Source organism: Fringilla coelebs, assembly GCF_963513975.1.
Source record: "Fringilla coelebs genome assembly, chromosome: 23".
In the NCBI taxonomy this organism is placed as follows: Eukaryota; Metazoa; Chordata; class Aves; order Passeriformes; family Fringillidae; genus Fringilla; species Fringilla coelebs.
Window position 1 is genome coordinate 4,086,676 of NC_140049.1, and position 284,929 is coordinate 4,371,604.

General features: G+C 46.1%; 11 protein-coding genes across 16 annotated transcripts; 2 read left to right on the top strand and 9 right to left on the bottom strand.

Moving 5' to 3' along the window:
• Positions 1-16,746: 16,746 nt before the first annotated feature.
• On the bottom strand, positions 16,747-58,382 carry TRIM33 (tripartite motif containing 33; the record flags this gene model as incomplete). Of its 2 annotated transcripts, XM_084220795.1 has the most annotated exons (20): positions 16,747-19,431; positions 19,514-19,564; positions 21,221-21,373; positions 22,238-22,312; positions 23,232-23,355; positions 23,867-24,213; positions 24,914-25,073; positions 25,376-25,439; positions 26,435-26,567; positions 28,993-29,193; positions 29,967-30,131; positions 30,381-30,628; positions 31,942-32,059; positions 34,176-34,322; positions 35,183-35,297; positions 37,417-37,533; positions 40,809-40,941; positions 43,295-43,442; positions 45,120-45,238; positions 57,956-58,382. In XM_084220795.1, 20 exons carry the CDS (start codon positions 58,380-58,382, stop codon positions 19,219-19,221), a joined length of 3,258 nt encoding a protein of 1,085 aa, XP_084076921.1. In that variant the 3' UTR covers positions 16,747-19,218. The 2 variants fall into 2 exon arrangements, with proteins under 2 accessions (XP_084076921.1, XP_084076922.1); XM_084220796.1 differs by lacking the exon at positions 19,514-19,564.
• A 1,670-nt stretch (positions 58,383-60,052) lies between these two features.
• Positions 60,053-63,321, bottom strand: BCAS2 (BCAS2 pre-mRNA processing factor). Its single transcript, XM_084220740.1, has 7 exons — positions 63,185-63,321; positions 63,008-63,100; positions 62,675-62,745; positions 62,330-62,491; positions 61,632-61,682; positions 61,011-61,091; positions 60,053-60,492 (listed from the first exon to the last, which is right to left on the bottom strand). The coding sequence occupies exons 1-7, from the start codon at positions 63,275-63,277 to the stop codon at positions 60,363-60,365; spliced, it is 681 nt and encodes a 226-aa protein (XP_084076866.1). The 5' UTR covers positions 63,278-63,321; the 3' UTR covers positions 60,053-60,362.
• Positions 63,322-63,608: 287 nt separating this feature from the next.
• DENND2C (DENN domain containing 2C) lies at positions 63,609-91,869 on the bottom strand (the record flags this gene model as incomplete). The annotated part of the gene is given in 20 exon segments (XM_084220667.1): positions 63,609-64,364; positions 64,949-65,035; positions 66,115-66,354; positions 68,892-68,997; positions 69,932-69,973; positions 70,306-70,483; positions 70,839-70,987; positions 71,612-71,752; positions 72,943-73,020; positions 73,361-73,430; positions 73,944-74,053; positions 76,025-76,206; positions 77,848-77,892; positions 78,530-78,626; positions 81,249-81,410; positions 81,767-81,879; positions 82,411-82,559; positions 83,999-84,800; positions 84,803-84,926; positions 91,801-91,869. Coding segments are annotated over 20 exon segments (2,976 nt in total). The 3' UTR covers positions 63,609-64,332.
• Positions 91,870-92,274: 405 nt separating this feature from the next.
• AMPD1 (adenosine monophosphate deaminase 1) lies at positions 92,275-102,439 on the bottom strand (the record flags this gene model as incomplete). Its single annotated transcript, XM_084220588.1, has 15 exons — positions 102,332-102,439; positions 99,341-99,515; positions 98,727-98,892; positions 97,158-97,320; positions 96,779-96,998; positions 96,297-96,426; positions 95,818-96,012; positions 95,474-95,605; positions 95,229-95,392; positions 94,982-95,108; positions 94,395-94,558; positions 93,931-94,051; positions 93,358-93,531; positions 92,842-92,952; positions 92,275-92,430 (listed from the first exon to the last, which is right to left on the bottom strand). The coding sequence occupies exons 1-15, from the start codon at positions 102,351-102,353 to the stop codon at positions 92,275-92,277; spliced, it is 2,220 nt and encodes a 739-aa protein (XP_084076714.1). The 5' UTR covers positions 102,354-102,439.
• A 6,365-nt stretch (positions 102,440-108,804) lies between these two features.
• On the bottom strand, positions 108,805-114,243 carry NRAS (NRAS proto-oncogene, GTPase). The gene is made up of 5 exons (XM_084220590.1): positions 114,066-114,243; positions 113,217-113,395; positions 112,082-112,241; positions 110,896-111,019; positions 108,805-109,813 (listed from the first exon to the last, which is right to left on the bottom strand). Exons 1-4 carry the CDS (start codon positions 114,174-114,176, stop codon positions 110,900-110,902), a joined length of 570 nt encoding a protein of 189 aa, XP_084076716.1. The 5' UTR covers positions 114,177-114,243; the 3' UTR covers positions 108,805-109,813; positions 110,896-110,899.
• A 975-nt stretch (positions 114,244-115,218) lies between these two features.
• Positions 115,219-138,549, bottom strand: CSDE1 (cold shock domain containing E1; the record flags this gene model as incomplete). 2 transcript variants are annotated; one of them, XM_084220479.1, is made up of 20 exons in its annotated part: positions 115,220-116,663; positions 118,371-118,503; positions 119,586-119,749; positions 120,708-120,886; positions 121,077-121,196; positions 121,845-121,957; positions 122,356-122,531; positions 123,283-123,390; positions 123,938-124,096; positions 124,182-124,322; positions 125,955-126,167; positions 126,874-126,999; positions 127,166-127,294; positions 127,635-127,716; positions 127,866-127,963; positions 128,486-128,578; positions 128,880-128,989; positions 130,572-130,770; positions 134,681-135,117; positions 138,458-138,549. In XM_084220479.1, 18 exons carry the CDS (start codon positions 130,768-130,770, stop codon positions 116,616-116,618), a joined length of 2,391 nt encoding a protein of 796 aa, XP_084076605.1. In that variant the 3' UTR covers positions 115,220-116,615. The 2 variants fall into 2 exon arrangements, with proteins under 2 accessions (XP_084076606.1, XP_084076605.1); XM_084220480.1 differs by lacking the exons at positions 134,681-135,117; positions 138,458-138,549 and having other exon boundaries at positions 115,219-116,663.
• A 1,517-nt stretch (positions 138,550-140,066) lies between these two features.
• SIKE1 (suppressor of IKBKE 1) lies at positions 140,067-144,513 on the bottom strand. The gene is made up of 5 exons (XM_084220572.1): positions 144,196-144,513; positions 143,972-144,077; positions 143,539-143,681; positions 141,571-141,684; positions 140,067-141,156 (listed from the first exon to the last, which is right to left on the bottom strand). Exons 1-5 carry the CDS (start codon positions 144,352-144,354, stop codon positions 141,070-141,072), a joined length of 609 nt encoding a protein of 202 aa, XP_084076698.1. The 5' UTR covers positions 144,355-144,513; the 3' UTR covers positions 140,067-141,069.
• Positions 144,514-157,252: 12,739 nt separating this feature from the next.
• On the top strand, positions 157,253-165,072 carry LOC311162406 (bile acid receptor-like; the record flags this gene model as incomplete). The annotated part of the gene is made up of 10 exons (XM_084220736.1): positions 157,253-157,343; positions 158,527-158,883; positions 160,258-160,398; positions 161,375-161,514; positions 161,605-161,709; positions 161,799-161,898; positions 162,992-163,120; positions 163,385-163,504; positions 164,575-164,688; positions 164,843-165,072. The coding sequence occupies 10 exons, from the start codon at positions 157,253-157,255 to the stop codon at positions 165,070-165,072; spliced, it is 1,527 nt and encodes a 508-aa protein (XP_084076862.1).
• A 7,796-nt stretch (positions 165,073-172,868) lies between these two features.
• On the top strand, positions 172,869-173,959 carry TSHB (thyroid stimulating hormone subunit beta; the record flags this gene model as incomplete). Its single annotated transcript, XM_084220515.1, has 2 exons — positions 172,869-173,030; positions 173,717-173,959. The coding sequence occupies 2 exons, from the start codon at positions 172,869-172,871 to the stop codon at positions 173,957-173,959; spliced, it is 405 nt and encodes a 134-aa protein (XP_084076641.1).
• Positions 173,960-179,653: 5,694 nt separating this feature from the next.
• Positions 179,654-200,927, bottom strand: TSPAN2 (tetraspanin 2). Of its 3 annotated transcripts, none has more exons than XM_084220538.1 (8): positions 200,787-200,927; positions 198,226-198,328; positions 186,012-186,109; positions 185,514-185,588; positions 184,901-184,993; positions 183,626-183,700; positions 182,821-182,904; positions 179,654-181,291 (listed from the first exon to the last, which is right to left on the bottom strand). In XM_084220538.1, exons 1-8 carry the CDS (start codon positions 200,853-200,855, stop codon positions 181,226-181,228), a joined length of 663 nt encoding a protein of 220 aa, XP_084076664.1. In that variant the 5' UTR covers positions 200,856-200,927; the 3' UTR covers positions 179,654-181,225. The 3 variants fall into 3 exon arrangements, with proteins under 3 accessions (XP_084076664.1, XP_084076663.1, XP_084076665.1); XM_084220537.1 differs by having other exon boundaries at positions 184,901-185,002; XM_084220539.1 differs by lacking the exon at positions 179,654-181,291 and adding an exon at positions 182,643-182,702 and having other exon boundaries at positions 184,901-185,002.
• Positions 200,928-230,142: 29,215 nt separating this feature from the next.
• Positions 230,143-257,400, bottom strand: NGF (nerve growth factor). 2 transcript variants are annotated; one of them, XM_084220576.1, is made up of 3 exons: positions 257,262-257,400; positions 234,546-234,673; positions 230,143-230,950 (listed from the first exon to the last, which is right to left on the bottom strand). In XM_084220576.1, exon 3 carries the CDS (start codon positions 230,937-230,939, stop codon positions 230,223-230,225), a length of 717 nt encoding a protein of 238 aa, XP_084076702.1. In that variant the 5' UTR covers positions 230,940-230,950; positions 234,546-234,673; positions 257,262-257,400; the 3' UTR covers positions 230,143-230,222. The 2 variants fall into 2 exon arrangements, with proteins under 2 accessions (XP_084076702.1, XP_084076703.1); XM_084220577.1 differs by lacking the exon at positions 234,546-234,673 and having other exon boundaries at positions 257,262-257,335.
• Positions 257,401-284,929: the final 27,529 nt, after the last annotated feature.

Consider the following 284,929-nt stretch of genomic DNA (forward strand, 5'->3'; position numbering starts at 1 on the left):
TTTCGTGCCCTCCACACGAGACGCATTAAAGCTGCAGCCCAGATAATTCCTTTTAACCCTTTCGTTGCTGCCCTCTCTCCAGGTGCGGAGTTTGGTGTCCCAACCCTGGATTTTGCAAATAAAAAGGAGTGGTGGAACCTCCTGGCTGAGGACAGCACATCACCAGAGAGGAGGTACCAAAGTGCTCCCACAAACTACTCACAACTGCCAGAAGCAGCAGCAGAAAAGCTGCAGGTTTTATTGATTTGTTTGTGCTGTCCTAACTCACCAGGCTGCAGGTGGCAATAGAGATTGAGAACGCCATTCTAGCTCATAATTAGATTTTTTTCCTTTTACTTTCTGCAGTATTTTTTTATTCCTGTTGCAATTTAGCAGGCAGGTCATGCCACATGACAGAGCATATATTTGACAGGCAATTGTGGAGCAGGCAATTAAAATTATGTACAGCAGGACGACTTCTTGCAGCTTGTACAAACCTAATGAGCATTGTGGAGAGCCAGGGCTAAGGCTGCACAGGTCCCTCAGCCCCACAGCACAGCAGGGCATGCTCAGATGGTGTTTGTGTTTTTGTTAATGACCCGCTGGAGCACTGGGAGCTGTCACAGCAGAGTGTCCCAGGGGTGGCACCAGCACCCAGGACAGCACAGGCTGCCCTGAATGCAGAACCTGCTCCACATCGCATTCCCAGGCTGGACAATTCCTCCAGCTCTTGGGCTGGTGTGACACAAAGGATCTGGGTGGCACTTGAAGAGCACAAAGGCATTGCCCAGCACCCCTGGAAAGCTGCATCAGGGCTCTTTTGGCCCTGGTCCCTCCTTGGCCAGACCAAGGCTTTTTGGACGCGTCACCAGCACATCCCTGCTGTCCCCACGTGGCACCTGTCTGGCAGAGCCAAGCTCTGCTTCTCCCAAAAACTTCTGTTGCCAGGACAACGTGAGTGAAACCTTTTATTAACCCCATAACTGGTCACAAAGAGACTTTTAATTAGACACCAGCCTGGCCAGTGCTCCGTGAGCTGCTGCTGTGGACAGGCTGAGGCAGAAGTGCACCCTGAGAACTCCTCCTGAAGGTGTTTGTCACCTGGCACCTGCAGCCAGCACCAGCAGCCCCAAAGGGCTGTGTTTACTGGGGAGAGGTTCAGATACTGGGAGCTAAACCAGAAACTTCCCAGAGATGAAGCTCAGAGTTTGCTTTACATTCAGATGACAAACTCCCTAAAGCCACTCACCCATTTCTCCTTTTAAGCAACTAGAGGCTCAAATCATGCCTCAAACCTGAGATTTGGGTCCATACAACATCTGCTTGGTTGGGGAGGGAACAGCTCCTCTTCTCTGCTCCTCCTTTCACTGCCTGCCCTGGGGCATTTTTGTCCCAGAGTTCCAAAACCAAAGGATTTGTACCCAAGGAGATGCAATGAGTCCCAGGCATCACGTCATGTCTCCAGCACAGCAACAGTTTCTGCCTGAGCCACAAAAACTGGCACCAAGAGAGGAGTTCCTGGAATATATCAGTCAAGTCTTGCATTTGAAATTTGAATTTATCTTGAAGGGATTTCAACAGACAAAAAAACACCGCAGCTAAACTCTTTGAAAAAGGTTAATGCCCAATTGAGAGCTTGTAACACAGAAATCAATAATAAAATTCAATTATTTGGGGGGAAAAAGGGTAATTTTATTACAAGGGTAATAGCAAGAACTTTTACTTTTAAATTTAAAGTCACCTTGGGTCAAATATTCACCTTGATTTACATATCAGAGGATTCCAGGCTCACTGGATACCAATAACAGAAGATTCTGCATCCATACTCTCAACAAATATTCCTTCAGAACAAAAACCAGAGTTTTTTTACACCTTTGAATTTATGTCGTACACACTCTTTATTGTCCAGCACAGAAGGCTGGGAAAGAGCCTGGTGGCAGCTGAAAATCCAAATGCTGCTTTTCCCAAGCAGGAGCTCTGATTCCAAATTCTCCTCTCCCACACCCCCACACACACCCAGCAGTTGGGGCACAGATTTTCCCTCTCATGTCCTGATGAGAAACTCCCACTTTGCCCCATGGAGCAGCCCTGGAGAAGTCAGATCCCATCCCCAGACCCTGCAGCTCCCTCCACCCTTCAGGGCAGCTCCTGGGCTGGCCAGAAATTCCTTTTTGCAGCTGCCTCAGACTGAGCTGGCACTTGGAGACCAAACTGCTTCCCAAGCTGTGTTTCCACCTCCCAGCGTGAGAAGGAGAGACAATTCCCCAAATCCCAGGAGCTGGCAGAGCTGATTCTCTGCAGGGGCTCGATGGTGCTGTCTCATCTACATCCCCACTGGCATTTTGGGTTTCCTGTGTCTGCAGAGATTTCCCTGCAGCTGCCTGCCCTTGGCATATAGGGAAGTGTGGATGCCTCTCCCTCACAGGGCAGCATTTATCTCCCCCCTGCTCCTGTCCAGTGGCCTGGTGTCACACTTGGAGAGGCAGAGCCAACAGTTCAACGCAGCAGCAGCTGCCCCAGAAGGGCTGGGAATGGAGTAAACTTTGGGAGAAAGTGGCTCAACAGACTTGACAATGAGTTACAACAACAGCAACAAGAGCTGCAACACAGCAGTTCTTGAATTACCTCTGAAACAACCCCTGAGGACAGGAGCACAAAATGAATGAAAACTGCAAGGAAAGAAAGAAAACTGCAGCTTGTGGCAGCTCGAGGCTGCTCAGTGAGCAAGGCAGGGAGTGGGAAAATTCCTAAAATCTGAGAGGCATGAAAGAGCATCATTTTCCCTGCAATAAAGCAGAAGCCAAGCACCAGAGACAGCATCACACAAACATTTGAGGAACTGGGAGGTTTCATAGCACACTGCAATTGGATTAATGAGGGTGGTGTGCTCCAGACATATCCACTGGAGGGGATTTATTTCAGAGCTGGAGCAACCTGGGCTAGGGGGAGGTGTCCCTGCCCACGGCAGGGGCTGGAAGGGGATGAGCTCTGAGATCCCTTCCAACCCAAACCATTCCATGACTCCATGAATGTGCCACTAAGTTGGAATCCCAGATATATTTGTCCAGCTGAGACAGAACATGCTGTTCATTTAATCCGCATTAGGATCTATTTGAAGCTGATATTTTTATTTCTTAATAATAACCAAGTCTGGAGAGGGAGCAGCAGCATTTATTTGTGCCAGCTCTATCTAATAGCATGGCATTGTTTACTTTCCCATTTAATATAATAATTGGAAACAGCTCACAAAGGATCCAGAGCTTCTTGCCAGGAAAAATGACGTGGATCTGGATCCTTTGGCAACGGCGCCGAGTCATCTGTGGATAAACACAACATTTGGGCATTGCTGTGCCCCTCCATACACTTTTCCAGGATGGTGGAGGTATGTGAACAGAGAGAAACCCAAAATCTTCACCTCATTCCTGCCTGCACAGAGGAGGAGAGCACCTTATCCTATGGACACAGTGAGGGAGATTTAGTTGAAGTCCAATACAATTAGTTTAAAAAACAATTACTTTGTGATAAGTATCAAATCTGCTGCACAGAGCAACAGCAGAAATACAAAGGAAATATAAAGGTTCCCTCCTTATGTGTTCTGAGTCTCTCCTGGCTGTTCATTCCCTGTGGAAATTTGGGGGTTGGGAGGAGTTATTTGATTATAGACACTCCACTCCTTGAGTATCCAGGAAGGAAGGGAGAAAGGGAGGGGAAGAGGGAGGGAGGGAGGGAGGGAGGGAGGGAGGGAGGGAGGGAAGGAAGGAAGGAAGGAAGGAAGGAAGGAAGGAAGGAAGGAAGGAAGGAAGGAAGGAAGGAAGGAAGGAAGGAAGGAAGGAAGGAAGGAAGGAAGGAAGGAAGGAAGGAAGGAAGGAAGGAAGGAAGGAAGGAAGGAAGGAAGGAAGGAAGGAAGGAAGGAAGGAAGGAAGGAAGGAAGGAAGGAAGGAAGGAAGGAAGGAAGGAAGGAAGGAAGGAAGGAAGGAAGGAAGGAAGGAAGGAAGGAAGGAAGGAAGGAAGGAAGGAAGGAAGGAAGGAAGGAAGGAAGGAAGGAAGGAAGGAAGGAAGGAAGGAAGGAAGGAAGGAAGGAAGGAAGGAAGGAAGGAAGGAAGGAAGGAAGGAAGGAAGGAAGGAAGGAAGGAAGGAAGGAAGGAAGGAAGGAAGGAAGGAAGGAAGGAAGGAAGGAAGGAAGGAAGGAAGGAAGGAAGGAAGGAAGGAAGGAAGGAAGGAAGGAAGGAAGGAAGGAAGGAAGGAAGGAAGGAAGGAAGGAAGGAAGGAAGGAAGGAAGGAAGGAAGGAAGGAAGGAAGGAAGGAAGGAAGGAAGGAAGGAAGGAAGGAAGGAAGGAAGGAAGGAAGGAAGGAAGGAAGGAAGGAAGGAAGGATCATGCTGAATTTGTAGTCTAAAATGAAAATCCCTGGACTGCAGCATGAGCACTCTCTGAGATGAGGAGTTTAAAGATAAATAACACATTTCCCTCCTGGGCACAGCCTGGGAGGAAACTGCTCAGCCCAAAGGCCACAGTGGCAGGGGGTGGCAGTCCCTGCTGCCAGCTCCTGTCCTGCAGTGCCAGCGAGGCATTCTGTGCAGGGCTGGCTTCATTGGATTCAGGGCAAGGAAATGTGGCTCTGTGTCCTGAAAAGCTCTGATTCCAAGAAGCATCTTGGAATATGCTGTGTTGCACACAAAGCTGGAGCCAGGGCCAGGGGGATTTGGAGCTGTGCACATCCAGGCAGGAAGAGTTCCAGAGGCAGGACTACCACCAAAAGCTCTTTCCTGGTGGTGAAACTTCTGAAATACATTTTATTGACCTGGAATCTGTGCATATCCTCAAGGTTAAGAGTCAGAGCCTGACTTGGCAGGGCTGGAAGCTCTAAAAAGCCATTTCTGTTGCAGCAGCATCAGATGGCTGATGGTATCAGCTGAGCTGGGCTCAGGAGGCAGAGGATGAGCTGTGCTCAAGGCCATTGTCCAGAGAGGTCAGGGAGCTCTGACCTTCCACAGCTGCCTTTAACAGCCTCAATAAAATGAATGAAGTGAGAGCCTGGCCTGGCTGAGGTACCAGGCACCCAAGGGAAGGGCTGGAGCTGTGCCAGAGCAGATTTAGGCTGGATTTTGGGAAAGGTTCTTCCCCCAGAGGGTGCTGGGCACAGGGAATGGGCACAGCCCTGAGGCTGCCAGATCTCCAAGAGAGTTGGGCAGCATTCTCAGGGATGCCCAGGATGGGATTTTGGGGTGTCTGTGCAGGGCCAGGAACTGGGCTGGATGGTCCTGGTGCATCCTTCCAGCTCAGGGTGCTCCATGGTTCCATGACTTGGCAGCCTAGTGCCACCCTGTCACCAGCTGCTGTCAGCCTGGCAAGCTGGGCCGATTTAGGACATAAATTTCAGGAAGATTATGGCAGCAAATCCCTGGAATGAGCATTAGGCTGGGATTAGACCCATTTCAGTTCCTCTCCCTGACTCAGTTTATCCTACCTCCCCAGGTCAGAGTGGCTGCTGTTGGTCCAGGGCTGTCAGAAGGCTCAAGCTCGCCTTTGCCTAAATGTTAATGATCAATATTAACACATCCTTTCTCTGAGAGCAGATGAAAAACTGCTGCTCATTTCAGCCTCGTGTGCCATGGACACCTCTATCAGTATCACTGCATAATTTATTTTTAAAAGACTGCACCTTCTTTGAAGGCCAATAAAGTGCTGGTGTCAGAACCCAGAAGAGAGATTAAAATTTGTCCTTGGTTATAAAGTGCTAAAGATTCCTGGGAAGCCTTTGCTCTCACATCCTGCTCAGCCACTGCAGCTCAGGGGAGCAGGAGGAGTCCTTTGACATTTAATCCCTGCAGGCTCCAGGTGGCATCCAGGGTTTCCAGAGCAGACAAGGCTTTGGCCATTGATCCCCAGCTCCAGCAGCCATGAAATGAGGGATCTTTAGGTTTGAAACATCCCCAGTCCACACAGCATATGGCTTTATCTCAGCACCATTTCTAGCAGGAAAGAAGAGGGCATTGGATAAAAGGCCCTGGATAAATTCCATGTGTCTGCACAGTCAGAGATTGAACACATCCATCTGCAGCCACCTTCCAGTAACACCTGGCAGGGAGGGCAGGAGGTCCCAAACCCCACATTCCTTGGAATTAACCCAGGCTTTAAACCATGGATGTTTTCATGGAAACCAAAAGGCAAAGCAGGATATCCTTAATCTCAACCCTCTGGAAGAACCACTCTAAGTTGCTGTCTGTAATGAGAAATAAGGAGTTATAAGCTGGTGTTTTTTTTCCCCAGTGTGCTAACAAAGTATTTGCTGTATTCTGGTTATTTTTATCTCTCCCAGTGGAAATACAAGTAATAAAAATAGCAGTATTTTATAACAGGGAAAACAAAACCTATGGTGCACAATTGTGCCTCGGAGAGAAAACGCTGTAATGTTTTTATTTCAGGAGAATATTAACATGTGAAAAGAAACCTGAGAGCTCCTTGATTAACCTGCTCCAGCAGCCTCCAGAGAGGAGCATAAATGTGCAGGAGCTGCTTTTCCTGGGCTGCTGCTTCCCACCAACACTTTCAAGGAGCCAAGTCTCTGACCAAGTCTCCTTACCCTTGTCTCTCCTGCTCTCCCAGGCACCTTCCAGCCCTTGGGAGTGTGGTGTGGGTCACAGCTATTCCCAGCTCATCCCACCCAACCATCCCAAACCTCTTCCACAGACCTACAGCCAGAAATCCCACTGTTTTTTCCTGGTTAGAGGCACGAGGATGTGTGTGGAGGAGCTGTTTACACATCCAGCTCACCCTCAGAGCCTCCTCTGCAGGGCGCTCCCCTGGGAGCCCAGAGCAGCATTTGCAATACTCCTATTAACAAAAAGAAAAAAGAGAAAGCCCTTGTCAATCACTTCACTACTTAATAATCTCCTTCCACAGGTGACAACAGACAGAATCCTAAATGACAGATGTGCTGGCAATCATGTCCCCAAGGACCCTCGTGGAGAAATAACCGGGTTCAGCTGAGCCATGCAGCACGTGGGCCTTTCCCAGCTTTGCTTCCTGCTGCATCTGCTTTCCCAGAGCTCCATACCCCCCAGAAAAGGGACACCGGTCTGGAATAAGGCTGTCCTTGCCAGCTGCCCATGGGCAGAGCAGGAGAGCCCACAGCAGCGGGATGGTTTGGGAGGGAAGGGCCCTTAAAGCTCACCCAGCGCCCCCCTGCCATGGCAGGGACACCTTCCTGTACCCCAGGCTGCTCCAAGCCCTGTCCAGCCTGGCCTTGGGCATCCCAGAAGAAGCTTTACAGGCTGCCTTCCCAAACACAAAGGTTCCAGCCCAGGAGGACTCACCCTGGAGTAAGGCAAGGTGGGCACGGGGATGGTGCAGGGGGACTCTCTGTGGGGTGTTGGCTGCTCCTGCCAACATCAGATCCCAGGGCCAAAAGGGTTCACTGGGAATTTTTTGTTTTTGTTGTTAAGTGTCTTTTCTTACTGATAACATTACTTTCCAAGGCTCTAAATGACAAGAGACAAGGGCACCCTGCTGTTAGCTTTGGCAAAGTGTTGTTTGCTGAGTTCATCTGCTGTCTGACAGTCAGACATCCTCCCAGCCCTGCCTCGGAGCCCAGCAGCAGGGCAGGGCTGCAACAGGATGGACTGTAAGGTCCCTTCAACCCCAACCACTCTGTGATTCTGTCACTCTGAGAACTCAGGAGCAAACAGGAAAGAACATTGTTGAGTCAAAAGGAACAAGTAATTCATCAGGGAACTGAAGATAGAGGTCTCGATTCGGATGAAGCTCTGCCATCTTACAAATATGGACCCAATAAATCACATTTCAGCCCTGATTCTGCAGCCAGAAATCCTTCCTGTGAAGCCACTTGCTGTGCCCATCACTCAGGAAAGGCAAAAAAGAGAGAGATCCTTGGAACCACAGGGCAGGACAGAGTCTCCAGACCCACCAGCATAACTGAATTACTTTCCACAGAATTTAGTTTTCAACAGCCAGCAGCAAATAAGGTGGCCTGGCGCACTGATGTTCTGCTCAGCCACTAGAAGGACCCTGGCTCTGTATCTGCAGGAGAATTAGGTTGATTATAATTGGGCAGGAGATTAAACTGGTTTGACATGTCCACAGTCACCCCCTGAACCAGCAGCACCAGATCTCCTGCTGGGAAAGGGAACTGGGAAGTGGAGGAGTTAGCAAGGAGCAAACTGAGGTTTTTCTGGACACCTAACTGGAAAAGAAGACTCCCAGACAGGACAGCAGAGGATTGAATTCTGACTACACACTCTGATTGATCAGATTTTCCAGAGGGCATTGAGAGCATGGCACAAGGCTGAAAAAGCCAAGAACAAGCTGCAGCTTCATCAGCAGACCCAGACCACACACAGGAGCCCACAGCCCCATCAGCTCTGCCAGTGAGTACGGAAGGAAGAGCCAAAATGTCTCAGCTCCCAGCCATTCCCTGGACCACACTGGGGGATCTCTGGGGTCACCAGCTCAGCAGGGCCCTGTGAGGGGGCAGATGGAGCAGGGCCGAGCCCTTCACTCCAAGCAAATCTCCTTTTCCAAAACTCCTTCCCAGCCATTCCTTGGGCCGCACTGGGGGATCTCTGGGGTCGCTCCACAAGTGCCCTCAGCAGGGCCCTGTGAGGGGGGCAGATGGAGCAGGGCCAAACCCTCCACTTGAAGTGAATCTCTTTTCAAAACTCCTTCCCAGCCACTCCATGGGCCACACTGGGGGATCTCTGGTGTCACCAGCTGAGCAGGGCCTGTGAGGGCTGCCAGATCGAGCAGGGCCGAGCTCTTCACTCTGAGAATCTCTCTTTCCAAAGTCCTTCCCACACTGGGGGATCTCTGGGGGTCACCCCACAGGTGCCCTCAGCAGGGCCCTGTGAGGGGGGGGCAGATGGAGCAGGGCCGAGCCCTCCACTCCAAGCAAATCACCTTTTCCAGAACTCCTTCCCAGCCATTCCCTGGGCCGCACTGGGGATCTCTGGGATCACCCCACAGGTGCCCTCCGCAGGGCCCTCCCCACCTGCAGAACCCAAAGCCGAGAGTTTCTGCCCCAGAACAGCTCCTGCTCCCCCGAGCCCGGCGTGCAGAGCACTGTGCTCACAGCACCATCTGCTGCCGCCATCCCGGCAGCGATTTTAAGGAATGAGCAGTTAATTTGGGGATTCTTGCCAGGATAGTGCATGAATTACACACCGTGGTCCTTGCCTTCACAGAGCTCTCTGTGCTTCCCACCCCATCCCTGAAGTAGCAGCACCTTCCCTGAGCTCCTGATCGGACCAAACCCCAGGCTGGCTCCAAATCTGGCTCCAAATCTCTGATTTAGAAGCAGAATTCACCCTGAGCCTGGGCCCTGCTGGTTGCAACATCTCCTTCCTCTGGAAACATTTAGTGCAAATAGAGAGGATGAAGAACTTAAATTTGGGATTGCCTGGAGACACAAACTCAGAGAGGAAACAAGACTCAGTTTGGAATTTTGCACCTCATTCTGCAGTCAGCAGCAAACCCCTGTCAGATCCAGGGCACAGACCGTGTTGCTGTGCCTGAAGGCAGCTGCAGAACTGCACCAAACACAGCCCCAAAAGAAAATTCCAAATGAGTGGGGGTTCCAGGCACTTTCAGAGCTCTCACTTTCCTGACAGGAAGGTGATCTGAAACAGATACACACTGCAATGCAGATCCCACTGTCCACAGCACAGCCCAAAGGTGTATCCCAGCCCCATAATCCCACAGTGGTGTAAATCTTCAAAATATGTAATTTCCAAACACTTCAGAGCAATTCTTCCACCACAAAGTCTTTTGGTTTTGTCTCTGATATATGAGATAAAAAATTAAAGATACTCTGAGCCAGGTAGGTGCTGGACAGGTTTACTTGGGGTGGTTCATGCTGCCCAGGCCCAGAGGTTGTGTCTGAGGGAGGGCAGGGGCTGAGCTGCACAAACAGCAGCAAGTTCTGCCCCTGGGCAGTACTGGGGGTGCAAAAAGGACCAGTCAGCAGATCACAGAGTCCCAAAATAGTTTGGTTTTTAAGGAACCTTAAAGCTTATCCCATTCCACCCACTGCCATGGGCAGGAACACCTTCCACTATCCCTTCCACTGTCCCAAGCCCTCTCCAGCCTGGCCTTGGACACTCCCAGGGATGGAAGATGAACATCAGTGCCAGGATGAAGCAGCAGATACAGCCCAGCACGCTCTACCTGCTCCTTGGTGAGGGGTCCTCCAGCACCCCCAGCCACTGTGACCCAGCTTTGTGCCATCTGAGGTTCTGTGCCAAACGTGCTCATCTGATGTGTCAATGAGAGGAGCAGGAATTTATATCCCAGGTTTTTAAACCTTGCTAATTTAGCAGACATTATCCTGGTTCCTAAGCATTAACCCAGGTGGAGATCAGCCAGCACTTTGCTGCAGCCCATGGGAAGCAGTGGAAGGTAATTTGGCCAAGAGCTGTTTGCTCAGCCTTAAGTGCTTTGTTCTGCTCCATCTGCTCCACCAACACTGAGCAAAGGACACGGGAACAGCCAGGAGAGCAGTTCAGCCCCTCTCAGTCTGTTCAGGCACTGGAGTGACCCAGAGCTCACATGGGGAGGGAGATTCATCAGGGGAAGGAAGGCTGGTGCTCTGGAGGAGATCCAGACTCATCATCTCAACCCTCAGACAGCAGCAGCTCCAAAATCATCTGTGTCTACAGAGATATCCACACCCTGGCAGTGTCCAAGGCCAGGTTGGACAGGGCTTGAAGCAAGATGGGACAGTGGAAGGTGTCCCTGCCATGGCAGGGGTGGAACTGGACGAGTTTAAAGCCTTTTCCAACCCAAACCATTCTGGGATTCTGTAACAGATGTGCATTCTACAATAGCAGCAAGGGGTTGAACAGTTTAGCAGCCGTTTCTAATCCTGGGTAGGATTTTGGGATGGGATTTTTCACCCTGGGTTGAAATGAAAATTGGCAACTGTGCGATGGGGTGAACAGCTCGGTGTCACTGGAGCAAGCCAGGAGAATTAATTAAAGCCAGGAGAATTAAACCCAGGGCATTAAGAGAAAGAAAATCCAAGCAAGCCTGAGCGGAGTCAAACAGAGGAGCTGCAAATGCCAGATGCCAGCCAGCCACAAAGGCCAACTGCAGCCACCCAAAGAGCTGGAGCAGATGGGTTGGCAGGGCTGCAGCAGATGGGCTGGTGGAGCTGGGAGTGCTCTGGACACAGCCAGGCAGCACCTGGCAAAGAGAAACAAACCCCCTCCCGGGACTTTGATGCCTCAGGTTTAGCTTTTATATTTTTCAGATTCTGTGCTGCTTTAGTGTGTGGGTCTGGGCTTCAAATTAGGGGATGGTGAGCTCTGTCCACAGAGCAGGGAAACAAAACAATTCCTGCTCTAGCTGGGGACCAAGGACAAATGATCCAAATCTCAGGTCCAAGAGCACAAACAACATGGGCTGAAGAGAGAAAAACAAGGATGGGACTGCATGGGCTGGAGATATTACTGGACAATTAACTCCAATATGCAAATGGAGCAGAACCTATAAAATTGAGAGCCCCCATGATGGGTCGTGCATTTTGTGACCATTTTGGTTCATCCTGGGTGCAGCCCTGGCTGGGCTCTGGCACTTCCCAAGGTGGATCCATTGAGGAGATGCTTTTAATAAATCCCTACTTTATTCTTTAGCTCTGTCTGGTCCCTGTTCTAACTCAGCCTTCATAAGGCATCATCCTTCTCACTGCTGCTCTGGCAGCCCCAGGGAGGCTGAGCAGGGCACTCCCACCCCTCGTGCCCACACAGAGCCAGCACCAGTTGTGCTGCCAGGGTTTGGGCTGAAAGTGCAATGGTTCAGCTGCAAACCACCTGTGTCGAGTTTTGCCTGGATCCTGGGTCTGCAAAGAGACAGGAGCAGTTGTTGTTTGGTGTAAAGTTGTTTATTGCATGAACACATCAGCCTCGAAGGTGAGGAATTCAGATTATTAAAGTTTGGGTTAAAAACCCTAAGTTTTCTGCCCTGGAGTCCTGATGTTCTGAGCAGCGGCAGCAGAAGCTACTACCATCATTTTTTTTTTAAATTTTTGCACCCCAATACAGGGGGATTTTATTCATAAATCATCCATTCAGCTAAAAACATGATTCTAAAACATTTTTGCCTACACCCATCTGAGCTTAATTCCAATGTGAGAAAGCAGTGTCAGTTCTTACCCAAAATCTACACAAATAGTTCTCTCTGTTCATGCAAATAGTTCTATCTGTTCTATCTGGAAATGCAAGCAACATTCTGCTATGTTGCTGTTATGTCTGGAGCTAAGTTAATTTTGTGAAAGGCAACATTACTGAACTTTAGGCCTGTTACTGGCTACCACAGTCTCTTAAGGCATTTAAGATATATTTCTACTTACTTAAAACTAAAACTTACACTCCTACTTCATGTCTGTGTGGCTTGATATGTTTCAGTTTCTCTGAAGGTTCCAGTTCATTCCTTTCTCTCTCTGAGGGACTCAGAAGGTTTTTGTTTGATGCATTCCAGCAGGGCTGTTCCCCTGGGCAGGGAGCAGAGGATGCAGGTGTGCTTTGTTTCAGCAAGAACAGAAGCTCCAGTGAAGCTCACTGAACCTTTTCCTGGAACACAGCTCTCATCAAGGAGCCTCTGTGACACTCAGCCACCTCAGGCACTTCAAGAAAAAACACAGAGTGAGAGAAAAATTGGAGTTGGTTATGAGCCTGAAGGGAACTACTGGTACATAACAGACCTGCCTGGATCAGAGCCTTCAGCTGGGTTTTGGAAGTTCACACACACCCCCGGGCTGGGAGGCATTCCAGGGTACCAGAGCTCTCCCTCACTGCTGAGAAAAATTATTCCAAGGGAATTTCACCTGAGCTGTGTGAAAAATGACCAGATAATATTGGCTTTCACACTTCTGTATTAGATTTTGCATGTTGTTAGTGACTATAAATATTTAGAAATAGTACCAATTATAACTCTTTTTAGATTACATGATATATGATATGATTGATATGATATATGATATGATGGATATGATATGACTGAAATAATATATAATATAATATAATATAATATAATATAATATAATATAATATAATATAATATAATATAATATAATATAATATAATATAATATAATATAATATAATATAATATAATATAATATAATATAATATAATATAATATATATAATATAATCAGGTTAAGTATGTACTGTGTTGCTCATAGAAATAGTAGTGTAATGAATATAATATCTATGTATTGCTTATGGAAATAATAGTGTGATGAGTGTATTGTATTATAGACCTTAGCAAAATATTTTAAGATTTAAAAACAAAGGCATTTGTGAAACTAAAACCAGTGTAAGGCCATCCACTGTCCAAGTGATAACTGTGACACAAAGCAAAGCACTGGAGGACAATTAGAGAATACCATGGTAAAATTAAGGAGGACACAGTAAATCCTTATCAGAGGCTGTGAAACAGCAGGATGGAGACACAGGAAGAAACAAAATATATTGAAGAAGTCAAACAAAGGAGTTCCCAAAACATCAGAAAATTCATAAGAATGTGTGAATAATGCATGAAACACATGAATCTGCATGTGATGTTATAAAGATAACACTGTCTGTATGTACCTGGGTGTTCTTTGGCTGTTGGAAATGGATTTGTAGAATAATTTTTGAAACTTGTTTCTAGCTGCATTTCTCTCTCAGTAAAGTCTGTCTCATTCCATGGCATTTCTAAGCCAGCATTTCTTATCTCAGTGTTTGCATACAGATGCACACTGTGTGAGCCTTCTGTCAGGTTTGGAGAATTTTCTATAAATCCATTTCCCACATTTTCCCCTCTCTCTTGAATGGAAAAAAAATTTCTTTGATGGTTTAGAAGACTAAAAATAGAATAAAAGTTTTTAAAACACCTCTCAGTTGTCCCATCTGTGGGTCAGAAAAAGGCATAACCCGACACTGGATTTCTCTCTCTTCTTTTATCCATTATTAAACTTGACAAAAATTCTTTCTCCTGTTTTCCACAGGTGCAAACTCACTCCCCTTCCTCCTGGCAGGTCTGTGCTCAGCTGCAGGAGCTGCAATCATTCCTGGCTCCTGTCAGAGCAGTCTCTGCTCCAGCTGCTGAGCTGAGCTGAGCTGAGCCCAGCCCAAGACCTGCAAAGCTCAGTTCTACCTCTGGTTCTGAGCGGGAAGTCAGGACGCTGCTCCAGCAGCAACATCCTCACAAAAATTGGGATTTTACAGTGGTGGAAGCAGCTCCAGCCACATCCAGCATCTCCAGGTGAGGAAACACAGCAGAATTCCAGGTGTGAAGTTTTTCACTGCATGCAAAAGGTCCAGAGACCTCCCAACGCTTGTGTCCCATGCCCAGGTACAGATAAATGTGAAAAATCATTTTTTGTAGCCTCAGCTGGGTTCACCTGGGCTCCTGCAGCCCAAATTTCACCCAATTTCACACTGCAGGTATTGTCAGGAAAGTCTTGTGCCAGGTGTGGATCTGTATCTGATGACGTGCAAGAAAGAAACTCAAATTGAAAGAATGATTTTTCTAATTTAATAGAAATAACCAACCAAAATGGGTTCCAAACAATGCTTTAAACTGAGCTAATACAACTTCTACAGCACATTCCAGAGCACTTAACAAGAAATATTTACAGGCAGCTAAAGTATTAAATAACCAGGGAAAGAAAAAATTGATTTTAATTACACACCATCAAAAAAACACAGGAACAGAACAATTTGAAACAATAACTTTAAAAAAAAAAAGATAAATAGGATGATTCAGATAATACAATATCACAGAAACAGCACTTGGGTTTTTTTGAAGAATCATATTAAAAGATGAGGCAAGTTTATTATGTGCAAAATGAGCCAGCTCCAGTACTGGAAGCAGGAAATAATTGAAGAATCAAAGAATGCCATGATTTAACCCTTCCAGGAGGATGTTTACATGTAAAACAAGCTTTGCACTGCACAAATCTGTATAGGATTATTTACATGTGTCCTGGTGTTCTGAGCCTAAAGATCCCCCAGTGCAGGTGAGCACAGGTGTGCCAGGGGAGCTCACTCCAGACTGAATCCTGCCAAAGTCCAGCTTACAAAATATTCCAGTACCTCTCTTTGTAGAAATCCCATAAATTCTAAAGCCAGCAGCCTCCAGCTGTGATTTCACCCAACAGAAAAGGCCCAAACTGCATTTCATACATCTCACAGTCCACTGATAAGAAAGATTCCCAAATTAACTGCAATTTTGGAAAGCTGTTTCAATCCTGATGCATCAGAAAGCACGGAAAAAAGGATCCCCATAAGCCAAGTGGAAGTAGATGGAAGAGTTACTGCACACACACTTTGAGAAGACAAAATAAATCACCATACCCAAAGATACAATCCATATGTGCCATCTGTGTAAACTGTGGCATTTACATTTTTATTTTAAAAAAGTACCTCCATTATTTGCTCAAACAGCTACTTCTTAAAAAAATATGGACCTTTCCCCAACTTTTTAAAATAAAATGCCACACTCTATATTGTCAGGAACTGCTGCAGACTTTGTTTTTCAAAGCTAAGCTTCGTAGTTTGCATACAAACTTCCCTATAAAATCGTTATCCTAAGGAAAGGATTCCTGTCATGCTGACAGGCAAATGACAAAGCAGTTTTATTGCTTTTTTCTGAGGAAGAGAGTGAGAAAAACAAGGAAAAGCCAACTGGGAAAAGCCAATTCCCAGTACACCACACAAACAGATTTAAAATACTGTTGCAATAACCTAAACTTTTTCAGGTCAGCCAAAACCAGGTGATAAACCAGAAATTTGGACTCATTTTAGGGACTTTTCCAGTCACTTGAAATGTCTGATCCAGCATAAAGAGTGTCACAGTGAAGTGTCACAGTGACATTCCCCACTGAGGAACAACCTCTCCACTCAACTGAGCATTTGTGTTTGCAGAAGTTGGGGAAATCCCCTTTTTTTGAATAATAGCTCTGTCTTGTTGTGCTCTAGGCCTCTTAATTCCAGGGCACAGCTGAAATGACAGCCCTGAGCCCATTTAGCTGTTGAATTTCCTCTCATCACCAGGAATCCATGGCAGGGCAGCTGCTCACACTGGGCACTCTCATTTCAAATTGCCTTTTCCTTCTTTGGATTAACTTAAAACTTCAGGGACAACAAAAATTCTCAGCCAAAATGAAGACATAAATTTTTGGGAGTATTTTCAAGGAGAGCAGAGTTGCACCAAGTGTCAGATTCCTCCTGCCACCCCAATTTTACAGATTTCCTGATGTAATCTGTGCTCTGATTCCCCAGGTAAAGCCACTGACACATTGCACACCCAGCAGCTGGCATGGAGAAGATGCCCAGAGAATTAATGTGCCTCATTAATACAAACCCAGTAATGACTTACACCAAAATTGTTTCCACTGAGCAAACCCTTCCCAGTTCTGTGATGAACACCCAGCCTACAGAATCAGGGAAGGGATTAGCAGAGTTTATCTCTACCATTTCAAATAATTTCAAATAGAACTTTGCTGCTTTCAAAACAACGACTGAATTGCTGCTTTGGGAGTTCAAAAATAAGGGGAAGAAGAGAATGTTTTGTTTCCTTGTATTAAAGAAACACTTGAGATTTCTTGCACACATTCAAAATTCCACATAATCCTACTGAGCACTGGGGATGGATGGGAGGAGCAGTTCTGCAGGGTCACAGGTCCAGCTCAGCTGCACTCCTGGTGTGCAGAAGATGCTGAGCATGAGCTGGCCAAGTTCTCCACCTGCAGGGAAGTGCTGGAGAGGCCACCTCAGAGGAAAGGCTGTCCTAAAACACTGGGAACTGCTCTGGGGTCTGGGTGGGGAGCAGAGGGCTCTGGTCCTGCAGCAGTCAGGGGGCACGAGCTTCTCTGGAGGGTTTGGGGTGAGTCCTTCCCACTGTGCTCCACCTGGGATCCCCCTGAGCTCTGCTGGGATCCCCTGAGCTCCACCTGGGATTCCCCTGTCCTATGCCAGGATCCCCTGAGCTCCATTTGGGATCCCCCATGCCCATCCCATGCTCTGGCTCATCCCCAGGGTCTCTGCAGGATCCAATCCCCAGCTGCTGCCCAGGGAAGAGCTCAAAAGGTGAGACCTGAAGGTACCAAAGTGCCACAAAAACAGGAGGCCCGAGTGAAGAGAGTTCACAGAATCTTATTTTCATGATAATTTTAATAATATTCCTTTTGCAAAATGAAGCTGAGAAACTAGAAATGCATAAATAGGCAATACACAGAGCCATGAAATGATCCCTTGTCACTACCAGTGTCCTATTCACACATCAGCTTTTCCACAGGCAAAGTTGTTGCTCTTTGTCAATTTAATATGTTGAAGTGGAATTCCTTTTCCTTTCACATACAAACTGGTAAAAAATAAACTTAAAACAGCACTGTTCATGTCTAAGAAATTTTAAAAAACAACCAGTTTGAGTTTGAAGTGTAACATTTGAGTGAAGAAGTGAACTGGAAGTTAAAAACATCTTCAGTCCCCTCATTTATTGCAAGAGGGAGAATCCCAAGGTACACAGACCTGGTTCTTAGAAAAGAAACCAAATCTGCAGTGATTTGCATAAAAACTGCTGAGAGCATTTCTCAATTTGATATTGTGCTAATATATTTCTCTTTACCATGATGGTAAAGCATGGACAATGTCACAGGAATTGCTGTGCTGAGCACACCAAACCCCCAAGGATCTCCCACAGAACTGCTGGATCCACACAAAGGACGGCAAACTCTGAGTCTGCCCTCTCGAGCTCATTGGTTCCATGAATTCTTCAACTTCCTTTAACAAGATCAACATGAAGGCCAGAAATTGTGTTTATTTCTAGGACTGACTTGTGTCAGTAAAGAAAACAACTTCTGGAGCTGTAACTCCTTGTGATTCCATGATTTCTAACCAGGAATGCTGGGATGGAGGCAGTGCAAGGGAAGGCACTGCAGAGGTGCCCCAGGGGTCACTGAGGGAATTGGGAAATTGTTCTGTTCTCACTCTTTGACCAAAAACCACTCAAGGCCAAACCCTGTGCAAGTGCTTTGTTCAATGGATAGACAGGCAACCCAAACTCAGACTGATTCCAATCTTCCTGCACATTTCCCTCACAAGCTGCTTCTGAAGAAAGTTCTGAGAAGTACTCTAAGAAAAATAAGACAGAACCTCAAAATGAATGCAATGTTAGAAATAGCATATATTACAAATCTTTTCTTGATAGGAACAATCAATAAGAATACATATTAGCTTAAAAACAGTTCAGCAAATGTTGCTGACCTGCAAGAAATCTCAATTCACTATTTACAAATAAGACAAAGTGAATACAGGAAATTTTACACATTTGGTAGTTAATAGGTTATTGTTTGCCGAGTGGTCTATTAGAAACTGATATTTAGGAAGACTGGAAAAACACCCCAACCAGTTATTACCTCTTCAGTCTATATTTTAAGTACAGAAAAGTAGAGAATGAACACTGGAGAGAACATTCTGCCTCGTCAGGGGGTCAGGGACAGATGACAACGCTGAGACTTCTGCCATGGATGCCATTAAAATGTTCTGGGTACAGGAGTTTAATAAATACACCTTGTCCTACTGAAAGGGATTGGAGCCACCAGCTTAGCCTTTCATCTGCCTCCCATTCCTGCACTCGCCCATTCAGAACAGTTTAATGATTTTTCTTTCTTCTTCCTTTTGCTATACATGAAATGGAGTAAAGAAAGCAAAATGTCAACAGTTGGATGGACACAGAAGATCAGTTATTCACAGTCCTGCTTCAATGAGATGATCAAAGCAACGACCAACACACACTTGAGTGGACACAGAGGGGATTTCAGGAGCTCTGCTCACAGTTTACACTGCAGTGTAATGCAAGACACAGTCACTGAGTGGGTCCAGTCCTGCAGGTCGTGTCACTACAGTCTTATCTGTACATGGAACATCTCCCATCAAATCTGCTTCTCTTCAACATTCCTCCACCTCTGTCTGTGAGACCAGCATGAGTGTGTCCCCTCCATCAGGAAAAGAAAGAACATAGCAAGTAATCAAGGAAAAAAAAAATACAAACCACCAAAAATTTACAATACAGGTTTTTTCCCCTTTTGATGCGAATGTTTTTCTGTACAAGTGTTTTTTGTTATCTAATACTGTTTAAAAAGCTATCAGCTTCTGCAAGATGGCCACTGTAGGCATGATAATATTCCAGGAACACTTAAATAACAGTTTTTACAATAAATTTTAGGTCCATATCATTAGATTACTTTATATGCACTGGTCTCTCATCTGATTTTAGGCGTTTTCTACGTGGTTGTATAAAATCTTCATCGGAGTCCTCAGTTATTTCACCATCATCCTCTTCCTGCTCAAATTCAGGCAAAGGCTGGAAGGTCCTGTCTGAGTAGATCTCTGTAAGTTTATCTTCAAAGTACAATGCAACTGCCTTCCCTGCCTGTGCTACTTCTGAATCAGCCTGTGGATGAAAGAAGACAGGAATATTCACCTGTTGGAAATGCACATCCCTTCACCAAGTGTGCATGGTCTGAAACGCTTACCTTCAAATTAATCTCTTGTGTTTCTGCATAAACTTGAACAACTTTCATCATCTAAAAAGGATACCAGAGTCAAAAAAAATGAAATTATAATCCTTTCTAAAGTTACGAGATCGCACAGGATTGGATGACTAAAGTCAGCCATAACAACAACACAGTTTGTTATGGTTTGTTAGCTTTAGTTCCCAAACTTAGGCAGCAGGTTTAAAACAGTCTTAGGTGGTAAATAAACCTTCAACAGAACACACAACTTTTGTACAAGTGGCTCCCAGCCATTTTCTACTCCTGACTGCTTTCCTCACAATGAACTGGAATTGCCTGGACATGATTGTGGGAAATTCTCCTTTGGAGGGAGGAGCTCCAGGAGATTTCCTGGGGATTACCCCACTTGGATTTCTGCTTTGGAAAAGCATTTGGCTTAGAGGCACTCGACATGATGCTGCTGTGAGAGGTCAGAGTGACTCAACTTTTGCCATGAGCCAGGCAAGCTGAAACATATTTTTTTTTCTTTTTAAAAAAGTAAGAAAAAAAATCACCACATCTCTCAGTCCTTCCTCCCTTGTTGTACTCTGGTCTCTAAGAGCTGCAGCATGTTTTCCTCCAGAGTAGATGCTTCATTAATTCCCCTGATTGAGAAGTTCACATAATTAAATTACCTCATGAACCTCCCCTAATGCAGGGACATAAAAGAGTCAGGGCTGTCAAAATCCCAAATGCTTGTGAGCAGTTCCAGCATCACATCACTGACCCTGATTTTTCCTAGGGAGGTTTTAATTGCAGCTTTGTGCAGCTCCTTCAGTTTCCTTCTGCACAGGGCCAGAAATGCAGCCCAAACACTGCAAGTCCAGGTTACATTTTGCAGAGAAATAAGAAATATTGGCTGCTTTCTGCATTTTAAAGCCATTCTCAGTGATGCCTTTTGTCATTCTTGCTTTAAAGCATCTCAAAGATTAGGAACCCCCTTAGCTCCTACTCAGATTCAGCACAATATCACCTTTTTCTTTTTTATATTCAGATTCTTTTTTCCATTGCTCCACTAGCAGTAACATTCAGGTCATTCATCTCCCCAAGTCACATTTCAGGTATAAGGGATATTTCATTATCAGATGGGATCATTGCAAAATTAGTAAAAAATATGATCCCACACCCAAGTTATTCACTGAAAATTATTTTTGTGAGAGCCCAACTACCAAGGAGTTCAAGCAGGAAGGGTAATAAGAGCCATAATGGCTACAAAGCTTTGTTCAATTCATTTGTGTCAGGTACTAAAACCAGAATAACTTCAAAAAGGCAGATTCTCCTCAGTAGAGGAAGTTTCTCAATGGATTCTACCATGTTTCACGAGTGTAAAACAATTACCAGAGCAGCTTGAGACACTTTTAAGGCCTCTTTGGTTGTCTTTATGGCACTTCCTAAGCACTTCTACAATCAATCTGATGCACAGTAACCAGGTCACCCTGCTCCTCATTCACAGAGCCCACTGAATGCATGTTAATAGTTCCCTCTGCTCTCCCAATTTCACTAAAAATGAGAAGTTATTCTGCAATTGCCTTGAGTTTGGTTTGCTTTTTAAGTGTCTGATTCAGCATCTGCTCCAAAAGCAGAAGTTACAGCTGAAAGCAGAGCTTTTCATGGGAGAAGCTGCACAAGCAGGTTGAAATAAATCTTCATTTAAAGGACAGATGGTGCTCAGATTGGAAGTTAACATACTTCATTAAACCTTTCACAGTTCTTGAAGATCAGCCGGACGTCGGCCACGAAGTCCTCGGGGGTCTGGTAGTGTTGGGAATGTTTCTTCTGCAGTTTCTTCTTCACCGTGGATAAATCCATGGGTTTCTTTATGATTTTATAGTAGTTTGGTATCTGTAAAAAACCAGCAGTGATTTAGCACTGAATGGCTACAGAGCTCACAGCTGAATTTCCACTGAAGGTATCAATCACTTGTCTCATCTCATTTCAGGCACGTTCAGCAAAGCAGAACAATTTCCTTTCCTCAAACTGAACTTTAAAAAGTTCTTTATAAGAGTATGGAGTGACAGGACAAGGGGGATTGGCTTTAAATTGAAGGGGGGTAGATTTAGATTTGATATTGAGGAGAAATCCTTCCCTGTGAGGGAGGGCAGGCCCTGGCACAGGGTGCCCAGAGCAGCTGTGGCTGCCCCTGGATCCCTGGAAGTGCCCAAGTCCAGGCTGGACAGGGCTTGGAGCAACCTGGGACAGTGGAAGGTGTCCCTGCCATGGCAGGGGTGGGACTGGAAGAGCTTTAAGGTCCTTTCCAACCCAAACCACTCTGGGATTCTTTCTAACCTTCAGTGTCTCTCACAGAACAGCAAAGCTTTTCATTAGTTACTTCTTTTACAGTTGAAAACACAAGAGTGAAAGCAGTTTATTCCCTCCTCTCATTCACAAGTTTGTCCAAAAAGCACCAAAAAGCCCTCCTAAAGCATTTTGAGTTTCATGGGTAGCCTGAGACATCTTGTTCCAATTCAATAACTGCTAAGTGGAAGTATTTTTAAATATCTGGTTTTGAGAGTGGGAGTGAAGCATCTGCCTGGAGCAGCTCCAGAATCAGCTGCTCTCCCTCTCAGCCCCATGAAATGCTGGATGACTGCCAGAACTTCTAGACTCATGCTGGTGAAAACAGTCAGTACCTTCCCCAATTCAGCTCCAGACTCTCAGGGCTGTCACACCACACAGAAATCCCCAGGTGTTTTTCAAGACACTCACCGAGGCTGGGACTGGCTCCTGGAACTCAATGCTCAGCTCGTGGCAGTACAGGTAAAGCAGGAGGCGTTCACATTTCTTAGGAAGAAACAAACAGGGTCAGATTAATATTCCTAATTTATCTCTAGCCCAGAAATTCATACATCCACTCTTTAATTTAACAGCATAGTACTAGAAAATTTAAATGCAACCCCTTCAACTTAATTACAAAAGGTAAAGTTCTTAGGAGGGCAGAGTTGAGACCCATTTACTGTTCACAAATTTCCTCTTTGTTTTCTCCCTCCTACCAAAAGCCTAGGGCTGAAGTCAATCATGGAGAGACATGCTAATATACTGCAAATTAAAAAATAAAATACCAACTACAACCACTTTTAGTGCTTTTGTCCAATCACAACCACATGTAAGAAGAAAGGACTGAGCTGCAGACTTTTCCCCATAAGACAAAACTGAACAATCTGAAAGCAGAGCCAGAATGTTTCTATAAATTCCCTGTTGAAATATTTTTCCTTGCTTTGCTTGTAATTCCTTTAGAGGAATTTGATTTGATAATACTCCTAACACTACACAGAGGCTGATTGATAAAGCTAAAAATAATTCTGATTGTCAAGATCATTAAAATTCCCCAGGAATGCACCTGAATACTCCCAGCACCTCTCACAGAATGCACTTCAACACACCAAGCTCCCAGAAATATTTTATGAAGGTGACACCAATGCTAAATGTAAAGGACTTTTAATTAAGTGCACGTTAAATGATGCATTTAAGTACAGACTTTGTGCTAATGCTGAATTTTAGCTCCTCAGTGATTACAGTCCCATGGTCACCAACACCTGGAGATGTGGCCACAGCAGGAAAAATCTCATTTGGGTTGTTTTACAAAGCCATAACTACATTTAATTTGTTTCAGCCAAAGCAAAAGCATCTCCAGTCAGTGGGGGGCAGCTGATGTGAGGAAGCATTTTCCTGGGAATCAGATTCCTGCAGGTTTGACACCCACCCTTTGGTCCACAGGACTCAGGCCTTGTGCTGTCTTGCCCTTCTTGCTGTGCTGGGAATTGTCACAATCATATTCCACTTCAGGTTTGCTCAGGTCTCTGCAGAATGTACATATCCACTCTCCACTAAAGAGAAAAACACAATTATTCCAGACATCCAGGGATAAATTCTCATCACTGATGACTATAAATAGTTTTTACTCACTCTTAAAGATTCACATTCTACTGCAGTAAAGACTTGGATACCCAAAGCTAAGGATTGACCCTTAATGCTGGCAATAATTCTGCCAGTCAAGGCCATTTTTCCTGCCCTCATATGATGCTTTATTATTTTATATAAAGTATTAACTTTAAGGCAAGGTGAGAAGGGTGTGCTGTAAAATGAACTCTACACAACAGAATCGCATTGTGACACTTTACACACACAGATAAACACAACAGGATTCTGTTACCAGATAAACACTGATCAGCTATACATAACTAACTCAGGCAAGGCCTTGGAAATATCATATTCTTGTAGTATAAGAATATTATATTTTTGTAGTGTAAGAAACCAGAACAAGCTGATTTTGGAGGAAAAACCACTTCGGGTTCCGTGCCCAACCTCAGCCCACCCCGCTGCTGCTGCTGTGGGTACCTGGGGAAGCTGAGGAGCGTGGGGACGTGGCAGGTGAGGTGGAACACCTTGGGGCACTTCTCACAGCACAGCAGGTCCCCCCCATTCTGGCACACAGCACACCAGTCCTCGTTGGGGTCGTCATCCTTGTTGTTGCCCTCTCCCGCCACCCGGGCCGAGCGGTGCATGAGGCTGCGCACGGGCGATTTCCCGTTCACCAGGCTGTGCCCAGACTGCTTGCAGCTCTCACTCAGATCTGCTGGCTCTGTCTTCACGTGGTTTTCCAGACTTCCCAAAGCTTCCAGTTCGCTCTCCAGGTGGAGGTTAGTGGATAGTGGTGGTGTCAAGCTGCTCTCGGGGCTGCTGAGCTGGAATGAAAGCAGCACGTGGAAAATCAGAGTTGATTTTACAGCAGGATCTTTCTTCAAAATCCTCCCACCATTCAAAAGGTACCATGTTCATATCACAAAAACCATGGGAAATCATGAGGAAGAGCTGAGTTGCACACAGTATTGATAAACTGCTTTTTCACATGTCCTTCCTTTGTAGAACACTCACATTTCTTCTGATATATAACATGAGAAATGCTACAACAAGCCAAACACACTAAGTAATTAAAAGCTGTTAATGACAAGTTGATTAGGAAAAATCCCCAACTCCACCACCCTGTTCCCTGTACACAATCCTGTTCAATCAAGCATAGATGGGAAACACTGAAAAATATTAATTTGCTAATTATTTGATTTATACTTTGGTCTGATTTATACTTCTGACTGACTGGAAGTTTCCTGAATGCAATTACCTATGTGGGAATGTCCACTATCAATGGGTGACTCACAGCTTTTAATAATTAGGGATTAAAAGCAGCAAATACACTCTATTACACTTCATTTCAATTATTAAAGACAAAATTTATATTACAGGCCACTCTGTGCCTGGCAGAGCATTACCAAGGAGAAAATACCTCTTAGAATAAAGCTTCAGAGTAAAAATGCTTTTTTTTTTCTTTTTTCTTTCTAAATTCTTAAACATGCTGCCAAGAAAACACTGAGCATAAACTAACTTTACCATGCAAGCACTCCTTCTGCCATCCTCTGTTTTTTCCTGCTTTACTGTTCCTGAGAAGCTGCAGATCTCTTCCTCTGTGCCTGGCTCTTGCTTTACTTTCACTTGGTCAGCCTTGAAGCCAATGCCAGTTTTGTCAGCAGTCCTGCCTGAGGAGCCACAGCTGCAGAGACATCAGCACATCATGAGATAAATAAGAGGATAAATCAACAGGGCAAAGAAATTCAGGTAACTCTTTCCCAAAAGAAAGGCAAAGGGTGTTAGCACATTTATAACAGCTCCAGTTTACAAGACACAGGAGAATCATAGTGCAGGCAAAAAAATTCAAAATGTAAACCTTCATGTAAGCATTCTTCCATTCCTCAGTCACAGTCATGACAAAGCACCATTTGCCCATTGCCAATTCTTTTTTGGGATTATTCATGTCTGATTTCTTAAGCCTGACATTGATAATGTGACACTCACCTTCCTCTGCTGCCTGTGCTGGAGGTGCTGGGGGGCCTCACAGGAGTGTGGGAGTTGGATAAACCTGCAAAGAAGCAACACAGAAGGTGATTTGGCACAGATTTCACTGACTAGTGCTGAGTAACCCCAGAAATGCTGCAGGAATATCCCAATTTACCAAGTCACCTAAGCCAGCTGTTCTCTCAGTCTTGTGATCAAATCCAGCACATCATATTAAATTAAAAAGTGACAACACACAACTCTTAAGAGTCCCAATAATTATTCACCTAATCCAAACAGTGCTAAAGCCTTCAGATCATTACATCCTCAAATTTTATGCACTGAGAGCCACCAATAAAGTGAAAAAAGCAGCCTCTGCATGGTTTGGAGAAACACAGGAAGCCCCACTGCTGCACCCATTCACTGACAGGATCTTACAAGTCTTGTAGAGAAAAACAAGAGAAACATCAAGTCCCAGAGACCTTAAAGCCCATCCAGTGCCAGCCCTGCCATGGCAGGGACACCTCCCACTGTCCCAGGTGGCTCCAAGTCCTGCCCAGCCTGGCCTTGGGCACTGCCAGGGATCCAGGGGCTGCTCTGGGCACACTGTGCCTGCCCACCCTCACAGGGAAGGATTTCTTCCTATTGACTGAAATAATCTTCTTACTTATAAAAATGGACATTTCCAATGTTTAACTACCTCAGTATTAGGTACTGGTGACTTAATTTGTTCATGGGCATAAGAAAAGCTCTACCATTAATTAATTATACTCAGAATGACCCTGACAGTGTCTCTATATGGATATATATAAAAATATATACATATAACTATACACACATATATAAAAATATACATATATATATCTGGAATACTGCATCCATGTGCTGGCAGTTTGTTACTGTAAAGACATCTCTAAAGGAGGGTAAAATTTAAATTTCCAGAAGTATCTATTTCTGAACAAAACAAATTTTAAAACATTGCTTCCCTTCTGGCAGGAAATGCTAAGCAATTATTTTCAACTTAAATACCAGAAATACCCATCACATTCTGGAATTTCTAGAAAAACCCATCAGATTTACCTGATGACCCTGGAGACAGAGCTGAAGGTCCTGGGGAGGGATTCATGGTGCTGGTAGGCTGTGGGGGGAGGTGGCTGCCTGTGATGTATCTACTGAGCAGATTATCTAAACTACTGGAACCAGCATCTTCCAGCTGAGGAGGAAAAACAAAAACCTGAATCAGAGAGGTCTCATTCACACCTTTACTCTGTGATCACTATCTTTACTGGAATTGTTCCCTCTCCCTTCAAGGATTCAGGATATCAGCAAATATTTTTATCAGTTTCATGCAGGAATCAGGCTTTCAAACAAGTAATGTTTTTCAAAAGCTCCTAAATTGGAGTTTTTTTCCAGTCTGATCCTGGGCTGCACTTACAGGGTCACTGCAAATCTTCTGGTTCCCAGCAGCTCAGTGTGTCAGTCACACACATGGGGCTGTGTTAGTCAGGAAATACCAGGTCTCTGCAGAAGTTATTCCATAATTAAGATATTAAGGGAGGCCATAATCTTGTCTTTCCTTAACATGATGGGAAATCTCCCATTCACTTTCCAAACAGATTTTAGCACTTGTTAAACCCCAGAAAACAGGGGCCCTGTTGCTGTAACTGCCTAAACATGTTAAATGCAATAATGTGTTTGAAAGACACTGCTTTCCAAGTGGGTTTTAATGACTGTGCCAGCAGCTTGAAGGACTAACACCTCCTATCCACTAAACCCAACTAAAATCCATGACAGCTATTACATGAAAAGGTATAAAAAGAAGAGTACCTCAGAAGAATTCTGCATTTTCAGTGCACCTGGAAGTTGCATGGTAATGCTTTGTTCTAAAGCCTCAGCACTGCAGGCTGCCCACTCTGAGATGGGATTCCTCCTTCCTCACCATTCTCACATTAAAAATGACCTGCAGCCTCCTGAGAACACTGACTACCAGCCCTGAACAGTTAGGAGTTGCAAAGTTGCAGCTGGCATTCCAGCAGATCATCTGGGATGAAATTCATTTTGTTTCCTGTATGGTGACCAAATCTCCTGGGTTTTACAGGGGCATTTCAATGCAAAGGTCCAGTTCTCAGGATGAAAACACATTATTTTTGCTTTCCCTGCCTCCACGTGTACATTACATTGTGCTTTTCACTTCTCCAAATGAGCTTCAGAATCTACCTCAGCCTGTGTCCCCTCTCTGTGGGACATGGGACGTGTCCCCTCTGTGCCTCCTTCTAGGAACAGCCAAGAGAAACTCCAGGCAGCTTTAACCCTGAATAAATCACCATTCAGGGCACTCAAAATACATCACCATTAATTATTCTATCTTCCCACAAGATGGTCTTGTAGAAGAAAGGAAGTGAACACAGTACTGGGCATTAATTGAAGTCTTAATTTTACTACAGGACACATTAAATATTGATTAATCTAAAGGTTGCCAGGTGGAGCAGGTACTTCTAAGGTTTGTGCTATAGACATAAAATATTTCTTGGCACTGGCTTCTACTTCCTCATAGGTGGAAACCTTCTGGGGCAAGGTCAGGAAGAGTAACCCAAACATTCCACAGGGTGAGACCCCAGGGCTGACCAGGGCTGGGTTCTAATCCTTAACAAGCCTAAAGGGAGACATTTGATCCATGACATTGGGGTTTCAACCATCAGCTTACCTAGAGTTCTGTGGAGAGTTTGATTCATCCTCTCCACACAACTCTGTGGATGCCATGGAGTAAAATTCCCATTTTACTCCCAGGGCTTGAAGAACTTTTTGCAGTATTTTAGAGGTGAAATGAGTTTGAATTCTACAACTTTAAATGCAAATGACACCATTCCATGGTCAAGTCCTGGTACCCAACTATAGAACCAGAGAAAGGGGAGCAGCACTGACCTGGATGGGGGGATGTCTGGCAGGGAGGGCAGGTTCTCCGGGTTGGTGATGGAGAACTTTTTGCAATATTTTAGAGGTGAAATGAGTTTGAATTCTACAACTTTAAATGCAAATTACACCATTCCATGGCCAAATCCTGGCACCTAACTACAAAAGCAGAGCAGCTGAGTGAAGCAGGGCTACGGGACACATTAAATATTGATTAATCTAAAGGTTACCATGTAGAGCAGGACAGCCCTAAGAGAAAGGCTGAAGATTTTTAATTCTACAACTTTAAATGCTAATTACACCATTCCATGGCCAAATCCTGGTACCCAACTCTAGAACCAGAGAGAGGGGAGCAGCACTGACCTGGATGGGAGGGATGTCCTGCAGGGAGGGCAGGTTCTCTGGGTTGGTGATGGAGAACTTTTTGCAATATTTTAGAGGTGAAATGAGTTTGAGTTCTACAACTTTAAATGCCAATTACACCATTCCATGACAAAATCCTGGTACCCAACTACAAAACCAGTGTGAGAGGGAAGCAGCACTGACCTGGATGGGAGGGATGTCCTGCAAGGGAGGGCAGATTCTCTGGGTTGGTGATGGAGAACTTTTTGCAATATTTTAGAGATGAAATGAGTTTGAATTCCACAACTTTAAATGCAAATGACACCATTCCATGACAAAATCCTGGCAGCCAGCTCTAGAACCAGAGAAGGAGGAGCAGCACTGACCTGGATGGGGGGGATGTCTGGCAGGGAGGGCAGGTTCTCCGGGTTGGTGACGGACGGGATGAGCTCGATGGCCGACACGGACGGGCTGGTGGGGCCGCGGTTGGCGCTGGCCATGGTGGCCGTGGTGGGGCTGGTGGGGTTGATGGTGGTGTTGTGCACCGAGACCACCGGGAAGGGCCCGGCGTGGCCGGGGTTGGAGTGCTGGGGAGACACAGACACCGCGCTGGGCACGGGGCCACCGCGGCTCCCGCTGCCCTGACACAGACCTGCAGCCGAGCACAGCGAGCACAGCAGCTGCCAGCACTGAGGGCAGAGCAACTGCTCCTCTTCCTCACTCAGAAAGGAAAAAATACTTGATGTGCCTTGATTTTAAACAGACAGCACTTCTTCCACCAAGTTATTTCGTATAAACTGGTGTTTGCTTAAAGCAATTACTTCCTCCAAGGATAGCTTTAGAGTTTACATCTAATTTTTTCTTTAACTGTTTCAAGTAATATAAAGTCACTCTTGGTATTTCAGTCACATTAACATGTATTGTCAAGGATTTTTATTCTTAATGGCATGCAGAGCTCTGCATCAATGCTTCAGGTGTGAATTTAAAACCACTTCAGCAGCTGATTTAATCAAAACCCCTCAACTACATCACTTTGAACTTCACTACTCACTATTCTCTAATAAACCTCTGAATGTTCTTTTCAGCTGAATGCCACTGAAAAGTGCAAAAGGAAATGTTTTACTTCCCAGAACTAAACTGCAACACAAACATTTCATTTCATTTCCACCCCTAAGGTTTGAATTTCCTTACGTTCAGCAAAACTGTCACAGCACAGTAATGCAACATGGAAAAGAAGCAGATAAATGTGTGGAACTGTGAGCTACAGGGGGACAGATAAACACATTTACAGCTGGAGGTACCATCTACTGGAATGAAAGGCTGGCACAATGGCACAATGAAGCATGTACACAGGATATACTTGTCTTTGAAGGTGAGGTTGCATCATGGAGTATTGAGGTCCATTGTGGCGTGGGATTCCTGGAATACGAGCAGCATTCTGAGCCATTCTCATCTGATGTGCTTGGAAAGCCCCACAGTTCATGTTACCCCTCTGCATGGTCTGCATGCTGATCAACCTGGGAGGCTGCAAGGGTTTGGGTTTTTTAAAATTTGTGCTTTTAACATGGAGAAAAGAAGCCCATCTCTTTCCACAGCAGTAGTAACATAACATCAAGCAAAGCCAAGAGCTGTCACATTCAAGTATCTCAAATCTCAAGAGATTTTAGTTTATAAATCGCTTTGTAAGTTTAAATCTGACAGGGCAATTTTAAATCTCAGTGTTATGGTGAAATGAAGTGAAAGAAGGTGAAATAAGAAGACATAAAGGACTCACCTGCTGCTGCAGGACTTGGGGGCTGCTCTGCCTGGGCACAGAGGCAGAGGATGGCTGGGCCATCCTCATCTGCTGCAGCTGCTGGTGTTTCTGGGCATACACCTGCTGCTGCATGTGCTGCAGTCGAAGCTGGGCCAGATTGATCTGTCCTGGAGCTTTGTTGACGTGGTTTGTTCCTGGAGGAGTTTGCCCAACCACCACATTGGGAGTGTAACTAGGGGTTGGTTTGTTTTCAATGACCAGGTTACCTATAAAAACCCAAAGAGGCAATCAACAGTTAGATCTCATCATCCTCCAAAGGCTGATATATGTGGAATATTCAGATGTTTCTAATGCAGTTTTCTCAGAGCAATTTAAGCTTGAAAACTTAAAATTTAAGCTCTTTGTGTCTTCAATACCATACATTATAAAAGCAAAAAGAGAATTCAGACTACAAGAACTAAGTGCAAAATTAAAAATATGATCTGTGAGGGAAGAGTTAAAGAACTGGAACTGCACAGACACAAAAGCCACAACAGACAGAAATGACTTCTCTGCTTTCACAAGAAATGGACAAGATGAGAAATAAAACAGAAAAAAACCATGTTGAGCATAAAGTTTCTACGTCTAAAGAAGCAAAGCCTGGGAAGAGATATTTGAGTGTCCCACCACTGAGTGACTTCAAACAGGTTCTACAAACACAACACCAAACCCTGCTACAAGCAAGTCCTGTCTGGCTCCAATGTCATGGACCATGCTGCCTCTCCAGATAACTCCTGTCCTATTTTTATATGGAAAGGCAAAATGTTGATTTTTTAAATCAATTTGTGAATTTGTGAATCTGTACTCAATAGAATCTGCACCTCCCTTTTTATTAAGGTTGGCAGTTTCCTTTCTCCCCTAGAGAATAAATACTCTTGACTGAAGACAGGAACACCCCAACCTGGATGGTGGACTCAGAACAAAAAGTGAGTACACATAAAAACTGGTATTTTGATCAGATTTTCCATGAAATTTTTATCTAACAGAGAAGTTCACAAGCAGGTGTTAACAGATATCCCTGTATCACTGTGCTCTGCCTTCTTCCCTCATTCCAAACTGTACTTTGCAAACTCCAAGTGATTATATTTAATATACTGGAACAGGCAAAGGTCCAGTGTTTAATCCAGAGCAGCTGTGGCTGCCCCTGGATCCCTGGCAGTGCCCAAGGCCAGGCTGGACAGGGCTGGGAGCAGCCTGGGACAGTGGAAGGTGTCCCTGCCATGGCAGGGGGTGCAATGAGATGACTTTTAAGGTCCTTTTCAACCCAAACCACTCTGTGATTCTGTGATTAGGGCCATTCCTAGAACCAGTCCCAGTACAATATCCATTGTATCCTGGAAAAAATATCCATTTAGAGAAAGCTTTGTTAACAGAAAGAGCAGAGCAGATAAGGAGGATAATCAGGGCTGGATGAGTTTATGGTCAAGAGAGTTTTTGTCTCCTGTATTAACAGACACTGCACTCACTGCTGTTGGAGGAACACCCCCAATTGAAGAGAGTTTTCCCAGCACCCCAGATGACACAAGCAGGCTTTTCTCACCCAAGTTGACCACGTTCTTAGCCCAGAAGGTGGGGTCACAGTGGAAGCGGATGGCGCCGTTGGCAGCAGGGACGGGGTCGCAGCGCGCCTTCAGGATGTGCCTCAGCTGGAACGTGATCTGAGGGAAAACACAAACACCCTGCTGCTGCCAGAGAAACAAAGCACCAGAAACAAGCCTCTGTTTAGGCCAGGAAACACCAACAAGGACTGGCAGCAGCAAGTTTGGTTCATAGCCTGGGAAATTCTCCATTTGTCAGGAAAATCCCACATTGTCCAACTTCTTTACTCTGAGGACTGCAGAGCAGAACTCTTCCACCACAACAGGACTGCAATGAGCCCAGTGAAACACTGAGGTGCCTTCACAGAGCTGACCCCATTCCTTCTGCACTAACACTCCCTAAACCCTGATGGCAAAGAGTGACCTGTTGCACAATGGCTGGGCTCTGCTGGCAGATCTGAAGCTGAAGATTGGGTGCCATGATGGAGCCACATGGCAGAACTGGGTGTATCCTTTGGATTACCAACATTTGTGTCTTAAATCTCACTCTGGATATATTTGATTCCCCTGCCCCTCTGTGTTTGTGGCTCAGGACACGTTCCCAGGCTGGGAAAGTTGGTGGCAGAGTGATGGTCTATAGCAGCAGTGGTGAGCACAGCCCTGGGCTTGCAGGTGCAGAACTGGGTGTATTCATGTCAATAAAAGTGAATTACCCTTTGGTTACCAACACTTGACTCTGTGTCTTACCTCACTCTGGCTTTATTGGAACTTTTGCCCTCTCTGGACACAGGGATTGGGCCAGAACTGCCCAGCCAGGTCAGTGCAGTCACAGGAGGAGTGCCTGAGGGCACTTTGCTCTGCTGGAGAAGAGGAGCCTGAGGAATTCCTGGCCTGGAATTCCTACCAGACAATGTTTTGTGACATTTCTTGAGCTCTCAGTTTAATTATTACCTACCTGTCTCTACAAGTGTGTAACATTTCTATGCTCCACAATGTTGTGTTTTGGGAGCCTCACTGGGGGCTGCAGCTTCTCCCTCAAAGGGACAGCTCTGATCTCTGTGAGCAGGGCAGGACCTGAGGGAAGGGCTGGAGCTGTGCCAGGGGAGTTTAGGTTGGATCTTAGGGAAAGGCTCCTACCCCAGAGGGTGCTGGGCACTGCCCCAAAGCTGCCAGAGCTCCAGGAGTGTCTGGACAACACTCCAGGGATGCCCCAGTGGGATTTTTGGGGTGTCTGTGCAGGGCAGGATGATCCCTGTGGGAATCACATATCCTCTGACAGAACTCTCTCCCAGGATTTTCCTGGGAAGCTGTGAGAAAGCTCAGAGAAAAGAATGAGAAACAATTCTTATCTCCACTTGCTGCACCTGTTGTTGTGCACGTGTGCAATGTGTTATGGAGATTTGTTTACCAAATTTCTTAACTGGACACTGGATGGTGTTTGGGTTGATTGACCAATTAAGCCCAAGCTGTACTGGACTGTCCGGCAGGGGATGAGCTTCTTAAGAAGGAGAGTATAATATAGTACAATAAAGTGATTGATCAGCCTTCTGCAATCATGGAGGCAATGCTAATTATTCTCTGATTGTGGCAACCCAGGGCACACAGGGAATATTGCTCTGTCTGCTCTGGGGTGTCCTCACCCCAAGGGAGGACTTTGACCCTCACTAATGAAGAAAGTTTCCCAGACTTCAGGATAGACTGGAATCCACAAAAGTTTGCAATAGATTATAGAGAGCAGTGCAGGGGGATCACTGGGTGAAAAATTGAGGGTTTGGGGTTTTTAGTGTGTTGTGGATGGCAGCAAGATGGAGGGCACAGGGTGTTGTGCTGGGTTTCTTCTTCATGCTGCTTCTTCCTTCTTCTCCATGGGTTTGGGTGGCATTTTGTAATTGGGTGGAAAAGTCTGCACTGCAGCTCCTTGGGATCAATTACTGGGTTAAAAGGGAAAATAATCCAGGTGTCAGTTCTTAATTGGATAGTTTAGTTTTAAAAGCCCTTGCACCAAGAGATTGTTGGCCATTTTGTGCCTTCTAATGAAAAGCTGAAGAACTCTCAGTACTGAGGCTGCTTTTTACTGATAAAAAATAATCAACACCTGAGTCTGAAAATGAATTATCATTATCAATCCAGACCCAGGGAACCCAGAACTGGTACCCCCACACCTGATCAGGTTCTTGCTGCTCCCATGAGTCCCTTGCAGCTCAGGCCATCCCCTGGCAGCCCCAGGAGCCCTCACCAGGCGTTTGCTGTAGAGCAGGGCAGTGCTGCTGCCGCTGGCAATGGCCCAATTGGTGAAGTTCATCACGTGCTTCACTTGTCGTGACAGACCAGTGATGTCATTCTGCTGCTGGATCAACTTCATCTGCCTCTCCTTTGTCACATTCTGCAAAGAAACAGAGGTTTTATTACAACAAAGTCACTGTAAATTCTAAATTGTAAATCATTTATTACAACGGGGATTTTAGATGTAGGAGGAAAATGCAGACTGCTGGCAGGTTTTGGAACAAAAGGGAAATGTCCCAAGGAAATTTTAATAAATGTTAGGTAAATAAGAAAAGGCAAAGTTCATGTAATTTTGCATTATTTCTTTTACTAATGATCAAGCTACTCTATTCTTCCAGGAACATTTGATCTCCTTGCCAAATAAATGTTCCTTAACCAGGAGAAATCTATTGTGAATCATCTGATCTTAAATTTGTCATGGCAGGCTGGCCACATGCACTGAGCCAACTTCTTACAAGGGATTTCCTCTATTCAGACAAAACAGGTAATAACAAGTTAAATTTTCATGGATTTTAATAAAAGTCAGAATGCAATTATTCAGAACATGCCATCTGGAAAGGATGCTTGAACTCATGGTCTCTAAAGCTGTATAATACAATTTTAAATACCAGCATTACACCTTCATGTACAAATACAAGAGACTGCTCTGAGTGTTTCTACATGAACATTAAAAAGCTATTTGAGGGAATTATTCAATCATTCACACTTTAGCATGATGTTAAAATACAGAAATATGGCAAACAGAACATGAAAAGGAGATTTTCAGCCACTCCTGCACAATTTTGAATATGAGGGACAGACAAAACTGAAGGAGCTCTGATGAGAGGAGAAATAAGAGATTTAGAGGCAGTTTCAGTGCTGCACCACCTGCAGTCACACCAAACAAACCATTTTCAAATATTTCCCCTCAACAGGGGACTGGAAACTCAACACCATCACTGCTTTTTATTTCAAGTGTACCTCAAGGTGCTGGAGGAGAGATTTTCCCTTTTTATTGATTTCATTGATGAGGGTGAATATAGCCACCTTGATTTCCTGTTCTACTCTTTTGTTGGTTTCATTTACTTCTTTTATCCTAAAAAACAACAAAAAAAAAAGAGCAATGGATTGTCAGTCACTTTACACTTCACTGCCAAATGCAAATTTACAACTTGTTTTACTTCAAATAATATGGAAGTCCTTGTAGTTTACACACTTTATACAGAGAAAGAACCAACCACAACCACATTTGTCTGTATGGACATTTATAAATTTATATCCAAATTGTGTCACTATGAAAAATTTATATCTGATGCTTTAAACTTTTAAGATCATTTATATTAACCAGAAATCAACCCTGAATTTCTAATTCATTCCTCCCCAAGTTATTACAGACCTGTAATTAATATACAATAAAGAGATTAACATTTCACATAATGATGTGCCTGATATTAGTTTAGATTATTCTCTTGTGCTTTAACATTACTGGCTGTCAGATTTTTATACCTCTTCATCACTGCCATTTTTCCTCACTTTTAGTGCATTTTCAGCTTCTTCAGATTCAAGCAAATTATCTTGAGTTCTGGCCACAGAATTTGAAATGCAGAATTTCTTGAAATTCTGGATTGATTTGATCCTACACTGCTTTAATCTTACAAGATCCCATTGCAGCAGAATTCTTTGCCATGAGCCAACATGAAGACTTAAATTGTCTTTTCTGAAGAGTTTTTTTTGCTGCCAGATCAAGGATCTGACTCACTTTTGCTGCCAGATCAAGGACCAACACTCACTGCTGCTGAACACTGCTGGAGTCAGAGCCCTTTAAGGCACCTGGGACACACGTGGCTTTTATGTCAGCACAACCTGGTCTCCAACTCCAAAAAACACCCAACCAACCCTTCATTAAGTCCATGGCATCCACCCTTGGCTTTGGCACCCAACAATTATTCCAGCAGAGCTGTTCCCTCAACACTTTTATGCTCCACCACCACAGATGATGGTGATTTTGTACCAACACTGACAACAAAATTGTAATACCTTCATTTTTCCCATTCCCTGAAGTTTTTAGGATGATGGATTTTGTGTCCTACACACCAGCAAAGCAGTGCAATGAATTATCTCACCTGCACCAACCACTTGGCTCAGCAGAAAACTGAGATCTTGACACAACTCAATCCCAGCTGCAGAAATTCACTGAATTCACTAAAGCCAGAAACTCTTGGGCAAAAAATATCACCCATTCCTGGCCTGGAATTCCTATCAGAGAATGTTTTGTGACATTTCTTGAGCTCCAGGTTTAATTACTGCCTATGTGAGTGCCTCTTCCAGTGTGTAACATCTCCATGCTTCACAGGGGTGTTGTGTTTTGGGACCTTTCAAAGACTTCCATGGAAAATCAGCATCTAAAAATACCAATTTTCATTGTTTCCCTCTTCACACATTTGCCTCTGTCATGCTCTATGTTTTTCCTCCCTTACACTGATTTTTATTTTTAAATATAGATGGCACCACAAGGAGTTAAAAATTTACATCACAACTTCTCTTTCTATCTTGGTGCACATCCTCCTCCTGCCCTCGTACTTTCCACCCCCAGCTGATGTGTCATTTTGCAAATGACCTGAAAGCTGCAGAAGGCTCAGCAAACCACAGAGAATCAGGGTGGAATTCCCTGAGCTGCAGCAGCAGCCCAGGGGGAGCAGAGCCAGCAGGGACCACGTGTTTAATGTGACGTTGAATTTCAGCTAACCCTGGAAATCTTAAGTGAAGCTACCTAAAAAAACCCCAATCAAAACCCCACAACCAACCACAATTTCCTATTCAAATTCACACTAAGTTTTTGTTACACAGTTATCAGAGGCCTTCACATGAAATATAAAAATATATTTCAACTGTTCTGTCACCTGGAGCTAACTTAAAAGAAATTATAGGATGGGTTTTCTTACCTTTTTTATTCATTTTTTTCTCCCCATCCCCAAAATGTAATGAATGTGTCACACCTTTGGTTCTAATCAAAGCTGTCACAAAAAATATAATCTATAACTTTTATTTCTTGTAAGAACTTCCAAGAGATGCAGAATCTTGTAGGGGCAAATAAACATTATGAAAAGTAATTAAGATACAGAATTAACTCCAGTGTGTTATTCTAGCCCCACCATTCATCTTGCTGTGCCTCATTAAAAATGCAATGTAACAGCTGATCCTTTTGGGGAACTCACCTATTTTGAACTTGGGCAGCTGCAAAATTTACATAATTCTTCTTCTCAAGAAGTTTGGCCAAGAGGTTCTCAATTGCACCTTTCTGGTTCTGAAAAGCTTCTTCCAGGAACTGGTACCTTTTCAACAGGCAAGAGAAGACACTGATTACCAAGAGGTGCAACTCAGGGCTCCCAGCTCAGGGGCAAAACCATCAAATTGTGAAAGAATATGACTGAGAAAAAAGAAAACACTGAGAAAAATCAGATTCTGCACACTCTGAGCAGTGCTGATAAAGTGCTGATAAAGTCCTTTGGTACTGGCCAGGAGACTGAACCTCTGTGGGAAATTCTCAATTCCAACCACACAGGGATGCAGTGCCTCCCTTCCCAGGATCCTCAGAGTTTGATGAAGAAAATGCACCAATAGCTTAAACACAATTAAAGGATACTAAAAACAATCCCCAAAAAGATCCCAAATTCCCCAGTTTTTCAGCTGAGATGATATTGCTCATGTTTGACTGTATTAATTTAATATGAAGAAAATTTCCCTATTAAAAAAACTTCAAGTTTTTTCCACCTCTGCTGCTTCCAAGTGAAGAATATTCCCTTCCAAGCTCTTAACTAAACAGCTGCTATCAAAGGTACTTTCCATTGCTTCATCTGAAAAGAGGGTGAGTTCCAACACTGAGGGAAAATAACAGGATTAGGTGCCTTTTCCTAAAATATTGGAATTAAGAATGCCACAGAAGCAAAATGCCTCTGCTGAAAATGGCCAAGGGCAATTCAAATTAAAGCAGCTCCATGAATTTCTGATCAACTGCTCAAAATCCAGGATTCCTAACTTGCTAAGTCTTGTTTTTGGCAAGAAATAAACTTCATGCCTCTGAAATGTAATTTGTTAACAATAGGGAAAAACTTAATGTCCCAGAACACCTTGGCAATGTTTTCCCAATATTCAAATTGGCAGAAAATTGCTGCAATTAATGAAGCATTCTATAAGGTGCATTAGAAACAATTTACACCATCTTCCAAAGAAAATGAAGAAGAAATTAGTGTTGTTTTCTGTCACAATGTAGAACATTACAACCCAAAGGAAAAAATTGTCTGGATTGTCAGCAAACTCCCAGCAAGAGAGTTTTTATTTGATTGCCTCACAACCATGATAACAGGGACTCAGACAAAGAACATCACTCACAACAAAAACAACTCTACTCCTGTTAATTCAGTTGGTACCAGCAACAGACAAATCTGAACTCCAAGAGCTGAGATTCTTCATTCTCACTGTTGGAATTTTGCTTTTTCTAAGAACAGTCTGAAGTTCTTGCAGACAGACAGCAGCACGAGATTTTAGATACTAAAATACCAAAAAAAAAGGAGCATTCCTCAAGCCCAAAGACAGCAAAATTTGAAATGTTTGGGAGCTGCTGATTTTCTGAAATGATTTTCATTAAGTTCAAAATTCTATTTCCACTTGGAGGAGAAGTGAAAAATCCACATGCAGCTAAAATTTTGCTGTAGCTCTTGCTACAGCCAAAATCCTTTGCTTTTTTCCAGTATTGCACTTCCAGCTTCCCAAGTGTGTGGACTGGAAATGACCCAAATTAGAGGAATCTCAGAGCATCAGGCTGCCCAAAGATTTGTCAGCTTCTACAGAATCCCCAGCAATCCCTGCCCTGCCAGGGGTGGAACTGGATGATCTTTAAGGTCCCTTCCACCACAAATCATTCTGGAATTCTAAAACTGAGACTCTGAACAGTGGCCCATGGAGGCCAAATGCTGATTCACCCTCCTTTGGGGTAAACTATTAGGATTTCAGCTAAGAAGAAAACAGGGGATTCAAATCAATTCTTTTTCCACTTGGCATGACTCTCCACAAAATCTCAGCTGTACTTCAGGCAGACAAAGCAGTGCCTTAATCATCTGTAATTCACACCTGCACACAGAACCATATGGAAAGAATATTCTGCAAAAAAAAAAAAGCACATTAATAACAACAAATTCTCCTTCTGGAAGAGCACAGGTAAGTAGGACAAAATCCATCTGTTAATCCATCAGCAACATGCACAGAACAGATGCAAAGAAACCAAGTAGACCAAGTTAGTGAATATATCCCAGGAGAGAACCCTTTGTGAGTCATCCAGGATATTTATGCCATGAAAGAAAAGAGCAGGAATATTTGAGGGTGTTAATATTTTAATAATAATCATTTCAAAAGTAAAACTTTGCCACGGGCTGCTGTAGCAATCTGAGAATAATCACTATGCTGAGAAAAACAGAATAGTTTTTCTCAAAAAAAAAAAAAAGAAAAACAGAACTAAATTCAGTATTAGACCTTTAGAGAGAAGAGTTAAGGAAAAGCAGTGGTGCAGTGGTTGATAAATATGTATAATCCCCAGATTCTCTGTTATAACGCTGCAAAATATTTGTTCAGACATTCAAACAACTACAAGACAGAGCTGCTAAAGAGCAGGAAGTTGGAATGTGTCTTAAATTCCAAATCCTTTTCTAGCAGAGGCAAACCCAGCATTTCCTTTTACCTGGAATGAGGCAACTTTAAACCAACTAAACCCAAACCATTTTTCCCCTCTGCACCAGAAGAATATACTCATGTAAGAGGCAAAATTTAGAGTCTCCTTTACAAAATTCCCCTGTTGCACAACCAAAAATGCCCTGTCAGAAAATGGATTACCTCAGCCATGACTCACTCACTCACTTTTGCTTCTTTTACAGCACCAGGTGTTCAGGGCTGCAGGAATTTCCAATCAAGTCCTGACCACAGAGATAGCCCTGGGAACTGCCAGGCAAATGAACACCTGAATCACACCAAACCTCCTCAGCCCTTCTTGGTTTCAATCTCATCCTAGGGGACTTGACAAAGCTCAACCAACTGACCAAGCTTCCATCACTCCACACAGTTCTCTGTCACCATCATATTTTTTGAAAAATCTCTTTGCTCAGGATTTTCTCCTGGGAAGCTGAGAAGCCTCAGAGAAAAATGAAAACAATAATGATCTGATTTGGTTCTGCTGTGTTTTGCTGCTTTGGAGATTGTGTCATTAGTTTCATGTGAATTGTTTTGACTTCATGACCAATCACTTCAAGCTGTGTCAGACTCTGGAAGGAGTCACAAGTTTTTCATTATTATCTTTTAGCTTGCTGTATTTAGTATAGTTTAGTATAGCATTCTTTAATATATTATAGATCATAAAATAATAAGAACACAGAGTCAGATTCATCATTCCTCCCTTCCTTGGAGGACCCAAAAAATACCACAGTTCTCTGCAAGGGATGGCTTCAGTCCAAGCAGGAGTAAAAGCAGCAGAATTTCCAACACAAGCAGCTCCCATCAATGCCACTTCATCCTCTGAGACAGCCCAGCACAGGAGTTAAGAGAGATTTGGGAATTTTTGTACCTGTGTTCTTTGTGCTCCAGTAACTGACAGTCTCTGCATGTCAGCCTGTCACAGGTTTCACAGAAAAGTTTTAACTGCTCTTGTTTGTGGACAGGGCAGAACACAGGACGTTGACCAGATGCTCCCACGGCCTCTGTTTTTAAAAATAAACCATTTGTGCATTTTAAAATCAAATTGAGACAATCTGAAGAGCAAAACAACCTAACTGCCTTCCAGTAACAACCAAGAACTCGCAAAGGCACCTCCAGGTGTTTTCTCAGGCTGAAGTCAAGGTGAGAACATCAGGTCAGGGGATGCACTTGGTGATCTCAGAGCTCCTTCCCAACCTCCCTGACTCTGTGATTAACAGTGCCAGTGCTTAAGAGCTGTTTTCACTTCATTCATTCATTTTCCTTTATTCATTTATTCATCTTTTCTCAGGCCCTGTGAGACTGCACACAAACACCAGCACGGTGTACATGTGTTTATAAAGATTTAATTCCATATAATTTCACCTCTGAAACACTGAAGGATGGCTCAAACCTTATAAATCTTTTTTTAAAACCCTTTTTACCCCATGGATTTTCCAGTTTAGCCTTTCAAACACCTCATTTAGTCCAACACAACTGAAGTGGGGACTGCAAAGCAAATATTGCCTGTCTTAAAAGTTATTTAAACCCCCAAATAACAAATAATGGCCAAAAAATAGCTCTGAGTTTACTAAAAAATTTCTGCAGAGTGTTCTGAAGATATTTTGAGCTTAGCAAAGAGGAAAGCAGCCTTTGCAAGGTACAGCAGGTAGGGTTTAAATGAATTTCTCTCACTCTCCAATGTTTCTGAAGCTGGTTATATCATGCAAGTTATTGTAAAGAAAGAGCTGATGAACCTACAGCTGCCACTCACTGAGAGAAATTTAAAGTCTCCAGGGCACCTCTTTGTGTCTGAGAAGAAAAAAAGGCAATGAGCAGCCCTTCCCCACAATCACAATGAAATTTCTAATAGAAACTTTATTTTATAAACTTTATTTTATAAACTTTATTTTATAAACTTTATTTTATAAACTTTATACAATATTTTTATATTTTAAATTATAATGTAAAGTATTTATATATTTTATATATTTTTAAAAATCAGTTAAAATATAAAAAATATTTAGTTAGTTTAAGTAAATAGTCAGTTAACTAACTAGTTAGTTTAATAACAGTTTATTTTATAAACTTTCTGGTTTTGGAAGTCACTTTTCAGCCCCTTCCCAGCAGGTATCAAAGGGAAAGCTGAGCTGGAATGTCACACTGAGACTCACAATTTGGCATTCTTTGTAAAAACATCAGTAATTCTTTCTTGGGCCCTATAATTTGATTGAATTTAAGAGTTTCTCATCTATGAGGCTTAATACATAGAATCTTAACTGGATAATATTTCTCATTAAAAATATTCATTAAGACATAAAGAGAAGCCTCTCCAAAATGAGGTTTATTTGCCAGAGCAAATGAAATAAAATCCCTGTTAAAAGAACTTAGCTCAACAGCAAACTTCTAAAATATTATTAAACAATTTTTAGAAAGAAAAGTAGTGTTTGTTCCTTTGAAAGGATACAACAAGATAATTATGGAGATCTTAATTAATTTTAAATGAATTTAAATGAAGAGAGCAAAGTGTTGGCATCTCTCTTCCTCAATGATTGTGGAGAACCTACAAGTCTTCAAATCAGAACTTTTAACCCATCTACAAACAGAATTTTCTAATCTAAAATCCAGATACCTTGGACCTGTTTGGAGAACATTTTCCACATGACCTCAACAAGCTGTAAATGATAAAATCCAGATATCCTGGACCTGTTCTGAGATGATTTTCCACATTACCTCAATAGGCTGCAAATGATATATGATCAAAAAACAATTCAAGAATTTATTTCTAATAAGGCTGCACACCTGAACAAACCCTACACACACTTCACATATTAAATTTTGCTCACTGAGAGATTAAATCTAAAATAGATTCAAATTCTATATTTGCTCAGCAATATCAATACAAAGTAGCAGCATATATTGAAGGTAACTATATAAAATATATGGTTATATATAAATATAAATAACTATATATAAACTTATATATACATTTCTACAGGGAGAATTAGTTCTCATAACAAAATACAACAAAATGGGTAATTTCATTTCCTTGGTTAATGGATAAGATTATTAATATGCCACTGGCTCTCCAGATTGCAGCCCCTCAATTTAGTTACTTGTTGTACTAAACAAAGATTATTAAGAATGGATCTAAATCCATTCCAAATGCATTGGAATAGACTGCACAAAGTATCACTCTTATAAATTTATTTCTTCCATTATTTTTACAGCTACTCATTTTGCACAGGTAACTTTTTACTGCACTTTTCCCAAACACACAGAGCTGGTTGTTACCTCCATCACCCTGCCCCTCTTTTTGAACATTTAAAGAGAAAAAGCTCTTGGAGCAGGCAGGACAAAGTGACACCCAACACTCACCTGAGGACACATCCTCTTTTTTCCTGATCATGTGGTCCTTGGTGAACTTTACTCGCTGGTGAGCCTCGATGCAGGTCTTGCACAGCCACTCCCCACACTCCACACAGAAACCCACAGCACTGGCATTGTCCTCACAGCTGGTGCACACCTGGGGGGGACAGAAACCACAACTGTCCTGGGCAGCCCCAGAGAGCAGAAAGGGTTGGGGGGAAAAGGCACCAGAATTGTTCTGGGGAGAGCTGAGAAACCCAGAGAGCAGAGGAGGGATGGGGAAAAGGCACCAGAATTGTTCTGGGAGAGCTGACAAACCCAGAGAGAAGAGGGGAAAAGGCACCAGAATTGTTCTGGGGAGAGCTGACAGACACAGAGAGCAGAGGAGGGATGGGGAAAAGGCACCAGAATTGTTCTGGGGAGAGCTGACAGACACAGAAAGCAGAGGAGGGATGGGGAAAAGGCACCAGGATTGTTCTATGGAGCACTGACAAACCCAGAGAGCAGAGGAGGGATGGGGAAAAGGAACCAGAATTGTTCTGGAGAGACCTGACAGACCCAGAGAGCAGAAAGGGTTGGGGGGAAAAGGCACCAGAATTGTTCTGGGGAGAGCTGACAGACACAGGGAGCAGAGGAGGGGTGGGGAAAAGGCACCAGAATTGTTCTGGGGAGAGCTGACAGACACAGAGAGCAGAGGAGGGGTGGGGAAAAGGCACCAGAATTGTTCTGGGAGAGCTGACAAACCCAGAGAGCAGAGGGGAAAAGGCACCAGAATTGTTCTGGGAGAGCTGACAGACACAGAAAGCAGAGGAGGGTTGGGGAAAAGGCACCAGAATTGTTCTGGGGAGAGCTGACAGACACAGGGAGCAGAAAGGGTTGGGGAAAAGGCACCAGGATTGTTCTATGGAGCACTGACAAACCCAGAGAGTAGAGGAGGGTTGGGGAAAAGGCACCAGAATTGTTCTGGAGAGACCTGACAGACCCAGAGAACAGAGGAGGGATGGGGAAAAGGCACCAGAATTGTTCTATGGAGCACTGACAGCCCCAGGGAGCAGAAAGGGTTGGGGAAAAGGCACCAGCATTGTCCTAAGGAGAACTGACAGGACCAGAAATCAGAGGAGGGATGGGGAAAAGGCAGCAGAATTGTCCTGGGGAGCACTGGCAGGAGCAGGAATCAGAGGAGGGGTGAGGAAAGGCCACCAGCATCATCCTGGTGAGCACTGATGTCCCAGAAATCACAGCAGGGTTGGGGAAAAGGCACCAGAATCATCCTGGGGAACACTGAAAGGACCAGAGAGCAGAAAGGGTTGGGGAAATGCAGAGGAGGGGTGTGGAAAAGGCACCAGCATTGCCCAAAGGAGAACTGTCAGCCCCAGAAATCAGAGCAGGGTTGGGGAAAATGCACCAGAATCATCCTGGGGAGCTCTGACAGCACCAGAGAGCAGAAAGAATTAGGAAAAAGGCAGAGGAAGGATGGGGAAAAGGCACCAGAATTGCTCTAGGGAGCACTGACAGCCCCAGAGAGCAGAGGAGGGGTGGGGAAAAGCCACCAGCATTGTCCTGGGGAGCACTGACAGCCCTAGAGAGCAGAAAGAGATGGGGAAAAGGCAGAGGAGGGTGGGGAAAAGGCAGAGGAGGGTGGGGAAAAAACACCATAATTGTCCTGGGGAGCACTGACAGCCCCAGAGATCAGAGCAGGGTTGGGGAAAAAGCACCAGAATCACTCAGGGGAGCACTGACAGCCCCAGAGAGCAGAGCAAGGGTGGGGGAAAGGCACCCAAGGAGAAGTGGCAGCCCCAGAGAGCAGAGGCTGGGCAGGCAGGACAGTCCCTACCTGCTCTGACTTCTCGTCCGAGCTGCTGGGGCTCTCCGAGGTGTCCTTCACAAAGTAATTGTCCACCAGGTCGATCTGCCGGCACTCCTGGCGGCAGATGGGGCACCTGATCACCCCCACTGCAACACACAGCACAACACAGGCTCTCAGGGCAGAAAAACACAGCAAAACACAGCAAAACACAGCCCAACACAGGCTCTCAGTGCAGCCAAACACAGCATCCCACTGCAGCCCCACATTTCTCTTCACAGAGAAAAGCAAGGCACGATTCTTCCCAAGAATATTTCTGGGTTTCACATTCTCTGAATATCAGAGAGGAAAAACAATTCTTATCGTTTGCTGTGCCTGTGTTTGTGCAAAAGCAGAATGCAATATGGAGATTGTTTACCCAAAGTGATGGGGTTTTGTTTTCTTGGCCTGTCAGGGCCAGGTGTGTGTCTGTCACTGACAGTCACAAGACTCTGTGCAGGGTTGAGTGCTTGGCAGATTCAGTTTTAGATGTATAGAATAATATAATAAAGTAATTAATTAGCCTTCTGATATCCATAGAGTCAGATGCATCATTTTCTCTCCCCTTCATCAGGACACTCACAGCATTGCAATATCCCACAGGGCAGCAAAACTCTCACAGCAACCTGCCCAGAGCACCAAACACAAAGCACACTCCTCCTCTCACCTGGGTAAAGGATTCCAGGTTGACATTGTCATTAAAAACCAGCCAGTGCAGGTGTGGAACAGGTTTCATCCCAAAATACATTCCCTCAACTAATCCCAAAAAACCTCTACAGAAAAGGATGCCCCACATTGTTGGGGATTTCCCTAATTTTCCGAATTTCTACATCAAACCCAGTTTTTCCTACATATTTCTTCCCAAAAAAAAATCCTACCTATTCAGCAAAGTAATTTGTTGCCCCTAAACAAATATTTAATTTTTTTCCCTGTTGATTTTAGATAACAAAACCCAAGACACTTGGGGTTTTTTTAGATTAATTTTTAGAACAATCTAAGGTCCAGCCTGTCTCAAGACAAGCACTAACGGGCTGTGCCCAGATTGCTGGGGTGACTTTAGGGATGTTCCTGAACAACAAAGTGTGTCTCAGAGTTCTCCCAGGTAGCCCAGGAAGATTTTTAATATAATCTATTTCCATGAGGTCAGGGAGGCAGATGAAGCAATAAAACACCAGCATCCTGCTTTGTTATCCTTTGTAATCACTAAATTAGTTTTAAATCCTCAGCAGAGCTGCAAAGCAGTTCCTACATGAACCAAACTGACATTTAAAGATGTCTGTGAAGAGCCCCCATAAAGGTTTGAAAAGTTATTTATAACTCAGGTAGTGGCTCACACTTCACAGAAGTGTCAATGGATCTTAAATTTCTATACAATTTATTGAGAATTTAATCTTCAAGAAGCTTTCCAAGCCATTGGGTATTTTTACACACTAAAACAACTTTGAGAAGTGTAATTAAATGATGCTCAGCTCCTTTGTGGATATTCAATTAGGACAGTAGGACTCATTTCAGGGAGATTAATTACATTAGTAGTGGAGTAGCATTAATTTTTTCAAGTGCTAAAATTAATGATGGCTTCAGAACACAGGAGATTCACTGCAGAGCAGCAATAATCCAACTAAAAATTCCCTGTCTCACCAAACCACACACATCTCAAAAGCAGGATATGAAAAATAACCAGTACTGCAGCAGCCACACATCCAAGAGCTTTCACACACTGTGAAACCTTCCCCATGTGCAGAACTTTGAGGTTTTCTGATAACTGAGAGACAAAATTCTGTAGGGAACACCAGCTGAAAGCCACCCAGCAGCTGATGTGTATACACTTACAGAACAAAAATTTCAGATATTTACCATTAAAACTACTCCATCCAAACCAAACCAAACCAAACCTAAACCTGATTTTTAGTGGGTCAAACAAACAAAATATTTCAGGAAAACAACAAAACAGAAGAAGCTCAAGATCTGTAATCCCTAGACATCAGAAAAGTCAAATTCTACAGATGAAACCCCTTCCTGTAAAGCAACTTTTGGGGTGGTTTTAAAGTAGCCAAACCAATAAAAGCTTGAATAAAAGCTTTTGATCCAAGTGAGAGCCCACAGGTTGGATTCTGCCCAGGGGTAATCCAACACCCAATTTTTGCACCTCCACCTTCAAATAAAACCTGCACACAAAGTGCCCCCAGTGTTCTGCACAAACCTCAAGAGATCAAAACTCAAATTCAAGGCTTTGCCATTCCCATTTAGCACATTACACTCCTTTTTCACATCTCAATACCCTTTATTTCCAACAGCAGCTTTCCAGTAATATATGAGCCACTAAACATCTCATATCCTGGTCTTTTAATCTAATAAAAACCAAATTACTGCAGCACCATTTGTACTAGAAACCAAATGTACTGAAAAGATACAGATGTGGCTAATTTTGTAAGGCAGGAGGGAAAAGTAGAGAAAATCACACTGAAATATCATTTACATAGAAAAAAAGATTTTTAGCTGTCAAATCTTGAGATTATTTGTGGGCTAACAAAGTTTATTGCTAAAAGTTTAGTGAGAACATATTTTAGGACAAACTAAGATTTAAATGTTTATATAACCTCTGTGAAAAACAAGTTTTCACTGTCAGTTTCAATTTTTAAAAAATTTTATATGAAAAAATAAAAGTAAATACAGAAGTATCATCCTATTTATACTCCAGCAGAACTTACTATGTTGTTTTTCTGCATCAAACAAATCAAACCCATTAGTCTTGGTACAAACATTCCCACTGTAACTCTGCATTCCAAAAACATTAGCACACAGTAAAAACTACTGTTTAAAGATCAATTTTATTTTTCAAATCCCAGTTGAATCAGGATGAGACACATCCATACAAATTCTGAAGGTCAGACTGGTTTATGATCTCCCTCAAGCCTGATTATTACCCTCCACATTTCCAATATCCTCAGAGATGGCTTCATATGATTTTTTGGAGCTGTAAATTGTTGCTGCAGAGGTCAAGAGCAGCACTGAAGCAAAGAACTGAGAAAGGGGAAGTTTCTTTCAGGAAGTTCTGACCACACCACGTGAAACCCTGCACAGGGGCTGAAACCCTTTGTGCAGCAGTTCCTTTGTGCCTTACAGAACACTGTCACCAAAACCCTGCCCTCAGCATTAGCTACAGCAACACAGTTCTGCTTCAGGTCCTCAAAAAAGAACAATTCTGCACCCTACAAACTTCACCAGCTCTGGATACCAGTGCTTGCATAAAGAAACTCAGGGAGAATCATCTTTTGGACCTAAAAGACCCCAGGAAATTCTGACCTATTTTACAGGAGCTGCAGATAACAGGAATGGGCTTCCAAGCTTCTTTAGTTGGACTTTAGAGGACCAATATTGCTCATTTTTCCACTTGTTTCTATCACAAGACCTGTAACAACCATGAGCTCCAACTAAAAAATAACATTAATAATCATTAATAACACTAACAACCAAAAATACTCATTATCCCTCTCCCACAACTCCCTGCACCACATTTCCCCTTCCCTTATGTCCTATTCCAAAGTAATGATGCAGTTCAGATCAGATTCTGCTTTTGGTCCCACACTTTTGCAGAACAGCAAAAATATTTCCAAATCACACATATTCCCTGTCCCCCATCTGCTGCCACACACAGCACCCAGCCCAAATGGAGTTTGGTTTTTCTTTTCACCCTCCCTAAAGGGAGAAGCAGGAATAGTTTCTTATCCAGGTTTTTGGGGTTTTTTTTTTCAATCTGGAAATTTGGATTGCCAGTCTGCAATGGGGCAGGCAGGAAAAGCCTGCCTGGCACTGCCAAGCCTGCTCAAAGGGAGATGGGTTTCATCTCCTCACCTGAGCCATTCCTCCCTGCCAGGACCTGTGACTCAGGGAGGAAAGAGGAGACTCCCAGGGAGCCTTTCAGGAGCTGAGGAGCAGCACAAAGCACAAACCAGGAATGTGCTCAGGGATGGATGTGTAGGAGCTACAAGAACCTGCCCCTGGCAGCAGCTCTCCCAGCACGTGGCTGGGAGCTGGAGCAGAGCCCACACTGCTGGAAATGGGAATTTTGGCACATCCCAGGAATGCTCCCTGTCCCAGGAAGGGAGCCCAGGTCCTGCAAGGCAGGAGCAATGAAACCAAAGACACAACAAGAACCTTCCTGGAGGCTCCAGGACCTGCCCTTCCCACCAAAGGAGCCCAGAAGAGCCCAGGAGAAGGTTCTGCCCCAGCAGGGAGATGCCAGCACACAAATTTCACTGTCAGTTACACAACAGCAGGCACATCTCCTGATGCTGCAAATTAGATCTCCTGATTTGTCCAAGACTTTAAGAACACTAACGAGAGCAGCATCTCTGTAATCCTTTTAACTGCTTATGGTGGAGATAAAGCACACTGAGCCAGACCACAGACATCAAAGCATGTCACAAAGCACCAAACTCAAGTAAACTCAGGGGGAAAGTTGATTTTGTTTCCCTAAACACAGAAAGGCTGCAAAAAACCCCCAGCAAATCACGATGGAACACTGCAAAAACCTTCAGATTTCAAATGAAAACTGCTTTTAATCTACCACTCCCAACTCACACCTGAAGCAGCAACACAAGTATTTTTCTTTATTGTAACTCAGAACTCTCTGAATACCTTTTATATATTTAAACTTAACTCTTCCCAAGGGTAACTATGTTCCTCTGAATGCATCTCAAACCAGGTAATTTTTTCAACAGTTTCATCTTGAATTAGTTTCAATGAGACAAGTATTAAAAACCTGCTTAGAACTGCTTTCTGCAGGCTGACATGTCAATACCAACAATCCTAAAATGCAGCCAAATTTCAAGGATGCTTGAGAGCTACAGTGGAGGAAGGGGAAAGGTTGATTTTTCTGTATTTCCAGTCTTGTAGGATCAAAACAGAGACACTCATGTCAACTCTTTGCCTACTGTCCCCACTCCAGTTTGATATTCAGGAATCAGTGTCTGTTCAACTCACACCCATTGATTTAGCACCAGAAAAAAACCTGGAATTTTCTGGATCTTCTCTGCTCCCTACCCACCCTTCTGGGCATTTCCTTCTGGAATCCTCTCAGATGTTTGAGAGCAGCTCTACAACAGCAAGGCTTCCTGAGCCAGTAAAAATTAACCTGATCCCAAACAAACCCACCTACAGCCATCCTCTTGATCTGGTTTTTTAGTTTTTGTTTACAAACATTACAGAAGCCTCCAGCCCTGAGAGAGAAGGGAGAGGTGGGGTGAAAGGAAAGGGGAACACACACAAGGAGCCAAGGAAATTCATCTACTGCCTAAACCCACCACAGCAGCCAAAGCAAAATAAGGAACTTTTATAAGAAGCACCACACTGAGGGCTCCACATTCATTTGTTGGCTTCAAGTCCAAGCTGACTTCAATCAATTTAAAATAAACACATCACAGCCCAACCCAGCCCCACTGAAATCTCACAGAGAACAAAAAGCAATAATGGAATAATTAAGAGAGTTATTGATCTGAAAGATGATCTGGATGAACAAGGGAGGGCACAAGATGTATGAGACCCAAAAATCCCTTTGCACCTCAGCAGAACCCAATGGATCCTCTCCATCACTGGGACATCATAGAGTCTTTCCAGCAGTTCAAATTAATAAATTCAAAGTTTATTCAAGCACTTGTGTTCCTAAACACCTCTACTTACATACTAGAATTCCTATTTTCAGAAGATACAACTCCTTTAACATCAGCTCTGATGTGCAGCACAAAAATCTTTATCAATTTTTTAGATGCTTCATAACATTTGGAGTTCTGAAACTATAAAAAAAAAAGAGGATAAATAAGTAAGTTTGACCTCAATACCCTAAAATAAAATGTTTGAAGTGTGTTATGGACAACAAGTTGAACAGGAGCCAAGAGCAGATCCTTCAAAAGACAGCAATGAGTCCCAGGCTGCACTAGCAGGACAAGGACAGCCTTCCCTCCTTGTGGGAATCAGAAAAGCAGAAACTTCCACAGACACTGAAGGATTTGATCTGCAGCCTTGGGAGAAGCTTGGATTGATGTAAAAACACAACACAGAGATATTTAGCAGAAAAATCATAAACTTGTGTTTCTATAGTTGTAAGTAAGAATATGCCTTAAGAAAGTGAGAAAATGTATTAATGAGAGGGTGAAGGGTTTATGACGTAGGGGTGGGGTTGTACAGATTAAACTGAGAGTTTAGAAGTTATAACAGAAGCATCAGTGTGCAAGTGAGACAGAAGCCATTGGACAAAAGCATCCACAGTGCAGCAGAAGTGGGTAAAGGTGAGATTTTGCTTTTCTAACCTAAACCCTGAAACAACTGTCCATTGGGTTAGAAAGTTCTATATTGCCTTGCAACAAAAAAATCTTGTGATTACTCTTGAGCCATGGCTGCCTGCCTGCTCCTCTAAAACCCCACAGCATCTGAGACTGATGTTTATCTCAGCAATAAATCGTTCTTAGCTTACTCCCATCCCTTCATTTTTAATGGTGACAATGATACCTCCTCCTGCTCAGCACTCCAGGAGACCACACTGGGCCAGTACAGGGCTCCCAGTACAGGCCAGACTCCCAAACTGGGGCAAACCCAGCAGTGGTGAGCCAAGGGCTCAGGGCTGGAGCACACAGGGGTGAGGAGAGACCTGAGCACTGCCTGTGGGGCAGGGGCAGAGCCCAGGGTGCACAGCAAGGGACAGACAGTATCACTGCCACAGCTAAAAATGATGGGATGGGACCATGGTCCAGCTAAAATGATTTATTGCTGAGATAAACATCAGTCTCAGAGGCTCTGAGATTTTAGAGGAGCAGGCAGGCAGCCATAGCTCAAGAGTAGTCACAAGTTTCTTTGTTACAAAGCAATATAGAACTTTCTGACCCAATGGACAGTTGTTTCAGGGTTTATTTTGCTTTTCTGACCTATCACCTTGACCCACCTCTGCTGCTCTGTGGATGCTTTTGTCCAATGGCTTCTGTCTAACTTGCACACTGATGCTTCTGTTATAACTTCTAAACTCTCAGTTTAACCCCACCCCTACATCATAAACCCTTCACCCTCTCATTAATACATTTTCTCACTTTCTTGAGGTATATTCTTACTTACAACTACAGAAACACAAGTTTATGATTTTTCTGCTAAATGTCTCTGTGTTGTGTTTTTTCATCAATCCAAGCTTCTCCCAAGGCTGCAGATCCAATCCTTCAGTGTCTGCGGAAGTTTCTGCTTTTCTGATTCCCCCAGGACAGTGCCAGCAGGAACAAAGGGATTTCTGCTGCCCAGGGTCCAAGAAGGATGGTGCAGCACTGCTCATCCCAGCACACCTGGACAGGCTGCAGGAACCTCCTGTCACTGCTCTCACCAGACTGGCCCTGGTGGGGCTGGGCACACCTGGCCCTGCCACCCCACCTGATGCCCACTCCAACCACCTTTGTGCCAAAGAAGGGCTTCAAATTCTGCTGAGATACATGGGAGACAGCAATGAACACAAGCCTGAAGCCATCACATCATCCCCTGACCATCAACCCCCCAAACCCAGTTTCTGTTGAGCAAGCAGCATCATTTGAGAAGTGGTTCCACACACAGCCTTGGGCTGGGGGCAGGACCACCCTGCTTCCCCCCACAGAAGCACAGAGTCACTGGAAGATAATTAAAAGCCTCTCAGATGTTTACACTGTTACAACTGATGCCTCAGGTGTAGCTTTTATATTTTTCAGATTCTGTGCTGCTTTAGTGTGTGGGTCTGGGCTTCAAATTAGGGGATGGTGAGCTCTGTCCACAGAGCAGGGAGACAAAGCAATTCCTGCTCTAGCTGGGGACCAAGGACAAATGATCCAAATCTCAGGCCCAAGAGCACAAACAACATGGAATGAAGAGAGAAAAACAAGGATGGGACTGCATGGGCTGGAGATGTAATTAGACAATTAACTCCAATATGCAGATGGAGCAGAACTTATAAAAGTGAGAGTCCCCATGACCAGTTGTCCATTTTGTGACCATTTTTGGTTCAAATTTGGTTTCTCCCTGGCTGGGCTCTGGTGCTGCCCAAGGTGGATCCATTGAGGCCTTTTAATAAATCCCTACTTTATTCTTTAGCTCTGTCCAGTCTCTGCTCTAGCTCAGCCTTCTCAAGGCATCACAGTGACAACAAAACTCCCCAGTTCAGGAAATATTTGCAAGCACTTGTGCAATCCAGCAACTCCAGCTTCCCTTCTGGGCTCAGGCTTGGCAGGGAGCAGCCCCTGAGGAATGAATCCCTGCCAGGTCCCACTGATTTGGTGACAACTCCAATAGTAGCTACCCCATAATATTGTGCATAATATTTATTTCTCTTAGCACTGCAAGGGTCCAAGCATGTTTCTGCACAGCCATACATCAAAACCCTGCTCTAATTTCAGTGATTAGACCTTGAAACAAACCCTCACAGGTCAAGGGAGTGATACAATCAGATTGAAATCTGTCAGAATAAAAATACATTTTAAAAAATTACCTGCTTTCAAGGTCTACTCCTAGCTCAGCTTTTTGTTTTTTGAACAATCCTTGACTATATTGCAATTATCACACACTGAACTGACAATACATTATATTTAATAATAAAAAAAATTACAGCTCCCACAGATATTAATTCTTATAAAAATAACACATGCCTTAATGTTGTCTGATGGGAATATTTTACTATGCACTATTAATTTAGACTGAAATTTCAGTTTCACAGGAAGATTTTTAGCAAGTCCAGAATATGAACTGAACATTTTCCAGGACTCATGCTGGGCTCCACCATATATTCATGAGCCTCACTTATGAACACAGGAGAAAAAGTAAAGAATCAAAAGAGTTCAGGGGATGTCTACTCACATCCAGTTTAATAAAACTTAAGATGCTGCATTTACACAGCTTAAAGAGCCTTATTTGATGCAGGAATTTTCATTCCTCTAGACTGAAAATACAGAAACAACCACCAAACTCAGAGTAAGGGACATGTCACATCAGACTTTTTATGTCCTCCTTTCACAGCGAATTTAAAAAGCAAAAAACTTCTTGTGTGATTAATACAAGACAGCAAGAGTGGGTACAGGAGCTGAATTGAGCATATCAAACCCATTTCTGGTACCACACATCACAGCTCTGGGTAGTAAATGTGTTGTTCCTCAGTTTACACACACAACCAACTGACTGTGGAGGTTTTTCAGCTCATTTGGTTTTTCAGCCTAATTGGAATTGTGACATTCCCACGGAGCTGGGAGAGCCCCACGCTCTCTACTGAGATAATCTTCTTTAGAGAGATTGGAAATATCTCATCCAGGCAGTGAAACCACAAAACAACCTCACCTCCAGGAGCAGGGGCAGCAGTGGGTGCAGGAAAAGTTGTTTTACAGTATCTGTTACAGTCTGAAATCTCTAACTTAGAAATCAGGGTTTTTTAAAGAAGACTGTGATACAAATGCAGGCATTTCCTTGTAACCTGCTCAACCTGAAAGGAGGAGTCCAGTTGGACAGCTGAAACACCACTACAACATCATCCATCCACCAAATAAAATGCACATTCCCATAACCAGTTTAGAAATTAAACTGAATATTATATGATACTTTTCATGTTAAACAAATGCATATGTTTTAAATACATGAAACAAGACTCTTCTATTTTTTCCCTACATAAATGTAATCAGCAGCAAAAGAAACCTTTTTCACCAGCAAAATAGGTATGACCCACCAAGAACTTGTTTTTAATACAGCAAACCACAACTTCAGATAATTCTTTAAAGTTTTAGTCAGGGATTCTCTAAGTTTTAGGAATTGAGATGATTCTTCTGCCTTCTTTAGCAGTGGCTCTGAAGGGAGTGGGAGCCTGGCAGGAGCAGAGATGCTGAACCAGACTCAGCCCTCCAGGACAGAGGAGGTGCTGTCACTGAGAAAATTGCTCTGGGGCACCAAGCTCACATTCCATTTCCACAGTTTTTACCCAATAAATACACATATCTACTGTTTTAAGTCCTGACAGCTCTCACTGAGCAAACTCTCAAACTAATCAAGAAAGCAACCATGAAAATATTACTTGTACTTTTCTGGTTTATGTGAAGAGATGCAGAAAGATAGCAGGGACACAATCCAGCAGTGAGAGCCTGCTCAAAGTGTAACCTGCCTCAGGTACAGCTACAGGTGCCACTTCTCTTTAATTCTTCCTTCATGAAAAAGCACCTGCTCGTCATGAAGGAGACTTGAGAATCAGCAGAAGTGGAAGTAACACTTCACAATTTGTGACTGCCAGAAGAGGGAAGGAACCTGTGTGACTAAGCACTGTGGTGCCTCTCAGGAGGCTCAGAATGTCCATTTTCTGTCTGATTTACTGGTAACCATCTCCTGTGCCACTCCACTGATTCCACTCTCAAGGCACAGAGAGCTGCCCACAAAAATGCCTCTGCTGGTCCATGGTCCATCCTCAGCTGGGGATGAGCCAATCCTACCATATTTCAGGGTGTACTTTTAATCCCAACTGGAAAAGTACCAAATATAAAAAGAAACAAATTTCTCCTTATAAGTCCTCAAGGAGATTCCCTCTAGAAATTGAAAATATTTGACTCCAGCCAAATTTTGGCCCAAGAGAGCATTTCCTACTTTCCTAAGGAAACAGAGATTAAACCTAAATACCCAGGGAACAGGAGATATCAGGATATAGCTGCCAATTCCTGTGCTCGTGCAGGCTGAGGTGGCACCACAGCTGGATCCACAGCTGGATCCACAGCCCTACAGGACACTCCCACAATCCCACCACAGCACCTCTATTGGAAGGCACCTCTGCAGATCAGCCAGTCATCACCTGGAGCAGGTGACTCAGGAATGTGTCCAGGTGGGTTTGGAACGTGTCCAGAGAAGGAGACTCCACCCCTTCCCTGGGCAGCTGCTCCAGGGCTCTGCCACCCTCCACAGCAAGAATTTCTTTCTCATTCAGGTGGAACTCCTTGTGTTATAATTTATGGCCATTGCTCCTTGGCCTGCCCAGGGCACCACTGAAAAGAGCCTGACAGCATCCTCTGACCCAGCCTGAAAAAATTCCAACAGATTGATGGGATCCCCTCTCAGTCTTCCTTTCTCCAGACTAACCAGGCTCAGCCCTGCAGTCTCTCCTCACATGAAAGATGCTCCTGCACCTTGCTCACATCACCTAAAACTTTTTATTGCAACAGCTCAAACATTAACTCTTTCTCCACCAAGGCACACCAACAAGCATTCTTAAAATGTGTACAACAAGAAGTGATATTCCAGTTTGTACCCAGTGGTTCCCACACACCTGTGGGGAAGACACCTCCCACAGACACAGCAGGACTCAGATAATCCTGCTAACAAAATAAACCCTGCTTCCCAAGTTTTGTGTATGCCACTGGCATATCACTGCCCTGGGAGGGTGGGCAGGCCCTGGCACAGGGTGCCCAGAGCAGCTGTGGCTGCCCCTGGATCCTTGGAAGTGTCCAAGGCCAGGCTGGATGGGGTTTGGAGCAACCTGGGATAGTGGAAAGTGTCCCTACCCAGGGCATGGGTGAGACTGGATGGGCTTTGAAGTCCCCTCCAAACCAAATCACTCTGTCACTCTATGATATAACACAAAATGAAGAATCTCGAATTTACAAACACGGACCACAAAACGATCTGAGTGCTTTACCGAGTGCATTGGCAAACTGTATTTAATACATCATCTTTTTAACACCACTGAACTTCCTAAGATCACATCCTAGATGGACTTCTGAACAGTCTGGATGAAAAAATCTCTACCAAGCCAGGTTAATTCCTTCACTGAGGAACACAGGAAGGGCTTGAGTGCAAAGATGTCACCAAACAAGGTCTCCCTGACCATAGAGCCCATTTAGGACCTGCAAAACCACTTACCAGGGCCCTACTTTGCTCTGTACACACAGCCCGTGAGTCACCCCATCTAAAGCTCTCAAACCTTTTCAATTCCATCCCTCAACATATATTAGAGCAGAAAAATCAAACCCAAGCTGCGGTTCTGCTAAGAGCAGGTGGAAGGAGCAGTGTACTCCTGTTCCCTGGTCCAAGTTCTGTAGAAGCAGACCTGACAAACAGCCCTGCAAGGTTTTATCTCAGTGCACCTGTGTTCCCACCTGGGCAGGTAATACCGCACCAGGAGTGAATCTCAATTTAACCAGACACGTTTTACCCCAGCAGCTGCCCGCCCCCGCTGTGTCACCGCCGAGAGCCAACACCAAACACACAGGAGGAGAGAATGACAGAATATTTGGGGTTGGAAAGGGCCTTTAAAGGTCATTAGACCGACCCCCCCTGTCACCAGCAGCGACATCTCAGATTCGAGCAGGTTGCTCGGAGCCTGGTCCAGCCTGACACTGAATGTTTCCACCACCTCCCTGAGCAATTTGTTCCGATGTTTTAACACCCTCATGGTAAACATTTCTTTCTTACACTTAATCTAAACCGATCCTGCTCCAGCTTAAAACCATTACCCGCAGTCCTATCGCAACAGGTGCCGCTAAAAACTCTGTCCTTATTTTTATTCCAGACTCCCTTTAGGCACCAAAAGGGCTTTAAGGTCCCCCTGGAGCTTCTCTTCTCCAGAACATCCCGATCCCCGCAGAGCCGAGCCGCTCCACCCCTCCCACCAACTCCAACAGGTCCGCGTCCCTCCTCCCCGGGACGGAAAGCCCCGGCCGCGATCCGCGCTCCCGATCCCAAGGGCTCCCGAGCCCCGCCGGCCCTGCCCTCCCGCACGGGCCGATCGCAGCCCCCCGCGCTCCCGGACGGGCCGGGCCAGCCCCGCGCTGCGGCGGGATGTCCCGGAGGAGCCCCGCGCTCGCCGCGCTCACCTTGCTGCACGTCGCCGTTGGCGCCGCCGGGCACGGGCACGGTGAGCTGGCGCTCGGGCTCGGGCAGGCAGCGGCGGCAGAAGGAGTGCAGGCAGGGCAGCAGCTTGGGCTCGGCCTCCCGCCGGCTCTGCAGGCTCTGCGCGCACACCGCGCACGTGTCCAGCAGCGAGAACGGCCCCGGCGCCGCGGGCGTCAGCGGCGGCACCGGGCTGGGGCCGGGCCCCGCCGCCGCACCGGGCCCCGCCGCCGCCTCGGCCTCGGCCTCGCCGCCGCCGCGCTCCGCCGCCGCCGCCCCGGGGCTCTCGCGCTCCTCGGGCGGCGCGGCGGCGGACGGCGAGCCGGCGGGAGGCTCCAGACAGCCGCCGCCGCCCGGCGCGGCCTCGGCGGCCGCGTCCCCGCCGCCGCCGCCTCCTTTGTTTTCCGCCATGTTTCCTCCTTTGAACCCGACCCCGCTCCGCGCACGCTCCGCGTCACCGCGTCACCGGGCGGGACCGGGCGGGACCGGCGCCGCGCACGCGCGCGCGCTCCCGCGGCAACGGCGCGGCCGGGAGGACGGGTCGTGACGTCACGGAAAGGCGGGGCTCTGGGTCCAGTGATGAGATCTTATTGGGCGGTGGTGGCGGCAGGGGCGTGGCCACGCCCCCTCGGGAACGCCCCCGGGAACGGTCAACGGGAATAGGGAATAACGCACCGGGAATAAGGAACAGGGCATCGGCAATGGGGAATAACGCACCGGGAATAGGGAACAGGGCATCGGCAATGGGGAATAACACATCGGGAATAGGGAACAGGGCATCGGCAGCGGGGAATAACGCATCGGGAATAGCACACCGAGCTGGGAATAACGCACTGGGCTGGGGAATACCGCACCGGGAGGGGGAATAACGCACCGGGAACCGCGCACTGGGCTGGGGAATGCCCCATGGGGAGGGGGAATACCGCACCGAGGTGGGGAATAACCCTTCTGGACGGGAAATGACACACACAGGCTGGGAAATAACCCACGTGGGAGGGGAATAACCCACCGTGACGGGGAATAACGCGTGAAGACGGGGAATACCCATCGGGATGAGGAATAACGGATTAAGACGGGGAATATCCATGGGCGTGGAGAATACCCATTGGGATGGGGAACAACCCACCGGTACGGTGAATAATGCTCCAGGAAGGGGAATAACCCACTGGGACCGGGAATAATGCACTGGGGTGGGAGAATGGGGCACCGGGATAGGGAAAAACCCATTGGGACAAAGCACTGGGATGGGGAACATCCATGGGGAAGGAGAATAGGGCACTGGGATGGGGATCATGGACCAGGATGGAGAACAGGCCACCAGGAACAGGAAAGAGCAGACCTGGATTGGGAATATCCCACTGGGATGGTGAACAGGGCAGCAGGATGGGGAATGGCACAGCAGCATAGGGAAAAGGGCACTGGGACACAGAGCAGTGCAGTGGGATGGGAGTCAGAGATGGGGACAGGCCAGTGGGAACAGGAAGATCAGGAATTATGCCCTGGCATGAGGAACAGGGCAGGAGGTGGCATGTGGCAGCAGCTCTCTGGCCACAGAGAGCAACACACAACTTTCCCAGGCCTTTCTGGGGAAGGCTGTGAGGAGACCAGAGAAAAGAGAAATGAGAAACAATTCTTATCTTAGTGCACCTGTATCATGAACATGTGACATTTGTTTACCAAAGGGTGGTTTCTTAATTAGCCAATGGTGATGGTGTTTGGACTGGAGGACCAATTAGGTCAACCTGTATCATAAATAGATCATATTTGTATATTATATTTGTATATTATCTGTATATAACAGCAATGGGTTTCTTAATAATGACATAATATAATAAAGAGATTGATCAGCCTTCTTTCAATCATGGAGTCAATGCTAATTGTTACCCAGCTGGGGCCTGCTGCAGTGACAGTGGCACTGGAGTCTCCTCTGTGGGCACTGCACAGCCCCAGTGCTGCAGAGACTTCCCCACCCCAAATTCCAGATTCCCCCCACTTCCCCTGCAGGGGATTCTCAGGGTCCATCTGGCCCAGCCATCTCCTCCCACAGCTCTGGGCTTTGGGCATGAAGCAGAAACCAGAGAAATAGCAAAACAGGATTTATTAAAGGTGTAGGGGAAAACACAACAACACGAGCTCCTGCTTTAAGAGCTCCTGCTTTAAGTGTACAAAAAGTGAAACAATTCACAGTACATTTAATGGTGGCTGTGATACATTTAAACAGGATGTTTAGAGCCCACCCTACTTCCTCTCCTCGAGTTTAAAACAAGGAAAAGAAAGGATGGAAATATCCTTTTACCACCTCACACAATTGCAACTAGAGGTGTCTACAGACACAGAATCTCCAAAGTGTAGCTTTTGACACATGCAGCACTAAGATAAGTCAGGATTAATTCACTGAAAGTCTTGCTGGATATTCTCCTTGTTTGCTTCCCCATGCTGCTGCTTGATTTGTGAAATTTCATTTTCCAGCTGCACAATGGTTCGTTCAATCTCATAATTTTTACTGACAAGAGAGACCCACCTGGAAGGGAAAAGAAATAAAAAGAGCCTTTAGGTGTTATGTAACAGTCCTCTGGAAAAAAATCAAAGAAAACCATTGCTCCAAAGCAAGCAGAAACACTAAAGAAAGCAGTATTCTTCCTAACACATGATAATCCTTAGTTGACATCAATGGTCATTGGAACAACCAAAGTGACAATGAGTAATTTTTAAGCCTGTTAAACCTGAAAACACAAAAAAATTAATCACTTGACTCATCCAGCAACTGCCAATATTGAGATATAGAAGAGTTTAAGACAATTTAGGAAATTTGAAGCAGCTAATAAATATCCCCTCCTCCCACCTGTTGATACACTCAACCTCAGTAATTATAATATGGAACCAAACTACAAATACTTTAAAACACTTCCTGCAAAAAACAACAGTATCCTACAGCAGCACCAAAGGATCGCTGAATTTCAAGTGGAAGAAGAATTTCAAGTGAATTTCAAGCAATGGAGAAAGCTGTGGAAGGGTTAACAGAGAAATGTCAATACTCACGTGGATTCCATCTCTCTCAGCTTAGCCCCAGCTGTGAGCTGCATATTCTTCCTCTGCCAGTTCAGGTCTTGAATGTTTTTCCTGGGGAGAAAAAGATGTCTTTTTATTTCCTCATTTCTTTGGCATCTGCAGTACCTGTTGCTAATTTCCAAGTACACTCAATCCCTAGAAGTACTGCCAGAAAATATCTGCGTAGCCAGGACTGTAATGACAACATCCAGATGGACAAATCTCAGTACAGGGCTCACAGAGAACCCTGAGATAAATAAAATAAAAATAAAAGGCAAAACCAAACATCAGGGAAGATGTCCTTACAGAGACAACTGCACATAATTAAATTATCAGGAGTGAAATGAAAGCATCACTACATTTCAGAGAGGATTCTACAAATCCAGAGCAGAGGTTCAAACAAACCAAACACAGAATTTTGAGTAGAACAGACATGATTAATGTAGCTGCCTAGGGAGGGCAGGGTCACATTTCTTAATTATTGTTTTTACTGGGTCTTTTTCCCTGTGACATGGCAGCAGCCAGCCCATACATCTTCCCCTGTATAGCATGGAGGGGAGAGAAAGGTTCACCTCCAATTTCAGTACAAAAATATAAATAAGAATGACCCACCTCAATTTCTGAAGCTCCTTCTGGGCTTGTTCTATCATATGAACCAGGTGCCTGATGACAGAAAGCAAGCAAAGCATTAAAAATACACAAATGGTAAACCAGCCCCATTTTATCTGACATTTAACTTCTCAAGTTAAGGATTCAACAAGTCCCTGCAGCACCTTGGCCCAGCCAGCGGATCCTTTACCTGCTTCCCTTCTCTCTGAGCTCAGGAACCCCTTGCCTTCTCTCAGTTTGGCATTCCTCTGGCCTACCCTTTTATCTAAGGCTAAGCCAACCCTTCTCAAAAGTGGACATTAACATTCTCTGTCTGAAACAGTCCCAGTGCTTTCTGCAGCCACACTCTACAAGCTGTTCTTGGCTTTTGCAGCAGCTTTATTACCGCTCCAGGCTAAGCCCAGGATGTATAGTAGCTCATCTTCATTTCCACTACTGAGTTATTCCTTCACAGGCTATCACTAGCCTTAAATAACACCAACTATCATCAACAATAACCCACAACATTCAAGACAGGGATGTATTAAAACACAAGCTGTTTCTTGGCTACAGAGACACCTTTGAGATCAGCCTCTTCTTTCTCTTACAGGGATTCATGTATTCCAGCCTATGTTCTAGAGACCCCCACTGGATTTACACCCAGTAAATACAAAGAAATTCAACACAGAACTTGGTGCTCAGCAGAGCAGCTGAGGCCTTACTCGTTGTACACCTTCCAGGCATTGCAGCCGTGCTGGGACATGAGCTCCAGGTTCTCGATGCGCACAGCCTGGTGCTCCAGCTGTGCCATGGAATTGTTCACGCACTCCTGCCACGCCGTGATGTCGTTCTTCTGCCCGGAGGAGGGGGCGGGCAGCTCGTACCTGCAAAGGGCACGGCTCACCGCGGGGCACAGCTCACCCTGAGGCATGGCTCACCCGGGGCGGCGGGCACGGCTCACCCCGGGGCACGGCTCAGCCCGGGGGCAGCGGGCACGGCTCAGCCCGGGGGCAGCGGGCACGGCTCACCCCGGGGACAGGCGGCACTGCCCTGCCGGCCCCACTCACCTCTTCATGCTGAGCAGCTCCAGGGGCTGCCGGGCCGCCAGGCGCTCGAACTCGTTCCGCATGATCTCGGTCTGTGGGGAAGGCAGCGGTGAGGGACAGGGGTGACACAAGCGGGGTATGGTGGGGAGGACGGGGACAGGACACAAACGGATAACGGGGGAGAGCCACAGGAGGGGTACGGCGGTGGGCACGGGGGAAGGACGGGGACAGGCAGGATCCGTCCCAGCCAGGTTACGGAGTGGGGACAAGCAGGCTATGGGGGCACGGCAGCCCGGTCGGGGTACGGGGAGGCACTGGGCCGGGCTGTGGAGCCGCCAGGCCGCCTCAGCTCACCTCGAAGGCGCTGTAGTCGTGCGCGGGCAGGTAGCTCAGGTAGTTCTTGGTCGGCCGGTACCGCCGCGTCTCCTCCTCCACCAGCGCCGCGGCCTAACGCACACGGGGCGTCAGGCAGGCGGACAGCCCGCCCGCCGCCCCGGCCCCTCCCCGCCGCCGCCCCGGCCCCGCACGCACCGCCTCCCGCACGCCCGGCGCCTCGTAGCCCTGGTCGAAGTAGGGCAGCGCGTCCACCACAACATCCCCGGCCACCAGCCCCGGGCCCGACATCTTGGCCGCGGCCGCGCGCACTGCGCGTGCGCACTACGTCACGCTTCCCCCCTCCCACCCCGTGGGACCGCACACGGCTCGGCCCAAGCCCCGCCCCCAGCGATCAAACCACGCCCCTTTCCGGCCCGCCCCTCAGCTCAGGCCACGCCCCTCCCGGTTTGACTCCAGCCCCGGTTCCGCCGCTCCCGGAGCGCTTCCAGACCTGCCCCGCCCCTACCGGAGCGATTCCGACCCTGGCCCTGCCCCTCCCTGCCCGGTCCCGCCCCTCCCCGCCAGGCCACGCCCCCTTAAGGAACAGAGACACGTGAAGGGTTGGACCGATGAGCTGTTATTGATCCATGGAACTGGTTATCGGTCTGTGGAACTGGTTATCGATCCATGAGCTATTATCAGTCTGTGGAACTTGTTATTGATCCATGAGCTGTCATCAATCCATGGGGTGTTATCGATCCATGGAAGTCGTAATCAATCCATAGGCTGTTATCAGTCCATGGAACTTATTATTGATCCATGGGCTGTTATCGATCCATGGGCTGTTATTGATCCATGGAACTCGTTATCAATCCATAGGCTGTTATCAGTCCATGGAACTTGTTATTGATCCATAGCTGTTATCGATCCATGGAACTCATTATCAATCCATGGAACTCACTATTGATCCCTGGGCTGTTTTGGATCCATGGAACTCGTTATCAATCCATGGAACTCGTTATCAACCCATAAGCTGTTATCAGTCCATGGAACTTGTTATTGATCCATGAGCTGTTATCGATCCATGGGCTGTTATTGATCCATGGAACTCGTTATCAATCCATAGGCTGTTATCAATCCATGGAATTTGTTATTGATCCATGAGCTGTTATCGATCCATGGAACTCATTATCAATCCATGGAACTCATTATCGATCCCTGGGCTGTTTTGGATCCCCGGGCTGGTTGTTCCTGCAGCACACCCCGAGGCCCCAGCCCAGCCCAGCCCTCCCGGGGCCCGGCTCAGTCCGGCCCGGGCGGGGTCCGTGGTTCCCCCTCCGCCGCTGTCCCGCAGCAGCAGCACGTCACTTCTTCTGGAGGAATTTCATTTTACTGCCTGCAGAAAAAAAACAGCATTAGGAGCTTTAGGTGAGAGTGGGGAGGCCCTGGCACAGGGTGCCCAGAGCAGCTAGGGCTGCCCCTGGATCCCTGGAAGTATCCCAGGCCAGGCTGGACAGGGTTTGGAGCAGCCTGGGGCAGTGGGAGGTGTCCCTGCCATGGCAGAACTGGTCCCTTCCCACCCAAATTATTGTGGGATTCTGTGAGCTGGAGACACTCCAGGACTCATCAGGCTGAGGAGCTCAAGGTGGAAAGCCACACATGGCCACCTCTGCCACCTCTGTTCCCTGGACATGTCCTCAGCCACTTAAGGAACAAGCACTCAGAGCAGCAGCTCCCACAGATTTTATCTAAAGATACAAAAGCTTCATAAGAAAAGAAAAACCTTACACAGTGTTCAGTGTCCCCTGAAGGAGTAAATATAAACAAGGGAACACTTTACAAAGGAAATGTAAACAAAGGAAAACACTTTGCAGAAGGCAAAGCAGCCTTTCTCTCTTTCATAATAAATTAATTATTCAATAGCTACAATTAATTTTAAATAATTTAACAATGAACAAAAGCAAGGGGGGGGTCCTTTACCAAGACTGCGAAGGATTTTGTTCATTCCAGTTCGTTCTGTCTCTGGAATACGTTCCAAATACTCCAAGGCACGGACCTCAAAAAGGCCTAAAGAGAAAAAAAAATTCAAAATTACTCACTAAATGAGTTACTCCATCTTTTAGCATGTGGCATCATGATTAACAAGGCCACAAAAGGAAATCCTGTAGGTAGTGTGTGTAAGCTGTAGGATGAAGGAGAAAGGAGAGATATAAAGAAATTCTTCATAAACTGAATTATTTTGAGTAATTACAAGGGCACAGGGCATGTGACATTCTCACTAACCAATCTAGTCCAAGATACAAATCCTCCAGCATTTGCATACAGCCCATTACCACACTGTGTTACATTTTAAACCCTAAAAACTCCTCTTTGGCCCCTTCTGCCAAGCTAGCAGGGTCTGCTCTGCCCCTTGGAGCTGCCTGCAAGCAGAGGGTGTTGTTCCATCCAAAGGGGATTACCTTCAGCTGGCCACACCATTGTTTTCCAGTTGTTCAGTAACTGAGGCATCTCAAAGCTTGTTTTCATTTCAACCTCACTTTTAGTTTCCATATTCTCAAAATCTTTTGCCAGACAATCATATTTATAAGGCTTTCCTGTTTCATCTTCCCAACATTAGGAAAGTCCTGGGGGAGAGCTGTCTCTCTCTGTTCAGAGGATATGTGATTACCACATCTAGCCTCTGCTCTAGGCCAGGCTTTGTAGCAGGCCCAGGTCCTGCAATGCCTCCGTGGCGTTCAGCAGCCTAAGATAGGAAACGCCAAGTTGTCACAGACATGTTTTATGAAAAATCTTTTCCTTAGGATTTTTTCTCTTGAGAAGCTGAGAGGCCTCAGGAACAAAATGTAAACAATGATTATCTGCTGCTGTGGAATGCAACTGGGATTGGTCTTGCGTGGTTGTTTCTAATTAATGGCCAATCACAGTCCAGCTGTGCAAACTGTCTCAGTCAGTCTGAGCCTTTGTTATTCATTCTTTTTCTATTCTTAGCTAAGCCTGCTGATGAAATCCTTTCTTCTATTCTTTATAGTTCTAATACAATATATATCATAAAATAATACATCAAGCCTTCTGAAACATGGAGCCAACTTTCTCATCTCTTCCCTCGCCCCGGGCCCCCTGTGATCACCGTCCCAACGAGGCATCACCTTTGGCCAGGCTCTTGCTGAGCTCGCGGTCCTGGATGAAGCCGGCGAACATCTGGGTCTCCATGAAGCAGTGCAGGAAGTGGCGCACGGTGCGCGAGCCGTGGCTCTTGCGGAAGGGCTCGCGCTGGAACACGCGCTGGCCCTGCTCCGTCACGCTCATGTGCAGCGAGTAGTGCCCCACGATCTCCACAAAGAACTGCACAAAAGCCTCCGAGACCAGGGAGTTCAGGCTCGTGGCACCTGCGGGGAGGACGTTTGGCACTTGGGTCATTGCTCTCAGTTTGGTCGCAGATTGCAAGGCAAGGTGTCAAGATGGATTCTATTTGCCATCTATATGTCTTTTGTCAAGTGGGCAGTTTTCCTTATCTCTTCCACAATCACTCCTCCCTCTGGGCAGACACCTTCTGATAACAGGCCATTGAATGTCACTGCATGGCTGATAAAAGCCACAGCATCCCACTGGGAGATGTGAGCCCAGAGGGAGGAGCCAAGCATTCCTACCCGGATAGAATCTGGAGATTCTGGAACACCAGCACAGCTTCTCCACTGCATTCCCAGAGGAACAGCAGCTGCCTCTGCCCCTGGATCTTCAGAGGCAGACTGCACCTTTCTCCAGGATCCCTGCTCCAGCAGAACCACCCCTGGCCCTGCAGGAGGGCTGCAGCCACAATTCCAATGGCCCTGCTGCCAGCACCCTGACCCACAGGGTGTCAGGCTGTGCTCTGGCTCTGGCAGTGCTGGTTTGGTTCACTGCATTGTTTATTTTATCCTTTTATTTTCTTCCCTATTAAAGAACTGTTACTCCTGCTCCCTTATTTTTTTGCCTGAGAGCTCCTTAATTTAAAATTTATAGCAATTCTGGGGAGGCCAGGGGGGGCAGGAGATAACATTTTGCTATTTCAGGGGAGGCTCCTGCCTTCCTTAGCAGGTACCTCTGTCTTTCCAAACCAAGACACACTCTATCAGTTTCTCTGAATCTGGACTGAAGGCACTTGAGATGACAGTTCATGTTCAGACTCAGGTGTTCATTGTTTCTTATCAATGTTACAGTCTCACAGCCTGAGTTCTGCCATCTCATTAGCAAGGCACAAAATGGCTATCTCTTCTTCCAAGGTCTTTTAAGGCTGAATTATCCAATTAAGAAATGATACCTAAATTCTTTTCCCTTTTAACCCAATAACTGATCCCACAGAACCCGCAGGGTGGACTTTTCTGTCCAGTTACAAAATACCACCCAAACCCATGGAGAAGAAGATGAAGAAGGTGAAGAACAACCTGTCTCTGCCCCCAAACCTCCATCCTGCTTCATATTTGTTTCTATATTCTAAAACCCCAAACTCTTAAGTTTTCTGCCCTGAGACATTACACACTTCTGACCAACTCCACACCCACAATCCCAGTGCTATTTATCAATTTTGGAAGCCTTCTCCACAGCCTCAGGTCAAATGCAGTGTTCTCTGGTGAGTCTGTGCCTTTCAGCACAGAGAGTTTAAAATTCTCAGCATCCAGGGTTCCAACACTAGATAAGCTTTCCCATGAATTGGTCTGAGGGAGCTGGAGAGAAAGAATTAAAACAATCCACAGGTTGTGTTTTGTAATGAGTTGTTTTCCTCATAAGATATTTACCAAAAGGGTGGTTTCTTAATTAGGCAATAGTGATGTATTTTAATTAAAGGACCAATCAGGTCCACCTGTAGCAAACTGGAGTAGAAAAAGAAATGGGTTTTTAATAAAGTGGTTATTAGCCTTCTGACCTAGAGTCTGTGGCCCTTATTACCTTCCTGACTCAATGGTGACACTCTCCAAAAGCTGAAAGGCCAAGAAACACTTATAGCGTATATTAATTAGGAAATAGTTAACTTCTGATTGTGCTGGTGTGAATTATAACATCTGTACTGTCTCACCCTTCTCATGAGACTGAAAATAGAATAAAAGTGTTTAAAACACCTCTCAGTTGCCCCATCTCTGGGTCAGCAAAGAGCACAATCTGACCCTCTCCTAAAGGAGGAGTGGCTTTTTAGAGGACTCAGTCACTTTTTGTACTGGCTGTCCCAGACTAGGAGATTCCAGGTGATTGATATCAAAGAAGTCTCAGCTCAAATATTCAATTTCCCAATGTCAACTTTCTGCTGCAACTGGGACAGGTTTGGTTCTAAAGCTTTTCCAGAATTTAAAACATCCATAATTTCATTTTCCCTGTCAAACATCTGGTGTGTAATGAGTTGTCAGCTTTCAACAGGCTAAGTTTAATTCTCTTCAAGAATCAGGCAAACTGCAGAAGACAAACTCTCTGAAAAACTTTGTTTTTAGGGATTTATATAATTTGCTGGTGCCATTCTCTCAAGCCACTCAGAGCTTTTTAAGTTTCTCACACTTCCTTATCTGATGAATCATGTATAAAGCAGTTCAACTTTGAAAATGATCAGCAAGATTACCCTCTAAAATACAGAAATTTGCTACGTTCTCTGAGAAAAATATTGTCTCTGCCACTTACAAAAACAGAATAAAATTCAAAGCACAACTGGATACAATAAAATTTAAAGCACAAAGGAACTGATGCTGTTGGTCCAAAGGAAACTACAGTTCTGCACACATTAATTGTGAAAAGAGGAACTGTCAGCACACCCAACTTCTCACACATTCACAAGATGTTCTTAAGCAAGATCACAGGGAAACAGCTAAAATGTCACTTCTTAGTGTTTATTTCAATTTGCTCATTTTTATCAACTCTGTGGTAGAGATCTGCTAATGGGAAAACATTTTTCCACAGAAAGTACCTTGTGTGTCACTCTGCTCGTGTGACAGGATTTCACTCCGTTCTTCCAGGATTTGTACAAGTGCAGCCTGCAGTTTGTGGGGCAGGATCTCATCCTCATCTGATACCTACACACAGAAACAGCCAAGGAAGGACTTCTGTGTTATTCCCATCAGCAGGAGAACCAGGGGGTAGATTAGAAATATTCATATCATGCCTAAAGCAGTTAGAGAGGAGTTATTCTGTGATATATCTTAAGGGAGACAGTATATTTATCTTGCAGCCACAGAAATTAAACACATTTGCTCAGCATGCCCCAAGATTTGATTAGAGTCACACACACAACTGGCCACCACACAGACTCAGGCTTAATTCACCAGTAAATCACACAAAACCAATAAAAGTCTGTTGAGAAAACACAACAGGTCTCAATAATATGGTTTTAAAAATCCCCCATTCCTTTAATACCTTTCTCCAGTTGCAGGCTGCAATGCAAAACAGAACAGTGAGGCAAGGAAAAGGAGAAGCAAATATCCTGAGCTAGTAATGAAATCCCTGGCATTTTTATAGCTACTTGTCTGGGGCTGCAGAAGCACTTTTGGAGAAGTTCAGCAGAGAAGCCCAAGTGAGCTGTGATAATTTGTTCCCTAGACTCCCTCCATCACTCCTGGGGAAAACAAGAACCCAAAGCAACAAACACTCCCCAGCTGGAGGAGAAAGGAGAAAGTGCTGTACAGAACAGGGAGAGACAGACAAAAAGCAGCAGGGAATCTTAGGGACCCCTTCACATAAGAAACCAAGCAAGAGTTTTTAAGCTCAGCTCAGATAAGCAGCATCTTTGGCTTTGCAGAGCTCTCCACCTCATGCAACCTCAACCTCGCAATAAGGATTTGTAAGGCTGTTCCCTTCTCTGCCAGTTCAAAAGGATTGCAAGGTATTTCTTCAGCCACTGGAGTCTCCCTATGAACACCAGCTTCTCCTGATTTCTTTTTGTTATTTTTTTTCATCAATGCCTTTTCCTGGCATAAACCCACAAGTTACTGGTACTGTTATTTCACTCACCTCTTGCAAGAACTTGTCAGCACAAAGATCAACAATCAGAACCTGGGGAGACAGAAAACACACTGACTCATAACCAGGTATGTTTCTGCATAGGAAAAAAAACAGGTTTTTAATTTGTTTTTTAGATGTGGGATGTTTTTCAAATAGGGCTGTCACACACAAAACACAAGTTCTGCATAGGTGCAGCCTGTCTCTGAGAACAGTGAACATTATTTTTATTTTTTGACAATGCTGGAACATCCTGACATGTATCTGGCAAATTCACCAAGCGGCTCAGAGAACTTTGAGAGTTTATACTCAGACAGAATTCAGAGATTATTCCAGAGAGGTCAGCCTCATCCCACTGACACTCTCTGTGTCTCACATATCCTCACCTCTTCTATGGGCAGGTCCCAGAGCTGTGGCAGGGAGCAGGAGAGGATGCCAATGAGGAATGGGGTCGGAGAGCACACGATGTCAATCATGGAAGCTGGCAGGACAGGGATGTAGGTGTGCTGCCAGGTGAAGGGGTAAAGTGTTGCCACTGCAGCGTGCCCACATTTAGACAGAGTGCTGGAGAGTGGGAGAAGCACAGGAAGGGTGGTCAGTGTCTCCTTCAGGGCAGGTGTCATTGGTGTACAGCCTGTGCAGCAGCAGAGGCCCCATGCACCCACTTCTGAACTCACTTATGGGGAGCTAAAACCACCATCAAGCCAGGCTAAAGAGGCAAAAAGGAAACATTCCCTTATCTCCTTTTGTGTAAACAGCATAATCCAAATTCTAGCATGCACATGCTGTGTGGGGAGTGCAGAAGGTTTTCAAATGGAACTAACTGCAAAACTAGACAAGCTTGGACATGGGACAGGTCCAAACAAAAACATCCAGTGACAGCCTCCCTCAGCAAGAGCTACTCAGACTCATCTCTTACCTCAAGTTGTCAGCCACAAAGATGACCCTCCTTTCCAGCAGGAGAGAGGCAAAGACCCGGATGGTGTGGGACACGCTCAGACACTGCAAGAGGCACTCAAAGTCCACGTGCTCCAGCCTGGAGTCCAAGGGGCGGCACAGCTCCATCACCTGGGAGCACACAGACACAGAGAGAGCTGGGGAGCAGCCCAGAGCAGGGAGCTCAGCCTGAGGCAGAGCTCAGCAGCTCCTCCTGAGGGGCAGGACCAGGGACAGGAGCCAGGGAAGGGCTGGAGCTGTGCCAGGGGAGTTAGGTTGGGTATCAGGGAAAGGTTCTTCCCCAGAGGGTGCTGGCACTGCCCAAGCTCCCCAGGTAGTGGGCACAGCCCTGAGGCTGCCAGAGCTCCAGGAGAGTTTGGACAGCACTCTCAGGAATGCACAGGGTGGGATTTTGGGGTGCCAGGAGTTGGACTCAATGATCCTTGTGGGACTCTTCCAGCTCAGGATTTTCTCTGAATCCATGATTTTACATAGAATCCCATGACCCAGACAGCTGGGGCAGCACAGAAGAGTGCTGCACAGAAGAGTGTCCCAGAAGCTCTTCATGAAGAAGCAGGGAATCACTTCCATGGCAGATGATTCCACAGCAAACACATCTCTGGGACAGCCTCCCTTCCAACTCCAGGATGTTTTCTTCACGCTAATTATTTCCAGGCACCACTGTGCAGTTTGCAAAGAGCCTCTGTGCCCCAGAGACCCCAGAGAGAGCAGGCAGCTCGGCCTGACCTGTGTTACCTCATCTCCTGCTCCTGGCAGGAAGCTCCTGACGGTGATGGTGCGGCCCGGGGCGGGGAACGGCGCCTCCATCACGCTGCGCATGAAGGGGTGCACCAGGGCTGGGGACATCTCCCTCCTCTTCTCCACCTCATCCAGGATCTGCAGGGAAGCACACAGAGCCTCGGGTCACTGCTGCTGCTTGTGGCATTCACATTCTCTGAAAAAAATCCCTTTGCCCAGGATTCTTCTCCTGGGAAGCTGAGAAGCCTCAGAGAAAAGGAAAACAATTATTATCTCATTTGCTTCTCCTGTGTTTTGCTTGTGTGGAATGTGTTTGGAGATTGTTTACCCACAGGTGATTGTGTCATTGGATTCTGCTTTGAGTTGTTTTCACTCTTTGGCCACGCAGGGCCAAGCTGTGTCAAGACTCTGAAAAGAGTCACGAGTTTTCTTTATTATCTTTTAGCCTTCTGTAAGTATCCTTTCTGTATTCTTTAGTATAGTATAGTATTCTTTAACATAATATAGCATTAGAAAGTAATATAATGTTCTCAGCCTTCTGAGAACATGGAGTCAGATTCATCATTCCTGCCTTTATCAGGGCATTCCCAGCAAATACAATAGCTGCTGAGCAGAGGGGAAAATCCATCAGAGCATTCCCATGGAGCAGGCTCCAGCACAGCCCCACTGCCCTCTCCCACCTCGCTTGGGACCTCTGTGAAATTCATCTCTAATGTTTGAACAGTCAAACAGGAACAGCTTCCTGTGAGCACAACTCTCCAGTCTCCTGCTACTGGAAGGAAACATCTTGTACGTAGTAATCAAATTCTCATTATTTAGAGAAGTTAGGAGGAGCAACACTCATCCCCCTTGCCAAGAAACCTCCCTGAAATGCTGTTCTAGAAACTCTGTGCTCCAACAAATCAGAACCATCTTTCATCAAAGCTTGTCCCTCTACTCTGCTGCAATAATTGTCCTTTATCTGCAGCAGCTTTCCCCAGTCCTCACCTCCTTATCTCCCCTTCTCATGGTGCTGCAAAAAGCCAGGGGAGATCCAACCCCATCCCAAACTGATTTTCCATTTCCAAGTCCCAGAAGAAGAGGATGAAGGGGCACCCTCTGTAACACCAGGTATTAGAAGGCCCTTCCTGGCAGTAATTGCTGAAGGATTTGTGCCTTGGCTGACAAGGCTCAGCACCAGGATTTTATTTCCCTGCTCAAAGCAAAGACAGAGAGGAAGCCCCACTCTGCTGGGATGAGCTGCAATCACTAAGCCTGACAGAGGCATGCAGTCACTCTGTGGAGGCTGCAGGCTGTCAGAGCTCAAGGAACAGGCTGTGCCAGCTCACCTTGGAGAAGAGGTTGAAGCAGCCCAGGCGGCTCACGATGCAGTACACCTCGGGCAGGCGCTTCCCTTTCCCTTCTGGCTGAAAGGCAACAGCGACAGCTCTGCTGAGAACAGAGGGGCAAGGAACAAGCCAGCACCCACACTGCAGCTGATCTGCAGAACTCCTTCTGCTGCAGCCCCCCCTACACTTATCACTGTGAAGGTTCTCAAGGAACACCCAGTTCCAGGAGCTGGTTCATGCCCAGAGCCCGTTTTGCTATTTCTGGGCACCATCGTGACCCTTCCCTCTGCATCCCAAGGGCTGGCACCACCACAGCAGCACAGGATGGGCAACCCACGTGGGAAAGCAGCCCTGAGTCATGTCCTGACAGTGCTCAGACAGTGCTCCCTGCACCCACAGCCCTCCCAGAGATGCTCACCAGGAGCTTCCTGCAGTACCCGAACCAGCGGCTGCCGTCCTCCCCCGTCAGCACGAAGGAAAAGGTTTCACTGGGGAACAAGGCAGAGACAGGGTTAAATTCACCACACAGCTCAGGGGACAGACTGACAAAGCACACAGACTCCTTCTGGGCATGCTGACAAGGGCCAAGGCATGAATACAAGGACTTTGGGATCTGTTCAGGATAAAAACTTGTACCCCATGAGCTTTTCCATCTCTCCTCCTTCCCAGCTGCTCTCACTGAGCTTTTCCAGCTCTCCTCCTTCCCAGCTCCTCTCACTGAGCTTTTCCAGCTCTCCTCCTTCCCAGATGCTTCCCCATGCAGCCAAGGAGCAGCAGAAGCACTTCCAGCCCAGCAGCTGGCCTTGGACAAATTCTTCCTCCTTACAGGAAAGGCAGCTGCAGCTCTCTAGCCCAGCTCCACACCTCATCCTCCCTCCTACCACAGGGATTTCCTGGATCCTTTCCCCTTTTCCCCTGCCCTGGCTGCAGCTCCTCTTGCACAGTCCAAAGCTTTCAGCATTGCCTGTCTCAGTCACAAATATTCCAAACCAAGTCTTTACCTTTTAAGGTCTGATGAAGGGAACCAGTCTTTGGGATCTGGAAAGCAGAATTTGGGAATGACCTTCAGCCTCTCTTCAGTATCCTTTGATGGTCTGAAGGGATGTTCAGGCTGGAGGGGTAACAGATGCATTTACACTCACTGAAGTTGGTGCACAGCTGCAGCATTTAAAATACAGAAAGCATCTTCCTGCCACTTCCAAAGGGTGATCCATCCCACAGCTAATGCACAGGTACAGGAGAACATGTTCTGACTATTAGCAGATTCCCAGTTCCCTCCTGCATTTTTCCAGCTGATTGGACCTTTGTAAAATGGCCCAGCTTGGTAAGGATGGAGTAAGGATCCACAAGCATGGCTGAGTTTATTGGAAAATGAATTTAGAAATGAGCTCCCAAATGATGGCTGGGTCAGCCTGCCTTGGTTCTGCCCCTGGGAGATTTAAAAACACTCAAATAGGAATAGGAATGTGTTCAGCTTTTGATGTGCAGATCACTCATAACTGAAGTGCAAAAACTGTCCCTGAATCACACATTTCAGCCACACCACATGTGGGCTCAAATTAAATCCCTCAAAGACTGCAGGACACTCTCCATGATGAAAACTGACCAGAAAGGGCAAAAGAAAGGAGTTCAGATAAGAGGCTCCATAAGAAATGTAAGAAAATTTTACAAATTTAAGTAGGAAATGCCCCTGAGAAGTGCCAAGTTTATTGCATGAACTTGATTTTAGGCACTCAGCACATCCAGGCTATTCCAGTGTCCCAACTGTGACAGCACAAAGTGTTAGGAAAGCAGAACAGCATTTTCACAGAGTAACAGTTGTACAAAAGCTTAGATGTCCTTGGGCACACAGCCCAAAGCAGAGGGTGACAGCAGATTACTTGGAAGCAAAGCTAATATTAGAAGGGAGACACCCAATCTGACCCACTGTCCCATCTAAGTCACTCACCAAAACACTTTCCCTTGAGCAGCAGATAAATAAATCTGAGAAAATAATTTTTTGTGTCAGTGCCTTTATAAAAGCCAGTAGAGAGCAGGAGGGGAACCCTGCAGTGCCCTTCCCAAAAGGCAATGGACAGACTGACAGGGTGCACCAGGGAAAACCCAAATCTGCAGCACTCCCTTCTTCTTCCCAACACCCCAAAGTTTGCACTTTCAGCAGATATAATTTGGGTGGATTCAGTTTTGCCCACTAAATTACCACTGTGCACTCTTTGTGGCTGTAGTTCCTAATTCATCCTGTGAACCCAAGGCATTTACACACTTAAGACACTGGAGTTATTTGCACACAAATCCTTTAGACAGCAGGAACTGGGACACAGGGGGACCTGCTGGGGTCCTACACAACCTCCCTGAGTGGATCTGACATCTCCTCTGTGTGGATGACATGCAGAATCCTCAATCCTCCCTGGCTTTCTGAAGGCACAGCCAGAATTGCTGGCTCTGTTCTGTTTTCAGTGGAAGGCAGCAGGTATGAGCCCAGACACTGACAACTGAATATTCATCTCAATCTGGTACCACAGAAACACCAAGGCTCCATCTCAGCTTCCCAGCTGAGCTATAATTCAGTCACACACGGGTGTTGTCACCCATTTGGGCTGAACAGTTTATTTTAAAGGGCTTGGTTTAACTTCAACTTCCACTGCTCTCCTGGTTTTAGGGGCTTTTACAAACACTTTGCCATTTTATTATCATTCTTTTTCAAAACAGTACAAATAAGCATAAAAGCCCTGGGATTCCAGTTTCTGTGCCCCATCAGTGCTTCACTCCTTGTCTGTAAAGGACAGACTGCCAGGATGAGGTTCCTGCCAGCTTTGGGACAGAGCTCTGCACTCCCTCTCCTTCAGCTGGTATCAAATCCCCCATGGCTTCATGAAATTTGAATTAAGTAGGAAAAAAGCAGTTCAAAAAAAGACAATAACCTCATTATCAAGACACATATTCAACAAGCTCCTGACACCACACATCAGGTGTGTAACAGAGCAAGGTGCCTCCCATCCCTAACCCAGATCCTGACCAGTGCAGCTCAGGAGGGCAAACAGAGCTGAGCAGTTCCCTGGGCAGGTTCCCACACAGCTCCTACCTTGCTGGGGAACTGCTGGATGATGTGTGGTGTGTAGGTGACCTCAGATGCCTTCTTGTGCAGGGACACCACCACGAAGAGCTCGAAGAGCTGCTGCTCCTGGAGCTCGATGAGATCCCTCTCCAGGGTCTGGTAGTGCGGGTTCCTCCTGGAGGCCGAGCGTCTCAGGCACCTGTGGCGACCTGGGCAGAGCAAAAAACCCCAAAGCAGCCTGGGCTGGCACTGCCACACACCCACAGGGCACAGAAGAGGACTCAGCATTGCCATCAGAGGGGGGAAAGGGTTGGGTGGATTTGCCCAACATCCAAATGCTCCTCATGGGATATAAAACCTGTGTCAGCTCCTCGTGCACAGAGCTGATTTCACAGATTTCCCCCAGGGAATAAGTGACAGGAGGAGAGTAAATAACCCCAGATTCCATTGAAGGAGGTTCAGTTTGCATATTAGGGACAATTTCTTCACTGGAATAGCTGTTATCATTGGAGCAAACTGCCCAGGGCAGGGGTGGAATCACCATCCCTGGAGGTGTTTAAAAAATGTGTGGATGTGGCACTTGAGGATGTGGTTTAGTGGTGAGCATGCTGATGCTGCTGGGTTGATGACTGGACTTGATGACCTTAGAGGTCTTTCCCAACCTTAACAATTCCAGGATTCTGTGATTCAGACAGGGAGCATTGGCCTGCAAATCCAGAATCCTGCAAATCTGCAGCTCTGCAAATCCCCCCTGACAGATACTGAAATTTCTCCTGCTGCCCTGATGTTGTGGGGTACCAGGCAGTGAAGGCCAGCTGCTCCATCCAGGTCTCAGGGTGCCACTCCACACACCAGGGGCACTGAGGAGAGGCAAAGGCAGCTCCCTGGCCAAGGCACCCCCAGGCTGGGCTGTCCTGACAGCACAGGCTCACAAGCACAGGCACAGCCCTCTGACATCAGGAATTCCTGTGGCCCAGGCACTGTGACACATTCTAGACACTCTCAAACAACTCTTCCATCAGGCAGTGACTCAATCTTTCTGAAGAAATCTCAATATTTCTGCTGAGGTTCTTCACTCTCATTAACATAAAGAAATGGAATTTCACTTTTCATTCCAAACTTAAAGCCTTTTGAATGTTTCCCTCCAAGTAAATGAAACACCTAAAATAAAATCATAGAATAGAATCACAGAATTCTTAGAATCCTTGAATGGTTTGGATTGAAGAGACCTCAAAGCTCATCCTGTTGCACCCCTTGCCATGGCAGGGACACCTTCCACTGTCCCAGGCTGCTCCAAGCCCCATCCAGCCTGGCCTTGGGCACTGCCAGGGATCCAGGGGCAGCCACAGCTGCTCTGGGCACCCTGTTCCAGATCCTTCTGTTTAATCTGTCTTGACATGGAAGCTAAAAGCACCTAAAACCAAGTCTGGACTTTGGGTCTATGATCCAGCTCAGGACATTGGAACCAGACAAATACTCAGGTGAATTCTGCCCAGAGGAAAGGACATTTCACAGCATTACATAAAACAAAACCAAGGGAAGGAATTAGGAGGGAAATAACCTCAAGCAGCAGCAGCAAAGGTGATCAGGAACAACATCCTACCAGCCCAAAAATGATTTTGCTTTTGCTGACTGACAGATTAATGGCATTAAACCTCAAGGGCTCAGGGGAAAGGGCAGAAACAGAGGTTGGTTTGTCACAGCAGCAGCAGCTCCCAGACTTGGCCATGTGGCCTCTGAGAGGCTCCCTGGCCCTGTCTCAGCAGATCTCCACACGTCAGCTCGTCCCAGCAGGGCCTCAGCCAAGGGTGCAGTGCTGTGGGACAGGACCAGCCCTGTGATTCACTCACTTTTGGGCTGATTTTCCGTATCGCTTTCGTTCCCGCTGGTTTCACCTGAAACACACAGAGTTTTCACTTATTAGCCATGCAGAAGGAAGATGGGCAACACCCAAAGTTGGGAAAGAGAGACAACTTGAAACTCATCAGATCAACATCCCTCAGGGCTGCCCACCAATCCTGCCCAAAGCATCGGCCAAGGGCAGCTGGAAAATGTGTTACAACAGCAAATTGCAAAAAGCAGAGCTGATATCAAGCCAGTGGTGCCAATGAGTGACCTGCAGGTCATCTGAACAGGAGCAGAGAACACAAACCAGCTGGTTGGTTGAAGCTGCTGTAAAACTCAACAGGGCTGCTGAACAGAATAACTATAAATAAAGAACAGAACAAGGCACACAGGTAACAAGTGCAGGAGCCACTGGTAGCTCTCATGCCAAGTGGTTTTCTGAGGAATTTCTGCTTTAATCTGCTTTTTTGAAAAAGCACTTTTAAGCCAGGCTCAGAATCCTCCCTTTGTGGCAGTGTTAAATTTGGGTTAGGCAGGTGTTCCTTGAGCTGAAAGCTCAATTCCAGCCACAAGTGTGGGGACTGCACTGCTGAGTCAGCATGAGGTGGTGGTGCCAGGCCAGGGGCAGAGGAATTGTGCCACTCAAGGTGTTCAGAGCACAGACAGTGGTGCTGGAGATCCCAGTACCTTTCACTGGAGCTGCTTCTCTCCCAGAAGGACTGAGCAGCTTCACCTTCTTCTTTCCACGCTTGGAATCAAAGATCTCCTGTATTTTCAGTACCAGCTGAAAGCAGAAGCAGAAGCAGAGGTTAATGTGGGGGTCCAGAGAAAGCTCCAAGAGCCAACAGGAGGGCAGCCCAACAGCCACCACCCAAATCCTGCAGGAACCCTGGCTCAGAGATTCCTTCTAGCCCAGCTCACTGGATAAAGATTTCTGCTGCAAGAGAGAGATCCCTGTCAGCACAGCTCCAAGCTGGCACCAGACTGCACAAGCACTCTGCAAACTGTCACACTTGCCTTCCCAAATAGAAGTGACAAACTGTCTGGCATCAGATCTCCGTTTTCTATGCAAAGGCCCTTGCAAGAACATCTCAAACCCTGCAGCACAGAGGACTCAGAACATGCTCCCCAGCACCCCAACTCCTTCCAAGCCCAGAAAAAGCACAGCTCTCCCACTGTAGCTTGGGGGGTTGGGTTTTGGGTTTGCTGCTGTAGTTGATGTCAGCTCAAGTCCCCTAAAGCACAAGGGAGGCTGCTCCAAGCTCAGGCCCTGCCCCAGGTGTTGGCTGGAATGAGGATGATGTACTCAGAGTACCCTGCTTAGGGGCAGGTGTCCATGGCCATGGCAGGGGGTGGAACAAGGAGCAATTTAAGGGCCTTTCCACCCAAACCATTCTGTGATTTTGCACAAGTGAAGACAGACAGTGGGACAGAATAGGTCTGTGCTGCAGGACCAGACACCTGGTTCAGTGGAAGAAAAAAGCTGGGTAAAAGCCCAGCCCAGTGCAGACTAAGCACAGACATGAAAGAAGGGTCAGCACTTTGACACTCTGCTTTGGTGCTGGTTATCTTCCTTGCACTGGTCACAACAGCCTTACAGCCAAACTCCTGACACTTTCTGTGTCCCTGCCACAGCCTGCTCTGTGCTTTCCCCTCACCTGCCAGTGCCCCAGGGGATCCTCACTCCCCACATCAAAGGCGGCTTCATGGCAAGAGGGATTTACCCTAAATGCAGGGAGCAGGTCAAGTTCATTCCTGCCTCAAGAATTCATTAAACTGAACACAGGAGGGTGGGGCCCAGCCATTTGTCATCACAAATACAGCATAAAAAGAAATATATTAAAGAGAACCTGTTTGTTCAGCTCAAGTGTTTAATCCCCAGATCAGCAATCCAGGCTTAGGCTCTCCTTTTCCAATGGATTTCTCCCCATTTTCCTTCTCAGCCAGCCCTCCCAGGGAACAAACAGCCCACTGCAGAGAGCAGTGCTCCTCCTGCCAAACCTGCCTTCTTTCCCTTTTTTACCCAGCCTTACCTAAGAGATCTTCATTTCTGTCCTGATTTTTGTGCAGCTGAGTCACCACCCTGGGTGTGTTTAAGGCAGCCATGCGTTTCTTAGGCAAAAGGTTTTGTCTTTTTAGACCCCAGTCCTTTCCTCAACCTCTCAAGCAATCTTGGCTCAATTCCTCATGAGCAAAGAGAGTAAAGTGCTCTTCCTGCATGTAAATTGTTACCAGATTTTTGGAATAGGTTTGCTTTTGGAGAACATTTTATTTTCCCTCTCCAAATGAGAGATACTCTCCATCACAGCATTTTTAATAATCTTGCCATCTCCTTCCTGATTTTCCAGACCTAGAATTTGTTTAAAAACACAGACAGAAGTTACTTGATACTCCAAAGCACTTTAAAGGTTTGAAAAGTCCTTTGCAGCTGTCCAACTCTACCTCAGACTCTTGTGCAATCTGAGCAAATACACGTGATTTTCAGATGAAATAAAGATCTGCTGAAGTGAAATGATTTTACCACAGCAAAAATAAGTCCTTCTCACTGCCACAACTGGAATTTGAGTCCCATGCACCAAGTGCCACCACAGTGGCAGCTGCAGCTGCCCTTCCACAGCACATGGTACCTTTTGTCACGGAGGGATGTGAGCTGGTAACCAACAGAAGGATCTAGAAGCCTTCCCAAGGCACCAAACTGAACAGTCCTCTGTGTGAATGTGGATTAAAAGCCTTCCTCACCCCTCTGGCCTCAGCAGCATGATTGTCTTTGCAGCCAGGCAGGAGGGAGAGGCCAGAAGGGACAGCTGGATGAAGGCTCTGTGAAATGTTCTTATCCCTGAGAGTTCCTCTGCACCCTTAAAGTATGAAACAGCTGTTCCTGGTGCCAGTCCAGAACTCCAGGCCAACATTCCAAGTAACCAAGGGCCCCACAACTCTCCCACAGCTCAGGGCCTGCAGTGGAACACCAGGATCAGCCTGGGAAGTCACTGGGAGCAGGGACACGTGCACACAGCGTTACAGAGCTGCCCCTGGGGCTCTCCAAGAACACAGAGCCAGCACCAACACTCCATGGAAACACTGGGAACAAGGCTTAGGTGACAAAGCACGAGGAAGGGCTTGTGCTCACACACAGCCCTGACCTCCAGGCCAACACTGAGCACTTTGTCTGCCCACAAAAACACCACTGTGATTCCTGACCAACAAAAACATCACTGTCCCAGCTAGAGCTGGCACTCAGACCCCCAAACACCAGCCCTGCCACTTGGAGAGGGAATGGCTGGAGCAGCAGGGCCAAGCAGCCATCACCTGCCTGGCCCACAGCTCTGGGGCCACACACAAAGCACTTGCAAAGCAGCAAGAGCTTGAAATGCCAGGCAAGAAGCGAAGCCTCACACTTGAATCTCACCCAGGGCAGGTTCTTTCTCCTGCTGGCAGCCTCCACTGCTCGGAACAGCTTCCACTCAGACAGAGTGACAGGCAGGGAGGTCTCCTTCCCCACCTTCCCTTGGAAATTTGTCTGGGAGGGCTTCAGCTCCAGGGACTTACGGAAGGGAAGTTTTGGGGGAGGCTGGAAAACAGAAGCAGAAGAGATAGCTCAGCATGAGATCCAGCTTTGGTCCAAGGTCACAGGCAGAGGAGTCAATTACAGCTGGTAAATCTGCTCTACCAAGTCTCCATCCCACCTCCCCACTCAAGCCTCTCACCAAATCTCTCTTGCTCCTACTCTTTTGTTCCTTAGAAGCTTAATCAGCTGCCATGGCTGTTCATGATACACATTATATATTATTTACATTAATAACAAGCAATAAAACAATCAGGCAAACCAATGACTTGCAGTGTGGAATGTGAGGCTGAGCACAAATGAGGGCCCTTGTGGTGGGAATGATTCTGCAAACTCCTGACCCTTTAACCCCCCCACCCTACCTTGGGAGTCCTGCTGATGCTCCGGGGAGGGGGCAGCTTCCAGACAGATGGGACCTTCCACAGGGGCAAGGGCAGTGCTCTGATATCTTCATAGGGATGTTCTTTTGTAGGACCTGGAAAAAGCATTCCATGGGGATTTATGAAAGGAGATAAAGCCCTGTAATTTCAGCCAGGGATATAAGTGGGGAGAGCAAGCCAATAACAGGGTCTGAGAGACCTGTTTAAAGTTGGATGAGGTTCCCACCACATCCTTCTAACCCATTGCCATCAACTTGGCAAACTGTACATGGACTCAGCAGAACAAAACACTTCTTCCCCTGCAGAGCAAGCAGCTCTATTGCAAAGCAGCTCATTTTGGCAGTGTTCACACTGATCTCTGTGCAACACTCAAGCAAAGCATTCCAAGGGCTAATAAAGCAATCAATTTAGCACAGGCCAACTCCAGTGACCTCCCATGACATCTGAAATCAGGCTGTTCACGTGCAGATGTCACCAACACCAACAAAGAACCCCAGATGGGCAAGACCTTAAAAATCCCAGAGCCAGAAAGGGCCTCGATGCATCCTCACCTTCACTCCTCCCTCCCCAGCACAACTGCCACCCTTCCCCACGGTGAGGACACCCCCAGAAGCCCAGGCACATACAGATAATGTCCTCGTAGATGTTGTCTTCAGACTGAGAGCAGAGCAGCCTGGATCCTGCAGTGCCATTTGTCTCCTCCCGGGGTCTGTGGGAGCCGCCGCCCGCCGGCCGCTTGCGGAAGCCCTGGATGTCCTCAAACTCAAAAGATTTCCTAGAGGAAAACCAGGGTGACTTCTTCTAAAGGCACCTGCTGGAGTTGCTGTCTGCAGTCCACAAACAGTGTGGCCCTCCCTGGGACCATCCAGCACACGGATGCTCCACTCTGGGCTCACATTTCCAAGGGTTGAGGTCTAACCCCAGGCAGCAGCTCAGCCCCTCACTCCCAGCCAGTGGGATTGGGAATGGAATCAGAGGGTAAAGAGAGAAAACACGTGCATGGGTCGAGATAAAGACAGTCTGGAAGGTAAAGCAAAAGCTGCACAAGCAAGGAAAGCAAAACAAGGGATTAATTCCCTATTTCCCTTGGTGTTTGGCCATGTCCAGAGGCTCTGTCACGTGTAAGGGTGACTTGGGAACACAAACTCCCAGTTTCCCCCCTTTCTGCTTCTTCCCAGTTATTACTGCTGAGCAGAACATCATAGGGTCTGGAACATTCTTGGGATCAGCTGTCCCTGCTGTGTTCCCTCCCAGCTCACACACTGCTGTGCTACCAATATTTTCACCACAACCCCAAAACACAGCAGCACACAAGATGCCAAGAAGAAAATTATCCCAGTCAAAGGCAGCACACCAAGTGAGTCCTGCTCACTTACTCTGGGAGATTTATTTAGTAAGAAAGGGAGCTGGAGGCTCCATGGCCAAGCACACTCCAAGCAGGGCATGGCCAGCCCCATCCTGTCAGAGCCAAGAACCCAAACCATGTTTTACAGACTTGCAGCAGCTCAGAACCAGGGCACTGCTTCCTGCTGGCCTCTCCTACTGGTGCTCAAGGTGTTCATGCATTTGTGGGTTGGCATTTCCATCCACTTGGCCTTTTTTTTGAAATTAGGGCACTGAGGTCACAGAAGAGCTGGCAGGGATTTAGCCCATCATCATCACAAAATCTGGGTTGTTGCTGCACACTCTGCCACAGTGGAAGGTTCCAGAACCTCAAGCCACATCTCTGCTGGTACTGTGCACACCATTCTAGCACAGGCAGCTCATCTCTGAGCAGGTATGGGAAAGAGGGAAAACCAGCCAAACCTACTGCAAGGGAAGTACCCACAGCCTCCAGCCTCAAGCAACAAGAGAATCTTTCACTCCCAGAAAAGCCAAACACTCAGCAGCCACAGTGCCCCAAGAGAAAGCTACTCTGCCATCCCCAAATTGCAGCTGAGGGCAAGCAGCAGGCAGGGAGCAGGCAGGTCCCTCCCTGGGGCCAGCATACTGTCACTCCACTCTGTTCTAAGCTGTGGGCTGACTTCTGTTTGGAACCTGGAGCCTTCTTTGCAGCAAAAACAGGAAACTCTCACCCAGGAACATCCTTTCCCCATGAAAAGAGGCATCACCACTAGCAGCACTCCACAAGGACATCATGCCAAGCAAGCTGCTTAAACCCATCTAGAAAGCGATTTAAGGAAATGCATCAGACATGAGAGATGGATTATGTACCTCTGGGCTCTCCCTCTGATCCTCCTGCTGGCTATTTTCTTCTCAGGGTTGTTGGAGGATGACACCAAGTCCCTTCCACACTGCTTTTGCAGGGGACCTTCCTTGGTGGCACCGGCAGCTCTACGACCACCAGCACCCTTCTCTGCCAGGTAGCGGAAAGTCCTGCGGGGTTTGGGTGGCGGACCAGGAGCTGCCTCCTCCTCTTGCCCCTCAACCTCAGAGTAAATGTTCCTCAAGCTCCTCTCTGCCCTGCAGAGAGCATCCACTCCTTTGATTTGCAGTTCTCTTTCCGTGGAGCCAGAGCTGCCTCGTTTCCTCTGGAGGTCCAAGGCAACAGGAGAGGTTCTGCCAGGCAGGGGGGGATCCGCTCTCCTCCACAGAGCTTGTGAGGTATAAAAGTTCCCTGGGGGCAGTGCCACCCCCGGGGTCAGGCAGCCTGTTTGCCCCTCTCCTTTCTCCTTGGCTGGGGAAGCTGGGCCACCACAGCCCCCGGTCTGCCAGCAGCTCCGTGCATCTTCCCTGAAATCCAACCCCAGGCACTTGGGATCTTTGGAGCCGGCCCTTCTGCCGTTCTCTGTGCATTCTGCCTTCACTTTGGGTAGTGCATTGCAGCTGGCATCATACTTTACTCCAAAGTCCTTGGGCTGGGGCCTGTCCTTGCTGGGGCAGCTCCGTGTCCTGCCCTCCCACTGCGAGATCTTCTGCTTGATGTTGCGGCAGTGGCTGCGGGACAGGGTCTGGCTCGGCAGGGCCCCGCGGGAGAAGCTGCTGTCCCCAGCCCCCACGGGGTGCATGGCAGGGCCAGAGGGCTCACACACAGCCCATGCCCAGCCCTGGCCACGTCCTGCTGTGTCCTGCACACATCAAAGCTGGCACCACGCTCCCAAGTGCCCGGCGGTGTCACTGAGTGCGGGCTGGCAGCTCCGATCTGCAGGCAAAAACAAGAGCCATCAGCTGCACTCTGTGGTAATCATAAAATTTGGGAAAAAACTGTGAAAATCTGGAGGAAAACAGTGAAACAACGGTGAAAATTGGGGGGAAATGGAGAAATTCAGTGAGGAAATGGTCTAAATATGGAGAAAATTTGGTTAGAAATGAAGAAAATGGACCCCAAACTCAGCTCCTCCACCTTCACTGTGTAGATGTCACTCCCTAGGGAGAAAAATCACAAATATGGGGAAAAATGGGGGGGAAATGGTGAAAATCGGACTAAAAATTGTGAAAAAATGAGGAAAATTGGATTTGAAATGACCCAAAATTGATCCCAGACCCAGCCTGAACCCAGCTCCTCCACCTTCACTGTGTAGGCGTCACTTCCTGGGGAGAAAAATCACAAAAATGGAAAAATGATGAAAACATCCTCTGAACAGAGACAGACAGAGCTGCCCCAGGATTTTCCTGGGAAGCTGTGAGAAAGCTCAGAGAAAGAATTAAACCAATTATTATCTCAATCTCTGCGCCTGGCAGGCAATCTCTGTTTGTCAAAGATGTTTACAAGAAGGAGTTGTCCCTCCTTGACCAATAGGTGAGAGAAGATTCCTAAAGGCCAATCAGGTCTTGGGTCCACCATTGTTTCTGTAAGACCTGTGGATTTCTCATAATAAAGTGCTTTTCCTGCCTTCTGATGATGGAGTCTCTGTATCACCTTTGTCACCCCAGCCATGCTCCCCTCCCCAAAGTCCCAGCTGCTCCTGGCAAGTGCTGCAGAACATTTCTCCCCAAATCACATCCACCACGTGCTCAGGACAGGCTTCCAGAGCTCTCTCCCCACAGGGGCAGTTTGTGCACACATGGAAAGGGAGCTGAGGCTTCACTGGCTTCAAAAACAAAACACAGCAGGCACAGAACACCCTGAGGGATCCCAGGCATGCAAACTCAAGGAAATTATTTAATGGCAGAGGAACACAGCAGTGTGGATGTCAGCCAGCCCTCCTGCAGGAGTGCAGCTCCTCCTGATGCTCAGGCAGTAGAGATAAATCCCTGTGGCACCTGAGCTCTCCGCTCAGCAGAGACACAGCAGGACATGAGGCACCAGGACAGGAAAAAGGAACCACATCTGCCTCTCCAGAGAGGAGCTGCTGCTTCACACAGGATGAGAAGAGCTGTGGTGGCTGGGGAAGAGTGCATCCTCCTCCCAGAAGTGCTCTCTTGCTCCACAACACAAGTGAAAACCTGCCTTGTGCTCTGTTTGCCAACACCTGACCTAAATTTGCCGTCCAAGAGACAGGAGGGCAGTGGTGCCCAGCCTGTGGCTTGCAGCCAGGGGAGTTTCAAAAGGCAGAAGAAACAGGTGAGTTTTCATCTTCAAGTGAAAAATCACACCATGTTTAGATCAGTAGAGAAGGAATGCTAAAGAAACACTCTGGCTTCTCCTAGCCTGCACAAACAGGAGCTGTGCTCTTTGAGACTTCCCACATGTGCAATGCAGGGGATACAGCACACATCCTCCAGAAAATCCAGCCAGGAATGCAGGGGAGAACTGGGGGGGCTGTACAGAGCCAGCACCTGCAGGTCCAGCATAGCCTCAGTACAGACATCTCATGTGTGGAATCCTCAGCCTTGGAGCCCTTTGCCTCTATCTGTAGCTCACAAGGCATCCCCAATATTCCCAGATCCGCCAGCACAGGTGAAAACTCATCCTGGACAGAAGACAGCAGCTCATGGGCTCTAACAAGCCCCATTCCTCCCTTTCTCTGGGCAATTATCCCATTTCAGAAGTTCCAGCCCTCCAGCTGTATTTAACAACCTCCCTTTGCAGTAGGAGACAAGTGCTCAGCTCAGGCCAGGGGCCATTCTGGCTCTGGTAACGCTCCCCTGGCACCAAGAAGTCTCCCTGCAAAAGGCAGGGAAACAGCAGAATTCCACACATGCACAAAAGCAGAGGATCCCTGCAGAAAGCAGCCAGACCTGCTCCAGGTGGGACCAGGGGCCAGAGTCACACCAAGCCTGTGCTCAGGCTCCAGCTGCCACTGCCACCCTGGGCACGTGTCCTCCCCAGCCACTGCCACCACACCCGGCCAGCACTGAGTCACCACAGCCTGGCAGAGCGGGCAGAGCCAGGGATGGGCAGCAAACCACGCTGGGAGACACAGGAGCTTAAACCTGCCTGGCAAAGAGTCCTGTCCCACTCTCCAGGCTGGGTGTGGAGAGCCCCCACCAGAGCAGACCCACACCCTGCCCACTGCTGGGACCACACCTCAAATTCCAGGGCTCGGGGTGATCCCTGGAGCTGCTGATCTGCTTGGCAGAGGCATCTGCAGCACAATTAACAGCAAAGAACTGGCTTGGCAGATCTCCTTGATAGCACTAGTGAGAAAGCTCACTGGTCAAGGACATCCCAGGGAGCTCAGGGATGGTTTGGGCACACATGGCACCAAGCCTCTGCTGCACTCTCCCCCTCTGCAAAGCAGCACAGTTGCTGTGGGAAGCAGCTCCCTGTCTCCACAGCGTTCCTGCAGGCTGGAATGGCTCAGCCCATTGTCCCAGACAGCTGCTGGTAACTCTCCCACTCAGCAGTGAAAGGGATAAACTTGGACAATCTGGGTAAGCCCCAAGCTGGGGATATTTGCTCCATCCTCAGCCCTCTGTCCCTCATCAGCATTCCAGCCAGTGCTTCTGTAGCCACTGGAGACCCTCTTCCCACAGCAGCGAGGGGCCCCTGCCCTCTCCTATAAATAGGCATTGTTGCCAAAACATCCTGAGCCAGAGCTGAGCCATCCTTCCTCAATGTGTGTCTGCACAGCCCTGATTAGCAGACAGGAAAGCAGCTTTCCCTCTGCTGTGCCACTCAAATGCTGCAGCTCCAGGACACTCTCAGGACACAGCTGGCAAAGGACAGGCTCTGCCTGGGGACAGCCAGGGGGGACAGGGCTCAAACAGCCTCCCCAGCAGCACAGCTTCACACCAGGATCCTCCAGGGCCTGTCAAACCTTCAAACCCAGCGCTGCTGGATGCAGGGGTGGCACAGGGAGCAGAACCCAAAGGATCTCATGGTGTGGAGCAGGGGTTTATCCCAGCACTGACCCAGTCCAGCACCTGCACCCAGCCCATGCCCACAACTGCTTTGATTCCAACAGCACTGGCTGCCTTCTCCTAAATGCTCTGGCTGTGAGCTCCTCTGGGAGCAGCCTGGCAGAGAATCATGGAACACACTTGGAAGGGAATCACAAGGATCATCCTGTCCAACTCCTCCTGGCCCTGCACAGGACACTCCTGCAGCTCTGGCAGCCTCAGACTGTGCCCATTGCCTGGGGAGCGTGGGCAGTGCCCCACCACCCTCTGGGGGAAGAGCCTTTCCCTGACACCCTCCACCATCCCTGAGGACAAATGACTGCTCAGAGGAGGCTGAGTAGCCCTGCACAGCTTTCCAGGTGGGTCCACCCTTGCTGTGCCCAAGCTGGGCAGCTCTGTTGGCTGCCAGCCCACCCACATCCTTCCGGCCACGGCTCACGTTGGGAGGGCTGCAACAAAAACTGCCTGTGCTGCAGCTTCCTCAGACAGACAGACAGACAGATCCATTTCTGCTTCCTCATCTCAAGCCAAGGCCTGATGCTCCTGCCCTCTCCCACTGCCCAGGTCCCTGCTCCCATGGTGAGGCACAACCAGGAGCTGAGAAAGGTGGAAGAGAAGCTCAGCCTGGGCCAGCACATGGAATTCCAGAATCCCAGAATGGGTTGGGTTGGACTGGAAGGAACCTCAAAGCTCATCTCCTTCCACCCCTGCCATGGCAGGGACACCTTTCCACTGTCCCAGGTTGCTCCAAGCTCTGTCCAACCCGGCCTTGGACATGCAGGAATGGGATCCACAGACAGATGAGCACAAGCCTAAAGCTCTCCCTGCTCAGTGCTGCTCCCTTGGACTGTCTCTTCCAAAATATCCATCCAAGGAAGAGAGGAATGCAGCTTTTCACCTGCCCAGGCTTGCTATCAAGAACCAGGCATTTGATCTCAGCTCATCACGTGAGCCCAGGCAAGGGTAGAGACTGATCTTTGGTGAAGAAAGAGCACACTGGGGTGGTGTGATCCAAGTTAAGTAACTCTTAAATGTAGTTCAGGACAGGCTAAAACACAGTTCAAGGACACAGAGCTGGCACAGACCACCAGGGTCAGGCAGCCAGCACTTGTATCAAGCACTGTACAAATCATTCCTGACACAGAATAACCAGACTTGTGACTGCTTCTATCCTGACCTCCCCTTCCAAACTCCTTCAGTGACCTCAGTGTGCTTCCCAGTATTTCCAGAGAAGCCAAATTTATCATCCTTACTGCATCAGGATTTAGAGGAGATCAGTGTAGTTAAGAATACTGAATTATTTCACCGGAAGCAGCAGTTTGGGGGAAAATTACATAATTTCGAGACAAAACACCACCCATTTCTGCCAAAAGACTGCCTCTCTGATCCACACTGTTTGGAAGTTCCCAAAGCAGAAGAATAAGGCACGTTCCCAGCACATGACAGGTAGCCCTGACTCTTTTTTCCAGTCCTGAAATCCAGAGAGCACACTACACATTTTCCATTCAAAGCCTCAAGACAATTCCATTTCCTGAAACCACATTCCCAAGGAGAGAAAGCTGCCAGTTCTGCTGTTCCAAAATAAATCCCTGCCTAGTGCTGAGGTCAGCCCCCCCTTCCTGTGCTGTTGGAACCCCCAGCACCCAAGCACCCTGCAGCAGAGGCACTGACACAGCTCCTTACCTTGTCCTGGGAACACAAACACTGCCTGGACCAGCCCGTGCAGCTCTGAGGCAATCTCAGTCCTTTTGTGAAAGTCCTAAACCACCCCAAGCCCTTGTCACCAAGCCTCCTCTGTGTTAGCAGCCAAATAAAAAGCAGTTTCTGGTCTTGTGGAACCTAGGGAAGCTGGCAGCTCATTCCTGGAGGGAAAGGACCCCTTCCAGAGCTCTCAGCTGCTCCCATCCTGTTCCTCTCCTGACGCTCCTCGGAACAGCTCTGCCATGCTGATGCCTCAATGACATGGGCAGTACCAAACAAGCAGATTTTATATCAAAATAAGTAACTCTCCAGGAATGCAGAGTGCTTAGTCATTTCCATCTCGATACAAAGCTACTCTAACCACGAGGTATTAACTCCTTCCATGCCGCTGCATCTCCTGCTGAGGAGCACTCATTAGATCCATGGCCACAGCCCCTGGACATAGAAAATGTGCTGCTAATCCCAATTAAACAGCAAAAGGAGGTTAAGCCTGACCCTCACAGGTCCTGTAGAATTTTCTACTGACTGTCCTTTTCTAAAGTGAAGAAATTCAACTTCCTGAAAGCAAGTTTTTCCTCAAGATATAAAAATACCCCAAACCAGAGCACTTCCAGCATGTAAGCCCTGAAGGCTGCTACACCAGAGTGCCCATGGACAAAACCCCAATGTACTATTTTAAAAGTTGTGGGTTTTTGACCTGACTCACAGGATCTGAATGCCCAGGGTAGCAATACTGACAACAGCAGTTGACTCAGCCCCTACACCCCGGGCTGGCTGCCAGCCCCAGGAATGCTGCAGCTGCACACCAGAAATGAGGCACAAGCTGGGCATGGAGTTAAAAATCAATCACAACTTATCCTGGAGCACTTCCTCGGTGCTACCATCAGAGGTGAGGTTCCAAAGGAAAGTCACAAAACCTGTGTGGCTTTACATGGGCCACCCCAGACAGGCTGTGTGGGACCACAACCAACCACTCGTTCCTTTGGGAATGTCTCAGCAGCACCGAGGCAGCTGCCCCAGGAGGTTCAAAGGGTGCAAACTAAGGCAGCACCAGAAAACCTCTAGACACCATTCAGATAATGTGTTCCAGAGCTGCCCACTGAGTCATATCCATATTAGACTCTTGTAACTGAGAAGACTGAGATAAAAACTTTGTCAAGTAGCAATGGACAGCACTAGGACGCAAGGTCACATCCAGGTCAGATCCTCCAGCAACCAGTGCTCAAATACACATTCCCAGGGGCTGATTTTCCTGCAACTTCTTTTCTACTTTCCTTCCATCACTGGCTGATGCCAGTCCCAGCTGCAAGGGGGAATTGCTCCAGCAGTGCCTGGGCTCTGTCGCAGCCAGGTACCCTCGCAGCCAGGCCGTGTCACTGGAACAGAGGGCTGTGTGTATGCAGCGAGCAGGGGTGCCCAGGGAGCTCTGTACCCATCCAGCCCCAGGCACCTCAGTGCAACAAAGCACAAACATCCAGCGAGCCCTAACCCGGCACAGCCCAGCAGCGCGCACAGCTCTGTACAGAGCCACAGAATGGGGCGGTGGGAGAGACCCTCTGCAGCTGTGACCTGCTCTGCTCACACAGGGACACCGACAGACGATGGCTTCTGGCCATCCCTGCGGGCAGACACTCTGCAGCAGCAGCAGCAGCCCCGGGCAGCCCGCGCTCCATCGCCCTCCCGGAGAAGCGTTCCCCGACGGCCAGCGGGGCCCGCCCGCCTGTGCCCACCACCGGACACCCCCGGCTGGGTTCCTCCACCACCGGACAGCCCCGGCTGGGTTCCTCCGGCAGCCTCCCCGCAGGCATCTGCACGAGTGGGGGAGAGGAACCCACCCCAACCCCGGCTCCCCTGGCGAGCTGCGTCTCCTCCGGGCAGCGGGAGCAGCACCTGCTTCCTCCGGCCTGTCAGACACGGGCGAGATGCTGCACCGGCCGCTGCCCGCCCGTCCGCAGCCGGGACACGGGGACCCCTCGGGGCCCGCAGCCCCGAACCGGGCCGCGACTGCGGGAAGCTCCAAACCCCGGGCCACCCGCTCGCCCTCCCGGCGTAGCTGCCGCCCGGTCCCGCCGCCCCCCGCCCCGTCTCACCGCGGCCTCGGCCCGCTCCCGGCCCCGCTCCCGCAGGACGCTCCCGGCGCGCACGGAACCACCTTCCATTGGCTGCTGGAGCCATCACTCAAGCAGTGATCCCGCCTTCTCCCCGCCCCGGAGCGCCCGGAGCCGTTTGCTGTTTGCGGCCGTCACTCAGAAGGAGGCCCCGCCCCCACCGCGCCCCGTCCCGTCTCTCCTCGGCCTCAGCCCGCTCCCGCAGGACACTCCCGGCGCTCACGGAGCCGCTGCCCATTGGCTGTTGTGGCTGTCACTCAGATCGAGATCCCACCCTCACCCCACCCTAAGGCGCACAGAGCCATCGCCCATTGGCTGGCGTGGCTGTCACTCAGACGACAGTCCCGCCCCCTTTCCCTCAGTCGCTCGGAGCCGCTTCACAGTCGGGGTTTTACTGCGCTGCCCCGGCACCCCTCACGGTCCGGCACGGCCCCGGCCCCGCGGTCCGGCCCCCGCCTATTCGTTCTTCAGCCCCTCGGCGATGAGGTTGAGCTCGTAGCACCAGGTCTCGTAGCGATAGGCCACGCGGATCTGGGCCACGTTCGTCTTCCGAATGTCATTGCCATCGGGCCCGTCTTCCTGGTATTTTTCACCCAGGAACTTCACTTTCTCCTGCCAGAGGCAAAGATAGCGGTACCGACCTCAGAAGCCCCGCTGGCATCGCCCGAGGGAAGCCCTGAGCCCACGAGCGGAGCTGGTGCCATTCTCAGGCCGTGGGCAGGACCACCCCAGAAGGACACACACCTCATGGGACAGGAGACACTGCAGGACCCCCCTGCGTGGGACAGGACACCACGATGTGGCAGAGGACACACCTCATGGGACAGGACATACTGCAGGACACACCCCTCATGGGGCAGGACACACCTCATGGGACATGAGACACTGTGGAACACGCAGCTTGTGGGACACGACACGCTGCAGGACACACCCCTCGGGACAGGACACCCCTCAGGGGACAGGACACCCGTCATGGGGCAGGACACACTGCAGGACACCCCCCTCAGGGGACAGGACACCCACCTCGTGGGACAGGCCGCACTGCAGGACGCTGTTCCTGGCGATCTCACACATGTCACAGGTGCTGAGCTTGAACACCTGGGCAGCGATGGCGTACTCCTCCATGAGGGGCTCCTGCAGCACAGGGTTAGGGGTCAGCAGCCTCTGGCAGCACAGCCTGAGCTCTGCAGGGGCTGTCCCAGAGCTCACTGAATCAGTGGGGCTGGAAAAGTTCTCCAGGATCGAGTACAACCTTCAACCAACACCCCCATGCCCACTAAACCATATCACAAAGAGCCATGGGTTCTCAATTTTTGAAAACTCCCAGGCACCACTGCCCTGGGCAGCCCATTCAGATGCTTGACCCCTGTTTCAATGAAGAATTTTTTCCTAATATCCTACCTGGACATCTGCTGGTGGAGGGGGAGATGGCCCAGCATGTGCTGGACCTTCTGCAAGTGCCACTGGCTTCCAAAAAAACTGAAGCCCACACAGTGACAGCCCCACAGTCCCAGCCCCAGTGCTCAGCTCACACTGTACCTTGGTGTAGTGGAACTGCATGGGGTCATCTGTAGAAAGGGACACCATGAGCCCTTTCTGGTGGAAGTCAAGCAAGGGATTCTTGGCATACTCCAGGAAGAGGCTGTTGTTGCTGAGTGGGGACATGGCAATGGGAATTCTGGCAAGGAAGTACAGGTACTGCAGCACTGGGCTCTGCAGAGAGGAGCAGAGGTACCACGTTAGGGATAAAGTTGCTGCACCTTCCACCTCTCCAGGGTCACTCCTCAGATCAGGAGTGACCCTGGAGAGAGCCAGCAATCAGCGCTTCAGGCTAAGGAGCACAAGAGGCCAAGGAGCTGTCTGCCATCAAACTCAGCTGGCTCCAATGATAGCAAACATATTCTGTGATGTGTCTGTGAGGCCAAACCCCCAAAATAAAATCTAATACGCTGCTCAGCCACATCCCCAAACATGCCTGGAGAAGCCCAGAGAACCATTTAACATCTGCCTGAAGCCAGTCTGTGTCAGTGTAAAGCAGAGGCACAGGTAACTGCCAGCTACCTGAGGCAGCTGGGAGCACTTCTCCCGCTCTGGGCAGCCTGCTCCACGTACCTTCTTGAGGTTGAGCCCGTGGGAGATGTTATCAGCTGTCATGAAGGCTGCCAGCAGGTGTGTGAGGGCCCCGGCCTCACCGCAGTGCGGGCGGAACAGGAATGTGTTCATGCCACGCTGCCTGGGCACAGGGAAGGAGCACTCAGAGCAGGCAAACAGCAGGGTTGGGTGGCTGAACCCAACTTCAGGCCCAGCTCTGCCCCTACCATGAGTCCCCAGGAATCCAGCTTGACCTAGGAGCACATTACTCCTTCTCTTTTCTCCTCTGTGGGTGCAACAGATGCATCTCTGCAATCCCTGAACTTTCTCCCCAGTCCATCACCCCTCCTACTGAGGGGTGTCTGGATTGCTCTGGGACGTGATGCTCCAAATACAGAGCAAGGAGAGCCCCAGTTCTTCCACACCAACAATCAAAGAACTGAGGCAAGGCATGAGGCAGCCCCTTGGCAGGTCCCAGACCTCACCTGCGCAGGTTGTTCAGCACCAGGATGTTGGCATACATGTAGTAGATGTAGTAGGTGTAGGATGGGTTCTTCTGGGAAGTCCACTCCTCTGGCTTTGGGCTTTTAGTGCTGAACATGTGTCCACTGTGCTTGGATTCATCATCCACGCTGTCAAAGCCCGTGATCTGCTTGGCAAAAGAAGCAAAAAAGGTGCAGCTCACACTCCCCACCTCTTCACTCCCAGGTGGGCTCACTCTGCCCCACCACACCTCACCAGAGTTTGGCTTTTCCCCTGTGCTCCCCAATGGCAGGGTCGGGCAAGGCTGCAGACCTCACTCCTCACACCCCCCAAGCACTGTCCAGGAGCAGGAATAAAGCTCAAACCTCCCCAGGAGACGGGTGCACAGCAATTCCCAGCCCCACAGCCACTGGCTCAAGCAATCCGACCCCTCCTGCCCTTCTGGTCACACCCCCCTTCCCTGGAATGAGGCAGAGCCCCCTGGCCCACGGATGCCATTTTCCATGTCAGGGGCAGTGCCCCATTTCTTGTGCACAAACAGGAATGTGAGCTCTCCCCACGCCTGACAACATCACCAGGTGACACTCACGTGGCGTAGAAAGACACTCAGCTCTTTGTGGGCTTGGGGATTGATAGTTGCCTCAAACACAGGAACAAAGATGTATTCCAGCATTTTCCCAAAGTGGGGGAGGAAATTCTTAGACCTGAACACATCACTGTGGACAGAGACAGGGATTAATTGCCACCAGAGGGACAACAGGGCCCACTGTCCCCACAACCCTTTGAGGGATGAGGGATCCATAAGGCACAGGGCTCCTCAGCCCCACAGCACGTACTAAATCCTGGGCACTTGGATCATCCACTTCATGTTGGGGGAATAGACCCGGTGGGTGTTGAACCAGCTGGCCAGCCTGGTCCACTCCTCCGGTGACCGCCCGTAGATCGAGAGCCGGGGCTCCGTGTGCTGGTACCTGGCGTCCTCCAGGTCAGAGCCAACCTCCTGCAAACCAGAGCACACCATGGCAAGGGAAGCCAGAGCAGCAGCACAGCCTCACTCTGTTCTCCTGCCCTCTCTCCATACCTTGATGATGGTAGCAAAATACTCGCCATTGATGGCGTTCTCTGTCTTCAGGTAGAGGTCCCTCAGCTCGCTGGCCCCCACGGGGTTGTACTTGTCATTGAACTTGTCAAAGCGCTGGAATGTCTGCCGGCCCTGCAGCAGGGAGCTGAGGCTCAAACACTGCCCTCACAGCTTGGCAGGGAGCAGGGACTGAGCCAAACCACCCAAAACAGCATCACCAGGAGCTGCTGCACCCTGACACAAATATTAATGCACGCAACAAGTGTGGGTGCACAGGGAAGGCAAAAGCCATGGGGGGAAGAGTGGCCCAAGAGTGATCTTATATTAAATGTCCTACCACTTACAGCATGGACATCCAGGGAATCCACTGTCAGGTCGTAGGGGTGCAGTTTGAGCTGCTCGAAAAGCTGTTTCAGGGTGAGCTGTTTGCCCTTGGCATTATAGACCACGCGGTCGGCATCCACACAGTAGGATTTCTTGATGAAACGCAGAAGGTGCTTCTGGTTCATGCAGGCTGCAGCATGGATGTGCGTGTCCACCTGGGAAAACAGAGGGACAGCTTCAGGCTGGGATGCTCAGGTACCATCCCAGGGGTGTGAACAAACCCCTCAGGTGGGTACGTTGTGTGTGAGCAGGGCTCAGCCCAGCAGGTGAGCATGGCCAGAGGGCACAGCTTTGCCAAGAGCATCGAAGGCAGCACATCCCATTCACAGGAGCAATACTGCTGCTACACACATGGACTCTAACATCCAGCTCCCAGGGAGGGGCAGGCACAATGCCCCTCCTCTCCAGGGTCCCTGGAGCTCTAAGCCTTGCCTTTTACCTTCCTGCAGTTGTAGAAGTCACGGTGGGGGTTGTTCTTCAGCTCCTTCATCTCCTCCATCTCATTGAGCATTTCATGCACTTGGAACTTGGACGAGAGGAACTTGAGGCGCCGGTGAGCATAGGTCTTCCTGGTGAGAGCAAAGGGCAGAACATCACTGGGCTCCTCACCCCTCGGCACGGGGACACAGATTCCACCTGGGCTGGAGGAGCTCATGCTGGCCAACCCTGCTCCCCTGAGGTGTCTCCCCTGGCTCTATCACAGAGCTCTGAAGGAAGGCTGGCCAGCTGGGAGACAACCTATCTCCAGCCCCTGAGTGCTGCTTTGCTTAAGACCCAAGCCAAGAGGGCTGACAAGTGCTGAGGACACTTGTGCAGCCAGGTCTGTCACCAGTGGGTTCCCCCCTCTTGCCAGGAAGGGGAGGGGGTTGTCCTGACCTCCCTCTGCCCACCGAGGCAGGACCTGGTGGGTTGTGCACTTACACAGGCCCCTGTGCAATCAGGACCAAGAGGAAGTTCATGTCATCAATGAAGTGCTCGAGTTTGGGGTAGGGCAGGTCCTTTGGCTCGTTTCTCTCAGCCGCTGCCTTGTCTGCATACACATAAACTATCCCATCCTTCATCTGCACGTGGTATCCCAGGTCCTCAGGGAGGTTCCCGCTGTCGAGGGGGTCCTGTCCCTCCTTCACTGGTGGGGTGAACACTGCAGAAAAAGGAGAATTTCCTCAGGCTGCCAGCCTAAACCTCCCACCCCACACAGCAGGCAGGGACACCCCACCACTGTGACACCAAGGAGAGGGCCTGGGCAAGTGTCTGAGCCCTGCCCCCTGCTGAAGGCACTCCTTGGGGTGCCTGGATGTACCTGGACCAACGTCACTGGGTTTCCAGGGCTCGCCCTCGATGGCACGCAGGTACTGCGAGGGCGTCTTGGGGAACCTCTGCAGCGACTGCCGCATGTTCTTCTCCCGGATGCACAGCGCCCGGTACAGGCCCCTGCACACCACCTCAAAGTCTTCCACTGTCACCTGCAGGGGAGGTGATGCTGAAGGCAACCACATGGCTGGAACACGGGTGTGTCCAAGAAACACACACAGGTGGAAGGAGATTTTGGTCACGGCAAGATAAATGTCAAAAAATTGTTTGGGCTGGAAGGGATCCTAAATCTCATCTTGCTCTAGCCCCTGCTGTGGGCAGGGACACCTTCCACTATCCCAGGGTGCTCCCAGCCCCATCCAACATGGCCTTGGGCACTTCCAGGATTGGAGCAGCCACAGCTTCTCTGGGCACCTGTGCCAGTGCCTGCCCATCCTCACAGGGAAAATTCCTTCCCAATATCCCATCTACCCCTGCCCTCAGGCAGTGGGAAGCCATTCCCCCTTGCCCTGTCAATACAAAAAGTCTCTCACCAACTTTCTTGTCATATCATATAATCATATTATATCATATAATCATATTATATCATATAATCTTACATCTCATCTATCTCATCATATCATGTATCAAATCATATCATATCAATGTCCCACTGCTCTGCCTGATCAGGGCAAGGAAGGGATGATAGGCAGAGACACAACAAAGGGAAGCTCCTGGATGCAGAACCAGGGAATTCTGATGTCACCCCCTCTTACATTCCTCACTGCAATCAGTAATGGACCCTGAAATGGAAGCCAGACCTGGGCAAAACATTAGAGCTATTTTTGGAGCCCAGGCTGAAACTGAAGTAGGAACAACAAGATGCACTAACCCTGTGTGTCAATGATTTTTGATTTACTGCACTAACAAGTGTTTTGGGCAGTCAGAAGAGACTGGAGTGGAGTACGTCAGGAAACCAGCACTCCCAGCTAGGACAGTCATGGCAGGGGGAATGTGCTCCCTGCCATTCCAGTACAGGGAGGGATTTCCAGATCCCCTGTGCTGAGCAGCTCCAGGCTGAGCAACCTTCCAGCGGGTTCTTAGAAGCAGCACAAATGTAATGGGAGGCTGAGGAGGAGAGGGAGGCAGGATTAGCACGGGATGTGATAACAGTCCTGGTCAAATGGCTCTAGATGACCCTGCCTGTACCAGGGGTTTGGTGACTTCCCTCAGCTGTTCTGGGATCCCTGGATGTCCACAGACCTCAGAGTGAGCTGTGTGCAAGCAGAGAGGATGTGACAGAGTGAGCACAGCCCACCCTGCCAGGCCCTCTCTGGAGAATCCCATGGGAATATTCAGCACCCCACAGCTCCTGCTAAGGAATTCAGCTCTGGATCCCCAGGGATGCAGCAGGGCACCCCCAGATGCTTGTGAGGCGCAGTGGGAGACCCCCTCCCTACTGCAGCAGGTACAGACTCCTGTAATTGACCCTGAAACTGAGCACTGGGCACTGCTGAGGGACAGGCAGGGAGCAGAGGGGTGGCCAGTGTGCAAAGGGAGCAGCCATGGCAGTACCTACCCCGGAGGCGTAATCCCCCGTGATCTGCACCCGCTGGAAGTCGGGCACACTCTGGTACTCGGGGCTGGTGGAGCTGGCCTGCTGGGTGACAGCCGGGCTGGGGACAGCCCCCGGGGCCACGGGCGGCGCCACCACTGTCGTCTTCATGCGGATCAGCTTCTTCCTCCTGCAAGGAAAGGCTCAGGCAAACAGCCCCATGTCCATGGGCACACACAGCTGCAGGGCCAGGGGAGCTTCCCCCAGCTGTGTTCTGGCTGTGCACATCATGATGCAGCTCACTGGTGATTTCTGAGCACCTCAAACAGGCGCTGCCTGAAGCACAGGCCACAGCACACAAAGTTTGGAAGTTGCAGCTCTCCAGAGTCCCCAAGTCTCCCTCCCCAGCAGCTCTGTGGCCATGGCTCTGCTGGCACCCAGGGAATGGGCCAGAGGCATCTTTCTGTCCAACAGTGGAAGCAGTGGGAGAGGAAATCCTGGAGTACCTGACAGATGCCCTGGGATTATCAAGGATTTATTCCACAGGTGTGGTGAGCTGTCCCCGAGGGCCTGATTTACATCCCCCCTGATTGCTGCGGCCAGGAGGTGCAGGCTGTGCTCCTCTCCTGGGAACTCACCGCATTTCCACTGTGGAGCTGGCCTCCTGGAGCATCATGTGCACTGTCTTTTCCTTCAGGGAGATGGGGCAGCTCTCTTCCACATCAAAATGAGAGATTTCCCCCCTGACCTCCTCATCCCTCACCTCGGAGGCAAAGACCTTCTCGGCGAAGGAGCGCAGGGACTCGTCCATCTCTGCAAAGAGGAGTTCAGTGTCCCACAGGGAGGGGATTCCCAGCCACTGGAACAGGCAGTGCCCCTTGCAGGCAGCTGCCATTTCCTCGTGGCCTCCACACTCTAGAGAAGACTCTGAGCCACCTCCCAAATTTGCAGGAAGGCTGGGCCACGCCTGGTGGGCTGGAGGCACACCTTGATACCCCCAGCACAGCAGGAAAACTAAATACAGTCCAAGAATGCTGCCAAAAGGCCCAGAGAGAAGCAGGTCCTTGAGAAGGGCAGTTATGGGAACATGCGCTGGGAGGAAGAGGGAAAAATTGGCAGCGCCCTTCGAGCTCCAGGGAGCCCAAAATCCACTTGCTGCAGCGGTCAGGGGGAGACAGAGGCATGGATGGGGGCAGAGCTGGCAGCCCAAGCACTCAGCTCCACCATCCCAGGGCATTCCCAGCTGGGCACTCCCAGCCCACCATGTGCATTGTGCTGCAAAGGTGCCAGGGCCACCATTGCCACAGGGCTGGCTGGAGCTTTATGGAGGAGGAGAAGGAAGGTTAAAAGGCCTTCTTCTGCCAACAGAACACCATAAAACAAGAACTCAAGAGTTCTGCTGGCAGCAACTCCCAGAAGCAGATGTTTGCAGGGCAGCACAGGGGCTCTGACAGCGGGTTTTGGCAGCTGGACACAAAGCAAGGTGAAGACCAGTGCCCAAGGATGGACCTCCCCATCGAGTGTCACACAGGACATGGTCACAGGTGAGGACCAAAGTAGAACAGCAGAGGGTTCCCAACAGCACTCGGGGTGCCAGAATGATATTTAACAAATTGCATCTTTTGGTGCTGTATCAAAGGAACAAAAGGTGGGACCATTCTGTGTAACACCGATGGGCAGAGCTGGCACTGCCAGGACATAGCATTCCCCAGCTGCTGAAGGATCACCATGATCATGATCTGCATGATCTACATGATCTACATGATCTACATGATCACTGCTGCATGGTTCCAGTGATCATGTCTAGGCAGTAACACAGCAGAGCATAGAGAAACCCAGCAATACTCACGTTTGTGTTCTGCTGCTTGAGATAAAACAGAGACAAAATAAAAGCTGTTGTGATCAGCCCCTCAAAATCTGAGCCTTTTTGCCTTGTCACCTTATCAGTCTTTAAAAAGGGATTAGCAAAGTACAAGTTTAGCCAAATCCTTCCACTTATAAAAGAATCATAGAATCCTAGAATGGTTTGGGTTGGAAGAGATCTTAAAGCTCACCTGATGTGCAGGGACACCTTCCACTGTCCCAGGTTGCTCCAAGCCCTGTCCAACCTGGCCTTGGACACTTCCAGGGATCCAGGGGCAGCCACAGCTGCTCTGGGCACCTGTGCCAGGGCCTGCCACCCTCACAGGGAGGAATTCCTTCCCAATATCCCATCTAAACCCACCCTCCTTTGGCTTAAAACCATTCTCCCTTGTCCTGTCATTCTCTGCCCTTGTGACAAGTCCCTCCAGCCTTCCTGTAGCCCCTTCAGGCCCTGGAAGGAAAAGGCAGAGCAGAAGTTGTCCCTCTGAGGAGCACAGAGGGACGTTGTGCATTGCCTGTCCCACGGCAGAGCCTCGGTGATGCCTCAGTGTGGAACCAAACCCCCCTGCAGGTCCCTCCCTCCCATCCAGCCCAGCGTGGCTCTGGCACAGCTTCTGCCTGGCACAGTCCCTGCTCTCCCTGCAGTGCCCAAGGTGGAGCATCCTCTAGAACCCAGATCCTCTCACTGCACACCTGGCAGGCAGCAGTCCTGTGCTGAGGCTGAGCCGGCCTGGAAGGGCTCTCCCCGCACCTGCAGGGATGCAGCAGGGACACAGGGAGGGCAGCACAGCCTTCTGCTGAGCAGGCAAGCAGCATTCCAGACTCAGAGCACCAGGCTTTGCTATTTTTTGCCCTTGACTGCCCTCCTCTGTGGCCCTCAGCGTGGGTGCTCATTTCAGAGATGCCGAGTTCCATCCCCCTGTGCTCACAGCTCCCCTTATTCCCCAGCAGGATCAGACAGCTGGGACACTGCAGTCCCACAGAGCCTCCCTGCTGCTCAGACAGGGTGGCAGCAGCATTCTGAGCTCAGCCCCTGCCCTTTCCCTCTGACCCAGCAGTTCAGGCTGCAGCTCTGCCATCACAGCTGCTGACTTTCCAAAGCCCAGCCTGCAGAACACACGCTCCAGAGTCCTGACTCCATATATTCATCTGCCTACAAAGCATCCCAGAAATGTTTCATTTGACCTTTCATCTCTTTAGTGGATGGAAATTACACTCAGGAAGGTTCACAACCTCCCCCTGATGGTGCAGGGCCAGGTTTTAACAGCAGCTTCATGTGCTGGGCCAGCGTCCCTGACACCACAGCCCTGCAATTCCAAACATGCTCCTATCAGGGCTCTGTGGGGCTGTTATCACCCAGGGCTCTGCAGTCACCTGCCACATGTCCCTCTGCCCTGCCCTGCAGAGCCTGGCTGGCCCTGCCCCTGCTGCCATCCCCTTGGGGCTGCAGCTCCCCACAGCTGAGCTTCACAGGGTGACCAGAGATTCCTGAAATCCCTCTGAGCCCTTCCACAGGGATTTAGGGATGCCATTATAGGACACATTACACCCAGGAGAGACAACATTTTCCTTCAGTACAAGCAGAGGAAGGTTTCAACAATAACACAATTTCTTTACTGCACTATCCAATAACATCTCCAAGCAGGAAGAAAAATGCCCAAAGTCCCCAGGGAGGTCCCCTGGACACCACACATCCAAATCTCAGAGGCTGTGGGCCTGGAACCTGCCCTGTGGCCCCTTGGCTCACACTTGGCTTTCAGACCTACCTGGAATTCTCACCCGAGACATCTCAGCAGCGTTTGCAGAGCCTCAATAACACCCCAGAGTCCCCGAGCACAAGGGGCCAAGTGACAGCCTGGCAGCTCAACACTAATTTTACTGCTTTCCCTTCCCTGTAATCAGACTCTCCCACTCTAAAAGGAGAGTGGAGATCAACTGTGGGACTATTTAAAGTGCAGCTACAAGCACTTGCACTGAAACAGGTGAAAGCAGGGCTCAAATTTAATTAAATTTTATTTCATTTAATTAATCAAATTTCATGAATCTTTTTCTTTAAGTCAGGTTTGCATTTTTCATTTTGTGAAGTGTCACCTGGTGTCTGGGCAGATTTCTGATTTCCAGGGCAGCTGTACCTTTCTAATGTGGTCTGTGGAATTCAGTCTTTTAAGAGAGACTAAAGAGAGACTGAGAGACTAAAAACTGATCCCTTCTATGCTGAACCAAAGGTTTAAAGGAAATTCCCAATCAGAACAGGGGCTGTGGATAGGTACAAACCATGTGCTCTCCCCTGAGCTGTTCAGAGGTTTTTCCTGAGGGAGAGATGTGTTTAAAATCCTGGATTTTACCCACAGGGCTGCCCAGATGTCCTCACTTCTTCACAGCTGAACCCAGCAAATAAAAGGAAGGTGCAAGGAGCCACAGTTTGTTCCTGAGCTGGTCAGGAACTGCCTTTTCCAAGCTTTGTGTCATAATGTTGATCTGATAATCAGTTCTGGATGTGGTGAGCCACAACTGAGGTGTATCTGACAGAGAGCAGCTCTCAGCCAAGCCCAAGGTGGGTCAGGGAGCTCCTGCCTTAGCCTGGTCTGGCACAGCAGCTCTCAGCCTGGGAGGCACCTCCTGGCTTCATCTGAAGTGTTTGTTTCCAGCATATTGGCTTTGAGGGCTGTGCCCTCCTTCAGGGTGTCCTCAAACCTTCTTCAGATCTCACCTGCAGCTGGAAATCCCCTCCTGTGTGAAGAGAAAGGCCAGAATTTGTTGTGTCCTCCCTGTTGCCAGGATAACTCTGAGCTCCTGATGCAGATTCCTGGTGGGAAGTGGTGAAACTGAACAGGTCAGGAGGATAAAAGAGTTTTGAGGTGAAGAAGAATCTTTCCCTGTTTGTGCTTCTATTCTTGATGGCATTGAAAAGCTGCCCTGGAATAGGACAAAGCATTTGGGCTCTGGTTTAAAGGGTGGCTTTGGTCAGAGCTTTGAAGGGAACAGAAAAACCACCTGGAACAGAACCATTATTTGGAATTTTATGTGCATCCAAGGGATTCCTGTGCCAAGTTTTGCAGGAGCAGCTCTGGAAAGCTCTTGTCCAAGAAGAAAGCTGGAATAGGTGAGACAGTCACCTGCACAAGTAAAATAAAATACAGAGCTGGATGTAACAAGCCATGGATTTTGTCCTTGGGAGCACAGGAATCCAGTGAGGTGAGACCTGGAGCAGCTTCTCCAGCTGAGATCATTTCCACAACATCCAGAAACTCTCTGGAAGAGATGTTCCCATTATTTGATGGGCACAGCTTCAAACCAAGCTGGGTGACAACTGAGAAATTCTCCAGAATTTAGGGAATTTTACCTCTCCTCTTCCCTATTATTCCCTGAAAATATAAATTTCCCTCCCTCCAATGCAGAGGGGCAGCCCCAGGATAAAGCTGGGATGATGGTACAGCTTTGGTCTCTCTCTCATGCTGATATTTTCAGGTTCTGAATTCTTCTTGCTCTCACCCATCCCCAAGTTTGAGAGTCTCCACACCACATTACTGTTTGTTTCATTCAAGGCCCATCAAATCTGTCTCCTCTTGTTTGCTCTCCCACAAGGACTAAATCAGCCCTTAACCCTCCTTGGGATCTTGGGATTCACATCTGAAACCAAAAATGACCTTTAGGATACAGAGGTCATCTTCCTCAAGAGAATCTTGGTCTTCTGATCCCTCAGCTTTTTTAATCACAGGGTGAGCTTGGGTGGGCTCTTGGTGGAAATCTGAGTAAAGCCTGGGCATGCTGTGCTAAAGTTAGACCCAGGGCTTGTCCAAGCTTAAGGACTGGCACAAACAGCCTCTCTTCCTACTCTTTTTCAGATGGAAAGTGAGGGATTCACACCCAGAGTGCCTCTGAACTCCCCCTCTTTTACCTCTGAGCTGCCCTGGTTCCACCCAGGTCCAGCCAAGGGAGAATGGTTGGACCAGAAATTTGGGGTACTGAGCAGGATCCTCCTCCAGCTTGCCTGGCCTTGCACCCACAGAGGCCACGGGACAAGCTCTGCTAGAAAATGGTTTAAATTCCTGAGGAGGAGGAGTGTGAACAGGAGGAGATGAGGTGGATCCCACCAGGGCATCCTGGCCCTGCTGGGGCTTTGATCAGGGGAAACCCTCAGCAGATTCTGCTCTCCCCACCTGTGCTAATCACACATCCTCTGAACAGAGAGACAGAGCTGCCCCAGCATCTTCCTGGGATGCTGTGAGAAAGCTCAGAGAAAGAATTAAACCAATCATTATCTCAATCTCTGCAGCTGGCAGGCAATCTCTGTTTGTCAAAGATGTTTACAAGAAGGAGTTGTCCCTTCTTGACCAATAAGTGTGAGAAGATTCCTAAAGGCCAATCAGATCTTGGGTCCACCATTGTTTCTGTAAGAACTGTGGATTTCTCATAATAAAGTGCTTTTCCTGCCTTCTGATGATGGAGTCTCTGTGTCACCTTTGGCTGTCCCCAATTCCTCTTTGGTGACTGTTGTATTTGTGGGGAAGGAATGATGGCTCTGACTCCATGCTCTCAGAAGGCTGATTTATTATTTCATGATACTGTATTCTATTAAAGAATGCTAAACTAAACTATACTAAAGAATACAGCAAGGATACAGACAGAAGGCTAAAAGATAATAATGAAAACTTGTGACTCTCTCCAGAGCCCTGACACAGCTTGGCCCTGACTGGCCAAAGAGTGAAAATAATTCACATGAAACCAATGAAACAATCACCTGTGGGTGAACAATCTCCAAACACATTCCAAAGCAGCCAAACACAGGAGAAGCAAATCAGATAATTGTTGTTTTCCTTTTCTCTGAGGCTTCTCAGCTTCCCAGGAGCAAAATCCTGGGCAAAGGGATTTTCCAGGAAATGTGAATGCCACAGGTGACACCACCTTGCTCTCAGTCATGCCCTGCACAGACCCCAGGCTGCTGCAATCTCCCTCTGCTCTGCTCCAGGGCACAACCAAACCCAGCTCCTCTGTAGGGCCAGGGAACAAACCCAGTGCAGGGAAACCTCTCCAGAAGCCAAGAAACCCTGGGGTTTTCAGCACCCAGCCCAGCTCAGGGGGGAATGCTCTGGGCACAGGCTGCACCTGCAGTGGCAGGAACTGTCCAGGCTCCTGGGGGGTCTGGGTTTAAATTCCTGGCATAAAACCCAGGTTGGACTCTGGGTTTCAGATGCCTGACACGAGGTCTGAGGAGAAATACCCTTGAAGAACATTTACTGACTGTGTGCTCTGACAAAATTTGCCTTCTTACAGGAGGGAAGGCAACAGGGAAGTATTTTAGAAGACTGAATCAAGCAATTGAAAAGGCTAACAGAGCATGATTTGGGCACAGCAGTAATTTAATAGCTGGTTTTGCCATTGGAGTATTTTACATTTTTTAATGTAAATCAGCATGAGGGACCCCACTGCAAACAGAGATTCAGCAGCAGCAAGATTAAAACTGGGCTGGACCAAGGCAGACTCAAGGTCCCTCTCACTGCTCATTGATGCTTTAGGACATCACAATATCTGTGAGAGCTGCCCCTGCCCCAGAATGGAGCAAATCCCACCCACAGACAAAGCAGAGGGCACTGGGATAAACCTCCTGTAGCTCCTGGATCCTGTACCCAGAACCCAAAGAAAACAACCAAAGAATTCAAAGTTTATTCTTTAAAAAAGTTATTTAAGAAGCAAAATAATTTACTTCAATCCAAACCAAAAGAGATGCATTATTGAAAGCAAATAATTAAACAAAGTAACAACAAATTAGCCCTTGGGTTAAAAGTCCAGATCCCAACATTTCCTGACCATCCTGAGGGTTACCACAGGCACACACTCAAGGTTTGGGGTTTTTGAGGAGCACAGACAGGTCAGAATGTGATCCCCCACAGGCTTGAGGCTGCTTGAAATCCAATTCTAAGCCTGAGCTGTACTAAAAATGAAGCACTTAAAGATCCTGGTTAAAATCCAAAGCCCCAGCAAGGACAGGGACAGAATCTGAGCAGTTGTTTGAGCAAGAGCACGGAGTGAGGACACAGAGAAACAACCCCAGGATTCCACTGGCTCCACTGAGCTGAGCTCAGCCACAGCAACAGAAACATTTGTTCCAGTCATTGGCACTTGGAAGTTCTGAACAAGAGCTTTACCTTTTTTTAGTATTTCAATATTTTCAATATTTTACCTCAAAAGTTCTTCATGTCTGTTCTGCCCAGTCAGGGCAGTGAAATCAGCTTGGCCCTAGTGCAGAGTTGTGCTGCTCTAAATAACAATATTTGGACCAAATCTACTAAAGCACATTTGTCTTGTGCAAAACCTTCTGTGCTTATCTTCTAAATAATTTTCCCCAAAGTTCACAGGGTTTTGTCCTTCCAGTTCTTGGCTCCCACCAAACCCAGAGTTCTCTGTGAGGCAGCTGGAAACAAATTACAACCATTCAGTTCACTCCTGACTAGTATGACAGCCTGATTTTGTATTTTTTGCTGGATTTGGAACTACATTTATGGACTTGGAAGTATCACCTGTGCAGGTCAGCTCTGCAGCACCCTAAAAACTGAAAAAACCCTAAAAACCATTTGAAAGGTTCCAAAGGTGACAGAAATACAGACCTGTATTCCCTTTTTCCCTTTTCAGGTTTTATAGAGCCCAAGAGAAAGGGAACAGCAAAGAGCAGCAGATGCATTTTCCAGTCAGTTCCCACACATTGCTGAGAATTCCCAGCTCTGGAGCTACAGCTGGGACATTTTGATGCCAAGCAGAGAATGCTGAGCAGTGTGGAGCACTGCTGTGATGAACCTCCATCCAAATAATTCTCCAGGTTGACCACACACCCTTCAAACATCAAATTCCAGAGGCTTCCCATGGCCACAGGCAGCTGAGCTCTGGCCAGGAAACAAATTCCTGCATGTCCCAAGAAACCAAACCCCATCCATGGACCTGGATGACAGAATGTCACCATTCAGTGTCCTCACAAACTCCACACTGCCCCTTCCTGCTGGTTGTGTATCCCAAAAGCTTTTCCTCATCTCCCAGGGGTGTTTTTATTAACTGGCTGCCCTTGTGCCCCACAGCCCTTCAGCAGCAGACCCACAGGGAAAGCTTTCACAGAAAAGCCAAAGCTTTCTCAGCCCTGGCTGTGCAGGTTTAACCTGCACTCATGGAATGGTCTGGGCTGGAAGGGGCCTTAAAGCTCATCCCACCTTCCACTGCCCCAGGCTGCTCCATCCTGGCCTTGGACACTTCCAGGGATGGGGCAGCCACAGCTTCTCTGGGCAACATCAAACAAACTGAACTCGAGCCAATGGTCCCCACAATTCTGCCCACCATGGTGTGGATGTTGCTGGAAAATAATATTTTATGTTAAATTTTTTGTGGATTGAATTCCTATCAGTCACGTCAGTCAAAGTTAAAATAAATTGAAAAAAATATTTATAAAGATTATCACAGATAAAGCAAATGTGATGCAGATTGATCCTCTTCATTCCAAGAAGAGAATTAAGACTGTAAGTAGTGAAGGAAGCAACAGTAAAAGGAAAAAATTCTTCTCTCTCTGTTTACTGATTTCCACTGTCCATTTGAAATGGAGCACTCCAAATTAAGATGTGTGACTGACACCAACAACCTGAACCTGAGCCTCCTGCCACTGCCCTGCTCTGCTGGCCTGGCACTGACCAAATGCTCCCTCTGTTGGCTGAGGGCTCCTTCCTCCTCCTCCTCCTCCTCCTCCTCCTCCTCCTCCTCAGAGCTGAAGCAGAACCCAGCCCAGCAGCACAAGGACAGGGCAGGACACAGCAGTGAGCACACCAGGGCACCAGGGGAGGGGGTTCTGGTCTGGGAAGAACTGGCTGAGCTCACAGTTCCCTCAGCTGCAGGGAATGGCTCACAATAATTCCCTGGCTCAGAGCAAGCCCTGAATTCCACCAGTCTGTCCCACACCTCCTGCAGAGCCTCACTGAACTCATTTCCTTCCTCATTTTGCAAGGATGCTGCAATCAGAAGCTGGCTCAGGTGCCTGTGGCAGCTCTCAGCCTCCTCCCCTCCATCACAGAAACCCAGGGTGGTTTGGGGTGGGAAGGACCCTAAAGCTCATCCCATCCCCCCCTGCCATGGCAGGGACACCTTCACTGCCCCAGCCTGGCCTTGGCCACTTCCAGAGATGGAGCAGCCACTTCTGCACCCCTGACAGAGTCAACCCCAACCCCCCCCACTCCTTCCCTTCCAATTTTACAGTCTAGAGACATTTTGAAGAGACTCTTTACAGTCTGTGGTAAGAAAATAATTCAGAATAAAACAATTTGCAAGTTACAGAGAGAGCTGAATAGCAGCTGTCCAAAGCAACCTCCAGTTACCAGATTAATTAGTGAGAAGCTGCCCAGAAATGTTGGCAGTTCATGTTAAAAATGAACAGTTGACAGGTTTGGTCCAACTTAGAAGAGATCTGAATGCTGCAGGAAAACAATACAGAATATAAACTGTTCCACCCACAAAGAAAGAAAACACAGATGCAGTGTGTCCCCTCCCTTGTCCAAGAGTCTCTCAAGTGCCTGCTGGACCTTCCAAATTCCTGCTGGAGGATCCTGTCAGGCCCAGATCACCCACAGCACACTTGCCTGCTTGACACAATGAGCTCCCAAGAAATTCCAGTCCTTGGGGTTCTCCTCAGCCCAAGGGACAACTTCAAATCTTCTTAGCAAACAGGCACTTAGTTAGGAAAGGTTTTTCCTTTTTATTACAGAAATGGAGGATCAGGTAGGTGGCACTCCTGGCACTGGAGATGTTGCACTTTTGCTGTACAGGTGCACAGAGAGCAGACACCCAGCTGAGAGGGGACAGGGGCACTCCTGGTGGCACAACCCCGTGTGACACCAACTGTGCCACTCCTCTGACAGCACTGCACGGAATCCAACAGACAGGGGACACACAGCACTTCTAGCTTTTACTCTAGAGGTAAAGTGTCATCTTTTTCACAGCATTTAGTCTCTATAGTTCACTTTTGTGACTGGTTTTCTCCAGGTGACACAGTGAGAGAAGAATCCCAGCACACACCGAGGTGCTGCTGCCCCGTGAGCTGAGCAGGGAGGTAGATGCCATGGATGTTCTCTTCAGATGGAGCACGGAGAAGGACCTTGTGCTAATCAACTCTGGTGCCCAGAGTCTGTCCCTGGCACCCAAACACTGCAGGGATCAGCAGGAGAGGCAGCACAGATCAAGGCTCGTCCAGCAGCTGCACCTGAACCACGTTTTCTTGGCATCTGGAAGAGAAAGGCACCTCCAATTAGCACTAATTAGCTGTGGGGTGGATGAGCAGTGCAGCAGTGCCAGTGCTGAGCTGGTCTGGCTGTTTTCATACCACGAGCCACATCTTTCAGGGAATGAAATTCCCTCAGTTGGGAACTCAGATTTCATTATTTGCAGCATTTTATTTGGTTAATCCTGGAATCAGCATGTTCCAGAGGAACACAGCTCACGGGGGGGCTGTGCAGGAGTCAAACACTCAGCTGGGCACACCCCTATTTCTTCTGTTTCTTCAGAAATTACACCTGCTACAAACAGTCCAAATGGTCTCCCAAAAGAAGGAGGCAGAAAGGAATGACACAGAAAATCACACCATTGGAATTGGTGGAAATCATGGAATGTTTTGGGTTGGAAACAACCTTAAAGATCATCTTGTTCCATCCAGCCATCAGCCAAAAGGGTGACGTGAATGAAAATTCCTTTTTTTAAGCTCTGCCACCAACTTAGAGGGGAATTTTTCTTTTTTGAGCATTAAAATATTGCAGGATCCAATTGCAGGATCCAATTCTCTGAGAATCAATATGTGTCACAGACATGTTTTATAAAAATCCCTTTGCCAGGATTTTTTCTCCTGAGAAGCTGAGAGGCCTCAGAAATGAAATGGAAACAATAATTATCTCTGCTGTGGAATGCAACAGGAGCATCTTTGATTGGCCTCATGTGGTTGTTTTTAATTCATGGCCAATCACAGTCCAGCTGTCTCAGACTCTCTGGTCAGTTACAAGATTTTATTGTCATTCCATTTCTTTTCTATTCCTTTCAAGCCTTCTGATGAAATTCTTTCTTCTATTCTTTTAGTATATAATTTTCTTTGAATATAATATATATCATAAAATAATAAATCAGCCTTCTGAGACATGGAGTCAGATCCTCATCCCTTCCCTCGTCCTGGGTCCCCGTGAACACCCCAACATTCAGTGACCCCAGGTGAGGAACATTCCCACAAATATCTTCTATAAAAGGGGAAAACTCTTTTATACAGCATTTCTCAGCCTCCTTGGCAGCTGCTGGAGGGCAGAGGAGGCAGTGCCCAGCTCACCTCCTCACATGACAAGGCAGGACAGTCCCATGCAGCCCTGGTTCCCATCCTCGCTGCTGTTGAGCTTCTTCATCCGGTACTGCCGGATCTCCCTCACCAGGGTGTAAAAAGCATCTTCCACACCCTGAATGCAAACACAAGGTCAGGCATTTTCTCCCCTCAAGCTTTTTGAAATCACTGATCTGTCCATCCCAGAACCCCTTAATGGATTTGAAAGACACAATTCTGCAGGAAGAGCAGCACCCAGCTGATCCCGCGGTTCCTGAGAGGAGGAATCCCACATGGATGTCCCAGCCTGACTCCTCCTGGAGGAACAGCCACTAAAATAAACATGGAAAACTGTATCTCAGGGAGGTTCCATGCAGGAAACAGCTACTCCTTACCTAATTTTAGAATTCTTAGAATTCAGCTCTTCAGGATTTTCTGGCTGCTGCTCAATAATTGCACCTTCCCTGCTCTGCTCCCCTGCTCCAGGGCTGGCTGGACAGGCCCACGTGGCCAAGGAGGCTTTGGAGAAGCCCATTAGTCCAGTCTGGGGAATTCTGTCTGCAATCATAATCTGCTAATTGGCTTTCATTAACGAGCCAAGAGAACTCTGGGGTGAGTGAGCTCAGCCTCTGACACTCCCCAGGGAGAGCAGCTGAAACTCTGCTGCTCCTCCTGCCAGCACTGAAACTGGCTGGAATCAAAACTTATTGGGAGGCCTTTTTATGGTTTTGGAGGTTTATTAAGAGGGGTTTTTGGTGGTTGCATTTGAATGTTTTGATAGTAAAGGTAAATTTTAACATTTTTTTGGGCATGTGTTATTTTTTCTTGTTATGTAATTTTCCACAAAACCACTGTAGGTCTCTTTATCTCTACATTTATTGGTATCAGTTATGTTTATTATTTTGAGTATTTTTTTTTCCTAGTTAGCTTTTAAATTTTATTTAGTAACTTCAGGGGAGTTGAAATTTTTTTATTCTCTGTTATTTATCAACATGACCCACTTGAAAAAGGAAGTCAGGCCGAGTCTGAAGTGATTCCTGTACTGGCCCAGCCCAGAACTCTTTCAAGCTAAGAATGAGCGGGGAAATAAAAGCAAAAAACAGTAAAGGGATTGAACAAATACTTCTCCTGTAAATAAGGCAAAAGCACATGGGAAAATGTCCTTGCTGCATTTCCCAGGCCCTGGGGGAGCCCTCACCTGTCTCGTTTTTGCAGAGGTCTCTATGAAGGGGATTCCGTAGCTTTTTGCCAATTCTTGGGCCTGTTTTGTGTCCACCGTTCTCGTGGGCAGATCACACTTGTTCCCCACCAGCACCATGGGCACGTCATCTGAGTCCTTCACTCTCTTGATCTGTTCTCTTTAGGAAGACAAATTATAAAAAGAAAAAAATTAGGAAGTATTTTCTAAAATAGAAAAACTGGTTTAGTTCAGTATTCAAACAACCTTGTGCCACAAAAACAAATTAAAGGTGAGCAGGGCCTCAGGGGTCAGCAGCATGGCCAAGCACTTTGTACACTTCATTTTCTGTCCATGGATAACTCACCCTAGATTTCTCACCCATTTTCTTAGAGATGATATTCTGTAGCTGCAAATTGCATCTGATTCACAGAATCCCAGAACAGCTGGGTTGGAAGGGCCCTCTGGAGATCACCCAGCCCAACCCCTCTGCCAAGGCAGGATCACCTGGAACAGGTGATCAAATCCTGGAGGGTTTGGAAAGTGTCCAGACAGGGAGACTCCACAACTCCCTGGCAGCTGCTCCAGGGCTCTGCCACCCTCACAGAAAGAAGTTTTTCCTCACGTTGAGGTGGAACTTCTTGTGGTTTAGTTTATGGCCACTGCTCCTTGTCCTGTCCCTGGGCATCATGGAAAAGAGTCTGACACTGTTCTCTTGGCACCCCTTGGAGATATTTATATGGATTGATCAAAAAGAAATAAAACTGAATAAAAATCATCCCAGTCTTAACTGACTAAAGGTGGTGGTGTTGAGGCCTGGCACAGGGTGCCCAGAGCAGCTGTGGCTGCCCCTGGATCCCTGGCAGTGCCCAAGGCCAGGCTGGACAGGGCTGGGAGGAACCTGGGACAGTGGAGGGTGTCCCTGCCATGGCAGGGGTAGGACTGGATGAGATTTAAAGTCTCTTCCAACCCACCCCTGACTGTGATTCCATGCACTGGCACAGAACAGCGACAAAACTCCCTGAAAGAAGTGGGAGATTCAACATTTGTCCGTTCCTGAGCCTTCACTGAGGCACTGCAGTGCTTCACTCAGCCATCATCCCTGCCCCGTCCCCCTGTCCCTGCACTCCCTGTCCCCGGGGCAGCCCAGCTGTACCTGTAGAGGTTGATGTCAGCGAAGGATTTGCTGTTGTTGATGGCAAAGACGCAGAGGAAGCCCTCCCCTGTCCTCATGTACTGGTCCCTCATGGCGCTGTACTCCTCCTGCCCCGCCGTGTCCAGGATGTCCAGCAGGCACGTCTCGCCATCGATCACCACCTGCTTGCGGTACGAGTCCTGCAACACACGGGCACCGTCAGCCCCGCACTGCTCCTGCCGCCCCAGCGGCACGGGGGAAACGTAAAAATAATCACAAAAACGCAGGAGGAGCTTTGGCAGCTGTTCTGCAGAAGCTGTGGCTGCCCCTGGATCCCTGGAGTGTCCAAGGCCAGGCTGGACAGGGCTCTGAGCTGCCTGGGACAGTGGAAGGTGTCAGGGTTGAAACTGGATGAGCTTTAAGGTCCCCTCCAACCCAAACCAGTCTGGACTTTGTGATTCTCATCCTACCACTATCTAAAACTACAGTATTTTTAAAATTACCCACACGATCACATTTTAAACCATGCCCAAACCACCCCATTTTAAATGAGACTCTAAGCCCTCTCATCCTTTGTTACAAAACACAGAACTCGTGTTGCCTTAAAGAAATTCCTCCACAAGAGACAAAAATAAAAGACAATCACAAACAGCCTCCCTGCGAGCAGAGCCTCCGCCCTGCCCAGCCCCGTGCCGGCCTTTTTGGTTGCCCGTGGCTGCTTTAGGAAGCCCGAGGGGAACGGGCAGGAGCCGCTCGCAGAGCCCCGGGCCGGGCCGGGCTGCCGGGAGCTGGCGGCGGATCCGCTCCCGCCTCCCCCGCGCTCCCGTCCCGCGGCCCCGAGCCCGCACCGGCTCCCGCGGCCCCGCGCACCTCGATGGTGGGGTCGTACTCGTCCACGAAGTGGTTCTGGATGAGCTGGATGGTCAGCGCGCTCTTGCCCACGCCGCCGGCGCCCACCACCACCAGCTTGTACTCGGTCATGGCCCCGCGGCCTCGCCGGGCCCGGCCCGGCCCCGCCGCCGCCGCCGCCCCGCGATCGCCCCGCGCCGCTTCCGCCTCCCGCCCGCGCGTCACCGCCCGCGCCGCTTCCGCACACGCGACACGGGCGCGACACGGCGGGACAGGCGGGACACGGGCGGGATACGGCGGGACACGGCGGGACACGGGGGGGACACGGCGGGACACGGGCGGGACACGGGCGGGACACGGGCGGGACACTGGCGGGACACGAGACACAGTCGGGATACGGGGGGGACACGGCAGCACCGGCACCGCGGCTCCGAACCGGCAGCGGCACCGAGCCCGAAGCCCGGGGCTTTAAACGGGGAACGGCACCGGCCCCGCATGGCGGAGCTTTCCAGGGGGAACAGCACCGGGCCCCCGGCCTCGAACGGGGAACGGCACCGGGCCCGTATCCCGGGGCTTTAAACGGGGAACGGCACCGAACGCACAGCCTGTGGTTCTTAGCCTGGGAATGACACCGAGCTCTGGGGATTTGCAAAGGGATTAAAGTGACGCTTTGTGCTGTTTGAGAAGTTGTCGATGAACGGCTGGAGCCGGGCGGGTCTGGGTAAGGGACGGCAGTGGGAGCATCCTGCACTGGGAGCATCCTGCACTGGGAGCATCCTGCACTGGGAGCATCCTGCACTGGGACCGGGTTTAGGTGACCACGATGGCACGGAGGGCTCTGGCTCAGACCCTGGGAAGGGAATTGGGGCAGGGGGATCACAGCACCGACCCCGCCAAGGAACAGAACTGAGCTGGGCACGGATGAGCAGAGATGAGATGAGGCACAGAGCTCATAAACGGGGTTGGACACTAATTAGCAGTGATGTAATCTGTAACCAATTAATGTTGCTGTTGTTATAAGGCATAACCAGTGTAGGGTTGGTGATGGGGCCTTTCGGAGGAACTCCCTGCTTTGTGCAAACTGGAATAAAACACAGAAATCCCTCAGGGTGGTGTGAGAATTGGAGGCACCAGGACGGTGCCTGGGATGGGGACAGCACAGGTCTAACACAGCCCCCGTTGAGGAAAGAAGAGGCTGAACACAGCAAGGCTTTTTTCAAAATCAGTAAAACTTTATTCTATTTCCATTCTTTGCCATTAACAGAAAAAAAATTGGAGAAAGCAATGTTTTGTTTTACAAAGATAATGCATCTCCCAGAGAAGAAAACCCTAAATTGAGAATAGAGGTAACATGAAAAAAAAAAAATAAAAGAAAAAAACCAACCAAACAAAAAAAAATTAACCAAAATAAAAATTAAAAAAAAAAAAACAAAAAACAAAACAAACCCAAACCAAACCACAGTACTGCCCTCTATTCCAAAAAGTAACTCCTGATCTTTTTGGTTAAAGTAATACTTAGACCAATCATTCAGTTTTCTTGCTTGATAAAGTGTGACTGGGGAAATGGAGGGAGGGGGGCAGGGGAGGGAAAAAAAACCAAACCAAAACAAAAGAAAAGAAACAAAAAAAAAACCAAAAAAAAAAAAAAAAAAGCACACAGACATCAACTAGTCACCTTGATGAAAGTCTCAATACAGCTATGGAAAGCCTAAGTATTTATTCTCTTACAGTACACTGGGTGCCGGCTGCAAAAAGAACAAAAAAAATGTATCCACTTCAGGCACAACTTCTTTCTTTTTAAATTTAAATCAGTAAAAGAAACTGGGTTTAGAAGCTGCAGTGTTCTAAGCAGCAGCAGATTTGTGCATTGTTTTAAATATATTTAAATTACCACACTGATGGCACACCTCAGCCTTATGAAATTCTGCACTGTCTGTTCCAGAACACTACAAAATCCACCGACCCTGGGAGAGACTTGCACTGAGCTCTAAGGACTGGCTAAAGGAGTCAAGTTAAATGAACTAGGAAAACACTGTAACATTTGGCCATCAACTCAAGGTATCTGAATGTTTGTGGAGATCTGATAGAAACAGAACTTTTTCCACCCTCACATGTTCCTCAGAATTTGAGCAGAGTGAGCTGAAGTGAGTCTTCCCTTCCACTTCGGAAGGAAGATAATGCAACTGAGCACTAAGGCATAATAAACCTTGGCCAAAAACAAGGAGAAAAGCATAATAACTGTAGTGCAGAATTCCACAAGGTCTGCCCGAGCAGAGCTGTCTATGTTTACTCACAGAGGCAATGGAGATTGCAGTTACCAGTTGCGTTAAATGCACCATTCAAAACAAGCTTCTAAAATGTGATACTATAAGGCGCCACCTTAAAGTTCTCCAGAATGCAACTGTGCAGAAATTTAAAATGGTTTCGTAAATTTAATTTTAAACATAACATGAGAAGGTGTTAAAACTGGTGGAATAGCTTCTGAGAATTTGGAGGAAGGGGTGAACAGGGAGATATTCAGTACCCTTCGGCAGCCCCACCGCACGGCCCAACGTCGCCGTGGGGTTGGGATCAGTCTATAACACCAGCCTGGCGGATCTTTCTCTCTGCACCAAATCCCTGCAAGGAAAACAAAACACACTTTAGTTCCAGCATCACACAGTCATGAAGTTATTTAGGCTGGAAAATGATATAAGGGTCTCCTCGAGCCAGGTCTCATGAGCTCTTGGAGATCTATTTCACACCCAAGATAGCTCAGCTACCTTAGAAGGCATAAAATCAGCAGGATGGCTTCTGTGGCAGTGCTGGAAACAAAAAAGTTTTAATAAAAGGCAAAATAACAAAACTCTTTACAAAGAAAAACCGAGACAGGTGCAAGAAGTTCTTGGTCCTGGTAAAACACCTCACAAAAGCAACTAGTTTCTTTGTTCTGTTTCTTCTAGTAAACTGCTTAGGCAAAACTTTTTGGCTCCTGTCCAGTTGGCTATCCTTAAGTTTGAGGTGAAGTCCCCCAGGTCCTATGAGGTGTCTTTTTTGCTAATTGAAGAAAGAACCTTCTGGGCTTTTTTCCTTTTTAAGGAGACAAAGGATATGTTCTATCCTACAGGAATGTGCTTCCATCAACAGGAAGCACATTGCTATAGCAAAGGGGCTTTAAAAATCACCAAGTCCAGCCATGAATCTGGAACTGCCACTGGGCTTTGAGGCAGAGCCTGGTCTGTTCCACCTAAGCAGCTCCCTTCTAATTAGTCATGTTTGTTTGCAGAAACAGAGACAGCAACAAAACAGGTTCTCTGGGGTGCTCTTTGTAGTCCAAACACAACAGAGATTCCAAACACTTTCCTCCTGCTTATCAAGAAGTGCCAGAATGTTGTGTGCAAGCCATGTAAAGGTAAATGAACTTCATTTGCTAACTCTGGGGTTTATAAATGAAGAGCAAACTACGACAGCCAGGACAAACCATGACAGAAAGGCTCCAACACAGGCAGCAGTGGGTTGCTTCTCTCTCGTGTGCTCTTCTGAAAGCACAGGGCACAGCACTGACACACAGGGCACAGCTCACAGAACTGACACACAGGGCACAGCCCTGACACACAGGGCACAGCACCGACACACAGGGCACAGCTCACAGAACTGGCACAGGGCACAGCACTGACACACACAGAGCACAGCTCACAGAACTGACACAGGGCACAGCAATGACACACACAGGGCACAGCTCACAGAACTGACACAGGGCACAGCAATGACACACACAGGGCACAGCTCACAGAACTGACACAGGGCACAGCAATGACACACACAGGGCACAGCTCACAGAACTGACACAGGGCACAGCAATGACACACACAGGGCACAGCTCACAGAACTGACACAGGGCACAGCACCGACACACAGGGCACAGCACCGACACACACAGGGCACAACTCACAGAACCGGCACAGGGCACAGCACCGACACAGAGGGCACAGCACTGACACACAGGGCACAGCTCACAGAACTGGCACAGGGCACAGAACTGGCACACACAGGGCACAGCTCACAGAACTGGCACAGGGCACAGCAATGACACACAGGGCACAGAACTGGCACAGGGCACAGCACTGACACACAGGGCACAGCACTGACACACAGGGCACAGCTCACAGAACTGGCACAGGGCACAGCACCGACACACACATGGCACAGCACCGACACAATCCACCCTCACACAGCCCAGCTCTCTACAGAAGAGCAGCAGGCAGAGCTCAGGCCCCCGACAGAGGCAGCAGCAGCGCGTGTTTCCCCGGGCAGCAGGCCCTGCAAGGCTCTGCCCTGTGTCTGTACCTTTGAGTTGTCGGGGCCCCGGGGCTGGCGGAGCACCGTGAGCCGCGGGGCGTTGGCATCGTCCAGGTTGATGCTCTTTAGGCGGTTCACGAGTCTATCGGGACGCGGAGCAGCCACGGCCTTGGCGCCTTCGCTGCAAAAGAGCGCGCACAGGGCAGGGTCACCCCGGGCTGGGCAAGGCACCCCAGCTTCCCCAGGCCTTGAGCACAGCCATTTATTGGACAGGATTGATGCTGTGTGACAGCAGACTCAGCTGATGGCCTGGCCCTGCCCCAAACCCTGCTGTCCACGCTGGACTCTGCACTAGCAGGAGCGCAGTGATCTCTAGAGGGTGCTCTTTAGGGAGCAGAGGTCTTGCATGTACTCTCATGCACACCTGACCAGTGCTTACTACATTTCTATTGCCCAGAGAAGCTGTGGCTGCCCCATCCCTGGAAATCTCCAAGGCCAGGCTGGGTGGGGCTTGGAGTGACCTGGGATAGGGGCAGGTGTCCCTGCCCATGGCAGGGGTGGAATGAGATGGTTTTTTAGGTTCCCTTCCAACTCAACCCAACCCATTCTGTGATTAAACTGATATAGTAATAATAAAGGCTTGCAAGTTGCCAGCATATCATGGCAGATCATTAACATCTCTGAAGATGATGGGAACACATAATTTTGAGACAAAACCATTAGCTTTCTGTTACTACTGAAGTGCTACTCAAGCTTAAACAAAATACAAATCATGCCATCTTCATCAAGTGTGTATATAGTAAAAAAAAAACCCCAAACCCATCACTTGAAAAAATGCCATGCCAAAAAGAAGCTTCTCTAAAAAAATTAGTTTTCTATTTAAAAATTAAAGCTGCTCTTCAAGAAAGAGATGGCAGCACTGTGGAGTGTGCTGGCTAGAGGCCAGCATCCACACAGGAAAGTTTCCTTATCATTAACTTGCACTTGCAAGCCTGTATCCAAATTCCTGCTACAGGGGGAGTTTAAGAATAGGTTAAAAAGGGAACAAGCCATCTGTAATTAGGAAGAGCTGGGAGTGCTGCTGCTGCCTGCACTGGATCCCCTGGAAGAGCTGAGAGCTCTCAGGTGTGGCTCTCCCTGGAGGCAGCTGAAACCCAGAGCTCCTGCTGCAGGAACATCCAGCTCAGGCAGAGCCAGGCTGCAGGGCTCTGCTGGGATGCAGACACTGTGCCAGGGTCACTCCCTTCCATCCCAAAGCCTCACCAGACACGCCACACGTTACAGGCACTGCATTTTCCTGTGCGCTGGTTCAGGATTACGGAGAACTCCACTTCATCCCCAGCCTGGAGCTCCACACCATCCTGGACTTCTTTGACATGGAAGAAGAGCTTTTTGCTGTCACCAACTTCATAGTTAATGAAACCAAACTGAAAAGCAACACATCACAAGGTTATTGATTTGTTCTGCATCCAGACAAATGCAGTAACTTACTCATCGCTGTAGTTTAAGTACTTTTAAATAAAACTTCAAAACTGTGCTGCCTAATAGAAGTGGAAATGCAATTTCTGCAGTGATCAGAACATTCTGTCTGGAAACAACACTTCTGGAAATCCAGGCACTCTTCCTGGCACTGTAAAGTCACATTTAAATCCTGAAGTCTATAGAACAAGTTCTGAAAACTGCCCCCAAGGGCTGGCAGCTGTATTTAACAGAGAAGAGCAGTGCCTCAAGCACAGAGACTCCACCCTGAAGTTACACAGCAGCAATCACTCAATTTTTGGCCTGTCTCTAGGATAAGAAGCCATTTACTTCTGTTTTTCATTCTACTCATGTATAAGCCAGGAATACTCATCCAGCCTCTCCATAAATGACTGGAGATTAGTGCTGCACGGTATCTGTAAAGACAGACAGCATTTGCAGCATTTAACTTTTTAATCATTCCAAGATGCAACGAGGGCAAAAATCAGCCTTTGCATTTCAGATGAGCTGTAATAACTGACTGCTTAATGCTGGGAAGAAGCTTCTTCCAGAAGCAAAGTACGTGCATGTTTTGTTTGTTTTCCTGAACACTTTTTAAACATTCTGTGCAGCAGAAACCAGTTAGAGCAATTTCTAGGACACCTCAAAGCCAAATGTTCAGAATTATCTGCTGCCCAGCAGTTCTGATGTTTCAGCACCAAACCAGGCTCTGAGCCCACCTTTACTCACGTCACACCAGGGTCTGGCATAACCTGGGTTACCACACCAGCTCCCTAGAGCTGGAGTCCTGAGCAATCAGTTTGGGCACAGCTGCCTGAATTCCACTGCTGAAGTGGTTCTGAGCTGCTCTGTGCCAGCTGGAGCAGTGATTTCCCATCCCCATGCCCCGGTGCCAGAGTCACTCACCTGGTCCTTGACGCACTCCACGGTGGCCCTGCGGAAGGGGGTGATGTTCACAGCCATCGTCTGCCCGTTCTGGCCCAGCACACACAGCTGGAACTTTACTGTCTCCCCCTTCTGCAGACAGTCACCTTTGTTTGCCATGCCAACAATTCCAAAGGGATAGACCTCTCCTTTCATCTCACCTAGGGAGGGAAGCAGGAGACAGAACTAAGAGGCCTTTGCCACCTGATGTCAGATTTCCAATATTACAAATCAGCTTAGCTGAGTAGATACAGTTTGTAGTGTGAATAAAATCCTCAACAGCTCTTTTTACAGTGCATTCAACGTGTGCCCTTGTGAAAAGAACACTTAATTAAAAGGAACCAATCTTACCATCCTCCATGACTTCAATCATGCCCTGGTACTCTGTCTGTGTGGGATCTACACTCCTCAAGGGACGAATTACTTTACCAGAGTAAACAGTTGGATCAGCTTCTTCAGTGATACCATTCACTGAAAAGAGACAGAGAATAGAGGAATAGGATGTTTTAATCATAATTTATTTTAAAACTGATTTAAATAAGTGATTCAGATTCACCAGGAGTCAACATTTTGCACTACATGACAAATGAATCAAAATCATACTGATATACCATACATGGAAGTAGAAAAATTTTTCTCAAGAAACTTAAGGTCAGGAAGCTTGAAAAGCAAATCAAAGCGTTTCCTTCCTTTCTCTTCCACATTCCCTATTCATGTTAATCATCCAATAATCTTAAAGTATGCATTGCCCCACTCCCCACTCCACAATACCCTCCCCCATCTGCCCTGCTCCTGCAATCTGTTCCCCTGTAAGGTACAGCACAATTAGTGCAGCTACAGAAATGGCCAATTCTGCCATTCAGCCTCTCCTTATAACCCTCAAGTGAGGAGGATTGAGGACACAAAAGTTCCACAGAATTTCTACTGTGCACAGAACTGTTGGTGTGTGCTTGTCTGTTCTCGGCAAACACAGGCAGCAGCTTTCAGGTAACCAAAGCCGACCCCACACTGAGCATCTTCGTGCTCTCAGCTCCAACTGTAAATGGATCATTAACAAACTTTACACCCCCAGCGTGTGCCAAGAGCCCTGCAGACAGGAAACACCAGGTACAGCCTTACCTGCATGTGTTTTGTTTACTTTCTCTGCACTAACTTTGTTTCCTTTGCCTTTTGACAAGCTGTATTCCACAGTGTCTCCAAGTTCCAGGCTATCGATATCACCACAATATTCACTACAGGAACAGAATGATAAACAGTTTTCCTTTATTTACAGCACAATAGTGATCTCACCCAACATCCACATCAGTTATCAGAAATTAATTAAATCCCTCATCAGTTCACAAGGAACCTCCATTCAGGAAAATGAAACATTTCAAATACATAACACAACTGCATTTCTTGGCCTGGGAATTAGAGGCACAGAACACCAGGACTGCTGACTAACAGAAAAGCTTGAACCAGTCCAGCAGAGATGAGAAATAAAACTGTAGATACCTAAGTTTATATATAAATAGATATATTCTGTGTGTGTGTAAAGTGCAAATGGGTTCAACACTCAATCCAACAAAACTCCACACCATCCCATTCCCCCCAAACAGACACATAACCAAATAATAAAACTGTCCTTCACCTGTAGTGGAAGAAGATCTCCTTATCATGATTGGCTGTTTCAATAAACCCAAAGTTATCTTTCAGGGCTGCCACGTATCCCAAGAGCCTCTTGGAGCTGTAGTTGCGTCCCAGCATCCTGACAGAAACAGCCGTCTGCAGCCCGGTTCTCTTCACCTCACACACACAGAACTCAACCTGGTGGAGACATGGCCATCAATACCAGACAGAAAGAGGCAAAAAAACCCAAACACATTCAATACCAGACAGAAAAAGGCAAAGAAAACCATGACAACAACAACAAAAAAAAACCCAAATTAATTTTAAAGCTGTGCAGCTCTGCAGCAGCACCTGTCTCTGCAGGAAAGTCATTTCCCAGTCACTGCCATTTCCTATATCCCAGGAAGCAGCACCACACTTGGAATACCTGCAAGGCAGGCCAGCCCCCAGCACTCAGCTTTTCACTCCTTTCTGGCCATGGGGATCACCTCCTGTCCCTGCACTGCTCACCAGTGGCCCACAGTGGGATGTGCCTCGCTTCACTCCTTGTTTCAGTTTTTAGAGACAATAACCAGTAACTAGAATGGCTCCTGAGGGTTTTGTTGCTCTTCCTGATCTCCAAGCTTTTTCCCTTTCCATTGTCCCTCAGGCTAATATGTTCATGAGGGAATATTCTTAATTTCCTCTTGACAAGCAGTGTCCACTCAGTGATAAAAATTCTTTGTTTAAAAAGCATCATTTACAGAGTAAGACACTATTTCCCCATCTAAATATCACCAGGTTGGAGGGTATTTTTTACTTACAGAAGATTAATTCATTTAAACACAACATCCCTGGTGATATCACACAGATGTCTTGTCCTGCATTTGCTCCAAGTAAAGGCAAAGAGAAGCTCACACCCCACAATGCCCAGAACAGAATTTCCCAATAGTACCCTTAATTCTCTTACCTTATCTCCTATCTGGGGATTAGTAGATCCCTCCACATCCTTGGCCTGGTAAGGAATGGTCAGTTTTACTCCACAGTCATCATACACAATTATTCCATCTTCAGCTTCCTGAAAACAAGAGGTCAGAATTCAGCAAAGTCTCTTTAGGAACAGTTTCCTACACACAGTTCAAGCACTGATATTGGAGTCTCAGTGGTTTTACAATAACTGCTCAAAACCACAACTGAACTCTGGGTAAGGAGCTTTAAATGATACCAGACAGTATTTTAAAGGGCAATGAAGTATTGCCACCAGTTCCAGGAAGCTTTTATTGGAACTTTTAAGTATTCTGGCATTGTTTAGAACAGCAGAACAGAACAGTAAGAGATGATTCCCATGAAACATTAATAATTTTATCTAGAATCTTGTGTACTGAGAGGCAGAAAGAAACTCCCCATCAATTTCCTGGAAATTATCCTCAACAACAATATGATTGTGATGATTATTAACAACACTTTTATTATCTTGTTCAGAGCAGGTAATTTTCACTGACAGCTCTCATCAGCTGTAATTCACATCTATACAGAATGAACAGTGCTTCAAACCCAGCTGAACTAGAGATTTTAAAGCAGCAGCCTCAGTCTGCAATGGCAAGAATGAAGAAGAGCAGCATTACCTTCTCTTTGCCTTTATTTGGACTAGTGGCTTTGGCTGGAGTGGCTTCTTTGTCTATAGTGCCCACAAAGCGATGCTCTGACTGGGTGTGGAAGGAAACCGTGCCCTTGGGGAGCTTTTTAATCCTTATGGCATGGTTCCTTTGGGCAGACAGCATATCCTGGAAAAGAAATCCATCAGGTTATAAACAGACTGCATAATTGCCTTAAATGGTGAGATTTTATGGGAGTTAAAATCCCACTTACAGGAACGACGGTGAACTCTACTTCGTCTGAAATATGGAGCTGATTTCCATCCATGATCTCACTGAAGTGGAAGAACATCCGAGCATCCCTGTCCACACACTTGATGAAGCCAAAGCCATCCCTCATTGCTGCAATCACACCCTGCAACAGCCAAACCAACAACTGCAGTTTAATCCCTGGTATGTGACACCTGTCCAGCTGCTCCATGTGTCAGGAGGGGGCAGAAAGGCCTGAATCCTGGGAAAACACTTGGTTTAAGCAATGTCCTTCCTTACAAACCCTGGTGTTCACAGCCCTGAAAGGCAGACAAGTTCTTCCCACCTCATTCCTGAAGTCAACTCAAGATGAAGAGTGAAGTGGAGAATATTAATTCAAGGACTGAAGTTAAAGAACCTGTCAGTACAGGGAACACAGTGGGGGAGCTCTGCAAACACTGTATTATCTACAGGAGAATATTACACATACAAACACAAGCTAAAAGTACAACCCTCTACAAAAACAGGAAATAAAATCAGCATTCAGAGGAAAGTTTAAGAGAAAAACCATCAGATTTCCAGTCACAAAAGAAGGAATTCTAACAAAGCTGTTAAACAAGACTCCCATACCCGTGGGTGTGTTTTGGGAACACACTCCCATGTGACACAGGAGTTCAGTGGCCTTCCTGATAACCACTAGGAATGGAATGCTGAGTGATAAACAGACTATACTGACAGAACCCAAACCCTAGTACCAGATGCTGCCAGAATTAAGGTAGAATTCATAAATATATCGCCTTCACCCAGTTAACAGAGTTTTGCAAGGCTCAGGACAAGCTCAGAGGATCCGAATGACAGTGCAAAGGTACTTCCCACCTTTAGGAACATTCCTCTCTTAAGCAGCTTTCACAAACTCCAGCAAACCAACCAACCTTCCTAGAAGCTGCCAGCACCTATCACCCCCTGACAGGTCAGCTCAGGCAGGCAGGTGTATATAGCCAGAGCAGAAATACAAGAAGTCTATAGGATAAAAAAACCAAAATCTCAAAGGATGAAATCAAAACTCAGGGTTTTCTTAAAGCTAAGGGACAATAATTCACAATACACTGAAGTGACAACACTAACTGAACTCCAAACTGCAAAGGAAAGCAAAATTACAGTCTACCTGGAACAGAACCAACATTCCAAGTTACAGGAATGAAAGATATTCTGTAATGCTCATTAGCACATCCATCTTAGTCCCTGTAATCCACAAAGAGTTTCTTGTACTGAGAGAACTCTGCTCTTTACCATCCTTCTGCTTGACCCTCAGACAGAGATTGGCCAAAAGACTTGAAATTAAAAAGCTGCTCAGAGTCCCTCCTGCAATTATTTACACTTTTCACTACCAGGACTACCAGGGCAGTCCCAGGGTTTCCAGTTTTTCAAAGGAAGATGAGTAGTTTCCTCTTTAGACTCAAGTATGTGAATTTTAAACTGTCAGTTCAAGACTACATCACTTCTGTCTACTACAACCAGTCAGCAATCCCATCCAAGAGGGCCAGTTAAGATCTAATTTCCTAATATAATTCCACTTAAATGTTAAAAAGTAGTTAAGACTTTATTCTTTTAAGGCAAAGATGCTGAGCATTATTCTGAATTTTCTGCTTTGCTGCACTGCTGGTCCTAGAGCTGGATTCCAGAGCAGGCAATGGAAGACACGAATGACTTTTGTATCAATTATAAAAGACAGCCCCCAACTCATGTTTTACTTTCATTTCCTCTCAAGAATTAGAAATGTTCAGAGATGGATACTTGCCATTTCTCTGGTTTCATTAGTAAACTGGAAAGTGTTGGGGAGAACCTCAATGTTGGTGGCTCGCTCCAGTTTGTCACGCCTGTCCGTGGAAATGTTGAACCGAACGTGGTCGCTCTCCAGCAAGGTCACCTTGGATTTTGTGTCCTTGTCCCCAAAGGGAAGCTCCTTAGGAATCACAAAGTCCACTTTGATGCGGCCAGGTAACGGATCGCTCTGGGGACAGAAACCCAAGGGAAAGCTGAGTTCACCTGCAGGGCTCAGCACAGAACAGCACAGGGGATCCTGCCAAGTCCTGCTGGACTCAGGCTCTGCTCATTTCCACCACTCCTCATCTGGAACTTGCCCAGTGCAAGGTGGCTTTTGGAGCTGTTGGTTGGCTTGAAGGTTTTTTAAGCCTCAGCCATGTCCTGCTGAAGTAATCTTCTCTATTTCAAGAATGAAGTTTATAACCATAACACCTCTAAAATGCAGACTCCTTAAATCTTCAAAACAACCCCAACCTTCCCACACTAACAGACTCACCTAAAACCTTAGTGGAAGTGCTCATGAACACTGCTCCAAGTCAAACATTACAGCCCAAAAGCCTCATTAACTGTTAATGCTCACAAGAATCCATAGATCTGGCTTATCCCAGCAAATATTTTTCCCTTTTTCCCCTAGTCTTTTGCTTCCAGGATATGTCTAACCCCACAAAAACTTACAGCAAGTATTTGAAACATTAAACATACACTCCATGATGTACCACTACCCTAAATCTTCCTCTTTGGATTTGAAATTAAGAAAAAGAGTAAATCTTAATTCTGACATGATACTTATGCAGCAAAGAGGTACTGAGAAATGGGAACAACTGCTTCCAGTTATTGACTGGAATTCAATACAAACCAGCATTACACAGATTTATTTAACTACTGAAATTCACCTGGTTTTTGCTGGGTACTTTTGGAATTACTTTGGTTACAGTTCCTTCAAAATGCTCAATGCTGATATCTTCAAAAATGACAGTTCCTTGAGGCAGCAGTCTAACATCTGTTGCAACTTCTTTACCCTAAGAGCACAAAATCAGTCAAACACCCACAGGAAAGAGAGAAAGTAACAGACATTTCCCAAAGAACCTCAGTGAACCTCCTCCCCCCTTTTTCACAGCTGGGAAAGCAGAGCTGGGCAGTTATTCCCTAGGACCTTTGCTTCCGTTTTACTGGATTTCGTCTTACATTTCTGTCTTTGATTGTAAACTCCACATCATCACCAGGCTGTAAGGTTTCTAGGTCACCTTTAAATTCACTATAATGAAAGAATATCTCCTTCACGACATCACCTCTCTCAATAAATCCAAAGGCTTCCTGTTAAAAGAAAAAAAAAGTGTTTAATTGTTCATTATTGGAACATACCAATAAATCATTTGACACGTTCTGGTAAACACAAAACAATCTCTGATTCCTAGCACAGCACTTACAGGTGTACACAGCTGACTGCCACAAGAAATATATACACAGAAATAAATGGAACTTTCTTTGTAAAGAGGAGTATCAGTATCAAAGATGAGCTGCTTAAACCATTTCACATAATTTACACCCACAGCCCAAGCTGTTAACAGCTCTAAACAACTTAAATATTACTTTGAACAGCACTCTTCATTTTCAAATAGCCTTTCATTTTCAAATGAAACTTAAAATCACTTACTTTCATGGCACAGACTACTCCTTGACAGCGGGCTTGTTTCTTTTTTAATAGCATAATGTTACGAGCACTTACAGCACCAGTACTAGAGAAAAATAAAAAAAATATAATCTGTAAACTCAAAGCTGAAACAATAACTAAGATTGTATTTCATATAATAGTTCTTGGAATAGGTATAAATTCTGCCTGACTACTAAAACAAAATATGAAGTCAGAAAAGCAATACCAACTTACTGTTTATTTGTATCAATTATAAAGTTTATTTTATCTCCTGTTTCCAGCTGTACATTTCCTTCAACATCCTCTGGGGTGTAAGTCAGGTAAAATACTTCCTGTAAATTAACATTAACTAAAGTTACTCTGTTAGCAGAATAGTTGTTTCAAAGAAAGGTTAACACAATTGTAATAACAATATCTGCTTAATTTAGTGAGAAAATCAACAATAATAAACATGGCATGCAAAACATTCTTTTTCTGTCGTGCTGTTTTGGTGAGTATGTAACAAGCAGCTTAAGTTGAAAAGTTTTGTACATGACCATCTTTAAAGGCCAATTTCTAAATGCTAGAAGTTCAAGATAAGGATACATGAACTTCATCAAGTTTAAAATAGAACAACTATTTGACTCTAGGAAGTTCTCCACAGATACAAGCAAGCAAACTATCTAAAAACCATTATTTTCTGTATTAATTACCAAAGCATGCTTTTTTTTTTTTTTTTTTGGCCAAAAACTGCACAGTTCAGTGCAATGTCAATTATCTACATTAAATTGCTTTTTTTTTGTTGGTTTTTTTTTTTTGTCATAGATCACAGTGATGGACCAGTGAAGAGTTCAAGTAAAATACGCAAGCTTTACCCCATTACGTTCGTAGCAAACACTCCCTGTTGGACTTTGACCCGGGGCAGCTGGAGATTTACTCTCTAAATTGTGAGGAACAGCACACACAACCTACCAGTCAAAAAAAAAAAAAAAAATCCATTGCTAATCATTTCAGGAGTGGCATTGTTGTACACAAAATGAATCTCTACTACACACTCAGCAGGGAATGCCACACTGCAACTTTTAAATCTCACAGAACCCCTGTTGGCTCTAAGAAGTTTTGGAGCCAAGTAAGAGCTCAAACTGAACCACTGAAAAATATTTCAGTGTAACTATACTTAAGGAAGTTAATATCCATGCTCAATTAACCCAGTTTTCTGGACTGGAGAAAAGGATGGCAATGATGCAGCTATAGAAAACAGGCACTAACTTGTCCATTTATTCGTTCTTCAGGTAATATTTCTGGCTTTATCTTCACCAATTTAATAGCAATGGGTTTTCCAGTTCGGCGGTCAGAAGACACTTCAAACTCAACATCGTCTGCAAGACAAGCAAACATTGCAATCTGTCAGAGCTCTGCCTGGGATTGGGGTTTTTTACAAAAATCATTAAATGGCTGAGTTAATTCACTGCTTGTAGCCAAACCCAGTCAAGTAGAACTCAGGTCCTTTTGTTACACACGATTTGCAAAAATTTTCTGGTTATTCTGCTTATTATCTCCTGTTGCCAATAAACAATTCCAGCGTAATTCCACAGCAATTCCCTCCCCCTGCCTTGCTTACTGTACAGCAGACTCCACACTGAAGTTCAGACAACACAACAAAGGCCACAAAACAGTTTAGAAACTTCACTCTCACGGTAATTATCAGCGTGAAGTTGCAGCCTCCTCATGGTGAAAAACACCTGGCCATCCTCAAACTAACCAAACAAATAAGGAGCACAAGAGGTAAATTCTCCCACAGTCTGAGTACTTGCCTCCATCTCAGCCAGACAAGTTTGACCTAACACTGCACCTTTTCCTTCTCCCCAAGTTTGTGCCACAAGCTGCACAAAGTGCTGGGAAGGGCTCCCACCAGGAGCAGTGAATTATTCACAGGTGGTTTCTTTACATTATCAGTGAAAAAGAAAAGGTTGTGGGGGGAGGAGAAGTACTCTAAAGAGTTTGTTTTGATTCTTATGACTTTTTTTCTTTTACTTTCAATACCATAACAGCAGCAGTGGACATTGCAGCCCTTGTTTGGTAGCAAATGATATCCATGTGTAGAATAGCCATTAGGGTATCCCAGTATTTTCCTGGAAATGCTGTAATAGGGACTTGCAATCTCAAGGAGGTGAATACTCTGCTACAGACTTCTGCTGCTGTCATGTCTAACAGCTACCAAGGGGATGGCAGGCTAAAATTACCACAGCATCTTGAAGATTGCTCTGTTTTGTCACTGCTATCACCTTCTTCTTTATACCCTTTTAAAATTTTAAACCTACTTTACCTTTCTCCTAATCCTATCTAACAGCAAGAAATAAATACCTTAATAATTAACCAACACTAGCTCACAACACTCACCAGCACATTAATGAGGAAATCTCTAAATTAGGAAAACCTGAAATTAACAAACAAACAAAAAAAAAAAACCACCTGGCCATCCTCAAACTAACTCTAACGAAAGAAATAGGGAGCACAAGAGGCAAATTCTCCTACAGTCTGAGTACTTGCCTCCATCTCAGCTAAACAAGTTTAACCTAACATGTACCACAAGCTGCACAGTGCTGGGAAGGGCTCCCACCAGGAGCAGTGAATTATTCATAGGTCATTTCCTCACATTATCAGTTAAAAAGAAAAGGTCGTGGGGGAAGCAGAAGTGTTTTAAGAGTTTGTTTTGATTCTTACTACATTTTTTTCTTTTAATTATTCTTTAAACCCTTCTAAAATTTTAAACCTACTTTACCTTTCTCCTAATCTTATCTAAGAGCAAGAAATAAATACCTTAATAATTAACCACCACAAGCTCACCACACTCACCGGCGCATTAATGAAGAAATCTCAAAATGAGGAAAAACTGCAATGAAACCAAAACCACTAAACCCCAGAAGCAGCAGAGGGTATTTTCAGCCAAAGCTCAGGTACCTCCTACTTTGAGCTCCTGCAGGTTGCCGTTGTACTGGGAGCAGTGGAAGAAGAGCCGGGCCTGCCGCTCGGAGCACTGGATGAAGCCGTACGAGGTCAGCAGCTTCTCGATGACCCCGGTCTCGCGCAGCGCTGCCGAAGTACCATTGGGGTACCCGTTGTGTCCATTGTTGTGGAGCAGGTTTGGATCAAAGCTCATCTGGGCCACACAAAGCAAACAACAATACTGAGCATCAGATTCCTTCCTTCACATCCTCTCCTGGATTGCCAAGCGAATTGTATCTATTTGCCATCTGGATGGCAGGTGTCTTCTGTTCAGGGGGCAGCTTTCCTTATCTCTTCCACAACCACTCCTCCCTCCAGGAGGGATAATAATATTATAATAATAATTATCTGCTATATTATAATAATAATTATCTGCTGATAACAGGCTATTGAATGTCCCTGCATGGCTGATAAGAGCCACAGCATCCCACTGGGAGATGTGAGCCCAGAGGGAGGAGCCAAGCATTCCTACCCGGATAGAATCTGGAGATTCTGGAGCACCAGCACGGCTTCTCCACTGCATTCCCAGAGGAGCAGCAGCTGCCTCTGCCACTGGATCTTCAGAGGATTCTGCACCTTTCTCCAGGATCCCTACTCCAGCAGAACCACCCCTGGCACTGCAGGAGGGCTGCAGCCACAATTCCAATGGCCCTGCTGCCAGCACCCTGACCCACAGGGTGTCAGGCTGTGCTCTGGCAGTGCTGGTTTGGTTCACATTTTATCTTTTTATTTTCTTCCCTATTAAAGAACTGTAACTCCTGCTCTCATATTTTTTGCCTGAGAGACCCTTAATCTAAAATTTGTAACAATTCAGAGGGAGGGGGTTCAACATTTTCCATTTTAGGGGAGGCTCCTGCCTTCCTTAGCAAACACCTGTCTTTCAAAACCAAGACACATCCCCACAACACAGTAAGAGCTTGTGTACTTACTGACACATTGCTAAAATGTGTTTTAGGAACGTTCCTAAAATGTGTTTTAAAACCACCAAAAGAGTTGAGCTTTTTTAACACAGTAATCCTTAAAATTTATACAGGCAACATATTTATAAAACAAGCCAGAACTGTAACACCAAAACAAAGCTTGCTTAGAACAAAACAGACTTCTGGCATTTTTCAAGTATTACACCTCAAAGTACTCCCACATTCACTGTTTCACACTAGAGCCTGAAAATATCTGAAGTATCTACTCCTCCAAATTAAACAGGTGATTAGGAAAATGCAACAGTTCTGAATCAACACAATTAGGTTCAAATCCCTGCATAGTTTCTCCCTAGTTCATGTGTTCAGTCTTTCATACTAAAAAATGCTATTAAGTAATTAAACAGTTTTGCACAGTTATGGAATTAATAACCAGAATTTAACATTCCTGTGGCATAGAAGCTCAAGTGCTAGAAAGACAAAGAAAATTTGAAAATAGCACTAAAGGTGTAATGAACTCCTAATTTAACTGACATCTATTAAAACATTTTATTTTATGGGACTTTTTTTTCTTTTCAAGTCACACATTCACCCTTGAAACTTTTCCAATCCCTTTACCAGCTCATTGGCTTTTTTGATGTACAAGTCTCCTTTTTAAAGCAGAGCACTTGGATTTACAGGCTAGCAATTAAATCAGATGAAATGTATTACACCTCACTGAACACTGCAATTCAAGAGAGACAACTGAAGAAGCCCTCTTCCCTCCAAACATCTTAAAATATAGAGGATTATTTGTCAGTTTCCAGAGGTTTTAATTTGGAAACAGAGTGAGATCATATCAGTTCTCTGCTTTCTTGCTGCAACAAGCAGAGAGGTTAAAAATTACTCAGCAATGTGTTTAGTGGAGATAAAAGACACCTGAGCAACTTGTAAAAGGGTCATGTTTCTCACTCTAACACAGCCAGTGAGTTATTCAATGTACTAGAAGGCACAGCATTCTTATTCTGCTGTTTGGAAATCAGTTTAAAGGTGATCAAAGAGCACCAAAAACACCTGCTGTGAAGTTCTTGGGCAGAAATCTTTGGTCTTGGAGACTGACATTAAAAAAATAAATTGGAAACACACAAAGTAAAGATTGACAGTATTTTGACCTCCAAGAGGAGAAGGTCTAGTCCCCCCCTTCTGCTTCAGACCCACATGGGGTAGATGTAGATGAAGAAAAACACAAGTAACAGAAGGTGGAGGAGTGATTTGAGGGGGCAGAAGATCCCAGGACACTGTGTAATGGTCTCCATCCCAGAGCCCTGGTCAGCACTTCCACAGCATACTGTTACCACCCAAGGCTCTCTAAGAATTCACTGAACTACTAAATCTGCTGTGATATCATTTCTGTAACATGCACTGCTTATTTCCTTGCTCTACATCTTGCTTTTCTTTCCCTTAAAAACTAGTAACAATCCATCTCACTTTTCTTTCCCTTAAAAACTAGTAACAATCTCTTGATGTCAGTCAACGTTGCCCTCTTATTTTACCTGACCAATCTGCACTAAGTGGCATAAATCAATACCCTTAACATGTTCAACTCATGAAATACTGCCAGGCCAGAAAATCATGAAGCAGAAACAAGACCCTGTTAGGGACACACAGAGAGCTCCAGCCCATCCCTCCTCAAAAGCCTCTTGCCAACAAAGGCAGCCATGGCTTTGTCCAGCTGAGTCCTGGGGGCCTCCATGGACAGAGGTTCCACACCTTTCTGAGGTAACTGTTCCTTCAGCAAAGATCTCTTTCCCCTCCTATTCAGCTTTACTTACACAAATGACAAAAGCCACAGCAGTCACATCTTTTTTATGCACTGGATTACATTTAAAGGACACATTTTCTCTGAGTATTTAACAAAATGCACTTGATAAAGCTGCTAAAATTTACTGACTAGCTCCTGTCAGCATCATGCCAAAATAACAATCCTCATCTTTTGAGGAAGGCAACTCCAGGACACTGCACATCAGAAAATGTCCTTGTGGGAACACAACAGCTGAAGTGTTTTAGGCTATCCTAGAGTTTGAAATACTTTTCAAAAATAAACTGGTCCTGCAAGTAGGGTGACTGGGAGAAGAGAAAATGATATGTTATTAAACCTTCTCCCAGCAGAATTACAGGCCAGAGCATTAACCCACTCTGGAAGCTGGAATGAGCCTGCCAAAGGCTTCTGTGAGTCACCAAATGGCCACCTCACCTCTGATACAGGGGAAGCAACAAACAGACACCCTGCCTCAAATATGAACTAAAGTTACATCAGAAGGAGAAAATGACAAAAATCTAGCTAAAATTTAGCTCAGAACAGCCTCTTTTAGTGTTAGGAAGCCACAGTGCTTCACCTCCTGCTCAGACCACCACTGCATGACCTCATTTGAACTGAGTTTAAAGGAGCAGTAGCAGCACAGCACAAAGAACTCCTCATCAGTCCTCTAAAGCCTGACTTCAGTTCAAACAAAGATTCCTCAGGTGGCACTGAAACTTCCTGTACAAAGATATCCTGTACAAAGATATATATCAGCTTTTCCAGATACCTGTCAAATTCTTACATCTTATAACAGAAATATGAACTATTAATCCCACCAAAAGAAATATTTAGAGAAAGAAAAAAAAATCTGTGCTCTAAGATTAAAATACTTAAGAGAAGTTATTTGAGAAAAGGGATTGGAACCACAAACCTACGTAACTAGAAGAGAGAAACACCAGTAATCAGCTCCCAAGGTTTATAAGTATTGTTAAATAGAACCCCACTGCAGCTACTATGATTTCACCAAAATAAATGAACATAACAGCAAAGAGTCATGGAACCACTGAATGGTTTGGGTGGGAAGGGGCCCTTAAATATCATCCTGCTCCACCCCCTGGCATGGGCAGGGACACCTTCCACCATCCCACGTTGCCCCAAGCCCTGTCCAGCCTGGCCTTGGGCAGTTCCCAGGATGGGGCAGCCACAGCTTCTCTGGGCACCCCGTGCCAAGGCTTCACTATTAAATTAATTTATTATCAATATCTATTAAAAAAACCTTAACCAACCCCTCCCTCTTCTGTTAAAAACTTAGTAAGAACCAAGCTCAGAAATACAGATATAACTCTTTCTCCACCACATGCACCAACCTCGCAGTGATATTCAAATATTGCACTTTCAGTAGTATTTGCCGATTCTTCTGTTTCAGCACAAGTTTCTAAGGATGAAGACTGCTATTATTTTAAAAAAAGGGAACAAAAGGAAGAGAGACAAAAAGAGAAAGAAAAAGATAGCAAAAGAAGGTGATCTATCAAGCTCTAGAGAATACAAGTGCTGCTGCCCTGGGCAGTTTCACTACAGCACTGGAGAAAACAAAGACTACTATAGCAGCGTCGGGACGTGCTCTTTTGAAGCTGTTGAGTAGGCACAAACTTCTTGTTTCAGATCAAGCCTTGTATCTTCTTCAGTGTAAGTTGCCTCTTCTTTGGTCTTGAGTTGTTACAATGTGGTATACTTAGATGCTTTTCCTGATCTGAACTTGAAGCAGCAGTTTCAGGTGGTAAATTCTGTTCTGTTCCACTTCATACTGCAAAAAGGAGAAAGACACACACACTAAGTATCACTTTGAAGGAAATTCTCATCAAATCACAGAATGGATTGGTTTGTCTGGTTTGCCTTAAAAACCCCCTTGCACATCAGTTCTAGCTCCTAATAATGACAGAGGCATTTCCTCTACCTTAATACAGGAGGTTTAATCCCCATTAATAAAAGCTGTTTTACAGACACATTTGGCATTCCCACTTCCAGTTTTCTTTTCCAAAAGATTGGCTGACTCCAAGCCAGTGAGATGGTATTTCTAATTCTGAACTTTTCAGACACACTTAGGCATCTCAGGGAAGGTCCCAGTGTGTACCATTAAATGTCAACTTCATTTTGATCATTAGTATTTCATCCATTAGCAAACCTTAGTCCTCCCATCAATTACTTTATATGAGTGCTTATTAAATTATAGCATCATTTATATAAGTGCTCACACAGATCCTCAGAGGAGCAATAGGATGTATATATACATGGGAATTAAAATTTCCTGATTACTTCTGTTCCAAAGGTTAAGTTATGGACTAGTGATACCTGAGGCACATTTAGAATTCTGTAAAAATTAACAAACTTCTCAATTATGTGTACAGACACTGCATGTACAATAACAGAGCCATTCTCTGGACTCCTAAAATGGTTTTTGTAAAATGTTGATTCCATGTGATGTATTTGTGTCACTAATACCAGGAGAGGCCTTTCTGCACCAGTTACTAGTTAGCAATTAATTCCCTCCTAAAGTTTTCCAGTGTCACTTTGTCTTTTCATGAGAAAGGTTCAGCAAACTGCCACCTACCACACAAAACATAACCTTACAGAAATAGAAACATTCCTTGAGAAGAAATCAAGTTATGAATTTGTTGCTTACTCAGAAGATAGGGAGGGATTAAAAAAAGGGAGGATATTTTTGTGGACAAAAGCAGGTGAGAAGCAAGAGAGCTCTGTCCTCAGAGATACACTGGCAGTTGTGCATGAAGCATCAGAGCACAACTCTTCCCCAAATCATTCCACAAGTCCCACACCAAAAGAAAAAGAACATGGACAAAGCCTATTTCTCCAGTATGGCAGGAAAGTGAATTTCACAACTTATACTGAGCTTTGAACTCCCTCTGGTGATTTGAAAGAATCATTTTAAGTGACTGAAACCTGAATGCACAGACACTTTAAAGTCTCACCCTCACCCCAGTGAAAATGCTGAGTGAAGGCAGCTATTGCAAGAACCTCAAATGTGCAAATTCATCTCCAGTTTTACTGAAGTTTGTATTTCAGTGATTTTCCCCAGCTGAAGCATCTCTTTCAACCACCACTGAGAATTTCCAGCTGAAATGAGTTTTCCTGTCAAACACACGTGAAATAGATTAAATAAACTGGGTGAGGGCTGTTCAAATCTGGTGTGAAAGGTTTGCACTGAAAGATTCCATTATAAAATATTATAAATTAGAGGACACAAAGCTATTGCAAAGATAACAGTATCACTGCTTTTCCTTCACCTCAGCATTACACTGGGGCAACTGTTACCACTATCTTCCAGGACAGTGCTATTTTGGGGCAGCATTTCAGCTCTCAAAAGAGCACACTGCATCCCAGGAACTGCTCAGACACACTTGGAATTTTCTCATGTACTTCTCTCTCATTTATTAGACTGATATTCTTAGAGCTCTCCTACAGATGTAACTCTTATAATATTGCATTTATCATTTTGTGGCTATAAAATATATCAGTTTTTCATTTAATAATCAAAATACCTCATCTGATCAAATAAGACTAAAGCTAATTTTATCAGTCACAAAGTAAAGGCATAAACCTTTCCCTTAAAACCCAGACTGATTTGATAACAAGATGGGTTAACTACACTTAAGTTCCTCAAAAAAAAAGCTCATCAGGCAAGCATAACTCAAGCAAAATGAAATCTCACTGTGCTCATCTGCCTCAAATTCCTTACTTTTTAATTCAGCTACTATAAATACTCCTCCAAATGGTAAACACCCTGAGCAGCTGCCCAGCCCCCAAGTCTCAGTGCCTTCTGCATTTGTGCATTTACAGCTGAAAGATTTAATGCAAAAACAGGGAAGAGCTGGGCCCTGCTCTTGAGGCCTCTCCTGTGCAGATCCTGCTGAATGACAGCGGGTCACATGCCAGACATCACCTACAGAGCCCCACATGGAACCTGCCCGATGACAGCATTGTTCTGCTTCCCATTTTCTTCACAAAAAGAGGCAACTGCAAGGACATGCATTCTGTGGATCAGAGCACGTGCTTCCAGAAACAGCCCTCTATGACGTGACCGAGGTACAATTTGATAAAGATAAGACTTCGTCTTCTCAGTGTGCACATCCAACACAGATTCGTGGAGATCAGGCTCCTCCATCTCTTTTCAGATGGATATTGGAAAGCAGCACTGAGCTCTCGGGCACCCCAGCAAGTGCGTGACAGCTTTGAGACGAGCCACCACCACAGCAATGAAGTCCTTCACACGTCAGGAAAAAAATACATATATAGAGGGGAAAAGAATTAAAGAACTACCAAGGACATCTGTAAGGAATGTATGGAGAAAAAACCCCAAAAAGTCGTTAAAAGAAATAACCGGATTTTTTGAGGGTTCTGCGGTGCGGAGACGAGCCCCTCGCTGGCTATCGGTGCGGAGAGCAGAGAACCGGCCCCGGACCGACGGAGCCGGCCAGGCCCGGTCCCTGCCGCGGCCCCGCTCGCTGCGCTGCACCAAGATGGAGGCGGCGGAGCGAGGGGCGGCCGCGCCGAGGGGCGGCGCCGGGGCCGCCGCCAGCGGGGCCGCCGTGCGCGGGGGCGGGCGGCTCCGGCCGGTGACAGCGCCAGGGCCGTTCGGGCAGGACGGGCCGGGGGGAGCGCTCGCACCGCACACAAAGGGGGGCGATGGCGGCCGCTCCCCGCACACAAAGGGCCGCGGCCGCGCTGCGCCGGGCGGGGCCGCGCGCGGCACGCCGGGAACCGCCGCCGCCCCTCCGCCCGCACGGCCCCGCCGCCCGCCGGGGCCCGGAGCCCCCGCGGCGCCGCCCCCTCCCAGAGCGGCCCGCGAGCCCCGGCGGTTCCCGGCACGGCCGGTCCCAGCGCGCCCTCGGCGCCGCCTCCGCCGGAGCCCCGCGGAGCGCAGCGCGCGCCCCGCGGCCGCCGTTCCATCCCCGCACCGCCGGCCTAGTAGGCCGCACCCCCCAACCACCCCCCCACCCGCGCGCAACCCCGGCGGGGCTCCCGACGCGCTGCCCCGGTACGGGCGGAGATCAGCGGGCGCAGGTCCCGCAGCGCCCGGAGCCCGCCGGGGCGGGCGGGGGTGGCGGCGGCGCCCGGCCCGCACTCACCCCAACAGCTCAGCGCCCCCGCTCCAGCGCCGCCATGAGCAGCACGGCACGGCACGTAGGAGAGAAATCACGGCGCTCTCGCGAGAGCCGCCCGCGGACGGGGAGGGGGGAGGGGCGGGGCCGCGCGTGCGCGGCCGGAGCCCGGCGGGTGGCGCTCGCGGGCACGCGCCAGAGGGGATGGGGGGACAGTGAGGGTGGCAGCGCCCCCTTGCGGCCCGGGGAGGGAGAAACGGCTGAGGGGAGACGGAAAACCTCAGGGAGGGGAGAGGAGAGGAACCCCATGAGGGGAAAGAGAGCCCCGGCTGAGGGGAGACACGAAACCCCAGCTGCGGGGAGAGGGAGAACCTCAGGGAGGGGAGAGGAACCCCGTGAGGGGAACGAGAGCCTCGGCTGGTGGCACTGAGTCCCAGCTGAGGGCAGAGATTGACCCGGCTGCAGGGAGATGGAGAGCCCCGGCTGAGGGAAGAGAGAAAATCCCGGCTGAAGAGTAAACAGAGAGCCCTGAGTGAGGGAGGGAGAGCTCGGCCGGGCCAGGGCAGCGGGAACGCCCCAGGCCCTCAGGAACCCCCTTTAGGGGGACGCCTCCGTGCTGGGCAGGCAGAGCTCCAGGGAGGGACTCGAGCCTTGCGCTCGCTGAAGGACCAGAGGATCAGGGGGAGATGCTTTGAGGACGAGGCTGAGCATTTCCAGTCCTGAAGCTCCAGTCCAGTTTCCAACACAAGGGGAGCAAGTTCTGAAAATGCCCATCAGCCCTCGGGAACCCTGTACAACCAGACATTTACAGTCACAGATTCCAGCTACAGGTTCAGAACAGGACAGGAGCAAATGGAACATGGAGCTGTAGCCAGGGTGTTTAGGCTGGATTTTGGGAAAGGTTCTTCCCCCAGAGGGTGCTGGCACTGCCCAGGCTCCCCAGGGAATGGGCACAGCCCTGAGGCTGCCAGAGCTCCAAGAGAGTTTGAATGTCCCAGGGATGCACAGGGTGGGATTTTGGGGTGTCTGCGCAGAAAGCAGGGGTTGGACTGGAGCCCTCTAGGTCCCTTCCAACTCAGGATATTCTGTGAACTTACCTGAACTTCCCTCGCCTATTTTTGCCTGCTACTAATTAACAATAAACTCAATCAAAGCAACTGCTATTTAGTTTCTGGTTTTTTTTTCTGGCTGCACAGCTAGGACCCAGCTGGAGGGATGTTACTCACACTGAGAGAGGGAAGATGAGAATGCATCACAGGCATTCCAGATGATGTTAATTTAAAAACCAGAAAATTCAACATTTTGGTCATTGTAGTATTTCGCTCAGGTGCAAAAGGCTTGGGAATATGCAGAATACATGGAATTCCCCCAGGAGTTACAAAACACTTGAGAAAGTATTTCCCATTGGGATTTTTATTCCCCCCTGAACAATTTCTAATAGAAAAGGACTGTATACAAGAGCACTCCTGTACAGAAATCCCTTATATCTACCAGTCTTGCTGGGTATTCCAAATGTTCACGTGTCACAGCTTTCACTGTCTCTCAGTAAGCACAGGAACGAGTCACCTTCTGCATCTATCAAAAGTCTCACTTGGGAAAAAGTGCCATTAAAAATTTCAGCTAATAGTGGGCATGAGATATTTACTGTTCTTGGAAGGTTTATTCTTCAATCACAGATAGGACAAAAATCTTTTATATAAAAGTGTCATTAAAAATACCACAGTACTGAGAAACTCCCCCAACACTGCACCTTTAATTCCACTCAATACAGGACCTGCAGTAACTATGGAACAGCAGACTCACCTGGGATGTGACATTAAAATTCTGGGCATGACGGTGGTTTGGTTTGGTTTGGTTTTGAGGCAGACCTGAGCTCCCTCTGCCTGAACCCAAATTTGTGGGAGGCCAAAGAGCTTTGATCTGCAGGTGCTGTGCTCTGAGCACACCAACCGAGCAGGGCTGGCTGATAACTGGGAGCACTGGGAAGGCTGGGACAGGTCTATCAATCAAAAAAGAGTAATCCTTCAAAAAAGCGTGTCAGGAAGGGTCATTGACTCCAATCTTCACCCCTAAAACAAGGTAAAGTTTGCTCTGAATAGGAGTGACTCCTTCAAGTGCTCTGCTGGCATCTGCTGTTCTCTCAGCTGCTCTCAGCAGTGGCCAGGTGACAAAGGCCAGCCAGATGCTGAGGGTCACTCACTCTGCAGAGCCCAGCTGCCCTGTGCAGGAGAGCAAACCACATCCCTGCCTCTCACATTGCAGTTTCTCAATCATCTCCTGGTCCTTCTGTCAAGCACAATAATCACAACCTGCATTATGTTCTCTAGCTACAGACAAGGTGGCTTTAAGAGCCATCTGCACAGCTGGAATTATTAACTAAAGCTCATAAAAAATAACAAAGGGAGAGGAAATGAGCCATCACAAGGGAAGACACATCAAATACTTCAGTGTTAAGCATCCAAGTGCTGCAGGCACTAAGAGCATGGTGCAAGCTTTTGCCATCAACACTTCAGAAAAATGCAAAGAAAACAGCCCACACACTTTATAGATAAATATACAAGGAAACACCTGAAACAACAAATCCTTGTCAGGTAGTTTCATAACAGTCCCTGAAGGCTTGGAGATGAGGTTGGTGTGGCCTAGGCTTCACAGTCTGGCAGATCTCTCCCCACCTCGAAGGACTCCTTGCTGATCAACAGCAGCTCACGCAGCTCTTTGTTTTCAAGCTGCAAAATCAACATTTTTGCTGAAATAGACATTAGCTAATTCCCAACTAAAGGACTGTCAAAGAAAGGTGCTAATTTGTAGTTAAAAGATGTTGATATTTAAACAGTCCCAGTCTATCACAGATATATAAAGTTTGTATATTACAGTTTGTAATGCCAGCATTAGTTCAGGGCTGGCACACTGCAACCACATAATTTAAAGCTTATCTTCTTCTGGCTTTGTTTATTTATATATAGATATATAAAAATAATATGAACACTAAGAACTTGAAAATAAACAATCGTGTTCTGCGTTTCCTGACCCATCCCCAAATTTTTAGTGTTTTAAGTCCTTGACGCAAACACAGAAAATACAGAGAAAGTCTGGAGACCCCCAAAGCTCGATTTATCTTCAGCAACCGGCTCTGTTCTTACCTCCAACTGAGCCAGTCTCTCCTGAACTTTAAAGAACTGCTCATCATCCACTTGAACAGCTTTTCTCATCACCTCTCCCATCTCACATATTCTGTCTATTTGACTTTCAATTTCCTGAAAGACATAAAATTAATAAGTTCAAGCAAAAGCAACAGTCATAATTTATCCCTTCTAAATCACTTATGTCCATTTTCCTGATTTTGGATTCTCTTTCTGTTTTGAATTTTAATCATTTCCTCCCAAGCACTTGAAAGCCTTTCTGCCTTGTATACTTAAGGATAAGAAGTTGTACGTTATTGTCCTTTATCAACAGTTCTTTATCACTGAAAACTGTGAAGAGAGACACAGCAGCCAGCAAGATAAGGCACTCTGATTTAAAGGGAAATAATTTCACGTGTGCCAAGGTCTGAGACAGCAAATTCAGGTTCATGTGAATGTGATTAGTAGGCAGCAAATTTTATTTTGCTTTATTAGAAAAGCCTGACTGAATTTATTAGGACATCAAAAATAAATGCTAAGATGATTTCAAGTGTGGAGTAAACAACTTTAACTCAGAAGGACATCCAGCAACAAAACTAAAGCAAGTAAGACCAGAGCCTCCTGAGGCAGATTTTACAGAATCTGCCTAGATACAACAAAAATCCCCTGGAAAATGCATTTTGCTGAAGCTTAGAAATACACATGGAATAAACACTGACAAATTCCAGTATGAAGCAACAGCTCCTGCTTGAATAGCAATACATCACTTAACATGACAGGTGACAGGGTGGAGTTTCTTTAAGTGCACATAGTTTTCCTGCTACAGAACAGAGAATTCAGTTTTGAACTCCATTATTCAGAAAGTATGTAAACAAATTAGAGCATCCAGAGGACAGCTGGAGAACACAAAAGACTTTTGGGAAGAAAGATTATTACTCTTCTAAATGATTATTTTTCTAAACAGGAAGATGGTTATACTAAGAACATAGTTCTTTTAAAGACATTAGCAATTTGTTACTGTTCTCCAAATGGTGGGGAGAAAAAACTCAAGGACTCCACCTGATGTACAGAAGACTTTGCCTAGACATTGAGACAGTCAAGGGACATTCCTTCAAGGGTTCCTGCACAGCCCTTTCAGCTTTGCATTGTCAAGTTTTGTTCAAATGTAAAACCTTGATAAACAGCAATTTGTGCACTCAGGGAGGCACTGGAAACCAAACATAGCTACACCTTCAGGTGAGTTAAGCAACTCAGAACAGAGAACCAGTGAATTGCCACATATCAGTGCACAGAAACACATGAGAAGAGTTGGGCTGACTCCAGTTCCAGTGAAAAAGATATGAGATGTCACTGGGTTGAACCAGCCTGCTGTTCTCTAATCAGATAAAAATGCATTTTAAAAAATGCCTAACACAATTCCTAAATTTTAAATTTAACGTTATTCTATTGTTACTGAATACCTAAATATGAAACAGGCAGCAGTTATCAGCAGCCACATCTCAGAGTTCTGAAGTCACTGAGCCCAGTGTGTACAAAGGGACACTTCAGGCCGCTACACAGAGTATCTGGATTCAAAAACAGTAGGGAGTGAAATCTCTTAAGAACTAAACATATACAGCTCACAGAGTTTAGGAGGTTTTTTTCCCCTTTGTTACAGCTACTGAGCAGGAGTTATAACAACTTGGACATCTTTGATTTTACTACAGGGGATCAGGCACATTAAGCTTAAGCCAGGGAATTCACCACCTGGTTGAAAGAAAAAGCCTCCACCTGGGCTGTGAAGGAGTTGTGCCTTTCAATGTCCTGTGGGACAGCGGTTACAACGTGTGTGCTCTGAAAGGAACAGAGGGGAAAATACCAGCAAATAGAGTCAAGATTTGGAGAAAATGTATTTTGGAGCACAGGCATTGCAGGAATGGAAACAAGGATTGCGTGACAGCGAGCAGGGGACGGGGTCTTGAGCACTCTCCTATCCCCATCCCACCTTACCCCAGAATTAGCCTGATGGACTTTCAAGACTGGTTCTGCCTCTTCACGTTTTCTCCCTTCCAGCAGCTGTAACATCTGCTTCCTGTACTTGCTCATGATGAGCTCCAGCGCGTCCTGGTGCTCCTCCAGTGAGACCCACAGCTCTGCAGAGCACAGCACGTCAGGGCCACGACCGGCAGCCACAGCAGCAGCCCCGAGGCACTCACCGGGTCCCGGCTGCGGGCGGGACCGGCGGGGACACAGTGCCAGTCCGGCGGGGCTGCCCGGATCCCCTCGGCGGAGGAGACTCCCTGACCCGCGACCCACCGGGGCATCCCGCGACTCTGCTCTCCTCCACAAGACCCTCCCGCCGGGACAGCCCCGCTTACCGCCCAACATCCCCCGGGGCCCCTCTGCACATCACCCGCCAGGATCCGCCCCCGGCCCCGCTCACCCCGGTTCTCCTGCTGCAGGTCGCGGATCTGCGTGTTCTCCTGTGCCAGCACCACGTGCGGCCGCAGCCGGGACGGGTCGGGTCGCTCCGTCGCGGGGCCCGGGCCCTGCCGAGGAGACACGGGGGTCGGTCCGGCCGCCTCGGGCCTACCGAGACGCGGGGGCGGGTCCGGCTGCCCGGCCCGCGCCCCGCCGAGACGCGGGGGTCGCCCCGGCCGCGCTCACCTGGTCACCGCAGCCCGCGCCCGCCTCCCGCATGGCGGCCACGCGCCGGTGCAGCACGGCCGACTGATCGATGAGCGACTCGGCCGCCGTGTCGTGCTCCTTCAGCCGCTCCAGCAGCGTCCGCGCGTCCGTCAGGATCTTATCGATGGTGCAGCTCATGGCGGGCGGCGCTGCTCACCGCCGCGGCGGGCCCACGTCCCTCGCGGCCCCGCCGCCGCTCTCGCCCCTCAGCCGTTCTCGCCCCGCTCCGGCCCCGCCGCCGGGCGCGGGCGGACGCGAACCCGCGGGGCCGGGACGCCGCTTCCGCCCGCGGCCACGGCGCCGCCAGTGCGCAGGCGCGAGCCGGCACGAGCCCGCCGATCCGCCACGGGCTCGCCTGGCGGCGCCAGAGCGCCACGGCCGGCCCGGGGGGCGGGGCCAAGATGCCGGTGTGCCGGTCGGGGGCGGGGCCAAGCGCCGGGGCGGGGCCAGGGCTGCTCCCGCCGTTGCCGGGGATGCTCCAGCCCTGGAGCCTTGGCCGAGTTTGGGGTGTTCGGGGGCGTTTTGGGGCGAGGGGGCACCGCGCTCCCCCGGCTCACGGCGTCCCAAAGCCGCCTGCCCCAGGTGGATGTTCCCCCCTCCCACGAGCCGCCCACGCCGCGGTCCCGCCTGTCCGAGCCCCCCGTGCCCCCAGAGCCCCGGGCTCGGCCGCAGCGGCCCGGCCCCGGCGCGGTCGGGGGAGCCCGGGACAAGGCCGGCTCCGAGAGGCCGCTGCTCGACACGGGCTGTTTGCGGAGGGCCGGCGGCCCTGACCCCGGGTCCCGCTTATCTCTGCGGCTGCTCCCTCCCAGCGCGATCAATCCCGGCTGGGATCTGCGGGGCTCCCATCTTATCTGATCCTGCTGTTTGTCCCTTCCAACGGTAAACATCCGCCACTCAAAATAACAAGCTGTGCAATGCTGACTCGCTGCTTTGATTCTTATTTGCTAACTGAAGCTACTGTTGGTGATCTGGGGTGTCCTTGAGGCTTCGTCCCACAAAGTTTTGTTCAATAGCACCGACTTCATTTACAATGTTTTCAACAATAATGCTTTAGCAGGACTGCCTTTGATTTGAATCATCTTTTGAATTTAAATCCCTATTCACACAGACACATGAGAAAACTCCAGGATGCTTTATCAGATGAAGGTTCTGTATGATTCCAGAGATAATCAAGCCTGGTGCAGAAGTGCTGAACAAGATAATTTTATAAAAGCAACAATCTCAAAACATGCACACAATGCAAAAGAGAACAGAGTAAGCAGCTGCAGTTGGAATATTTCATCAGAATCAGATTAATTAGTAAAGTATGAGAGCTATTCTGCAAATTTGGGAAATGTAATCCTTCCGCTAGTTTGGAAATAAAAGCCCAGACCATGGTTATAGCATATTTCACCTTCTGGTCCTTCCCTATTTTTCATCTTATTAGATTAGAAAGTTAGGACAGTTTATCAGAATTCCTTTTTCCTAATAGGCAAGTCATGAACACTTGGGAAAATGACAAATATTTCTGTGTGGACCATCCTGACTATGGAACAAGTTGGATAAAGGTTGGGACAGTTGGGTCCTGTCCCAAAATGGACACATCATCCCTAAGCCATGGCCAGTGCTGGTTTCCCCTGTCCCACTCCCACATCCTCACATGACCCCTCGTGTGCAGCTCAGCACCTGCTGCTGCCTCCCTCTGCTCCCATTCCCAGCTCTGTGCCTGCCTCCAAAGCCTCTCTCAGAGCACCCATTTCCACAGTGCTCCATGGAACGAGCTCTGTGTGCCAGAGCCATCTTTCCTTTCTCACTTTATCCAGCACAGGGATTTCTGTGAAACCAAACGTGCAGTCCCTGAGGTCCCACTGAATTCAGGCACTCAGTGAACCATTTAGAGATGGGGCACTGGCAATTCCAGTTCACACCCATAGGAAATCAGCTGAAGGAACCCATGGGCAGTGTGAAGAATCATTTCATCCCCACAGGAGCTGCACCAGGATGTGTCTGAGCTGCCTGTTCTGCTCTTGTGTTTATAATTCTGATTTAACACTCACTTCCCCTGGTGTCAGAGGTGCCATCCTGGCCTTCCCTGCCCACAGGGACAAGCAGGGGTAGGTGAGGGCAGCACTGCTGTACCAGACTCTCATTTCAGGATCTGTTCATTTCCTCTGGGCATTCTGGCTTCTAGGAATAAAATTCCAGGGTGAGGGAGATGAGAGTCTCCGACACCACTGCCACACTGCCCTGAGCCCATGTTCAGCCCCTCTCCAGCAGATCTGGACACAGAATCATTTGTCCAGCTCCAAGGGACAGCGGAGTGAGTTCCTGTGGCGCCAGGATACAGAGAGGATCCCAGCAGGACAAAGCTCCTTGGTTTAAATGCTGGGAATGCTTGTCACCAAAACTTCGAGTGTGTAGCAACAGAGCTTAAACAAATCAACAGATGAGCATTTCTGAGTAGGGGTGCCTTGTAATTCCTTTGGCTTATCACAGCAATTCTGTGTAAACTAAATAGAATGTATAAATTTGGCCTCTCCAACTTTTTAGTGTTTAACTTCAATTCGATTAAACACTTATGTGTGTGTACAAAGTGAAAAATGGGGTTACAAGAGGTTAATGTTTTAATGCTTTTAATAACTCTTAACCACATGGCTGTATTTTGTCAAACAGAACATGGGGTTGTTGCAGCAGAAGTGAAGGCTGGATAGCAGAGTACTGGGACACTCAGAACAACAATGCTGCTGTAGAGCCCAAACTGCTTCCAGGCCATCTTTGGAAAATCAGAAATAGTATTTCTGTGGTGGGATAAATACATAACAGTTCTGTGTACATCTGAGGAGGCTCTTGCTAACAGTAGGAAAATCACAAAGGAAAGAAATCTAGATGGACCAAAGTGGACAAAATTGCTCAGGGCACGAAGCAACTCCCCTATGGATACAGGCTGAGAGAGCTGAGGCTGTTCAGCCTGGAGAAGAGAAAGTTGTGTAGAGATCCCACAGCCCTTCCCAGGGTTTGAAGAGGCTACAGGGAAGCTGGAGAGGGACCCTTCATCAGGAGATGCAGGGACAGGACAAGGGGAAATGGGTTCAGGCTGAAAGAGCAGAAATTCAAGTAATGTACATGGAAGAAATTCTTCCCTGTGAGGGTGGGCAGGCCCAGGCACAGGGTGCCCAGAGCAGCTGGGGCTGCCCCTGGATCCCTGGAAGTGTCCAAGGACAGGTTGGACGGGGCTTGGAGCAACTTGAGACAGTGGAAGGTCCCTGGCCATGGCAGGGGGTGGAACAAGATGGGATTTAAGGTCCCTTCACACTCAAACTATTCTGGGATTCTATGAACAGACTGGTATCAAATGGCAACATCTGTGATAGATGGAGTGACATCTAAATAGTGGAAATAGAGAAAAGAATAAAGGGCAAATTTCTAGGATACTTCTTGGATTTTCAGTAAAATTATATTTATTGTAAGTGCAGTTAGCACAGGTAGAAACATTGTGACTAAGTGTCTGAAAGCACAAGTCTCCCATGGTGATGCAGCTGGGCAGAAGCTTTTTAAAAATGAATGTGACAATTCTCATTTCCATTACAAGTCCTTCCTTCAAACCCCAACTATTTCAGCAGCTACAGCTGTTTAAAAAGCAAACCAGCCCCATCTCACACCACACACCCCAACACTTTCTGACTGTTTGCTTTTCAAATGAAGTGGTAGTATTAGGACAGCTCTCAGCTATTGTCACAATTTCACTGGTATTGCTTTCAACAAAAGTGTACCACAGAGACTCCCAGGCCAGGAGCCCAAAGGAATCCTCCTTCTTGCACTTCCCAGCCCATACTTCAAGGTGGATTAACGTGGCATAATGCAGAGTTGTCCTGTGACAAAAGTTATTACCAAGGAACTCAGTCTTATTGATCATCCTAATTATCTTGTTTTGATAAATCTTGAGGAGTCACCCACTGCACCACAGCACTCACACTTATGAGTCTAATATTCTTTCTACTGTTAAAACAAATGTCCTCAAGATGGAATCCAGGCTGGAAAAAAGGAAAAACATTATCATTGATAAATGGACACATCCAGTTAATTCAGTCTTAGCAGCAAGACTACTGCTGATAAAATGCTGAGCGAGGCATTCCACAATAATTATTTTGTAATGTTTAACACAGTGTCAAGATCTGCTTTATGGAAATGAGGTCTTGGCTTCCCTTTGCTGTACCTATAAAGTCCTGCAGTGCCTGTAGTTATGAGTATTCTCTATGAACTACCAACTCCTGGGATTGTAATCAAACTTAATTGAGAGCTTTGCTTTCTTCCACCTTGTGCCTTGCTGGAGCATTTTATTAACAAATCTTGGTCTTCCAGCCAAGGGGAAGCAGATTTGGCAGAGGGTACTGAAAGGGGGAGGTGTCAGGGTACCCAGGAACTTTGTGGAGATTTAATGGATGGGCTTAATGTACTTACTCTGCCTTCAGGCACTGCAGATTAAGCTTAAGAGGATAAACAGGAGAAACAGTAACATTTTGTGGGCCAGCCTGAGATTTTCAGGTGAGTTTAAGGCAGTCTGGGCCTTGGACTGACATTTGACATAATGTTTAGTTCTTCAAGATTGGCCTTACAAGCTTGCAAGAAAATGGAAGGTGAAACTATCCAACAACTTCATTAAGAAGATTAAGAAAAATTAAGATAAATATTAAGATTGATTAAGAAAGATTAAGGTTGATTCAAGATTGATAAATCAGTCTTAAAAAGACTAAAATTGTTCTTCCTCTCTGGTCTGCTATTTCATCATTTAATCCCACAAAAGCGTTTCAGAATTTAACAAGAACTTCCATCTTCTTGTCCAATTTGATTGTGAGGATTTGTCTGATACATTTGATGCAAAACAAAGAGTATTTCTGTTATCTCACACCAAAGAACACTTCTCTGCAGTGCTAAATGGGAGCTGTTCACTGTATAAGGTAACACCAACAGGCAAAATCAGTACTCACAAGGCTTTGTGCTGCTTCTCACCCAGGACTGAGAGGTTCATCCACACCCATGAAGAGCAATCCCAACAGTGTCAGCATTCCCAAATCTTTGGAAGATCTATAAATAATAGAAGAGAGGGGGAACAGAAAACTACTGTATTTTTCATGAGTTCCTCAACAAATTGGAAAGGAAATCCAGGGTCTCAGATGACAAAACTTTGGCATGGATGTGTCTCCCAGTGTATTTTATGGCTCTGAACCATTTTATTTCTCTGACACAAGAATAGGTAAAGATTAGGTTGGATCATTTTGATACATGATCTGTGTTGTTAATACTCAGCTTTCTGTAACATTGGTCAGAACAGTTTACCAACAGGAAAGACTTAATCTTGTAATGAAATAATAATTGCTTTAATATAATCTTTAACTCACATAGAACAACAATTACTGTAATTAGCAATTAGTTTTCTGAGGACTTTAATCATTTAGTATTTGACTCTTGCTTTCATCATTTAATGATTTACAGTAATGAGCTGGAACATCAGTATTTTGTACTGAAATGGCCAAAATAGTTGTCCAGGCATCCTTGCCCTCATGTGACAGATCTCAGATGGCTTGGGGAGAAGTTAGCCAAGAGCAATAGACAATGCCATCACTTCTGCTTCAGTTCTACTGAAAAACAACAACAAAGTCACTGCTGTGCCTTGCAGTCAGGGCTCAGTAGCTCTTGGAGGGCTGTTACTTTGCTGAGATTCTGCCCTTTGTTTGAGTTTTGTTTGACAAATGCTTTATAAATGAGCAGGAGAGGTGGTTTATGTTTCATTAATGAGGCTGATAGTGGTTAATTACTGAAGCTACGTAAACAATCCAATAGCAGATCAAGCCAAACGGGTCATTTCTGTAGAGAAGATCCAGCTGGAGTGGATGTGATTTCCTTTAACTGTTCCGTTACCAAATGAGTCACAGATATCCAGAACCTCCAGTCCAGATGAACAAAGAATTGTGCTGACCTTGAAAACAGATTCTCTCAGCAGGTATGGACCCAGGGAAGCTCTTCCTTCATCCTCAGCTCCCTCACCCATCAGACCCAGCTGCCCAATGCACGGGGGTTTGGCTGCCCAGAGCTCCCAGTTTGCAGTGGTGGCAGTGAGGCTGCACAAGTGCTGCAGCAGTGTCCAGGTCAGGCTGCTGTCACCAGATCTGCTCGTTTTCTATGGAAAACATGTGTGTCCCTTATTCCCCACTTCAGTGCCACTTCTGGATGTTGGCTCATGGCAGGAGCTCCTTCAGCTCCTATTTTCAGGCTGTATCTACGAGTGACATTTTGTTTACTTACTGCTAGGAAAGCAAACTTGGAGTCTGGTATTATTTCCTTTGCCACTGAAGTGGCTCTGGGCATGTTACTGACCAGAGACTTCAGCAGTGTTTTACAGAATTGATGTATGTATAGAAAAATAACAGAAAACAGAGCTGGAAGAGAGCTTTCCAAAAAGCCCTCTTTACAAACCAAAGCAACTTAGAGAAAACAATTGTTGAGTTCAATCTGGTTGCCCAAACTGATCTTCAAAACAGCCAGTGGAGAAGATTGTACAAGGAACTTGCTCCAGTGCTATTTTTACCACAGTAATTGCTTTCTCTAGTTTGTAATTTAAATCTCCCTTACTCCTAAATAACCCTTCTGGGTTTTGATTATTTACAAGCATGAAAAGAGTTTATTTTCCTCTTCTTTGCAGCAGTATTTTAGGTGACTCAAGTGTGCCCTCAAGTCTCCCATTTTTGTCATGCTAAGCTTTGAAAAGGAGCAGTGATTTATTAAAATAATGTAAATGTCTGTATTTACATAAATATATGTATTTAGCCAGTCACCTGGTCTGAATCACTTCATGATTATGCAAAATAGCTTAATTACTACAGTGTGGGAGTTAATTAACCTTGGGCTAACAATTACAGCAATTAATTTCTACTACAACTTCCATATAGTTATTTTATAAACTTATTTATATACTGATTTTATAAACTGAATTTACCCTGAATCCAGCAGGCTTTATAAACTGAGTTGAATGAAGATTTGATGTCTTTTAAAAAGCTGGGCTTCAGGCTTAAGTCCCCTGAAGTCAACAGGCTTTAAATACCCACATCCTACAGCTAATTTGAACAGCTTATCAGTAAGGTGCCTTCTATCAGAAAAAAATGCTAAAAATAAAAGTCAGTCGCATTTAAAAGCTAACCACAATATTTCACAAACCTTTGCTTGCTTTTCCAACTTTCATGAGAAAGGCTGGATGAAAAAGTCAATGGGATATTGTGAAAGAGATACTTCTGTGAAAAAAAATATTTGTTATATCAATTATAAAACCTTCAGTTTTACTATTGAAGTTTTTTTGACAATTTGACAAGTTTCTGTTTGAGGCTGCTTTTACCAGAAAGACAAGTGCTGAGCATAATTAAGCTTAGAACAGCATTATCTTCATTTCTGCTGCATAATCACTGTGTTGCAGCTTCCCATCACCACACGTGAGCAATGCAGGACATCTGAAAACTTAGAAAACCCCATAATACGCTCAAATAACATTTATTAGTCAATGCTGTTTGTTCTTGAAAGACTCAACCATTCCTCTCCACAGACAGAGTTGTAAATGGCACATGGAAATAAGCAGCCTTAGGGTAGATCTTCTCTGGAGCCCATGGAACAGAAATATGTCCCTCCCTTGAAGGGTGATGGTTTATCCATTAAAAGCTGCTGTCCCAAAAGAGAATTTTAAGTGACTTTGCTGTAAGTTACCCCACAGGAAATTGTATTTTTCTTTTCCCATCTAATTCCATGAAGTATCCAACAGAAACAGTTTTTCCTGAGGTGGATGGAGAACTGATCTTACACAGAAGGCAGGTGAGCTCCTCCTGGAGTAAGGAGCAACCTGCTGGGAGCACAGGAACAGCATGATACCTAACAAGAAAATTCCCTATCCAAAAGGTCACATCTACCTAGAAAACAATGGAAACACCAAATTGCAATATTAATTGATTAGGAATTACTAATAAAGGAAATACTTAGGGGGTTAAGAATGAAATTTTGCTGAGTTAATGGCAATGTGAACTTAAGTTCACTGAGGTTGCCAATTAACAGAGTGAGCCAGAGGAGTGTCTGGGTCAGAACACAGAGGACAAGGTAAGTGTTTGGTGTTTGGAGGTCCTGGCCTGATCCTGCCTTACCAAATGAAATTATGATGTCATGTAAAAATCTCCAATTAATACTACTGCAATATTTTCCCTGCTTGGGAATTGAACATTTTCCATCACCACTCCGAGATGTCAATGTGAAGCAACCAAAATGGAAGAATTTTAAATTCTAGCAAGAAAGCAGAATCTGAGTGCTGGGCAGGCACTCAGAAGCAACCAAAATGGGAGAATTTCAAATTCTAGCAGGAAAGCAGAATGTGAGTGCTGGGCAGGCAGGACTTTGGGAAGCAGTGACGTGAGGGTCCCCATGGCCTCTGTCCCTGATGACCCAGTTGTGATGTGATTTATGTGGGCTCGCAGCTGCCCTTGCTCCGACCCCAGAGGCTGTGTGGGAAGTTGGTGTCTCGGAGCCGTGGCGTGGCTCTGCCGAGTGTCTGGAGCCCGGGCTGTGCACACAAACTGATAAATAGGGAAAGGGAAAGGCCTGCTGGGCTCCAGCTGCAGCAGAGCTGGGACCGGCGCTGCAGCCCCGCTGGGAGAGGAGCCCGCGCCGGGAGAGGAGCTCCCTGCAAGCACCGTGAGTATTTCACTCCCTTCTCTGCATGCTCTGAGGTAGAAATTGCTGCTCAAGCCATACATCAGTTTGCCATGTGAAAATATTCCAGGCACTGCACTTTTTTCTTCTTTACCTCCTTTTTTCTTCCTTTTTAAGCATCTGACTAAATGAAAACAGCAAGCATGCACTTTTAAATCTGGTATTCTACTGCCAGGGGTTTGTTCCAACAATACTTCATTTGACACACAGAGTGAAGAAAAACAACTTTTAAATTCAATTATCTGTTTCCATTCCCAAAAGTACCCAGAAAAATGTGAGTTTCAAACAACCTCTAACCTCTTATTTTAGAATGTATAAAAATTATGCTTTTGAAGTAATTATATTCATGGAATAACAATTCCAAAGGAAAATTTCAAGATAATTGCAATGCAGTCCATTGGTGAAATAAGCCAAGTTCCTATTATGGTTATTGTATGGAATATAATAAGTTTATATATAAGAATTTAATAAGTTCCTATTATGGTTATTCTATGGAATATAATAACCAGGAAGGAACATATTTAATAAGAAGAAAAGTGGAATTTCTTCAAAGAGCAGCTTTGGGGAGCTTCTTGGCACATTAAAACCAGGAGGAACAGAAAAATCTTTAATAATGTGTGTAAGCTGCATTCAGGATCAATCAAGTGATCCTACAATTTTCCCTGGAAAATCATTCTGTAATTAAGCAGTGATTACTGAATTGCTTGAGTGAAATTGAATAGATTAGCTGGCATCACCCCTACTTGGCACTGATTATGCTCAGTTACTTTTTTTTTCAGTTTTTGGTTTAAATTTTCACAAATTAAAAAAAATATAAGCTTTGCCTTCCAGCTGCAAGCAAAGTACAGTGATTAAACCTGAGCCTGAAACGTGCTCTGAGTTCCACTACATGACCACTAACGTGCCCCAAGGTGTGCTAAATAGATGGTGAAGACCTTCAGCTCGAGTTCCTAAAATTCCCTGTAAACAAGAAATTTCCCCATGACTCAACTGTCAAAATATTTACGATAGCAGCTAAAGCACTGTCAGTACCGACCTCTGAAAGGGCTCCCTGTAGCCCTGCTCCATGAAGGATGTTTTGTATCCCAATAAATTTGATAAGTTGATGATATGTTGCTTTATGATATGGGGTTTTATAGCAATTAAAATGATAAACCCCACATCTTTCACCATAAATAGAAATAAATAGATGTAGAGTTCAGATTCTTGTCTGGACATGTACATTCTATTTATGGTTCTACTTTACTTTTATCAATCAATGGCTTTCTGTTTTTTTCTTTAGTGGATCCCATTTTTGTTAAACTGTCAAGTCTTTCAGTTGGAACTAAGAACTAAATTTCTGCATGAGATGGATAACCAAGCCCTTGAATGTACACGTTCTGGTTTATACTGAACGTTTGTAGCTCAGAAGATGAGCACTGACAAAACTAAGCCTGTAAAAGCACAACATTTTCAAACGTGCTTAAGCCACCTTGAGTGTAGGTCACCTCTTCCAAAAAACACCATTCCCCTCACCTGCTCAGGACTCCACATGTGAAAATGCCCAGTAGCAGAAGGAGAAGCAGGAACAGCGTGTGCTTTACGCAGGTGACGTTTTCTGTCAGCTCAGTCTGTGTGACTCAGGGCTCAAGGCTCCCAGTGTGTTACTGCTTGGGATGCTACAAAATAAAGGATTAAAAAATTCATCTTTTGTTCCCACTTTTTAGTCTAAAGACCTTTATGCATCCTCTCTGGAAACATATTAAGATTTTTGCTTCCTTTTAAAGCACTCAAACATGTGGTTAAATTGGGAATACATAGAAGAGAGAAAAAGGGGCACAAAACATTTTGTTTTGGGGATGGTATGGCTTCAACTGCCCCAAGCATCCAAACCCGTTGCTCCATCCTTACTTCAGCTTTGTTCCAGTTACTGTTTTGGACATTACATCTGGGCATGTCTGGTACCTTGTGTCAGGAGCTTCATCATTCTGCATGTGCAGAATTCCTTGCCTGGATAAGGGTAATGTGTCTGCGTGGGCTGGGGAAGTGTCCCATGAGGTGTGAGGGGTTTGGGATGGCCACAGAGCCTTGAGGAGAGCAGCACATGGATCGTGGAATCCCAGGCACTGCTGCAGTTTGGAGGAGGCCTCTCTGCTGCTGCCTCACTCACCAGGGGGGAGGCAAAGGTTGGAAAAGATGACTGTCACAGTCACTCATGAATAATCAAAACTTGCCTGGCCTAGGAAATTAAGTTCCTTCCTTATATATCTTATATATCAAATCCCAATGCTTTGTTTGATCAGAAGAACAAGCTTGTCAACACTAAATTCTCAAATGTCAGAAAATGACACTCTTAATGTTTATGCATGTCTTATTCTAAGTCAGTAGAACATTCCTCAGACAACCATTGGATTTAGTATTCCCACTGTTCTAACATCCTCTTAATTCTCTTAATTTAAGATTTCAAAGTTTACAAAGTCTCTGTCAAACCTGAGAAATTTTTTAGGTGCAACTGGTTACTGTTATTAGCCATAAAAATCAGTAAGAAGGGCCAAATCCTTTCTCCTACAATACCTAAGCTGAGGAAACTTTGCCTAAGGAAAATTTGCTTCCAAGTTTTAGAATGTTTAAGCCATTGACCACCTTAGATTTGGCACTTCATACTCCCAATATACTGCTTTTATTAGACTGGATCTGTGTGATTTTTTTATCTACTATTCAATTATGACTTTTATTTAAAGAAACCACTGGAATTCAGAAACACATTTCTTCAGCAAACACACATTTTTGGGAAAAAATGTAGACTTTGCCCAGGCCAAATTGATCTAACTGATAAGACCTCATGATTCAGTGACTTCTTTTGCTCTCAAACAAATATTTACTAGCAGAGATAACAAACCCCCAGCATTCCAGCCTCACTGCATCCTTTCACCTTCTGCTGACAACACGAAGCGAAAGTGGTCAGCCCCAAGCTCTGTGCAGTCTGGGGGAAGGGATGTGGATTTTACCAGCCAGGACTTCAGATTCCCTGGGCTGATTCATTCATTGCGTCAGCCCCACAAGGTACAGGTGTAGCACAAACCCCTTCCTTCGGGGAAGGTCTTTAAACCCAACTTGCTGTAAATTCTGCAGAGAATCCTGTTGAAGGAATGGGATTTGCTGTATTTTCCAAATCCTTCCATGCCTTTTTCACTTTTCTATCCTTCCTGTCTGCTCAGGGAAAGCTTGTGAGTGGTTCATGGGCAAGCTGTCTCTTACAGCCCTTGCTCAGTGGGCATGAGGCCACATCCCACTCATGCAGAGGGTCAAGGGGGCAAGGAAAATATTCCTACTTCCTCCTCTAAAGGCTGCTCTGTTAGCTCTCAATTCTAAGCAACACCAGAGGTTTGCTGTAGGTGTGTAAACTCAAACCCAGCTCATGCCACTGTCCATACAGACTTTTTTCTTTTTCCCCTAAAACTCTTAATAGTTTTTAGAGCACACATTTTCAGAACTTCTCTCAATTTGAATTTATAAGTCAAATTACTGAAAAATGAGGTAAGTTTTGAACTCCAAGCACAGCAGCTCTTCTCACCATGTCACTGTGAGCTCTCAGTGCACCTTTAGGAATGTCAGTGAATCCAGCCAGGAGCCCAGGCTCCTTCAATGACCAAGGGGCAGTGGAAAGGTCTTTAGAGGCAGCACATCCTATAGGAAATCAATATTTTGGTCTTCAGTGAAAACTTTCCGCTGTTAAAGGAATGCAGAAAATGTAGTTAAGGCAGTGTTTAAGCAAGGCAAAGCTGAGTTTTACTGCATAAATGAGTACTTACATGATGAAGAACAGATATTCCATGCTGGCCTTTCCATGCTATTTCCCTTACTTCACCTCTGATAAAACATGAATTAAATAAACTCATTAAAAGCCCATCTTTGTGCACAAACAGGACAGCCCCACATATACACCAGAGCAAATGCTCCAATTTATGCCCAAAGCAAGTTTGGTCTATCCAGAGAAGCTCCTTTTAACTTTCTCTGAATTAGAGAATTTACCAGCCCTATTCCCCCACATGGTTTTGTGTAAAACTCAGAACAAAACATTTCTAACTATAACTTGGAAACTTAGGAAAGAATTTTACCAAGTTTGTAACATCAGGACACTCAAACATTTTGTAGTCTCATTGAGGGTGTTATGTGACTTCACACAGACATCTGATTTTCTTATGAACTGAAAACTCTGCCATATTCTGGAGTTTTCTGTCTCCGTGTCTAACCTACCCAGCAATTCTTTCCCATGGGATGTTTCTCTTCCTTTCCCCTTTCCCCAGGTTGCTGTTTAGAGGCTGGTCTCAGAGCAGAGTGGATGAAGCAGTGCAGCTGGGAGCAGAGCATGGCCAACACATTTGTCACCATCCCTGACGGGTACGGCCTTCCCGAGCCCATCCAGTACTACGGTGAGGAAAGCAACTTTTGTACTCTGCAAATACAAAAATGAAATGGAAAGCAAAATGAACTCCTGGGAGAACTTATTTATTTATTTATTTTCCATTCTTTTTAATTTATCTATCTTTAATGCACTTGAAAGCTCTTACCAAACTTGTACGAAAGTGTATGGAAATCTATTATTGGGTGCTCATACAGATTTTTGAGCACAATGGGAGTATTCTGACTGAACATTCCATATAAACATCCCCAGTGCTGTCTCCCTTTGACCTGCATGAAGAAGACACAGATTTCATTACAGTATTCCAGATACATGATCAATAGATAATGCCTGTTCTATATCTTATGTAACTATCATGGCAATAACTAATTTGATTCTGCAAGACTAAAGGCAGGACCCAAAACCCACTAAAAGGAAAAAAAAATCTGTTTTAAAAAATCTTTCCAATTTGTTTTTATAGAGATTTTAATAATCCCAAAGGAAGAATGAAACATGATGCATATTGCATAGGCTTTCTTTGATATAGCTGTGTGTATTTAAGGGAGGCTGGATAAAATTGAAACTCAACAGACAGAAAGGCAGGAAGAAACTCTCTTTGTAATTCTGTACCTACATTTTACTAAACTAAAATCTCATAACTGTAAAAACACATGTGTGGGAAAATACTAAATAAAACAAGTCTCTGCCTTTTACTCCTCTGAAGTTCAACTTTAAGACCCCTGTCGCAGTAATTTTTGGTACTCTCTGATTTCTACACAATTTTTATCAGACCCTTGTGCAACATTTTCAAAATAATGCCTGAGATATGTACCAGGAACAAACACTTTATTCATTAAGAAATTCGCTTGTTGAACATATTTGACTGTAGTGGGGACAACTAATAAAAACAACCTTTAACTGTAAGATCTGAAGGTAACTGTGCCATCAGTTGGCAAGTGACATTCAATTATCTACTAACACTAATGCACATGATATTGCCCAAACTGTTACTGAGCCATTTTTGCTACATTTCAGATTTCACCTAAAAACACTACAGGTTTAAATTTAAATAGAATGTGTCAGATTGCCCCTCTGAAAACCTGTTCCTCTAATATTTATGCTACTAAATCTATAAAACATTTTTAAACTTTGGAGCAGCTGATGTTGAGATATTCTCCAGGTTTTCACTGCACTTTCCATTTCCCCTGGAACAGATGTTTTACCGGAGCACATCAATTACCAGCTGCAGGACGCGGATTTCCAGGCTGCCCCGTACTGCCAGTACTCGGCAGTGCCGGTGCCAGCGCTGCAGCCGCAGCCCGCCCCGGCCCCGTACGGCTCCTACAGCCTGGAGCCCCCGTACGGCGACGGGCCCTGCGTGGGCAGCAGCTGCGAGCTCAGCAAGGGCCCCTTCCTGCCCCCGCACGGGGAGGACGGGGGGTACCAGGCGCTCAAGAGGCCCCGGTTAAACCACGCGGTGAGGCTGAAGGGGCAGGAGGAGCTGTGCGTGGTGTGTGGGGACAAGGCCTCGGGGTACCACTACAACGCGCTGACCTGCGAGGGCTGCAAAGGTGAGCGGAGAAACGGGGCCTCGGTGCAACCTTCCACCCAGATCTGAGCTGGGGTTACCACAGTGGCTTTTAATTTATCTAAGAACCCCCTCCAAATGCACATTTTTATAACATTCTTTGAAGAAATATTTTCAGTCTGTATTTAATACGAGCACTTTAAGCATCTCATGTTTGCAATGATGACTAGAATAATGTCAGTGTAAGCAGGTGCTGGTTTACTCATGAACATTTCTTAGAGATTTGTTTCAGTGTTATTAATATAAGTGAATAAAGGCAAGTAGTAATTACTTGCTGATCATATTTTAACTTGTTGGTATGGGAGCTGTCTCATGAGGGGCAGATCTGATCTCTGCTCCCTGTGAGCAGGCACAGGACTTGGGGGAAGGGCTGGATCCGTGTCAGAGGTGGATAGAAGGGAAAAGTTCTTCCCCCAAGGGTGCTGGGCACTGCCCAGGCTGCCCAGGGAATGGGCACAGCCCCGAGGCTGCCAGAGCTCCAGAAGCATTTAACACTGCTCTCAGTGATGCACAGGCTGGGATTTGGGGTGTCTGTGCAGGGTCAGGGGAGAGACTTTGTGATCTTCGTGGGTCCCTTCCAAATCAGCATATTCTATGATTCTGTGTATGCAAAATGTCAATTAATATCAGTCAGAAAGAACCACACATAACTATATTTTAAAAAAGCGGATTTAAAATCAAAGTAATGTTTCTATTTAAAAAACCCAACCATTCAAATCTGGAGGACACTTTTAAATCCTTGTGAGATAAAGCTCCTTCGATTCGTCTAGCCATCCCCTTGTTATAGGTACATATTATAATGTTGGCTTTTCACAAATATTGCAATGCATTTTATATGTTTGGTGTTGAAGTAACTTGGCTATATAGTTTTTATTTCTGTTGTTAATTTAACTTAGAAATAGTAGTGAAATAGCTAATATAAGTATACTTGTGTTAAAATGCCTACTTGAATAAGGTAACATAAAGACACCTGCTACAGATAAACAACTATCAGCACTCACCATCTGAAGACAGTGTGGACCAAGGCCCAAACTGGAAGTGATAAAGAGAAGGAGCCATAACCACAGCCAAAAAATACACATGCTCTAAAAAAGCAGACCCAAAAAGAAGCCATGTAAAATAGTCCCTGAAAAATGTAAACTAGTTTGTAGATATACATAAGAGTCTATAAATATGTAACAGGCTGATGTAATGGAAAAGGGATTTAAGAGGTATCCCCAAAAGTAACAGTGTCGTCTTAACTGAGTGCCAAGATGCACTTGGCCTATGGTCCTTGTCTCCTGTTGTCCTTTATTAAACTTTTTACATTTTCCCAAGAGAGTAAAGGTGTTTTTCACAAGCTGGTGCTCGTTGCCAGGCTTCTTCCGGCGCAGCATCACCAAGAACGCGGTGTACCGCTGCAAGAGCGGGGGGCACTGCGAGATGGACATGTACATGAGGAGGAAGTGCCAGGAGTGCCGCCTCAAGAAGTGCAGAGCTGTGGGAATGCTGGCAGAGTGTGAGTGCTCCTTCCTGCTGGATTCTTGACTAATCACTGCTGATAAAACCTTCTCCAAAGTCAATCTCTTCCCCATGATGGTGGTCTAAGCTTTGTTTGGCTGTAGGAAAATGTGGAAAAAGCTGGGGGTGTTCAGCCTGGAGAAAAAGAGACTCAGGGGTGACCTCATCACTCTGCACAGCTCCTGAAAGGTGGCTGTGCTCAGGTGGGGCTGGGCTCTTTCTCCAGGCAGCACTGACAGAACCAGAGCACACAGCATCAAGCTGCACCAAGGGAAATACAGGTTGGATATCAGGAAATAGTTTTTCACACTAAGGGTGATAAAGTTTTGGAATGGCTGCCCAGGGAGGTGGTGGAGTCCCCATCCCTGGGTGTGTTTAAAACAGACTGGATGTGGCACTGGATGCCAGGGTTTAGCTGAGGTGTTAGGGAAGGGGTTGGACTCAGTGATCTTGAAGGTCTCTTCCAAGCTTGTGATTCTGTGAAAATTAACTTTGGGGATGATGGCACCTGTAGCATCTTGGTGTGCATAAGCCAGCAATGTTTGGGAAGTATCCCCTCACGTTAAGAGAATTGTTGTTCAAAGACAGTACAAGGAAAAACAAGGAAGTACTAACAAGATAAGGTAAATATCCCCCATCTTCTCAGGACAGCAGTGAGCAGGTCAGATGAGCTTTAGGATGTGAGGGGAAAGAAATTAAATAAAAATGGCATGATGGGCTTTGATAAAAAATTCTGATACCTGCGTGTCACAGAGTCACAAGGACAAAGATGCCTGAAGACCCTCAGGCCTTTGGTGGCTACTGAACATCAGCTCACCTATAAGTAACACACAGCCACATTCTCTAGGAAACATCGTTCATTACAGGTGACAGCTTCTGGGATGTGAGGCTGGAGTTACTTCTAATAAAAGTGATGACCTCAGACTGTAATTAATTGAAAATGCAAGCACTGATGGCCACTTCACATCTCACAGGTTTGCTGACTGAAGTCCAGTGCAAGTCAAAGCGACTCAGGAAGAATTTCAAGCAGAAGAGCAGTTTCCTTTGCAACATAAAGCTGGAAGATGAGGGACTGAATAGTAAGCAAGTATCATCTACAACAAGATCTGGAAAAGTGGGATATTTTTCTATCTAAAATATCTCTTTTTATCGCTTATTCTTACTCCAAGGCGTTGTGACTCGATTGGTTTATTTTTTTTAGCAGATCCCAGAGAAGATGGAACTTACTCCAGGAGAACATCAGCTTCTTGACCACATTGTAGCAGCACACCAGAAATACACAATTCCCCTTGAGGAAGCCAAGAAGTTTGTAGGTATCCAGCACCCCCAGCCTGCATTGCTGAGTCACTGCTGTCGTGTCTCTCGGCTATATCCAATGTGCAAATGCTTTTTTTGCAGCTACAGGAAACTTCAAGTCCTGAGGAAAGTTTCCTCCACCTGTCTGAGACAGCTGTTGTCCATGTCCAGGTGTTGGTGGATTTCACAAAAAGACTCCCAGGTGAGTTCCTTCCTTTGGGGAACATCAGAGAAACCAAATCAGATTGATGGCATGAACCAGAGAGAAATACAGGCTTTAAGAAAAGGCTTTAAACTGATTATTTGTACTTCTAACTTGCATTTAAGTGTCATGAGGACAACCTAGAAGCTTTCAGTTCAAAACTTTGCTATGATTAGATTTCTTCTCCATTTCTGACATGGAGTAGAGACATTTTCTGGAAGCACATGGACCTCAAAATACCACCTTGAGGGAATTACTATCTCACCACATTCTCTGAAATCCAGTTGAGTGTACAATTTATCATAAGCACCAAAGGAAAAACCAGATGTTCCTTCAAAGGAAATGGCAGCACAGAAGGAACTAACCAGGTGTTCTTATTCATATTTTCCTTTCATAAAGAACAAGGAAACATGCAATTAAATTCACTCCATTTCAGTGTAAAGTTGACAAAGTAACTTTTGACAGGGTGGGTGATAACTTTTCTTTGTAAAACTCACTGACAAAGGTCAATCACCATATCTAAAGCAGGTACTTGATGTAATTTAGCATCTCTGTGGGGCAGAGCTGAAGGAAGGGGTGAGCTGTCTGTTTTCTTGTGTTACATATCCTGCTTTGATCAGGTTGAAGAAAAAAATCACCAAAGTTCCTTTGCTCTTGAATTACAAGTGCAGACAATGAGCTTGTCAAAAGATGAACACCATTTCTAAAAAGAAAATAATGTAACAATGAATGGAGTATCCACAGTCACTAAACAATGCAGCAGATTTATCAGTTGTTAGGCCTATATTTATCAGATATTAGGAAGAATGTTTTGATAGCCCCTTGCTTAGTCCCAAATTTTTTACTTGTATCTTCCTGTGAATCTTTTAACACTGAAAACTGCCCTCTCCTATTTTTTTCCCCCTTTTTAATTGTCTAACCTGCAGACTAGCAAGAAAGATCCCAAGTCTTTGGCACATGCATCATTCAACTATGGTTCCTCCTTTCCAGTAAAGATATTTATTTTTAAAAAATATTTTTTTTCCACATCATGTTGAGGGCTTAAAGGCAGCCCCAGCCTTCCCTGCTCCTGAACATGCACCTTTCTCTGCAGGGTTTGAGAGTTTAGCCAGTGAGGACCAGATTGCTCTGCTGAAAGGGTCCACAGTGGAGGCAATGTTCTTGAGATCAGCCCAAATTTACAACCAAAGAATGAGTGAGTGCCAGCCATCAACCAGTGAAAGTAGGTCTGAAATACTTGACTTTCATCATTGTGGGGTGAGGGGATGATACCAGCTGTATTAATTACATATTATACTTTGTGTCAAATTTAACACAAGAGACCTTGACCTATAAAAAAGCAACCAAAGAACTTGGATCCAGATGCCAAAAAGGATTTTATACCTTCATGGGTTTGGGAAAAATTCTCACATTTTCAGCAATGATACCGACAAATATTTAAGATCGTTTTAAGCTTGACTGGAAACTGTCATCTGCCTTGTTCCAGGTCATGTAAGACTTTCCAATCATGGGACATGTTGTCATGTTCAAAATCTTGATAAAAACAATATTTATTCCATGGAAATGTGTCATAATAAAGAGGGGCCAACTTCTACTACTACCACAGGTAATGGAGGTCTCAGAATCTAAACATTGTGAATTTTTTGCTTTATTGGCCCTACTTTTCTTGCACTGAGCTACACTGTCCCTATGGCCACTGTTCCATCTCTGTGCCTCTCTTCTTCCTCTCCCTTTCCTTCTCCTCTCTCTCTCCCTTGAGCTGCTCTGGCATTACCTCCTCTGGTATTACACACTGGCATTACATCGTCATGGCAGGAAGAGGTGTCTTCATGCTTGCTTATACTCCTTGAGTAATATATACATTCAAAAAATTATACACTGCCATACAACTTTTGTTATTATTTTAACAGTTAACATTGTTTTCACAAAGTTAGTTAACTATTTCATGCAATAGAACAGCCCAAAGCCTTAAAAGAGTCAGAGAATCATGGAATGGGTGAGGTTGGAAGGGATCAAAGTGGGTCACCTGGTGCCACCTCCCTGCTCCAGCAGCGTCATCCCAGAGCACATGGCACCAGCTCATCTCCAGATGGGTCTGGAATATCTCCAATTAGGGAAACTCCACACCCTTTCTAGGCAATCTGCTCTCTCACAGGAAAGAAGTTTTTCCTCCTGTTCAGGTGGAACTTCCTGAGCATCAGTTCCTGCCCGTTCCTCTGGTGCCATTGCTGGTCCCTGCTCTCCCTGCAGACAGGGACACCCAGGGCTGAGGGGACCTCTCAGCTGGGCCCCTCTCAAGGCTGAACAGCCCCAGCTCCCTCAGCCTTTCACAGAATCATGGAACCACTTCGCTTGGAAAAGACCTCTGAGATCACTGAGTCCAACCATTCACCATTTCCTCGTAAGGGAGATGTCCCAGTCCCTCACGAGCTCCACAGCCTCGGCTGGATCTGCTCCAGGAGCTCCATGTTCCTTGTCCTGAGGAGCCCAGAGCCGGACACAGCGATCCAGATGGATCCAGGGAGGGTCACCTCACACCCTTCAGGCAATGATGTTTCTGCACTCAAATAACATCCTCATTATTCTGCACCTTTATTGGTTTTTTTTGTTTTGTTTTGTTTTTGGTGTGGCTTGGTTTTTTTAACCAAAAAATGTTGTTTTTTTTTCATTTTCAAGGCATAACTGAGGAGTTCATCACTGCCCTATTCTACTTCTACAGAACCATGGGGCAACTCAAAGTGACCGAGACCGAATACGCTCTGCTCGTAGCAACAACAGTGTTCTTTTCAGGTAAGCTGGGAAGGTGACAACAACGAGCTGTCACTTGCCCCTGGGGAACTCCCATTCGTCCCCTCAGGGGCGGCGGCGCCGACCGGACCCTGAGGGGCGGCGGCGCCCGGAGCATCCCGCTCACCGCTCTCTCCGTACCGCCGCTCTCCCGCAGACCGCCCGCTGCTGAGGGACAAGCGCCATGTGGAGGAGCTGCAGGAGCCGCTGCTGGGGATCCTGTACAAGCACTCGAAGCTGCAGCACCCGCGGGACCCGCAGCGCTTCGCGCGGCTGCTGGGGCGCCTCACGGAGCTGCGCTCGCTCCGCCACGCCCACGCGGGGGCGCTGCGCGCGCGGGACTCGCGCCTGGCCGCGCCGCTGCGCGACCTCTGGGACCTCCACTAGGCGGCGCCAACGCCGCCGGCCCGCGCGCCCCTTCCCGCCTCGGGCGCGCGCCGTCGTTTCCCGCCCTTTTCGCCCTCCCTCAGCGGCCGCCGTGAGGCGCCGGTGTCGCTGCCGGTGTCGCTGCCGGTGTCGCTGCCGGTGTCGGTGGTGGTGGCGATGTCGCTGTTGCTAGAAGTGTTGGTACCCGTGCCGGTGCTGGCATCGGTTAGGGTGCCACGCTCAGTGCCGATGTCAGTGCTGGTGTCAGTGCCAGTGTAGGTGGTGGCAGTGATGTCGGTGTCAGTACAAGTGTTGGTGTCGGTATCGGTGCCAATGCCAGTGCTGGTTGTCGCTGCTGGTGTCGGTACCAGTGTTGGTGCCGGTATTGATATTGGTACCGGTGGTGCTGTCAGTGCCGGTATCAAGTGTTGGTGTCACCGCTTTTCTCCAGGCCCACTGAGGAAAACCCTGCTCAAATGGCTCGTGTGGCTGTCCCTGAGCACCGGGCAGGGCCTGCGCCCAAAGCCCAGCGCGCCCTCAGGCCATGGGGTTGTGTCAGGTCAGCAGTGTCACCAGCTGCCCCTGGCCTGGCTGCAGCGGGGACACTGACAGGGACATGGGGACACTGCTGGGAGCCCCTGGGCAGAGTCCTGACCCCAGCACACACATCCCAGCCCGTCCTGGGAAGTGTTCAAGGCCAGGTTGGACGGAACTTGGAGCAAGCTGGGATAATGGAAAGCGTCCCTGTCCATGGCAGGGGTGGCACTGGATGAGCTTCAAGGTCCCTTCCAACCCAACCCATTCCATGGTTCTGTGTGTGTGAAATTTGCTGAAGTAATTTCTCTGCAGAGTGCCAAGACTGGTGCTGGAAGGAACATCTTTGACTTCAATTTCAAAGACTTCTGCTGTTATTCTCTATCAAGACTGAAGGAAATCATCTTCCCGATCATCTGCTCTGTGTTGTAACTGCACATCACCGATGATAAATCCACATTTGTTGTGGGTGATCCAGCAGTGAGCAGTGCCCCACTTGGATGCTTGCACTGGCTTTGAAGTCCTGCTTACACCAGACCAAATGTGCAGTGAAAAAGTTCTGTCACCACACTGAGTTATGTGAATTAAACAAATTATTGTTTCATGTTGAGGTTCCTTACAGAACATGTTTAGATTCAAATGTGATATTCTGACAGGAGATGAGTTACACTATTTATCCTATTTTTTGTGACTTGAAAACCTTGTAAAATGGCATTTTCATATTAAAACATAATCAGATGTGGTGTTTAAAACTACCCATGGGAGTGAAGAAAAAAATAAATATCAACTACTGGACTTAAAGGAATCATTTTGCTTCATGAATCCTTTATCATGCACCTGTGCACAGATAGGCAGTAGTTTATGAATCCTCTTCATCAAAACCTTCCACTCTGGCCTCAGCCTATAAAGCAAACTACAAACCAGTGGTTTAAAAAGCCACTGTGAAGTATGAAGCAAGTGACTTCCAAAGCCATTACCAATATTGGTAATTTCAAAAATTGCAGGCAGTTGATTTATTAATTAAAAATTGTATTTTCACATTAGCTGTAATTTTTTTTTCTTCTAGGTTTTATAATCCTTTGCAAATCTACCCATAGGAAACAAACTCTTAAGTTTGTGCAGAGTTTTAACAAATGCCCAGGTGATGATGTTAATTTGCCATTCAGTCCCTGTACTGTGGCAAAATCACTGATTCAAGTAAAACCAAAATAAATTTTACCTTACACATTCTTTAACATTTTTTAATATTGTCAAGTTTTAATGTTCATGAGCAATCTAACAGTTTAGTAGCTTCATAGTTCAGATATGATTTCACAGCTAGTAAAACTTTGCTCTGAAGCAGAGGAAGAAGTCAGCTATGCATCAACTCTGCTTATCTAAATTCTTAGGGCCTCTTAATTTGTTCACAAACAGTTCCTCAAGTATTATTCAGTGGATATTTCAAGGCTAAATAAGAAAGCAAAGGGGAATAATAATTCTCTGTTTCCTGTTTGCAGCTGAATCACTTAGAGGAGAACTTCTGAAGATTACAAGAGGAAAAAACATTACTTGAGTTTTGCACACTTACAGTCAGGTTCTACTGAAGAAATTTACTTTTTAGAACCTGATTTTCAATATTTTAAGCAGTTTATACTAAAAATATTTCTAGAATATAGTACAAGTACATTTGATCTTTGTTAAAATCTATAAATATATGTAATATTACGTTCTAGTAGCATTTTTTAGTAAACATCCTATTTTTCATAAATATAAAGTTCAATTGAATATCCAGTTCAGAAAAGACAAAATACTGAGTATTTACATCTTCTGTCACATCTGGGGCAGAGTTTTACCTTTAGCATTGTTATGATGCTGGGTTGGTACTGTTCACCCTTGACAATACTTCAGGAGGCTCTGGATTGTCTTTGGTGCTAATTTGTTGTTTGTTTTTTTGTTTAGCTTTGCCCTCAGCACAGTGATTGTGTATCTCAGACTAACAGAAATATCTAGCACTTTCCAAAGAAATGAAACCAAATCCAAAGGGCTCTATGGTCTGAGCCAAACAGCAAATAGGATTATGAAGTATTTGCAGACCATAAATGGAGATTGCTGACATATGATATGCAACAAAGAGATTTGCTGTTTTACTCTGGGGTTGATAGGAAATGCTGCAGCTAATCCTAGGAAAGAAAGAGAAGAGCAGACTGTGAATCTATAAATTTGAGATATGAGAGCTGTGTTTTGGGCTGTTACAGAGACTGGCAATAGGCAGATTAACTTTGAAAATTCAGCAGCCACAGGCTGTTTAAATTCAAAACCTGGCAAAACCACTTGTTTCTATGGCAGCATATCAGGATCTTATTTCCTTTTATCAGTGGAGGGCTGCAACTGGATGGAGTTGGAAATAATTCCTCTACCAGCACACTCATCTTTCAGAATCTGATTGGTTTTGTCTGTTTTTCAGCAGCAGAGCTTCCAATTATTGGTTGTTTGCAAGTGTGGACATGTTTTTACTTTACTGTCTACAGCTGCATATTTCATGGAAATAAGAGTGGCCCTGCTCTGTAAGTAACCTGCTCATGAGATCACAAAGTTTTCTTTGTGTTGTACCACTACCAGGGGCAGAGTGAGTAGGAATAACGTCTGATAGCTTCTCATTGTTCCTCCTTTTGTTTTTGGCACTGGTCAGTGACAGAGAAGCCTATTAAATTACTGTTACAAGTGAGCTTCTGGTATGCACTGAATTTCTGTAGCCCATTACAGAGACTCCTGGGGAATGAACCCAAGGTTTTTATAATTACTAAATTCTATTTACAGATATCACTTGAAGCACTTCCTGTAGAACATCAGCACACCATCATTCACTTAATGAAAGAGTAAAATCATTGATGTCAGGGAATGGATTGGTTTGGTTAACAGAAAGGTTAAAGATAAATAATTAACAGTGTAACTGGATGTTCCAGAACAGGGCTGCAAAGCTGGGCTATAAAAGCACATTAAAAATTTCTATCACTGAGTCTCTGCAGGTCAGCAGGAGGGCAACCAAAGAAACAGATCCATGAGCAACAGACTGGGGATGATGGATTTTAGGAAACTGTATGGAAGAAGCCTCAGACACTCACAAATTGTGACACTGGACTTTGTTGTCCTGCCAGTCTTTTGTCTTGCTGCTCCCTGTAGCTTGTGGGATCTCACTCCCATCAGAGAGGTCAGTAGTGAATGAGCTCCATGGTCACAGCCATAAGGACAATCCAGGAGGTTTTTTACCAGCTTGACAGTTTGTGTAAATGACTGAAGATATGTGAATACCACCTTTTTGATGGGCAGGATAAAGGTGCCAGCAAGGGAAAGGCAGCAGCCAGGAGCTTCTGTGACCATATCAGCAGGGGCTGAGCTGATAAGCAGCACTCACACTGGTCCCAAGCTCCACTCCGAGTCATTTATTGCCCTTTCAGATAAATGAATTTTCATTCTTAATGCCTGGTCAGGTATTTCCCCAGTGCATTGCAGAGTGTTCAGAGGCTGGGTAAAAACACTGCAGTGAATAAAGGCACCACTGAGATCAAACCAACTGCTCCAGTGGCTGATAATTGTCAGCATTCAGTGTCCCCCTTCCTGACAGGGGGGCTCTGCACACGTGGAACCAGAGACATTGCATCTGTGCAACTGCCTTAACAACCAAACTTGGAATCGCTGCAAACAATGAAATTGGGTTTGTGTGGCATGACCTATTTTATGTAACATCAGTAATTATGTTTTCATCCGTTAATTCTTTATTGCTCAAATCCTGTATCAATTTTCTGTTATTTTACCTGGCTGGTGGAGAGTTACCTGGGTCAACACTTTTTTCTTAAATATTGCCATTATATTAGCACTTTCTTTTAATGTTTTGAAATTTCCTTAGTATTCCAGACTTCTTGTAATGAGCATTAGCGAGCTAATCATGTCGATTTTAAAATATTTATTCCTTATATGATTTATTTAATACTTTTTGTTGCAGATCTGTGTGTGGTTGTTCAGTCACTGTGTTTTCAAAAGCACAAGTACTTGCTGAAGCCTCTCCACTTACTCTGCATCAACAGCTTGTCTTCATCTTGTAATGTTCCCTGGCTTTATTATTGGCCTCTGGCCTCCAAAAGTTTATTTCCTACTCTTCAGCTTCCTGGGCAAGTTTTCTGTATTTTCCCACCTCTAACAGATATTGTTGCTGGTTTTCCTCTAATTTTGTTGGTATAGTTTTTATTGTAGCACTCTCTTTTTCATCTTTATTATTACTTTCAAGCCTTGTTACAGTTTGCTACTGATGTCCCTAAATCTTGTTAAGGCAAATTCTTAAACTTTTTTTTTTCTTTACCCTAATCTCCCTCTACCCACCCCCTTACACTCAGTTTTCTCAGCTCAGAGAAATTGGCACTTTGAGGTAGCAAAGAGTACATGTCCTCACACTCTGACCTGTTCTCTGCCTATGTTTTTATAGGGGATGTTGAGATACCTTAAACCTGGCTGAGATGGTGTCCAGGGTGTACAAATGCAGCTCCAACTGCCTGAAGCTGTGAATCTTTAGAGGAAAGAATCAGCTGTGCATACAAGGGCCACATGTGATATTTTTGCTTTAAGAATGCTGGTTTTTAATTCCTACTTTGAGCATTTATTTGTCCTCTCCGGGGTTTAGTTTTATGAATTTTTTCAGGTTGTGTCCTTTGAAATACTCTCTGTATTTCCCAAGAACAAACATTCTTTTCTGTGGTTAAAACTTCAAATGACCAAGCCCAAACACGTGTATGTAGTGTGTATGTGTACAGTGTGTATATACACATTTACATTACCTGTGTGGGGCTGTGTGGTGTATTCTGAGGGAACCTGAGTGTCTGTATTCCAAATATATCAGAAAAATGAAGAGTTAATAACAAACTGGAGTAGTAGCAAAGTGAGTGTTACTCTCCTGTTGCTTAGTGAGGTGGACAGATGTTACAAAGAGTACAATTAATACTCTGCTGATGTCCCTAAGCCAGAAAGAGGTTTAAACAGAATTGAATTATATTTAATTCCAGAAAAATTATATGGTAGAAATTAACCCAGAATTAAAGACTCCATGAAAACAGAAAGCACTTGGCTAGTCTTAATTGAACAAAATCTCCATTATGTTATCCAAAAAATGCTTGAAAAATTAGCCTGGGACACAGACCTGTGTGCAGCAGTCTGAAACCACAGCGAAAGGAGACACTATTGTGCAGGAATTAGCTGAACACCAATTGGGACCAACTGTATGACTCCTCCAACAGCTCAAAGTAACCATACTTACCACCTCAAACTCTTGTTTTCCATGTTTTTTATGGCTGTGTAAATCAGGAATGTGTTTGACCTGCATAAGACATCCATCAGATCAGATTCCAAACGGGAGTTAGGTGATGGTCTGGAAGGGCACGTGTTCCCTGAGCTGCAGGCAGGGAGCTCGGGGAGGGGCTGACACAGAATCGTGGCTTTGTTGACCTCTTCTCCCTCTTGCTCCCCCAAATGTGAGTGTTTTCCCCCATCTGGGGACATTGTTTCATTGGTATTGATGCAATATTTTGTTTCTTACTGTGCCCTGAGGAGTGGTTTTGTAAGTTTTTTCCCTGTCAATCAGTATTTAGTGAATTGCTTGTTGCTTCAATATTTGCTGAGCAGGTTCCAGGCCAGCCAATTTCTGTGTTTTGCTTGAGCAGGTAAGTCAGGCTGTGCCTGAGCAGGCTGCAGAGCAGTGAGTTTGATTTCAGATTTGTTGCTTCCTGGGCACTGCACAGATTTAGAGAACGCCAGAATGGTTTGGGTTGGAAGGAACCTTAAAGCTCATCCCATCCCACCTCCTGCCATGACAGGGACATCTTCACTATCCCAGGCTGCTCCAACCTGGAGGAGCAGGCACTTCCAGGGCTGGGACAGCCACAGGTCCCCTGGGCACCCTGTGCCAGCATGTCCCAGCTCTGCCTGCTAAGGAGCAAGCAGAGTGAACCAGACCTTGTTAAACCTTAGCAAAAGACAGGTGTGAAACTCATCAGCTGTGATTCTGGAGGGCTTCACATCCATTCCAGCCCTCTTGCCGTGGTGTTGCTGTCCCATGCAGCAATTAAATTAATCCATAATAACAACTTTTCAAAAGCACTGGTTAGTTTAAAAGCCTGAGGAGAGAATGACTGTTAATATAATTAGATTTCCAGCTCCAGTTTCCAGGTTAGGATATTATGGACACGTTTGTTCCTATCACATTTGCTTTGTGGTTCAGTATGAATTTTCAATAGATGACTTTGTGATAAGAAAGCAGCAGTTCACAGGCAATTATATAAACAGTAAGATCAGCCTGGAATTAGCCTGGAGAGTATAAAGCACACACAGAGCTTGTGCTGGGTCACTGCCTCTCCCAGCTCAAGGCAGAATCAGGTTCCTGTAATAGGGAAGAATTCTGCTGACAAGAGGTTGGTCTTTCCAGACTGGTGTTGCAGCTACAGGGTAAACCAGCCTGTGTAATGGATGGCTTTGCTATGGGAAATTGGCAGCTGGAAGAGACTAGAGGGTGATGTCCAGATGTTGGTAGACACTGTCATTTAAAGTTTATCATTTAGAGGCTCTAGAATAGTTCCTGAAATTGTCTTGGGAGCTAATCAAGGCTTTGTTCTCAGGATCCACCTGCTGGTCTGAGAAATGAGGTCAGCACAACAGACAGATAAAGCAGGATTCACTGAATTGAACTCTTTGCTGATGTTCTTTATTGTAATTTTCTTGAATCTATTATTTAGTTCTTGGCTGTGTTCCCATCTCATCACGCCTCTAAGCCACTGGAAATTGAAAAATCCAGTTTTATGCCTGATATGCACAGCCTTGTCTTTTTGTCTCTTTAACATTTTATAAGATGCTTTCTTTAGAAAATTGTTTTAAAGCAGTGAGATTATTTTATTATCTCTGCTTAATTCTTGAGCTTATGTTCGCTTACATGTGACACTTTCAAATCTTTCAGCTCCTCTTATTTGTTTTGTGTCAGGATTTTATCACTCACTAGTGAGAAATTCCATGTAATACACTTTAGAGGGGGGGAAGTGAATTTGTTCTATGTTGTTAATGGCCTCTTTGCCCTTGTTCTTTGTTTAATGGTCAGTATTATTTCAATAAGGACTGAGATTGGAAAGAAATTAAGCTAAAGCTAGAAACATTAAGATTACTCCAGGTCTGTGACTGTCCTGGCTGCTCCTGTCACATGTGAGGACATGGCTGGAAGGCACATCCCATTTTACCTGTGCTTTGCTCTGTTTGTTTGTTCTTCCCCATCCAGCATGAGTCCCTTCTTTGTGATGTCTCTCCTCTTTGGCCTGATTTTTGGACAAGCAGCATCCCTCTGTGCTCCTTCTGAGTACACAATCCACGTGGAGAAACAGGAATGTGCCTATTGCCTGGCTATCAACACCACCATCTGTGCTGGATTCTGCATGACTCGGGTACGAGATGTTTCTGGAACAGCCACCACTGCAAACCAAGGCTCTGTTCTCCCACAAAATAGTGTGCAAATGAGCATATTATAAATTTTCTGCCTGAGTTTATCACAGGCAGAAAAACTGCACTGTCACCATGTTTTCAAGTTAGCTGCTTGCAAAGGTGGGGATGAAAAATGCCCAGCCTCTGGGACTGTGGAGTTGATAACAGCAGTGGCACAACAGAGACCTGACTGCTGCTGCCACTGCAGAGCCTCTGTGGGCAGATTGTGAGGGCAGGATGGAACAGGTGAGGGGCAGATTATATTGGGTCACTCTTAATTAATGTCAATAACTTGGGTAAGTTCTGCTCCCACTGCTGATATCCCAGCTGGCTGTGGGGACAGCTCTGCAGCAGCCACACCACTCCACACAACTTCACTGTTCAACACAGCATTTTGAGTTCCAGCTTGGGCAGCAGGGAGCCAGAGGAGATCCCAAAGCACAGGGAACACGCTGAGCCACGTGGATTAATTAAACCATAAAAACAAGGGGAACGTGCCTGTGTGGGGAGGGAACCCCAGTCACAGTTAGAGCTCTGAACTCAGTAGTACCAGAGCTGGGCTCAGGTGTGAGTTTTGGTCTCTGCACCTCACAGGATGTTTCTGACACATGTGCCTCAGTGAAACAACACATTTCTCTTCTCTTTGTAGGACAGCAATGGCAAAAAGCTGCTCCTCAAGAGTGCTCTGTCCCAGAACGTGTGCACGTACAAAGAGATGCTGTACCGGACAGCGCTGATCCCGGGCTGCCCTCACCACACCATCCCCTACTACTCCTACCCCGTGGCTGTCAGCTGCAAGTGTGGCAAGTGCAACACTGACTACAGTGACTGTGTCCGTGAGAGGGTCAGGACAAACTACTGCACTAAGCCACAGAAGCTCTGTAACCTGTAAAGCTTTCAGTGGGATGGGGGTGAAATGTACTGCTCTGCTCACACCTCGACAGAAATAAAACTGTTTCATATTCGGTTTGCAAACTGCTGTGCACAAAGATTTATTCTGAAGGTGTATCATTAGCTGCTTCAATTAATTGGGTGTTCAGAGACGGGCAGAAAAGAATGATAAAGGCTGTATGTTTGTATTGAGAACCCACATGAATTTACTTTGGAGAAGGAGGAGATAGAACTGTGTGGATGTATCAGCCTTTGCTCACAAATCCCAGATATTTTGTGAAGAGAAGCTCAGAGATTTGTTATATTGACACATTTCAGAATTTGATATTGATTTATTTCAGAGTTCACCTATTTCACTTGATATATTTCAGAGTTTAAAAAGAGGCCATACACACTCTTGGTATTGAACTTTTAAAATAGATTTTGACACATACTTACAGCCTTCAAATCAACAGCAGTATTTTTCCATCTCTGTATTATTAATTTAGACACTGTAGATCTGTGTCCTCCCCACTGTTGTCCAGACCTGTGTTTATTGGGAATGCTTCTCTACATTAATGTCTCTGCATGAATGGCATAACCCCCCCTTCCCTGCAGAAACACAGTTTAAACTACACCTGTCTCTGTGAGCACTGAGGAATCACTGCAGCTTCAAAGCTGGCTGCTCTGCTCTCCACAAGGGGAGTGTGCTGCCATCAAATGGAAAGCAAAACTCAAAAAATCCCATTTTTCCCCACAGGTGAACAACTTCCCTGGGAGTGGAAGGAGAGCTGAGCCAACCCTGTATGCTGAATACACACAGGTGAGAGTCCAGAGCCAGGAAGAAAGAAAAGTAATGCATGTAATTAATGTAAACTAACAACTGTTTCCACTGAGATTGTAGCTCCCAAAAAATTACAGGCATTCCATTCACACATTGCTTGAAATAGTAAATAAAGGAACCAGAATTCACAGGATACAAATATGAAACTTAACATTCCCAGAAAAATCCTGCTTTCAGGATTGCAGTTTTCATGACTGTTCCTACAATCTGATTCTCTGTTCCAAACACCTTCATTTTATTTAATCTGCAGCAAAACCTGTGAGAAAGCCCAAGGGAAACTGCTGGTGCCCCCCTGGAGCAGGGGTTTGGACAGGGTGAGCTCCAGAGGTCCCTTCCAACCTCAACCAACTCATGGCAATTTGAATATGTGTCATGGATTCTACACAAGGTATGAACTTCAAGTATATGTGCATTATTTGGTGATAAGAAATACCTTCACAGGCAAGGTTTGAAAATTTAAATACTCCAAAAACAAGTTTGAAATTTATAGTAAATCCAGAGCATCTGCAGGAGCAGCCCTACTTCTGTGAAACAGACCCTTTACACCTATGGTTTAAACAACCCAGTTATAGCTAATTTTGTACAAGACTATTTATAAAATTCTTCAGAGTAGGAGAGGTTAGTTACAATTAAATTACAAACACTTTCTGGTGGTGAGAATCTGGTATTCCCAGTCTGTTCTGTGTATCACAGAGCTGAGCTGTGGTCTCCCAAGCTCTCCAAGGAAGAGCTGCAACATGAACTGCTGCTCTCTAGTTGGTAAAGAGCACAGGAGTGGTAGAAAAAACTTGGGAAATAGGTATTTGTTGAATAAAGCAGCCCTTAAGGTATCTGGTAAATGCCAAAAAAACAAAGTCTTCAGCTTTAAGCTAAACCAGAGCTTTCTCAAGGTGTCTGGACTGTTAAAATGTTATTTAGCACAGGAAAGTATAATCCTGTTTACTATTAAGCAGCACTTGTACTTAGCAAAACAAAAAGAGGGTGCTTGGCCTATTTACAGTATCAGCAGCACTGCTAAGTTATTGTAATGACCTTTATGGGCTGACAGATTTGTCTTCAGTACAAACAAAAGCCAAGTCTTCTTTTATGGTTAACGCCTATGGAAAATCATTGAGAGAAAATAACTAATGCGCCTTCTTTTACACTTAAAAAAAAAACCCAAACGGAGATGTTTGCATTGTGCTAACATATCTATTTAACCATACGCTTCCCTGCCGTACGAGGACTGTGTTAGGCATGTCCCAGTTTAAAACCCCCAGGCGCAGTGAGAAATCCCTGTTCAGCTGATGATTCCTTCCAGACCCGTGTTTGTTACCTTCCATTTATCCCAAGACGGTTTCCACATAACTCAGCGATGGATTTGCCGGCAATCCAAACATTCTCACCTCGCGTCCGTCCCTCAGCCCCGGCGGGGAGAGCACAGAACGGGCTGGGGGGGGCGGGGCTGGAACCGCGGCTGCTCCCGGCGCTCCGCGCCCGCGGCAGGTGCTCAGAGAGGCACAAACCCGAACGCATTCACATGTGGAGCACGGAGAAGGAGAAACAGGAGAAGGAGAAGGAGAAGCCGGAGAAGGAGAAGCCGGAGAAGGAGCCCGCGCTACCCCCGGTTCCCCCGGGGCAAGGAGCGTCCCGCTCTCCGCACCCGCGGGGGCTGCGGAGACACCCCCGGCCCCCAGGGGGCGCTGTGGCGGCTCTGAGGGGCGGCCCCGCCTGTACCGGCCCGGAGCCGCCGCTGTTCCCCCGCGTGTAAAGCGGCGTGGGCGGCACTGGAGGGCGGATTCTGCCCCTCTGCCCTGCTCAGGTGAGACCCCACCACCTGCAGAGCCGCCTCCAGCCTTGGGCGCTCAGCACAGGAAGGAGCAGGAGCCAGTCCAGAGGACGTACCAGGATGATTAGAGGGATGGAGCAGCTCTGCTGGCAGGAAAGGCTGGGAAATTGGAATTGTCCAGCCTGGAGGAGAGAAACTTCGGGGTGACCTTATTGAGGCCTTCCAATACCAGAAGGGAGACTACAAAGGGGATGGCTTCACACAGACAGTAGGTTTACACTGCATATTAGGAAGAAAGCGTTCCCTGTGAGGGTGGGGAGGCTCTGGCACAGGGTGCCCACAGAAGCTGTGGCTGCTCCGCAATTCCTGGGAGTGTCTAAGGCCAGGCTGGACAGGGCTTGGAGTGGCCTGGGCCAGTGGGAAGAGCTTTAAGCTCCCTTCCCGCCCAAACCATTCTGGGATTGAGGCACCGCCCCGCCCGCAGCGCGAGCAGCCAATGGGGAGCGAGCACCGCCCGCTCTCCCGCCCACAGCGGGCGGGGCCTGCCCGGTTTGCGGATCCCTGAGGGGAATTCCGCCGGGTTTGGATCCCGGCGGGTCCCGATCCTGATCCTAATTCTAATCCTAATCCTGATCCCGATCCCAATCGCAATCCCGGTCCCCAATCCGGGGTCCTGCCTGCCTCGAAACCGAGGGCTGCTCCGTCACCTGGAGCCCAGCCGGTGTCCTGGATGCAGCAGGTGAGGCGGAGGCAGCCCCGGGGTCCCCTCAGGGCCTGGGGGGGCTCTGGCCGCGCGGATCGAATTCTCTCCGGGAGTCGTTTATTCCAGGTTATTTTTATTAGGAAGTTGTTTCAAATTCAAGACACATAGCCGATAAAACGCCACTTCGGAACACATCATAGGGAAGTGAAAGCTAATTTCAGCCACAGTTAAGTTTGTTTTCTTTCAAAGTAAGAGGTAATTCTTGGCAGCATGAACCCAAACGCGAGTTCTGTCCAAAATCAGAATTTATGCTGTGCCATACACATTATCCTGGAAGTGGTTAGTGTTTTGGAGAACCTCGTGGCTGGAGCACCAATAGAGAGGAAAAAGATTGAAAAGCTTTATTTATGTACATTTTCTATGAACAGCATCTGATGCTGTTAATCCATAGCCTGCAAAGGCTGTACAATACAGCATTTGAGGGGTTAAGACAACTCAATTTCTTTTTCAAGACACATGAAACGTGTTTTGTTATAAAACTATCAGTATCAAGACAAGTGAAATACTACTCTTCACTGTAGGAAGTCACAGGGCTGAGCTTCATCAGCTGCTGTGTGATTTCTGAGAGGTACCAAAACTGGCTGAGGTTTCCCTGTGACAAAGGAAGCTCCCACTGAAATCAGTAACTTAGAAAAATTAGACAAGGGAAATGTGAATAAGGATGTTTAGAGACACAGTAAGGGCATCAACAATTTACATCTTTATGCTGTAGAACAAACTGACAGGAGAACAAGAAAATGTGTGTGATGTGATTTCAAAATTTCATCACCTGGAGGGATCTGATCTTTTGTCACTTTCCTCTGACACACGTGCAAGGGACAGGATAAATGGGTATTTTTGCTGCCTTATGTGGCAGTAGCTCTGAAAAAATACCTTCAGTTACTAAGATGCAGAGAAAACTGCAATTCTATTAAGCACCTCACAACAGCAGGAAACTACAAAAGACCTTTATCCCTGGATTCTGTTAAAGGCACTAGTATATGAATAACATGTTGATTTCCAGCTTAATTTATACCAATAACTTAGAGAAGTAAACCAGTCACAGGTATTGTCCTGTTCCTGGTATGCAGTGCAAGTATCCCCTAAACCTGAATAACTGCAACCCTAGAGTTTATGCAGGAATGCTCAGAAAATTAATGCTTTCTTTAGAGGAAGAAAAACAAATCACAAACCCAAAACACTTCAGCAGAAAGTTTGGTGGCTCGAGTCTGAATTTATAGAAGGTTTTTTCCTGCTACTTTTTCCTGTTTTCCTAAGGCACTGGGGTGGTTTTGTACTTCTGGGGGAGTGGAGGGCTGGGGAAGCAACAGCAGGTACTGCAAGCTGCCTTGGCATTCAGTGCATCTCCAAGCAGGAGTGGGCATCTTCCAACTTACTCAAGAAATAATAAATAAAAAAACTCTGGTCCTGTCATTACATTCTGGTGCTATGAACTGGAGGAATGTGTAGATGTGTTTAAAATGAATAGAACACCGTCGTTATGAGGGGGAATGTAACACAAGGAAATGGCTTTATTTGCAGTCAGTTTCTATCCCTGTAGGACAACAGTCTTGGAACCTGAACCACTGGCTCTGGTGCTATTTTTACTAATTCTCCTGGAAAGCTGGCTTGTCCTGAGTGGCAAAAGTGACACTCTACAAGAGTTTCTTCTTTCTGCCAGTACTACCTTGGGACAACACACCCCAGCTGGGCACTACCCCATCATCTCTTCAGAGCACAACCATTGTAGGGACAGTCTCAGGAAATTGCTTTGCTGGCTGCTGTGTTAAACTGATTTCTAGGGTTCAGCTTGAGACCCTCATGGATTTGCTGCCACTGCTGTTCTCCCAGCTGAGCCTGTCTTGGGAACAAGCAGCAGATCAGGGCCCTGTTTCCTGTGCTGGTTCTTGCAGAGTGAGGTCCCAGGCCCTGTGTTTAATTAACATCCATTGCTAATCAGCTGTGACAGAGTGACACAAGCCTCACACTTTTCTGGTGTGTGATTTCATGTGTCCCTGCCAGCCTAAAGCTCAGCCTAGACATGGCTCAGTCAGCAGTGCCTGCTGTGCCCAGCTCTTAGTGCAGTGCCACAGCTCGTGGTTGGATGATTGGAAAAGAGAAATCCATGTAAGAGACAGCAAGATGTGTCAACTAAACCAGAGACTTGAAGCAGCAGCACTACCCCAAGTCCTGAAGAAAACTGATGGGAGTTTGAGTTTCTTTGGGGAATAAGAGATAAAAAATAAATAACAAATAAAGGGTGGTGTATCCCACACAACACATATTTCCTGAAATCCCATTTTGTTCCACTGTGTTTCAGTGGAACAAGGAGCCCATGACTTGTAAATTCCAAGGCCTCTTAGACGATGGTCTATTGGAGTGTGTAACTGAACTTCTCCCCAGCACGTATGGAACAAGTGCATCAGGAATCTGAACTGGTGGTCACCGGATCTGCTGCTATGAGGGTACAGTTAGCAAAAAGTTGTTCTCTGAAACTGTGAATTATCTTGAGTAAGCCAAAAATTAAAAGATCCTGAGCCTTTGATGTAACTTCTTTTTCTGGGGACAACCTTTCTCCCTTCTAGGCTGTTTCAAAAGGAACATTCTCTTATGAATAAATATGACAAACACAAAAATTAAAATACAGAAAAACCCAATGTAAACGCAAGCCCTGAGGTATTTCAAGCACACAGTGTAATTTTTATACCTGACAAGCAATCTAAAGGTGCCAGTAAGAAAACTTACTTCATGGCTCTGTAAAAATGTCCCATCTTTCTTTCCTGCCTTCTGCCCCCAGGAAGGGGCGAGAGGTTGAGGTAAGAGCCCCGTGGAAGCTGTGATAGTCACAGAAGCAGAAACTGAGGATATTAAAGTGCTGCGTGTCTTTTTCTGACCACTTTCGCTCTTTGTTTGGCTTCCACAGGCCAGTTAGATTCTCCAGAGATCTGACAAAGGGGCTGCTTTTCTGGACCTAGGCTCCACTCCTGCACCAGTTTGTAGCCACAATGAGGCTTTTGGGATAAAGAGGCTGCTGAATGTGGATTTTAGTGGCCCCTTGAACTCACAGTTGGGTTTTTTGGGTTTTTTGGTGTATCTCAAACTAGCTTGGGAAGCTTAAGCACACTTTGCACTGCAGTTGGTCCCAAATGACTGCCTGGTCTTGCCAGCTTCCCACCTCTTTCCCCCTCTTCCTTTAGCCTGGATCTCCTTGGACGTGTTTTCTCCCCCAGAGCTTTTTGCATTTGCATGAAGGGTCCAGTCCTACAAAAAATAAATACCCAGTCTCTGCATGACAGTGAAGTCAGTGGGTCTACTCTTCAAGTTTGCTGGAGCAGACCCTTAGGCATTAATTGGTTTTTTTTAAATAAAGTACAATTTTATTAGTTCTGCTCTGTTTGGGCTTTGGAAAATAAAGTCACAAAATGGATTATAGGTCTTACTTTTTACAATGGCATTTGTCCCTCTGCTAATTCTTGGCAAACAGGGGCTCGGTGTGAGAGGGCTCTGAGCACTGTGTCCCTGGGGGACGTGCACACACAACGTGTTCCATCTGCAGATATTTACCTGGACAGGTGCTGCACATCCAGGCACCTGCTCACACCCAGAGGTGTTTGTAAGGAGACATATGCATATGCTTACACAAAGTCTATACATGTGTAAACTCTTAATTGCACATATACAACATTAAAAATCAAATTAGTCTTAGATGCACCTTTGCTCTTTTTTCTTTAAAAAGGACATTTTAAACCCCTTTTTTGTGTTCACTTCAGTTTTACTGTAACTAATACAATTCACCCGATCACCTAATGGGATATTTCCCTCTCAGTATGTTAAAACACTGATTAAAATGCATTACAATTATTAAATTGGGTAGAAGAGCACTTCTTGTAAGCTTAGTCTGGAACTCCTGGGGCATAGTTGTGCAGTGACAGTTTTAGATCATTTCTCTCATGTTACGGATCGTACAGCACAGAACCATGCTGAATATCATGCCAAAGATCTAGAAGAGAAGGGATGTGATTTAGGGATCCACTTACAAAAGAGTTATAAAACAATTTGCATATCAGACAGTCTGAAGGTCCCTATGGCAGAGTAGTGACTGCTTCCCTCTACAAACCCCAAAACATCAGACAATAAACACAGAGGAGGTTTCACTGATTTTATCAGCTCACACTGGTTTCACTGTTCTTTGTTTTAAATGTCCAGCCAAGCACAACTGCCCCAAATATTAATGTTATAAACATCAATTTAAGTCACATAATAACTGACTATTGGTGATATCCTGGTATTGCACTGGAGTGTTCTGAGTTTCAGAATGCTTCTACATGGAATAGGACACACATTAGAGTAAGAGCAAAGGGTGATTGCAGAGCCCCTGGAGCTGGTGCTGAGCTCTGAATAGTTCCTGTGCTCAAGAGCAAGACTATGCATTAAATCTAAATCCCCACTTGTGTCAGGGAACTTGGTCAGCAGAGGGAATGATGAAAGCAGAGAACAGTGGGTGTTGCCAGAGGCTCTGCTTTCAGCCGCAGGTCAGTTCTCCTAAGCAGCTGCGCCTCCTGAGCCTGCACTGCTAAGGGTGTGAGATCGGCAGTTAAAGCACTGGGTTCATGTCCCCTCCCCACACATGTCCCTAAGGATGGGCACAGCTCAGCTCTCACAGCCCAACAAGTGGCAGAAACAAGCACAGAGAAAGGTGCAGGTGCATTTCTGCTGCTGAAGAGCTTGTGGTCACTTCAGGATCTTTGCTGTGTCTGAGGTGGGGATCCAAGGGGAGATGATCCCAGTTCTGGTGTGTCCTTGATGTTATTGATCTCTGTCCCACCTCCACTGTATTTCTGAGTCCCTTCCTGTTTCATACAAACCCCAGGATTGTTCAATATGCACACCATGGTTTCTGTTACCTGCAGAAACCCTTCAGCTGCTTTTCGCTGTCCACATAAATCTGTGTATGTCCTGCTCTTCCCAGCAGCTAAGGGAGTGTTTCTTTACAAATACTGTGGCTCCTCATGCTGCTGGTGTCTGAGTCTGAAGGAAGTCATGGCACAGATGTGCTGGAAAAGCTTTGTGCTAAAGCCTGGTAAGCCCCAGCCTGCCAGTCCTGCCGTGTTCTTGGGACAGGGTGACATCTATTGGTCACAGCTGTGGGTATTCTCTGTTTCTCATGAAAACTAAGGAATGTATCCTAAAGGATTGAAAGCATCAGACTGCAGTTGTTTTGGAATACAGTAAATGCTGTTACAGCCTTTTGCTTTTTAGTTTGGTTCATGTGCACTCTGCTCTCCTACTCTTACAACAAAAGAAGATTACCATTACTTTGGACCCTGTCTAAGGATACAAAATTAACTTGAGAGGCACAGTCACACAGCTCTGCTTGCACTGATGGGGGCAATTCCCAGGGAGAAGACACACTGGAAGCAAGAAGAATTGAGGAATCTCACCAGTTGCTTCAAAACACCTTCCACAAAGCTTTGAGTAAGGGACAGGGTTCTGGGCTCAAGGAGAGATTGGAGAAATGGATTTACTCACTGTAATGCTAGCAATTGCAATTCCAACAATTCCAACTAAGCGCAGCTGAGTATCAATTACATTCTGAATTTCAGCCAGGCAGTTCTGTTAAAAACAAAATGAAAATTTTCTTTATGACTGGAAATCTATATTTCAATCAATTCTATCTGCTGTTCTCACTGAGCAACAGACAAACACAAAAATATTGGTGCAGTCACCATCCTAATTCCTGCATCTAAACCTTGGGTTTTGCTGGATAATTTTCCCAGCATCTTCCCTTTCCTGGTGAGGCATCTGTACCTCTTGCCTGGAGAGGCTGACACACGCAAGTAACTTTCTTACACTCAGTTTTCTCCCTAATTTTAAACTCCTTTATATAACAGGCCATGCTAAATCAGGAGGTTTGGTGCTTCATTTTTGTCCTTGAACTCAAAAGCAGATTCCAGAAAAGACAGAAATTACAGAAATTAACACCAATTAAGTTTCTAGTCAGGAGGCTCCATGCATGACTAAGGTGGGCACTTGCCAAAATCCAGCCTCCATGGGGAATTTGGGGTCCTGTTCTGTTCCCTCCTCCATTTTCCTTTCAGATGGTTCAATATTGTCTCAGCTATCATGGGATGCCACAAACAGGGGTCATGACTGAGGGCAATATGACCTCCAGCTTAATTCTGCCTCCACTTTTCTTCATTCCATAAGGAATTTCATGCTGGAATTTGCAAGGTAAAAGAACTTCTTCCTTTCTTTTACTTACAGAATGTCTCCAATTTTACTAAAGAACTGACATGAAGAAGTGATTAGAACAAGCAGGACAGAGGACACTTGCCTTTGGTAGCTGGATGTTCTCTGGACAGGGTAATCCTGTTTGTTGTTCCACATTACCTTTACCACAGCACTGGAGCTGAATGAGAGAGAGATGGAGGATCAAAGAGGGGAAACCACAGACTGTTCCATAATAAAAATCAGTTGTTATTTTGTCCTGGTTTAGGGACATACTTTCATACTGAAAGTGAGACAATAACTAAAAAAAAAGAATCTGTACAGATGAAATAATAACCTTACTCTCTATATTTAAACTGCTGCTTCTGGTAGAGTTCCAACTGCGTGGGACAAAATTCTCAAAAATTAGTTTTAATTGTCTGAGGCCACAGTAAACAGCCACATTTGTATTAACAATGACCAGAAAGGATTTTTATTACAGTATTCATAACAAAGCAAACAAGTGGATTTGGGAAAAGCAGATCCCTGGCTTACAAGAAAACAGGAGTTAAAGGGAGAATGCAGAAAGTTCAAATATCACATACAGAATTATGGGCAATGCACAAAAAGTACAGCAGAGAATGCTGGAATTTTATTTTTGACACAACATCGTGCTGGGTTTGGAGACAGTAATAAATCAGAGTTTCAGAGGGTTTGTTTTTCCTGTTTGCCTATCTCCCACAAAATGCTTGGAATTCCTCTTTGGGTCAGAAATAAGAGCTATGGGAGAAGGACAAAAGGGTCTGAGGTTGTGAAATGTTTGTTCTAAAGAACGTGGGAATTGCTGTAAGGAGCAGCAAAGCTTGGGCTTGCTCTCCGTGGGAGGCAGTGTAGATCCAGGATGGACACAAACAGGATTAAAGAAGTCACAGGTTGTAACTCTGATTCAGACATTCACTTTTTGGGTGGCCTGAACTGTGTCACACATGTGCTTTTGGTCTTTCACTGACTTGGTTCAGCCACACTGTAGGTCCTGGGACAGAGGTCATGTTTTCTCTGACAGATGGAGAGGGATGCAGACATTTCTCTCTCTCTCTGCATTTGCAAGTACTTATCTGTGGATTTCAATATCCAGAAAGGCCATAACAGTAGTTTCTTCTCCACACAAAGACCAGAGGCATCAGAAATTTCAAGGCCTGGCTAATTGCACTTTCAAATGTCAAGATCCAAAAACCAGAATTCTTACAGAGGCCTCAGGAAACTCTCAGGGTTGTGAGCCTGACTGGATTTGAAGTACATTCAGTTCTATTTTGCCATACCTCAGAGGGAGGAATTCTGGATTCTAATGGGCAGTGTGACAGTGGAGCAGTGGAGGGAGGTGTTAAGGTGGAGGAGTACTCACAGCCACGTGGTAGCGATAGATGGTACTGTTGACCTTCCCCACTGGATTTTTCATGTAGTCCTCATAAGCATCTTCGTAGATTTTCTGAGCTTCCTGTATTGCCTACAGAAATCAGACTTTCTAAGTGAGTTTCAAATCAGTTATCCCCATTCAAGACTTTCATCTTGTGTCCTCAACCTCCAGGGCAAAAAGTTGTGCCTGGAAAACAGGCATGGTGACTCAAAAGCCAAGAGGGTTTGTGGCCTGGTGGCATTCAGAAGGTCAGAGTGTTCATAGGCTCTGTTCTGTGCTTTGGTTAAACACTCTGAGTTGGGGAAGTTCAGTACCTAAATTTGTTTGCCCTTCTCCCAGGCAATCCCCTCTTTTCATACAGCTCCCCTTGATGTTCCTTCAAGGCTGAGCCACACCTCCACCTTTTCTTGAACAGAGGAGGCAAAAACTTCATCCTGTTCCAAACTTGTGATAACACAAGCTGTCATTGGCTCGATATAAGAATGTCAAGAGTCTTGCAGGGAAAAGTCTCCTGGAAAGTTTTCCTATGGAAGAGCCAGGTCAGTGGGCACTGGAATCCATAACTACCCCATCATTACATCAGAGGCTGTTTGCTACTTACCACTCTCTTGCCTATGAAGGCAAATACTCCAGCAGTGACCTCACCTGCAAATATCACCAACAGGCAAGCAAAGAACTGCAGAGGAAGGAGAGAATCTCACATGAGTGCAGCTTGTTCATGGGGGCTGCCAGTCAGCCCCTCATCCTGCCCAGGCCTCAACAGCCCACCCTGAACCAAAGCTCCTGAGGAGGCTCTGCACAGGGCTGCCAAGGCAGATTGCTTTTCACATTCAGACCAAGGGGAAATGGCAAAGATGTGGCTCAGAGGGAGCTTCAGGAAAATCAGAATATCTCCAGGGAATACATCACAAGGGACAAGCAAGGGCAGTTCTGCAATAGCATGGTGGCTGCTGAGTCCAGAGAAACTGGATTAGCCAATAAAAGGACATAAGATCTTTCAGGTGTTGGACTGTAAAGATCTTTCCATTAATGACAGCAAGCACTGAATGCTTTGGATGGTTTCCCTGCAGAGCCCAGGCCCTGGAAAGCTTTTACTCACTGTTCCAATTAAACACTGGGACTCCCGCGCTGCTCCACAGCACCCGAAAAATCCAACTGCTGACATGATGGCCCCTGCTCCCACCAGTACATAGAGTCCTGTGGAAATCAGAGCCAGGCAACCATTTCAGAGGGTTTCTCTCCCCAAAGCCTGCTACCTATTTCATCAGCCCCAGCCATTTACAGGTATAACAAGGTCTCTGGCTCTCACAAAACTGGTTCTCTGACCACAGGAGGAGAGCAATACTTTCTTCAGAATTCTTGGAGAATTAAATAAGACAATTTGAGATTAGCTCAGTTGTTAAGAGCATGGTGCTAAAACCACCAACTTTGCAGGTTTGATTCCTAGATGGGTCATTCACTTAGGAGTTGGACCTGATGATCCTTGTTGGTCCATCCCTTGCAACTGAGAATTTTCTGTGATAAGAATCTGTGACTTTCACCTTCCTAGTTTGCTGTCCCAGGGACAGTTTAGTGCAGAAAGAGCAAACCCTAGACCATCCAGAACCCCCTTACACCTCTGCAATAAGCAATGTAAGGCAAAGAAAGCCCAGCTTTGCTAGAGAGCTTATTCCTGGGAAAGCTGGAGCTGGAAATGTGCTGTATGCTCTTCAGCGGGGGAACTGAAAGGAACATGGGAGATGGCAGCATAGCCCCATACAGACCCCAGCTGTGAGCTGACACCTAGAAATACTCTTATTCAACGGGGGTTTTGGTTTTAGTTTTTTGTATGGGCTTTATGTAGGATGAAAGGAAATACAGAGTACAGAGTTTTTCTTTCCTCACTTGTGAATGTACATTTTTTGATCTGTGCTTAGGCAACACTTGGGTTCCTGTGGGGGTCAGCTCCCACCAGACCACAACCACGGGGCTGTGCCTTGGTTCTGGTACCATTGGTGTAATTCTAGTCCTTGTCCTGTGCAGGATGTACAGAAATCTGCCGTGCTGAGCCACTGCTGGGGAAAAGAGCTTCATCTCCCTTCTCCTCGTGTCCTGGTGAGGGACAGTGGAGCTGCAGGCAGAGTGCACTAGAGGGCACAGTGAGCCTTGCTCCCAGCCGGGACTACCCGAGCTTCCACTGAGAGCGTTTAGTGTGCTCAGTTACCAGTGTAAACACTATTATAAAATCCGACCCAGGGTTAGCACAGCTGCTGGCGTATGCTGTTAGCAGGCCTTGTGTAACCTGGACTAGAAAATCCTACAGATGACAGTTTGCAATCGCTAGGAAAATCTAAAACCAGTTCATGTTTGAGTGCAGAGCTTCCATCCAGCTGCTCTGCCTCACTGGTGCAGCCTGCCTGGGGAAGGTCAACCCCTGCCTGCTGCCCATTCACTGCCACATCAGCCTTCAGTCTCTGTGTCTATCCCAGTTATTGTGATCCTTGTCCTCCCCTCCCTCCTTCTGCCCCAGTTCCTGCTGAGAGATACATTCTGATAAATAGCAATAAAACAAGTAATTTGGCTTTGCCCTACTAATTGTAATATACACGGTGCTGGGGGGATGCTGCTTGCTGCCTGTGTTGGCAGTTCTTATTCCATGTTTTCTGGATTTTTAATACTCAGCCACCTGTGACTTCCTGGGACTGAGCACTTTTCAGGCTGGTACTTGTACACAGATGCACAGCACTGGTTTTTACTGCTGTACAAAGATATTTATGGCTCAGGGGAGAAAGGTCAGCCAGCCCTGGTGGAAGATGAATTGGAAAAGACAAAAAACCCTCGCTCAGGTGCAGAACCTGGTGCTCACCAGCCAAACACCAACACTGCCATTTCCTGGGATCTCCATGGTAACAAACAGTGTAATTACAAAGATGTTTCCTGGCCGTATTCAGTGTGTCACTCCCTACTCCCTCCCTGTACTTATCAGGCCACATAGCAAAGATAAATTTGAGTAAGGACACAGGAAAGGAGTCTTCCCATTTCTTTTTCTTATTTGCAGCTAGGAAAGACAAAGCTCAGTGAGTCTAGGGGTGAGACCACTTTCAGGAATTTGGATTTGCATTTGTCAGAGAAACAGCCTGAGCATTTCACTCGAATGACTCAGAGCTAAACCACTACCTCAGTGAGAACTTCCCTTTTAAGGCGTGTTACAGGAAGAACTCACAGCACTCACTAAACAAAGCTGAGCCCCAAGCTGAGCCAGCCAGGAGTTAAAATCCACCTTCTTCCATCTTCTGCTCAGAAGAGTTCATCCCACTTTGTCCTTTCTCAGCCTGGGACTGCCACTTGGTGATACCCAGCTATTTCTAGATGGAAAATAATGTTGACACTTAAAATTTCCACAGAAATAATGATATTTTTACTTTTCTACTATATATACACACATGTAATCTTTCACACAGGAATGAAACTTGTGATTTTGGGGTTGTCCTGAGGCCAGGACTTGGCCTTGGTTGATCCTTGTGGATCCCTTCCAATTCTGAATATTCCATGAGACACATGAAGAGTAGCTTGAAAAAAGTTAAAGGGGCCAACTTACTTCTCAGCTTGCACTGAGAGGTTTCCCAGCACCCACATCCAGGGATGCTCAGTGGAAGATGAATTCCAGGAAGGATGTCTGCCACAGACTGAAATGTTATAATTTATGGCTTAAACATCTTCAGGAAGGACTTTTGCCTCTTGTAGCAAAACTGTATTACAAAAGCTGCAGAGAAGACCACCACATCCTGACTGAGGCCCCACCTGATCTGTCACTCTCTCCCTGTCCGTGCCACCCGCCCCTTTTCCTTTTTCTATTTCTTTCTTTTCTCTTTCTTTCTCTTTGCTTCTTTTACTATTAAATAAAATATATCAATTTTTTGGCACCAACATCTAACCTCATTTAGTTTTAATAATATTTTTGAGTAGACTTTGAACATTTCTTGGTTTGATCAGTTTTATTAATTTTCTTTGCTCTTCTGTGTTTCAACTGGTTTGTAACAATATCAAAGCTGTAGATGCAGAAATATCCTGGATGGTGTAATTATGTAAGAAGGATCTGGTATTTCTTTTCCTAGAGGGCTGTACACAGAAATGGAGGCATGTTCACCTCAAATTCTTGATAAGAACAGACCTAAATTTAAAGTGAGACTCTCCAGAGAGAAAAAAAAGCAAAGGGTGGCAATGTCTGGCACACAGCCCTTGGAATCCCAGCCTTAGCTAAAGCCATCAAGCACTGAGAGCTGTCAGGGCCAGCAATGCAAATCCAGACTTTTGGTGGTTAATATCACACCTTTCTTTGCAATGGTATCCAGTGTCAGGAGTGCCTCAGCTCCACTAAAACCCATTCCTTCCTAAAAAGCAGGATGGAAAGCCTTAATCAGCTTCTATTCATCAGCACTTCCATTGTAAAGTACAAAGCCTTGGCACGGCCTTCAACTTGGCATCTACAGCACAGCAGGGAAACAAAAAAAAGTCAGTTTATAGCCACAGAATGGAACAGGTTTGAAAGCTACAAACTGACACAGAAAATTCACCAAGAAGCTCAACATGGCGAAAAGAAGTGTGTGAATCAGGTCAGGGTAGAGAGCTTGTTTAGGTGAGTGGAAAATGATAAGACTGTCCAGCTGCAGCTCTTTGTGCAGCAGAAGGAAAAATGTACAAGGTGGAAAGGAAGCAAAGGTTTGTGGCCTTTGTGAATTCTTTCCTCTCACCTCTTGTTGCCTCTGTTCATTTCCTGCAATTTTGTTCTTTGGTCTGTGTGTGCTCATGGAGAGGAGAGAGGGTTGATACCTAAACTGAGAGCAGGAATGCAGAGAGCAAGAATGCTGCTGGGGCATTGAGGAAGAGCCAAGCTGGCCCCAGAGACAGAGCTCTGCCATCTGTGATTGCCCACACTTGGAATATTTATTCCACCTGCATTTAGGACCCACAAGCAGGTCACTCAGCCCCTGAATGCAAAGGGATGAAGAGGCACATTCTGAAGATTAAAAATCCATGTGCAAATCTGACAGAAAATTGGTTGATTTAGGCAGACACAGGCAGTGCACTGATTACTGAGGGGGTTCTAGAGGATATAGGGGCTTCTTTATAACCACAAGAGGATGAAAAACAATGTGTCACAGGACTGGGGATTTTTGAACAGAGCCTATTCTCTTTTTTTTTTTTTTTTTTTTTTTTTGGGTTAGGAAATATTGAGGTTTTGAGGTGTGGTTTGTTTTGCTGTACTGACCCTCCCTCCCCCCAGTTTTTTTATAGATGTGGAGAGACATGAAGACTTCTTCTTTTAGCAGTGAGTCAAGTGAGAGAACACCTGATAACAAATTGATTTCCCTTCTGGCTATAATGTAGTGAGTGTAAGAGGGGAACCCCCTTCTTCTGCCATTGTTTTATTTTGCAAAGACAAATTTGGAAAGCCATAAAGCAGCAGCATTTCTGTATATTTGATTTTTTTGATTCATCCCATGGGGAAAATCATTCTTTCCTGAAAGGAAATTGTCAAATGGGGGTATTCCCTGTGAAAATTCCAACAGGAGGGATTCCCATTTTCTAGCAGACTCTGCTTTGCAATTACAAGGAGAATTAAAATGTTATCTGGCAGTCTCAAAGAATCCTGTGGCTCCCAGTAGTGAAGAATGGCAAATCCACAACTCAGAGATCTCTGGATCAGCCTCAGTGCTCGTGGCACACAGCTCTTCCCTAGGACACTGTCCCCTCTGGAGATAAGGACACATCCCTTCCTGGGCTGCACTTGGAGACAGGAGATCTGCCAGTCTGAAAAAGCACCTTCAAAAGGACCAAGGGATTCTGTGTTTTCTTTCTGAGTGTACAAACCCTCTGTGATTAGCAATGATACAGAATTCCATCTCTTTAGACCAGATAGAAGAGAAGGATGGAATTTTATAGCTACTGGCTGCAATATATTTTTATGCATATCAAGAGTGAGGGAAGGATCAGCCTGGGCTGGAAGAGATGTAATTTCAGACTCTGGAAGAGAACCCACTCCCACAGCTACTTTTGTTTGTGTGTTTGTTTGTTTGTTTTTCCCCAAGTCTTACTGAAGGTTTGAGGCACAAATCCCTGCCAAAGAGCAGGAGCAGACAAACACACCCTGTCTCTGTCTGGCTTTCTTTCACATGGGTTTCTTGTTTACCTGGCTGCCATGGGCACTTTCCATTTGAAATAATTCTCCTTTTTTTTTTTCCTCTCTTTTGGGCTGAGTAAATAACACTGAACAAACCCCCAACTGTTCCTACTCCACAGAGAGAACAAGCAGCTCTGTTCTGGGGATGAGGGACCCAGCAGCAGCAACAGCAGAGCCCGGGACTCAGACAGGGCTTGAAGGGATTTTCCTGGGGTTGTGAGTTCCTTGCAGCCCCAGAGGCAGATGTGCTCCTCCATGGAAGGACTGAGGCTCTCCAGCCCTTAGGAGAGCACCAAGGAACTTCTAGCACAGACACACTTCTGGAAAATATGAGAAACACACGTAGGAGTTGGGAAAAAAAAAGTCCAGACAGGGACAGTTGTGTGTGTGGCACCAAACTCAGCTCCTGAAACAGCCTTGTTACTAGAAATTTCCATTGTATATTTATTTATAAAATACATTTACAGAACAGGAGAAAAGCTGCAGAGGCCTCTAAAGTGACATGAATTTCTGGAGAAGTGGAACATACCCTTAATTTAAGCATAATGGATTTATCTGATTAAGTGTCTGGTGTGAATTCAGCAGAGATTTTGTGGTTAATCTGCCTGGAACCATTAGAGGCACCAGCCAGTTTGGAGGCTACTGCTAATGCACAAATCCTGAATTTCAATTTAAAATCAGCCTCACTGTAATGTAACATCCCAGTCCAGTTCCTCCCTTTCCCACAGAACACCAGCCCTTGCTACATTTCTTGCTCACATGCATCCCAGAACCCTAAATAATTATGGCCCAGATTCACTGGAGGCAGTGTGTTCCCAAAGGCTCTGTCAGGGTCTGCCACCCCCACAGACTGCTCTGAACTCAGGTGTCACCAGCACACCTGTGCCAGCTGGAGCTCTCCTGACCTGGCTGAACTTCACAGACCCCCGTGGCAATTCTACCATTTAATGATGTGAATAGTGGGGGAAAACTTCCTCACATGGAGCTGTCAGAGTGCACACTGAGGTCAGAAGCACATGGTCAAACGTCTTGGCACTTTTTCTACTTTCACTGCATCCTTTTTGATTAGAACCACAGAGTGTTCAGGAGTGCACTGCAAATGTACACAATGACATTAAGACTTTTCAACTGGATCCCCATTTCCTTTCTTCATATTTCCTGACATTTATATGCCTGTTTGGCTGCAGTAAGCGAAGCACTTTGTTGTCAAGAGCAACTGATAGTGAGTCTAAGATCATGTTCATGAGTGGTTGCAGCTAATTTAGTCTGTCAGTGTTTGTACTGCTTACATTATCTGTTACTACTTGCATCACTTTGTTGATACTGTATTTCTTCTGCCTTTGTAATACTCAGTCATTTGGTATTCTGAAATCCTCTCGTGATTCTCTGCAATCCTCTCTAGATTAGGACACTCTGGATAATCCTGTGTGTGCATGAGCCAGATCAATCCAAACCCTCCTGGAGATGTTTTTGAACAGAGAAGCCCCAAAAGGGAGCCTGAGGGCTTTTTGGTTGCTGGTTTGTTTTTTTTTTTTCCCCAGCAGATAAAACACTTTCCTCTTAATGGCTTCAAAGTAGATAGTCCAAATGTATTTACAGCTCTGTCAGAGTGAAACACAGCACAGGCCATTTCCCTTACAGGAGCTGTAATGGGTTGTACTGCTTTGCTTGTTATGTAGGAACTGCTTCAGAGCATGCAGACCTCTCTTAAAGAGACTCTGTGTGAAAAAGGAGCCTGAGCAACTCTGGAGTGTGGGATGCTGCTCCAATGAGAGGAATCATGGACTGGTTTGGGTTGGAAGGGTCCCTAAAGATGATGGAGTTCCAGCACTTGCCATGGGACACCTTTCACTATCCCAGGTTGGTCCCAGCCCTGTCCAGCCTGGCCTTGGACACTTCCAGGGATGCAGGGGCAGCCCCAGCTGCTCTGGGCACCCTGTGCCAGGGCCTGCCCTCCCTCTGGGGTTATACATTAATGTAATCAGCCACGTGCTGGGGGCATCCAGGGATGGGAAGCACCTTGATGCCCTTTTCCTTCCCACAGGACCAGTGGCAGGTCTATCCCCAGTCACCTCCTGCAGGTGGCTTTTCCCAGAGAGCTCCCAGTGTTGCTGTGTGAACTCTGGGCTGGGCCTGGGCAGCCTGACCAGAACAGGGACTCCTGGAGCCTGGCTGCTCCCTGAGGGGGCTCAGGGCACCCCGGGCACTTGGTGCTGGCAGGGCTCAGCAGTCACAGCAGTGCCACCAGTGAGCAGGAACCAGGGTGGCTTCCAGCTGCCTCGAGGGAGGAGAAGGAAATGGAGTAACTGTGGGCTTGGCTGCTGCTGTGGGGTGGGACTGGCTGGGAGAAGCCACCCAGGAGGGCAATTTAATGGGCAAGCAAAAAGCATAAAAGGCATTATCATGCTTAAGTGATTAAAAAAAAAAAGCTTCCTGAACCTCAGCATCTTGCAAATATACAGCAATCACTCTGAGGCAGATGGACAGATTGTCACATTAGGCTAAATTAGCTTGTTTGGTCACAATTGCCTTTATTCTTGCCTTTATTCTGTCAAGGGGAATACTAACTCTTAGGAACTCCTGCAAGGTTTTGTGATCCACAACAGAGACCAAAGACTTTGGAACAAATTTCATTTTTAGTAAGGTTTTCTCAGGGGGTGGTAGTGGTGGTGTCATATTTTTAAAGTGAATTTCCAGTGAGCAGCTTCCGTTTTCCACTCAGGGCCACTATCAGCCTTTTCTAAACCACTCTTCCTGAGCAACAGAAAAAGAGAGCTGCATGCAAATAATAGGAAGAAAGACAATTTCATGGCTAAAGTCTTAAGTACAGACTAAAAGCCTCTCCAATCCATGATGGCAGGATCATTGTGGTGTGGTTGCTCTACAGGGCTGCTTTGCCAACAGCTCTCATTTCAAAGGCTGGTAGAGTTTGAGAGGTGGTGGATTTAGGAGAGAAAACCCTGTTGACTAAGGGTATAGTGCTTGACTCCAAAATACATGAATAGAACTTGAACAAAGTGAGGCACAGGAGCAGAGAATTGCAGTTCACATGGATGGAACTCCAGCCAAGTCCTGTTTGTATGGGCATCCACTGCTATGGAGAAAAGCTACTAATATCCTTCAGCTCCAGACATGACTTCATATCCTAAGGCACGCTCCATCCACGTACCTTTCAAAGCCAGCAGCATCACTCCTGCTCTCACTGACCTCAAGAAAAAGCCACTATCACCCTAAAACTTTTGTCCACAGCTGTTTTGGCCCTGATGGATGCCTGGACCACAGACTGGATCATGGGACTGAAACAAAGAGAACAGATCAGAGCATAGGAGGGTTGTGAGCTCTGGCTGTGCAGGAGAAGCAATATTTCAGGGCTGAGAAAGGGCCACCCAGACTGATTTGTTTGCATTCATCAGGTTTTGTTACCATTCCTGAGGGGGTTTGTTGAGTACACACACTCGACTTTTATTGGTGCTGGAAGGGATGAGACCCTCTGCACTTAATTTATGAGGAATACAGAGTTTGTCCTGTTTGTTGCCCTTTGTCCACCAAAAGCAGAGATTGAAGAATGGAGATCTGGAACTGATCCTTAAAAAGTCCCCACATCAGTTTTTGCTTCACAAGTGCTCTCCTTGCACTCAGCAGCACTTGGTCTGTACTTCTGTGCTTCAGTTATTCTTAAAATTAAGACCAGCAGTACTACAAGGAATTAGAAAGGACCAATTAATTGTGAGACAGCAGTGCTGACACCCTGGGTTCCCACAAGCATCTTATTTCCTTCTGACTCTTGCAGACCTTCCTGCCCAGTAAAAACTTTCCCAGTCTTGGTACAGGAGTCTCCATAAGGATGAGCAATCCAAGGGAATTCCCTTAATTCCACAGATCTTTTCTCCATTTGATCTGTGCAGTGTCACAGACAAAAAGATAAAAAGGTATCTGCCAGCTATTGTCCTTTGATGAAATTATCCTTTTTTCTTTCATTTTTTCTCTCTCAAGTGCAGCTAAGAGAGGGATCAATGAACTCTACCAGAGCTGAACTGCAGCTGAACAGGGAAGCCACAGTTTTGCTTCATCACTTGAAGCACAGGCACAAAAACTGTACTGTGAGATGGAGTAACATAAAAATCTATCCCATTGTAGAGGGAACTCCAGAAGCTGGGGAGCTGCAGGGAGAGGATGTCCAATTTTAGGAGCCTGCTCCAGTGTAAGATGTGTCTGTAAAATGGTTGGAGGCTGCGTGGGTCAAAGTGTTCCAATCCCAACTTTTCCTGTTGTAGGTTTTTCACTGCTAACCGCAGTGGGGAATATGGATCACCAAACACAAAACCACAAGCAACAGAAAGCTAGGAACACATATGTGCTTGCCCACAGCACTGCTGCCTCTAAGCTGTTCTCCAACCAACAAAAACATCTCAGTGGCTGGAAAAGATGAACAGGCCTGGTTGCCAAGTCATGGCCTGAACTATTCCAGGGGCAGAAAAGACAGCTGGGCTGCTGGTAAAGAACAGGGCTATTTAAGGAGACTCACTCTGGCCTAATGGAAAATGCAAGGATAGAATTATCAATTATTTTACACTAACCCAGCATTTCAGATCCAGGAAAAAACAATCACAAGGAAGCAGAAGAGAGAAGCTGGTTGGATTCGGCTGGCAGCTCAATCCAGGTACAGAAAGAGCAGAATGTGCTACCCTTTAGAAGAAAGAAAATTAACTGTTTTTCAGAAGATGGTGATTCTGGAGTGTTTCAGCCTACAAAGCAAACTCCAAATGCACCTGCACTGTTGTTCCAAGCACTGACACAAAGTTGATGTGATCCCAGGGCCTTGGGAGCCACAAAAGCAATCAGTGGAACCGAGATAAAGAAATTATTTTTGGATGTATGGCTATATGCTGGTATTTTAAGTCATACTGCTGATCTGCTTTCTCTTTCAGCCCTCAGGGCAGCTGCTCCTGATGTGCTGCACAGTGTTCCATATTAAGAATTCCTATGCAAAACCCTGGCTGCCACCCAGAAAGCATGTTAGAGAGCAAACACACAGAGCCAAATAAACAACAGTCCCAGAGACTCTGAGAAAGGCCCAATGCACAACTGCCAAGGGGGACTCCAAGCTGAAATCTCCTCGAGAGGGAAAGCTCTTCAGCATGACCTTCAAATGCAGCTTTGTCTGCTTCAAACCCACTGTAACTGAACTTCTCCCTGTCCTTTTATCACAGCCTTGGCCCCAGACTGTTGACAGCCTCAGCACAGCCTGAGCTGTGCCATCAGATGCTCAGGAGTCACAGCATTTAGCAGGGTTTGTAATGAGGGAAGGAGGGCAGCAGAAAACTCTTTGGTTTTCTTTCACAGGAATGCTCTGTTCAGTGCCTATTACAAAAAAGGGCAAAACTTTGCTTTAGAATTCAGTCCAAAGTGCAAGTTTAAAAGAATTCTGAAATATCTGTGCCCTGTTCCTCAGCACTTCCTCTCACAGTTACATATTTCAACAGGCAGGTCTATAAATACGTGTGGCAGCCCAAAAGCTGAATGTCACGGTGTCTGATGAAACCTTTACAAGAACATTCCTCAGGACTTCCCAAAATTAACAACTTTGAACAACTTTTGTAATTTCTATTCAGGGCAGAAGCAGACTACATCTTTTGGAGATTTAAATACACATGCACCAAATAATATCTTGTTTACACCGTGTGTTCCAGGCTGTACTGGCATTGTGGTGCTTATTCACAGCACAGGATGTAGCACTTTCTGTCTCCCAACAAACCAGCAGCACTTGATTTTGAAGGCCAGAACATCCTTTTGTCTTGTTTGCTCTCCTGGGACAAACATAAGTGGATCAGGGAGGGAAGCATTCCGATCTACAGCACAGGGAATTCAGCAGGTATAAACTGGAGCTGGAAATGAAGTTGGTGATCTAATATGCTGCTGTCATAGCAGCTCAGATGTAAGAGAAAAAGTAAATCATATTTCCTGGCTCTCTGTGTCAATGGAGGTGCTGCAGCGTGTTTTACAGCAACCCTCAGGTCCCAAACAATGTTTTCATCTGAATGGTTTCATTCAGCTTCACAAAATCCCAGGGATACATTGCTGGACATAACATCCTCCCCAACTATTCCCATGGCTGCAGTTCTGTGCCTCTAGCCTGGCTGCAGATGTTAAAGAAACCTGGGCCTGGGGCTGTGGTGGATCTGAGTCAAAGGCTCCACTGAGAGCACTGGGGTATTTAAGGTAACTGCACAATCCTGGAGTGACAGGTGACTGCTGGAGGACACCTCTGGTCACCTCCCAGTCCTTCCACACTGTCAGAGTGGCTTGATGGCCAGGGCAGGACTGGGTATTCAGTCACACTTGGCATTTGCACCAAAATGTTTGCACCAATGGGATTTTATTGGGTCCATCTCTAGGGGTGATGTATTAAACAGAAAAAAACCCCCAATTTTTCTGGTGTAAAGGTATGTTACAGTTGCCAGGGACAGAGAGCTGCAGTTGCTGGCTGTCCCAGACAGCTGCTATTTAAGGGTATCTATAAATATGAAGCACAGCTCCCAAAAACCCACCTGGAAATCCCAGGGAGAAAAAAGTTATCTTAAATGCTAAAATTAGATGTGACTAATCCCAGTTCTGTGGGCACAGGAGCTAGCTGATTCCTGCCCAGGTTGGACAAACAGCTCCTGAGATGACTGAACATCAGGTAGTATCACTTTTCAGCTGTAGAAGGATTTGCTTTGGCACTTTGGTCCCACTCCACAGGGAGAACTGCTGAGCAGAATTTTGCTGCTGTCCTGGTTCTGGGAACTTTCTGAAAGGACACTTGTTTTGTTGGCTGGCAGCTGCACAGAAAACTCTGGAGGGATATACTGGTGAGCCCCACAAGTCTCTGACCTGTCTCACCTTCTATTCTGAGAGTATTAGCACAATTCACTTAGGATATGAGGGGACTGGATCAAATCCAGGAGAAGAGATTAGTTAGGTCTAAGGAAGTGGCTGTCAAGCAGAGAAAGGTCAAAAGCCATCACACACATGGCACACAGCACCAGAATGTCCAGTTTTGTGCAGGTCAGCCCAGAAATTGTTGACCAAGGTGTGTCACCTGCCCCAGGATGCAACCAAGCCTGGAGGCTGCTGCCCTCCCAGCACTTACCCATGAAGAAAAGTCACTTACCCATGAAGAAAAGTTCCGGGGACTTTTTGTCTGTAGCGAACTCTGCCATGGGCCCACCAAACCGCAGCCAGAGCCCGAAGGCAATGACAGCCAGTCCTGCCAGCTGCAACACAAACAGAGCAGTCAGGGCTGCAGTGACAAACGGCTGCAGAGCATCACAGCAGTGTCTTGGCACCTTGTGCTTTCTTGAAATGCCACAGCTCAGAATTGCACTGTCAGAAAATTCATGCAACACTTGCCAGGGTTTGATAACAACAAATTCCTATTGCAGTGCAGTGTAGTTCTTTCTTTCAGCTCCTCAGTGTAGTGGTGCTTCTGAACTTACTAGAGACTCTTAAACCTTGTCAGTTATTTAATTATCAAAACTGGGCCTGAATTGTCATGAGAAATGGAGTGGGGCAGGGGACCCCCACCAAAACTAGGAGGTACAAGGATTGTTACTGGGTAGATATCTTAGATCACAGAAATTACAAACCAGTGATAGATGCTGTCAAGTGCAAGGAGAAATTCCCTTTAATGTGAACAAGACCAGGTCACAAAGGAGTGTCACAGCACGTTGTTTGAGGGGAAAGATCTACAGTCAGAGGTTTCAGCCTGACCACATGCCAGACAGATCATCAGCCTACCAGGAAGTGCTGTGTGACCTGGCAGAGAACTGCAACACCCCTCAGGAGCAGAGCTGTGTGTCCTGCAGGCAGCTCAGGCACCCCTCAGGAGCAGGCACAGTGTCCTGCAGGCAGCTCAGACACTCTTAGGAGCAGAGCTGTGTGTCCTGCAGGCAGCTCCAGCACACCCTCAGGAGCAGGCACAGTGTCCTGCAGGCAGCTCAGGCACCCCTCAGGAGCAGGCACAGTGTCCTGCAGGCAGCTCAGGCATCCCTCAGGAGCAGGCACAGTGTCCTGCAGGCAGCTCAGACACTCTTAGGAGCAGAGCTGTGTGTCCTGCAGGCAGCTCCAGCACACCCTCAGGAGCAGGCACAGTGTCCTGCAGGCAGCTCAGGCACCCCTCAGGAGCAGGCACAGTGTCCTGCAGGCAGCTCAGGCATCCCTCAGGAGCAGGCACAGTGTCCTGCAGGCAGCTCAGACACTCTTAGGAGCAGAGCTGTGTGTCCTGCAGGCAGCTCCAGCACACCCTCAGGAGCAGGCACAGTGTCCTGCAGGCAGCTCAGGCACCCTCAGGAGCAGGCACAGTGTCCTGCAGGCAGCTCCAGCACACCCTCAGGAGCAGGCACAGTGTCCTGCAGGCAGCTCCAGCACACCCTCAGGAGCAGGCACAGTGTCCTGCTGCTGTCCAGGCCCAGAGCCTCAGCCTGTGGCACCTGCACAACCTGGACAGGCTCACAAACACCTGCTGCTTCCCAAGTGGGTGCCAGCCTGGCACAGTGCTCCCCTAACCTGTCCTGCATTCCCTGGCACTTGATCCATTGGCACAGCTCCACAAGCCAAGAGGGCAGGCAGTTGTACAGCTGGAGAGCTCAGGATCACAGCTTTCCTCACAGATGTGTCCTAGCAGAGAGTGAGGGTCCCCTGCCACCCTGTCACAGCATGGGGACCTCCCTGCTGGCAGCCACCAGGCTGTGGAGTGCCCCTGGCAGTTCGGGATGAATGTCCCAGCCAGCTGAGGAGATGGTTCCTTCCTCAGCGAAAAGGCAGATAACAAAACACAGTACTTGTCACTTTTGAGAAACGAATAACACAAAGCTTTGTCCTTCTGCTGCCTTGCAGCTGCAGCTGGGCAGCATCACAGTGCCCCTCCAGCTCGAGCACAGCAGCACTGTGTCCCCGGAGCATGCAGTGCTGTCACCACGAGGGAACAGCCTTTGGTTCAACTGTGCTTCAAGCATAAAGGAGACAAAAGCCCAAAACTGCTTGGTCCAGAGAGGCTGAACAGGATGACTTTGTGGCTTCTTTTAAAAAGACCCCAGTGAATCAGAAGGAAAGAAAAAGACATTTAAGAAGATAACATTGCTGATTGTTTTCTGGAAAACTGAAAGGACAACAGTGCATGAGGGAAAGAGAGAGGAGAGAAAGCGTGAATTCAGCTGCGTGGAACTGTGAGACTATTGAAAAGGTGCAATGAGGGGAGAATGGACACAGCATTCCCTAAATCTCTTGGGGTGATGCGAGGACTTTGTCTTAGGATGATCTTGTAGCAGCTGTTTTCTTCCTATTTGAAATGACATTAGTAAAAAGCACCGTGATGCTGCGAAATGTTCTGCTCACTGCACTGTACTGGGGGAACCTCTCCCAGCCTCCTCCTGCAGCCGCGTGGTTGCCGGGGAAATGATCGCTACTTTAAATGACCAGTTTCGACAGATGCTGTGTCTGCACAGCAATGCCATCTTACACCGAGCCGGTGCTTTCCCAGGCAGAGCTGCATCTCCCTAGGAGCGAGCAGAAGCCGGGAACGCTGCCCGGGCGCTCCGGCCGCCTCAGCTCGGGCAGCCGATCCCGCCGGGCTGCCCGGAGGGAGCCGCGCCCGTGCCGCCCTCCCGGCACCCCCGGCACCCGCGGCAGGTGCCCGGCCCCGCCCGGCCCCGCTCCGCCCGGCGCGGCGCTCACCCAGAAGGTCAGGTTGAAGATGAAGAGCAGGATCTTGACGCAGCGCATCCCCCCATAGCCCACGCCCATGGCGGGCGCTCCGGCAGCAGCTCCCGCGGCGGCTCGGCCCGACTCCGGCGGGGCGGCCCCGGGGGCAGGTGCGGGGCCGGGCGGGGCTGGCGCTGCCCGGGCGGATCCGCCGACCTGGGCCCGCCCCGGGGCGGACTTTGTGCCCGGCGCCGTGCCCGGGGGTTCCCGCGGCCGCAGCTGCCCGGGCGGGGCGCAGGCTGGGCCGGGCACCCCCTGGCCCCGTGCGCTCGGTGAAATCCCTCGGGGCGTCCCGTGTGACTCCGAAAGACGCTCAGATCTTGCGGATGCTGCGCGCAAAATTATAGGCAGGATCAAGAATGTGATGTCGTTAAACCCCTTTTGGTTCATAGCCATAGCTAAGAGCCCCTCAAGTTCATTTTCCAATCATTTATTTGTTCACTAATTTGACACAAAATGCTGACTCTGCTGTCAAAATCTTAAACCTTTCTCATCTTACGATTTTTTTCAGCTGCTCCTTCGAGGTCTCCAGGAACTCTGAGTCCAAAGTTGCCTGTGGGTCTTTGAGACAGGGGAGCACGAGGTAAGGTTGTGTCTCTGGAAAAGGAGTTTCTACATTAAACATTTCCTCTCCTTGTTTAACGAATAAACCACTTATTTCCTTTTTTTTTTTTTTTTTTTAGTTTGTGCTCTAGTCATAACTGTAGAGTTCTATCTATTCAGATTATTTTCAGGTTTTGAATAAATTTTCCTTGAGGTGATATGGAAACCATGCAAAAATGTGTTGGAAAAGATGTTTGGTGTTGTTATTTAAAATTACACTCCTCTAATGATGCAATAATACCAAAGGATGTTGGAGGTGGTTTCCTTTTCCACTCACTTTCCTCTTTGTTTTCAGTTGTGTTAAAGCCTGCCCATATTTTGGAAAAATAATCCAAAACAGTTTATTTGAATTGCAATGACAGAGTTTAATTAAGAATATCTTATTCCATTTGCAATGAATTGCAATGTAATACCATCTATTGGTTTAGTTGTTTGGGTTTTTTAAAGAAACATTGAATCTACCTTATAAGTCAGAGTAAAACACCACAATTTCCCTTTTTTTTTTTGCTTCTGTGATGCACTGCTAGATGGTGTTGACCAGGTCTAAGGTATTCCTTCTAAAATAACAAAAGCATGAATGCATTTGAATAATCAAAATAACTTCAAGACAATGAGATGCATCAAACAGTAGCAAGAGTCTTCATTATCCTCTGATACATTTGAAGCAGAGGAAAAACAAGAGAGTGGTTTTGCCTTGGATTGTGATGGCAACAAAAATAAATAGTTTTTTTAGAAGTCTATTATTAAGCTTCTCTATTTCTCTAGTAATTTTCATGATGATTTTCTCTAAAAGTGTAGGAATGGAGCATTCAGCCTTCATAAGTAGTAGGTCTCCTTCCCACGTAATTCTTGCAATGAACTAATCCCAAGGTGCTGCTTTTCAGCACATGGTTCTTGGCATCTCCTGGAGGCACCTCACAGCTTCCTCTGGCACTGCCCAGGGGTCACACAGGTTTGGGTGCCTGGGGATGTTCAGGCAGGTTTGGGTGCCCAGGAGCACAGGGTTGGCAAAAAGTCACTGGTGGGGCTCTGCTGGGCTTGGTTTTAGGGCTCATGTCTTCATAAAGGACTCGGATCAGGACTCAAAGGGATATTGAGAAATTTTGCTGCCAACACGAAACTGGGAAGAGCTGTTGACTCCCTCCGAGGCAGAGAGATCTTGATAAATGTGAGGGCTGGGCAATCACCAACCACGTGCAGTTTAACAAGGGCAAGTGCTGAATTCTGCACCTGAAGAGTTGCAGGATCTGCTAACCCTGGATATACGGGCAGACTGGGGAGTGAGGATGTGGAAAGCAGTGCTGTGGAGAGGGGGGGTCCTGGCGATGGCAGGCTGGATCTGAGTCAGTGTGCCCTGAGCCAGGGGGGACATCCCTGTCCTTGGGGCACCAGGGGTCCTGGAGATGGCAGGCTGGATCTGAGTCAGTGTGCCCTGAGCCAGGAGGGACATCCCTGTTCTGGGGACACCAGGGGTGCTGGTGATGGCAGGCTGGATCTGAGTCAGTGTGCCCTGAGCCAGGGGGGACATCCCCATCCTGGGGGCACCAGGGGTCCTGGAGATGGCAGGCTGGATCTGTGTCAGTGTGCCCTGAGGCAGGGGGGACATCCCTGTCCTGGGGACACCAGGGGTGCTGGCGATGGCAGGCTGGATCTGAGTCAGTGTGCCCCGAGCCAGGGGGGACATCCCTGTCCTTGGGGCACCAGGGGTCCTGGAGATGGCAGGCTGGGTCTGAGTCAGTGTGCCCTGAGCCAGGGGGGACATCCCTGTCCTTGGGGCACCAGGGGTCCTGGAGATGGCAGGCTGGGTCTGAGTCAGTGTGCCCTGAGCCAGGGGGGACATCCCTGTCCTTGGGGCACCAGGGGTGCTGGCGATGGCAGGCTGGATCTGAGTCAGTGTGCCCTGAGCAAGGAGGGACATCCCTGTCCTGGGGACACCAGGGGTGCTGGCGATGGCAGGCTGGGTCTGAGTCAGTGTTCCCCGAGCCAGGGGGGACATCCCTGTCCTGGGGACACCAGGGGTGCTGGCGATGGCAGGCTGGATCTGAGTCAGTGTGCCCTGAGCCAGGGGGGACATCCCCATCCTGGGGGCACCAGGGGTGCTGGCGATGGCAGGCTGGATCTGAGTCAGTGTGCCCTGAGCCAGGAGGGACATCCCTGTCCTGGGGACACCAGGGGTGCTGGCGATGGCAGGCTGGATCTGAGTCAGTGTGCCCTGAGCCAGGGGGGACATCCCTGTCCTTGGGGCACCCGGCACGCATCCAGGCTGGGTGAGGGAAGGATTGCCCCGCTCTGCTCTGGGGTGGGGCAGCCTCGCCTCCAGTGCTGGGGTCAGTTTTGGGTGTCACAACATGAGAAGGATAAAAAGTTGTTGGAGCTGCCCAAAGGAGGGACACGAGGGTGGCGAAGGGTTCCGGGCCACACGAGGAGAGGCTGAGGGCACTTGGTTCGTTCAGCATGAACGAGCCTGAGGTCAGAGCTCATCGGGGGCTGCAGCTCCTCCCGAGGGACAGCGGAGGGACAGCTCCGACCTCGGTGACAGGGACAGGACCCAAGGAAGGGCTGGGGCTGTGTCAGGGCGGGTCGGGCTGGAGATCAGGGAAAGGTTCTTCCCCCAGGGAATGGGCACGGCCCCGAGGCCGCCAGAGCTCCGGGAGCGTTCGGACAACGCTGCCAGGTATGTACAGGGTGGGATTTGGGGCCGTCTGTGCCGGGCAGGGGTTGATGATCCCTGCGGGCCCCAGGCCATCGCTCGGCTCCATGGCGGCCCCGCGGGTCCCGCTCGGGCCCTCCCGGCGCGGCCGTGCCGCGGGCGGCAGCGCCCCCTGGCGGTGCCCGGCGCGTCCCTCATGGAGCAGGAGCTGATCGCGGGGCTCCGGCTCACCGGGGATCCCTGGGGAGGAGCACCGAGGTGCTCAGCGTGGTCAGTGGGCTCACTTCGCAGCCTGTTTGGAACAAATCAATACCGTTAAGAGAAGAAGAGAGGCACTGAATTTTTATCAGTAAGATTAACAGCTTGTGAAGGAGACATTAGCGTGTTAGACAATTCAGTGCTATTCCATGAGCTGCTGTTGCTGGACAGGACTGACATCTCCATCTGGAACACGTCCAGCTTCAAAATCCATGGATTTTATTGCTTTTTATATTAAAGACCCTTCTGTTATCAAAGTGTCCTTTCCCCCTGAGGTTCTTAGATGAAACAAGCATGTGGATATTTGTAACAGGCTTCAAGTCTGCAATTTCTTTGCAGTTAGATTTAAATTATGCAGATCCTGGGGTAAAGACTATTTGGTTTTGGTTATTTTCTGATTGCAGACCATGCTAGGAAACTTTTCAGCTAAGTGTTATCCAACTGTAGCACTAGGTGTTCAGATACTGCTAAACACATGGAATTACTTGTACTTGTAGTGACAGATAGATAAGAAACTGTCCTTGCTAGAGCAAGTGCTGTTTACTTTCAATTACTAAAAGAAAGCCTGAGTTATTATTCCCATAAATATCATCCTGACTTGAGAATTAAAATATTTTAAAATGTATTTGGGTAAAGGGAGGGGGTGAATGTTACCATTTCCCTTCCAGATCTGACCTACCCTTCCTCTGTTTTCCAGTCTTCCAAATGGTTCTCTGGTAACCTATCAACCTTTCAGATATCAGGAGAGCACAATACTCTTTTTCCTTTCCAGTGTTTGACTGTTTCCTAAGTGGTTTACAATTCCAGTTTTACGCTTTATGAACAGCAAAACTCCTGTGAGTGTTTCGTGGCTCTGCAGAGGATTGTTCAGATTTCATAGAACTAAAGAACAAAATGATAGAATGGTTTGGGTTGGAAGCGACCTTAAAGCTCATTCAGTGTCACCCTCTGCCATGGCCAGGGACACCTTCCACTATCACAGGTTGCTCCAGGCCCTGTCCAGCTTGGCCTTGGACACTTCCAGGGATCCAGGGACAGCCACAGCTGCTCTGGACACCTGTGCCATGTCCCCACCACCCTCACAGGCAAGGATTTATTCCCAATATCCCACCTAACCCTGTCCTCTGGCAGTGGGAAGCCATTCCCCCTTGTCCTGTGTGCTTCCTGTTTCTCAGCTGCCTCTATGCATGATAAGCTCAAATTCCCTGTTCAGGGTCCAAAATAGCCCTTCAGAGAAACATCAGCCAGGGAGTGAGGTGGAGCTTCCTTACTAAAAATAATCTTATTCCCTGACTTTAATATTTCATTTACGTGGAACTACAACTGACTTTAAATTCCAAGCAAACAGCCCCAAACCCATACTGGACTCCCATTCTTCCAGGGACAATGAAACTTGCATCATACCTTTGGCATCTGTGGTGCTCTTTCCATTTCCAATGAGTAATTGCCGGAATTCTGGGCCTGGCAACTCGGTCTCTGTCTCTGAATGCAGCTCAGGAATTGCTCCCTGGAATACAAAGGAGGTCAGAAGGGAGTGTATTTCTCCAAGTGTCTGGGCAAATCATCTGCTCCTTTGTTGCCTTCCATGCTTTTAAATTTTTTTCAATATATTTACTTGCTTTGCATCAGGCACTAGCATGATGGGTCAGCCTGCAAAGCTCACAAGGGGCTGCTGAGAACTGCTTGGATGCCCTGGCCTTGTTTTCTTTTTTCAGGAGTGTTCAGAATATGCTGTGCTTCAAATCCCAGCCTGCCTCTGAAAGCTGCTTCTCAGAAAATGCATTGCAAAGGTGTAAAATCCCAGAACCCTGTCTACAGCAAGCATGATCTGGATATTATTTCTAGCATCACCCCTTAAAGGCCAAAGTGGGAAGGAAGATAGAAGAACACAAATTTCCTTTTCTGTTGTGCTCCAACAAGCCTTTCCCAGTCCCAGCTTGGTGTTTTGAGTCCTCTCCCAGCTCTCCACTAAAAAAATGAGAGAGGTTCATCCAATTACCAGTTATATTCTCTCTCTGCAGATTCCTTCCACTCTTGGGCCTGGTTTCTCTCTACTCAGGTAGATGTGAGCTGCACAATCCCACTTGGATTCAGCAACTCTTCCTGCTGAGTCCCTCTGCAAGGTGCAGGTGAGTGGTACCTGACACTTACCCAGATGATCACTGTGTGTGTGATTTTGGTGGGCAGGAACACAGGATGATCTGGTTTGCAGGCTCTTGCAACAGACACAGCCTGCACAGCCTCTAGGTGTGGGTGCTCCAAAGGAACATTCCCACTAAATCTTCCCTTGCCATGGAAAAGGAGCTTCCATATCACAGTTCAGCATCTCTACCCTGCTCAGGTGAGACCCCACCTGTAGAGCTGCCTCCAGCCCTGGGGCCCAGCACAGGAGGGACCTGAAGCTGCTGGAACCAGTCCAGAGGAGGCTTCAGGATAATCAGAGGGCTGGAGCAGCTCTGCTGGGAGGAAAGGCTGAGATTTGGGATTGTTCAGCCTAGGGAAGAGAAGATTTGGGGTGACCATTTTGTGGCCTTCCAGGAGCTGAAGGGCTGGACAAGAAGGATGAAGAGTGACAAGGTCCTGGAGGGACAGGACAAGGGGGAATGTCTTCCCACTGCCAGAGGGCAGGGTTTGATGGGATATTGGGAAGGAATTGTTCCTTGTGAGGGTGGGGAGGCCCTGACACAGATTGCTCAGAGAAGCTGTGGCTGCTCCATCCCTGGAAGTGTCCAAGGCCAGGTAGGACAGGGCTTGGAGCAGCCTGGGACACTTGAAAGTGTCCCTGCCTGTGGCATGGGGTTGAGCAAGAGGGGCTTTAAGGTCCTTTCCTGCCCAAACCATTCTGGGGTTCTGTGATGTGGTAAGAGCTGGAGTTGGTGTGCAAGGGAAGAGCCTCTTTCACACATTTTTGCCATAATAATATTATCCCATTCTCAGCAGTGGAGTATCCTTGACCAAAACACAGAACTGCCAGGGAGGAACTTTTGTCCCTGATTAATGTTGCCTCTGGACATGAAGTAGACTTTGAAAAAGCAAGCTTAGTTGTTTCTGCTCCCCATTAATCAGTAGCACATTCTGGGCAGTTGATGTTGATTTATCCATGAACCATCTCTGACAAAATGTAATGAATGCTCATGAAATGTTTTAATTTGGCATGATTTCCCTGGAAGGATTAGAAAAGTAAGAGGATGCTTTGTTTCCCAGGAAACCTGGCCTGGAAGATAATAACATGATCTGTCAAACTGTAAAAAACACTAAGGAAAAACAGGTTATCAGAAGTGTTGCTCAAGTTTAATTAGAAGGAATTCTGTTCCGTGTGATGGCTGAGGTCTTTTTGAGTTAATCTGGCTGTTTGGGTCAGCATGGAAAATGAGGTATGGAACTGATTCCATGGTGAGTCACAGGGGGTCTGGGACAGCTGAACAGGGATTAATTCATTTTGCCCAGGCCAAAGAGTCTCTGCTGTGGATTACAGTGAGAGCAGTTGCCAGGAGAAGGAGGTCCCTGCCTGCATGTGGATGTTTCTCCTGTATTTACAGCCTTCCCAGGGAGAAGGACAGACACTTTTATCCTCATTCTTACAGACCAAACACCTGAGACACTGCCTGCTCTCAATGCCCAGTGACAGAGAAAAGGCTGTTTTTCCAGAACTTTTGTGTGTTTATTGTCTCTGGACTCAGGAGGTTTCCACAGGTCTGGGGGACATGTAACACAGCCAGTGCAGAGTGGAGATTTTCTGCAAAGATTGGGCCACTGGAGTGATCCCAGAACTATAAGTTCTTGAGTCTGGTCCTAGCTCAGCCCTGTGGTTTACTCCCATATAATCTGTTGTTCTCTTTAGGGAATTAAAATCTAATACATATAAAAGGGTCTAAGAGTGACTTATTTCATAGTGCTCTGGGACTGTTTATTACAGAGAGCCTATTAAAAAGCTCTACTAATCTCTGAGCTGTATTCCATCATCTTTTCCAACCTTAATGATTCTAGGAGCTAGAGGAGGGCGTACAGCACTGCCCTTAGCCTGGAAAGTAGCAACAGCAGAAACCCAGGGTGCTGTACAGAGCTCCAAACATTGCCAGCCATTCCAGGAATACCCCTGGGGCAATCCCCTGGGGGCACGTGGAATTTCATGCAGTCAGCAGGAGGTCCCAAAGGCCTTGACTCACAATCTGCATCACAGGAGGGAACAAGCTGTTGCTGCTGTCTTGACTTGAAAATTGTTTGAGCCAAGTAGGAAAAGGAAACTGCTCCAAAGGGCAGTGGAAAAAAAGAAAGTTACTCAAATTCAAAGCTTATGCCTCAGGATCAAGGAAGTTTACTAGACAGGTTTTAAACTGCACATTTCTGTGGTACTTCAAAAATGCATCACGGCTGGAATGTGAAATCAGAGAAGTGAGTGGTGAAACGTGCCACGTCCTCTCTGCTTTCACTGACTGCCATCGGGGACTGGGCTGATTTGCAACACCATGAGAAATACCAGTTCCACCAGTGAGGTCTGGGAGCCGGGTCAGCTCCGGAGGGAGGGAGGCATTGCTGGGTGTGCTCCCTCCAGCAGAGCCTGGCTGCAGTTCAGAGCTGCCTCCAGCTGGCAGGAGATGAAGATTTCACTGACAGCAGGGGCTGAGTGGCACTTGCAGGGTTTGCATCTCGTTGTGATGGTGGAGGGGGTACCCAGCAGACAGCAGCAATCCTTAAAGAGAAGTGTCTGCTTCCACAAAACTGCTTTAAGCTGGGAATTGGTGGAGGTTTAGGCATTTTTTCAAGTTTCAGTATAAGGACAGCAGATGATGTATGAGCTGTAGCAGGTGCTCAATTTCACTCCCTGAAACCCAAGGCAAAGGGAAATCTGAACACGTTTATGGCCTTTAAGGAGGTATGTTTGTTTGTTGGTTAAACAGAAGAAAACAAGGGAAATGAAGAAGCTTAGAAAGCCCATTTATTTTCCTGTTTCTCTGAATATTGACAGCTTTCCATCAAGAAGGCAGCTTTTAAAACAGACAACACTATGGAGTCTAAAAGCTTGGTCATTATTAACATTTGGTTATTGTTATATCTGGGGCACCACCATGCTGCCTGCTCTAGCCTTACTATGAAATGTGATTTTCTCTTGGCACAGAAGAACTCTGCCTGTGTTGTATCAGAAGAATATTTGGACACAGCATTCAATTATCTGAGGGAAGTTTTGGTTTCTGTTCAAAGAAATCATCAGTCCAACGTGTTTACAAGAAATGATTTTGTTAATTTTTTGGGGAAGATTTCTCTGCTATTTTATCTGTCCTGCAGGCAAGCACTCCACTCAAGTTAAACTGGCAGCAGCAGCAGTGCCTTTCCCCTGCTCCTCCTCACTCCAGGAGTCAATTTCTTTGCTGAGCTGCACCTTGAATTCAATGGTTTTAATTCCGCTCCTTCACATGCACATCAGTGTTGGGGGAACTTTGGGGTCCAAAGCATCAGCACTGATTAAATGTAAAATTATCCCTGCAGGATGAGCTGCTGAGGACAGAATCCCAGTCAATGACTGAGTCCAAAGAGCTTTTCTAAATTCTACCCCAAGTTACTCCTTTGCAAGGACAAACCAGAAGGGAAAGATCCAAAATGAGCTTTGTTGTGTGAATGGTTTCTTCTCAAATAAACAGAAATGCTGCTGAGTTTTCCATTTTCCATGGAAATTTGCTAGAAAGCAGGGGAACTGAGAAGAGTTCTTTAAAAAATGATGTATCCAAAGCTATTCTTGTGCTATTTATACAAAGCCTTTGCATCTGTAACTGCATGTTAGAGAGGTACAAAATGTCCTTCCAGAGCAAATGTACTCGGACTAATTCAGACATATTTGGCAACTCATAAAGGTGTTTAACTGTTCATGGATCTGGGTAGAAAAGTCAAGGACTTTTGACTTTAAGACTGAAATCAGATGCTAATAGTGACTGATGTTTATGTCAGGAACTTGCCACTAAGACCAAAATGCCTATTTTTATGCAAAGTCAAATCAACCCATGTCTAAAATCACTATTTATTGCATGTTCAATGCAGAAGACTTCACTGAGTTTTATAAACCTCCTCCCCTTCCTCAGTTCCTATTAACCCCTGTAAGAAACACTCATCAGGGCTGTTAAAATATTTGCAGTGTGGAAAAATATTTGCAGGTGTGGAAAGGAAAATCATGGCAGTACCGGGACACGACTCCTATTTCACATGGATCCCTATTTCAATCATGATAGAATCTCATTTTCTATCCCATTCACATGAGTGCTGCTTTTCTGCTTCTGGCAGGAACACTTGAAGGAAATATATTGATGTGATTGTGGTGTGATGCTGTTTGGGTACAAGAAGAGAAAATTTCCATCAGGGAGAGCCGATCTGAGCACAGCTGCTGCTGCTGCTTGGAAACTTGCCAGTGTTTTAAATAGACTTCTACATTTTCCCAGGTCTAAGAAGTAGTAGGAAAGGCTGTTAAGAGTGGAGTAGGATTAAGTGTTTAGGGAAAATTAGGGGAAAGGTATTGGAGTTTTCGTGCCTGGCTGTGAAGTGCAGGAGAACTGGAGAAACCCATTTCCAGTGCTCCAATCTGTGTAACCACCAGCCAAGGAACAGGACTCTTCCCTTGAAATCATCCCACAGCTCAGCCTGCCCTTATTTCCATTATCCTCACTCAAAATTTTCTTCTTCTGATCTTCTTAAAACAAACATCACTGAATTCCAGCAGGCCCAACTGGGAATGTGCTCCTCCTATTCCTACCCTTACATTCCCAAGCCGTTTCCTTTAGCTGCCCATAAAGTGGACAGGCCATTGGTGCTACCAGAACATACATTTATTTCTCAGGCATTGCTTTCAAGTCAGGTCTGAGAATTTCACTACTATGCAAGATATCTGAAACAATATCAGTCCCCAGCCTGTGCTCTTCCCATCTCCACCTTCAGTCTGGAAAAAACAAACCCATTTGGTGCCTGAGTCTGTTCGCTCACATGGTGCGCACACGACTGGAGCTAAATCAGAATTAGCTAAAACAGGAAGCTTATTTCAAAGCCTGTGCAGCCCAGCCAGGAAAGCTTCCAGAAACATGTGCTCTGAGATGATCTCAGCACGTTCATTATTCAGACTGTGAATAGCTTTAAAAGGGCCAAATTTCTTCGGGTTGAATCAGCTAGGAAAGAAATTCAAATGGAGCAGTAAGGATTGCTTGAGCAGTTCAGGAAATGTTTGTTGGAGCCACTAAAAATGCAGGAGGTAGAAAAATAAAATAGACTTTGATAAATATGTGTTAAAAGTTTGGGCTTATAAGAAACTGGAAAAGTAAATAGAAGTACCATATTTTTTTTGTAGAACGGTGATGCTCTAAACCCTTTTATATCAAGAAAAACCATCCAACAACAGCAACACTCCACAAGCAGATATAATGGTCATGAAAATATCAGACATGTTGAGTAATTTTGCTATTTTGGGGATAAAGTGAAAGTAGCCATAATTATAATTCAGGAATTTTATTTAAAAATATCATCATCACCATTAATTTTGCAGTCAACCTGTTTTTCACAGTGGCTTAAGTAATGAAATTCTATGGATCTATAGAAGTGCTTCAAACCAAAGACAAACCCTCTCATTTAATACCAAAAGCATGGACTGGATGTTCTGAAACCACACTAGAGGGCACTTGAGCTGCTTCTTCTTGAGTGGATAAAGGTCAGAGCAGTAGGATGCTTATCCAGGAGCAGCAGTGAACTGAATTGAACATGGGAATTATCAGGATTTATCAATATTAGGTTGGTAGAACAATCAGTGATTTCCCCCAACAGCCTAATGGGGGGGAATAGGTGTGAATCTCCAGGTCTAAATTTTGCTTGTAGGTACTGTAAGCAACTAGGAGGAAATAATGTAAAAATTGCTGGTTGATTGCAATAGTGTTTTGTCTTTGTGCATGGATCAACCACAGAAATGTGGGATACTTTGGGAGTTTCAAAGAAAATTTAGTCTCAAACAGAGCAAATGTCTGGAGAGCTGAGCTGCTCTTTGCTCCCACTGTAGTAGTCTTGCTCCTGACCTGTCCCCATTTGGAGGGTGATGCCCTAAATGATTTTGTGGGAATAGAAACAACAGCACTTGACAGCCTTTCTGCAAAGTAAAATAAAAATAAAATAAACACTGAAGGCTAGGAAGGGAGTGAGGACCCCACTGCTTATAACCCACCTTCAGAAGTATGGTTAAAAAAAATTAAGTGTGTTGATCTGGTTCCCAATGTGGAAAACACCCACAGAAGTCTGAGTGTGTTTAGCTGGAGGAAAGGAGGCTCAGGTGGAATTTCTGGCTCTGCACAAGTCCCTGACAGGAGGGGACAGCTGGGGGGGTTGGGGGTTTGGGCTCTGCTCCCAGGAACAGGGACAGGAGGAGAGGGAACGGCCTCAGGCTGGGCCAGGGGAGGTTTAGATTGGACATTGGGGAAATTTTTTTCACTGAAAGATTGATCAGACACTGGCACAGCTGCCCAGGGCTGTGGTGGGACCACCATCCCTGGAAGTGTTCCAAAGTCACGTGGATGTGGCACTTGGGGACAGGGGTTAGAGGTGAACACAGCGGTGCTGGAGGAATGGCTGGACTGGATAGTGCCAAAAGGCTTTTCCAGCTGAATGGTTCCATGATTCTCTGATCTCTCAGGGATCAAGGCCTCCCTGCCTTTGGTGCTGGGCCCAGAGGTCCTGGAGCCCAGAGCAGCTCCTGGGCACCTTCCCTGCCCGTGCAGAGCCCGGTGGGCTCAGGTGCTGCTGCACAGCCCCAGTGACAATTCATTTCCTGCAGATGACCTTGATGTGTCTGTAAAACAAACTCTGCTCGAGGGCTGGCTGCCTCTGAAGCAGGAGGCACTGCAGTGGCTGAGTTTCAAACAATTCTCTTTTTGCCCTGACAGGTACAACCAAACTCCAGCTCTCAGCAGCTTCACTCTGTCATCACTGAAACAAAGCTACGAGCTGCAATTAAATTTCTGGGCAATTTACAGACTTTCTGGTAAGTCAGGTTTCTTATGAAGGATGTGGATTCTTTGTATATACTGAGGAACACCCATTTGTTTGTGGATCACTCTCCTCCAGCCACAGGGAATTGCTGGCCAGTTTTGTGACCTTTCTGTCTGCGTTTGCTGTTCCTCAGCCTTTTGTCTTTCCCCTTCCTGTGCCCTTGGGAGACCCCACCTGCAGCAACTCTTCAAAAAACTACAGTTAAATTGCTGTCCTACCCCTTCTGCCCTTCAGTACATGTTTCCTCATGAGTATCCAGGCACAGTGGGGGTTTTCCTGCTCCCAGCAGTGAGGTAGGACGTGTTTGTTGACAGGCTGACACGTGCAGCACGTCCTTGCAGCAAGGACAAGCTGTGTGCAGAGGAAAAAGCCTTGGGAGAGCTGGACAAGCCCTCACAGGATCCAGGAGCCACCTCAGACCTCTCTGCATTCCATTCAAATGCCAGGTGTGCTCTTCTGATGTGTCTCCAGGAGCAAGGAGGCACGGAGGGAGGCAGGAGCACCTCCATCCCTGCTTCCATGAGGAGAGGGGGAGGATGTCTCCTGGCAGATGCTGCCTTTGCTTTTTTGGAGCACTACTGGGTTATGCTTGGAACCTGTTAATGAGATTAATACAAAAGCTGAGTGGGATGGAGTGGATGGAGACACAGATCTGGTTTTTACTACTGACATATTGATCTAATCTTTCCATGCTTTCCATGTATATCCTGGATATTTATGGCATTAGAACACACCACTAGAAACACTGAGCACCCAAATCCTCCAATTTTTATCACTTTTGTAAAGCTCCTCTTTGAAGTATGTTGAAGGGGATTTTTTGCATTTTAGCTATAATCAGAATTTAGAGCACATGGGTAATAAAAGGAGTTATTTTGTAGTAACCTCCTGAATGGTAACAGTGCTGTGTACAGGGGAACTTTTCTGTCTAAAAGGAGCATATCCTTTAAAATGGAATAAATTTTACCTCCCTAAGAGGAGCTTTCTCTGCCTGGAATAAGAAGAAATTACCTTCCTTCTGCTGAGTGAAGGTTTTGCAAATATATTTTGTTGTTGTTGGGTTTTAAAATTAATTTTATGTTGGTTTTTTTTACACACAGACTTGAAGTTTTTGGTGAACTCCCTCCTTCCCAAATGTTTTTGGGTGGAATAGAGGACAGAAATTAAAGTTTATTGAAATTCTGAGGTTAATGACTTTGTTCTTTAGCTTAAATTAGATTGTTTCCATGACAATCCTTCAGTTAATTGCTCTTAAGCCACTTAATACCACAATTTCTTCTGGGCTTCCTGTGCTGATGCACGTGTGGCCTGATAGGAGCTTTCTTAGCAAAACAGCTGAAATTGCATCAGGGAGGACTCAGAATAAGGAAAGGAAAAAAGTGAGCAAGAATAAGAGAACAAAGGACAATAAGTGTGAGTCTGACCCAAACTGCTGGGATGCACATGGAGCTGGAGATGATTTAGGCACAAAGGAAGGAATGAGAGCAAAAACTTCTCCCCTGGGTTCAAAGCTCTTGGTAAAAGCATAAGAGAGATCCTCCAGTTGCTGAGGTCAAACATGGAGGAGATGACTGTGTAGAGATTTAGGATGTCTGGAACTGTCAGCTTTCCAATGAAATTACAAAACAGTGCTCTGAACATGGAGAAACATGCAGGAAGAAATATTGTGATGCCATATGACTTAATTTGGACAAGAGGTAAATTTTAAAAATAGTGCATGGGCAGAGTTGGCAACAGATCAGGACTCAGAATTTTGACCTGTTACTGAAAAAGCAGCACTTCAGATTTTAGATATGGAATTGTTTCTCTGAGCTGTGTGGCTGAAGAAAACAAGATGGATGGGAGTCAAGATCTGTGAGAATTTTCTGGAAATCAGTTCTTTTCCTTGGATTTTTGGTAATATAACCTGCACCAGTTCCCTGTGCTTCTTAGTGCCTATCAGGTGAAGTTGGGTGATGTTGTGTTGGCCAATATTTTCTTTTATATAATCTGGATAATATAATGGGAACTCTGTCAGGAATTTATGAATGACAACGAAGCTGTAAAATGCTGCCAGAATGGGGGAGGACAGAACTCAAATTGCAAATGAGAGATTGAGGAAAATCTCTAAAAGAGTAGCTATAACTTAATCACAGTATAGAAGATCAGGGATTAGTGTAGAAATAAACATCATCACAGTGGCAGCATTGGGAGCAAATGGCCAGGTAAGGTCTGCAGTGAGGAATTTGGGAGATGCTGTGAGCTGAGCAGAAAATGCTGCAGGGAAGGAGGCAGCCCCTGGTTAATGTGGACAGGTCCCAGTTTGGGGGGGACCATGACAATCAGCACCCACAGCCCCTGTGGGGTTCTGCTCCCCAGGAAAGGTGGGGACCACTAGGGGACAACCCAGACCAAGTTTCAGCTCTCTGATCCCTCTTGGAGCTGTAAACATGAGATCATTCCATGATATCTCCTGCATATGTCCTACATATGGCTCAAGTCTTCACTGTGAACTCTGCAAATACTGCAAAGAATAATATGAAAGCACAGCCCAGATGAGATGGTATCAGAATGTAGGAAAAAAGCTTAGAATGTAGGGGAAAAAAATCCAAGTGACAAAAGCTGGATGAATCTGGAAACTTGCTCCTTCATAGCCTTGTGATTGCAATCCTGCTTTCTGTCTTTCTTTGGCTGTCCTGTGTGATTGCTCAGAAATGGGAGAAGACTAAACCCATTTCCTTGATTCCTACAGTCAGAAGCTGAAAGAATAAGATAAAAGATTAGTATAGAAGTACAAAGAATAATATAGCATAAATAAATAAATAAATAAAAGCACAAAGAATAATATAACAGCACAGTCCAGATGAGATGGTATCAGAATGTAGGAAAAAAATCCAAGTGACAAAAGCTGGATGAATCTGGAAACTTGCTCCTTTATAGCTTTGGGATTGGAATCCTGCTTTCTGTCTTTGGCTGTGCTGTTTGATTGCTCAGAAATGGAGGAAGTCTAAACCCATTTCCTTGATTCTTACAGTCAGTAGCTGAATGTCTTTTCTCCAGCCCTCCCCTGCACTTGCAGGCCAGGTAGGTAACTTCCCATGGATGCTTGTGGTGATTAAGGCTGCCTTGCAAAATGGCTGGTGCTGTCCAAAAGCTGTTGGAAATCAGGATTTCTGGTAGCTCTGATGTTGGCTTATATCTGGCTTTCTTCTGTGACTTTCACAGCTCCTTGAGAATTAAGCACTTCTGCTGGAATTGAGGTGGTGTGGGAGGGTCACCATTCCCAAATCTTTTTTCTTCCCACCCATATCTCTTGAGTGTTTCTGTGCCTGCCAGTTGTGTGTCACAGTCGTGCTCTGTTGCAAACACTTGGAAATACACAGATTTGTTCTGCCTCAGGATGTTTTAATGCTTTTAAGGTAAAAAAATTATATTTTTTTAGTGTAAAAATGTGACCATCCACCAACCTTTCCTGCCCTGATGACTGCCAGCTTCTCCTGATCCTGCAGAGGGAAGGACACAGACAGGGTGGGTTTAGATCAGACGTTGGGCAGGAATTGTTCCCTGGGAGGGTGGGCAGGCCCTGGCACAGGGTGCCCAGAGCAGCTGTGGCTGCCCCTGGATCCCTGGCAGTGCCCAAGGCCAGGCTGGACAGGGCTTGGAGCCACCTGAGACAGTGGAAGGTGTCCCTGCTATGGCAGGGCTGGCACTGGATGAGCTTCAAGTTCCCAACCCAAACCATTCTGTGGTTCTACAATTTTATGACCCCATCAATACAATGCTTATTATTGAACATTTAATTTTTTTTCTTTTTCTGAGCAGTAACTTCAGCATCCATTTTTGGTGGCTGCAGTGAATTCTGGGCTGAGCTCAGGGTACTCTTGGTTCTGTATTCCTGGTGAGATGTAGACCAACATTTAAATGTGTATTGAGTCCTGCTTGATAAACCTGGCAATTTGCAGCTTCCCCATAAACACCACTTTGCATAGCAAATATTTTTCAATCAGTATCATCTGTCTTGCAGGTTTTGTTTCTTCCAGGATAACAAACCCCTTCTCTGTTTGCAAGAGTTTTTGCTCTTTCCAAGAGTTGCAAACTGAGGCTACAGCCTCAGTAAAAGGAACCATAAGGCTGAGTTAAGATCCTCCAAGGAGGAATATGGCTGGAAGCAGCTCAGGTCTCTGCACTGAGCTGTTAAGGCTGAGCTTCCAAGTTTCTAATCAAAAGCTGAAACCAGATGGAAGTAAAATGTGAGGAATAATATGAAAAATATGTTTCTGAGGAGATCAAATGGAAGAAAGAAAATGAAAATGTTCTCAACTGACTCCAGTGTTCCTTCAGAAGCAGCTTTGGAGGAGTTGCCTCGTTCCTCCTCCACCTTTATTTTGTCCCTAGGTGCACCCAGGTGAGGCCAAGTGGAACCTGTGGAGCTGGGGCTTTGCCACAGTGCTCCTGCCAGCACTGAGTAACTCAGGTTTTCTGGGTTACTAAATCAGATTTAGGAACCTAACAGGTTTTCTGTGCTCTCCAAAGGCTCTCCCTGCAGTATGCAACTGAAAGGACAAAAATTGAATGTGCCAGCTCTGCAGGTAAAACTCTGTTCTTGTTTCTTTATTTGAGGCAGTTAGGATGACTTTCTCTGAAGAGCAAGATTTTGAAGGACCTGAAACCTCTTGATCCTGAAGATCCAACAATTCAAGAAGGAGAAGGGGAAATAAATAATGAAATCTCTCTGACAAGCAAGATGTGTCCTTATTCAGAGAACAGGAATACCATTCTTTCCTTCTTTGGGGAATACATGAACAGAAAAATGAACCCAGAGACAATAACATAAGAGTGTTGTCAAAGTATTCCAAAAAATAACTGAGACTTGTGCAGATGCCAAGTCTAACTTTGGCTGATTCTCTTTTTTAGGAATGTTGTAGAGCAATTTTCTGAATTCTATTAATATAACAAGCAAACAGACTTTGGATGCTCTGGATCTACATTGTGGGAAGTAAAGGTGATTTCTTGGAGATTTTATAGAGTCCAAGAGCCTGCATGCTTTTGAAATGTGAACTTAAATATTATTTATAAATTAAAAGATGGTTAAAAGTTTAGGGAAGGGAAAGAGGAGTGCAAAGCCTATGGAATATGCTGGTGATGGTACAGGATGTGTGCAGGCCATGATGAGGGATGATTACAACAATAAATTCTGTTTATTCCAGCCATGGCAGGGAGGATGGAGAGTTTGGAGGATGGAGAATCAACTCCATGGCTCTGAGCTGATTCCTTTCTGTAGCTCTTTGCCTCCTGCTACAGCAGCTCTGTGTGAATTGGACATTGCTGTGTCCTTCTGCTAAATGAGGATGGGAGTGAGCTGCTGAACCTTCCACCACTGAAGTGCATTTGTCTTTCCCAGAGCCCTGGTAACACTGGTGTGTCCTCAGGCTCCTTGCAGGGCTGACAGTTTGGGTGTCAATCCAGGAGGCTGAAATGTTTATTTGATTCCTTGCTCATTCCCAACCCCCTCAGTGTCTTACATTTATAAAGGAGGAGGCTAAACAGAAGCACAGGTACTTTTACAGTAATGCCAAAATCCTGTTTAGGTGCTAAAAGCAGCTGGTTTTGACAAAGTTAAGAAAGTTTTTGGGTTTGCTGCTGTTGGCTCAGGGGTCCTGTATTTCTTATCTCTGTTTTTCTCCTATTTTCTTTTCCTCTGCTGATAAAATGAAACAAGAGCCTTGAAGTTTTCCCCTCTTTTGGGAACCAGACTGTCCCACAGGTACCACAATTCCCAGGTTGAGAGCAGTGTGCTCAGCTTTCCTCTGTCACTGCTCCAAACCAGCCCTCAGCTGGAGCCTGAGCCCCTGTCTGCAGTGTCAGAGTTGTCATGGAAGAACACCACCACCTTCTGCTGCTTCCATCTCACTGGGAAAATAAATAAAAGAAATTTCATTTTGACCTCTGGCTTAGACAGGAAGGCAACTTAAACACTAAGAATGAACACAAAATGGAGGAGAATTGAAGCACTACAGAGTCATTCCTACATATTCTATTTATCTTTTGCTGTTGATTAAACTTTGCTTGACAAAGGATCTTCTGTGCCTTCCCAGCAAAAATGTGAATGAAAGTAACAGGAATTTAACAATAACAGTGAATTAGTTCTTGTAATGTTACCTGTCAGCAGTGGCAGACAAGAAGCTGTCTCCAGATGATTTCAATTTCACACATCTTCTATCTTCTAAACAGCTTTAGGTAATATTCCAGCAATCAAAGAAGGTAGGAAAAGCTGAGTAATGGTGTCACCTGAGTCAGGAAATGTATTCCTAAGCATGCTGTCACACTATCACTGCAGGAATGCAGGTTTAATGAACTTCTAACAGTATGTGTGACAGGTTTCCAGGCAGAATTCACTATTTTAGTGTTGTGTGGATGTGTGCAGAAAGCACTCAAAGCAATCTGCTGGGGCAGTGAGGAACAAAAATTTATAAAACTCATCTGAAGGGGCTAAAAAGGCAAGGCTGTGCAGGTTACAGTCTTCATTCAAAGTGAAGGAAAGGCAAAAATGCCTTTGAGAGCAGAAATGTTTTGAATGAGAAGCACAGCCTTGAGTGGAATCTGCAAACTGAACGAGTCCAAACAACTCTCACAGAAGAAGAAAGGGGAAACCAGTAGGAAGGAGACAAAACCCCCAAGCAACTGTTAGGAAATGCTGCTCTAAAGTACTTGATGAGGAGAAATGAGTAGAGGCTTAAGTTTTTAAGGCCTCAGAGGCTGGTTAAGCTCTGGCTGGTGCAGCTCAGTGGAGGTGCTAAGACCAAGTTCCTGCTTCCAATTTCAAGCTGCATTTGCACTTTCCAGCTCTCAGTCCTGATGTGCTTATCTGTCCTGCTGGATCACTGAATTAGGAGTATCTTTAGCTAAATATTTCCTAAAGCTCTTGAAATCTAAAATCTAGTGGGTCAGGAGAGAGTGTTTGAAGAGAAGGTTGATGGTACCTTCCTTTTCTGATCTCCCCATGTTTCTCCTTTCTGGTTTCCATTTCATGATGTTTGAGTAATGTGAGCTGAACCAAATGGTTGGTACTGCAGATCTTAGAATTCCAAAGTGGTTTGGGTTGGGAGGGACCTTGAAGCTCATCCAGTTCCAACCCAAACACCTTCCACTATCCCAGATTGTTCCAACCTGGCCTTGGACATTTCCAGGGATCTCTGGAAGTGAGATTTTTTTTTTTTTTAAATTCCAATTCTTATTACTCTTTCTTTTAACTACTATTAATAAAATTTTCTTTATACCCTTTTAAAGTTTTAAACCTACTTTACCTTTTTCCTAATCCTCTCTCAAAACAAAAAATAAATACATTAATAATTAACCAACACCAAACCCACCACATTCTTTAAAACCTTAGCCAAAAAAAAAAAATCTCAAAATTAACAAAATCTCAAATTAACAAACCAAAACCACTACACAGGGGCAGCCACAGCTTCTCTGGGCAGTCTGTGCCAGAGCCTCCCCACCCTCCCAGGGAAGAACATGAACGTGGCTGCACATTTGCTGGATGCTCCCATTTTTTTGCTCCCTGAGACCAGACAGAGCATTCCAAGACACCTCCCTGTGGCACATTTCTCCAGGCCTGGCTGTAACCTTGCCTTCTGTCCTAAGCAGCCCACAGACACATCTCTCAGGAGTGTTCTTTGCTGCAGGACTTTGTCTAAACATTTTCCCACTGGATCTAATCCAGTCTGGGATCGCAACTGTCGTGAGAATGCAACTAATCATTCTGGGAAGTATCTAATTTTGCCCCTATTGGTCAAAGCAATGTTTGTGCACAGCCAGAGCCACATGACAGAGGAGAGGGTACTCTTGAACCCTGGTAGCAGTGTGTACTAAAAAAAATACCAGAGCTCCCAAGTTTTTGTATGAGTAAATGGCAAAACTACTGTTTCCTAGTTTGAACAACCTCTGATTTGAACATCACTGGAAAAAAGCCAGGAAAGCAACTGGAGTCAGTCCAGAAACATTTTTTATCCTTGTGGCTGCTTTATTTAATCAATAAACAAACAAACAAACAAAACCCCTCAATAAACCAACAAAAAAGCCTTTTCAAAAATGTACTTTTTTTTTTAAGGGTGTTTTAGGGCTTTACAATGATGCTTGAGATGTGGTACCTGCACAGAGACTGCCAGGGAAATGTAAAACACAATATAAATGCTGTAAGTGCATGTGGTTCTGCTCATTTTTCATTCCTGCCTCAAATAAATAATTGACTAAATAAAACATTGCTCAGTTCCTCTCTAGGAGCTCCTTCACCTTTCCCAGGTGTCTGCAAAGCCCAGCCTTGCAGAGAGCTCTCTTTAGCAGTTTTCCAGTGGAGGGGACTGCAGAGCTCTCACACATCCAGGGCAAAAGGCCAAGAAATTGATTATTGCCATGGGTTGCTTTGAATCCTCTGGAGGGGTGGGCTTACCTCCAGCTCTGACTGATGCTTAGCTGAAAAACAGAACATTTAATATTCACCTGAGGGGAAGATCTGAGTGACAGAGGCTGTGTCAGGGGAGAGGGGAGCAGCCTGGCAGGAGCACTGGTGCTGTTGCAGCCTGTTCTGCAGGAGCTCTGCAGGGTAAAATGTCTTTGTTCCCCCAGCCACAACTTCATCAGAAACACTAAAACTGGCAGGGGTGCTCCTGCCTCCAGCTGCCATTTCACTTTAGGGTATTGACAGGGAAGATCCTTTGGGAAGGAATAAAACCTGGTTTGAAGGCTCAGACTGATGGAACACACACCCTGTGCATGGTCCCCTTCTGGGGAGAGGCACAGCATCTCCTGGGTGACAATTTGAGAAACAAATGAAACTTTACAGCACGAGGTGCAAAGCAGGTAAATGAAATATATTGCCAAAAATAGGAACAATAGAATGAGAGCTGCTGCTGTTGAGGAGCATTTTAGAAATAATATTAATAAGCAAGATCCTGAGCACAAAAAAAAAAAAAGTCTGTGAAAATCAAAGAGAAATAAGAATGGGATGGAGAAAATTTGCTAAACCAAAACAGAAACTGGGCAATGCTGAGAAAGTGACAGTGTGAAATGTTTGTTGAATCACCTTTGATGCTCAAACACAAGATCCTGTTACAACTGGTTAACACAAATGCAGGGCTGGTTGATGGATGGGAAGATAAGTGCTGTATACTTGTCTGAAGAATGATGGGTTGTTATGAGCATTAAGAATAAACTATTACAATCAACACCATTATTCAGCCCAGTGCTGAAGGAGCCAGAGCAGATCCAGTTTACAAAAAACCCATTTATTAATTTGATTCTCCCTGTTTGCCCTCGCACGCCTTTGATGTTCCGAAGTTGGTGTTTAAGCCTTGTTGGTGACAGCAGTATTAGGAGTTATTAATCACCAAATGAATCATCTGTTCACTCACATCAGACAATGTCTGAGCAGTTTGATAAAGCTGAAGGTGATCTGAGTTTAGGAAGATGAGATAAATAATATTTTTTTCAATGTGTCTCAAATCCTTTGTAGATAAGACAATCTGTACCTTAAACTCTCCAAATAAATGTCTGGCTATTTTTAAGCAAATCAGACAATCAGGACCTGTAATATCTTAATTACATTGGTGGAATAGAAGCAATTTGTATTTTAAGTGCAATTTTCAAGAAAATTTTTGGGTTGGTTATACTTGATGTGCTGGGGACTCCATCTTGCATTTTCAGAAAGAAAAATCTCTTGATGTAACTTAACTGGATGATCCTAAAGTGACAGGGAGTAGGTTAGATCATATGTTAGGAAGCTACTCTTCCCTGTGAGGGTGGTGAGGGGCTGGAATGGAATTCCCAGAGAAGCTCTGGCTGTCCCTGGATCCCTGGGAGTGTCCAAGGCCAGGTTGGACAGGACTTGGATCAACCTGGGACAGTGGAAGGTGTCCCTGAGGTGGGATGGGCCTTAAGGTCCCTTCAACTCAAACCATTCCCTGATTGTATGGAAGTGGGGGTTTGTCAGCAGTGCTGAGCTTACACAAGGTCTGCTACTCCTGGAATGTGTAGCCTTCATTTTCACAGTTCCACTCTCCTCCCTGTGCTGGCTGTAGAAATTGCAATCAGAGTAACTGATTACACTCAGGGTACAGCAGAAAACCTTTAACTTCTCCCAGAAGATTTTTTGCCACCATTCTCCTGCCTCTGAGCTCTCTCTTACTGCAGCAGCATGGATGAAGCATGAAAACTCCAACACAAGTTTGTCAAGAGCAAGTAACCCAAATGTTTGTTTTTTTTTCTCTTTCCCACGTCAGCAATTAGTCACTAATTGTATCAGTCCCTTCAATGCATAACGAGCTGCATTCTGTGCAGGTCACTGTGCTGATGTGGCCAGGGTGGAGCAAGAAGCTGCTGGGAGTTAGAAATGGCTTTTCTGCACCAGCTCCTGGCCTGGTGGCAAGAAGGGTTTCTGCACTTGTGTGGCAACCCTGCCCTGCAGCAGCTGCCTGCTGGGCTTTGGGGATGCTCTGTCTGGGCTCACAGCTCCTGCAGGCACACAGCTGAGGAGTTGTTTGCTTCAGCCTGACAATAACCCTGGCCAAGTTTGTTGTCTTTGGCTTCAGGGATCTGCTTTGGGAGCGCACTTTGAAAGGGAACTTCAAGAACTCTTGACTTCCTAGAACAAGAGGATTGGGCTTCCATCATTCCCCAGTAAACAGTCCCAGTTTAGAACAGCACTTTCCCATTAGATACTGCTTTTCCTGTGCTACTAATCATCTAAATTTATGGGTATGATTCCAAAACCTCTTTTTTGCTCTCCTTGTCTATTCTGATTTATATTATGGAGAAGTTAATGGAGGACAAGGGACTTTCCACAATATTTTGCATTCTGGTCACCTTCACTTCTTCATTTTAGCTCATTACAGCTGTTCTGATTCAGAATATTTTTAACAAAGCCTCCAGTTTTACTGTTTGCTAAACAATATTTGTGGCTAAAAATTTCTTATAATTATTGTCAGTGACGTAAAGGCTTTTAAAGAATTCGTGCAAAATCTGTCTGCCTGGCTTTTTACTACCTTAATAAGAAAATGTTTTCCATGACTTTCTGAAAAGTATTCTGGACCTTATGTGAGAAAACAAAATAAAAACTTGGGTTTTACATTTATAGGTTTGATATAGTGCACATTGTCTAGCAAGTTGAGCACAATCTCTTTATTTCCCTGTTGAGCAGCTCCTGCCTGTGTCCAGCATGTTCCACCCCACTTAAAATGTCAACTCACAGTGCCTCAAGGCTTGGAATGCACATGTTTTTAGAAATTTGGGTTCCAGTCTCTGTAAAGAGCCTAGAACCAAAGCAATCCTTTGCAGCTGGTGACACGAATACTTTTCCTTTCCCTTTTCTTCCTGTGCATCATCAATCCAAAAAGAAAACAAATAGAGCTTGAATGTCACTGCAACAGATCAAACTGAATTTTGGAATGAGCGCTCAGTTGAGCTCCTAAATCAGACAAGCCCTGTTCTAATTAGAACCTGTAATAAAAGGCTCATTATTTATTGCTTAATAGACCTGTCACCAGGGAATTGGGGTTGTGCACACTCCTTCCTTCCTGCCACAGCTTAACTTGTTCTCAGACTTGGACTCTGTGCAGTAGAACTGGAATGTACCCAAATCCAGTGATTCAAGAGGAAAAAGGGAAACGGAACAAAATCCCCAGAGGACACATCTGATCAGTAACAACAGCAGATGTGTTTTGCACAGAGGTGCCACGAGCATCTGTGTTCATCCCAGGCTGAAGGCATCACCTGGGCTGAGGTTACCCAGAGCTTTCCAGCCCCGTGAGTCACTCCTGCACCCATCAGCTTGGATCACAGCCCTGGGGGCAAGATCTTGCTAAATGCCTGACAGGGCCCCCTGTGTGTGCTGGATTATGGAAATAGAGATGATAAAAAAAGAGGCAATCCGTGAGTCAGTGTGCTCAGTACAGGCTTGCCTTTTCCAGGCAGAAGGAGCCTTCACACAGGCACCACTTTGCACAGTGGGTCTGGTGGGGTTTGTGCAGGAACTGCTGGCAATATTCTATTTAAAAGCTATGTGTGCCTAAGCCATGCTTCAAAAGAAAAAGCCAAGTACATTCTTCTTCATACTTAAAGTAAAAATCCATTTCAGACTTTCATTTCATTCAGAAATCCATTTCACTGACTTAGACATGAGCAGGTTTGGATGGGTTTTATTTTACTTTTGGTGTAAAGCAGGAAATTTTTTTCCTCCTGAACAGTTTGTCAGAAACACAACAGAATAACCTCCTACTCCATCCCACCCACTTTAATTGTCAGATTGTAGTGTCCCCATCATTCAGACACCAAAGGTGCACAGCAAAACTTGGCAGCTTCACTGGCCCTCTTCATGTCTCAGAGAGTTTAGGGAAACCTTCCAAAAGCTATGAATTTCTGATTCCCTGGGGAGTATTTGGTGTTTGAAATCTGGAAGGACAAGAAGGAAACCTCAAAGAGCACTGAGGAAGTGCTGAATAGATTATTGCAGAAGAATTATCACCGTGAGGATAAGGACTAAATATTTTATCTGGTAATTTGAGGCCAATGCCTGGGTTCTGCTGTAAAATTGGGCATACAGGAAAGACTTGATCATCTGATCTTCTTTAACACCACAGAACATCCATTTTTCTAACAAGATATTGTCCTGCCAGGATTCCCTTCTGCTGTCTAAAACCAAGGATGATGTCTCCTGGCCAGATTAGAAATTGGATAATTTTGTATTTTCTTAGTTTCAGCCCTGTCCCAGGTGTTATGCTGGAGTGTTTTCTCTATGTATTAAACTGCTGTTCAGTGGTAATTCCATATTTTGTTCTGCTTTGGGCTACATTCAGTGTTCCTTAGGCTTTGCTGATTCCTTTTCACTTCCCAAAGCAGGGTGGTACTGAAGTGTCAATGTACAATCCTTGATGCTTTTACTGATCAAGGGATTCAGGATTGAATGTTAGGGCCAATAATTTATATCAGGCTGGAGATGCCACATCAGAACATTTGTAAGCACAGAGACACTGACTTCTCCAGAGCACAGAATTCCTCAGGAGAACAGACTGAGAAAAGTGAAAACACACACACACAGATTCCAAACCCTGCAAGTAAATTCCCCAGTGGTTGTAATTGCTCTCCTGAGGTGCAGCTCGCTAAGGAAGAGCTGGCAAGGGTGTGGCTGCTGCTTAATTACATGTTTGAACAAGGGATTAGAGAGTGGAGCAGCAGTGTCATGTAAGGGGCGAAAGGAAACCGGGAGAAAGCAGGGCTGTTATGTAAACCATCTCTTCTCTGTCAGTGTCAACATTTCCTGTCTGTATTGCAGCTGAAGTGAAAACAATCACCCAGCCCGATGAAGTGCAGCCTGGTTGCAGGTGTAGGAGCTGGAATGGGCTTTTTGGCATTCCAGGCTTTCTGGCATTTCTTGGCATCCCCTTGGCAGCAGGAGTGACTGAGTAACCTGTGGGGTTTCAGATGTGTTGTTGCCACCTCCCACACCCCTCCCAAAAAAGCCCCACCAAACTAATTACAGCAGTGATTAGAGGATGAGTCCCATGCTGGGTGATGGAAACTGATTATGATCCATCTCTCTAGAGATTGATCTGTTTTCCTCCAGGCAAAATTTAACCTTCACTCCTTAGTCAGACTCACTGAGCAGAAGTGAAATTATGGGTGTCAGGTGTGTGGCATTTGGCTAAAGGTGAAACCAGATTGATCTGATTTGCTTTTTAAATGTAAGGATCTTGCTTTTCTGTCCTCAGATTCTAAAGCGAATTTCACATTCTTGAATTAGCAATGACGTAATTCTCCCAATCAAACTGCTTCATAGCAGTCCCTCTAGTTGATCTCCTTTTAGATGAAGTAGCTTTATTTTTTCTTAGCCATAAATTTATATTTAGAAGTAGGGCTTTAAGAAGAAATGAAGATGCTCCATCTTTAGGGAAGCAGTTGGTTATCGTGCATATACACACACACACACACACACACACACATATATATATATATATATATATATATATATAAAAGATATATATAATTAAAACTGGTAGACTTCTTTTCTTAGACAGTGGGAAGAGAATTCAGCACTCAGTGAGTAGCACTTGTTCCAAAAGCTGAGGGCACCAGAGGAACTCCTGGAAAATGCAGAGAGCTGAGTGAGCAGTTAGTGTTGAACAAAGTTGGTGTGTAGAGATCCTTCCTCACAGGTTTTTCAGTTATTGTCACCTTACTCAAAAAGCTGAGCAGGACATCAGCTCCATTCTCCATGCTGAGCTACAGTCTTGACTCATCATACAGATTCTAATGCAGCTTTTACAAGTGAAGGTAAATTATCTGAGTGTGATGGTCCTGTCAGCCCTTGGATACAGCAGAAGCAAAGCAGATGAAGCTGATTTGGGTGCTTTGGCAGCTTTTGTTTCAGCAGTGTGAGTTGAGCTGTGGTGTCACCTGGCCCTTCTGTCCCTCACCCCTCCTCCTGCAGTTGTGGGTTAGGTTTGATCACCTGAGATCTCGCTCAGAACTCAGCAAGTTCTTGCTGAGCAGTTAAATCTTGCACTTTTCTTCTCTCCCTAAAGTGACATTAAGAGATTTCCCCCTCTGCTCTGCTGGGTATCCTCTTGGTGTGATCTATAACTAGGGATGGCAGCTCCCAATATTGATTTAATTATTATGGAATCCCAGAATGGTTTGGGCTGGAAGGAACATTTGGCATAATTTTCTTCCAACCCCTACCATGGGCAGGGGCACCTTCCACTGTCCATGGTTGCTCCAAGCCCCATCCAACCTGGCCTTGGACACTTCCAGGGATGGGGCAGCCACAGCTGCTCTGTGCCAGGGCCTCATCACCCTCACAGGGAGGAATTTCTCCCCAATATCTCATCTAAATCTACCCTCCTTCAGTTTAAAGCCACCCCCCACTATCACCAAGTGTCCTTGTCAAAAGTCCCTTTCCATCTGTCCTAAAAGGCATCACTTTCAGGGCTTTTGAAGAAATGCCAGGTCTTACACATGTTTGGAATTACCAAAGGCATTCAGAAGACACTTTCAATTGCAGTTCTCTTATGTCAGTGGTAAATTAATCTCATTCTCCATAAACCTAGGAGTTCTGAATGAGCAGCAGCTCCATTCTTCTCTAGTCCCATTGTGTCAGTTCTAGAAAACAGCTCTACAGCAATTTGTTACCTTGGCTTTAAGGTCACTGAGGAGCAGAGGGAAGCCTGCTCCAATTCCATGCCTTCCTCTGCCTCAGAACACTGTGTGCCACTGATGTCCCTCCGTCCCTCCTGTGATGGTGACAGGGTTCTGCTGCTGTGTCAGGGCATCTGAGACCTCTGGGATTTCCTTGCCTTCCCCTGCTCCAGGGGAATGATGTTGACTTCACCCAGCACCGTCACCTCCTTGCCCTTGATGTTATTTGGAGGATCAGGACAGGCAGGAGCCTGCCTCTTCCTCAGCCTTTCAGATAAGTGATTATTCATGAAAATACTGCAAATATGTTGTTCTGGAGAGAGCCATACCTTCTCACTGGGACATTGCTGCCCCACACCATATAAACTTAGCGGAGGGGAGTGAAAACTGGCAGAGCAGTGATGGTCAGGGGTGGTGTCTGTGCCCTCCACGTCACACAGACTGGCACTGTCCCACCAGGAAGCACCTCTTCCCTGGGCTGGGTTAATTCCACTGGCACTGTTTTACCCCAGCACGTTTTCTCTGGAGATTTTGCTGCCCTGCTGTGCTGCTTACGTGGAGGAAGCAAAGGTCAGCTCTGCTTTTTGCATTAAAGCAAGAACCGTGCAGGAGGGGAGCCGAGGGTGGCTGTGCCCTCTAGGATTTGGAAGGGGCTATGCTGAAAAACCTTGATGGTATTTGTTTTGAAACAGTTTCTGCAATGGAGAACAGCTGCTCTTCCAAGGGAAACAAGGAGAGGATCTGCAGCTTTTGGAGAGCGCGGTGAAACGCCCAGCACAGGCCTGGGGCTCCGCCGGGTATTTCTGGAGGTCAGCGTCCCCGACATGCAGAAATCTTGAGCACAGGGTTATTTTGGGTCCTTGCTAAAACACAGCCTCAGTGATTTTTTTTATTATTTATTTTTGGATTTTAGTCTGTCATGCATGAAAAGAATTGCTCTTATGGCAGGTCCCATTACCAGAACGCTGGCTTGAGAAAATTCTCAAATTTGGATTATAAGGCACTTGAACTTTTTAAATTTATATAAGTATATTGACATTTGAAATCCCATCATTCTAATATAGTTCTGAAGTAATGAACTGTAAAATACCATTTTAACACAAAAATACACACTTTGAGATTCTATTCTTGTGCAGACAAATGTTCCAAAATAATTCAGAATGGATTATTTTTGCAATGAAAGTAACAGGGGGTATTTTAAAATATGCACTAAAGTTCTTACTTATAAAGAACTTATAAGTTCTTACTTATAAATTGATCTGGCAACAATGAAGAATTAGTGTTTCTACCAGGACTTCACTAAGATGATTAATTATACATGATTAATACCTTTATGGATAATTAGTAACGCTGGAAGCAAGCTTTGAAAGTTCTGTTTCTGTCTCTTGGTATTTGGACAAAAAAAATTTCAATTGAAAATAAACCTCCAATAAACTGGCAGGGAAATTTTCTTGTAGGAGAGAGCAATACGTGTGAAAATTGTGTGGAAAATGTTTTCTTTTTGCTGAAAGCTCATTCAACAGCCCAGAGCTGTAGTGGTGAATGAGACTAAAACAAACACTCATTTTAAAGCGCTCTGCCAGTAAATAACTTACAAAACACCAAAGGTTTCCAAAAGAGTTTAATAAATAATGAGGTTCTTTCTGTACTGTATAAACTATAAATATACCATGCAGTCCTTTATAACTTAAAATAATTTACAGGCTGAGGTAGGGGGGTCGGAGGGCGCGGGCTCAGGGCCTGGCCGCCTTCCTGCTGAGCACGCAGACGCAGGCGGTGTCGATGCGGATGAACCTCCAGGCCGCCTGCTTGCCCTCCATGGTCAGGGCCTTGACGAAGGTGTGGGTGGTGGTGCAGTACGAGTTCCAGTGCTTGGCGTCGATGCCGCGGCACCCGCCCGACACCGGCTTGGGGTCCCTGCACTTGGTCTCGAAAAAGTACTGCTTGAAGACGTTGTTGTTGATGTTGACCTCGCCCAGCACCGTCACCTCCTTGCCCTTGATGTCAGTGGCCGTGGTTTTGTCCCCGACCCACATGCTGACGCTGTCGCACACCGAGAACTCCCCGCGGTGCAGCACGGGGTGCGTGCTCCTCCTGCTCCTGGCAGTCCTGTTGAGAGCCCCCGCGCCGCTGAGAAATCCCAAATCCCGGCCCTGCCCGGCCAGCGGCGGGGGCTCCGTGCTGAACAGCACCCGGGGAGAGCGGAAACGCCGCTTGCGAAAGATTTTGGGGTCCACGGTGATGTTTAGAGCTTCTCTCCTGCCGAGGCTCCGCGTGGCGCGGCCGCGGGGCGTCTGCGGAGCCTCCTGGGCAATGCGGTGTCGGTCGCTCCGGGTGCTGAGCAGGGAATGTTCCGCAGGAAACTCCAGTGGAGCATTGTCCTCTGACTTGGGAGCTGCCTGTGTGCCGATCAAAAAAGCTACAGTCAGAGTGTAGAACAGCATGGGCATTACGTTATGACCTAGAACGAGACAGAAAGGCACTGTTACTGCAGAGTGTAGAACAGCAGGGGCATTACATTCTGACCTAGAATGAGAAAGAAAGGCACTGTTACTGCAGAGTGTAGAACAGCAGGGGCATTATAATATGACCTAGAATGAGAGAGAAGGGCACTGTTACTGCAGAGTGTAGAACATCATGGGCATTATAATATGACCTAGAACAACAGAGAAAGGCACTGCAGTCAGAGTGCAGAACATCATGGGCATTACTTTCTGACCTAGAGTGACAGAGAAAGGCACTGTTACTGCAGAGTGTAGAACAGCATGGGCATTACTTTCTGACTTAGAATGAGAGAGAAAGGCACTGTTACTGCAGTCTGAGTGTAGAACAGCATGGGCATTACATTCTGACCTAGGATGAGAGAGAAGGGCACTGTTACTGCAGTCTGAGTGTAGAACAGCATGGGCATTACATTCTGACCTAGGATGAGACAGAAGGGCATTGTTACTGCAGTCTGAGTGTAGAACAGCATGGGCATTACATTATGACCTAGAACGAGACAGAAAGACACTGTTACTGCAGAGTGTAGAACAGCAGGGGCATTGCATTCTGACCTAGAATGAGACAGAAGGGCACTGCTACTGCAGTCAGAGTGCAGAACAGCATGGGCATTACATTCTGACCTAGAATGAGACAGAAGGGCACTGTTACTGTGAGGCAGGAGGGTACAAACTGCTGCTGTTCTGGCCATAAATTTATCAGATACCCGGGATCATACGGATTTCATCAGGTGTTCATGTGAGTGCCAGATGTTGTTCTTCCGGAAGAGCTCATTCAGACAGCATCACTGTTCTTAATAAAGCGAGAACATTAGAAAATAATAGCTAGATTATTATTAATTCCTCTGGTATTTGTCGTTAGAGCACTGTTTATGAAGCACTTGTTTGGTGTTATTAATGTGGAGACCATATGGCGACAGCATGTTCCCAGGAGTCAGATCTCTAGTGAGTTTTGCAGCAACCTTTTTGGCCAGGGCCGGTCTCTTGGCTGCACAGGAGTGAAAGTAGAAGCAGTCCCTTGGCTGGAACAGCTGTCCATTCCCTAAATTTGTCTGCAGAGGTGTCCTTGGGGCTATGGTGGGGGCCACCAAGCCAGTACCTCTTGCCATTATCACACCCTCAGCAGCCACACTCGCCTGCCACATGGCCAGGCCCCGCTGCAGCAGCCTCCAGCAGCTGCCAGGTCTCTCAGCTGCCCTTTCAGGGCACACCACATCACTGAGTTAGGGCAGATAAAGCCCAGGCTCCTTCCTCGAAGAGCTCAGGTATCTGTGTCACCAGGGCAGATGGGATTTTTCCACATTCAAGAGCAAATATGGGAGCACTGTGGATACCAAACTACCTCTGCTTAGATACAGCACAGCTACAGCCAATGTGGCTGAAGTACTGGGAATTCTGGACAGGGAAACACCTGTTTATTTTCAGAATGCCATGAGCAAGAACTCCCCAAAAGTCCCTGCAGAGCAGATGCAGTGCCAGTGCTGGTCCTCCTTCAATCCAGAGGACGGGCACATCTGTTTGGGTGTGGAAAAATGCAAGCCAAATGTCTAAACCTTTGCTAAGACCCATTTCATGCAGGAAGAGCAGCAGCAGCAATACCTCATTGGGCAACTACCATGTGCTGACTAATTCAGCCACATGTTGGGAATGAGAGACATTCAAAAATGCTCTGGAATTGCAGTGAAGGGCAGACATTGTATTTCCTCTGTAAAGACTTAATAAGCAGAGACAGGGTATAAACAGAAAAGCCCAAGTGAGGCTCCTCCCCGTCTCTTTGCCTTGTTTTCCTGACATGTCTCAGCTGGCCCTGAGCTCTGCCGTGGCTGGCCAGCAGGCAGGGAGCCCCAAAGCCACTGGACAAACAGGGTTTTGTACCAGAGGAATCAGGCTCTGCAGTTCCACTGTGATTTCCCAGAATTTCTCTATGTTTTTGCTGGGTGTGGGTCAATTATGGTTGCAGTTCCCCCTCTCTGTGGAGCTTTGTCAAATTAGAATCCCAAGCAGCACTAAAGGACTCGACCAGGGTGCTCTGCCAGAGCATAATCCTCTGGAAAATGCAGAACAACCCTCAGTTGTCCCACAGGATCTGGTGTGTCTTATCTCATACAGGAGCTGAAATGACATAAACAGCAAGGTTTGTGCAGGGCTGAGCAAACATTCAGGGAACCAGCAGGAGACACTAAGTGAAGGCAGTGACTGAGGAGGGAGGAGAAGCAGAGCCCTGGAGGGGAGGAAGGAAGAGAAAGGCCAAAAGCCGTGTGAGCACTTGTCTGTGCAACTGTTGGGCTGGAGGCATTGGGGACAAAATGATGACGAGGGGAGTCAAATGTTTGTCACAGAGCAAATCCTCACTGTTCCAAAGGCACTTTAATTTGTTTAAAGCAAGGCTGAGGGTTGCTGTTTTCCCACGTGCTGCTCGTGCTGGAGCACTCGTCATCCTCTGTATAAGGAAACAGAGCTGGGTGTAACTCAGAGCTTGGCTGTGCACCCTTCAGAGAGTAACCCCTTGTTCCACAACCAAACTAAAGTCAGATGGTTCATTACATCTCTCAAGAGTCAGCTTTCCCAACAGAAATGTTAATGGAAAAGGTTTGCAGAATAAAATCCAGGCACAGTTTAGCCATGCCAATAGCAGCATCAGTGTATTGTGTTTATGCAAAAACCCCTTTTTTATTATTTCCTTCTATAGGAAAGAGATGCTGCAATGTCAGCAAAGAGCTGGTTCTGGTTTTGTGCCATACAAGATTTGCTGCTCTAAAATGCAGCTACATTTACCTCCCTTCTCTGGGTTTCTTGTGTTGCCTGTGCTGAGATTTTTGATTTAAGGCCATTAGCACAAAAGCAGAAAGGCCTTGCCTGCCTTTTTTCTTTAATTGCCTTATATTTCCTCTCCTTGTGCTAATTCATTATGTGGAGTGTGGCCCAAACACAGACAGAATGTATTTGGGATACATGGTAACTTTTCTGAAAATTCAAAATGGAATATTTTTTATCAGTGGAGAATAGAAAGTGACACATTGAAAAAGAACTTGATGACAGCACAGGCAAGAAAAATTAACATTAAAGAATAGGTGTGCCTCGGGCTGTGAGGGTTGTGAACTCTTTTGCTGGCACACAGAGGTATTTTACAGGCTGTTTTGGAGAGTTTGGGGTGTCCCTGCCCATGGTAGGGGTTGGAGCAGAATGAGCTTTAAGGTCCCTTCAAACTGAAACCATTCTAGGATTCTATGATTCTCTCTCCAAGCTTTGTCTCATGATGAGTTATTAGAGCCTCTGATGGTGCTTTCTGGAGATGCTCCCAGTGGATGCCTTGTGCAGCCACCTGGACTTGCAGGGGATGTGCAGCTGCCAGTTCCTGTGCTGGGGGTCCGTGGCTGTGTGATGGGAACCCTGGGCACGAGGGTTATCACAGGCATTGGGATGCCAAAATTACCCCACCTGTGCTAACCCCATTCCTGTGCTGGGCCAGTGCCTTGAGCCCTTCCTCTGGAGCAGCTGCAGCGTGAGCCTGGCCCTGGGTGACTCCAGGCTGCTGTGGCAGTGAGTGTGGCTCACCTGTGAGTGCACTGCACGAAGAACTGCTCCCCCAGCAAGGTCCTTACTTCATCCAGAGCTGAGCCGGGCTGGGCTGCACCTTGCCATGGGGCCCTGCTGCTCCTGCCAGCTGTGTGTGCCGTGGGTCACTAGGGCAGAAAGGTTTGTGTCACTAAGCAGCCACAAATCAGTGTTCTCAGTGCCATCCCCTGTGGCAGCAGGGGCACAGGGAACAGGGACAAACCCCTTGGCTTTCTGAGCCGTGCCTTTTCCCTCTCACAGCATCAGGCTTGTCCAAAGCACTTCCAGACTTTGCAGAGCAGCGCATTTGTAAGACAAGGCTGCCTTTACTCAGCACCTTTACTAGACTGTGGTTGTTTATCCACTGCTTCCCACTCCTCTCAGACACCTTCCAGGCTCAGCAAACCCAGGAGTGGGGCAGCAATAGCTGATGGCACTGCACAGCAGCCAGGCACAAACCGGGACTCACAGCCCCAGTATCTACTCTAGGAAGCAAATCTGGTTACAATTAAATTCAGGAGGAGAATCACAGATTGCCATTTTTTGGCAGACAAGTATCTGGCTGTGGCTGATATTTGAGAAGAATTGAAGATACAAAACTCACAAGCACATAAAAGCAAATAGATGTTTGTTGTGTTGCTGCTGTAAGGGCAGCAATGACTCCAGTCTTAATCACTACATTGGGAATGGTCATACAGACCCCAGCTAAAGGAAAACCATTATTTTCTTCACCAATTAAATCCAGCACACTGACACCTTCTCAGCAAAACACATTTTCTGGCTGTAAATTCATGCCCCTGAAAGGGACAGAAATAGTATTTTATTAATCTTATTATTCAATAGCTTATCTGCTCCATTCCATAAGGGAAATAGAGGTTGGATAAGGCAAATAGGGGTTGGATAAGGTACTCCTGCACTGCAAAACTCCTGCTGCATCAGGCTGAAGTGCATTTACTGAGGAGAACAAGCTGCTAATGCAAAAACATGAATTGGCCTCACTTTCCACCTGCACAGTCTGTCAGTGGGAGCACTGGCTGCCAGCAAAGGCAGCCACTGGGTTTGGCTCTTACAACACCCAGGTACAAGTTCTTTGATGTTTTAAGCTCCAGCTGAAGCCTTCCCAGGCTGTTTCCATCAGAGCAGGGCACAGGAGTCACCCTGTTGTGTGCACAGTGGTTTGGCCACCCTGCCTTGCTCTGGGGCTGTGGCTCAGGCTGCCCCTGGCTGTTGCAGGGTTTGGGAGCTGAGCTGGTTGCACTCATATCAGTGTGTCAGAAAGGTCACACAGAGTTCCAGAGTCCAGAGCTTCATGCTACAGATGGAGTATGCTGTGTTTTTGCAGGAATGTACTAGTGAAGTAATAACCCTTTCAGTGAACTCTGGAGAGTTGAGTACCAGTAATGATACAGCTATAATGTGCTGGCCACTGCCAAAAATAATCCAACAACTTTTCCAACTGTTCTGCCACCCTAAGAAAACACTGTTTCAGTTCCAACTGGCTGGTTTTTAACCACAAAAGCATTTATTTTCAGCAGGACTTTTTTTAAAAGTTCTTTTACTGTCTTTTTCCCGGATTCCTGGCTGTGGTGGAATCCAGTAAATGATGCAGTGTTATTCAGCATCCATAGACTATTCCTCTGTTCTACCACTCCCAGACATTCATAAAATATCCTACTGAAGTGAGTCTTTCTTCAGGATTTACCTGTATACAGGATGACAGACCTGGTGGGTAAAAAAATCTCATTTCAAGCTTATTTCTTAGTCTCAGCACATGCAGAGTAGAATTAAAGAGTCCCAGACCTGTTTGGGTACAGGGTGCCCAGAGCAGCTGTGGCTGCCCTTGGATCCCTGGAAATGTTCCAGACCAGGTTGGAGGGGGCTTGGAGCAGCCTGGGACAGTGGAAGGTGTCCCTGCCATGGTAGGGATGAAACTGGGTGAGCTTTAAGGTCCCTTCCAGCCCAAACCATTCCAGGATTCCATAATTCTGGAGAGTGGAGAAATGGATCACATCAAAAAGCAAATGGTTCTGTGTCTTGAAAAGCTCTTTGCTTGCAAGACCTGTAAGTGCCACAGGTGCCAAACAAAATATGTTTAGGGAATTCCCCTTTTGTTAAAGTTACCCATAGAATCCCAGGAAAAATGGACAAACAGGGAATGTTGCCTGGAAAGTTATTAGGAATGAGAATTTAATAAATTTACTAAATTAATTGCTTCCAGTGAGAACAGCAGTCAGTACAGTCTTCTCACTGCACTTGACCAGATGCCATTAAAGCAGCTCCTACTCTGAGAAAAGATAAATTAATGCTTGTCTCAGTCAAACACAGCAAGTAAATTATTTTCTAAATAAAAATAAACATAGGCAATAAACATAAGCATAGAATGTTGTAATCTAAGGCATTATACAATTTGGAATGTTGTTTTCTGTCATTCTTGAAGTTGTTGGCATATTTTAGGGATGTGCAAAAAATAAACAGAGCTGCTTGGCTGTCAGTGCAGCAAGTGGGATCGTGGAGGTCACCAAAATAAGCAACAAGTAGTGAATTAGTTTTGTCTCATTGCTTCTGGTAGTGAGAGAGAAATGAGGGAGGCAGCTGCTGCTGAAGTTGCTGCTAAAGAGAAGGTGCCTCTGGCACATCTCTTATGGAAACATTTTCACCAGTATATAGGTTATATGAATTAAAATTTATCAGTAGCAACTCAGGGGAAAGATTTCTGAGCCTTGGGAGGCCTTGAAGGGAATCCTGAAGCCATTATGACTAAGAGCAGTGTCAGAGGCACAGCTTTGTCTTGATCTTAGCTGATGAGCAAGAAAATGGGAATCTCTAATGGACCCAACATTTCATTCCTCCATTATATCTGCAGTGACTCAGCCTTTAAATAAGAGGTTTATGAGTGCTGGGGAGCCAGCTGGAAGCTACCTGTGTCTCATACACTTCCTTTTTTTTTTTTTTTCTTTTTTTCCAAATGCCTCCAGCACTGAAATGTTCCTTTGAGGATTTCTAGGGAGAGCAGTAGACTGAGAAAAATTCTGCCCTGCAGCAGGGAGCATCATCGTGTCACTGTGATCCTCCTCGTCATCAGGATGTGCACCCAGCATCTGCCTCCAGAGCTGTGACTCAGCCTGGGCCCAGGCAAAGATAATACCAGAGATGGTTCACAGCCCATGAGCCTCTGGGAATTTGGGGTGCTTAAGGGGGAATTGCTCCATGAGTCTCAACCCATCCCTGGAGGTGCTCAAGGCCAGGCTGGACAGGCTTGGAGCAGCCTGGGATAGTGGAATATTCCTGCCCGTGGCAGGGGCTGCAGTCAGATGATCCTTGAGCTCCCTTCCAACCCAAACCATGCTGGGATTCTGTAGGGTGGGCATGCACCAAATCCAAAGCCAGTGAGGCTTTGGGGAACACTTCTTAATGTTTATTCTGTATTTATTGGGGTATAAGTAATGGAAGTGGATTATTTGCAAGGGCCTGATTTTATCCCTTCTTTCATCCTGAACCAGTACATCAATAATTCACCTGCTGGTGTCTCTGTAGAGAAGTCCAAAGAGAGGAAATGAAGTGTCTTTCCCATCACCTTCATTGACACCCCATTCCCTCAAAGCATTTGGTGCTGAGTGAGGCCATCTGCTGGGAGAGATCCAGCCTGGAGCCACTGCTGGAGGTTTCTGACAGGAGGTGACAGGTCTGGTGACATGGGACAGGCACAGCTCACCTTTAGAAGCCACACTTTAAAAGTCCTGTGTGGTAAAACAAAATCCAAACTTCTAAGAATATAATCATTTGTTTTGCTTCTCAAATTTGTTTTACAGTGTTTGGCATCATGATACTCTGGCCTGTAGAACTTGCTCATGGGAATTCAGAGGCATCAACAGTCATGTAAAATGTGATTCCTTTGGGAAAAACCCCATGATCTGAGGTCAGGGTGGCCATACCAGCAAAGGCTTGTGACAGGATGCAGCCCTTGCTGTGACAGATTGGCTGTTGGTGAGTGTTAAACATGCACTGAGCCACCCTGACAGAGCAGCAAGCTTTATCCTGCTGCAGATAACAAAACCAAACTGACAGTTATTAAATAAAAGATAAAGAAATTGTCTCTGTCAAGATAAAAATCTCTTTAAGTAAAGTGAAGGGAAACACATCACTTACAAAAGTAGTGACAAATCTGGAAATAAATGACAGAAAACAGCTTTTGGAGGAGCATGTGAATCTGAGTCTCCTGAAGTCAATGACCTCAATGGCATTAAGCTGGTAAATTAAATGAGCTAGAAATAAAAATCCTGGCTAGGAGTAAGTTATAAGAGCATACCAGGGTTGTATATCATGCCTATATTATTATCCAGAAAGCAAATCCTAAAATCAATGATTGGCATGTGATGATTGCTGTGGAACTTTCCATATCGCCTTGGAGCTGGATATATATTTTTTATAGGACTCCAGGGTTTCATATATCCTAATTCATAGGCACCAAGGAGTGACTAAAGATCTCAGGCACTAACTGACAGGAAAACTACTGCAGGATAAATGGGACAAATCCATCCATATAAAGTTGGATGCCTCCATCCTACCCAGCTGCAGCCAGGATGGGATTGCTGCTCCCTACAATCCCTGTCCAAACACAGCAGGATTCATTCCCTTCTGCTGCTGAAAACAGTGAGTCCAAAGACCTTCCTGAGGCTGGAGCATGGCTTGCCCTTCTCCCCTCTACACCTTTCCCAAATGAATTGAAATTTGGGAATAGTTGGCTTGCTATATTTGGCCCCAGAGTTTCCAATACAAAATTACCAGGAATGAAAGAACTGGAATTTCAGACTTCACAACACTACCAAAATCAAACTGGAATTCAGCTGGGAACAGAAAGTATGAGGGCAGTCAGACTGTGATGTTACATCCCCTCTTACAGCCAAGAGTAGTTAAGGCAGAAAAATACAATATCTTTAGGGCCAGTAAACCTTTCCAACTAGTGATCTTATTCCAGCTATTCAGAAGGGAATATAAATCCTGATTCTTTTCCAAACCCTGATTAATAAGAACCAGCTGAATCCCAGCAGCAATGCTAGCATTTCATTTTTATTCAGGCCCATAATTTTCATTTATATTCTCCTTTTTCACTTTTCTACAACTGCATTAACAAACTTGAACACAGGAGACTTTAGAAATTGCACATGTTGTAGTGTAAAGCATCAATGTAGCACCTCCAAAAATGAGGTAGAAAACAAAAATGAGCTGGGATGTCATGATCACATTCCCAAAGGTAGACTCCATCATCTTCAGTGTTTCTCTGGATCATGAATTTGGAAAAGAACATTATGTAAGGACAAGGAGCAGCCATAAATTATGGCTGTGACTTTTCAGACTTTGCTGTTCTATTAATTATTTACATCCAAAAGGAATTTTATCTTCTACAGATCTTCCAGCGTGTTTAGAACTATTTTCAATGACTCAATGATATTTTAATGGGACAGGAATTCTGAGAAGTTCCAAAGGGAAGCTGAAGGGTGTCTGTGCTTGGCAAGTCAGAGTACAGAAGGATGCAGCAAAGATAGAGTTGAGAGAACTTTAAAATCTCTGTTCTGCTGAACTGAGGGCCTGGCTGCACCTGATAAAAAGTTCTGTAGCTGCAGCAATTCAAACTGATGTGCTGGATTTTTTTTTCTTTTAAAAAAACCCTTAAGGATATAGACAAAAATCTACAAAATTAAATCTTATGACATGGAGGTGCTCTTGTGTTCACTCAGAGTGCTGAGATAGGGAAGAAACAGTCGATACTGGAATGGAATATTGCTTTGCTTGTGTAGGATTTTTCCATCCAGAAATGTCGAGTGGTTTTACAAACACTTAATAAAATGATCCTCCCCACTCGCTTATGGTCAGTAGAATTTACTTCTGTAGCATGTGAAGAACCCAAAGAATAACACAGGATTCCTGCCAAGCAGTAGCAATGTTCCTCTTCTCCACTGCCCACCTCCTTTTGTTGTTTTTTTTTTAATTTCTAGGATATTCTTCCCCATTTTTAAATCTATTTTACTTTCATGAGACCTACAGAATTCAATTGCCTTCTTTAGGGATTGAATTCCCTCTCTTATGATTTACTTTACATTACAATAGAAAAATCATGACAAAAACCCCTAAAATGACACCTTTAGAAATCGAATTCCTTATTTTTATTGCAGCTGGAAATGGTATTGACCCAAGAGCAGTCACAGCCATTCTGTGTCCTTCTTATTATAACTCACAAGGCACGGCCATAATACTTTGAACTAGAGAAAAATGTTAATATTTTTCCTTAAACCACCATACCCCAAGGTGAATTTGGTGTACAAAAAAACCTCAATAATTGGGCTGTTGCTCATTAGCTGTTTGATTTCTGTATTCTTTGACATATCCTGTACATTTGAGAAGCATATTTCCATATTTTCTGGACAACTGAACATAGGCTTTGTGTCCTGCTGTACATGAGGTGACCTTCAAGATTTGGGCAGATATTTGTCTGTCTGCTCATTTCAAAGCCTGAGTTTTTTCTACAGATTGTAAAGATGTGGTAATGCTCAAACCCTTGTACTCCACCTGCCTTTCCCATTTGAAATCCAGTTCAAAACAATTTTTTTTTAGAATTCCTAAGCACTCCACTGCAGAGGTGTGAAATACAGTGGGTTTTATACTGAGCAGATGTAAATAAATAGTGATATAGTAATATATTATAACATTAAAAAATATATTAAGTAACAGTTTAGTCTTAAATGTAAGCTAAGCAAATACTTTAGTTGGGTGCAAGAAAAACTTTTAGCTTTGAAGTTTTTTTGCTACTTGCTGGTGGCTTAAAATTTTAGTTACCAAAGAGGTGGAAAAAAGGGTTTTCTTTCCCTGCACAGCAGGAACCTCTTAGATGTGGTGTAGTTTTGAAATGAGAGGGTAAAAACCTCCAAAGAAACAGGGTAGAGATTTCCACAAAAAATCTGGAAACACCACCAAATAAAACAAAGTCAACCACAGAAACACTGAGTTATCAGATTGCAGTGTCATCTTGTAATGTTCTCTGCAAGCACACGTAGTTCTTGCAGGAGAAATAGGAGTCTCCTGTCATCTAGGATCATTTACCAAGAAAAACATCAGGTTTTTACAATTGTTTAGACCTTTCAGATATTCCTTCTAACACCATCTGAGCACCAGCAGAAGAAGGAAAGGAGCAAAGGGGTTTCACCTTGCAGCTCCTGCACTCCAGACAACAGTGCTGCTTCATTTTCCATGGAGAGACAGGGCTGCTCTGTAAACTGTGCTGCTGCTGGAATTTTTACCCCTGGGCTCTCATACTTTGTATGTTTGTACTCAGCACTCAGTGAGGATTAAAGGCTGCTTTCTGTGCAGTCTTTCACACCATACAAAATGCCCCATACCTACATTTTTCCCCTGTATGTTTTTCTGAGCTCAGCCTGGGAGATCATCTTGATTACTTGGCAGCAGAGTAAACCATTGCAAAGCACAAGTGTTCAGGATGTTTGGGAAACTGATCCTATTTCTTCACATGCTTTTATTTGCCTTATTGTCCTTATTTGTTCATTGTATTTTAGTGTCTGCGTGCCTCAAGTGGTAGAAAAACAAGAGTGGTTTTGCCAGTGTTTGTGATCTATGTGAGTACCAGCTCCTTCTCTCTTTACCAAAACCCTTTTCTGCACCTTTCCTTATGGAGTAGATGGATTAAAAAGCAGCAGGAGAGTGAGACAGCCATCCCTAAAAATCTGTTCTCTGGCTCTCTCACTCCTGCCCCTGGTCATGCCTATGTGTTGACATCCTCTGTTTTGTTTCCTCTGCAGCTCCAAGTGCTGCTCCACGTGCTCTCTGACTCTTTATCTGCAAGGCTCCTGCCTTCTCCTGTCACACATTGAGTCCAGCTGCCTCAGAGCTGCTGCCCCACACAGTCTTGTCTGCAGCACACCTGGGACCTCTTCAGCATCTTGGCTTTCATCTGCTGTGGAAGGTATTTACTCCTTGCTGTGTGATTGTTTTAACTCATTGCTGCATTAATTCACAATGCCAGACAGCTCCTGGCAGCTCTAAAGAGGGGTGGTAACAAAATGTGGTGGATTCTGTGCATTAGCACTAATATATATATTCAGATAAACTAATCCAAGTAGTTTTTCCTTGCACTGAGCTAGCACAGAGATTCATTTAGGTGTTCCTTCATTCCTATGCTCTGAGAATCTCAGCTCTCCTTCAGCTGCCTCCCCACCACCAAACCTGAGGCCAGGGCAGCACAGCCCAAACTTCAGCACTCTCAGCATCCTGAGCGTGTCAGGCAGCTGCTGACAACAAATCTGCTCATGCTCCCAGAGAGCAGAGACAGTCTGAACTGGGGCCATAATTCAGCTGGACCTTGTGGGCTGCTGGGCACAGACCCAGCCAGCAGTGGGGAGTAGGAGTTTTCCATCTTTGTATTATGTCAGAGTCTGAGGGGAGGCAGCTGCTGTGGATGTTTTAAGATAGGAGGTTTTTATTCCCTGCTCAGCCATTTAAGGTGAAATGAAATTTAAGGTGACATTTCAATGTGGGAAGGGGTTTGTTTGGATCTTGAACCTGATAGCTCTGGAATATCCTCACCTCACACAAAGCTTGAAGGGTGGAACACACAGAGAAGTGAATGATGCAGCAGGCAGGACGTCCTCCCTTGCTGGGAGCCTGCAGCTGTGTCTGGAATAAATGTCTCTGAACATTTATTCAGCTCTCCTGGCCACACAGACCCTCTGTGCAAAAGGACAGCTCAACAGAAGAGTGTCTGTAAAGGAAAGATCAGATCCTGTCCTGTGCTGTGGGAATCCTTCAAACACACAACAGAGCAAAGAAGTTTAAATGAAGTTCAGCAACCTTTGCTTAAGAACAGGAAACAGGGAGTTGGACTGACCTGGCAGTCTCAGCAGCTCTTATAAATCTGTGTTTGGCAACTCACTTGTGTGAGGAGGATTTGAAGGGTCTTTACATTTTCTGGCATCATCTGGTGGTTGAAAGCATTTTTGCTTCAGTACAAATGATAATGGGAAAGATGCCTCTTTTTCCTTTAAACCCTTGAGTGCCCTTGAGTGTTTCTGTCACATTTTCTAGAACTCTCTTTGGCCCTGCTCTGAGTCTGAACAGCTCTGAGTCCCTGAATTGCAACACAGTGCTATCACTGATAGCACTGCACATCTTTGAACTACTCATCCTTCATCTTTCTGTGGGGCTCACTGACTTCCCTGTTATGTGGACTTGGAAATTAGGGAATTCCTAGAAAAGTAAGCCAGGATTAGAAGATTACTGTTCCTGTGTCTACCAACATATTCTTTTCCTTGCTACTTTTGATTAGATTAGATAGGAACCATTTTTTCCCCATTTCCAGTGAGAACAATCAGTGGATTGAATGTGGGAGCTCTTGCACTGGGAGGATTAAACTGCTGTAATGAATTTCCTCAACCTACATTCACCAAAACAGTCTTGCAGAAGCTGATTAAACAAAACTGTCTCTAAGTGCTGTGTCACAATCTTAGAAAAAAAATGGTACCTTCATATAGCAAGGAGAAGCTACAGAACTAAAAACTTTGTAAATAAAATTTCAAGGTTCACCTGGTGAGATACAGCTTGAAGTCCATAGGATCATTAAGGCTGGGAAAAACCTTTGAGATCATTGACAGAGCACTGTAATGTCCACCACTATACCATGTCTCCAAGCACCACATCTACGTGTTTTTTGAACATTTCCAGGTATTCCACTCTGGTCACCAGTGCAATGCCTTCAGTGAAGAAATTTTCACCAATATCCAATTTTCCCCTGGCCCAGCCTGAGGCCATTCCCTCTCCTCGTGTTCCTGTTCTCTGGCAGCAGAGCCTGACCCCCCTGGCTGTCCCCTCCTGTCAGGGACTTGTGCAGAGCCAGAAATTCCCCCTGAGCCTCCTTTGCTCCAGGCTGAGCCCCCACAGCTCCCTCAGCCCCTCCTGGTGCTGCAGCCCCTTCCCCAGCTCCATTCCCTTCCCTGGACAAGCTCCACTCAGATCAGCTTCTTCCAGTTTAATAAGGAAAAAATGCTGCACTTAATGACAAAATGCACCTGTGCTCCTGACAGGACAAGATTTTGGGACCTTTTGGTTTGCAGGGACACCTTCCACCATCCCAGGCTGCTCCAAACCCCATCCAGCCTGGCCTTGGGCACTGCCAGGGATCCAGGGGCAGCCACAGCTGCTCTGGGCACCCTGTGCCAGGGCCTGCCCACCCTCCCAGGGAACAATTCCTGCCCAATATCCCATCCAACCCTGCCCTCTGGCAGTGGGAAGCCATTCCCCTTGTCCTGACACTCCAGGCTGTCCAAAGCCTCTCCCAGAGCCCCTTTAGGCACTGGAAGGGGCTCTCAGGTCTCCCTGGAACCTTCTCTTCTCCAGGCTGAGCATTCCCAGCTCTCCCAGCCTGATGTTGGTCCCAGTACAAAATGGAGCCTGTTATTCAAACCAGCGTGGATAAAAAGTCATGGCCTGCATGGAAGAGAGCTATCTTTGTGCAAGCTTTGATGTTAAAAAATAGTAACTTGAACTCTCAGATGTACTGATTACCCTGCTAAAAGAAGATGTGGAATCTCTTCTCAGAATTACAGCATTTTAATTAGAAGAATGTGAGCAAAGCCTTAATCTTGTTAGTAGGGATAGATAGGGATGAGGCAGGAACAAAATCCACAGCAACACAGTGCAGACACAAAAAGCTCTCTTGGATGTTGGTAACAGCACCAGAACTGCTCCCTGCCACTGCTTTTCCTGCAAGACTAAGCTTGACACTGACTAAGTTGGAAGAAATTGCTCTTCTGCCTTGTAGCACTGAGCTACATCACACACACAGCTGTGTGAAAAAAAATAGCTGAAATGTGGGAAAGGTACTTCAGATTTACAAACCAAAGCCACAGACGCTCGATTATTCTCTTTAAGGTTCCTTTGAGCCCTTCTAAATTCTTGTGACATTCAAGGATCAATAAGAATCTCATCTGTAGCTGATTCTGACAGATGTTAATCTTTGCCTTGGCTTTGCAGTCTGCTTGAAATAGTACTTGTTCCTTCTTGTCAGGCCTCTGGCAATGCTTACAGAGCCAGGATTACAGTCTCCAGTCAATCCCATTTGTACTGTCATTAACTTTCTAAACTGTTCCCCATAGCTGGCAACCTTTCCATGCTTGGAGATCTACTTAGTGGGAAGCTGGGAGAGTGATGGGTTCTGCCTGTCTGGAATCATTGTGCCTTTAATTGAGATTTGTTTAATTTTGTCATTAAGTGCATTTACATTGTAGGCATTTCATGGCCATGATTACACACTGTGACTGTACCCTGGCTCTGTTTTGTGCCATTTACCTATTAAAGAAAGAGAAAAAGGCTCTGTGTTTACTTAAGATTTTTACAAGTAGCCTTTGGTTTTTTTCTGCCATTAATTTATTTAATAAATCAATCTAATTTTTGGATTGGGGAAAATTGCTCATCTGCAGATTCTGTGCCATGTTTCTAAGAAAGTTATTGGATTTATTTGGCAAAATACAGGTGAGAATTCAGTACCTGCTTGTCTGGAAGGAATTGTCAGAACCCATAAACACGGGAATTATGGTTGATTCCAAATTAGGGACAAATCTCAATCAGAAAGCAACAGGAATGGGAACATTTCTCCTGCAAACAGGGACTTCATGGTGAACAGAAATCCCTGGGTGCAGCATTGCTGTGTGTCCCAGAGGTGTGGAGGGCTTGGAGCAGCCTGGCCCAGTGAAAAGTGTCCCTGCCCATGGCAGGGGTGGAATGAGATGAGCTTGAAGGTCCCTTCCAGCTCAGACCAGCGTGGGATCTCTAATTCCATGACTCTCTGACAGGTCAGGTGCTGGATTTTTGTTTTTTTTTCACCCAGGACTCCAACAGTCAGGGGTGCAGGTGACTTTCCTTCTCCCAGAATGTGAGTCAGGGGTGAGCAAAGCTGTGTGAGTTACAACACGAGCTCGATAGGGATCACTCCAGCAGCTGGGGAAGCCAAAGTCTTGCTTCTTAATAGAAGAAAAGAAAGCTGATTAATCAGCTGAGTCATCCTGCTCTGCCTCAGTGCTGGTATGAGTGGCATTCCCTATGGATCAGCCTATTCTGAGGGAAAAGCCAAACCATAATCAAGGCTAATTGACTGAGCTCAATCAAATGTTTCAAAATACCACCCATGAGTTTGACATCAAATAAAAAGCAGGGGTATTCCCAGTCAGACAGTTAATTGCTTCCTGAAAACCTGTTCTTTGCAATAATTTGAAGATTTTCACAAGTACTCCCTTTTATTTCCATTTCCTAGGCTTACAGCAGATTCCAGTGCAATGTAAGGATTAACAGACTGGAACAAGCACTTGCCCTCTCACATTTCTTCCTTCTGAATGATGCTGCAGTGCTGCCTTGTCTCTGAGACAGAAAATTTGTAGCCTCCAGTAGTTAAAAAGAACTTTTTAGAAGGTTTTAGAAAGAGAAATAATACCAACTTCTTGCAGCTATTACTACTAGCACCAAAAATTGCAGTATTTTAGAGTAAAGCAAGTAGGCTTTTTAGCCATTATGTTTTGAGAATTAATCCCAGAAGGATATTTCTATGGGTTTTGTTTCTTACATCCAGCAGAAACTGTTTCAAAGAGGAGCTGAAATGTCAGACTTGTTACAAGAGTTTGTCTAGTGGAAAATAACGGTGGTGGAGTTTAAACATCTGTCTGGTTCCTGATGTGTCCCAGGTTGTGTGCAGTGATGAAAAATCAGCAGCACATCTGTAAATGAATCATCATTTTCCCCGCACGCACATGGTTGCACAATTTTATCAACTGCTTGCTTTGATGAATATTTGATATTTGTCATGTGTAGCTATCCCATCCCATTGTAATATCAGAAATTCCAAGCACAATTAACAGCTGAATTTGATGTCACAGTTAACGAGCCACAGTCCTCCTGTGACCCAGGGCAGCAGCACTCAGGGTGAGCCAGCCTTGAATCAGCAGTGATAGCAGGGCTGCAGCTCCAGCACCAACATCTGGCTGCAAACCCTGCAGCTGGACTGGACATTTCCTCACCTGGCTGGGTGTGCAGAGCAGGTGGGAGAACCTCAGGTGAGCCCCAGCATTAGAAGAAATCAATATGGAATCCTGGAATGCTTTGGTTGGAAAGGACCTTAAAGCTCATCCAGCTCCAACCCTGACACCTCCCTCTGTCCCAGAGTGCTCCAAGTTCCATCCAGCCTGGCCTTGGGCACTGCCAGGGATCCAGGGCAGCCCCAGCTGCTCTGGGAAACTCATTCCAGCCCCTTCCCACCCTCCCAGGGCAGAATTCCTTTCCAATACCCCACCTAAACCTTTGAACCTTTCTGTCCCAGCCAGTGTTTGGGTTTCACAAGGATTCTGGGAATGCTGAGTCAGAGCTTCCAAACTGTTCCTTCAGCTTCTGGGATCCTCTGGAAAGGTCTTGCTGGGACCCCCCAGCCTGGGCTGTGGGTTTGGCCTTTGTTGTGGGGCATTGGTCACTGCAGGGGTTGCTGAATGATTTAATGGGTGTGGTGGTGTTCAAGCAAAGGTTGGGCTTGATGATCTTGGAGGTCTTTTCCAACCTTAATGATTCTGTAATAAATTCCATGCTCTTTTTTCCACATAATCATAATTCTGGTTTGGATTTCACTTAAAAATCCATCACTCATCTGCAGCAGGACATGAACACAGGTGCCACAGGCTTCACACCTTCTGTAGCTCCACAAAACACATCCAGAAAACTCCCAAATCTGAATTTCCATGGGGGTTGTGCCAGTATTAATTAGTACATACAACCTGATATATTTGAAATTAGCTGTCATTATAACACTTAACCCCATATGTAACCAAGTATTTTCCTTGTCTGGATATTTGCTGTGCACCTTGTATTTATTACAGTGTTATTTGTTAATGCTTTTTGTGGTGAATCAGTTGTCAGGAAGAATCATTGTGGTTACAAAAAAGCAGTTTTATTGTGAACTGGAAGGAAGAAAATATGGATGAAGATGGAGTGGGAGGAGACAGAAGATGACATTTGTAGCCAGATGTGATTTGTAGTATGAAAATATTAAATGCTGTTGAAAAGTGGGACTCCACAAATTATTGACATAATTGTGGCAATAGGAAAAAATTTTTCTTTAGTATTTGCCTATTTTTGCTACAATTTTCATCAGATGATGAATACATGAAAATTTTACATTGTCTAACACAAAAAAAATGGCTTTTTATTCTATTTTTTAAAATAACACATGTCTAGCAGATTTCTAAGTGAGCCATCTTTTTAAAGAAGCCTATTGTGACTGAATTTTGCATCTTTCAACTTTTCTCTGGGGTTTCTTTGCATTAGTATTAGGTTCAAAGCAATAATCAAGGTCTAAGCCTTACAAGATCATTTTTTGCCTGCTTAAAATGAAAACCAGAGGGGAGTTTTGCTGATTAGGTGTGTATTTCATTTCTGTGCACAATGCCAGAGTTTAAATACATGTCACTTGGAAATGAGCTTTTGCAAATTCAAAGGGAGAGAGATGAACTTTAAATCTAAACTTTAGGCCTCACATCAGTTTTCCTGTGGCACTGGAGATGTGTTATTTTCACAGAAAGTATTTCCTTTGGCTTTCAAGTGATGGCACAAGCAAGTGCTGAAGACTAAATTCAAATTACTCGAATTCTTTTTAAAATTTGAAACCCTGAACAAAGGGGAGAAATTCTGCAGGTCATTAAATGGTTTTCTAATTTCTTTGCTTTCAAAGAGGAGGGAAGAAATGAGAAGGAAAGGGCCACACACTTTTCTGTCTCAGAACACAGAGAGAAAAGAAATGGTCTCTAGAACAGCCCTGCCCAGCACCAGGAACGTGCACCCAGGGAGAGCTCATGGATCAAACTCCCTCTGATGCTTTGGATTCTGGATGCTTTGCCAAAACCAGAAACTCACACTTTTGGCATAGATAAAGTGTCCTGGAATGTGAGGCTGAGCACTGACCCTTTGCACTCTCCTCTTTACAGCTTGTGCCTGAGAAAATGTTGAGAGGAAGGTTTGGCAGGAGGGACTGGGGCAGGGAGTGTTTGGATCCAGGCAGAACAAAAACGTGGATGTTGAATGTTCAGAGCACTGATAACACCAATGATGGAATTCCAGGATGGTTTGGGTGGGAAGGGACCTCAAAGCTCATCCCAGTCCACCCCTGCCACAGGCAGGGACACCTTCCACTGGACCAGGTTGCTCCCTAGTAATGAGAGAAGGGATGGAAAAGATTTTTGACAGGGAAAATAAACCCACACCTCACTTCAGGGGCTTGATCTGTGCTGATTGTTTCTGACACACTTCATGTACTTTCTCCTCCCAGGTAAGAAGTGCAGTTACTGTGATCAGTTTTGCTGAGGGAAATGGAGAAAATTGCTAAGACTGAGCAGAAATGAGAGTAATCAACTTATTCCTTTTTAGAGAGAACCCTTCAACATCCTCTCAGCACAGGAGAATGACCAGCTGAAGGGCTTGATGTCACTGGCAGGGGCAAACAGAAGATTCTAAGAGCAAGGTGAGCATATCATGGTATAAATAATTCACAAAACCAGATTGTATGGCTCTGGGAATGCACCCTCCTCAAACCCCTTGCTGGTCTGGTGCTGGGACGTAGAATATCCCAAAAGGATCGTGGGATAAAGGGCAGGAAATGATGCACTGGGAAAATGCAGGCTGTGTCATCCACCACAGGGCAAAGCTTTGTGAACAAGCGCAGGTCTTTTCGCATACCTGACTCATCCAGCACATAAAGTCATGAAAGAAAAAGAATAAAAGCTATGTTTCAAAATAGAAAAACATATATTCTGTGAGCCAGAGTTCTTAATTGTATCATAATCAAAGTATTACGTAGCAATGACGTGCCTGGCAAATCCCCATCACAAAAATTCCTAAAGAACCCTTTTTTTTTTTTTTTTTAAGAGCCTGGATCACATATGGTTGTGTCAGGAACAAAATAAAACAGTCAAAGTGAACCAGACCAGCAAAAAAATCACCTTTCTACTTATACAACAGAGGAAATACAAAATTATTAAGAACTGGAAAAAATCAAAATAGTAGTTTTTCACCTTGCAAAGCCATACTTGGCAAATAGAAAGTTATCAAACACAGAATCTGCTTCCCAGCTGTATTTACACTGGGCTAATTTACTCATTGGAGGTCAGAACTGTCAGAATCTGCGTAATCTTTAGAAATTTCCTGGGCAGTTAACAAGTTAATGAAGGCAATTTTCACTGCATCCTCTTTAAGGCAGCAACATTTCTCATAAATATGGCAGATCAAAAGAAATGACCAGCCCTGAGTTACAAACCAGATTCATTTTGTCCATTAGTCATTCATTTAATTCATTTCTTTGATTTTATTCTTGGAAGAGCTTCATGTTTGCATAACATAAATGGTCATTATGGTTTAGTGGGCATTGTGGTGTTTGTGAAAGGTTGGACCTGCTGACCTGGGAGGTCTTTCCCAACCTTAATGATTCCATGATTCTGTGATTTTGTCAATAATACGTCAACCAAGGCCCCAAAAAAAAAAAAAAAAATCAAAGAACTGGTTTTACCTTCTGGTTGTTTTTTGTCTGTCTTTTGTGCTTGAATCCCAGTTGGGATTTTGATTCCTAGCAGGTCAACAGGAGCAGAATCTGAACTTTTATTGGCACATTGTTATGGACCCCATGGGGACAGGAAATTGGATTTTGGAGCCAGGAAGATAAATGTGGGAAAGACTTTTTGGAACCAGTTTATGGTCTGTGTTGATGTTCAGTTTTAGAAAACCCCTGAATTGAAGAAGTCTTGAACTACCTCAAGTGGTGTGATCACTGCAGGTTTGATTTCTGTCCCACTGAAGGAGGATTCTGTCAGGGTTTGCTTGGAAAGTCCAGGCCAGGGAGCTCCTCCCTTGGGGCATTGTCACCATGTCCCTTGGAGCATTGTCATCATCTCTCTTGATGCATTGTCACATCTCCCTTGGGGCATTGTCACATCTCCCTTGGAGCATTGTCACCACCTCCCTTGGGGCATTGTCACCATCTCCCTTGGGGCATTGTCACACCTCCCTTGGTGCATTGTCACCATCTCCCTTGGTGCATTGTCACCATCTCCCTTGGAGCACTGTCACCACCTCCCTTGGTGCATTGTCACCATCTCCCTTGGTGCATTGTCACACCTCCCTTGGTGCATTGTCACACCTCCCTTGGAGCATTGTCACCATCTCCCTTGGGGCATTGTCACCATCTCCCTTGGGGCATTGTCACCATCTACCTTGGTGCATTGTCACCACCTCCCTTGGTGCATTGTCACACCTCCTTTGGTGCATTGTCACCATCTCTCTTGGAGCATTGTCACCACCTCCCTTGGTGCATTGTCACACCTCCTTTGGTGCATTGTCACCATCTCTCTTGGTGCATTGTCACCACCTCCCTTGGAGCATTGTCACACCTCCCTTGGGGCATTGTCACCATCTCACTTGGTGCATTGTCACCATCTCTTTTGGTACATTGTCCCCACCTCCCTTGGTGCATTGTCACACCTCCCTTGGAGCACTGTCACCATCTCCCTTGGGACATTGTCACACCTCCCTTGGAGCATTGTCACCACCTCTGTTTCCTCCAGGAAATGCCTCTGTGAAATGTGGAAGTCGTGTCCATGAGAGAGGACAAGGAGGAATGGCTTCACACTTAGAGAGGGCAGGGTTAGATGGATCCTGGGGACAAATTCCTCCCTGGGAGGGTGGTAAGGCCCTGGCACAGGGTGCCCAGAGCAGCTGTGGCTGCCCCTGGATCCCTGGAAGTGTCCAAGGCCAGGCTGGACAGGGCTGGGAGCAACCTGGGATAGTGGAAGGTGTCCCCTGGGCACATGGCAGGGGTGGGATGGAATGAATTCCCTTCTCACCCAAACCATCCAGGGATTTTATGTGATAAAACCCATCCCAGCAACAGACAGTGTGTGACTGATCCATCCTGATTTGGGTCATCTGGTGGTGTCAAGCACTGTGCCATAAAATCTCAAAGCATTGTTGGAAATGCAGGAGCCTGGGGGAATAAAGGAGAAGGTGATAAAGCTGCCTCCAAGATAAGGAAAAGTCAGAGGTGTTTCATTCAGTCAGCAGTGGTCTGGGGCAGCTCAAAGGATGGCAGAAAAGCCATCAAATATTAATTATTTCAATCTACCTGCTACAGTCATTTGAATTTAGATATCATGGCAGAGCCTCCTTGGTGTGTATTCAGGGCCTGATTTCCCCTTGCACTGGGAAACTTTCAGCTCTGTGCAGGCTTCAAGTACTGAGCAGCACTTTGCTGACTTTTCCTGCTGTCCAGCCCTGCTGTGATCTCAGTGTCTCTCCCAGGAGCTGTTCTGACTCTGGGCTGCTGGAGCCAGCTCTGGATGTCCTTGGTGACTCCCCAGCTCTCTGCCAATGCACTCAGGTTCTTGGCATCCAGGATTCACTGCTGGCATTGCCATTCTCTGCTGCATTTCTCAGGGTGATGCAGTTCTCAAAGTGAAAGGTTATTGTCAGTGAAATTAATGAGGCATTGCCCTGCTACTTTTTCCTTCAGATTTATTTGTGCATAATATTTTTAGTGGAAGCTGTTAGAAAAGACCTGAGTTCAGTAAAAATTTTCAATTAAGATGCCAGCTCCATATGAAGGCTGCATTGAGATAAAATGGTATTTCCCATTTCAGTGAATTTCACAAGATGCCCCAGGATTCCCAGGCTCTTCTCCATTGCCTCAGACACTGATTTGCCTGAGGAGCTGTAAATCTCATCACTGATGTCTTTCTGTACAGTTAACATCCATGACCCCTGGCCTTGAGCAAACACCAAAATGAAGGATGCTATTTCACCTTTTGCCATTCTTTCACCAACAAACTGGTGAACTGGCAACCCACAGCAAATATTACACAGTCACCTTTTTTGGGGTGGGGTAGGTGGAGTATTTGACAGCTGAAGCACCAAGGAGAAGGAACTGGAGCAGCAGGTCAGGAATTCTGCCTCCTGCAGCCCCTGGGCATGGCTGGGGAGTGGGGGACACGTGGGAAGCAAATCCTTGGGCTGCTCTCCCACCCAGAGGTGGTTCTAGAAACACAGACTGATGGAACCACAGGAGCAGCTTTGCTCTCAGTGTGCCTGAGTGCTCCCTGAGCCCTGCCACATCCATGGGGAGGAATTCCAGAGCTCCCTTATGCCCACAGAGAGGAACCACCTTGATTTGTTTGCCTTGATTTTGCCACCTGCCAGTTTTATTTCCTGCTCCTCGATTTTTGACAACAGCCATTTCCTCTCTACATCTTAAGGACAACTGTGACTATAAATATCTCCCTCACACCCCTGCTCAGCCATCTCTTTTCCAGACTTAGAAATCATAATCTCTGTAGTTTCTCTAAATACAGAAAATGTTCCAGGCTTTCCTCATCCTGCACCTTTTCTTGTTTTACTTTATCCTTTTATTCTTGTAGCCAGTGACCAGAGCTACCAGCAGTTCCCAGGATTTGGGGTTGGGATGGGTTTATATTGAGGATCTGAGATCTTTTTTCCCCCAAATTCCTTTAGGGTTAGTGTCCCTGGGCAGACAAGAGTGCACATAACTCACAGTGATTGATACTGTGATCTCTTGGCAACAGCAAAAATTATTTTGCTTTGCTTGACCACATAATTTTTGTGAATAAATTCACATCCACACACACACACACACACAAATATTTAATGAATTCTGTGGGGCTGCACAAAGGGCATTGTGGGGAGAGAAAAAGCCACAACACATCCCACAGGACATGTGTCCCTGACCTTTGGTTGGAGAAATGTTCTCAAATGCTTTGGCCTCTGTGACCCTGCCCAGGTCAGACCTAGGACAGGGAGAATTTCCTTCTGGCCAGGGCAGGAATGCAGTTGTAGGAGTGTTGGTGCATGGCCTTTGCTCCCATGGGATCATGGAATCATTCAGGTTGGAGAAGACCTCTGAGAAGATTGAATCCACACAGCACCACCAGCTCACCACTGAACCACATCCCAAGTGCCCCACCTGGGCATTTCTGAACACTTTGGGGTGGTGACTCCAGCACTGCCCTCAGTCCCAATATCTGGCAACCCTTTCAGGGCAGAAATTTTCCACAATATCCAACCTGACCCTCCCCTGGCACAACTTGGGGCCAATTCTTCTTGTCCTGTCCCTGTTCCCTGGAGCAGATCCTGATCCCCCTGGCTGTCCCCTCCTGTCAGGAGCTGTGCAGAGCCACAAGGTCCCCCCTGAGCCTCCTTTCCTCCAGGCTCAGCCCCTTCCCAGCTCCCTCAGCCCCTCCTGCTGCTCCAGACCCTTCTCCATCCCCACTGCCCTGGGATTTTTCTTTCTTTCTTTCCTTCTTTCCACGAGATGAATTCGGTGGGAAGCGGTGTTGCCCCTTTCTCAGGGAACAGAATGAGATTTAATCAATATTTGGGTGTAACAAATCCTCTGCCCAAGCAGCTGCCGGCAGAGGTCAGCGTTGCTGTAGCTGGGCTGGAAGGGGTTGAGTTTCCCTGGCTTTTATTGGCCCCACAAACATTACTAACCCCACCAATCCAGCTCTCACTGTTGCTGTTACAGCACTGAATCTTTTGGAAGGAAACCATGGGTTTTGGTAACCCTTCATCTGTTTTTTTTTTTCTTTATCAGCAGTTTGTTTGTAAAATGTAGATGAAAAAAACCCCAACTATTTCTGTTAACTTCTTTAAATTACCAGTATTTTTTCCACGTGCCTTTGATTTAAGTCAGTAATGCTAATTAGTACATATTCAATATTCTGTTAGTCCTAAAAGCATTTTTTAAGGTAACAGAATCTGTGCTTAAAGGAACATTTATATGGCCAAAGCCATGGAGCAGTAGGGAAATTTATGGGCTTTATTCTATTGATTGAAACAATCTAGTTTTTAATGGTTCTATTTGACCCTTGTTCTAGACATCCCATTAAATAAAGATATTTGACACTTGAAAATGCTAACCTGAATACGTATTTTAGGTCTTTTTCTAAATTATTTTTTAAATTAATATCTTGTGGTTATTTCATAGGCTGCTCAGTTACCCTAGGAAGTAATTATTTATTTAGAATATGGATTAAAATGATGCTTGTGCTCATTGTAGCTCTCCACTGAACTTAAAGAAAGACATCTAAAAATATAATTTCAGACTTTGGTGGGGGAAAGGGGCACTGCTGAGCTACGAGGATGAGGAAATAGAGCCACAGTTACTTTCTTTACCACCTTGTTGGGAGGGCCAGATCCCTCCGGGGGGGTGAGTGGCTGGGATTGATCAAGCTGTGAAATCACTGGTTCTGCACAGATGTGTCAGGGGGCTCCTCTCCAGACCTGGCTGAGATTTGTTTTCAAATGATTCATATCTATGATTATTAATACATTCTAAGGCCTTTAGAGTCTTTCTTATCATACTTGAGAACTCTCCAATATATTTGATTCATCGTTCAAATCCCTTCTTTCCATCCCTGTAATCTCTTGGGAAAGTGCAGAAATGTTGTAACCCTCTGAATTTCAGACAAAACTGCCTGAAATGGCAATTGGCAGGGGGATTTTAACAGCCTGCTTTCCACAATATCTGAACTAGCTCAGAAGTGCCACAAGCAGGAATGTACAGACAAGTCAGCTCCCTCTCTGTCGTATTGCAGATAATTGTCACATTTTAGTTTGGCTTAGCAAAAAAAAAGTGCCCCAAAAACTTTATTGTGATACTCTAATGCATGAAAACATCCATAAATTATCTGTCTAACAGCCACAATGCAACTTCCAAGTTGTGACAACTTGGAAAACCAGCCTGACAAGCACGCTCACTTTTGGTGTTTTTCTAAAACTTCTTGAGCTTTATAAGGAGAATTTAAATTGAAGAACGAACTGAAGCACAAACACTTTTTGTTCTCAGCACACAAATTCCTTCTGTCTCCCTGCCTGGGGTCCCTGTTTTTATCTGTGAGCAGTGTCTCAGCTAAAACAGTGTTATCACCAGCCATAAATCAATAAACATTGTCAGCTCCATCCTGTCACTACACACAGGCAGCAGGGAGGTCGTGAGCTTTTCCAAGTGGACATCCCAGAGAATACACGGTCTCGGGTGAAGCACTGCTCTGTCTGCAGCTAAAAGGATCCTGCCTTGGGTCAGTCATGCTTTGATTTAGCAGAATTCCTATTTATTTATATTAGTAAAGAAAAAAATGAGTTGTTGTCTAGACTAGAATTATCACAGGGCAGGGAAAAAAGGAAATAAGAAAGCCTCAATATTCAGAACAAAGCCAGTAAAGAATTTTCATATAGGTGCAACTGCTGTAGAATGCAAATAAAACTAAGTTCCCATATACCTGGATAAAAAGAGTAAGAACACTTGCATTTCCCTGAGATTAAGCTGCTCTCGCTAAAGATGTTTTTCAAGCTCTAAGCTTATCCACAGCTGCCCCACCAACACCTTCCAGATGTGCGTGCGCCCAAACCTGCCTTTAGCAGATGCGATTTTCTCTTCCACCAAACCGCGAGCAAGCAACGAGCGCTCCGTGCCGCACAGACATCCCATCCCATCCTATCCCACCTCATCCCATCCTATCCCACCTCATCCCACCCCATCCCACCCCATCCCATCCCTGCCGAGCCTCCTCCGGAGCGCGGAGCCGGCGCCGGCCGCGCACCGGGGCCGCTCCCGCGCCGCTCGCTCACCTGGGAGCCGCAGCGCCGCTCGCCGCGGGCTCGCCGCTGCCCGAGGCTGTCCAGGCTGCTCCGAGCTCCGTGGCACCGCTGTCCTCGGCCGCTGTGGGCAGCCCGCAGAGCCATTCACATCGCCGCTGCCGTCGCAGCCTCATTCAGCGCTCGGGGCTCCGCTCTGATTCACGGCGAGCCGGCTCCCTCTGGGTCCTAGCGCTGTGGACGTGTGGGAGCTGCACGGGCTCGCAGGAATTCAGCGCTTGGCTGGCTGCCGAGCGCAGGCAGGGATGCACAGATGTGCAGTGAAAGTTTCAAAGCCTGGCTGCTCTGGGAGTGCGCTCGCACAACGCCCCGAGAAGGCTCCGGCTCGGCCGTGCCGCTGGCAGCGACTGAAATCCCTCTGCGAGGGGGGTTTGTCCTCTGCCTTTCCTCTCTGCATCCTAATCCTTGCCCTCGATTTAAAGATGAGGGCTCCCAAAGGGAAACTCCCAGCTCCCCGGTGGGAAAATCATCTCCAGAGCCCTTTGCTCATCTCGGGAGTGGGAAACAAACCTGTAGGAACGCCAGTGGTTAACTGGGGAAGGAGTGGACTGGTTCCCTACAAAACCCGTGCAGTCCCCATTATCAGCTGGCTGGAACTGGGGTCAGCCAAGCACTGGTTGAGAGTAGCAAAGAAATATTTGACCCTGACTTGAGGCAGAGGAAAAGATTATATAAGAATCCTTCTAACTGAAATATTCTGTGTTTAACACGCTTACCTTCAGCAACAAAGAGATATGGAAATGTTTTCCAGCGTGTTTGAAGAGAGGGATTAAGTAGTTTACAAGGGAACAGCAATGGTAAATACAGGAAAGAAATGTAAAAATTTAAAACTTTGTAAAATATATATATAAAAAGCAATTTGGCTAAAAACTTTATTCTCAAAAAAGTTGGCAGCTCTGTTGAGGATTATGAAGCAGCCCCTTAGAATTTCATAGTTCTTGTTCTGGCACAGTGGAACCTTTGTGATTACACAGACCCAAGGAAAAAAAAAATATTAAAAGCAGATCACTGCATTTTATCTAAGTGGAAGTAATCAAACACTTTTTGATTCCATCCAGGAGAGGGCAGCCAGCTGGAGAGACTGGTCCTTAAATCCTTTGGGAAAGGGAAAGATGTGTGGAAGGCACTGTGTAAAGGAGAAGAGCAAGGAGGCAGAGAAGCCTTGAGATAATCAATTCTCTGCCATGGGGTTGTGCTGCTTTCTGAATCTGGAGCACCCCTATCCTCATGTTTCATTAGCACCAGCAGAAAAACCTTAAATTCCGTCCCCACAGAGCCAAAGTGGCTTCAGTGCTAGATTGATTCTTGGAGGTGATGTGTGTTTAAAATTGCCTGGAATATCCTTTAGGAAATTGCAGCACAAAATCCTGGATGTGACTGCTGAAATTGCCTTTCCCATTTGCCAGGATTATGCAGATTGCTTTGTTTTTCTCCAAGAAAAATGCTTCTGCACATGGTGGCAGCCACAGGCCAAAGTGTGTCTTCATTTACACAGGGAGACTTTCTTCAGATGTTGCCTGCAAACCTTGATTTAGCCAAAGCCTCAGAACTGCCAGGCTGTGCCAGTGCTGAGCATTCCTCTGGCCTCATTAGGACATCCTCAGATTAGGACTTTGTGCTGGAAAATTGGAAAGAGCCTTAGAGCCCATTGTGACTGCAGTAAACAGCATCAGATGAGAGCTATAATATGATAGGATTTTTCTTTTCTTACATAAAAATTAGTGCACACTTGTGTTGAGCATCTCTAAGAGTATTTCTTGGCAAGAACTGCCTGTTTTTTCTTAAAACTGTGTTCTAAGAAAACTGTCTTTTTTTTCTTAAAAGCTCCTTTGGACACAGTAATCAACAAAACATTGTGTTTGTACTTAATCTGTATCACCAGCACTAATTTCTGTCTTGAAGAAATCCTCCTCTTGTCCCACATTCTCGTTCCTCCTGAGCTCCCCCCAGCAGGCTGGGATCCCTGGGAAGGAGCAGGAGCTTGTCTGCTCTTCCTGACGTTCCCATGTCACCCAAACAAACACCAAGGCAGCTTTTGGAGAAGGTGTGGCAGCAGTGCAGGGAGGAATGTGTGATCCCAGGGCATTGTTGTGCTCAGAGGTGAATCCTCCTCCCTCAGCAGTGGTTGGAGGCGCAGATTTAAGGAGGAGAACCTTGCTCAGCCCCTCTATGAGCTGAGGGTTCTCGTGCTGAGGTGCCAGCTGAGGGATTGGGGTGTTAGGATAAGGAAAGGATGTGCTCTGGAGTCAGGGAGGCAGCAGGATAAAAAGTCTTGTGAATCCTGATTACTGGTTTGCATCCAGTTATTTCTCTGCTTCTCCCACAGTTTAAAGTCTCCCAAGATCTCCTGGATGAGCTTCTTCTGTGAGAAGCTGGGGCTGCCCCTGGATCCCTGGCAGTGCCCAAGGCCAGGTTGGACACTAGGACCTGGAGCACCCGGGGGCAGTGGAAGGTGTCTCTGCCATGGCAGGGGTGGAACAAGATGAACTTTGAAGTCCCTTCCAACCCAAAATGTTACAGGATTCAATGGATTACTCCTGGAATCTGTGTCCTTTGTGCTGCTGAAAGTCTTAGACGAGGCATTTGGGAGGAAGTGTCTGTGTTCTTTTGGTTTAGAAGAAACAGCCTTTGAGGAAAAATGTTGCTTTTGATGAACCCTCGTTTATTTCTGAAATCTTTGTGGGTTTGGAAGCAACATGGGCAAGTACAGCTGCTGTTCATAAAATCTTGGCACTTTAGAGAGGTGTCAGGTCACTGAGAAAGGGACCCACGGAGCATCAAACAGTTTTCAGAGGTCCTGTAAAAGTATAAAGGGATGGGATGAGCTTAACAAATTTTATTTTCTTCAGAGACATTTATTTAAATGTGTGTGTGCATTGCATTCAATATTTCCTTGTAATGCTAAGTCTTTACATGAGAAAAGCTGTATCACAAGCAACCCTCTTCCCCTGCCTGTCCTGGGGGTGCTTTGATGTGAGTGTGAGGAAGAGTTAGAAACAGCTGAAATTAAACACTCACAGTGGAAGATGGTGTCTGTTTTACCTGAAAGAATATTTAGCTTTTACACTTCTACATTTGCAGGAAGCAGAACATTGTTAACTTGTGTAAACTTGTCTGAGAGCTGTTCCCAGAGCTAGAGTGAGTGGAAAGAGATCACAGGATCCCAGACTGGTTTGGGTTGGAAGGGACCTTAAAGCTCATCCTGTTCCACCTCTGCCATGGCAGGGACACCTTCCACTGTGCCAGGTGCTCCCAGCCCTGTCCAGCCTGGCCTTGGGCACTGCCAGGGATCCAGGGGCAGCCACAGCTGCTCTGGGAATTCTATCCCAGCCCCTCCTTACCCTCCCAGGGAACAATTCCTGCCCAATATCCCATCCATCCCTGCCCTCTGGCAGTGGGAGCCATTCCCTGTGTCCTGTCCCTCCATCCCTTGTCCCCAGTCCCTCTCCAGCTCTCCTGGAGCCCCTTCAGCTCTGCAAGGGGCTCTGAGCTCTCCCTGGAGCTTCTTCTCTCCAGGTGAGCATCCCCAGCTGTCCCAGGCTGGCTCCAGAGGAGATATTCCACTTCTACAACTCAGCTGGGGGAAGCTCACCCGTGTTTGGCTGAGTGGGCTTTAATCAAGAGATTGGAAGGAATGATCAGAGTGCAAATTCTCTTCTTGTGTTCATTACAGAAAATGCAAAAGTTGAGAGAGGAACTGAGGGTCTGATAGAGGAACTGGGGGTCTGATAGAGGAATTGGGGATCTGATAGAGGAATTGAGGGTCTGTTCTGGTTGAGGAATTGAGGGTGTGTTGTGATAGAAGAACTCAGGGTCTGTTCTGATTGAGGAATTGAGGGTCAGTTTTGATGGAGGAACTCAGGGTCTGTTCTGATGGAGGAATTGGGGGTCAGTTTTGCCTTTGGGGGTTTTGCAGCACCACTGTGGGGCTGTGTGTGGGGGAGATGTTTCCAGCAAAAAGCAGAAGCTCACTTATGGGTCATGAATAAATGGGTCAGACAAACAAGTTCATTACTGATTTATTGTAGGGCTCAGTCTCCTGTAAATATTTTCTTAACTGTCTCTGCCTCATGGCTCCCCAGCTGAGTCGATACCACATGGGGAGTGCAGCTTGGGCGTGTTGGAAAATCGATGGGAACACGCTGAATTCCAATAGCTGCAATCCAAACTGAGCAGGGACAACCACTCAGCTGTGCTGCACTGCTGAAGTGATTTGCACTCATCCTTTCTTTCTCTTTCACTTGGTTCTGCCCTGCCCAGGAGAAAGAAACCCTTTGACTCTAAATGAAAACATCTCAAAAGCCTGAGCTGACTAAAATGTCTGGTGATGGTTCAAGTGCTGTTACAGACAGAACATAATTGTAGTGGCAGTGACATACAGACAGAGCTCTGAGAAAAACTTCACATTCTGCTTCAGACCCTGCACACATTTGGCCTGACAGTTGTTTGAAGAGATAACAACCATTTCTTTTTGGAATGCACAGGCTTGCAGGCAATACACGCTTTATTTAATATCTGCTTTCATTACTGGCTCTAAACTGAAAGAGAGTGGGTTGAGATTAGATGTTAGGGTGAAATTCTCTCTGAGGGTGGGCAGGCCCTGGCACAGGGTGCCCAGAGCAGCTGTGGCTGCCTCTGGATCCCTGGCAGTGTCCAAGGCCAGGCTGGACAGGGTTTGGAACACCCTGGAATGGTGGAAGGTGTCCCTGCCATGGCAGAGCTGGAATGGGATGGGATCTGAGGCTCTTTCCAACCCATTCTATGATTAATTATCAGCTATTCATTGGCAGAGAGGATCAAATGAGAGCCTATATGCTATATAAAATATTAGAGGAATTATGGATTTTGAGAATCAGCACTCAGATGTTTATTCCATGCTCTTCTGTGAGAGAATGAATATTTTTAAGAAATTCTGCTGAGTAGGTGCAAAGTTTTTCCCCAGGACTGAGCTTTTTTTGCTTGGCTGAGCCAGGCTTGGGTAGAAGTCTGAGTTCTCCTTGGAAACCATTGTTTGTCAGAGTTTGCTGATGCTGGATTTTGTTTGAGGTCTCTCTCCTTGGACAGAAGCTGCTCTGATGGATTTTTAGAAGGAGAACACCTGCTCTGATGTACCTTTCACATTCATCTCCTTGACAGAGTCTTTTAAAGAGCCAGCAAAAACCATCCCTCCCTGGTGCTGGGGTTAGGTATTTTTGCCTGGTTCTGTGCTGCCAACACTGTGCCAGCATCAATCTTTCAAACACCCACAGTCTGACAGGGGGATCCTGTTTTGGGGGGTGCCAGCACTGCCAGAGAAGCTCAGCAGCTCAAGGACTCACACCCCCAATGGCAGCATGAAACAGGACAATTCTGGGCAAGGTCTGCATGCTCACAGAATTCACAGAATGACCAGGTTGGAAGAGACCTTCAAGATCATCAAGTCCAACCCAGCTAAACCCTGGCACCCAGTGCCACATCCAGGCTTTGTTAAACACACCCAGGGGTGGGGACTGCACCACCTCCCTGGGCAGAATATTCCAGAACTTTATCACTCTTTCTGTGAGAAACTTTTTCCTGATATCCAACCTAAATTTCCCTTGGTGCAGCTCGAGGCTGTGTGCTCTTGTCCTGTCAGTGGCTGCTCCTCCTGCTGCTGGACTATAATTCCAGATCCCCTGAGAATCTGTGGCCTCAGCATCACTCCTCTCCTTGCTGCAGAGGATTTGGAAGCAGAGAGGAGCATCCCTGGCCTAGAGTGGCTCCTCCCTGTTCTGATGGATGAAATGGCCTCATGTTTCCCCTCCCTGCTCCCCAGGGCTCCCCCACCCCTCTGGCAGGAGCTGTGCCTGCCCAAGCTGGGCACAGTGGGAATGGTTCTCCTGCAGGACCCTGCTTTGCTCATGACCTCTGGCAGTTGGCAGCTGCTTAAGGGATTTTCTATCTGCAGGGGATGAGCATTAAAATCTGATCCTTTTTGCCCTGTTAGTGGGCAGATGACACATGATCATAGCACAATTCCTCCTCCTTTCAGGGCTGGATCCTCGTGTGCAGCAGCACTGGGGGCACAGCTGTGGGATCAGGTTGTGCTTGTTCTCCAGGGATGCTTCCCTGGCCCTGGACACCAAATTCATGGACACAACACACCACAGGAGCTGTGGCCACTGGGCCAAAGATTCTCCCACAGAAGAATCTGCTTTTTTCAGAGTGCCCCAAAAGATTCCAGAGTGCCCCTTGACCTCCTGCTGTGGAACAGACCCCACTTGCTGCTCTCAGGGAATGTTGCTTGAATCTTGTGGAGGGGGTGGGACAAACACTTTGGCATTTGAGTTGCTGGTATATAATTTTTTAAGGGTAAAATTAGGCTTTTCATGGAACACCTTTTCCTGCTCTTTGGTCTGAACATGGTCTTTTTCTGTGAACACTCTGTTAAAGCTTCCTTCTCCGGCACTGGTTTTGCTGGAAGTTTTTAAGAAAACTTTTGTGGAAAGGAGACAGAAATACTAACTAGCAAAATGTCACCAAGCTGTGGAATTGAGGTACAAAAAGGTAATTTGGCAGAGTTAGCAATTACTGTGGGATAACAGGAATTACCTGGCTGCTTTAAAGTTCATCCAGGATTTGTCCAAGCTCTGCTACCAGGACAGGCTTTACCATAAATCAGCCAATTTCTTCCAACATTTCTGCCCTGTAAAAGTTTTCCAGCTACCTGTGCTTTACCATAAATCAGCAAACATGAGAGAGGCCACACTTCGAGGAGAGCCCCAGATTGCCCCGCAGTCATTCAAGATTTAATTTCCTTAGGTTGAATTCCAACTTTGTAAAAGAATCCCATCTGCAGGATTCTCCCTGGCCAGCCCTTCTCTGTGTTTCCAAGAAGGAGCACACTTAGGAATTGCTGTAAAACATGGCTCTCTGTTCCTAGCACTGTTGCAGGGCAGTAATTAAAACCAGGACTGTTATTCACTCTTTACATACCAATGCCTGCAAGCTGAGCTCTGTGGGGCTGTGTTCTGTGGGAAATGGACTGGCTTGGTTTGGCTTGGAGTTTTGGTTGGATTATTGTTATTATTATTATTAATAGTAGTAGTAGTAGTAGTATTTTTATTTATTTATTTTTAACTTGTTATTGTTGTTATTGGTTACCCATTCTTGTTTGTTGCCATTATTATTTGATATTTTATTTGTTTCTTTCTTACCATTATTGTTTGGTTTTTGTGCTGTAATTATTTGTATTATTTATTATTGTTACTACTACTCCTATTTCCTTAGGGACAGAAAAAAAGTTTAGTGACTACAGCAGATTTAAAAGAATGAAAAATGCATTTTGTGCCCAGAAGTGACAGCTGGAGGTAAGATTTACTCCCAGTGGTTGCAGGAGGGATGTTGAAGGCACACCCCTATCCTAATTCCATTTATATCTGGATGAACCTGTTGTCCATGAACTCGTCTGCCTGAGGCACTGTTTGCTTCCAAACCTTTTCTGGCAGCAATATCCACAAGTTGTGCAGCCTCTCTGTCAATACTTGTGCTGCTGTCAGTGAGGTTTCAGCCCTGCCAGGGTTCCTGAGCAGCTCTTCCTCCCCACCTCACCCATCACCTTCACTCCCCTGCAGAGCTCCCCTTGTCCTGCCCCACCTCCCTCCCCAGCCTCTCAAGGCAGCTCTTTCATCTCTTTAATCTCTTCACTTGCTCTTTTGAGAGCCTTTCCCCACTCCCCTGTGCCCTTCCAGAGCCTGGAGCTGCTCATGGACCTGGTGGGGGATGCAGAGAGGTGCCCCAAGGTTCGTGCAGGTGATTTCTGAGCGTCACATATTTCCTGACTCATTTGCCAGCAATGATGAGATTCAATAAAACCATTTTTGTGTGCACAGCATCAAGCCATCTGTTGCACTAAATGTTCATTATAAAACCCCAAGGAATCCCTTCTCCATGTGGAGAAATCCTTTTCCATGCTGCAGGAGTAAAATCCTTTTCCATGCTGAATTCCAGCTCACTGGGACCTGTTTGCCAGTCCCCACAATCTCATCACCCCAGCTGCTGTGCTGTCCTTTGTTCTGTTCACAGGCCAGTTTTGTCATTTCAAAATTGTTTTAATTTCAAAATTAATTTCAAAGTTATTTTCATTAAGAAGGAAAATGTGCTTGAAGAGGCCTCCTCTGTGTGGGGACAGCCAGGTGTGTTTAACCTGAGTGAGGGAACAGCCCAGAGCTGGGCACCAGGCTCACACCAGTTTATGGGACATCTCTCTTTTCTGCACTGGATTTTATTTGTGGAATAGAGCAGTGCTACTCCTTTGTGAGGCTGATCCCTTGTTTTTCTGGTGGTTTAAATTCTGCAGATACTGGAAAAGCTTTCCTGCTCTCACAGAGGGAGGGCAGACCCAGCTGCAGTTTTTCTTCAGGCATGTGGGTCCTGTCCCTGCCTGGACACAAATCCAGCCTACCAAACCCCTCTCACCTGGCTCAGAGAAGCTGGGTCTGTCTCTTTTGGAGGGAACCCATTTTTTTAGGGTGGTCATCACTGGTGAAACCACCTTTCTATCACAAAGGATCAGAATATCAGAGTTATGAAAGTTGTCCTGGCATTTGGAAATGTTCTCTGCTTCAGGGTGGGTCTGACCCAGACTCCTGCACTCAGCTCTCCTCCTTCCAGCCCTCCCTGGGCAGGTACAGGGGATGCAGCAGGGAGTCCTGCTGGGAAATTAGGAATATAAACTTCAATCAGTCTTGAGGGGAGATGCATTTGACAATTTACCCACCCCTGGAAGTGTCCAAGGCCAGGTTGGACAGGGCTTGGAGCATCCTGGTCTAGCACAAGGTGTGGAACAAGATGGGCTTTAAGGTCCTTTCCAACCCAAACCATTCCATGACTGTATGATTCTGTTGGGGGTGGGACATTTGAAAGGAGCTGAAAAAGATTTTCCAGTTGGAGGGACCCTGCCCTGACCCCAGGGACTCAGAGGATGAACTTGCCCTTCATCATCTGTCTGTCCAGCATCTGCTTATCTTTATTGATCAACCTTCATGAAGCTTTGGGGAAGGTTGAAAAGAAGTGCAAATAATCACTTTTAAAGCAAAGCTCAAGAAATATTTCATATCCTACTCATCTTCCAGGACCCGACTCTGTGTTGTATAACAATGGAGATAATGAAAGTGTAAAACACCGTGGCTCCCTGCCAATGTTACAACTTGTTTTTACTACTAAAAAAGGCAGTAAACTGGGAGGGCACATCCACCAGTGAATTGCTTTGCACTTGCCCTGTTTCTTACACTTGTTTTCTACACTTCTGGCTCTGCTGGAGGCAGAACTCCAGGCCAGGGCTACCTTTGGGCTGAGCCAGTGTGGGAGTGCTCAGGGTGTTCAGCTCTTTTTGCAGGAAAAGGCAAAATTCTGCCTGTGAGAATTATTCTGAGTTGAAAACTGAATGAAAACAAAGCTTTTCAGTTTTCCTGGGAGGAAAACTAGGCATGGAGTGAGCCCCTGGTAGGGCTGTCACACTCATTCATTCTCCAGGTTTTTATTTCATTATCACAGAATTTGTCTCATCTTCACTGTGATTTCCACATCTGGAGTGCTGGTAAATAGTCTGCAAAATAAAACCCCTCAGTTATCAGCAGTGTGTGAAGTTCTCAAGCAACTTTGATGTATCCTGGACTTCCTTGGCCTTCCCAGGTCCTTCCTGGGATCACAAGGACTGGGGAGACTGGGGAACACAAAGATTTAAGGAGGAATAGTGGAACAGCTGGAGATGTGGGATGCTACAGAGATGGGGTGAAGTGGTGAGAGGCCAGGTGAGGTGGGGAGGAGGCACAAGGAACCAGCCAGAAATCATACTGCTTCCAATTGGTTTCTAGTGTTTTCCATTGATTTCTAGTGTTTGCAATGGAATTACAGTGGGCTTGGAGGAAAAGGGAGGACTTTGGGATAAGGAAAATAGCTTTTTATGGGTTTTGCCAAACCGTTGTAGTGGATCAAGCCTTGCAAACAGGAACAGCTTTGGATTTCAGGGACACTTGGACACACCCCCCAGGGGTGTCCTGAGGAGCCTCTGTGGTATTGTCCCCAGACCTGCTGTGACACAAAAGCCCACCTGTGACAATCAGCCACCAATGCAGGTTTTAGCCATGCAGCTGCAGCAGGAGTTGGAAGTGCTTTTTGCATGCACAGAGGGAATCCAAAACCAATTTGGGTTTGAGGAGAGCAGGGTTTACTCCAGGACACAACAGATCATTGGACAGCTCTCTCTCTCGTACAGAGCATGCCTTTTTATGGGGACATTCCAGCTCCAAAGAGAGCAAATTCTTCTCAAACACATTGTCTTAGTTAAACTTTTAATATGTTTTGATATTGCCAGCAGCAGCTTTATATAATGCAGTCGTGTAGCAAACAAAACTCACTCTGTGCTCTTGAGGAATGGGAGCCCATGGATGGAGGGGATGGGGTTGGCACTGTGGGATTTGCAGTGCTTCATGCCTGGAATCAATGGGTTAATGAACTTCCAGCACAGCCTTGGGACTGGGAAGTACAGAATGTTCTGGAATCAGGGGGAGAGGGCCAGATTTTGGCCAGCTCACCTTGAGCCCAGGTTACAGATGGCAGGAAAAGCCCCGCTTAAACCAAACCAGTTACAGACTGAGCTTGTGGTCCCCAAACCAATTACAGACTGGGGTTCTGACCCCCAAACCAGTTACAGACTGGGGTTCTGACCCCCAAACCAGTTACAGACTGAGCTTGTGGTCCCCAAACCAGTTACAGACTGAGCTTGTGGTCCCCAAAACAGTTACTAATTGGGATTCTGATCCACAAACCAGTTACTAATTGAGGTTCTGATCCCCAAATCAGTTACAGACTGGGCTTGTGGTCCCCAAACCAGTTACAGACTGTGGTTCTGACCCCCAAACCAGTTACTGTCTGATGTTCTGACCCCCAAACCAGTTACTAATTGGGGTTCTTCTCCCCAAACCAGTTACTGTCTGATGTTCTGACCCCCAAACCAGTTACTAATTGAGGTTCTGACCCCCAAACCAGTTCCTAATTGGTGCTCTGACCCCAAACCAGTTACTGCTTCTAACCTGCAGATCAATACTATTCCCTCCTTCCTTGTGCAATGCACAGGCCATGCACTTCCCAAACAGGAAGAAGATAAGACTGGAGCAGTCATTGCCATAAAAAGGAGTTGGGATGGTGGCACTGCTCAGAGTTTCTGGGGGCTCTCCCTCATCTCCAGAGCTCTGGGAGCCTGGCAGTGCCCTGGGTGACACCACAGGGACGTGCAGCTCCTGGTGGGGAGCATCACGCCTGGCTCCTGCCTGGCTGCCCACCCTCTGCTGAGGGCTTGGCTCTGCAGGAGCTCCTGCCATGCTGCTGTGCCTTGGCTCCCTCCTCCTTGCTGGGCTGGCATTCCTTGGAAGCACAGAACCACGTTGTGTCCTGAAGCTGTTCCTCATTATGCACCAAGGGACAGTCGGTATTTTGGGTTGTCCTCTTCATACTGTTCTTTTCAGGAAAGCAAAGATAATTTTATGTTGTATTTGTTACTCCACAAGCCTTTCCAAATGTGGGTCATTCCAAATTCAAGCTGTCATATGGGTAAGGAAATTCTGCTTGGGAATTAACCTGGGAATTTTAAGTGTTACTAAAACTCACACTTGGAAATCTCAGGTAATACATATGCTTTATGTTTTCCTGTAAAGAACAACTACTCAGGAGTTCTGGAAGTCCAGGGGAACTTACAGGATATTCAAAGAATGCCTCCCTTATTCTTTGAGTTCTAATACTGATTTTATACCTGCAGCTCTTTGTGGAACCTGAGTTATTTTACCCCACTGTGGTCAGTGGGAAAAGTTGTGTTGTGTGTGTGCTTTTCCTTTTTCCATCCTGGATGTTCTGTTTCCACGTGTCCTGTGGGTTCCTCTGCCACTTGAGCACAGCTCAGTGTCCTTTGGGACTGGAACCAGGCTTTGAGTCAGCTCTGCTAATGAGGAAAGGGCATCCATTCCCTGCAGTTTGCTTGGGATGCTGAGGAATAAGGAGATGTTTAAATTGCCATCCATAATCTCAGCTCTAAGTGATCAAACAAATCATCACCCATGTTTGTAAATCTTATTTTAGATTCTTAAGGGCCAGATTAGGTTCTTGGGTTCTTGTACAGGTAAAGCAAAAGGAAAGAAGGATCCTCAAGGTGGTGGAAAAATCTGTGACTTGTCTGAAGCACAGGGCAGGCAGGGCATGGAGAGACTGCCCAGTGCTGCAGTGGAGGAAGGGAAGTGTTCATCTCTATTTTTAAATTACTCCCTTTCTTTTAGAATTATGTTCAACGCTGTGATGCCTCTGGATGTCCAGCAGTTGAATTATTAGCACTTAGAGCACTGATGAGAGCCAGCAAACCGAGCTGGGGCACGGCTGGCAAAGGAAGTATTTGTGTAAGAGGTGACTGACAGCAACTTGTCCCTGTCTGCTAAGTTTCTTCCGTGACTTCTGTGTCAAAAGTGAGTTCTTCAAAACCTCCAGCTCCCTCAATTTTTTAACCTGCTTGCTGGGAACAAGAAAATATCTCTTTCCCAGCATTCTCCTTTTCACATTGGCCTTGTTGCAAGCAAGAGCTGAGTGAAAAGGAGAAAAACCCAAACCAGAACAACCAAAAAAAAAAAAACCCCAACACAACCTTCATTCCAGAGTCCAATTTGCAATGAGAATCTTTGAGTCTATTTTTGTCCAATTCCATTTGGACAAAATTCAAGAATTTGATTTTTCCCATTGCTTTACTTTGTACTCTGGTTGACTCGGAAAGCACGGGCTGAAACCAATGCTGAACCACAAAACTCAATTAAAACCCAGGCAGTGAGCAGGGAGGAGAAATCAATGGGTGGATTAGTCTATCAGCTGCTGTTCCCATGATCTTCTTATCTTATCCTGCACTACAAGAAGAGCTGTTGGGAAGTGGAGTTGTTCTAAAATCAGCTCAGGCTGCTGCGTTCTCTCAGCACAGAGCAGAAAATTGGATCAATAGCCTGAGCCTATTCCTCTTTGCTTTCCTTCTAAACAGCTGGACTGCCAAATCCAGCCAGAGAATGGAGGCTAATCTGGGGTTTAATCCTCTGCTCTCCCACTATGAAGTTAAACAAGCAGAAATCAGTACAGATTCCAAGCCAGGCTGCTTAGGGTTTACATATATTTATAATGTTTTCATTTTTTAAAACATATTTTGCTGCTGTTCTTGCATCTAGCAACCACCAGAAATGTTTATCAATCTTTGTGTTACCTGTGGGTCTATCAAAAAAAAAACCAACAACCTAAGGCAGGAGGGAAGTGTTCTAAAATGAGAATATTTAATTTTTAATTTGTTCCTACTTCTCTTATATATTTCAATTTTTATGCAGAACATAATAGGAGCTCTTCTGAAGTTTTACATCAAAGGTCCTTGATATGAGGGGAAGAGAACAGAAAGGAGCAAGCACATTCTTGACCTGGTATGAGCTGTTTCAAAAACTGCCAATTATGACCTTTTCCAACCTTAATGAGTCTATGGTTGGTACCTGGACCTCTGTTTAAAGAGATAAAGGAAAAGAGCAAAATAGATTCTTTTTTACTCTTTCTCTTTTACTCACTAGCAATATCAGATTGGTTTGCTGGTGGAAAACTGTAAGGCTGAATGAGGAGTCCTGACTCATGGAATGGCTGGAAAAGAGGAGGGAAAAGGGATTTGTGGTGGTTTCCTTCAGGTAACTCACTGCAAGGGATCTGCACTGAGCACACAGCAACCCCCAGGTGTCTCTGGTGATGGACAAACTGGGACATCCACTGCAGGAAGGGCAGCCCAGCACATCCAGGCACCTGCAGTGATTGGAACCCCCAGTTTGGGGTCACACAGGGCCAGTTCAGTCCCTACTCACAGCTTGGGCTCACAGCAAATTGGGCATTTTTGGCTGGGTTAGGTGGAAGACAGCAATGTTTTGGTGTTGATGTGGGAGGAATGATGGAATTGCAGCAGGATGGGCTTTAAGGTCCCTTCCAAGCCAAACTATTCCAAGGCTCCTCCAGCAGAGTCTCTGCTGGAACATTTTTCACTGTGGAAAGAGGAAGTTTGGGAAGTGCTGCTCAGGTGGCAGGAACAAGCCTTGGTGCTGATGTGGGAGTTGATATTTGGGGTGCAGCCTTGTGTAAGGATGGACCTCCTGTGTCCTCACAGGGAATCCCAGGATCAGGAAGGATCCCAGACTGCTTTGGGTTGGAGGGATCATCCTGTTCTGCCTTGTAAATCAGTGCAATGAGGTGATAATTGGTGCTCCTGGAAAGTGGCTGCTTGTGTTGGTGCTGAAAACCACTGGGAACTTTGATAGGAGAGACCCAGCAAGGAGAGGTGACTCAGATCCTGAGTGTCCCTGAAGGGAGCAGCTCCCTCTGGCACCAGCAGAGTCCAAAGGCATCTCTGGGAGAGCTCTCAGATGGGATTTCCCCACCTTCTCTGGGAAGAGCTTCCTGCATTTGGAGTTCTTTTGTGCTGGGAAGAGATGTGCTCAGCTGGGGCATTTCTGTGCCTCCAGCTTTGGATGAAAATGTGTTTCTAGCAGGAGTTCCAGCTCTGCACTGATCTCTCAGGCTCTGCTCTCCAGCACCCCAAATCTCCCCTGGCCCAGTGGGAGCCATCCCTGCCCATGGTGGAACCACTTCAGGGTTCCTGCAGGAGTTTCTCTTGTGGAACTTTTCTCCCTGTGCAAAGAGCAGGTGTTTGGAATGTGGTGCTCCAGTTCCAGCAGGAGAAGTAAAAAGCAGAAATGTCTCAGCAAACTTCAGCTACAGCCTGGGGTGTTGGAAATAAATCTTATCACAGAATCCTGGATGGTTTGGGTCGGAAGGGACCTTAAAGCTCATCCAGCCTCACCCCTGCCATGGCAAGGACACCTTCCACTGTCCCAGGTGCTCCCAGCCCTGTCCAGCCTGGCCTTGGGCACTGCCAGGGATCCAGGGGCAGCCACAGCTGCTCTGGGCACCCTGTGCCAGTGGGAGCAACACCCCTGTCTGCTGGACAATCAGCATTGCTCTGGGTGCTTTCAGCGTTTTCCTGAGTGTTCCTCCAAGAACATCTCATCTCTCTAAAGTACCTCCAAGCACCCATAAACACTTCTTCCTTTCTGCACTTCCCTCAGTGTATTTATTTTTGCAGCAGGGAGGGGGAGATGGAAAATCCTCTGAGCAGTAGCCACAGAAGCTGATCCACCACTGAGCAGGCACATGGCCAAGTGGATGCATGGGCATACATGCAGACAGTCCAAAGGACAGATGTATCAAATCAGATTTATGAGGTCAGTTTTCCCAGCCAATAAAGCCCAGATTGCTGTCTGCCCCATTATAACCTTCCTGTGTTTAAATGGATGTGAAACAGATAATCCAGCCTTTGGCGGGAACAGCGCTGATAAAACACAAACATTATTTCTGTAGCCACATAAGATTATTTTTCCAATTCAGCAGAAAGTATTGGCTTGAAGATTGTTAAAGAGGTCACAGTATTTTTATACTGGTTGTGTGTGAATAAAAATGTTCTCAGTCTGAGAGAAGGATCAGAGGATGTGTATTAATTATTATTATTATACAGTAGAGTGCAGCAGGAAGGGACTGAATATCTTGGTGTGGTGAGATCTGTCCTGGGCAAACCTGTATAATTAATAGCTGCTCCTCAAACCCCAAATAAAATTGTTCTGAGCCCCAGGCCAGGCTGGTGTTTCCCTCAGGATGAAGGATGTACCTGTCAAAGTGGTTGTTCTATGAATGGGACAGGACTCTGAGAACATTCCATCCCACCACTTATAATGATTACTGACCACGTTATTTCCCCAAACCTATAAAATGAAATGCAAATCTCCCATTAGGAGGGTGGTCTCTCCATTATCTACAAGATAATTGCCTGAAAAAGTTGCATTTTTCTTTTTATTTTCAGTAAAACAAAGCAATTTTCCACTTTATAAGATCCCTTCTCTCAGCAAACAAACCTAAATTGGTTCAATATTGTTGTTTGAACCTCTATTTACTTATCCTATGGGAAAGAAATGTAAATTAAAATATGAGCATTACATGCAAGACACTTCAAGAAGATATTGAAATTGTACAGTAAAAATAGCTTTCTGATGGGAATATATTAAATAACATTGAACATAAAGACTCATTGGCAGTGTCATTTGCCAGCTGCAAAAACAGTATTGGGATGGGAAACATGCTAGGAAGAAGCAGGCACTTGGGAAGAATACATTAGTAAAAATGCTATTTTTATTTAAAGTTCTATACAGTCAAAGTTCATCTTCCAATGTTTTCTAAAGATTAGGCTTTCAGTGACATTGAAACTTTTGGCCCAAACATTCCTGGAGTCACATTGTCCTCTCTAGAACCAAATGAGGAGAAACTAATGCTTTATATTAAAGCTCATTGTTGTGAATTTTGTAAACTGGGGTTCTTTTCCCTGTCAGATTCTTTGTTCTGCCTTGTAAATCAGTGCAATGAAGTGATAATTGGTGCTCCTGGAAAGTGGCTGCTTGAGTTGGTGCTGAAAACCACTGGGAACTTTGGTAGGAGAGACCCAGCAAGGAGAAGTGACTCAGATTCTGAGTGTCCCTGAAGGGAGCAGCTCCCTCTGGCACCAGCAGAGTCCAAAGGCATCTCTGGAGAGCTCTCAGATGGGATTTCCCCACCTTCTCTGGGAAGAGCTTCCTGCCATTTGGAGTTCTTTTGTGCTGGGAAGAGATGTGCTCAGCTGGGGCATTTCTGTGCCTCCAGCTTTGGGTGAAAATGTGTTTCTAGCAGGAGTTCCAGCTCTGCACTGATCTCTCAGGCTCTGCTCTGCAGCACCCCAAATCTCACCTGGCCCAGTGGGAGCCATCCCTGCCCATGGTGGAACCACTCCAGGGTTCCTGCAGGAGTTTCTCTGCTGGAACATTTGTCACTGTGCAAAGAGCAGGTGTTTGGAATGTGGTGCTCCAGTTCCAGCAGGAGAAGAAAAAAGCAGAAATGTCTCAGCAAACTTCAGCTACAGCCTGGGGTGTTGGAAATAAATCTTATCACAGAATCACAGACTGGTTTGAGTTGGAAGGGACAACAATGGCCCAGCCTCACCCCTGCCATGGCAGGGACACCTTCCACTGTCCCAGGTGCTCCCAGCCCTGTCCAGCCTGGCCTTGGGCACTGCCAGGGATCCAGGGGCAGCCACAGCTGCTCTGGGCACCCTGTGCCAGGGCCTGCCCTCCCTTCCCAATATCCCATCTAAATCTTCCTCCTTTAGTCTAAACCTTTCCCCCTCATTCTGTTACTCTTATGCAGCTGGGAGAAGAATCCAACACAAATCCTGTGTGAGAAGGTGGTTGCACCCCAGAGGAGAGAGAGCTTTTGTCCTTTGGCTCTTGGGGTTGCAGTTACTCCATTCGTTTTTGTGATGAAAATGTGAAGCACATGGTGAAGATCACTTCAGACTTCTGACCTTTTCCACTTTCTTATTCCCCTTCCTCAGCTGAATGGGGGAGGTGGTTTTGGAACTGCCAGCAAAGTCTGAGAGGAGCAGATAACAATGAGGTGATAGCACACAAATGTCAGCCTCCATTAATCCCAGGACAGTCACCCGGATGCGTTCAGCAGATAATCTCAACACAAACACAGCGTTCTAATCTCTGCCCTGGTGACTCACCAGCAGATATTGACCTCAAGGCAAAGATCAGCATCTGTTCCAGAGCTGTTCCAGCCTCTTTGGAAGGTGTTGCTTTGCTTTTCACCACAATTGCAATGTTTCTGAGTATTCAAGGGTCCCTCGGAATTCTTAGAAGTGAGAACAGCCAGTGGTGGGAAACATGAAGGAATTTCAGGTCCAGTCAGAGCAATTGAGGAATTTTTCCCTCAGTGGGTGCTGGGCACAGCCCAGGGATGCCAGAGCTCCAGGAGTGTTTGGACACCACTCCAGGGATGCCAGGCTGGGATTTGGGGTGTCTGACTTGGACTCAGTGATCCCTTCCAGCTCAGGATATTCTGTGACTATGAAATTAAGGATATAATCCTGATGTACAGCACTCCCTGCTTTTCTGTGGATGTTTTCTCTTGGGGAAAGGAGAAGTCTGTGGTCCAGAACACACCTGTGGCTCTTCAAAACTGTTTAGACTGATGTGTGAATGCCTGGTTATTATCACAGCTGCTGCAGTCTATTTCTTTTCCATCTTTTTATCCTGGTGAAGTGGTTCCATGGCCTGCAGCTCTCCAGACACACCAAGTGTGGGCTTTTCTTCCTTTTTTTCTGGAGTTTGGCTGCTTGTTGGCACACGGTGCTGAGTGAGGGAATTCTGCAGGATCTTCCCAGCAGAGAAACAAAGGCTGATCACTGCTGGTTCAGACTGGAACTCAGCAAGGAAAAACCAAGTCAAATGCCATTTCTGAGGAGTCAGTACCTGAGGAACAGTGATTTTCCTTCTGCAAAATTAAGCTCCAGAGCAGCAGATCACTAGGTTCAACTTTTAGTAGGCTGCTGTGTTTGAAATTATGATAATGGGATGTTATTTGGTATTATGACATTTTAGTATTAAAAAATAATTCCCTACAGCCATTCCCTGGAAAAGACAACTGAGATTCATTGACTGCCACTAAGAGATGAGAACATATTCTCTGTAGCTCCTGAAACATTGCCAGATGATCAATATAATTTTTATTCTCACATTGTGTCTTTTTTTCACCTTTATTTCTCATTGGATTTCCAACTTTAGGCTTTAAATATGCCAGGGTGGTTAATCTGTAGCCTCAGAGAATTAATGTCAGACAATAAGTTCTCCAAAGAGGGGTAAAGAAAACCCAAATTCAGTCCTGGGAGGGGAGAAACGTGACTGAATAACACAAAAAAGGAGCTAAATGTTCATTCAAATACCGACCAAAACCACGGCAGAAAGTTCTCAGACCAAGGCTCCCAGAGGACAGGGACACACAACTATAAAATAAATACTGAGGAATATGGGACATAAAGAAATTCTAGAAAAAAAACTTCATGCTGCCAAAAATATCACCTCCCATCCAGCCCAGATAAAAGGTGACATTTGTACATTCTTGCATTCAAAGGCTTCTGCAGAGAGCCAAACTCTGAGTGCAGGAACCAGAGGTCGAAGTTTGGTCACCTAAATTTAAAACAGTGATGTGGAAAAACCTCTGTGTATCTACTGCACTCCCATCAGCTGTCATCCTGCTCTTTTATTTCCAAGTTAATTAATTCCCTGGAGATGCAGCAGATTTGGAAGGGCTGAGCCCTGAGCTCTGAGTGGAAGGGGCACAATCCCTGCTCTGAAACCTCCTTCCCTGGTTTATTTGGTGTATTCCATCTCCTAAACATGGCTTAGAGTTCCACAGCTGACATCAACCAGGGAAAACTTCAGTGTTTCCATCACTGATTTAAAGGTTTAAAATGATGATATATAGAATTTGGTAAACTTTGCATTATCAACATCAGCTGAGAGACAAAATGGTCTGGAAATTATTGACAACTAAATTTTGGTGTCACTGTTTTTTATTAATCAAGTTGTTTAAGGATTTAACTGCCTTATAAAAATGTGTAAAATTATAGCATAGAATTGAGGTTGATAATTGTTATCTATTCTGTTCTCCTGACAAAATCTAAAAGCAGTGAAGGCAGAGGAGCTCCACAATTCCTCTCCATCGTCCTGTCCTGTTCTCCTCTCTTCCCCTTCCTTTCCTCTTCCCTTTCCCCTCTACCACAGAACATCAACTACAGCCCCAGGCCTGGGGGAATCCAACTTAAAAAGTTATTTTCCACTTACTGACAACTGTAAAAGCCTCCTGAAATGCTTCTACTCTTTAGGTGGCTTTACTTAAATGGAACCAAATAAAAATATGAAATTCTCCAGTCTGAAACAACCTCAAAATCACAGCCATGTATTTCAGAAAAGCAGTTTTTGTGCTGACACTGCTGGCTGTCCTGGTCCAGGAGAGGAAATTCCTTATGGATCTTTTAGAAGGTAGGAAGAAAAATGGGATTAAAGAGTTGATTGCCAGGTCTCAACCCAGGATTTTGGTATTCAGAAGGGGTTAGAAATGGGAAAATAGCAGGGAAACTCTGCATGGTGGGCTCTGGTCTTCAAACTCCCTGAGGAACTGCAGGAGGATGTTCTTGCATTACATTTTCTGTCAAATGGAATGAAAGGTAAAGGTCAGTGTAGGGATGTGAAGTGATGCAACAGGATTACATTTTTTAAAAAGCCAACAAAAACCCCTTCAAAAACCTAATTTTGCACTAAGAGTAATTGGCTCTGAGCTGACTGTTCAGAATCAGGAAAATTAACTACATTTGGATGATTGGTTTTTAATTGGTCTCTAACGTGAGGCAACCTGCAGAATAAATTCTGTGCCTGTGGAAATTCCCTGGGCTCATGTGCAGGGATTCCACTGCTCCAGGGGCAAGGGAGGGAGCTGGGAAAGGTCTGAACAAGGGGAAGGTGAAGAGGATGCAGTTTATTATACAGAAAGAGAGGAATATATGGAATACTTCAGTCTGGAAGGGAGTAAAATAATGGGAAAATGGAGTAAAATGATGGGAAAAGGAGTAAAATAATGGGAAAAGGAGTGAAAAAATGGTGAAAATGAGTAAAATAAGGGGGAAAGGAGTAAAATAATGGGGAAAGGAGTAAAATAGTGGGAAAAGGAGTGAAAAAATGGTGAAAAGGAGTAAAATAATGGGGGAAATGAGTAAAATAATGGGAAAAGGAGTGAAATAATGGGAAAAATGGGAGGAATTTGATGGGACTGAGTCTTGAGAGCCATGGCAAAGGTGATGTTGTGTGCTTTTACATCATGGGAAGCAGGGGGCAACAAAATCCACTCTCAGGAAAGAAGATGGATGGCTGCTCTTGCCGTTGCTGTAGAATGTTGTGAACGTGGGAAATTTCTGTAGATTTGGGGGTAAATGAACCCAGGCAGGACCAATGCTGACTTCTGACTTGAGAAATTACTAAAATGCAACTTTCTGAGGAAGACAGGATACTCTGGAGCTCTTTAATACATGTGTGTCCTAATCTTATACACTTCCATGTCCTGCAGATGATTGTAGGGAAGATATTTAATTAGGAGGGAAGATAGTTAATTAAACAATGTTTGAGCTGATTTACTTCTTGTGTTAAATATTTTCTACATTTATCTGCCACTGTGTAATATGGAATTTATTGAGTAAGGAAGCCAAGTTTTGAGTTTTGAAGTTTTTACATTGAGCAAGACAGTTGAGAGCAGACATTTTCTTTCCACTCCTTTTTTTTTTCTTTTTTTTTTTCTTTTTTTTTTTTTTTTTGCCTTTACAGAGATTTGAGTGGAGGAGGGAAACCTGTTTTTATGTCAGTTATTTACTGTGCATGGTTTTTATACTCTTCAGTTCTGGACAAACACAGCACTTAAAGCACTTGCCTACCTGAGCTACCTTAGACTGTCAGTGTAAGCACAAAAACCAGCAAAAGCCTACAAAAAAACAGTGGATATTTACTGTGATACAAAGATTTATAAAGGTGGGAGAGCAATTTTTACATCCTGGTAGGATTCTGGTGATGGCATTTATGTCTTCTGTAATGTATTACCTACATAACACTATCTATATATATATATATATATATATATATATATATATATATATATATATATATATATATATATATATAGATATAGATATATAGATATATAGATATAGATATATATATAGATATATATATAGATATATATATTAGGTTATATGAATTTTAATATATATATTTATATATATATTTATATATATATTATATATATGTGCATGTATGTATGTATATATGTATATATTATATACATTATATATATTCATATCATTATTTTACTTTTTTTCTGGATGAGTCTTATGGCTTAGTTTTAGGTATTCCTGCATGGAACAGGTAGTTGGACATGATGATCCTTATGGGTTCCTCCTAATTTAAGATATTTTATGATTATTTAAGGAACAATATTATGATTTGTGTGGGCTCACAGCCCAGAGAAGACTCTTGGTATGGGCTTGCTGAGCTTTCATCAGGCATTTTGAGCCCTGTTCCCTCCTGGGCTGAGCTGGGAGCCACTGTGGCTTTTCTCCTGTGTTTCCCACATTCCTGCAGGAAAATCCTGAAATTTCAGATTGGTGTGCACAGAACAGAGCCCAGCCCTGGTGAGGAGCAGCTGAGGGAGCTGGGAGGGCTCAGCCTGGAGCAAAGGAGGCTCAGGGGGAATTTCTGGCTCTGCACAAGTCCCTGCCAGGAGGGGACAGCCGGGGGGGATTTGGGATCTTATCCCAGGGAACGGGGACAGGAGGAGAGGGAACGGCCTCAGGCTGGGCTGGGGAGGCTCAGGGTGGAAATTGGGGAAGATTCTGCTGTGCAGGGGCTGCCAAGGGGGCTGCACTGGGCTGCAGCAGCCCTGGGAGTGTTTGTGGCACATGGGGCAGGGGTTCCTGCTGGCCTTGGCAGAGCTGCAGTCATGCTTGGGCTCCATGACCTCAGAGAGCTTTTCCAACCAAAATAATTCCATGATTCCATGGCTCTGCCCTCACTGCTCCCAGCAGGCAGAGGGACAGAGGCTTGGTAGGGCCAGCCCCAGCACAGGGGAGCTTTTGGAGCACACAAAGGAGATGCTCAGGGTGTGGAATCTGCTGGGATAACAGCACCTCTGTTTGTGGGGCAGCAGTGCCAAACCTTCCAGGGGTTTTGTGCTGATTCTGTTTTCCCCTTCCAAAACACACCTGGAGCTCCCTGGGAGCAGCTGCTCTCCCTCTGGCTGATGCAGGGTCAGGTTCTGCACTGTGTGGGACAAAATCTCCCCAAACCTCTCATCCTCCCAAAATCTCCCCAATCCTTGCATTTTCCCAGAGCCAGACAGGAGTTCGAAGTGGTCACAAAAATTGGACAAAGTGTTTGGTAGCTTTCACCTAAAACCTCTAATTGTAACCCAACAACTATTGACCTGAACTTAAAAACATTGCTGTACTGCAGCTGCTTATTTGTAATATTTGATTTTCAATTTATTGGAAATACCTGGGGTTTAGTTCACTGCAATATCTGATTTTTAATTCACTGGACAATTCTCCATACTTATTATTTCGCCTTGCTGTGGTGACTTAGGATAAAAATGAGACAATAATAACCTGGGATTTCTCTAAGAAATTATACAGTAATCACAAACCTTCAAAAAGCCTTAAATAACAGTCATAAATCCAAAAATTTTTGGAAAAACAACTCCATTATGGAATGCCAGTCAGCTCTGTGTGAGCAGGTGGGATAAGAGGATCTGGACACTTGTGAAGTGTTGGGAAGGATGAAAGTTTGACAAGAAAGTCTCACAGATGTGTATGCTTAGCAGAAAGGATGAAGGAATGGAGATGGAAGCAAGTTTTGGTATAGAAGAAAAGAATTGCTGAGCTGGTTTTACTGGATAACTAAAGAGGCAAAAGGTGTGTTAGTTAGAAGGGGATTTTATGACTTAGAGCAAAGAATAAACTTTAAACAAGAAGATGATTTTACCAAGCAGGAAGAGAGCACAGGTAAACAAGTCAGCAAATGTTGCAAGCAGAAAAAAAGGTCTCTGAATTTTCTACTGCAAGAAAACTGAAAATCAACTTCTGGCTTAAACTGTAATGTACTGACTTTGAGTGATTGGAGAACAGTGACATGAATATGGTAATGACAGCAGTTATGACAGGCTATAGGTAATAATTAAGGTATAGATTGGTTCTACTGTATGAAGAGGCTCAGCACAGAAAAGTCTAGAATGCATTGTAACAAAACCAAAGGGTCTCCAGGCCTGCCTGCAGCTGGAGCTGACAGCTGTGGGCACAGCTCTGTCACCCACCACCCTGCACTGCTGTAACCTCTTGGATGTGACAAACTGCATTTTGAAGAGCAGCCTGGAGTCCTGCACCTCTCATTTCAGCTCTTAAAGTGAATGCTGCTGTTCCTCAGCTCAAACATGATTTTCTTGCTCCATGAATCACAGGCCAGGGCTTGGCTCTGCTCCTACCCCCCAACAGCTGCCTGAGCGTGTCTGGGCATTCCCAGTGTGCTGTGGGAACCCTTCAGAGGGGGACAGGACTCTCTGCACTCCCTCCTCCCTGCTTTCCATCCCCTGTCTCACTGAGCAGTGCTTTGGTGTAAGAGTAAGAGCGTCCCTGGAGAAGATTTCTAATTTTGCTGCCTGGTTGAGCTGAAGCTTTTCCAGAGCAGGCTGTGGGCTGCCCGGGGTGGAGGAGGGCTGGGAAAGGTCAGGGATCCCATCCTGGCTCCTTTTGCAGCAGCTTGGCTGGTAAAACCCCCCAGACGTTCTCGTGGGCTCTCTGCTGGCTGCGACAGACAGATCGTTTCTCCCTCTGGATTTATAAAACTCTTTGGGGTTGTGGCATCCTCAGGAGCCAGGAGCAGCCAGGATCTGTGGAAATAGCTGGGAAAACTTCAGCCACACAAAGGGAGGGAGTGAATGGGGCTGGGTTGGTCCAAGCAGTGCCAGTCCCAGCTCCTTGGGCTCCCTGGCTGCTGCAAGCAGAACCTTGAACCATCTATACTTGGAAGGCAAAATGTAGGAAATTTCATTCCTCCAGCTCCAAAACATTCCAGTTTGGTTTTTTTTTTTTTTTTTTTCCTGTTTGGCTTTTAAAAATAATATTGTGTCCTTTTTGGGCACACATAAATATAGTGATGCTCCTTCTGTGCCTCATGTATTCCAGCAAACAAGCTGTCAGATTGCCCAAGTGGATGGTATATGTGGCAGGAGATTTATGAAACTGTTCCATCATGCTTCTAAATAAATTAAAAAACGTCATGCCTTTTGGAAATCAAAGCTTTCAGAGCAGTGTTGTGGTTTTTGTTGCTCTAAATTAGTGAGATGAAGCATTTCATTTGAAAAGTTCCCTCCTCTGACAATTGTCGGGGAGTTCACACGAATGGAGCTTTTCATTTTGGTGGAGAAAACCCAAATTGTGTAAGTGATGTCATCTATTTTCATACTCTGTTTAGACAGCCTTGCAGACTACAAAGGACATTTCTCTGGGCTGTAGATCTGAGTTTTCTGAGGGAAAATATCAGATATCTGTGAGGAAATGTGAGGGTTTTGTGACCCTCTGCCCAGAGACACCCCCAGGGCCTCTGAGAGAAGGGAGCACCCAGGAACCCCCTGTTTGCAGAGCAAGGTTAAAACACACCAAGCTGAACTTCACATCCCAGCATTTTTTATGGAAAGTGGAAACAGATGGACCAGACAAAGGCACAGTAATCATGTGTCTAACACTAACCAGAGGGAAGAAACCAAAGCAGCCATTCCCACATTGGTGTTTCTGCTTCTAGAAGATGTTTCTGCGCTTCAACATTTGTTTAAAAACCTGAGCAAGGCCATGGAAATCTCCTGGCTGCTGGCCTGACAGGGAATTCCAGAGGGATGGCCCTGCAGAAGGGTTGGGGGGAATTGGGAAAGGCAGGATGATTTCTTAGCCTGAAACAAAATTTTTGCTTAAAGCAGGAAAAGGAACCCCAAGTAAGTGACTATGAGAGTGAACACAAGTCTGGTTAATCAGAAAATAATAATAATTTTGTCCAAGACTTTTCATGCTAGAGAGGAAATTGAGTAGTGCCTTACTTGGTAAGTTCAAGGAACAGGTGACAAAATTCTGCACAGAAATATCTTGAAAAAGTTCACAGAGATGTCAAAAACTGTAATACCAAATTATAGTAAATAATTAATAAATAACACCAAATTGTATTAAATAAATATAGTAAATAAATAAATAGTAAATAAATAGAGTAAAATAGCAAATAAAGTATAAAAATAGTATATAAAGTATATAAATATAGTAAAAGCAATAATACCAAAAATGTCTGTAATTGAGAATCAGTGAATGAATTGCAGTAACCCTTAAACAGTAAAGCCAAATGACAAAAGTTCCAAAACTTTGTTGTTGGAGGAAATACTTTTTTGGTACATGCAAGGTATGCATCATAAATCAATGGTTGTGAAAAAGTCCATCTAGAACTGCTGTGTTTTATTAAATTATTTGCCTTAACCCATCCTATTTAATTCCACTATTCTGTTAATATAACAGAAATTAAAATTCTGAGCTTGAGTGTTGGTTCAGAGGATTTCTTTTGCTTTCACCACTTGCTTCTACTGCTCATCTCTGTGAGTGAGACTTTTCCACATCTAAAATATCTCCTGAGATCACTTCATTCCTTTGTACCAGGTGGGTACTGACACAACAATTTAATAATTTGTATTAATTAATTAATTACTAAAATCAAACTTAGAAATTGACCAAAGCTTTCCATCCTTCTTTTATTGCTTCTTTTAAATTTTTTCTTAACTGTTCCATATCCTACATCTTATTACTGCTCAGCTTTTCTATATATTTGGATTTCTTCTGACCAGGAGCTGTTTGATTTGACAGATTCTGTATTTGCAGCATCAAAATATGTTGCTATGGAAAAAGTTACGAGTTCTAATTAAAAATGCAGAGGTCACAAGTTTCCCAGAACCAGCAGGGCATAGATCCTAGGAGAAAAGAATCACAACATAAAAAATCCAGAGATATGTCACTCTGCAACTTTCCAGATCTGAAAAGGGAACAGCAAGCATTCAGGACAAAACAGGAGGCTGAAATTCATTCAGATGCTAACTTCTCCTTCCCACTGGCACAAGCTGCTTCTGGAACTCATGCAGAGCACTGAGATTTGAAATGTCATCCTAATATAACTGAAACTGAGGAGAGAGAGAAATTAGATGGGCTTTAATAAAGAGAAATCAGACCAGAAATCAGGTCATCCTTTCAACTCCAATACCAATATTGAATTGATTTTCAGGTCGTGGTGCTGGGGTTTTGATGAACAACCCATGGCCCAAAGTGCCTGATGAAAGCTCAGCAAGGCCAGACCAAGAGTCTTCTCTGGGCTGTGAGCATAATATCTTCCCTTAAATAATGATAAAATATCTCAGATTAGGAGGGACCCATAAGGATCATCATGTCCAACTACCTGTTCTGTCCTGATCCTTTGAAAGATCATCCTGTTGGAAAACACCCTCAGGCACAGGCTGGGGTTTTGGGGTTGTCCTGTGCAGGGCCAGGAGCTGGGCTGGATCATCCTTGTGGGTCCCTTCCAGCTCAGGATATTCTGAGATTTTAGTTTTTCTCTGATTTTAGCATTTTTATCCCTTCAATACCTTGAGCTTTTTAACTATTTGCAGTTTCCCCTCTTACAAACTGTTATTTCTAAACAATTATTGTGGCTCTCCTCTCCTCTTGCTCCAGTTCAACCACACTAAGAACCACCAGTGCAACCACAGCCTTGGGTCTGAGCTGCCTCACCTGTCACCAGGTGTGCCCACACAATTCCTCAATATCTGAATGGATCAATGGATCAATATCTGCACCAGAGCACAGCATTTCAGCTCAGCTCAGCTGTACCAAACCTTTGTCTGGTAGGAACACACCTGCTCTGTGCTAGGCTGGCCATTTCTGCAATATTTTGGTAAATGAAACAGTTAAAACATCAAATCATAGAAAATCCCAGACTGGAAGGGACTCATAAGGCTCATCAAAGTCCAATCCTTCTACTCAAAATGTATTTAGCTTCTAATCTTTTGACAGTGTTGGAGCTCTCAGAGCTCCCACTGCAGTAATTTTT

Bases quoted from the DNA above. Each gene is read 5' to 3' on its own strand.
- BCAS2 (XM_084220740.1), bottom strand. From the start codon at position 63,277: ATGTCGGGCCCGGGGCTGGTGGCCGGGGATGTTGTGGTGGACGCGCTG. The intron at 62,746-63,007 runs GTGAGCTGAGGC...CCTTCCCCACAG, and splicing joins ACGACTACAGCGCCTTCGAG to ACCGAGATCATGCGGAACGA. The intron at 61,092-61,631 runs GTGGGTCATTCT...TTTTCTCCCCAG, and splicing joins AAGGAGCTTCAGAAATTGAG to GAAAAACATTCAAGACCTGA.
- NRAS (XM_084220590.1), bottom strand. From the start codon at position 114,176: ATGACCGAGTACAAGCTGGTGGTGGTGGGCGCCGGCGGCGTGGGCAAG. The intron at 112,242-113,216 runs GTACAGCTGGGC...GTCTTCCTAAAG, and splicing joins GCTGACATCAACCTCTACAG to AGAACAGATCAAGAGAGTGA. The intron at 111,020-112,081 runs GTGAGGGCTCCC...GTTTGCATTCAG, and splicing joins CCTCTGCAAAAACGAGACAG to GGTGTGGAAGATGCTTTTTA.
- SIKE1 (XM_084220572.1), bottom strand. From the start codon at position 144,354: ATGAGCTGCACCATCGATAAGATCCTGACGGACGCGCGGACGCTGCTG. The intron at 144,078-144,195 runs GTGAGCGCGGCC...TCTCCTCGGCAG, and splicing joins GCGCGGGCTGCGGTGACCAG to GGCCCGGGCCCCGCGACGGA. The intron at 143,682-143,971 runs GTGAGCGGGGCC...TGTGCTCTGCAG, and splicing joins CCTGCAGCAGGAGAACCGGG to AGCTGTGGGTCTCACTGGAG.
- TSPAN2 (XM_084220537.1), bottom strand. From the start codon at position 200,855: ATGGGCGTGGGCTATGGGGGGATGCGCTGCGTCAAGATCCTGCTCTTC. The intron at 185,003-185,513 runs GTAAGTAGCAAA...TGATTTCTGTAG, and splicing joins CCTTCATAGGCAAGAGAGTG to GCAATACAGGAAGCTCAGAA. The intron at 182,905-183,625 runs GCAAGTGTCCTC...TGTTTTTAACAG, and splicing joins AGAACATCCAGCTACCAAAG to AACTGCCTGGCTGAAATTCA.
- NGF (XM_084220576.1), bottom strand. From the start codon at position 230,939: ATGCCCATGCTGTTCTACACTCTGACTGTAGCTTTTTTGATCGGCACA.